General features: G+C 56.7%; 108 protein-coding genes across 108 annotated transcripts; 61 read left to right on the forward strand and 47 right to left on the reverse strand.

Moving 5' to 3' along the window:
* Positions 1-1,729: 1,729 nt before the first annotated feature.
* BDY17DRAFT_319540 (FAD binding domain-containing protein) lies at positions 1,730-2,695 on the forward strand (the record flags this gene model as incomplete). The annotated part of the gene is made up of 2 exons (XM_033736286.1): positions 1,730-2,230; positions 2,258-2,695. 2 exons carry the CDS (start codon positions 1,730-1,732, stop codon positions 2,693-2,695), a joined length of 939 nt encoding a protein of 312 aa, XP_033593538.1.
* A 1,564-nt stretch (positions 2,696-4,259) lies between these two features.
* Positions 4,260-5,588, reverse strand: BDY17DRAFT_111 (aquaporin-like protein). The gene is made up of 4 exons (XM_033729213.1): positions 5,154-5,588; positions 4,801-5,101; positions 4,588-4,745; positions 4,260-4,520 (listed from the first exon to the last, which is right to left on the reverse strand). Exons 1-4 carry the CDS (start codon positions 5,469-5,471, stop codon positions 4,407-4,409), a joined length of 891 nt encoding a protein of 296 aa, XP_033593539.1. The 5' UTR covers positions 5,472-5,588; the 3' UTR covers positions 4,260-4,406.
* Positions 5,589-6,193: 605 nt separating this feature from the next.
* Positions 6,194-7,531, forward strand: BDY17DRAFT_350012 (uncharacterized protein; the record flags this gene model as incomplete). The annotated part of the gene is made up of 2 exons (XM_033738179.1): positions 6,194-6,586; positions 6,644-7,531. Exons 1-2 carry the CDS (start codon positions 6,554-6,556, stop codon positions 7,529-7,531), a joined length of 921 nt encoding a protein of 306 aa, XP_033593540.1. The 5' UTR covers positions 6,194-6,553.
* Positions 7,532-7,570: 39 nt separating this feature from the next.
* Positions 7,571-11,066, reverse strand: BDY17DRAFT_319543 (Fusaric acid resistance protein-like-domain-containing protein; the record flags this gene model as incomplete). The annotated part of the gene is made up of 5 exons (XM_033736287.1): positions 7,571-8,456; positions 8,504-8,667; positions 8,723-9,736; positions 9,791-10,948; positions 11,001-11,066. 5 exons carry the CDS (start codon positions 11,064-11,066, stop codon positions 7,571-7,573), a joined length of 3,288 nt encoding a protein of 1,095 aa, XP_033593541.1.
* A 138-nt stretch (positions 11,067-11,204) lies between these two features.
* Positions 11,205-13,280, forward strand: BDY17DRAFT_288085 (dihydrolipoamide dehydrogenase). The gene is made up of 4 exons (XM_033732142.1): positions 11,205-11,579; positions 11,633-11,712; positions 11,769-12,473; positions 12,526-13,280. The coding sequence occupies exons 1-4, from the start codon at positions 11,435-11,437 to the stop codon at positions 13,141-13,143; spliced, it is 1,548 nt and encodes a 515-aa protein (XP_033593542.1). The 5' UTR covers positions 11,205-11,434; the 3' UTR covers positions 13,144-13,280.
* BDY17DRAFT_288088 (uncharacterized protein) lies at positions 13,281-15,192 on the reverse strand. The gene has a single exon (XM_033732143.1). The coding sequence runs from the start codon at positions 15,041-15,043 to the stop codon at positions 13,340-13,342; it is 1,704 nt and encodes a 567-aa protein (XP_033593543.1). The 5' UTR covers positions 15,044-15,192; the 3' UTR covers positions 13,281-13,339.
* Positions 15,193-15,416: 224 nt separating this feature from the next.
* BDY17DRAFT_314254 (putative alcohol dehydrogenase) lies at positions 15,417-16,773 on the forward strand (the record flags this gene model as incomplete). The annotated part of the gene is made up of 4 exons (XM_033735799.1): positions 15,417-15,569; positions 15,632-16,037; positions 16,095-16,195; positions 16,246-16,773. 4 exons carry the CDS (start codon positions 15,417-15,419, stop codon positions 16,771-16,773), a joined length of 1,188 nt encoding a protein of 395 aa, XP_033593544.1.
* A 26-nt stretch (positions 16,774-16,799) lies between these two features.
* BDY17DRAFT_244298 (uncharacterized protein) lies at positions 16,800-17,645 on the reverse strand (the record flags this gene model as incomplete). Its single annotated transcript, XM_033730515.1, has 1 exon — positions 16,800-17,645. One exon carries the CDS (start codon positions 17,643-17,645, stop codon positions 16,800-16,802), a length of 846 nt encoding a protein of 281 aa, XP_033593545.1.
* Positions 17,646-17,747: 102 nt separating this feature from the next.
* BDY17DRAFT_288092 (S-adenosyl-L-methionine-dependent methyltransferase) lies at positions 17,748-19,391 on the forward strand. Its single transcript, XM_033732145.1, has one exon. The coding sequence runs from the start codon at positions 17,866-17,868 to the stop codon at positions 18,979-18,981; it is 1,116 nt and encodes a 371-aa protein (XP_033593546.1). The 5' UTR covers positions 17,748-17,865; the 3' UTR covers positions 18,982-19,391.
* Positions 19,392-19,519: 128 nt separating this feature from the next.
* BDY17DRAFT_306439 (uncharacterized protein) lies at positions 19,520-19,973 on the forward strand (the record flags this gene model as incomplete). The annotated part of the gene is made up of 2 exons (XM_033735025.1): positions 19,520-19,528; positions 19,590-19,973. 2 exons carry the CDS (start codon positions 19,520-19,522, stop codon positions 19,971-19,973), a joined length of 393 nt encoding a protein of 130 aa, XP_033593547.1.
* A 293-nt stretch (positions 19,974-20,266) lies between these two features.
* Positions 20,267-23,446, reverse strand: BDY17DRAFT_273602 (uncharacterized protein; the record flags this gene model as incomplete). The annotated part of the gene is made up of 1 exon (XM_033731973.1): positions 20,267-23,446. The coding sequence occupies one exon, from the start codon at positions 23,444-23,446 to the stop codon at positions 20,267-20,269; it is 3,180 nt and encodes a 1,059-aa protein (XP_033593548.1).
* Positions 23,447-23,861: 415 nt separating this feature from the next.
* BDY17DRAFT_243928 (uncharacterized protein) lies at positions 23,862-25,581 on the reverse strand (the record flags this gene model as incomplete). Its single annotated transcript, XM_033730483.1, has 4 exons — positions 23,862-24,962; positions 25,017-25,053; positions 25,144-25,190; positions 25,252-25,581. The coding sequence occupies 4 exons, from the start codon at positions 25,579-25,581 to the stop codon at positions 23,862-23,864; spliced, it is 1,515 nt and encodes a 504-aa protein (XP_033593549.1).
* A 584-nt stretch (positions 25,582-26,165) lies between these two features.
* On the forward strand, positions 26,166-27,414 carry BDY17DRAFT_288099 (S-adenosyl-L-methionine-dependent methyltransferase). The gene is made up of 4 exons (XM_033732146.1): positions 26,166-26,370; positions 26,418-26,536; positions 26,592-27,228; positions 27,282-27,414. The coding sequence occupies exons 1-4, from the start codon at positions 26,275-26,277 to the stop codon at positions 27,324-27,326; spliced, it is 897 nt and encodes a 298-aa protein (XP_033593550.1). The 5' UTR covers positions 26,166-26,274; the 3' UTR covers positions 27,327-27,414.
* Positions 27,415-27,868: 454 nt separating this feature from the next.
* Positions 27,869-29,143, forward strand: BDY17DRAFT_314259 (uncharacterized protein; the record flags this gene model as incomplete). The annotated part of the gene is made up of 1 exon (XM_033735800.1): positions 27,869-29,143. The coding sequence occupies one exon, from the start codon at positions 27,869-27,871 to the stop codon at positions 29,141-29,143; it is 1,275 nt and encodes a 424-aa protein (XP_033593551.1).
* Positions 29,144-29,254: 111 nt separating this feature from the next.
* Positions 29,255-30,140, forward strand: BDY17DRAFT_626 (uncharacterized protein). The gene has a single exon (XM_033738567.1). It carries the CDS (start codon positions 29,366-29,368, stop codon positions 30,014-30,016), a length of 651 nt encoding a protein of 216 aa, XP_033593552.1. The 5' UTR covers positions 29,255-29,365; the 3' UTR covers positions 30,017-30,140.
* Positions 30,141-30,265: 125 nt separating this feature from the next.
* Positions 30,266-33,226, forward strand: BDY17DRAFT_306442 (frequency clock protein; the record flags this gene model as incomplete). The annotated part of the gene is made up of 1 exon (XM_033735026.1): positions 30,266-33,226. The coding sequence occupies one exon, from the start codon at positions 30,266-30,268 to the stop codon at positions 33,224-33,226; it is 2,961 nt and encodes a 986-aa protein (XP_033593553.1).
* Positions 33,227-33,265: 39 nt separating this feature from the next.
* BDY17DRAFT_288105 (uncharacterized protein) lies at positions 33,266-35,304 on the reverse strand. Its single transcript, XM_033732147.1, has 6 exons — positions 35,087-35,304; positions 34,941-35,032; positions 33,771-34,888; positions 33,702-33,718; positions 33,446-33,647; positions 33,266-33,392 (listed from the first exon to the last, which is right to left on the reverse strand). Exons 1-6 carry the CDS (start codon positions 35,142-35,144, stop codon positions 33,272-33,274), a joined length of 1,608 nt encoding a protein of 535 aa, XP_033593554.1. The 5' UTR covers positions 35,145-35,304; the 3' UTR covers positions 33,266-33,271.
* Positions 35,294-36,663, forward strand: BDY17DRAFT_288108 (uncharacterized protein). Its single transcript, XM_033732148.1, has 4 exons — positions 35,294-35,472; positions 35,531-35,613; positions 35,671-36,142; positions 36,194-36,663. Exons 1-4 carry the CDS (start codon positions 35,430-35,432, stop codon positions 36,586-36,588), a joined length of 993 nt encoding a protein of 330 aa, XP_033593555.1. The 5' UTR covers positions 35,294-35,429; the 3' UTR covers positions 36,589-36,663.
* BDY17DRAFT_288109 (4-coumarate-CoA ligase-like protein) lies at positions 36,664-38,932 on the forward strand. Its single transcript, XM_033732149.1, has 6 exons — positions 36,664-36,889; positions 36,947-37,658; positions 37,722-38,067; positions 38,124-38,384; positions 38,435-38,481; positions 38,535-38,932. Exons 1-6 carry the CDS (start codon positions 36,861-36,863, stop codon positions 38,895-38,897), a joined length of 1,758 nt encoding a protein of 585 aa, XP_033593556.1. The 5' UTR covers positions 36,664-36,860; the 3' UTR covers positions 38,898-38,932.
* On the reverse strand, positions 38,914-40,547 carry BDY17DRAFT_243293 (CoA-transferase family III domain-containing protein; the record flags this gene model as incomplete). The annotated part of the gene is made up of 6 exons (XM_033730417.1): positions 38,914-39,059; positions 39,116-39,790; positions 39,842-39,939; positions 39,991-40,166; positions 40,221-40,292; positions 40,350-40,547. The coding sequence occupies 6 exons, from the start codon at positions 40,545-40,547 to the stop codon at positions 38,914-38,916; spliced, it is 1,365 nt and encodes a 454-aa protein (XP_033593557.1).
* Positions 40,548-40,910: 363 nt separating this feature from the next.
* Positions 40,911-42,464, reverse strand: BDY17DRAFT_319558 (cytochrome P450; the record flags this gene model as incomplete). The annotated part of the gene is made up of 1 exon (XM_033736288.1): positions 40,911-42,464. One exon carries the CDS (start codon positions 42,462-42,464, stop codon positions 40,911-40,913), a length of 1,554 nt encoding a protein of 517 aa, XP_033593558.1.
* Positions 42,465-42,865: 401 nt separating this feature from the next.
* On the forward strand, positions 42,866-44,466 carry BDY17DRAFT_243545 (pyridoxal phosphate-dependent transferase; the record flags this gene model as incomplete). Its single annotated transcript, XM_033730445.1, has 4 exons — positions 42,866-43,532; positions 43,629-43,808; positions 43,865-44,148; positions 44,203-44,466. The coding sequence occupies 4 exons, from the start codon at positions 42,866-42,868 to the stop codon at positions 44,464-44,466; spliced, it is 1,395 nt and encodes a 464-aa protein (XP_033593559.1).
* A 15-nt stretch (positions 44,467-44,481) lies between these two features.
* On the reverse strand, positions 44,482-45,403 carry BDY17DRAFT_319560 (tetrapyrrole methylase; the record flags this gene model as incomplete). Its single annotated transcript, XM_033736289.1, has 2 exons — positions 44,482-45,210; positions 45,269-45,403. 2 exons carry the CDS (start codon positions 45,401-45,403, stop codon positions 44,482-44,484), a joined length of 864 nt encoding a protein of 287 aa, XP_033593560.1.
* A 266-nt stretch (positions 45,404-45,669) lies between these two features.
* BDY17DRAFT_243718 (SPT3, positive regulator of Ty transcription) lies at positions 45,670-46,745 on the forward strand (the record flags this gene model as incomplete). The annotated part of the gene is made up of 3 exons (XM_033730460.1): positions 45,670-45,714; positions 45,764-45,853; positions 45,903-46,745. The coding sequence occupies 3 exons, from the start codon at positions 45,670-45,672 to the stop codon at positions 46,743-46,745; spliced, it is 978 nt and encodes a 325-aa protein (XP_033593561.1).
* Positions 46,746-46,950: 205 nt separating this feature from the next.
* BDY17DRAFT_319562 (uncharacterized protein) lies at positions 46,951-47,887 on the forward strand (the record flags this gene model as incomplete). Its single annotated transcript, XM_033736290.1, has 2 exons — positions 46,951-47,343; positions 47,390-47,887. 2 exons carry the CDS (start codon positions 46,951-46,953, stop codon positions 47,885-47,887), a joined length of 891 nt encoding a protein of 296 aa, XP_033593562.1.
* On the reverse strand, positions 47,824-49,568 carry BDY17DRAFT_328568 (uncharacterized protein; the record flags this gene model as incomplete). Its single annotated transcript, XM_033737854.1, has 6 exons — positions 47,824-48,098; positions 48,156-48,479; positions 48,533-48,721; positions 48,774-49,012; positions 49,065-49,374; positions 49,428-49,568. The coding sequence occupies 6 exons, from the start codon at positions 49,566-49,568 to the stop codon at positions 47,943-47,945; spliced, it is 1,359 nt and encodes a 452-aa protein (XP_033593563.1). The 3' UTR covers positions 47,824-47,942.
* A 413-nt stretch (positions 49,569-49,981) lies between these two features.
* BDY17DRAFT_244407 (uncharacterized protein) lies at positions 49,982-52,001 on the reverse strand (the record flags this gene model as incomplete). The annotated part of the gene is made up of 4 exons (XM_033730528.1): positions 49,982-50,143; positions 50,202-50,791; positions 50,842-51,271; positions 51,321-52,001. The coding sequence occupies 4 exons, from the start codon at positions 51,999-52,001 to the stop codon at positions 49,982-49,984; spliced, it is 1,863 nt and encodes a 620-aa protein (XP_033593564.1).
* Positions 52,002-53,302: 1,301 nt separating this feature from the next.
* BDY17DRAFT_243945 (uncharacterized protein) lies at positions 53,303-55,490 on the forward strand (the record flags this gene model as incomplete). The annotated part of the gene is made up of 3 exons (XM_033730486.1): positions 53,303-54,918; positions 54,974-55,376; positions 55,431-55,490. 3 exons carry the CDS (start codon positions 53,303-53,305, stop codon positions 55,488-55,490), a joined length of 2,079 nt encoding a protein of 692 aa, XP_033593565.1.
* Positions 55,491-55,560: 70 nt separating this feature from the next.
* On the reverse strand, positions 55,561-56,830 carry BDY17DRAFT_739 (uncharacterized protein). The gene is made up of 2 exons (XM_033738669.1): positions 56,549-56,830; positions 55,561-56,492 (listed from the first exon to the last, which is right to left on the reverse strand). Exons 1-2 carry the CDS (start codon positions 56,654-56,656, stop codon positions 55,734-55,736), a joined length of 867 nt encoding a protein of 288 aa, XP_033593566.1. The 5' UTR covers positions 56,657-56,830; the 3' UTR covers positions 55,561-55,733.
* Positions 56,831-57,004: 174 nt separating this feature from the next.
* On the forward strand, positions 57,005-57,712 carry BDY17DRAFT_319567 (uncharacterized protein; the record flags this gene model as incomplete). Its single annotated transcript, XM_033736291.1, has 1 exon — positions 57,005-57,712. One exon carries the CDS (start codon positions 57,005-57,007, stop codon positions 57,710-57,712), a length of 708 nt encoding a protein of 235 aa, XP_033593567.1.
* Positions 57,713-58,437: 725 nt separating this feature from the next.
* BDY17DRAFT_244547 (uncharacterized protein) lies at positions 58,438-61,698 on the reverse strand (the record flags this gene model as incomplete). Its single annotated transcript, XM_033730544.1, has 3 exons — positions 58,438-59,360; positions 59,417-60,285; positions 60,356-61,698. 3 exons carry the CDS (start codon positions 61,696-61,698, stop codon positions 58,438-58,440), a joined length of 3,135 nt encoding a protein of 1,044 aa, XP_033593568.1.
* A 310-nt stretch (positions 61,699-62,008) lies between these two features.
* On the reverse strand, positions 62,009-69,348 carry BDY17DRAFT_735 (uncharacterized protein). Its single transcript, XM_033738662.1, has 2 exons — positions 69,063-69,348; positions 62,009-68,955 (listed from the first exon to the last, which is right to left on the reverse strand). Exons 1-2 carry the CDS (start codon positions 69,155-69,157, stop codon positions 62,319-62,321), a joined length of 6,732 nt encoding a protein of 2,243 aa, XP_033593569.1. The 5' UTR covers positions 69,158-69,348; the 3' UTR covers positions 62,009-62,318.
* A 290-nt stretch (positions 69,349-69,638) lies between these two features.
* Positions 69,639-70,216, forward strand: BDY17DRAFT_306456 (ribosomal L27e protein family-domain-containing protein; the record flags this gene model as incomplete). The annotated part of the gene is made up of 4 exons (XM_033735027.1): positions 69,639-69,645; positions 69,700-69,719; positions 69,782-70,154; positions 70,209-70,216. The coding sequence occupies 4 exons, from the start codon at positions 69,639-69,641 to the stop codon at positions 70,214-70,216; spliced, it is 408 nt and encodes a 135-aa protein (XP_033593570.1).
* Positions 70,217-70,432: 216 nt separating this feature from the next.
* Positions 70,433-72,112, reverse strand: BDY17DRAFT_244009 (amino acid permease; the record flags this gene model as incomplete). The annotated part of the gene is made up of 3 exons (XM_033730491.1): positions 70,433-71,606; positions 71,657-71,862; positions 71,924-72,112. The coding sequence occupies 3 exons, from the start codon at positions 72,110-72,112 to the stop codon at positions 70,433-70,435; spliced, it is 1,569 nt and encodes a 522-aa protein (XP_033593571.1).
* Positions 72,113-72,392: 280 nt separating this feature from the next.
* On the reverse strand, positions 72,393-75,013 carry BDY17DRAFT_987 (Gar1/Naf1 RNA binding region-domain-containing protein). The gene has a single exon (XM_033738908.1). The coding sequence runs from the start codon at positions 74,929-74,931 to the stop codon at positions 72,673-72,675; it is 2,259 nt and encodes a 752-aa protein (XP_033593572.1). The 5' UTR covers positions 74,932-75,013; the 3' UTR covers positions 72,393-72,672.
* A 186-nt stretch (positions 75,014-75,199) lies between these two features.
* On the forward strand, positions 75,200-77,123 carry BDY17DRAFT_314274 (Alg9-like mannosyltransferase family-domain-containing protein; the record flags this gene model as incomplete). Its single annotated transcript, XM_033735801.1, has 2 exons — positions 75,200-75,282; positions 75,377-77,123. The coding sequence occupies 2 exons, from the start codon at positions 75,200-75,202 to the stop codon at positions 77,121-77,123; spliced, it is 1,830 nt and encodes a 609-aa protein (XP_033593573.1).
* A 601-nt stretch (positions 77,124-77,724) lies between these two features.
* Positions 77,725-80,006, forward strand: BDY17DRAFT_314275 (N-acetyl-beta-D-glucosaminidase; the record flags this gene model as incomplete). The annotated part of the gene is made up of 4 exons (XM_033735802.1): positions 77,725-78,419; positions 78,724-79,126; positions 79,284-79,545; positions 79,621-80,006. 4 exons carry the CDS (start codon positions 77,725-77,727, stop codon positions 80,004-80,006), a joined length of 1,746 nt encoding a protein of 581 aa, XP_033593574.1.
* A 242-nt stretch (positions 80,007-80,248) lies between these two features.
* Positions 80,249-81,436, reverse strand: BDY17DRAFT_243514 (DHS-like NAD/FAD-binding domain-containing protein; the record flags this gene model as incomplete). The annotated part of the gene is made up of 1 exon (XM_033730443.1): positions 80,249-81,436. One exon carries the CDS (start codon positions 81,434-81,436, stop codon positions 80,249-80,251), a length of 1,188 nt encoding a protein of 395 aa, XP_033593575.1.
* Positions 81,437-82,879: 1,443 nt separating this feature from the next.
* Positions 82,880-84,025, forward strand: BDY17DRAFT_306462 (concanavalin A-like lectin/glucanase domain-containing protein; the record flags this gene model as incomplete). Its single annotated transcript, XM_033735028.1, has 5 exons — positions 82,880-83,003; positions 83,064-83,086; positions 83,227-83,648; positions 83,703-83,921; positions 84,004-84,025. The coding sequence occupies 5 exons, from the start codon at positions 82,880-82,882 to the stop codon at positions 84,023-84,025; spliced, it is 810 nt and encodes a 269-aa protein (XP_033593576.1).
* Positions 84,026-84,984: 959 nt separating this feature from the next.
* BDY17DRAFT_328592 (S-adenosyl-L-methionine-dependent methyltransferase) lies at positions 84,985-86,745 on the reverse strand (the record flags this gene model as incomplete). The annotated part of the gene is made up of 3 exons (XM_033737855.1): positions 84,985-85,439; positions 85,492-86,019; positions 86,167-86,745. The coding sequence occupies 3 exons, from the start codon at positions 86,743-86,745 to the stop codon at positions 85,281-85,283; spliced, it is 1,266 nt and encodes a 421-aa protein (XP_033593577.1). The 3' UTR covers positions 84,985-85,280.
* A 780-nt stretch (positions 86,746-87,525) lies between these two features.
* Positions 87,526-89,265, forward strand: BDY17DRAFT_244838 (acyl-CoA/sterol acyltransferase; the record flags this gene model as incomplete). Its single annotated transcript, XM_033730574.1, has 1 exon — positions 87,526-89,265. The coding sequence occupies one exon, from the start codon at positions 87,526-87,528 to the stop codon at positions 89,263-89,265; it is 1,740 nt and encodes a 579-aa protein (XP_033593578.1).
* A 222-nt stretch (positions 89,266-89,487) lies between these two features.
* Positions 89,488-90,302, reverse strand: BDY17DRAFT_243561 (ribosomal protein L10e/L16; the record flags this gene model as incomplete). The annotated part of the gene is made up of 3 exons (XM_033730448.1): positions 89,488-89,723; positions 89,786-90,170; positions 90,258-90,302. The coding sequence occupies 3 exons, from the start codon at positions 90,300-90,302 to the stop codon at positions 89,488-89,490; spliced, it is 666 nt and encodes a 221-aa protein (XP_033593579.1).
* A 215-nt stretch (positions 90,303-90,517) lies between these two features.
* BDY17DRAFT_288157 (cytosolic large ribosomal subunit protein L30) lies at positions 90,518-91,433 on the reverse strand. The gene is made up of 4 exons (XM_033732150.1): positions 91,329-91,433; positions 91,146-91,260; positions 91,027-91,076; positions 90,518-90,812 (listed from the first exon to the last, which is right to left on the reverse strand). The coding sequence occupies exons 1-4, from the start codon at positions 91,392-91,394 to the stop codon at positions 90,714-90,716; spliced, it is 330 nt and encodes a 109-aa protein (XP_033593580.1). The 5' UTR covers positions 91,395-91,433; the 3' UTR covers positions 90,518-90,713.
* Positions 91,434-91,810: 377 nt separating this feature from the next.
* On the reverse strand, positions 91,811-93,601 carry BDY17DRAFT_306466 (uncharacterized protein; the record flags this gene model as incomplete). The annotated part of the gene is made up of 3 exons (XM_033735029.1): positions 91,811-92,778; positions 92,839-92,948; positions 93,009-93,601. The coding sequence occupies 3 exons, from the start codon at positions 93,599-93,601 to the stop codon at positions 91,811-91,813; spliced, it is 1,671 nt and encodes a 556-aa protein (XP_033593581.1).
* Positions 93,602-94,759: 1,158 nt separating this feature from the next.
* On the forward strand, positions 94,760-95,710 carry BDY17DRAFT_319583 (uncharacterized protein; the record flags this gene model as incomplete). Its single annotated transcript, XM_033736292.1, has 1 exon — positions 94,760-95,710. One exon carries the CDS (start codon positions 94,760-94,762, stop codon positions 95,708-95,710), a length of 951 nt encoding a protein of 316 aa, XP_033593582.1.
* A 59-nt stretch (positions 95,711-95,769) lies between these two features.
* Positions 95,770-99,748, reverse strand: BDY17DRAFT_1180 (Mad3/BUB1 homology region 1-domain-containing protein). Its single transcript, XM_033729280.1, has 2 exons — positions 98,734-99,748; positions 95,770-98,628 (listed from the first exon to the last, which is right to left on the reverse strand). The coding sequence occupies exons 1-2, from the start codon at positions 99,694-99,696 to the stop codon at positions 95,830-95,832; spliced, it is 3,762 nt and encodes a 1,253-aa protein (XP_033593583.1). The 5' UTR covers positions 99,697-99,748; the 3' UTR covers positions 95,770-95,829.
* Positions 99,749-99,933: 185 nt separating this feature from the next.
* BDY17DRAFT_306468 (zinc-binding ribosomal protein) lies at positions 99,934-100,636 on the forward strand (the record flags this gene model as incomplete). The annotated part of the gene is made up of 4 exons (XM_033735030.1): positions 99,934-99,936; positions 100,202-100,294; positions 100,357-100,541; positions 100,597-100,636. The coding sequence occupies 4 exons, from the start codon at positions 99,934-99,936 to the stop codon at positions 100,634-100,636; spliced, it is 321 nt and encodes a 106-aa protein (XP_033593584.1).
* On the reverse strand, positions 100,453-101,352 carry BDY17DRAFT_1210 (uncharacterized protein). Its single transcript, XM_033729311.1, has one exon. It carries the CDS (start codon positions 101,149-101,151, stop codon positions 100,633-100,635), a length of 519 nt encoding a protein of 172 aa, XP_033593585.1. The 5' UTR covers positions 101,152-101,352; the 3' UTR covers positions 100,453-100,632.
* Positions 101,353-105,686: 4,334 nt separating this feature from the next.
* On the forward strand, positions 105,687-106,787 carry BDY17DRAFT_244032 (ras guanine nucleotide exchange factor domain-containing protein; the record flags this gene model as incomplete). Its single annotated transcript, XM_033730493.1, has 1 exon — positions 105,687-106,787. One exon carries the CDS (start codon positions 105,687-105,689, stop codon positions 106,785-106,787), a length of 1,101 nt encoding a protein of 366 aa, XP_033593586.1.
* A 661-nt stretch (positions 106,788-107,448) lies between these two features.
* BDY17DRAFT_306470 (regulator of Vps4 activity in the MVB pathway-domain-containing protein) lies at positions 107,449-108,345 on the forward strand (the record flags this gene model as incomplete). Its single annotated transcript, XM_033735031.1, has 1 exon — positions 107,449-108,345. The coding sequence occupies one exon, from the start codon at positions 107,449-107,451 to the stop codon at positions 108,343-108,345; it is 897 nt and encodes a 298-aa protein (XP_033593587.1).
* Positions 108,346-108,449: 104 nt separating this feature from the next.
* On the forward strand, positions 108,450-109,344 carry BDY17DRAFT_1274 (uncharacterized protein). The gene is made up of 2 exons (XM_033729376.1): positions 108,450-108,662; positions 108,722-109,344. The coding sequence occupies exons 1-2, from the start codon at positions 108,553-108,555 to the stop codon at positions 109,272-109,274; spliced, it is 663 nt and encodes a 220-aa protein (XP_033593588.1). The 5' UTR covers positions 108,450-108,552; the 3' UTR covers positions 109,275-109,344.
* Positions 109,345-109,352: 8 nt separating this feature from the next.
* Positions 109,353-111,029, reverse strand: BDY17DRAFT_306471 (uncharacterized protein; the record flags this gene model as incomplete). The annotated part of the gene is made up of 1 exon (XM_033735032.1): positions 109,353-111,029. The coding sequence occupies one exon, from the start codon at positions 111,027-111,029 to the stop codon at positions 109,353-109,355; it is 1,677 nt and encodes a 558-aa protein (XP_033593589.1).
* Positions 111,030-111,527: 498 nt separating this feature from the next.
* BDY17DRAFT_319590 (acyl-CoA N-acyltransferase) lies at positions 111,528-112,148 on the forward strand (the record flags this gene model as incomplete). The annotated part of the gene is made up of 2 exons (XM_033736293.1): positions 111,528-111,938; positions 111,996-112,148. 2 exons carry the CDS (start codon positions 111,528-111,530, stop codon positions 112,146-112,148), a joined length of 564 nt encoding a protein of 187 aa, XP_033593590.1.
* Positions 112,149-112,243: 95 nt separating this feature from the next.
* BDY17DRAFT_314283 (mitochondrial biogenesis AIM24-domain-containing protein) lies at positions 112,244-113,595 on the reverse strand (the record flags this gene model as incomplete). Its single annotated transcript, XM_033735803.1, has 5 exons — positions 112,244-112,504; positions 112,562-112,891; positions 112,946-113,188; positions 113,247-113,365; positions 113,418-113,595. 5 exons carry the CDS (start codon positions 113,593-113,595, stop codon positions 112,244-112,246), a joined length of 1,131 nt encoding a protein of 376 aa, XP_033593591.1.
* Positions 113,596-114,105: 510 nt separating this feature from the next.
* On the forward strand, positions 114,106-115,496 carry BDY17DRAFT_1334 (uncharacterized protein). Its single transcript, XM_033729439.1, has 3 exons — positions 114,106-114,229; positions 114,292-114,326; positions 114,381-115,496. Exon 3 carries the CDS (start codon positions 114,420-114,422, stop codon positions 115,239-115,241), a length of 822 nt encoding a protein of 273 aa, XP_033593592.1. The 5' UTR covers positions 114,106-114,229; positions 114,292-114,326; positions 114,381-114,419; the 3' UTR covers positions 115,242-115,496.
* Positions 115,497-115,505: 9 nt separating this feature from the next.
* On the reverse strand, positions 115,506-115,993 carry BDY17DRAFT_319593 (uncharacterized protein; the record flags this gene model as incomplete). Its single annotated transcript, XM_033736294.1, has 2 exons — positions 115,506-115,690; positions 115,768-115,993. 2 exons carry the CDS (start codon positions 115,991-115,993, stop codon positions 115,506-115,508), a joined length of 411 nt encoding a protein of 136 aa, XP_033593593.1.
* A 755-nt stretch (positions 115,994-116,748) lies between these two features.
* BDY17DRAFT_319594 (uncharacterized protein) lies at positions 116,749-117,279 on the forward strand (the record flags this gene model as incomplete). The annotated part of the gene is made up of 2 exons (XM_033736295.1): positions 116,749-116,931; positions 117,118-117,279. The coding sequence occupies 2 exons, from the start codon at positions 116,749-116,751 to the stop codon at positions 117,277-117,279; spliced, it is 345 nt and encodes a 114-aa protein (XP_033593594.1).
* Positions 117,280-117,462: 183 nt separating this feature from the next.
* BDY17DRAFT_319595 (transcriptional Coactivator p15-domain-containing protein) lies at positions 117,463-118,151 on the reverse strand (the record flags this gene model as incomplete). The annotated part of the gene is made up of 3 exons (XM_033736296.1): positions 117,463-117,750; positions 117,821-117,925; positions 117,996-118,151. The coding sequence occupies 3 exons, from the start codon at positions 118,149-118,151 to the stop codon at positions 117,463-117,465; spliced, it is 549 nt and encodes a 182-aa protein (XP_033593595.1).
* A 207-nt stretch (positions 118,152-118,358) lies between these two features.
* Positions 118,359-119,036, reverse strand: BDY17DRAFT_319596 (uncharacterized protein; the record flags this gene model as incomplete). Its single annotated transcript, XM_033736297.1, has 1 exon — positions 118,359-119,036. The coding sequence occupies one exon, from the start codon at positions 119,034-119,036 to the stop codon at positions 118,359-118,361; it is 678 nt and encodes a 225-aa protein (XP_033593596.1).
* Positions 119,037-119,184: 148 nt separating this feature from the next.
* On the reverse strand, positions 119,185-120,670 carry BDY17DRAFT_1404 (Tho complex subunit 7-domain-containing protein). Its single transcript, XM_033729503.1, has 2 exons — positions 120,480-120,670; positions 119,185-120,421 (listed from the first exon to the last, which is right to left on the reverse strand). The coding sequence occupies exons 1-2, from the start codon at positions 120,523-120,525 to the stop codon at positions 119,334-119,336; spliced, it is 1,134 nt and encodes a 377-aa protein (XP_033593597.1). The 5' UTR covers positions 120,526-120,670; the 3' UTR covers positions 119,185-119,333.
* Positions 120,671-120,723: 53 nt separating this feature from the next.
* On the forward strand, positions 120,724-121,946 carry BDY17DRAFT_288183 (proteasome component PRE2). Its single transcript, XM_033732151.1, has 3 exons — positions 120,724-121,182; positions 121,242-121,641; positions 121,708-121,946. Exons 1-3 carry the CDS (start codon positions 120,817-120,819, stop codon positions 121,803-121,805), a joined length of 864 nt encoding a protein of 287 aa, XP_033593598.1. The 5' UTR covers positions 120,724-120,816; the 3' UTR covers positions 121,806-121,946.
* Positions 121,947-122,082: 136 nt separating this feature from the next.
* BDY17DRAFT_288188 (ubiquitin-related domain-containing protein) lies at positions 122,083-122,987 on the forward strand. The gene is made up of 4 exons (XM_033732152.1): positions 122,083-122,210; positions 122,280-122,334; positions 122,501-122,583; positions 122,682-122,987. The coding sequence occupies exons 1-4, from the start codon at positions 122,200-122,202 to the stop codon at positions 122,764-122,766; spliced, it is 234 nt and encodes a 77-aa protein (XP_033593599.1). The 5' UTR covers positions 122,083-122,199; the 3' UTR covers positions 122,767-122,987.
* A 1-nt stretch (position 122,988) lies between these two features.
* On the reverse strand, positions 122,989-126,278 carry BDY17DRAFT_259084 (MCM2/3/5 family-domain-containing protein; the record flags this gene model as incomplete). The annotated part of the gene is made up of 4 exons (XM_033731826.1): positions 122,989-123,628; positions 123,686-125,850; positions 125,909-125,966; positions 126,018-126,278. 4 exons carry the CDS (start codon positions 126,276-126,278, stop codon positions 123,038-123,040), a joined length of 3,075 nt encoding a protein of 1,024 aa, XP_033593600.1. The 3' UTR covers positions 122,989-123,037.
* Positions 126,279-126,512: 234 nt separating this feature from the next.
* Positions 126,513-126,983, forward strand: BDY17DRAFT_319601 (tubulin binding cofactor A; the record flags this gene model as incomplete). Its single annotated transcript, XM_033736298.1, has 3 exons — positions 126,513-126,674; positions 126,731-126,817; positions 126,882-126,983. 3 exons carry the CDS (start codon positions 126,513-126,515, stop codon positions 126,981-126,983), a joined length of 351 nt encoding a protein of 116 aa, XP_033593601.1.
* Positions 126,873-128,746, reverse strand: BDY17DRAFT_1591 (RNA polymerase II transcription factor SIII subunit A-domain-containing protein). Its single transcript, XM_033729696.1, has one exon. The coding sequence runs from the start codon at positions 128,500-128,502 to the stop codon at positions 127,135-127,137; it is 1,368 nt and encodes a 455-aa protein (XP_033593602.1). The 5' UTR covers positions 128,503-128,746; the 3' UTR covers positions 126,873-127,134.
* Positions 128,747-128,844: 98 nt separating this feature from the next.
* On the forward strand, positions 128,845-130,397 carry BDY17DRAFT_288194 (cell division protein kinase). The gene is made up of 4 exons (XM_033732153.1): positions 128,845-129,028; positions 129,082-129,184; positions 129,238-130,086; positions 130,140-130,397. Exons 1-4 carry the CDS (start codon positions 128,967-128,969, stop codon positions 130,323-130,325), a joined length of 1,200 nt encoding a protein of 399 aa, XP_033593603.1. The 5' UTR covers positions 128,845-128,966; the 3' UTR covers positions 130,326-130,397.
* Positions 130,398-130,548: 151 nt separating this feature from the next.
* BDY17DRAFT_337040 (Mo25-like protein) lies at positions 130,549-132,129 on the forward strand. The gene is made up of 3 exons (XM_033737947.1): positions 130,549-130,787; positions 130,844-131,656; positions 131,713-132,129. Exons 1-3 carry the CDS (start codon positions 130,680-130,682, stop codon positions 131,971-131,973), a joined length of 1,182 nt encoding a protein of 393 aa, XP_033593604.1. The 5' UTR covers positions 130,549-130,679; the 3' UTR covers positions 131,974-132,129.
* Positions 132,130-132,282: 153 nt separating this feature from the next.
* Positions 132,283-138,730, forward strand: BDY17DRAFT_350048 (uncharacterized protein). The gene is made up of 2 exons (XM_033738180.1): positions 132,283-138,048; positions 138,104-138,730. The coding sequence occupies exons 1-2, from the start codon at positions 132,433-132,435 to the stop codon at positions 138,494-138,496; spliced, it is 6,009 nt and encodes a 2,002-aa protein (XP_033593605.1). The 5' UTR covers positions 132,283-132,432; the 3' UTR covers positions 138,497-138,730.
* Positions 138,731-138,887: 157 nt separating this feature from the next.
* BDY17DRAFT_319606 (Endonuclease/exonuclease/phosphatase) lies at positions 138,888-140,273 on the forward strand (the record flags this gene model as incomplete). The annotated part of the gene is made up of 1 exon (XM_033736299.1): positions 138,888-140,273. The coding sequence occupies one exon, from the start codon at positions 138,888-138,890 to the stop codon at positions 140,271-140,273; it is 1,386 nt and encodes a 461-aa protein (XP_033593606.1).
* A 5,266-nt stretch (positions 140,274-145,539) lies between these two features.
* On the forward strand, positions 145,540-147,689 carry BDY17DRAFT_314291 (uncharacterized protein; the record flags this gene model as incomplete). Its single annotated transcript, XM_033735804.1, has 2 exons — positions 145,540-147,350; positions 147,404-147,689. 2 exons carry the CDS (start codon positions 145,540-145,542, stop codon positions 147,687-147,689), a joined length of 2,097 nt encoding a protein of 698 aa, XP_033593607.1.
* A 1,495-nt stretch (positions 147,690-149,184) lies between these two features.
* On the forward strand, positions 149,185-150,322 carry BDY17DRAFT_319608 (mitochondrial carrier domain-containing protein; the record flags this gene model as incomplete). Its single annotated transcript, XM_033736300.1, has 4 exons — positions 149,185-149,726; positions 149,792-149,922; positions 149,978-150,222; positions 150,287-150,322. The coding sequence occupies 4 exons, from the start codon at positions 149,185-149,187 to the stop codon at positions 150,320-150,322; spliced, it is 954 nt and encodes a 317-aa protein (XP_033593608.1).
* A 397-nt stretch (positions 150,323-150,719) lies between these two features.
* BDY17DRAFT_244429 (uncharacterized protein) lies at positions 150,720-152,579 on the reverse strand (the record flags this gene model as incomplete). Its single annotated transcript, XM_033730530.1, has 8 exons — positions 150,720-151,001; positions 151,056-151,537; positions 151,590-151,641; positions 151,694-151,843; positions 151,900-151,993; positions 152,052-152,059; positions 152,146-152,198; positions 152,264-152,579. 8 exons carry the CDS (start codon positions 152,577-152,579, stop codon positions 150,720-150,722), a joined length of 1,437 nt encoding a protein of 478 aa, XP_033593609.1.
* Positions 152,580-158,044: 5,465 nt separating this feature from the next.
* Positions 158,045-158,942, forward strand: BDY17DRAFT_244938 (SAC3/GANP/Nin1/mts3/eIF-3 p25 family-domain-containing protein; the record flags this gene model as incomplete). The annotated part of the gene is made up of 2 exons (XM_033730580.1): positions 158,045-158,593; positions 158,664-158,942. The coding sequence occupies 2 exons, from the start codon at positions 158,045-158,047 to the stop codon at positions 158,940-158,942; spliced, it is 828 nt and encodes a 275-aa protein (XP_033593610.1).
* Positions 158,943-160,010: 1,068 nt separating this feature from the next.
* Positions 160,011-162,429, forward strand: BDY17DRAFT_288228 (uncharacterized protein). Its single transcript, XM_033732154.1, has one exon. The coding sequence runs from the start codon at positions 160,230-160,232 to the stop codon at positions 162,291-162,293; it is 2,064 nt and encodes a 687-aa protein (XP_033593611.1). The 5' UTR covers positions 160,011-160,229; the 3' UTR covers positions 162,294-162,429.
* A 64-nt stretch (positions 162,430-162,493) lies between these two features.
* BDY17DRAFT_288231 (uncharacterized protein) lies at positions 162,494-165,513 on the forward strand. Its single transcript, XM_033732155.1, has 13 exons — positions 162,494-162,796; positions 162,975-163,137; positions 163,195-163,607; positions 163,667-163,879; positions 163,936-164,162; positions 164,221-164,293; positions 164,352-164,401; positions 164,461-164,529; positions 164,594-164,644; positions 164,699-164,772; positions 164,821-164,879; positions 164,942-164,985; positions 165,038-165,513. Exons 1-13 carry the CDS (start codon positions 162,751-162,753, stop codon positions 165,197-165,199), a joined length of 1,644 nt encoding a protein of 547 aa, XP_033593612.1. The 5' UTR covers positions 162,494-162,750; the 3' UTR covers positions 165,200-165,513.
* A 262-nt stretch (positions 165,514-165,775) lies between these two features.
* Positions 165,776-168,367, forward strand: BDY17DRAFT_1963 (uncharacterized protein). The gene is made up of 2 exons (XM_033730057.1): positions 165,776-165,888; positions 165,944-168,367. The coding sequence occupies exons 1-2, from the start codon at positions 165,853-165,855 to the stop codon at positions 168,290-168,292; spliced, it is 2,385 nt and encodes a 794-aa protein (XP_033593613.1). The 5' UTR covers positions 165,776-165,852; the 3' UTR covers positions 168,293-168,367.
* Positions 168,368-170,971: 2,604 nt separating this feature from the next.
* BDY17DRAFT_2007 (ras family-domain-containing protein) lies at positions 170,972-172,362 on the forward strand. Its single transcript, XM_033730099.1, has 2 exons — positions 170,972-171,387; positions 171,453-172,362. Exons 1-2 carry the CDS (start codon positions 171,307-171,309, stop codon positions 172,158-172,160), a joined length of 789 nt encoding a protein of 262 aa, XP_033593614.1. The 5' UTR covers positions 170,972-171,306; the 3' UTR covers positions 172,161-172,362.
* A 291-nt stretch (positions 172,363-172,653) lies between these two features.
* BDY17DRAFT_306489 (major facilitator superfamily domain-containing protein) lies at positions 172,654-174,457 on the reverse strand (the record flags this gene model as incomplete). Its single annotated transcript, XM_033735033.1, has 3 exons — positions 172,654-173,515; positions 173,575-174,074; positions 174,128-174,457. 3 exons carry the CDS (start codon positions 174,455-174,457, stop codon positions 172,654-172,656), a joined length of 1,692 nt encoding a protein of 563 aa, XP_033593615.1.
* A 361-nt stretch (positions 174,458-174,818) lies between these two features.
* On the reverse strand, positions 174,819-176,169 carry BDY17DRAFT_2386 (HAD-like domain-containing protein). Its single transcript, XM_033730333.1, has 3 exons — positions 175,719-176,169; positions 175,635-175,647; positions 174,819-175,579 (listed from the first exon to the last, which is right to left on the reverse strand). The coding sequence occupies exons 1-3, from the start codon at positions 175,884-175,886 to the stop codon at positions 174,945-174,947; spliced, it is 816 nt and encodes a 271-aa protein (XP_033593616.1). The 5' UTR covers positions 175,887-176,169; the 3' UTR covers positions 174,819-174,944.
* A 526-nt stretch (positions 176,170-176,695) lies between these two features.
* Positions 176,696-177,056, reverse strand: BDY17DRAFT_243699 (histone H4; the record flags this gene model as incomplete). Its single annotated transcript, XM_033730458.1, has 2 exons — positions 176,696-176,859; positions 176,921-177,056. Coding segments are annotated over 2 exons (300 nt in total), but the record flags the coding sequence as incomplete, so codon positions are not given.
* A 554-nt stretch (positions 177,057-177,610) lies between these two features.
* BDY17DRAFT_319618 (histone cluster 1, H3g protein) lies at positions 177,611-178,130 on the forward strand (the record flags this gene model as incomplete). The annotated part of the gene is made up of 2 exons (XM_033736301.1): positions 177,611-177,635; positions 177,745-178,130. 2 exons carry the CDS (start codon positions 177,611-177,613, stop codon positions 178,128-178,130), a joined length of 411 nt encoding a protein of 136 aa, XP_033593618.1.
* A 578-nt stretch (positions 178,131-178,708) lies between these two features.
* On the forward strand, positions 178,709-179,981 carry BDY17DRAFT_288239 (uncharacterized protein). Its single transcript, XM_033732156.1, has one exon. It carries the CDS (start codon positions 178,891-178,893, stop codon positions 179,791-179,793), a length of 903 nt encoding a protein of 300 aa, XP_033593619.1. The 5' UTR covers positions 178,709-178,890; the 3' UTR covers positions 179,794-179,981.
* A 31-nt stretch (positions 179,982-180,012) lies between these two features.
* BDY17DRAFT_2430 (exonuclease V a 5' deoxyribonuclease-domain-containing protein) lies at positions 180,013-181,871 on the forward strand. Its single transcript, XM_033730398.1, has 2 exons — positions 180,013-180,435; positions 180,513-181,871. The coding sequence occupies exons 1-2, from the start codon at positions 180,090-180,092 to the stop codon at positions 181,823-181,825; spliced, it is 1,659 nt and encodes a 552-aa protein (XP_033593620.1). The 5' UTR covers positions 180,013-180,089; the 3' UTR covers positions 181,826-181,871.
* A 46-nt stretch (positions 181,872-181,917) lies between these two features.
* BDY17DRAFT_244665 (Aldehyde/histidinol dehydrogenase) lies at positions 181,918-183,324 on the reverse strand (the record flags this gene model as incomplete). The annotated part of the gene is made up of 1 exon (XM_033730554.1): positions 181,918-183,324. One exon carries the CDS (start codon positions 183,322-183,324, stop codon positions 181,918-181,920), a length of 1,407 nt encoding a protein of 468 aa, XP_033593621.1.
* Positions 183,325-184,125: 801 nt separating this feature from the next.
* Positions 184,126-187,435, forward strand: BDY17DRAFT_244135 (Glutamate/Leucine/Phenylalanine/Valine dehydrogenase-domain-containing protein; the record flags this gene model as incomplete). Its single annotated transcript, XM_033730500.1, has 2 exons — positions 184,126-187,191; positions 187,259-187,435. 2 exons carry the CDS (start codon positions 184,126-184,128, stop codon positions 187,433-187,435), a joined length of 3,243 nt encoding a protein of 1,080 aa, XP_033593622.1.
* Positions 187,410-188,997, forward strand: BDY17DRAFT_2491 (uncharacterized protein). The gene is made up of 4 exons (XM_033730951.1): positions 187,410-187,802; positions 187,884-188,500; positions 188,565-188,600; positions 188,665-188,997. The coding sequence occupies exons 1-4, from the start codon at positions 187,598-187,600 to the stop codon at positions 188,815-188,817; spliced, it is 1,011 nt and encodes a 336-aa protein (XP_033593623.1). The 5' UTR covers positions 187,410-187,597; the 3' UTR covers positions 188,818-188,997.
* Positions 188,998-189,373: 376 nt separating this feature from the next.
* BDY17DRAFT_288251 (mitochondrial carrier domain-containing protein) lies at positions 189,374-191,040 on the forward strand. Its single transcript, XM_033732158.1, has 2 exons — positions 189,374-190,187; positions 190,277-191,040. Exons 1-2 carry the CDS (start codon positions 189,777-189,779, stop codon positions 190,946-190,948), a joined length of 1,083 nt encoding a protein of 360 aa, XP_033593624.1. The 5' UTR covers positions 189,374-189,776; the 3' UTR covers positions 190,949-191,040.
* A 665-nt stretch (positions 191,041-191,705) lies between these two features.
* BDY17DRAFT_288255 (cytochrome P450) lies at positions 191,706-193,664 on the forward strand. Its single transcript, XM_033732159.1, has 3 exons — positions 191,706-192,464; positions 192,516-193,242; positions 193,308-193,664. The coding sequence occupies exons 1-3, from the start codon at positions 191,780-191,782 to the stop codon at positions 193,636-193,638; spliced, it is 1,743 nt and encodes a 580-aa protein (XP_033593625.1). The 5' UTR covers positions 191,706-191,779; the 3' UTR covers positions 193,639-193,664.
* Positions 193,665-195,809: 2,145 nt separating this feature from the next.
* BDY17DRAFT_236101 (uncharacterized protein) lies at positions 195,810-197,147 on the forward strand (the record flags this gene model as incomplete). Its single annotated transcript, XM_033730297.1, has 3 exons — positions 195,810-196,847; positions 196,902-197,054; positions 197,106-197,147. Coding segments are annotated over 3 exons (1,233 nt in total), but the record flags the coding sequence as incomplete, so codon positions are not given.
* A 1,923-nt stretch (positions 197,148-199,070) lies between these two features.
* BDY17DRAFT_244162 (uncharacterized protein) lies at positions 199,071-204,248 on the reverse strand (the record flags this gene model as incomplete). The annotated part of the gene is made up of 1 exon (XM_033730505.1): positions 199,071-204,248. The coding sequence occupies one exon, from the start codon at positions 204,246-204,248 to the stop codon at positions 199,071-199,073; it is 5,178 nt and encodes a 1,725-aa protein (XP_033593627.1).
* A 182-nt stretch (positions 204,249-204,430) lies between these two features.
* Positions 204,431-206,635, forward strand: BDY17DRAFT_288264 (pre-mRNA processing factor 3-domain-containing protein). The gene has a single exon (XM_033732161.1). It carries the CDS (start codon positions 204,458-204,460, stop codon positions 206,384-206,386), a length of 1,929 nt encoding a protein of 642 aa, XP_033593628.1. The 5' UTR covers positions 204,431-204,457; the 3' UTR covers positions 206,387-206,635.
* Positions 206,620-210,345, forward strand: BDY17DRAFT_288265 (S-adenosyl-L-methionine-dependent methyltransferase). The gene has a single exon (XM_033732162.1). The coding sequence runs from the start codon at positions 206,899-206,901 to the stop codon at positions 210,319-210,321; it is 3,423 nt and encodes a 1,140-aa protein (XP_033593629.1). The 5' UTR covers positions 206,620-206,898; the 3' UTR covers positions 210,322-210,345.
* Positions 210,340-213,063, reverse strand: BDY17DRAFT_288267 (uncharacterized protein). The gene has a single exon (XM_033732163.1). The coding sequence runs from the start codon at positions 212,736-212,738 to the stop codon at positions 210,594-210,596; it is 2,145 nt and encodes a 714-aa protein (XP_033593630.1). The 5' UTR covers positions 212,739-213,063; the 3' UTR covers positions 210,340-210,593.
* A 1,680-nt stretch (positions 213,064-214,743) lies between these two features.
* On the reverse strand, positions 214,744-216,090 carry BDY17DRAFT_306504 (concanavalin A-like lectin/glucanase domain-containing protein; the record flags this gene model as incomplete). The annotated part of the gene is made up of 1 exon (XM_033735034.1): positions 214,744-216,090. One exon carries the CDS (start codon positions 216,088-216,090, stop codon positions 214,744-214,746), a length of 1,347 nt encoding a protein of 448 aa, XP_033593631.1.
* A 533-nt stretch (positions 216,091-216,623) lies between these two features.
* On the forward strand, positions 216,624-217,996 carry BDY17DRAFT_288270 (band 7 family-domain-containing protein). The gene is made up of 4 exons (XM_033732164.1): positions 216,624-216,806; positions 216,865-216,977; positions 217,045-217,469; positions 217,525-217,996. The coding sequence occupies exons 1-4, from the start codon at positions 216,736-216,738 to the stop codon at positions 217,849-217,851; spliced, it is 936 nt and encodes a 311-aa protein (XP_033593632.1). The 5' UTR covers positions 216,624-216,735; the 3' UTR covers positions 217,852-217,996.
* BDY17DRAFT_288272 (uncharacterized protein) lies at positions 217,997-219,057 on the reverse strand. Its single transcript, XM_033732165.1, has one exon. The coding sequence runs from the start codon at positions 218,696-218,698 to the stop codon at positions 218,084-218,086; it is 615 nt and encodes a 204-aa protein (XP_033593633.1). The 5' UTR covers positions 218,699-219,057; the 3' UTR covers positions 217,997-218,083.
* Positions 219,058-219,580: 523 nt separating this feature from the next.
* BDY17DRAFT_2665 (uncharacterized protein) lies at positions 219,581-221,744 on the forward strand. The gene has a single exon (XM_033731903.1). It carries the CDS (start codon positions 219,786-219,788, stop codon positions 221,622-221,624), a length of 1,839 nt encoding a protein of 612 aa, XP_033593634.1. The 5' UTR covers positions 219,581-219,785; the 3' UTR covers positions 221,625-221,744.
* Positions 221,745-221,864: 120 nt separating this feature from the next.
* On the reverse strand, positions 221,865-223,574 carry BDY17DRAFT_244147 (uncharacterized protein; the record flags this gene model as incomplete). The annotated part of the gene is made up of 1 exon (XM_033730502.1): positions 221,865-223,574. One exon carries the CDS (start codon positions 223,572-223,574, stop codon positions 221,865-221,867), a length of 1,710 nt encoding a protein of 569 aa, XP_033593635.1.
* Positions 223,575-223,809: 235 nt separating this feature from the next.
* On the reverse strand, positions 223,810-225,033 carry BDY17DRAFT_288275 (ribosomal protein L18e/L15P). Its single transcript, XM_033732166.1, has 5 exons — positions 224,984-225,033; positions 224,795-224,816; positions 224,582-224,713; positions 224,187-224,518; positions 223,810-224,121 (listed from the first exon to the last, which is right to left on the reverse strand). The coding sequence occupies exons 1-5, from the start codon at positions 224,987-224,989 to the stop codon at positions 224,044-224,046; spliced, it is 570 nt and encodes a 189-aa protein (XP_033593636.1). The 5' UTR covers positions 224,990-225,033; the 3' UTR covers positions 223,810-224,043.
* Positions 225,034-225,415: 382 nt separating this feature from the next.
* On the forward strand, positions 225,416-226,390 carry BDY17DRAFT_319636 (arginase; the record flags this gene model as incomplete). Its single annotated transcript, XM_033736302.1, has 1 exon — positions 225,416-226,390. One exon carries the CDS (start codon positions 225,416-225,418, stop codon positions 226,388-226,390), a length of 975 nt encoding a protein of 324 aa, XP_033593637.1.
* Positions 226,391-227,832: 1,442 nt separating this feature from the next.
* On the forward strand, positions 227,833-230,258 carry BDY17DRAFT_244957 (ras GTPase activator; the record flags this gene model as incomplete). The annotated part of the gene is made up of 4 exons (XM_033730583.1): positions 227,833-227,953; positions 228,009-228,142; positions 228,196-228,444; positions 228,495-230,258. 4 exons carry the CDS (start codon positions 227,833-227,835, stop codon positions 230,256-230,258), a joined length of 2,268 nt encoding a protein of 755 aa, XP_033593638.1.
* Positions 230,259-231,100: 842 nt separating this feature from the next.
* On the forward strand, positions 231,101-231,744 carry BDY17DRAFT_319638 (uncharacterized protein; the record flags this gene model as incomplete). The annotated part of the gene is made up of 4 exons (XM_033736303.1): positions 231,101-231,323; positions 231,378-231,445; positions 231,507-231,549; positions 231,629-231,744. The coding sequence occupies 4 exons, from the start codon at positions 231,101-231,103 to the stop codon at positions 231,742-231,744; spliced, it is 450 nt and encodes a 149-aa protein (XP_033593639.1).
* A 461-nt stretch (positions 231,745-232,205) lies between these two features.
* BDY17DRAFT_306513 (uncharacterized protein) lies at positions 232,206-233,052 on the forward strand (the record flags this gene model as incomplete). Its single annotated transcript, XM_033735035.1, has 2 exons — positions 232,206-232,466; positions 232,525-233,052. 2 exons carry the CDS (start codon positions 232,206-232,208, stop codon positions 233,050-233,052), a joined length of 789 nt encoding a protein of 262 aa, XP_033593640.1.
* A 132-nt stretch (positions 233,053-233,184) lies between these two features.
* BDY17DRAFT_319640 (uncharacterized protein) lies at positions 233,185-233,862 on the reverse strand (the record flags this gene model as incomplete). The annotated part of the gene is made up of 2 exons (XM_033736304.1): positions 233,185-233,217; positions 233,278-233,862. 2 exons carry the CDS (start codon positions 233,860-233,862, stop codon positions 233,185-233,187), a joined length of 618 nt encoding a protein of 205 aa, XP_033593641.1.
* A 1,154-nt stretch (positions 233,863-235,016) lies between these two features.
* On the reverse strand, positions 235,017-239,726 carry BDY17DRAFT_244991 (UDP-glucose:Glyco protein glucosyltransferase-domain-containing protein; the record flags this gene model as incomplete). The annotated part of the gene is made up of 4 exons (XM_033730588.1): positions 235,017-236,081; positions 236,223-237,336; positions 237,460-239,535; positions 239,587-239,726. 4 exons carry the CDS (start codon positions 239,724-239,726, stop codon positions 235,017-235,019), a joined length of 4,395 nt encoding a protein of 1,464 aa, XP_033593642.1.
* A 352-nt stretch (positions 239,727-240,078) lies between these two features.
* Positions 240,079-242,671, reverse strand: BDY17DRAFT_288294 (helicase C-terminal domain-containing protein). Its single transcript, XM_033732167.1, has one exon. The coding sequence runs from the start codon at positions 242,599-242,601 to the stop codon at positions 240,115-240,117; it is 2,487 nt and encodes an 828-aa protein (XP_033593643.1). The 5' UTR covers positions 242,602-242,671; the 3' UTR covers positions 240,079-240,114.
* Positions 242,672-243,716, reverse strand: BDY17DRAFT_288295 (endoplasmic reticulum-based factor for assembly of V-ATPase-domain-containing protein). The gene is made up of 2 exons (XM_033732168.1): positions 243,372-243,716; positions 242,672-243,321 (listed from the first exon to the last, which is right to left on the reverse strand). Exons 1-2 carry the CDS (start codon positions 243,663-243,665, stop codon positions 242,803-242,805), a joined length of 813 nt encoding a protein of 270 aa, XP_033593644.1. The 5' UTR covers positions 243,666-243,716; the 3' UTR covers positions 242,672-242,802.
* Positions 243,717-243,854: 138 nt separating this feature from the next.
* On the forward strand, positions 243,855-245,663 carry BDY17DRAFT_288296 (putative hexaprenyl pyrophosphate synthetase Coq1). The gene is made up of 2 exons (XM_033732169.1): positions 243,855-245,217; positions 245,282-245,663. Exons 1-2 carry the CDS (start codon positions 244,027-244,029, stop codon positions 245,441-245,443), a joined length of 1,353 nt encoding a protein of 450 aa, XP_033593645.1. The 5' UTR covers positions 243,855-244,026; the 3' UTR covers positions 245,444-245,663.
* The last annotated feature ends 900 nt before the right edge of the window (positions 245,664-246,563 follow it).

Consider the following 246,563-nt stretch of genomic DNA (forward strand, 5'->3'; position numbering starts at 1 on the left):
ACACTTATTTTTCTTTTCTTTCTCTTTTCTTTTATTAATTAGATTTAACTAAAATAATACTAAAAGAATCTATTATAGTTAAATTTATTTAAAGTTTAAACTAAATAGGTTTTAGAATGTACTTTAACTAGCTTCTAGTTCTTTACGCCTATTAGATTTCTTTAAACTAAAGTAAATAAATAGATCTAAATTCTTATAATACTAAAGGAATTTTTATAAAATCTATTCTTTTACTCTCTTTACTTTATAAATCCTATCTATATAAACTAATATTTTTAAAAACTCTATTTATATTTTACTTTTTAAAAAAACTTGGAGGTTTTAGTTAATTTTCTATAGAGGAATTTAAACCCTCTAACGTAGATACAGTTAGGTTCGCTCTACAGTAGCGTTACGTATACAGCGTAGTAGACAAACTAGAGGTACTATAGCGATATGTTACGAGTGTAAACGTAACGATGCGCAGGTCATGTCGACAGAGGAGCGTGCGACAGAGCTATTAATGCGCGAGTTTACTTGTTCCCTATAGAGTAAGGCCTAAGCTACTAGGGAAGAGCGCGGAGTTGTGATCGAAGAGAGACGGGGCCGGAATATGTGCGTGAGCCCTTTAACAGGGGACGTAATGTGTCGGCCATAGCGGGCAATCGCTGCTTGTTGTGCGCACCGTCCGTCTCATTAATATACCGATGTGAACCCTCGCAACAGCGAGAAGATCGCTTTCCCGTAGGCTCTATGTCGTAGTGTGTCTACGCGAGCTCTTTCGGCGGCGTGGAAGGATGTGCCTCGCCGTATCGGATTGAAGAGCGCAAGCTTCGTCACAGCTCTTTCTGATGTCCTCATCCTCTAGCAGCACGAGAAGGCAGTGCCGCTGTGACGCTAATGGGGTGGGGCTCATCACGGAGGCAGTGGAGGAAACGTCGTGTGCGGCGGAGACTGCGAAGGACAGGGGCGCAAGTGAAGTAGCGAAGCTCTAGGCGCGGCGACGGGGAAGAGCATGGCTGTGCGTGTCGCTGTGAGCGCAGGGCTTCTCGATGTCGGCAAGGCTGCAGAGAGCAGAAGAGCAAGGACGGGTATGCTGGTGTGCTTCTCTCTGTCTACGGAGGTTGCGGAGGAAGGCAGCTAATGCGGCGCAGTCAATGCGGAGGACGAAGTACGTGCAGGCGACAGAGGGAAGAGGAGAACGGGCGGCGTAGGTGGTGCGTCGGTGTCGTGGTGCAAGCCTCCTCTCCGCCGGCTTTTCTTGCAATGCCTTAGTCTCACATTGCTGCTCGTCCTTCAGCTCGTGCTGCGAGTCTGCCTAACATACTGACGACGGAAGAAGCGGGGATAGCAAACTCAGCTTACGAATTCTGGGTCGGAAATCGGCGTACGCCGGTGAACGCCGCGCGACATGACATCATCGACCGTCTTCATGTCGAGACCGTTAAGGCTTTGAATTCGCCTGAGATTCAGAAACTTTGGGAGTCGTTAGGCCAAGATTTTCACATACTCCCACCTAGGGAGTTTGATGCGTACCTTCGCCGGGAGGCAGCATCGAACAGCTCACTTATCAAAGCCGCAAACATCAAGGTGAACTGACATGTACGATCTCGCGATCATTGGCCATGGAGCCGCCGGCCTCGCCGCTGCAGTTGCTGCGGCAGAACGCGCCCTAGGCGCTCGTATCGCAGTGCTCGAACGCGCGTCCGAGGACTCGAGCGGAGGCAACACGCGGTAGAGTCCCTCCAACATGCGCATGAGATCCGTTAGAGAGACGTTGCCCGGATTTGAAGACGACATGATGGCGGTGAGCGGCGGGCGCGGCGACCGGGCTTATTTCTACAAGCTTGCTGCCGAAGCGCCCGCTACCCTTAAATGGGTGGAGCAGCATGGCGTGAAGTTCGAAACCATGGACTATTTCCTGAGTGCTTGGCCGACGCGCATCACGCCAGTTGGGCGCGGTGCCGCCATCGTAGACGCACTAAAAGAATCCGCGAAGGCTAAGGGCGTCGAATTTCACTACGGGTACCACGCTACTCGGCTGCATCTTGACGCTCGCGGGGCGGTCGAAGCTGTTGAGGCCTCCGATGGCCGTCGGCTTTCAACCCGTGCGGTGGTTCTCGCAAGCGGCGGCTTCCAAGGAAACCCGGAAATGCTGCGCGAGCATTTCGGTGAGGGCGGAGAATTCCTCCGGACGATTTCGCCTGGATCTGCAGCCAACGCGGGCGAGGGAATTCGCATGGCGCTCGAAGTGGGGGCGCTTGCGGCCGGCGACTAGAACGGGATGCACATCGAGCCCGTCGACCCAAGGAGCGAACGCGCCGCCGCACTGGTGCTTGTATATCCATACGGGATTATCGTTGACAGTAATGGCCAACGCTTTTTCGACGAAGGTAGAGGCCTTGTGCACGAGACCTGGGAATACCTTTCTCGCGCTATCCACTTCGATGCGTCGGGCCGCACGGCGTGGACGATCGTCGATTCCCGCCTCTTCGACGTGGCGGGCCACGAAGGAGCGATTCGCTCTGAGATCGCGCCTTTGAAGTCGGAGACCGTCTCTGGCTTGGCGTCGCTCATTGGCATCCCGCCTAATGCTTTGGAAGAGACTATCGCCGAGTACAATGCGGCTTGCACCGGCGATTACGCGCGTTTCGAAGCGGGCCGCCTAGATGGTCTAGCCACTGCTGCCGGCCTTGCGCCGGTGAAATCAAACTAGGCGCGCGCGCTCGACGCGCCGCCATTCTTCGCTTTCCCGATTGCCGGGGCGATTGTCTACACATTCGGTGGTGTCGCCACCGACGTCGAGGCGCGTGTGTTGAGCGCGCAGGGGCCGATCCCTGGTCTGTTCGCAGCAGGCGAGATTACAGGTCATTTCCACGGCACCGCGCCGAACGCGGTTGCGGTGATGCGCGCGCTAGTTTTCGGACGGGTCGCAGGAATGAATGCGATTGAAGCGTTCTCCTGATCGTTTAGGGAGGATATGCTACAGAGGGGTCCAGTCACGGAGGTCACGAGGGCGGGCGGTTGCATCCTCTAGAGGATATGCTGCAGAGGGGGTCGATTGATTGATTAGGCGGCTATATCCTCTAGAGGATATGCTACAGAGGGGGTCAAGTCACGGGGGCAGCTGCAATCCTCTAGAAGACCTCCTGCGGAGGGGCCCAGGTCACGAGGCGAGGCGGGCGGCCCGACATCCTCTGGAGGAAGTTTTGCAGAGGGGATCAGCCACGAGGGCGAGCGGAGGATAGCCGCCGGACGTCTGCTCGTGACCTGGAGTTCCTCTGCAAGACACCCGGGCCAGGACTGAGAATTGCACTACACTTACCTCTAGAGGATGTGCGAAGGAGAGCGATGACAATCAGTTGCTGACATTTGATGAGCGCCTGATTGCCAGCGTGGACGCTTGCGAAGTTGAAAACTGATTTCGAGGATCAGAAGTTCGATAACGTCTATGTCTGCGGTCGCGCTAGCGGGACGCCCCGCTTTTTGGTGCAGCCTATTCTGGACTGTCCCCTACCCTGCTTTCCGCGCGCCGCAGAAGTCTAGTCTGACTTCCTGCAAATCGTTTTCGGACTTTACATTCTGGGCGATTCAAAGTCGGGTAGAAGCTCGCTGTATGCCGTCCTCATGCTATTCCTTGAGTCGGCATGTCAGATGACCACAACGCATCTGTCAGATACCGCGCATGAGCACAAGGCGGAGGAGAGTCGGAAAAGTCGCGGCTTTCATTGATCGGACTTGACGAAGATGATCTGGATCAACGACACCTCCTCTCGCCGATGCATTGCTCGCGAACGCACGCTTGCTACGCCTACGCATGTATGTTCTAGATAGGTGAGACCGCCGCAACATGGAATGCGATGGGGAGCGAATATGGAGCGGGCCGGCGTCACTCTGGTACGTCACTGATTCAGCATACAGCCGCGGATCACGCCGTGGCCGGTGGGCAGAGTGTTTGCCGAGAGTGAAGGAATCATGCTGTTTATCGCTGGCCATTTCTCCAAGCCAGCCGGCCATGGCGGCCATGAAGCTGCAGGAGCCTGATGATGAGAAGGTGGGACAGCACAACGGTATGGCTCGTGTCTTGAACTTCCCGGTTGTGACAGGAAACAGGACTAGAGGTTGGGGGGCCATTTGTCTGATGCGCACTGGAAGTGAAAGGGTAGATTTGGATCATCGTATGCTCGTTCACTTGCGTCTGTATCATGTATATGGGGGAACAGAGGAGACGGAGATGAGAGTCGCGGCCAAGTGGAGATGCGGGAAGTCGGTAGCAATCGCCGATTGCGCGAGGCTTTGACAACCACGCCACCACCACCATCACGACTCCGGCATGTATCTGTATTGAGCCCCTCGAGTCATCATTCCCACCTTCTTTGCAATCTGCCATTGGCTTCTTTCTCTTCTCTATTCTCTGCGCCGCTTTTTCAATCCGCTCTCTTGACATTGTCCTCTCGCTTTACGCCGTTGACCGCGTCTACGATACCCGGACCTCCGCCTGTAGGCCCAGCGATCTCCGGGTCAGGGTTAGCCGTGTGATACTAGAGATTGAAGAGAGAGAGTTAGTGGAGAAGAGGAGGGGAAAGCATCGGTGGTAGATTTTCTTACCTCCAGTGCTTTGATAAGAGCGTAGAGGCCGACGGCGAGACACGAGCCGGCCAGAGGGCCGACCCAATAGACCCATTGTTCCGTTGTGAAGCTGTGCAGGGCGACCTGCGGGGCGAATGATCGTGCGGGGTTCAACGATCCGCCCGTCCAGAAGACGCCTAGACAGAAAGTGTCAGCACTGCAGGCAAGCCTTCCGCAACATGGCAGCCTTACCGGTAAGTTCCGCAATGAAGAGGGACAAGCCGATACCGAGGGGTGCAATGAAGTTGCCCACGTGCTTTTCCGCGGCCAACATGAAGATCGTAAAGACGAGTTGCGACGTGAGCAGCATCTCGATGATGACACCCTGCGCAATCGTCGTGGTGGGAGAGAGGGAGGTGCTGACGTTGAGTTTGCCGGTGAAGAGAGCCTGGACGACGAACGCGGCGACAATCGCTCCGACCATCTGAGCGATGAACAGAAGGATACCGCGAAAGACGCTGATGGCACGGATGAGTACCATGCCTAGCGTGACCTTGGGGAGATGGTTCAGTACAGACTCGAGGAAGCGGAATTGGAAGCCATACTGCCGGGTTGAACAGGCCACCACTAATGCGAAAGTACACCCAGACATTGACGGCGAGGGAGAAGCCAAAGGCCAGAGCGGTGTAAAGGAGTTGCGACGGCGTGGCTTGGATGGCCTTGGTCGTCACTTTCCCTCCGGCATTCGGATTCGATGCGACGTTTGAAGTTTGCGCGCCGCTGAAGGCGAAGAAGAGGAAGAAGAAGGTGCCGGCAAATTCGCCGATGAAAGCAACGACGTGTCCGCGAGTGGTCGGAGGCAGACGCTCAAAGAGACGATTGACAAGTCTCTTTTCCGCGGAGGTTGGGGTGTCTACGTTCATCGTAGATGAGTGGAGTTGGCAATGTCAAACGAGCGTTGTCTGCCAAAAGTAACCGGGGAAGAGGAGGAAGGTTGGCAAGAGAGCAGGGGCGAGCGCAAGTGTTTCTTTCTTGACACCAGTAAGGGAGGACGTGTCGCGAACAAACGACGACGAAGGCGAAATGCGGTCATCATTCTGCATGCTGCCTGCGCCCGCCTTCAGCCTGATTGGCTGGCGATGCATGCAAGGCAGGAGTTTAAGATAAAACCAGGTTCTGGCCGGTTTGTGGCTTTTGCCTTTCTCTCCAACCAGTGACGCGCTTTTCCCAAACACACGTAAGGTACGATTGTATTGCACGGCGAGAGACATACGAATAGGCGGAATGGGCTCGTGGTGTTACTGCTAGGTGTGGGTTGGTGTTATCAGTTGTGATCATGAGCCGCAGCTCGTGCAGGTTGAGTCGAGCATTCCGACGCGGAATCGCAACACGTGGAGGTGGGTTCCTTGCCATCCAATGCACATCTGGCGACGTGAGACCCTCCCTCTCAATCATTACTTCCTTTGCAACCCAATCATTCTTCATGCCGCCATGTCACGGCGAAATCCAGCCTCACAAGAAACCACAATTTGGTCGTCTTCTCCTAACAAATCACGTCGATGACGTAGCGCATGCACAGCAAGGCTCGACTACGCGGATGTGTGCATGTAGTCACCTACACCGCCGTTAAATCTCCTGATGAGGCCCCCCCAGAGCGAACTTCACTCCTTCCGTGTCTCATCACATGTCGCTATCTGCATCGTCAAACCCCCGGGCATGACTCAGCCTTACGTTGAGCGCGGCGTGGGGAGATTTTGGAATCCAATTACTGCTTGGAGCCGACGACCGGTCGGAGTAGGGCGACACTCGTCCGTCTAACGCCGGGCGTATTACAATTGTCGTCTTGCTTTAACGCCGTCGTTGATGATGAAAATAAAACCGCCCTTTCTATCCATGGAGGCGTGTAGACAACAAAGCATTAGACGTCCTCGCCCCGCAATTCCTCCGCCTTCTCCATTCTCACCCGGGATAGCCTCATCATCACCACCGGCAGCAATCTTCAGCAATGTCCGCCATCAAGAAAGTAGCATTGGCGGGCGTGAGTGCGATGTCACAAGCAAATCCAGACCAACGCTGACACTCCGAGCCCATCCAGGCCACTGGCATGCTTGGCCAGCCCATCCTCCACCATCTGCTGGCACAAGGCTTCACCGTCACCATCCTGACCCGAGATTCCTCCAAAACTGCCAATACGTTGTCCCAGCAGCCGAATGCCGCCGCCTACAGCATCGCACAAGTCGACTACTCATCCTCCGAATCTCTGGAAGCAGCCATCAAAGGCCACGATGCCGTCGTCTCCGCCCTCGCCCGCCCAGCTCAAAAAGACGAAGAACGCCTGATTGATGCCAGCATCGCCGCTGGAGTCCCCCGCTTCATCCCCTCCGCTTTCGGCGGCGACATGACGGTCCCCTGGGTGCGAGAGCAGCCCTTCTGGGCCGACAAGCTGCAGCAGGAGGCCTATCTGCTGAGCAAAGTGGAGGCAAGCGGTGGAGAGCTGTCTTTTACTATGTTGACCAACGGCCCCATCTTTGACTTCGTCATGCAGGCCAAACTCTTTCTCAACTTGCCAGAGAGGAAAATCACGCTCTGGGATGGTGGAGACAAGCGGCTGAGTGTGACGACAAAGGATACGATCGGTCGGGCGGTTGCCGAAGCCTTGAAGCTGCCGGCGGAGACGAGGAATAAGAACTTGTTCATCGAGGGCGCTGTTGTGTGCCAACGTCAGCTGCTGGAGCTCGCCCACGAATTGACGCCGGATGAAGACTGGACGGTGACGGAAATGCAGTCTCTTCCTCTCTTCAAGGCAGCCCAGGAGAAGTGGAGTCAAGGAGTCAGAGGGCCTGCCGTCGGCCCTGGCTTCCTGCTGCGAGGTCTATTCACCGAAGGCTTCGGCGGGGCATTTGACAGGACAGACAACGATCTGTTACACATCGACCGAATGTCGGAGAAGGAAGTCAAGGATTTCTTGTTTGCATATCTGTAGACGGCACGCTGGTTATGTAGATCTAGACGCCTTCCGGCTTCAATTCAGCTTCAGATTGTCTTCATTCAACGTCCCAAACAGCGTCTCAATCTCGCCAGAGACGGCATCAATATCTGACGCCAACTGCCCAGTCACAAGCACGTAGGCGTAAAGTAGTTCGTAATCGCCCTCGGTAGCAACTTCCGTTCCTTGTTTTGTCTGGCGAAACTCCGAGATCCGGGCCAACAGTCGATCTCGACTATTTTCAATCGAGGGAAGAGCATCGTTCAGCGGATACTCGAGCTTGTAGCTGCTCGCCAGGACGGAAAACAAGTGGCTGATTCTGGTGGAGAGGGCGAATCGCTGCTCGCGGGTGTACCGCAAGACCGCCGCTTCTCCTGGAGTACATTTCAGCTCCTTCGCAATGACGACGTTCATGGCGTGAAAGGCATCCAGCATTCGTCTCGTGCGCTCGATAATGCGGCCGACAATCTTGTCTGGAAACGGGCCGCGAAGTTCAAACTCGGATTGTGCTGCGCTTCGGAGAGAGTCAATGTAGGTCAGGAATGAATGGAGAGTCGCTTCTTCCCGGATGTCCATGTAGCTGGATCGCGGCTCGCCGAGCAAGAACATTGCCAGGGGATCACGCTTCCAGATGAGACTCATTCGCAGCCAGAGTACACAGAGACCGTCCTTCAACTTCCGCCTGGCGGATATCGGCCAGATCAGCCGGGTGATGATGATGGCCCATATGGTTCCCACGACCACGGCGACCAAGCGATGCAGCACAATGTCCCAGATGGCTGGATCAATACCACCCTCGTCATCATCGTTGTCATCATCATGCACAGACAGGCTGTATGCATAGAGTGCGCAAAGGTTGTACGTTAGCAGCATGAAACGTCCAGTTGGGCCCTCATTCTTGGCCAGGATGAGGTAGTAGCAACTGGCACGGCATCAGTAAGTGTGTAAGAAGAGGCAAGGCTGACGTACCCAATGGACACAAAGTAGCCAAACACTGCAAGGATGTACGGATTTGCATCCCCGTGTCGAGCAGAGAGAAGCCAGCCTGCCACGGCGAGACATGCGCCCATGAATGTACCAAAAAATCGATTGATGCCGGTCGTGTTGACAGCACCTATCGTCATGGTGCACACCTATCGGATCAGATCAGTCAAGCTATCAGTCAGTATCACTAAAAGGCCTTCATACCGCCATATACGACACAAGACCCCATTCTCCACGCCAGTGGGTGAAGAAGGGTCGGGTCTCAAAGAGAAAGGCGGGCGCCGAAAACAAGACCGCCCCAATTCCCACTTTGATGCCGAATCTCACGTCGTCTCTGCGGAAGATGCGAAGTCGTCGATACAGCTTCCAGGTCCATGGCTGTTCCACAGGAGCCCTCTCCGGGTCAGCAAATCTGTCTGCTTTGCGAATCGGCTCCGGGATCTCGTGGATTGTTCCATGCTCGTGGCTATGGCCAAAATGCACTCCGGGCTTGAACTTTGGTGGATCCTTCGTCCAGAAAAGCCTCCAGAACATCAGCCAACCCCAGCTGAAGCTGGAATGCTCGAACGCAGACTTAAACTCCTGCAGCACGTCGAGATAGACCATGACATCTTCGGCGAAATCCAGCAACGAGAATGAGAAATGGCCACAGCAAGCCGATACTTCTTCCACATCCGCCAGCACCTCCTCCGCCGGCCGGTCAAAGATGGTGTTCGCTTTTACCGTCCCACGCGGCGAGTCGAATCCCGATTTGGATCGCTGAGCGCTGAATGCATTGGTTGTTTTGCGGTCTCCCTGCGGCATGAAGGCGGCGCTGAGAGCCCGGCTGGCGTACAGAGTCTCCAAGGCCTCTTTTCGTGATGATCGATACAAATCTATTGCGTCTTGAAGGCTCGAGCGAAAGGTCTCGGTGACGGCAACCTCGACTTCGGAGCTCCTCAGCCAGCTGAACATTGTCGGCTTCGGCGTATCTCTTTCCACAAAAGGTAGTTCGTCCAAGATTTGCTTCAGAGTGAAGACCAGAGACTTTGTATGCGGGCCCAACTGTTGTATGAATTGGAAAAACATGTCTTCGGGAGTCTTCAGAGACGCAACGGACGCTTCACTGAAAACACGGTTCAAAGATGCGAGTGAGGACTTTCGAGTCACCCCATCTTCGATACTCTCCTCAATTGCATCCTCTGTTTCTGCCGGATCTTCGGTGATGGCATCGAGGATCTGCAAGTTCGTGAGCCTGCGAGCACCACATCGTGCTGTAAAACGCAAACTTACCGCCGGCCTTTTATTCTGGGATGCAGCGATCCACGAGGGTCGCCGGTTCTCAGCTGGAGCTGATTGCTTGGATATCTGAAGTTCAGGAAGGGCGGCATTGACCAGCGCAAATTGGGCGAATGCTGCGCTGCGGAGACCTCCCAGATCCTGGGAAAGACGATCGAGACAATCCACAACTTTCGAAGAGACGTCATAGATCTTCTCGCCGCCGAGCATGAGATATTCATTCTTCGCTTCGCTGAGATTGCTGTTCATCTGCTGCAATACCTTTTGTTGTTCCTTCTGCAGCTCGGTGAAATAGTCGTCGTGCAAGTCCTCTTCACGGCCCGAGAGAAAAGCGCGGGTGATGCTGATGAGTAGCTCGCCGAGTAAGTCCGTGTTCTGCTCGAGATCCTTTTTGAGTTGCGATCTGGCCGTGACGGGCAAGACGAGCACATTCACCACGGTTGATATCATGATGCCGATGAGGAGCATGGACAAGACCTGCGCAACTCGATCGACGGAGAACTCGCCTTCTTGCACCGAGCCCTCGCGCACGAGTATCGTCACACAGCCCAAGGAGGCCAGGGCGGTGGCAACGTTGACAATGGGGTCGCCATACTTTTGCTTCACCCAAGCGATGCAACCCATTCCACCGCCAAGAAAGACGAGGAGTACGAGTACGTGGGCAGCAACGAGCATGCCGGCATGACGGGCCGCCAGCGATACACCCATGCTCGTGAAGCCAATGAGGCCAGAGTAGAGGAATCCCACAATGCCCAGGATGGTGGCAAAATGCATGCTGCCCATGGTGCGAGCGGGATGGAACCAGACCGTCACGGTGGCCACCATGTGCTTGCTGTCTTGCTTGTTACCGATGAGACCAGCGATGGCGGGAACAAACGTGACCAGACTTCCGAGGAAGTAGGCGAGAGAGCACTTGAAGATGCCGCGGCCGGTTTGGGAGTTGGCAAAGTCGTAGAAGAGACGCAGACAGTGGCTGAAGTAGTGCCAGGTATCCCCCGTCCACGAATCGCTGGCCGTGCGAGCAACAGTGTGGAGAAGAGGAGACAACTCTGATGCGTCGCCATCATGGGAGCGATGGGAAGCCTCGAGTAGGGTGAAATTGCGTTTTGATCGTTCACCAGTCGTTGGCGAGATGAACGACGCTCTCCTCAGCTGAGGAACTTGGTTAGCCTGGCTATCTACATACCAAAAGTCATCTACCTACTCTATGCTGGTAGAAGCGCCCCTTTCGCGGGGCTTTGGAGCTGCTCGTCCCTCCATGCTCGCTCATGTCGGACGATGCGAGCGCGGCATTGCTGTGCTGGGGAGGAAGCAGAACATGATGGAATAAAAGTCACAATGTATCCGAGCTGTAGGCGAAAAGGATGCTCAAAGGATGCGGTCGTCAAGACTGACGAGATGATGCCCAGACGAGGATGGGATGTGGCGCAGGCGTGGCTGCAGCTTCCCAAAGTGGCTGGACAAGGGAGCGCCCGGCGTTTCTCCGGTGGCATCCATCGGCTTAACAGCTCAACCTCAAAGCAAAGAAAGTCGCTACCCATCATCGACTTCTTCGCCTCCCTCCTCGCCTCTCACCTTATACTCTTCTCCCTCCTTCTCGACAGACTTCCACCAGCTTGATATTCGAAAGCTGCGACAATGTTTAACCAAGTCCTCCCGCGAGCATGCGCTCGGAAAGTCGGAGCCGTTCGAACAACCTCCCCTGCACTCCTCAGATACTCTCCGTCCGCCTCGCTCCTACAAGATCGCATGACATGGCGAAGAGGCTATGCGACGCCTTCTGGTACGCATCGAGCTTGTCTTTCCTTATCAACAGCCCACCTAACTTCGTGACAGAAGAGAAAGACCTCGTCATCATCGGTGGCGGTGTGGCGGGATATGTCGCCGCGATCAAGGCCGGACAAGAAGGCTTGAAGGTATGTCGTCTGGTCTTCGCGAGCTGCACAACATTATACTGACACCCCCGCGACAGGTCGCTTGCATAGAGAAACGCGGCGCGCTCGGTGGCACCTGTCTCAACGTCGGCTGCATTCCGTCCAAATCCCTCCTCAACAACTCCCAAATCTACCACCAAACCCTCCATGACACCAAGAACCGCGGCATCGAAGTCGGCGAGGTTAAGCTCAACCTCAAACAAATGATGAAGGCCAAAGACACCTCCGTTGCCGGCCTCACCAAGGGCATCGAATACCTGTTCAAGAAGAACAACGTCGAGTACATCAAAGGCGCTGGCCGATTTGAAGATGAGAACACTGTCGCTGTTGAACTGAACGATGGAGGAGAGACCACCCTTCGAGGCAAGAATATCATCATCTCCACCGGCTCCGAAGCCACTCCCTTCCCTGGCCTCGAGATCGACGAGAAGCGAGTCATTACATCCAACGGAGCCATTGCGCTGGAAGAGGTACCAAAACGCATGGTGGTCATCGGAGGCGGCATCATCGGACTCGAGATGGCTTCCGTCTGGTCGCGGCTGGGGAGCGAGGTGACCGTGGTCGAGTTTCTCTCTCAAATCGGCGGCCCCGGCATGGACTCCGACATCAGCAAACAGTCGCAAAAGATCCTGGCCAAGCAAGGCATCAAATTCATGCTCAACACCAAAGTCAACTCAGGCGATGCCTCCGGTGACAACATCAAGATTGAGGTTGAAGCCGCGAAGGGTGGCAAAGGGCAGACAGTTCGTCATCCTCCCCTCTTTCCTCGACAATCATGTACTAACTGCCTCTCAGCTCGACTGCGATGTCGTTCTCGTCGCCATCGGCCGTCGTCCATACACCAAGGGCCTCGGTCTTGACAAGGTCGGTCTAGAAACCGACGACAAGGGCCGCCTCGTCATCGACTCGGAATACCGCACCAAGATTCCCCACATCCGCGCCATTGGCGATTGCACTTTCGGCCCCATGCTCGCCCACAAGGGTGAAGAGGAAGGTGTCGCTGCGATCGAATTCATTACCAAGAACTACGGACACGTCAACTACGGCGCCATTCCCGCCGTCATGTACACCCATCCCGAAGTAGCGTGGGTGGGACAGAACGAGGCCGAGCTCAAGGAGGCCGGCGTCAAATACCGCGTCGGCACTTTCCCCTTCTCCGCCAACTCTCGGGCCAAGACCAACCTCGACACCGATGGCATGGTCAAGTTCCTCGCTGATGCCGAGACGGACCGGATATTAGGCGTGCACATCATCGGCCCGAACGCCGGCGAAATGATTGCGGAGGCGACGCTGGCGATAGAGTACGGGGCGTCATCAGAGGACATTGGCCGGACCAGCCATGCGCATCCCACGCTGGCCGAGGCGTTCAAGGAGGCAGCAATGGCCACGTACTCCAAAGCTATTCATGTCTAGATGGGGGTCAATCCGGAGTGTGGTCCTCGCTGAAACATGGCAAAAGTGGAATTTGACGGGAGAGCTGGTGGCTGATCCTACGTACGTCTTGTGTAATCATACTGCAGCGAATTCATACACGTTCACAGGATGGAAGCCGTTGCTTCAGCATAATCGTTACTCTTCCACGTCTTCGAGCTGCTTACTCTTCGGAAACTCACGGCCGACACCTGCCCATGTACCGCGGGTACAAGCACGCATCGCGAACCGTGTGCTGCTTACACAACCACGCCAGGAACCTCTCCAGCCCCAGACCATACCCTCCATGAGGACTCGCTCCATACTTCCTCTGATCAGTGTACCAGTAGTAGGGCTCTTCACCGATGCCCTCCCTTCTGTACGCAGCCATGAGCTCATCATAGTCCCAGATCCTCATGCTCCCGCCAATAATCTCTCCCACGCCGGGCATGAGACAATCCACAGACTCCGTCACGCGGGGATCTTCCTTATCTTTGGACATGTAGAATGACTTGATCTCGACGGGGAAGTGGGTGAGGAAGATGGGACGGTTGATGATGTCCGTCATGCGTCGCTCGGCGGCTTCGGCAATGTCGTCGCCAAAAGTATGCGGCTGGCCGTCTTCGTTGGGGATGTCGTGCTCGCGCAGCCAGTCGATAGCGTCCGTGTACTTCATGCGTTTGAATGGGCGCTCGGGCATTTGGAACTCGGGGTTCAATTCCTGCAGCATGGCGGCGATGCGGGGGTTGGCGAAGACGATGCTCAACACGCCGCACATGAGGTCTTCAAGGTGGGTGAGGAGGTCGTCGAATGTAATGAAATCGAGCTCCGCCTCGACGTGCGTGTACTCGGACAAGTGGCGACGGGTGAGGGACTTCTCGGCGCGGAAGGACTTCTCAATGCAATACACGTTGCCGGCGAAGGGAATGGCCGTTTCGAGGTAGAGTTGGGAAGACTGGGTCAGGTAGGCCTTTTCGTTGTAGTAGTCGAAACCGAACAGGGTGCTGCCGCCTTCGACCTGAGTCTGAACAAGAGCAGGAGGGGAGACCTTGACGTAGCCGAGCTCGTGGTATTTGACGTTGAAGGCATGCTCCACAGCATCTCGCACAAACATGACGGCCGAGGCAGTCTCACCGCGGAGGACTAGATGGCGCATGTCGAGAAGGGTCTGAGCATCACCTTTGGCCTGGACCTTGTTGGTCACCGCATCCTCTCCGCCCGGAGCTTTGCCTATGATCTCGAAGTAGTCGGCGTGCATTTCGCGGTTGTCCGGGGCGTGGGCTCCTTTCGGCACTTCAAACATGGAACCCACGATCATCATGCTCGTCTCACGCGCGAGGGTCTGGGCATCGTAGGTCTTGGCCAGCTGACCAGAGATGACGCATTGCATGTAGCCGTAGCCGTCACGAAGAGTGATGAACGTCGTCTCCTTCTGGGGCCGCAAGCGATGCACCCTACCAAGCACCCGCACTCTTGTTCCCGGCGTGCTGCCCGATCCGAGCTTCACAACTTCAGGGCTGGTCTCGTTCAGGTGGATTTTGACAGCCTTGGGTAGGCTCTCATCTTCCTTGACCACAATCTTCTTGGCCTCCTCCAGCGTTTTTGCCCTGTCCTCCTTCTCTTTCTGCTCGCGAACCGCCAATTCTCGCTCCTTGCCGGCCTTCTTCTTCTGAGCGTCGGCGTAGTTGGCTGCTTTCTTCAGAGCAGCTTTGGCGGCAGGTTTGTAACTTGCTTCCTCCTCATCTCCTTCCTTCCTTTTGACCAGGTACTGCGCCTGGTCTCCGGACTGGAGGTATGCGTGTGATACAGTCTTGAAAGGTTTGCTCTCGCTGCCGTCTGCTGTAGTCGTATCTTGTCCAGTCTCTTCGTCGACATAGATCGGTTTCTTGGTGGGGTCCGCCATGGTTGGAAGGTGATTTGATTTTGAGGAAACAAAAGTCAAGGGTGTGCGGCGGAGCAAGACGCTTTATATCGTGTGCGTCTGTGACTCCAATGGCTGTTCGGTTTTGTGAATCACTGTCGGTGACGCATTGCGCTGCTGCGACTCACTTTCACCGCTTGAGATTGGGAATTTCGAAGATCCGAGCTTCGGTGGTCGGCGCCACAGCCGGGCGGAGGACAGAAGTCGTGGTATCATTTGGGGACCTCCGGCAGTCTTCAAAGGTATTGAATTGACAATCTGCTCTGCATGGCGTTGCAGGGAGAGGGGCGGCTTTGAACGAATTGACGAGGCAGGATCTTCATTAGTTGGAACTCTTCATACCGATTCCTCAACAATGGCCGAATATACGATCCCGACGACTGCCATAGTCTCCTACACCGAGCATGACTGGCGTTATGAGCGCGTCTTATGCCGCGAGCCTGGACCCGGAGAACTATTGATTCGAATGCTGGCGACGGGAATCTGCCATACCGATTTGGCCAATGTTGTAAGACTCCAACATCCCAATCACTGCTGCAAATCCACGATAGACTCTAATCGCCAGCGAAGGGCGAGATTGCACCTCGAATCCTTGGACACGAAGGCGCCGGAAGAGTCTTGAGGAAAGGACCTGATTGCAAAATCGACGTCAACGTCGGCGACCCCGTCCTTCTATCCTTCGCACATTGCAAAGAGTGCTACATGTGTCTGACTGGACACCCAGCGCATTGTGTAGATTCAACAACCCTCACGATCCGCGGACAAGACCCCAACTTTGCCCTTGCCGATGAAGACGCTCAAGATCCGCGACTGGAAGATGATGGGCAAGGGAGAAGACGAGTAATCAAGGCCAGCTACTTCGGTCATTCAAGCTTCTCGGCAATCGCGCTTGTCAGGGAGAGCTCGGTTGTAAATGCCAAGGACCTGGTCGCTAATGATGAAGAACTGACAATGTTTGCCCCCTTGGGCTGCGGCAGTAAGCTATGGAGAAACATGATCTCGAGCTCGGCAGTACGCTGACTTTCCCCCAAAGTTCAAACTGGTGCATGTGCGGTAGTGAACGTGATTAAACCCAGCCCGGAGGACAGTGTGGGGGTGTTTGGGCTTGGTGGCGTGGGTCTGAGTGCGATCATGGTGAGCTCAATCCTCTTCATCGTCTACTTTATGTATTCTAACTCCTGCAGGCCGCCAAAGCCTTGGGCGTGCGAGAGATTATCGCTGTAGACATCCTCCCAAATCGGCTTTCGCTCGCCAGCTCTCTGGGTGCGACCCACACAATCAACAGCAAAGACATGTCCAAAGACGAGCTTATTCGCGCCATCCGCTCTCTTCCACCCTTCCAGCGAGGAAAATCTGGCCCCTCCGGCCCTTCGGCAATCGTAGACACCACAGCGGTGCCTTCACTGATCCAAGCTGCGTTGGCCGCCGTACGGAAGATGGGGCGGGTGGTTCAGCTGGCGAACAAAGGGCCAGGAAGTTCTCTTAGCGTCGGATTGCCGGAGCATATGGCATCTGGTGTCCATCTCTCCGGCACCATTCAGGGCGACGCGGATCCAGCAAAGAGTATACCACTGCTGATCAAGTGGTATCGCGAGGGAAAACTGCCTTTGGAGCGGCTGGAGAAGACGTTTGCCGTCGAGGACTTTGATCGAGCACGGGAGGAGATGCATAGTGGTGTCACAATCAAGCCGGTCCTTCTATGGCCGCAATAGAGTTGGTCTGGTATGAAGGTCCGCGCTCACGGATCATCCGTGTAGTCTGCGGTCAGATCGTCTTGTTCCTGAACAGCGCCATTGTGCAGTTGCTCTTGTTCAAGATGGACAGACCAGAGAGCGCTGCCAGCAGCGGAAGTGAGCAGAAACATCATGCTCAGAACCGGGACGAGCTGCAGAATCATGTAGACAACACCGTACCACATGTATTCGAATCTTCGTTGTTTCGATTTGACAAAGTCGTTCCGCTCCTTTTTGGTGAATCCTTTGACAGCAAAGTACCTCCAGTTGACCAGCGGCCCAGCTCTATATCCCGTGGCGAGAAGAAACAATGGGATGCCGACGAATGGTACGAAGTTCAGAGGCAGCAAAAGGATGAACTCCAAAATCTGGCGGAAGGAGAAAGGTGCAAACGTTGCGCCGCGTTCCCGCACTCCAAGCCTTCTCACCGGATCGGCCTCGTCAATGTCTTCGGTGACTGGGCGGCGAGTTCGCACCAGCGTTTCATACCCTTCGGCAACCATGACGGCGTCGAAAATGTCGACTTGGGTTTTGTCGACCAGCAGAGCCTCGAAGAGAACGGTGACGATGAGCGTGCCGATTCCGAGGACCAGAGATGTGGCATTCGCCCAGGCCGAGCCTTTGCTGAGATGAAAAATTGCCATGACGGCCACGAGCGGCAAATAGATCGTCATGAAGAGGAGGACCAGCACCAGGGCTGACAGGAGAGTGAGCGGAATTATGCGATTCCGAATGAGGGGATGAAGATAGCGGTGCGTTGCAAAGTACCAGATGCCTTTGAGCGGGTAGATGAAGGAGGTGGTGAAGTTGGCCGTGAAGAAGGCTCGCACTCGTCCAGGGGGTTGAGACATGGCTCTGGTATGTACCCTCGATGGTGGACCCAGCGGGTGAGATTATGAGCGCGTTGATGAAACGGATGATGTTGAAGATGTCGATGCTGGATGTGCTGATGCCTGCAAAGATTCCCGTCGTCTGGTACCTGCATTAGTCACTCCTGCGCCACACCGCCACAGCCCAACCGTCACCACGCGCCATATCGCTCACTTTCGTCGCGGCACGCGCAAACGCTTGATGGAGTCCATTCCAAATCTCAACACCTTTCGAAGTGGACGCGGTGGACCGAGACGAAGGCGGGCTGGTCTCGGCGGCAGCAGCGATGGACATGGCCTGGACCCTCACCAACTTGTCGACCATGCGGAACCCGCACGAGACAGAATTGTGCGCGAGACGGACAACGATGCCGGCAGCAGTCGAATGAGTGCTGTGGCTCTTGGCTACCTCCACGACGAGTATGCTGGAATCTTCTTCCCCGGTCAAGATCCTATCAAGCGATACCCCATCATTAATCGAGGAACGTACGTTCGCACCACGGCGGTGGACGAGCTTGTGGTTCGATTCATCACGACACGACCGGCTGAGAGGAAGCAAATCATCTCCTTGGGCGCCGGCTCCGACACACGCTTCTTTCGACTCTACGATCGTCTGAAATCAACTCAACCCGGTGGGATCGTATATCACGAGCTTGACTTGGAAGCCAATGTGGATCGGAAACGGACAGCCCTACGGAGCTCCATGGCACTCTCTCAAAAGGTCCACGATGCCGAAAGTGATGGTTGGAGATACCATCTGAACGCCCTTGACCTTCGCGACTTGACAAAGAAATCACCTTCTCCCATTCCAGGGATGGAAACCCAATGTCCAACGCTCTTGCTGAGCGAGTGCTGCTTATGTTACCTGTCCCCCGAAGATGCCGGCAGTGTCATACAGTACTTCACGATGCATGTCGCCGCACCGTTGGCTCTGGTCCTCTACGAACCAATACGTCCGTTCGATGCTTTTGGAAAGACCATGGTGTCGAATCTGGCATCTCGTGCCATTCATCTCCAAACACTCAAGCGATATTCGTCGTTGGATGCTCAAAGACAACGCCTTCGAATCGCTGGCTTTACCGGCGGGCAGAATGCGCGCGATGTACGTCAGCTGTGGGAGACGGATGCGTGGGTTGCCCAGAGCGAGCGTGAGCGGGTGGAGGGTCTGGAGTGGCTTGACGAAGTGGAAGAGTGGAATCTGCTGGCAAGCCACTATTGTGTTGCATGGGGCTGGAAAGGTGACGTCTTTGGTGAAGCATGGCAGGGCTTGGAAGGCTTTCGGACAGCCTCTGAGGACAGAGATGCGGAAAATGGGTAGCATCGACACCTGGATCACCACCGATCAACACGGGACTCACTGCACAATGCTTGAGATGAAGGGTTGTCTATATCAACCCGATTCGTCTACGTTGCGGCGGGTATACGTCAGGCTGCGCTGAGCGACATCGTTGCGCCACCGATCACCTGAGGTTTCCAACATCTCGCTATCGACAAAAATCCGACCTCAGCAAGCTAGAACTGGACGAAGGTCAGGCGCAAGATCAACGTGTGCCAAGTAGAATATCTTGGTCGGCTTCTTGGTTCGCAGTTGCAGGTAACGTGGTCTCGAGGCAAAAATAACTTTGGCGCTTTGCCGCGCCTGCCGCGCCGGCTTGCGCGTTCCACCCTCTCCACAGCCACAATACGTCGACGTCTCACTCGACTGATCCGGGTTCGCTTCTTCTACCACCTCTTCCTCTCTCCAAATACATGCGCATTAGCTATTGAATCAACAGAACATACATCCTTCTTGCCAGTCTTCCGATTGCGAGCGCAACAGCCTTGAGCGCGAATCCCCGCCCACGCCCGCATCCGCGATGGCCACTGTAAGACAAGCACCTCTCCCGATCATTCTCGCGGAGCCGCGCAACTAACACTATCGCACAGAAACCGCAAACCGAAGCTCCTCCCGCCTACCCCCAACCCACCTACGACGCCGGCCCAGCCGATCCGCGAGCGCAACAAGGCTATTACGGCAGCCCGCCACCGAATCAATACGGCTCCCCAGCACCCTACCAGCAATACCCGCAGCCGCAAGAATACCCGCCGTACGGTCAAGGCGCTTATCCGCCGCCAGGCCCATATGGTGGCCCGGGGCCATATTCGCAAGGACCGTACCAGCAGCAGCCCATGTACTACCAGCAGCAACCCCCGGGGGGTTACTATGACAATCGGGGGTATGGCGGAGGTTCGGGAGCAGGCGGTGGCATGTGCGCGGGTATCATGGCGGCGCTCGCGTGCTGCTGCTGTTTCGATCTGCTCATGTTCTGAGCCATAATCGACGTTTGAAGAGGGAAACGGGAAGAGTTGTGGATAGGGATGAGCGGTGTTTCAGTCGTGCGTTCAAGGCGTTCGGGTTGGTGAGGAGTCTGGGGTGCTATTGCTTAAGACATCATACGATGAGGAAGAAGTGCAAGTCTGGTGTGTGATGTATCCAATTCTCCAAATGCTGCCTCCGTCTTCCCCCTCGCCGTGTGAACTGAATGGCACTTGCAGGCTTGAGAGATGCTCTAAGCTGCTTAAGGCTTAGCATGGAGATCAGTGCATATCCATCCTCCGCAGGATCATGGGGACGGCAAATTCGCATCGATCCAGGCCCATAACCGATTGAAATAGTCCTGATCCACTGGGCGGACAGTCTGCATGATTGGCATCTCCTCTTCGCTACGCTGCATGTCAAACCGGACTGGAGACTTGTCCTCGGAATTTGTGGCGTAGCTGTTCTCCCAGTGGCCAACAAGGTGCATGGCGGGATGCTGATGTCCTTCATTGCAAGACGATTCGTTGAGCTGCTGGAAAAAGACCGATGGCTCGACAATCTCGAAATCCTTGCATTCCTTCAGCCACTTCAACAGGTCGCTCCAAGTCGGCGTCTGGTGTTTGTTCAGGACATGGTAGACTGCAATATCGGTTCCTCGTTGCGATGGCGCATAGACGCCTTGCAACATTGCCTTTGCAGCGATGTCGAGAGGCAGCCAATCGATGACCTGATTCTTCAGGTTTGGCAGGCTTCCTGTAAGCTTTGCGCAGCTTAGCATGATGGGCCACGCCTCTTTCGCATTCCAGATGCCAGTTTCGGAATCACCACTCAATTGTCCCACTCGAAGAACAGAGACTCTGCCTCGGAGACGGGGATGCTTGGCCGCATTACGACAGACTCCTTCTGCGACCCACTTACTCTGTGAGTAGCCCAAATCGCTCGCATACGACGGATCGTCCAAGATCTGTTCCGGCACGGCAAATTGAGGGTAGTTCGCAGCGCTGGCCACCGAGGAGCAGAAGGCGAACCGAGGACAAGTGCGTGAAGGAGTTGCACTTAGAGCAAGGTTGATGAGGTTTCGAACGCTGCTAATCGAGTCTTCCACGAAGCTTCGCAACGCCATCCGAAAGTTCACTGACCATGCCAGGTGTATAATTAACGTGACCTCTCCAGAGAGCCGGGAGTATGTCGCATCGTCCAGACCTAGACGTGCTTGTCCCAGCTTCGATGGCAACACTTCGACTTTGTCGTTGTCTCTCAAATCGCCGAATCGACGATCCTGAAGGGCTTGACTGACTCTGGACCTCGCGGACCGAGCATCGGGCGCCCGGGCCAAGCAGTATATCTTTCCAACGGCGGAATCACGCATTAGTTGATGCAGTACGTGCGCACCGAGTGCTCCAGTTGAACCTGTGAGCAGCACCACCTCTCCAATCTTGATGTTGTCATGCACACCGTTCACGACCACCCCCTCAGGCTCATCGAACTGACTGTACTCTTCGACAAGGCTCAACATTTCTCGATGTCTCGACTCCGCTGACATGTCTTCGTCTATCGACTGACCATGCCTGACTTTCCTGATGTACTCGGCAAGTTTCCTAACATTCCCGCACTGCTCAACGATGTTGGTGGGTAGAGGGGGTGAGTCTTGTGGCAGCAGTGCTCTCAGTCGATGTCGGATCTGTATACTCGCGACAGAATCAACGCCGATAGAGAATAATTGCTGGTTGACGTCCAGAGTAGCATTAATTCCAAGGACTGCCTTGATCACGTCTTCCAGGTGGCCCTCAAGTTCGGCGTCCGGAACATCCAGATCAGAGCTTCCATTCACATCTTCTTGATACGACGCTTCGATTCGGGCTTCGTATCTCTTCTCCGCCTTGCTTCGCATAAGTGTGCCTTTGCTGGTCTTCTCCAGCGAATGTTCCGAGAACGGCATCGGGACGAGCATGTCAGGGATAAGTTTTGCATGGCCAGGACTCTGCGCGTTGACCTTACTTATCGCCGGCGTGATCTTTCGAACCAGTTCGGCATCGCTGATACTGTTGGCGGACGAGGAACGAAAGAGTAAGATGCCCGGAGAGGGTCTGTTGTTTCCAAAAACGAGAGCACTCGACACCAGATCTGTGGCGGCGACTATTGCGTCTTCGATTGGCGCAGGGTCGAACTTTTTGCCAGTGATCAGCGTCAGTTGAGCATCTGAGCGGGAGTGATACTTCCAGGCATCTCGAATGTGCGGATGCGGCTCGAAAAGGTCGGACGTCGCAAACGATCCATTCACACGGGTTGCCTTTGCCATGTGTGGCCACCCGGCTGTCACAATCAGTTCATATAACCCCTCTTCTCGAGCCTCAAACATCAAGTGAGGTGATGATGCAGGCTTCCTTAGATACTGCCACTCCTTGTCTATTTCGTAGTTCCGGTGCGATGATAGCAGAAAGCCGCACTCCGCACTCCCGTATCGCGACACGAGATTCACACCTGCATTGACCAGATCGTCTCCATTCTGCTTCGGAAGTGCGGCGCCACCGACTCCTACAAGGTCCATTTGCTTCAAGACTGCTAAGCCGTGCTCGTCTTCGGACATCATCTGCAGGATGTACGGGACGGACGTGAAATACTTGACTGGCGGGCTCTTCTGGTCTTTGGAAGCCTTTCTGGCCTCATCAAGGCATTTCAGTACGTTGGGTGCGGTGACCGGCGCATCTCGGCTGGGGAAGAACCAAATCATGGCGCCGCTTGTCCACGCACGAAATGTGTCGGCAGGCCCCCCGTGGTAGAGAGGCGTAGTGGTGAAGGTCGCCTTGTACCGACCGTCAAGAGCAAGAAGTGCTCCAACGGCTCCATGATGCGATTGTGGGATAGGCTTCGGTCGTCCAGAGCTGGTGCCGGAAGTGTGGTGAAAATATGCTACTCGCGCAGTCTCGGGTGGAACGCGATCTGTCCCGTTTCCTGACGTACTGTATTCGAATACATCAACCTCGCTGAACGGGATCGGAAGATACTGCAAGTCTGGGCCAGATTTGTCGATTTTGGGCCAATTCTTCTCGTCGACGAGCACGAGAGCCACCTCCGTGTCGTGGCACAGTTGGTGAACAGCTTGAGTGGCACATTGCGGGTCAATCAAGATGACAGGCCATCCCAGTCTAATGCAAGCAAGCCAGACGAAGAAGAACTGTGGTGAGCTGGCGCTGAGCAGTCCAACAGCATTGCCAGGAGGAAGAAGGAGAGATTGCTGAAGAAGCTCCGCGGCTTTGGCAACGCTTCGCCGAACCTCGTCGAAAGTCAAAAGTATAGGCTGGAATGTTGTTTGATCATCTCGTTCGCCAACTCGGTAGAAGCCAACGGCGATGTCTTGTCCGATAGAGTTGGCTTGTTGCTCGATCAGATCGTTGACGTCTTGGAATGGTCGACGCTGTGACTGAGCCTCGCCGAGCGTGCAGGTGAAATAGGTCTGTCCATCGACAACCTTACGGGCAACCATCGCAGCAGTATGAGTATAAACACGCTTCAGCACCAAACGCAGCCACTCGACGATTCAGCATAGCAACCAGTATGCAATGGCAATCGGGATGAGTGTGAGAGTAACGCTCAAGAAGATGCAAGAAGTGCTATTACCAGCTTTCTCACTCGGTAGTCTCTTGGACTTTGCTGAATCTATGATGCGTTGAAACGCCTTTATTCGAAAGCCTGACACGCGACGAAACTGTGTGAATTATCTTTCATGACTTGTTCTTCAAAAGCGTCAGAGCTGCAGAGCAAGCGGCAGACCTACAGTCATGCTCACTGCCTGTGATACAACATTTCGACAATCATTGAAGCAACGTTTTTGAAATGCCAAACGAAAGATCTATATTTTCCACCCATGCTACAGTCAAACACTAAGACTGGTATGCTGCTTATCTACCAATATGTCCATTACCATTGCTGAGAAACGCATCTTCCTCGATGCCCGCGGCGAATTTCTCGGCCTTCTTGACGCTGCCGTTGACGCCGTTGACACCGTTAGGAGCATGTCCATTGACACCCTTAGATGCGTGTCCGTTGATACCATTGGTCGCATGTCCGTTAACACCATTAGATGCGTGTCCGTTGACCCCGTTGACAGCTTTGGCATCGTCGTTCAGAACGTTGATCTTCTTCGCGCCATTAGGAGTCGATTTCTTGATGTCTGGAGTCTGCCCATTGAAGGTGTAACCCGTGTCACTTGCATCAACGTAGGACTCAAGCCCCGCACCTTGTCGTGGAAAGTCCTGGGCGAGCTGCTTGTGCTTCTTTAGAGCATCAAAGAGTTGATCGTAGGAAAAATCGTTGATGAAATTGCATGATCCCAAGGGACTCGGGACGGCTAGGCGCAGCGATCCGTCTCGCGTCCGCAGGATGGCCTTGGTACCTCGATCAAGCACGTCTTCATCGAATTGAGGGTGGTCAATTGGAAGACCGGCTTTCGAGAACAATCTGAGGAGTCTCATATGCTCGGCGTCGCCAAGCAGGCCCAGCGTGTTGGCAAGAGTGGCGCTGTAGGCCATGTCAACTGAAATCGCCGCGCCATGTCGAAGAGCCGGCTCCGGAATGAGTTCGTGCAGGGGAGACCAAGTATGTCCATACGCAATCACTCGATCGAGTCCAATCTCGTGGAGGTTCGGTGTTTCCAACTTCAGCATCTCATAAATGCTGCTTTCGTTGATGGCGTCGGCAGCCATTCTCACTTCTTTTGACGCTCCATCCTTGCGCCCAAAGCCGGTGGAGATGAGCTCCTCGCAGTACTGGTCGAGCAAATCGAAGGTCGCGAGGTCCGCACAGCTCGAGATCTTGATGAGCTCGGCGAAGCCGTTGCGAGTCTGGGCTACTGGAAGGGTTCGAAGGAAGCCGAAATCGAGGAAGGTCCTTGTAGGTGCGTGGTAGGCTCCTAGTCGGTTCTTGTAGTTGCCGTAATTGACGGCCACCTTGATGCTCACCGAGGCGTCGATGAGTCCGATGACGGTCGTCGGAATTCGAATCTGTCAATATTATGTTAGAGCAGGCCGGAACAAATTTGGTTGAAGACCACCTACGTAGGGAGTGTTGCGGCGGTAACTCGCACAGGCGAAGCTGATTTATCTATCGTCAGCATAATGTCACAACGCGGAAGGAGTTGTGAAAGCCATGATAGCCGTAAGGCTGCATGCCAGAGTACCTCACCCCGCAATATCGGTGACAAGCCCGCCTCCAATGACCAGCACTGGTTCCTGTACGAGCGTCAGCAGATGGACGTCTACCATATTGTCCTGCTCTCAACAGTCCACACACCTTCCGGTAGATGCCGAATTGCGTCATCGAGTCCACAATGCTAAGATAGGTATCAATGCTCTTTGCCTTTTCCCCAATCATCGTCTTGTGCACGTCGAGCTGGATGTCGTGGTGGTCGAAGTAACGCTGCATGTCTTCGCCGTAGACATCAAAGATATTGGCGTCCATGACGGCTAAGCATCGTTTCCACGGCTTGTAGCAATCGGCAAGGTCGCTCCGAGAGGGGTCGAAGACGTTGTCGATGAAGACGAAGTCATACTCAATCTTTTCGTAGCCCTCCACGTGGAAGCCATCGCGGCTTTTGGCTACGGTAGCCTTCATGTCCGACATGCTGGAATAGAGTAGAGTGAAAGCTGGGGCGTATTCGGAGGTCGAAGGTGACAGAGGACTTGAGGACAACGAGACGGGTGAGAGGGAAAGCGTTGCCTGCAGCAGCACATCAATACCTCTTATAACGGACTGGCAGCGGCAGTACCTGGCAGCCGTATCCCTGACGCCCCATTCCAGTTTCCCAATGCCAAGTACCATCATGGCTGACCCAGCAGTGCCTACGACATATGCCGGATGGAGCAATCCGCAGCTGGTAGCGCGCCTTGGTTGCGAGTGGTGATGTAGAAGACTACGGAACACACCCCATTACTAGGAGTCTGCCGGCCGAGGCCGCGTGAGTGGGCCAGGTGTGCCACGAATACCTTGCCGCATGTGCGAGTTTGTACGCGGTTCGAGAACTTGATCTCTCCATGCGAGATCCTAGCGTGAAGTCAGCAAGATTGAGTTCGGTCCGTCGCCCAAACGCGAGCGGTACAGCCTTGCGGGTGGAAGATCTCCACTAATTGCATGACGCTATCACCACACAGAAAAGTTAGCTTGGTGATGCATGAGTATGAAATGCAGACGCATGCTTCCTTGATTCAGGATGGATGATACATCATCGAGGTCGACATGGCCCATGAACCCTGTAATAAGATCGGCAACGGCATTGGGCGGCCTGCGCCCTGCAGCAGACCAGCTCGACGTGCTTGAATGTTGAAACCTGGCAGTCCTGCTTGTTTACACTTGACAACAAAAAAGCTCAACATCATGGCGCAAAACGTTTACCGCGCAAAAGAAGAGGTTTTCGTGAGTTTGCAAAGAGCTGATGATTGTCCGGATCTGACAATGACCAGTTCGACGATGGAAGGGAGATTGAATTGCTGCACTTCGTGTACGGCAAGGAGAACATCAACGAATTGCGAAACAACCCCGATCGAGTCCTCGCGGCCATTGACGAATATGCAAGAACAAAGTGGGTGACCTCCAAAGCTCAACATGCCTTGAAGTTGACATATCCTTCCGCGCAGAAAATACTTGATGAATGTGGGCGATAAGAAAGGTGCGATTGTGGTGGATGAGATCACATCTCGGAAGCCAGAAGTCATGGTTGAGCTCGGTGGCTATGTTGGATATTCGACGATTCTGTTCGGACAGGCTGTGCGCAATGCCGGCGGGCAGAGATATTGGTGTCTTGAGAGGAGCCCGGAATTCGCGGCCGTCATCATGGCCTTGATCGATCTTTCTGGACTCAGCGACACGGTCAAGGTTATCGTTGGTCCAAGCGATGAATCGATTCATCGATTGCACTCCTCGGGCGCCCTGCAAAACATCGACATGCTGTTCATGGACCATTACAAGCCAGCCTACGTGACCGACCTCAAGCTCTGCGAAGAGCTGAAGCTCATCACCCCCGGTACCGTTCTCACGGCCGACAACGTGATTGAGCCGGGAAATCCGCCGTATCTGAAATACGTCCGCAGCACTTGTGAGCAGAAGAGGAATGTTACAAAAGAGGTGAAGGTCAATGGAGCGGAGGAGAAATTTCCCGACCGCACGGCGAATCAATACAAACGCCCAGAGAAGTTGAATCACTCTCTCCTGGGTGATCCGAATTTGATATATCAGTCGCGGCTAGAACACAGCTTCGAGCCGACTGGAGAACCGGTAAGACTGATCAGTGAACCAAGCTGCGAGAAGAGTTGCTGACAATCTAACAGGATGGTGTCGAGATTACACGGTGCGTTGGAGTAGAAGCTGCGTGAGTTAGAGACAATGATTGTAGTTCGTGTCGTAATGCGCAAGCGGCACTTGGTAACGTGCTCGACCCACTTCATGCACCTCGGTCTTGACGTCTTGGTGCAATTCCCCATTGAGCGTCAATGAATCACCACTCCCGCGCGTCATGATGCACTTCACGTCTCCCCGCGCCTGTTGATCTTGGTTGTACAAACGTGATGATGACGCACATCAATGAGTACGCCGGTGGCCGCGGCTGTCCATTTCTGACTCGTGTAACCTGGGCGGACATGCATTGCGGATGTCAACTCCAGGTTGCAAAGGCGTCTCGAATGGCTCCGACACTGCAGTGAAGATGCTGAATGGTACCGACAGCCTCTTCAGGCACCGATTGCAAGACGTGCAATTAATACTCCTGAGTGTGTTGGCCCTCCCGCTCACCACATTCGCACTCTTCGTCACCTTGGCCATCGACCGCTTCCGGCAACACTCCGCTCTCGACATCCGCAGAAACCAACTCGCCAGTCCTGAATGGCGGCCGAGAACGATTCTCGTCACTGGCGTGGGCATGACAAAGGGTCTTACTTTGGCTCGACTGTTCTACCAGGCCGGACACAATGTCATTGGCGCCGACTTTGAAAGCCATGGCGCTTTGGTGTGTGGTCGCGTCTCAAAGTCTTTGTCGAAATTCTACTCCTTACGCAGACCCGACAAAGATGCAGGCGTAAAACCATATTCGGACGATCTGCTCAGGATTGTTGCCGCCGAGAAAGTGCATCTTTGGGTGAGCTGTTCTGGAGTGGCCTCGGCTCTCGAAGATGGAATGATCAAAGAAAGGATGGAAACGGAAACCGCTTGCAAGGCCATACAATTCGATGTGTCCACGACCCAGCTACTCCACGAGAAAGACAGCTTCATCCAGCATGCGAAAGACCTTGGGCTCAAGGTGCCTCAGACGTACAAAGTCACCAGTCTTGCAGCAGCCGAATCATTGCTCGCTAGAGCCCGTCTGGATGGCAAACACAAGTTCCTCCTGAAACCCACGGGAGTCCAGGATGCTGACCGAGCTGATATGACTCTGCTCCCAAAGGATAGCCACACCGACACGATCAGTTACCTGTCCCGAAAGCACTTCTCTGCGGACTCGTCATGGATCCTGCAGCAGTTCATTAGTGGCCCCGAATATTGTACGCATGCCTTGGTTGTCGACGGACAAGTCAAGGCGTTTGTTGCTTGTCCAAGTGCGGAGCTGCTCATGCACTATGAGGCGTTGCCCACGGATTCGAAGCTGACCCAGGCAATGCTCGAGTTCACGACTACCTTTGCATCCCATCACGGCAAGGGCTTTACCGGCCATCTGAGTTTTGACTTCATGATGGAATCGGATGGCTCTATCTATCCGATCGAATGCAATCCGAGAGCTCATACTGCGGTGGTGCTCTTCAGCGATACGCCTCAGCTCGTCGATGCGTATCTGTCCGCACTCGAGGATGCAGGCGTCGAAGATTCTGGTGTGAAGGCCAATGAATTGTCCGATCAACACATCCAACCAGATGGCGACCAGAAATACTACTGGGTCGGCCACGATGTCATCGAATTGGCGCTTGCTCCGCTCTTATCCGCGCTCACAACCTTGCGACTGAATCGCAAGCTACCCTCGGATCTCTCCAGACTGCTTGAGCACATCCTGTGGTGGCGAGATGGCACCTTTGTTTCCTGGGATCCCGCTCCGTGGTGGTGGCTTTACCATGTGTACTGGCCAATGCAGTTTCTGCACGCACTGTCGGCCGGGAAGAAATGGAGTCGTGTCAATGCCAGTACTACGAAGGTCTTTGAATGCTAGAGGGGGAAGAATTGAAAGACTTTCGTGACTGACGTTGATCTGACTTGCCAGCCTTGTCCAAAACACCTAAATAAACCCTACGATGTCTGTCTGCATGTGTGGCGGATCTACCAAATCAGCAGGGACTGCACATTTATTATGTACGCACGTGCATGCACGCGAATCGACTGCCGGGTGTAGGGCTGGCCGGCGTGTTGTTTATGTATAGGGAGTACATCCGACATGGAATCGTCGGGAGCATCGTCGATGGTTAGGCGGGAGGCAAGGAGGCAGCCAATCGGAGACACTCCAGCGATCCAGCTCGCCGCCGGCCGATGGTGGTGCCTTGCCGCAATCGACGCAACCGTAAATCGACTTCTGCCCACCACATCGAGGCATGTATCGCCCTCATCTCGCGCCATCACCTCTACTTCATTTCCCTCCTTGCTGGGATGTGGCCGGTCGATTGTGTGGATTGCACCGCTCCATCTCGCCGGCGGTGCGCGATCGACGCGCCGCGGTGTGCCGGTATCCCGGAGCGCGCAGGGCGCAGGGGCAACGTGCAGCACAGCCTTACGGCAGGCAAAGCGATGTCGCCCTGCGTGTAGGACAGTGGCGAGCATGAGGTTTCAGCAGTTTGAGGTGTGTTGTGCATCGTCGATGCCACTGGTTGGCCTCACGCAAATTGTATGGCGAGGGAAGGCCAAGAGGATCCGAACGGGCCCAGGCCCGAGTCCGGCAGAGTTTCGGGGCTTCCCGCCGGCCCCCGATCTGGGCCTCGACTTCCACCCATCGAGCCCGTCGTGCAGATCTAGAGCGACACGCTGCGATCGATGCAAAACCCGGCGGCCCCTCCATACGTCGTGCGCTTCTGCCGCGCTGACGAACGGGTGATGGATGGAAACCCATCCTCGATCCTCCCCTCCCAGACGTCGATGGGCGTGCTGGTCCGTCATCCTTGCGGCATGATGGAAACGTGACTCTGGCATCCACACTCCCTCACTCAATCTGTCCCATCTCCGCCTTCCCGATCACACCTTTACCCTTCGACGTCCCCTTCGTCTGACGCTATCTATCCGCACAAGCGTTGTGAGAACTCCCTCTTCCCTCCCCATGGAGAGGCAAACTTGGAAGTGACCAAGCATGACCTCGAGAGGTCCGACCACAGCGACTGCGCGCGCATCGCCTCCAAACGCTCCGCATCCAGTCCCCTTTCCCCGCCGCGCATCCCCAAACACCTCCGTCTCCCTCAAACATCACCGTCAGCCCCGCCAGCCGTCGCGCCTGCACAAAGTCTCCTCCCCGGACAGCGAGGACGCGGACGCGGACGCGCAGCAGCTGCAAGAGGACCCAACCAACGCCGAATCAGGTGCCTCCACCTCTCCCTCCAGCCTCCAAGCCGTCGGCGCCAAAGGAAGCTCCGGCGAGAGCAGCAACGCGGAGAGATGGTTCGAACAGTCCAACAACCAAGTGCGAGATAGCAGCGCCCCCTTCGCGGACAACGACCCTCCCTTCTTCCTACGCAACAACTCCTCCTCCTCCGAGACTCCTCCCGATCGTCGACTCGGTGTCGACAGTCTTCCCCGTCGCGACGCCGCCGAGTCTTTGCCCCTTCGCACTGGACTGTTGCATATCGGCACCGACGGCAGCAGTACAGAGGACTTTAGGAGCGTGATCGACGACCTCACCATCGCCAACAAAAAGCTGAAGCGGAGGCTGAAGAAGTATGAGAAGCTACACGATTCCCATTTGAAGGACGAGAAGTTGTTTGAAGTGCGGATCCATGGTTTGCCGGCGGAACGCAAGCGAGAACTGGAAGAGACCTTGCGCAAGTTCGCATTAAGCCTGGGCCCGGCTGGCACCACTGCCTTCCCTTCCAATGGATATGCAAGCCTCGCCACCGGCCTGAAGACGGGCAAGGACTCCTCCTCGCACACTTCTCATCAAAACACCGACTCGGCCTACGCCTCCATGTCCGCTTCCGGGCAGTCGGGCAACGACCAAAGATCGACCCCGAATCAGTATCCCGCCGCTCGGACACAAAACATCCACAACTACCTGCACCACATCCCCGAGGGCTTGCTACCCCAGCAAAATCCCGCGAGTATGACAGAAAAGGCAAAGAAGAAAATGGTGGTGCGGAGGCTCGAGCATTTGTTCGCGGGGAAGGGGGCAGCGAGTGGTGGGCACCTGCATAGCATGCAGCAACAAGAAGTCTCGCAAAGCGCCGCGAGAATCGATCGGTCGGCCATGGAGGAGTCTGATCAACGCGCACGATATGAAGGTGCTCGGGAGGCGTACATTATGGATGACGAGGGAAAAGATCAAGGAGTGGAGGGTGGAGGGGTTGGACGGAAAGGCCTTTCCGAACAACGACCCACGCGACCCCTCGATCTCGATCCACACCGTGCCCAAGTACCAGCAGAAAATATCCGCTACATGCGCCAGATGGGCTTCTCCCCTCGCGATCCAGGATCAGAGGAGCTGGCAGAGGGACATGGCTGGATCTACTTGAATTTCCTCATCAACATGGCCCAGCTTCATACCATCAACGTCACTGCCGACTTTGTTCGCAAAGCAATCAGCGATTACAGCAACAAGTTCGAAGTGTCTCTGGATGGGCGCAAGGTGCGGTGGAGAGGGGGCGATTCGGTCACCCGATGCAGCAGCAGTGCCGGCGACTCCTCCCATCGCACCAGCAACGATACCCCCGATGCACAGAGCCCTCGCAAGCGACAAAAGCTATCGCACGGCGATGATCGCTCGGGCGGGCAGCCAAGCGGCGGGTCTTCCGCGAGACTTCGTCAAGAGAGCACCAAGTATGCGTACACCCCGCTCTTCTTCCATCGCGCAAATTCCGACGAGGCAGAAGACTCGTCGTCCGAGGAAGATGATGATGATGTCAGTCTGCCCTCGCTTCCACCCGCGCTCTTTGCCGGCGATTCGTCTGGCATGACCAGCTCCGGCATTCGCACCAACTATGGAGTTCCCGGGCCGACCGGCAAGAAGAGGCCCAAGCACGACGACGGTCCGATCATCTTTTACAATAACGCGCGGTTCTGTACCGACCTCAGTGGTGATCGACGAACTACGCCAAACCACGCCATCCCCTCCTACACAATGGCGAGTAGTATCCCAATTGGACCTCCTCTACATGGCACAGCTGGCGGTGTCATCGAGAAGCGAGGTCCTCTTGCAGATGCATCGGAACTGCCCGAGCCAATGGATCTTGGGGACAATCCCATCCCAGAGTCCATGGAGCTGACATTCCCCGCGCGATCACCGCCGCAATCTCATCAATCGTCGTCGACGGCACAGATGCCGCTGGACCTCGAGGTTACCGGGATCGGGGGTGTCTGGCCTGCCGACCACTTCTCCATCTCCGTCGAAAGCCGCAACACCGTCGTGGTGCAGCAGCAACCCGCAAGACCTGTATTATCCATGGTCCCTGGACGATTTACCAAAATTCTGCAAGACTCCGAATCGCTGGGCATTACCACACCCAGACTGCAGAAGCAGGTGGTTGCTTCGAAAGTGCAGACTCTCCCACCGTCGCGACTGCCGGAGGCGCTCAATTTCATGGCTTTTGGCGAAGATTCCGAGGGCGAGAATGACTTCGATGGGGACGACGAATCTGAAGCACCCGATTCTCTCGACGCACCGCCACCCGCCACCGCCCCGCAGCCTGTCGACATGCACTACGCTTCGATGTCGGAAGACGAGGAGAGTGATGATGACGAGGACGATGATGACGACATGGAGGAATCTGACGGCGAAATTGACTTTCTAGCTACCGCGCGTGCAGCGGAACCCGAAATGGTGCGACAGCAGGAGCGCGAGTACGAGGCCAACATGGCCGAACGGCTTGCCGAAGAGATTCCCACTGGAAGCAGCGCTGCTACTGCTGGAGGGGGGAGTGGATTCGCAAGTCCGGCTGACGGTGTCGACCGCACCGAATACCGACGGGCGATCCAGGAAGCGCGAGCCAAGGCGAAGCTAGCAAAGGCAACGGAGTCAATGACCGCGAGTCACAAGCAGACATCTTCGAGGGACAATGATAGCAATGGCGAGGAGCAACTGAGTGATGTGCCATCTGAGATTTAGCCGAGATACCCACAATCAAGTCAATATTCTAACGTGCAAAGCTCCCTACGTCGCCGTTTGATGAACTTCAAAGCCTTTCCAGCCGTCGAGGGCGTCCACACAAGCCTTGTGCCACATGGGAATGCCTCCAAGGTAGACCAGGAATTCCCGTTTCTTACCAGGGACACTAGAGGCTTGTTAGCTGTAGCAAGAAAGCGTCAATGACAAGGCTGAACGCACTTGGCTCCCATGTACCAGGAGTTGGTCTTGATCAACAGTGTCTTGCTGGCGAGATCCAGACAATGCTCACGCCACGCCTCTTCCGCCTCTTTGTTGGCCTCCACCGTGGCAAGACCGTCTTTGATTTGCTGCTCGATGACGGAGAGGATCCAGTCGCCTTGCAGTTCCAGGAACGGCGGTCCATTCGTGAGGGAGGTTGGAGCTAGAAACGAGTTAGCCACTCGCCGTCTGGTCTTACTATCGCTTCTTGACCAACCTTGCGGACCATACACCCTGTTTTCATCTCATTAGTGGGCCTCCTCAAAGATGGCAGTATGACACTCACATGAACATGTTTGGATAGCCATGAGCAATCATGCCCACGTTAGTCGCGACGCCATCCTTCCACTTCTCATCGAGATCAACGCCACCGCGACCCTTGAGACCCATCTGCCTCAGCCCACCCGTCACCGCGTCGTAGCCCGTGCAGATCGCTACAATGTCAAATTCATGCACCTTTCCATCCTCCGTCTTGATACCGGTCTCCGTGAACTCGACAATCGGTGAGTTCGTGATGGTCACGTGGTCGAGATCGCACATTTCATAGTAATCCTGCTCCAGAGAGGGCCGTTTGGTGGAGATGAAATATGGCGGCTCCAACGGGGCAAGGAGCTCACGTTTCGGCCCATCCTTCATCCGCTTCCTCGTCTGCTCTACCCAGTAGTCGTACATGGCGCGGTTGGACTTTTCGTCGATGATGTGGTCGGTGTAGCCGCCTTGGCTCCAGTTGAACCCACCGCGCTTCCACCTCTCATCCCAGATGGCGCGGCGTGTTGTGTCGTCGTCGTCAAACACTTTTCGTCCAAGATTCTCAATAGGGAGACCGGTTCGGGTGCCACGACATGCTCGGAAGATGTGAGGGTAGAGACACTTGTTGGAGTAGATTTCCTCCTCAGAGATCTGGCGCTGCCGCATGGGAACGGCCAAGTTTGGGGTTTTGATGAACTGCGTGACGGCCTTTGCCACCTTGGGCGCTTCTTGCATCACTTGCACACCGGTGGAGCCACAACCGATCACTGCCACTCGTTTTCCGGCCATGTCAACAGGCTGTTCAGGCCACAGCGAGGAGTGATGGATGACGCCTTTGAACTTTTCCATTCCCTTCCAGTGAGGGATGTGAGGTTTGGCAGACGTGCCGGTGGCGGCAATAAGCCATTTACACGACCAGTGGTCTCCAGCGTCGGTCTTGACGCGCCAGCCGCCGTTGGAGTAGTTGGCCTCGACGACTCTCGTCCGGAGGTGAATATCCTTCTCCAGATCCCAGACCTTGACAACGTGTTGGAAGTACTTGCGGAGCTCGGTGTCGCAGGGATAGCGTTCGGTCCAGGTGAAGGTGCTCCAGACATCGGGATCGCTGAAGCCGTAGTAGGGCATCTCACAATCTACTCTCGCACCGGGATATCGCTGTTCATCGTATTAGGCTGAGGCAGATATTGATTTGGGAGTCAGGCCATACATTCCAAGCCCAAACACCTCCAACTGTTGTGCCGGCCTCGAGCAGCTGCACGGACAGTCCATGTTTCCTCAAAATATGCAGTAGATAGCACCCTTGATCGAATTGATCAGTATTTGGCATTGCAATTGGAGATTGTGGCATATTACCTCCGAATCCGGCACCAACAACCAGAACATCGACTTTCTTCTCGCCTACCGAACCCATTGTTGACGAGTAAGAGACCTGAAGGATTTTGCGACTGGTAGTAGATTCTGAAATATCTTATGCCAACAAGGGAGTGGCCGAATGGGAGGCAAGTCACGCACCGGAGTTCTGATAGCCGGTCTCGTTGTCTCCAGGCCGATCGCTGTGCGGGTGGGCCTCGGCCTCGGCCCCCGGATGCGTCGTTTGTCGCCGGGCGATCACCTTTAACCTCACCCATCAATACACCTCCCATTATCCGCTTCATCGAGTAGCCGGTGGAATCGCATCAGCACGAGAACACACGAAATGCCTTTCGACACTGCATTGACCCGCGCGCTGGGCATAAGAGGTGGGCGAGCTGTCCTCTTGCTCCGAGTTACGCTGTCCTGTACTGACGTAGACTGCAGTGCCGGTGGTGCAGGGTGGTATGCAATGGGTGGGATATGCCGAACTTGCGAGCGCCGTGAGCAATGCCGGCGGGCTGGGCATTGTGCGTTACCGTCATATCTTGTCCCTGGATCCCCCCTTGCTCACACGCCGTATCTAGCTCACCAGCCTGACACAACCGACTCCGGAAGACCTCCGAAAGGAGATTCGCAAGACCCGGCAGCTGACCAAGAAGCCGTTTGGTGTGAACTTGACCGTGCTACCGACCATCAACCCTCCTCCGTACGCCGAGTACGCGCAGGTCATTCTGGACGAGAAAATCAAGATTGTCGAGACGGCCGGCCTCGTCAAAGACTTTGTGCCCAAGTTCAAGGCCGCCGGCATCACCGTTCTGCACAAATGCACCACCATCCGCCACTCTCTGTCCGCTGTAAAGATGGGCGTCGACTTTATCAGCATTGATGGGTTCGAGTGTGCTGGACATGTGGGCGAGCACGACATTCCCAACTTTGTCTTGCTCAATCGCGCGAGAGAGGCTCTTGGCAACACTCCGTTCATTGCCAGCGGTGGGATGGCGAACGGCCACAGTCTGGCCGCTGCGATTAGCTTGGGTGCATGCGGAATCAACATGGGTAAGCGCTGGTCTTACTATTGCGCCGGGCCCTGCTCTGACATTATTCCAGGAACCCGATTCATGTGTACGGTCGAAGCACCGATTCACAACAACATCAAAGAATCCATTGTAAAGGCATCCGAGGATGACACAGATTTGTTGATGCGGAGATGGACCAACACCGCGCGTTACTTCCGCAACAGCGTCACTCAAGCCGCAGGCAAGATTGAAAAGGAGAGCAAGACGGGCAAGTTCGAGGAGATTGCCGAGTACGTGAGCGGCAAGCGAGGACGACAAGTCTTCCTCAACGGCGATCCTGACTATGGCGTCTGGACGGCGGGCATCTGTATTGGCCTCATCCACGACATCCCGACGTGCGATGAGCTCTTGAAGCGTATTGAGAGGGAAGCAAAGGAGAACTTGGAGCGACAAGTGAGCATGTGGAAGGACGACGCTCGGTTGTAGAAGTCAGTCGATCTATATATCCTAGATGCGTTTTGAAGTACCATCACATTATTGACTGTCTTGTTAACATGCCAGAACAACATAACGGCGAACACGGTCTCAGTCTCCCACCAACAAAGCTATGGCCTTTTGGTCGGTCGCCAGCCGGGAAAACACTGCCGAGGCTCCGGAAGTCTAATCTGCTGACACGACGAGCCCGAGTCGACGACATGTCCTCGCAGTGAGTGCTTTTGCCTGCAACCACTCGCTACTCACCAGAGGACGAAAGTGCAATGCCATTCTTAGCGGAGACGCACCATCCGTGAGTAGTTCTGCCACTCCAATTCCACACCGCATCCCTTTATTGACGCCGACACAGAATTCCTACCAAGGACATCTTGTCTTGGTACTTTGACAAGCCCAACTTCGACCAGGACCGACCGTTGTACATCGATGCCGAGGATACAAGTCGCTTTTGGACGGCCAATCAATGTCGAAAAGCAATCAGACAATTAGCCGCCGGCTTCAAAGCACTCGGCTTGAAAGGATGGCAGGATAGAAATTCCCAAAGCGACATCACTCACGCTGGCGGCGCGCCTCTGCCTCACGGCAAAGCCTCGCCCGGTGACACGGTGGTCATCCTTTCGTTCAACGAACTCAACTATCCAATCCTCGTCAATGGCATCACCGGCTTTGGCGGTGTGTACACCGGTGCCAACCCCGCATACACATCCTACGAACTCGCACATCATCTCAAATCCTCCGACGCTCGGCTGGTGATTGTAGAAGTGGAACTGCTACCCAATCTATTGAAGGCTGCAAAGGAGGTTGGACTTCCTCAAGACCGGATTCTCATCTTCGATAATCATGGAGAGACCATACCGCAAGGCTTTCGATCGTGGTGGACGCTCTTTGAACATGGTGAGGTCGATTGGCCAACTTTCGACGACTACGAGAGTGCGACGGGAACTACAGCGGCATTGCTTTATTCTAGTGGAACTACAGGTCTTCCCAAGCCCGTCATGCTCTCCCATCACAACCTCATCACCGAACAAACGCTCTTCAGCGAGTGGCAGCCTACTCCGTGGCAGGTACGTCTACCACCCCCCTCCCTTAAAACCATCTGGAACTCACACAGTCCATCACGTTCCCAGAGAAGAAGACTCATGGTGTTGCCAATGTTCCACGCGGCCACTGCTCCACTCTCACATTTCTCGCCATTGCACTGGGGCGATTTGATCTTCACCATGCGCCGATTCGACTTGGAAAGCTACTTGACGATGGTGCAGAAGCATCAGATCACCGAAGGCGCTTTCGTTCCCCCAATGGTGCATATGATCATCTCTTCTCCCTTGATGCGCACGGAAAAGTTTAAGAACAGCCTCAAAAGCATTCGAGTCGGGCATACCGGCGCCGCACCCCTTGATCCTGGCAGCCAGGCCCGTTTGATTCCGTTTCTGCATCTAGAAACGACGTTGACCCAAGTCTGGGGCATGACCGGTTCGTCGCAGAGCCAACTGCATCCAAGGCGCTCACACAGTACTAATCAGCAGTAGAGACCAGCTGTACATGTTGCATGACCATGTGGAATGCCCCGGAGGCCTACGAAGCCGGTAGATGGGGCAGTGTCGGGAAGATGCTTCCCAACATGGATGCCAAACTGGTGGACGACGACGGCAAAGACATTAGCGGCGACAATGTGAGCGGCGAGCTATGTGTGCGAGGCCCTCTGATTGTCAAAGGGTATTACAAGAATCCGGAAGCAAACCAGAGGGATTGGGATGAAGATGGCTTCTTTCACACCGGTGACGTGGCGTGTAAGTATTTTCGCCCTGCTGCTTGAATGTTTTCTCACAAAAGATACAAGACCGAGACGGCAAGACCAAGCACTGGTACATCGTAAACCGGAAGAAGGTCAGCGGACACCAATCCCTTGCCATGTCTGGAACTGGCTGATCTTGTAACAGGAGCTAATCAAAGTTCGTGGCTTCCAATGCGCGCCGATCGAACTGGAGGGAGCGTTGCTAGCCCATCCAGATATCGTCGATGCTGCCGTTCTCGGAGTCCCTGCGCCACGGGAAGTCGATGGTGAAGAGCCTCGAGCATATCTCGTCACGCGGCCCGAGGCAAAGGGCAAGGTGACCGTCGAAAGCATCAACAAACACATGGCGGAACGGCTGGCGAAGTACAAGCAGATTACGGGCGGCATCGTGTTTGTGGATGCGATTCCCAAGACCGCCTCGGGCAAGATTCTGAAGCGCATCTTGAAGGAGCAGGCGAAGAAGGAGTTGGAGGCAGCTGGAAGGACGGATATCAAAGCGAAGATGTAGTACGGTCGGAGATGCACTACTTCAAAGCCCCATCATTTCTCAAATCAGTCACTTCGCTCTCTCCAAGACCAATCTCCTCAAGGATTTCATTCGTATGCTCGCCATGTAAAGGGGGCCTGGTTCGAATGGAGGCTTGGGTGTCCGAAAATTTGATGGCCGGTCCTGTGAATATTGTCAAAACCTCGACGTTTCCAAAACGGCATGTTACCATAACCTACCGATGACCCTGATGCTCCCATCTTTGGCAGCCGGGTAGTCAATCCTTTGCACCATCTCACGAGCCTCTGTTTGAGGATGCGAAAAAACCTTCTCCATCGTATTGACAGGACCGTACGGCATTCCACTTCCCTCGAATGCCGCAAGCCACTCATCGGTACTCTTACTGGCAAAAGTCTCATTTAGAGCTTCATATAATGCATCCCGGTGAGTGACTCTTTTGGGATTTGTGAGGAATCTGTCGTCGCTCGCAAGCTCCGGCCTCCCTATCACGGTGACCATCTTTGTGAACTGCTTATCGTTTGTAGCGCCGACGACGAAGTAGAGGTCTCGGGTCTTGAATGCATCGTAGGGAACAACAGATGGATGTTGCGTTCCCCAGCGCTCCGCCTCGACGCCCATGTTGAGCCAGCTGAGACCGACATTGGAGAGCAGGGCGACTTGGGTTTCGAAGAGACTTCCATCAATCTTCTGCCCTCGCCCTGTTCGTTGTCGCGCGTACAGGGCAGATGCAATGGCTCCATGCATGAAGAGACCTGTGGAAATGTCGGTCAGGCCAAGACCGGGACGCACTGGACCTCTGCCACGCTCTCCGGTGAGATGGAGTAGGCCAGCTTCCGCGCCCGCGATCATGTCGTAACCTGCTCTCGCTTTGAACGGTCCAGAAGCGCCGTAACCTGATCTAACGTGAGATGCAGTCTGCAGAAGCATATCTTTTCAGCTCGTACCTGAAGTGCTTGCGACAATGATGCCCGGATTGATCTTCCTCAGTGCTTCAAAACCAATACCCAGCTTGTCCAACGCCCCAGGACGGAGATTTTCAACGCTGCATCGTCAATCAGTTGCTGGTTCACTCTCAATCGATATGACAACTTACACCACATCGGCATCTTTCGCGAGCTTCAGAAAGATCTCCTTTCCACCTTTGTGCTTGAGGTTGAGAGCAATGGAGCGTTTGTTTCGATTGACGGCGGCAAAGTAGTTTGATATCGGCCCAGCGTCGCCATGCCATGCTGCATCTTCGCCCTTGATCCGCCAATATCGGGTGTCGTCCTGGAGCATTGTCGTAAGTCTTTAATTCTGCAGGCTGGCCGACGAATGGCATACTCCTCGGTCAACATCTTCCACTTTGATCACATCCGCACCGTAGTCGGCGAGGATTTGGGTGCAAAACGGAGCCTACGGTTCTGCTGCTTAGTTGTTCGCCTTGGAGATAGCGGAAGGGATCACACGCACAGCAAGCACTCTGGAAAGGTCCAAAATCTTGACCCCTTTCAACGGTCCATCGGATGCGACGTTCTCGTCTACGTTATCCGAGCCTGAGTGCGACCATCGGGAAGTCGTTCGGTTGACCACCGTCGTCCGCGAATGACTGCTGTTGGACCACCTGGCTACCGCACGTGGAGACAAGACTGAGAAACGTGCGCTGGGCATTCTTTTCTTTCCTCAATACATTGTCTGAACTACTTGGAAAGAGTGAGACCTCATTGATTGATGCGAATGGACGATTCCTGCCAGGGCTGGGCCCGACTTTCGCAGTTGCCGAACTTCCTCGGCCATCGAGACGCGCTCTCGGAGCCTTGAGCCGGTGAAGCTGGGCAGCGGACCGCACTACATGGCTAAGATACAGAGATACGAACCAGCATTGAACGGCATCAGAACACGCTGAAGGCGATGTGAGGATGTTGAGACCATAAAAGCGTCGAATTCATTCACACGAATGGAGTATAGGTATTCAGAGCAAGATCGCTTAGAGATTACCTGGATGGCTTTGCGTCCAATCCAAGGACAATTCAATCATTCCTGCACTCTGCGGACATGTAGTCGGAGGTAGTCCCTGTGCTTATTGGGAAGTGGAGTGGCAATCAGGCCCTTACTCAACACAAACTCTGGATCATCCGTCGTCGATGTCTCAAAATTGCCCCAGATGGCGGCCATTGCCACGCGCAGACTGCCCAGCGCAAGGTGTTCTCCGACGCATTTCCGTGAACCAGAGCCGAACGCCCAGAACCAGCGGTCCATTTCTTTTCGCTCCTCGGGTGTGGCATCCAGCCAGCGTTCTGGCCGGAAGTCATCGGGGTCTTTGAACACGCTGGGTTTACGGTGGAGGGAGAGGGCCTGACAGGAGACCTGCACCCCTGCGGGAACCATGACTTCATGGCCCGGCGGCCCAAGAATGATAGGTTTGTCTGTGTAGCGGGGCAGGTTACCAAGTCCGGGAGGGTGGAGACGAAGGGTCTCTCGAACAATGGCGTCCAGGACTGGCTGCCCCTCGAGATCAGGATGGCGTTGAGAGGAAGCATTGCGAGCAGACCGCACTTCTTCCCGTAGCCGATCCTGCCAATGTTTATTGCTTTCACTGCTGAGCTCCCACGCGCAGGTCATGAGGCCGATGACCGAGGTATCGATGCCTGCGACGAAGTGATCCTGCATCTCGCTCGTGATGATTGCCGTCTCCTTGGGGGAGAGCTCCAACTTCTCACTGTCCTTCTTTTCTCTCGCCGCGAACACGCTACTTCTCATGAAACTGTAAACGCTGGTCCGTCCATCAGTCGATCGCGCCGTCCCGGCGCTTTGTTCGGCCTGTTCTGTTTGTTTCTGCAAAGCCCGTATGAACTCGAGCTCTGATCGAAACCCCAACCAGTCGAAAACTTTGGCCGGGATGGGAAGCGAGGCTTGGATGAATAGATATGCTCGTTGACGGTAATATGCCTTGCGCATCCGCTGGGCTTCGGGGAGATTGTGCAACAAGTTCACGGCCCTGTCTTGCCCAAACACATACGTGCTCATGGTAGCCATTGACCAAGCAAACAAGATGTCGTAGAGCTCCACATCTGGGCGTGGCTGAACGAGCTTATCAAGACCGCTCACGAAGTCGTCGGCGAGCTTGGCCCGCTCCTCCTGCCATTCGCGGCTGCCCATCAGGAACGTTTTGCCATACGGCTTGGCGAGCAGCCTCTTCTGTCGCCTGTGCGAGTCTTCGTTGCGAATTGCAAACATCGGCGGCTCCCCAAAGGCCACGGCGAGCTGGTAAAGGTCGGTCTTGGGCAGACGGCCCTCGTAGATGGGCTTCAGCCCGCCATCAACATCGTTGACGGAGATCTCATGCGGTCCGACTCGGACGACGGGGCCCAAGCGGACATGGGCGTCATGGATGGCTTGGGCATCCACTTCGTTGACCGTCTTCCACCAAACCCATGCCGCTGTAAATTTCACCGACCAGTGGGCATCCTTTGCAGCGTTGAGGGGGGAGTATTGCACATGGTGGTAGAGTTTCAGAAGGGCATAGAATGCGTAGATGGAAGTGAGGGCAAGGCCCAACAAGGCCACAGAGCTGTTCAATTCGATCATTGCTGAACACGACTGATCAGGCGGTGGGAATGATCGTGAGGGAATGAGAAGCAAAAGGAATGCAGAATCAACTTATGCAGATCGGACCAAGTCACCATCCGGGGCGGCTTGGAGAGTAGGATTGCGGCCCATCGGCGCATGTGAACCGAAATGAGTAGTGGGAAACCTCTGTCAGGTTAGGGCTCTGGCACCCAGTGCAAGATGTCAAACTCTGTGGCGATCGTGTCAGCAGCAAGCGTCGGGGGTGCAGCTGCACTCTGTGACCAAGCTTGATCTGCGGATGCCCCGCTTCGGCAGGCGGTAATGTTGTGAACCAACCCTCATCACTGCAACGTCGATAGCAATGCAGCAGCGGCCAATTGACTGACGAAAGAAAAGACGCCTCCAACTAATCATTACTCATGTCCCTCGCGACCGACCAGCAGCCGAGCCATAGCTCGGTGCTGCACGCAACGCTTGCGGCCAACCCGCCCAAGATTGTCGGCGCCCAAGGCCATTACTTCAAGACCGCGGACGGCCATTCCATCTTCGATGCCTCTGGTGGAGCCGCGGTGTCGTGCATAGGTCATGGCAATCCCCGAGTCAAACGGGCGATCAAGGATCAATTGGATCGCGTGGAGTATTGCTTCTCTCCCTGGTTTGCCACCGATGCATATGAGAAGCTGGCCACGTTCCTGACCGACTCCACCCATGGCGAGATGGAAAAGGTGTTTATCTGCGGTTCGGGGGCGGAAGCAATCGAGGCAGCGCTGAAGATGGCCCGCCAGTATTTCCTCGAGCTGCCAGAGCCCCAGCCGCAACGCACACGCTTCATTGCCCGGGATCGATCCTACCATGGCAATACCCTTGGCTCGCTTGCCTTGTCCGGACATGCGGCCAGAAGGAAACCATACGCTCCGATTCTTTCCAATCAAATGACCCACGTCTCGCCTTGTTATACTTATCGATATCTTGGAGATAATGAAACCGAGGAAGCATACGTACAGAGACTCGCCAATGAACTTGAAGAGGAGTTCCAACGAGTTGGGCCGGATACGGTGGCTGCGTTTTGCGCAGAGACGCTTGGAGGTAAGTGGGATGCCATAGACGTGCGAGACAGCCGCTGATTTGATGTAGGTTTGGTGAGTTCTTTCATGTGAGAGATGGTTGACTCTCGTTGACGAGATTGTCTGCAGACGCTCGGCGGAGTTCCTGCTGTGCCCGGTTACCTCAAGGCGATGAAAGAGGTGTGCGACAGGCACGGGGCTCTTTTCATTCTTGATGAGGTTTTTGCGGGGATGGGCCGTACTGGCACTCTGCATGCATGGGAGCAGGAGGGTGTCGTTCCACATTTACAAACAGTTGGTTGGTTCTGCCATTTACTTCTTGATGCCGGGTTAATCTTGCTGACACAACGGCAGCCAAAGGATTGGGAGCCGGTTACATGCCCATTGGGGCGCTTCTAATCAGCAAGCAGGTGGTCGATACATTCTCCAAAGGCACCGGCGCTTTTGTACATTTCCAAACTTATCACGGCCACCCGGTGGCTTGCGCAGCGGCCCTGGCAGTGCAGGAGGTGATTCGAGATGAAGGGCTGATTGAGAATTGCCAGAAGATGGGCAAGTACCTGTCTAAGGCTCTTCGCAATCGTCTTGAAGGTCATAAGAACGTGGGTGATATTCGAGGAAGGGGTCTTGTTTGGGGAGTGAGTCTGGTGTTGTACAAGAAAGACGTACTGGCCAAAGCTGACAATTTCCAGATTGAGCTCGTCAAAGACAAGGCGACCAAGGAGCCCTTCCCAGTGGCAGACAAGATTGCTCCCACCATCCATGCCAACGGCCTGCGACCGGAGTTTGGCATCTCGCTCATTCCTGGCGGAGGGGTGGCAGACGGAACGAACGGCGATCTCATTGTCGTCTCGCCGGCGTACAATATCTCAATCGCGGACGCCGATTTGATTGTCGATCGGGCTGCGCGGGCGATTGAGAGTGTGCTGGGTCCGGTAAAAGAGTCGAAGCTGTAGACGACGAACAGATGCTCAATTCTTGTCTCCATAATCCCGCTTCCATATTGCGTCGAACTTGGTCAGGTCCTTTGCAAATCCCCTGACAAACTCCCATTCCATTTCATGCATCTTCTTCCCGCATAGAACCAGGCTGTGCAACGGGCGTCCCAGATCTGCAGCAGCCAGATCCTCCAGCGTCCCTGCGACGATTTCTTGATCCGCACTCCCAAGTCTAGCCACACCAACCGCCAATGCTTCTTTGCCACAGACGCCCTGCTGTCGATCCTCTTCGATCTCTAGCATCTGGCTTGCGCACTGTGCGACCGTCATAAAACGCGGCGGCTCATAGACAATCTTCCCGCGTGCGAGAGCCTGAAGATCGGGTTCCTTGACTTTGATGTCGAGCAGGACCAGCGTGTGAAAGCCGAGGCGTGCATTCTCGGCAATGCGATCGTAGAAACTGCTAGGTTTCCAGGAGTCGGTGAAGAAGACCATGCTGACTGTCTGCCCAAAGGTGTACAGAGACAAGCCAGTGGCACCCACAGCAGTGAGGATGCTTGCATTTGGCAATGTTCTGGTAGGTACCGGAGGCTCGTGTTGTCTGCAGCGTAGCGCAAGGTCGGTGTGCGTGGTGGCGCTGAACGGATCACCAACGACTAAGAAAGCAACGTCTTTGGTATCGGCATCCCTAAGGATTTCGTCACTCTGGGATTCGACCAGTTCCCGGTCGGCGAGGATGACTTGGCGGCCATAGTACGCCTCCTACTGTTTTATGCACGATCAGCATCATTGCTCCGTAGAATTCTGGAATGCGGCGCACCAATTGTTCCTTTTCTACCAGCAGGATTGCCGTGTAGGCTTCAAGGTACACTCGATCGGCTTTGCGGACAATCTCCAGCCCTTTGACAGAAATGTCACGCTCGTCGGCAAGGCCGAGGCCAATGATGTAGAGCATTTGGGAAGACTTGCAATCGTTGCTTCGACGGGCAGGTAAATTCAAACTTTTGTACGGAATGTCGCATGCGGTCAAATTGAGTTCACGTTGGAGTTTAGCGTGAGAGGCTCGGGCCGGCCGTTCAGTCCATGCCGCTGCAGCATTCAATGCTGAGGTGAACAATCGCGCATACAACATAGGTGGACTGCCCCATCTCCTCCGTGCTCGTGTCGCGTGTTCCGACACATACTGATACGACTGCGCACTACATTCTCCTCTCCAGCAAGATGGCGGCAGATGTTCGGGCGAAATACCGCACGGAGATCCAGCAGGTAAGCGAGCCCCGAGCATCGGCTCTCACATCTTGCTAAAAGTCATAAGATGATGTTCGTCTCGGGCGAGACTGGCGATGTCTCACCAGAGACCACGAGCATGATTGAAGGAATCGTGCAACAGCAGGTTTTGGAAATGGTCCGTTTTCCACTCCACACCCTCAATTCACAACTAAGCCTCTGCCCAGCTGCGACGCGCGACAGAACTTGCTGGCCGGCGCGGGGTCCGCACAATCAGCACAGACGATCTCATCTTCTTGATTCGCCACGACAAAGCCAAAGTGTCCCGGCTACGCACTTTCCTGTCCTGGAAAGATGTCCGGAAAAGCGCCAAGGATAGCGATGAAAAGGGCGGCGGTGGGGGTGATGCCGGCGGTGTCGACGACTTTGACCTCGCTACGAACGACCCTACCCTGGGCACTGGACCGGCCGTGGGTACGAGGAACAACAAAACGAAGAAGGCCAAGGTCGGGCTACCCTGGGATGTGAGCAGTTTCTACGCGGAGCAAGTGCCCGAGAGGGATGACGAAGAAGACGAGGAGGAAGAGGAGATGAATGCGGCAACGCTGCAGCGACTCAAGCAGGCCGACGATCGCACCAAGGGCATGAACGCGGAGGAGTACCTGCACTTTTCCGAATGCCGGCAAGCATCCTTCACCTTTCGCAAAGGCAAAAGATTCAAGGAATGGGCGGGCTTTGGCATGGTGACTGAGAGCAAGCCGAACGACGACATCATCGACATCTTGGGCTTCCTCACGTACGAGATTGTGACTTTGCTGACGGAAGAGGCGCTCAAAGTCAAGGCTGCCGAGGATGCGCTGAAGCGCGAGAGCGGTGGAGATGAGGAGAAGCGGGGGAGGAAGCGAAGACGGGAGCCGGGACTGTTTGATCCGCCTCAAGAAGCACGAACACCCGTTGACCATCGGCATATCCAAGAGGCTTTTCGCCGGCTGCAAAAAGCGGAGCTCAAGACCAATTATCTCTCTCATGTGTCCAAGGGCAACTGGCAGCGGTCGTTGAAACTGATATGAGGGACCATCGGGTTTTGACATTAGCGACGGCGTTGTGAGCGTTGCATCTGTGCGGGAAACTCATGACATGAAGGCATCAGTATTGCTTTAATGATATTCAGCCAGTACCTGCATGAGGTACTTTCCGCATTCGCATTACCCCACTCTATGGGTATGACTGAACGTGATCGCCATTGACCTCCTCCATCACCACAACACAAGCAGGATGCCACACTTTTACGACTCTTTCCCGCCTCATCTTCAAGAATGGGCACTTGAACAGTCCGTCTTCTTTACAGCCTCTGCGCCCACCTACGGACGGCACATCAATCTCTCCCCGAAAGGCGTACCGTCCAGCACTCTCGCCATCTTTGACGAAAATCATGCCGCTTACTTGGACCTCACCGGCTCCGGGACGGAGACAATCTCACACATCTACGAGAATGGACGGCTCACAATTATGTTTTGCAGCTTCTCAAGCAAGCCTCGCATTCTGCGACTCTTCTGCACCGGGCGGGTAGTGGAGCATGATCATCCGGCCTTCCAAGAAACCATAGCTGCTATGAAACTCGCGGAGATTCCAGGAACAAGAGCGGTAGTGTTGTTGGACATCTGGAAGGTGGGCTTAATTTCGGCAAAGTACTGATCATGTCTAACCTTGCTAGGTTCAAACCTCTTGCGGCTATGCGGTGCCTGTCGTCGAGAGCAGCGACTTGGGTGAGACTGAGAAAGCGATAGAGCCAGGGGCGGTAGAGAAAGGAGAGCTCAAGCAGGCGTCCCGTAGGGGATTCGACGACAGGCATATGCTCGAGAAATGGATGGTCAACAAAATCGAAAAGAAAGCACTTGGCGAGTATCGGATCAAATGGAACAGCCGGAGTCTGGACGGACTGCCCGGGTTGCGGGCAGCTCGCCGGATGAAAGGCGAAAGCGTGTGGATTGGGGATGCTCGTGCTCGCGCATACAATGCTCTCTACCATCCGATGGCCGTGATGTTGGGCATGATTCTGGGCGTCGTTCTAACTTTGGCTGTCTTGCAGTCATCATCGTCTGGTACTCTCAACGTGGACAAGACGCTTGCAACGCTGTACTTAGTGCTTCGTCGCCTGTCATTGATGGTGGAAAGAAGTTGGACTGTCGTTTCCGAAGGGTTCGGAAGATAGAAATCCATTGATGAAGTGAACGATGCGATGATCCCCATGTTGAACAACCACTACTTTACTGCAAAGGCCTCGCATCTGCTACCATCGGAGGCAACATGCCAATCTTATTGAACTCGCTGTACGCCCGGTGCAGGCTCTGCAGAGTATCAACGTGCCCAGTATATCCAAAGTTTTGGGCTTTGTTTGTGCTGAGCTGGAAACGGCCTCCCCACTATTGAATCAAGGCAGTCAGCATAGTCCAGGGCAGCATCTCAATAAACAAACTCACCGCGGCAACATCTGCAAACGCCCAACATTCGGGGTCGTCGAAAGGGTTGTGAGTGAGCTTATGCTTCTTCATAATCTCCTTCCACGCTTCGACATTCTCAGGCTGCTGTGCCCAGTGGCTCATAGTGAAGCTGAAATGAAACCCGGGTTGAGAGACATATCCAATGGGAGTAGGCTTGTCGCCACCAGGGATTGTAGTGATCTTCGCATCATCCGACTCGGGGAGGCCGACTTCTTTACAGCCGAACCAGCGAGCGAGCTCAGGCCAGAGACGATTGTTCGGCAACAGGCTGTTGTCGCCAGCATTGAACTTCTGGTTGGCGCACTATGCTTTGATCAGTACGATGCATCGCTGGATCGCCTACTGCTCTGGTCTACCTTGTCTTCGAGGACTGCCCACTCCGATAGATATCCCGTAAGCTGCGCGGTGCTGTGCTCGTGGTTTTCGAGCCAAGCGGCCGCATTTCCAGGAAAATCGAGCTTCTCGCCGCGGTGTTGTTTGACAGCTGCATACACGGCGAAAGGGTGGAGGGCATTCATCGCCGCGTTCTGTGTTGCGCCGATGATCTGCGAGGAGTTCAGTGGAATGTATGCCTCTTCGAAAGAAAGGCTGCAGTACCCAAGCGGGACAAATCACATTCCACCCAATCTTGTGCTTTGCGCAGTACTCCTGCAAAACGTCTTCCTGCGGGTAATAGAAGTTTGGCTCGAGCAAGACCCTCGGATCAGATTCAACGTGGGGAGTCCTTGTTGGCCCCAAATGCAGCCCGTAGTTCTTGGCTCCAGTCTGCAGAAGGAAGCGTTTGGGAACGATGTTTGCGATGTCCATTGCCTGTGTGAGGTTGCGGATCAACGAAGCTGTGATACACCATTAGCACGGGCCTTGTCTTTGCTTGCGTCGGAGGCATACTGTTAACGTCCACCAGCTCCTGCGCATTCGACCAGATCTGTTGGCCCTCTGGTGGCCGCGGATGTGCATACGAGTCTACCTCTGTCAGCGTGATGTCTTCTCGGCGTTCTGGAGACATACAGAAGAACACATAATCGGCAGTGACTCCCTTGTCGGTCAACTGGCGAGCGAGAACCTCTGGCTCGGCCAAAAAGTCGCAAGCGACGTGCTCGACACGCGAGCGTTCCTCGGCCGTCAGCAGAGCCATCATCTCTTCCGGTGGAGGTCTGCGACTCGCAGCCCAGACTTTTGTCCAGCGTTGCGGGGATTCCTGTAGACATTGTTAGACCAGCGGCAGACTTGAGAGACTCGTCGATCACGTACCAGCAACGCCCGCATCGTATGGAAGCCGGAAATGCCATTTGCTCCCGTGACAAGTGCCGTCAAGCCCTTGATATTCGGATCAAAGGAAGGTAGGTTCCTGAAGATGCCTTTGTTTTGTAGCGGATACCGTTCAGAACCCATTTTGAAGAAGACCAGAAGAGTGTAGAAAGATGAAAGATGAAAGATGGATACCAACTGTGTTTAAGTACTTGCGGAGATCAGAGGTCGTCGGCAGCAGAGCTTACAGTTTCACTGAAGAGGGGCAGGAAATGACAAGGATGGGGTTGTGCAAAAGATGGTGTGTACGTACTGAGCTCCATCCTTCCTTCCTAATTCGGACTGGCTCCGCAACTGCGGCATCCCAACAGTGTTGCTTGGCTTTATACCTTGGTTTAAGGGATTGCACAGAAGACTTGGAGCAGAAATGGCGTCGACTGCGATCATGCGAAACGAGAGGCTTGCATACATGAAGTTCTGGATCGAAGATGATGACCAGCATATCTCTTGTTCTGACATGTTCACCGAACTTCCCCTTCCGCTTCGCACCGAACATTCTAGAGACAACCGCCCTTCTGTCCGCGGGTGATATGAGGCAGTGCGGTGAAGTTCGACCAGCGTGGAAACTCGTCACTGGAAGCTGCGGGTTGTACCTCGGCGGAGACGACGGTAACAGTCAAATCAGCGACGTTTTCCACCGGCACTTCTGTCCCGTCAAACTGTTGGGTTTCGTGGTCAGCAAAGCATTATTCAAGGATTGGGAAGTCGTCGTCTTACCATCGCCACCCTCCATTGCAAGTTCTGTTGCAAATAACGCTCGACAGTCACTGGCGCCATATTGGCCAAAGCTCCAGCTCGCTCCTTCAACAGCAACATCGCCGTGAGCGGGACGCTTCCGGTGACTGGGATGGACTTCTTTCCCAGTGTCTTGGATTGCGGATTGCTGGAAGCATCAACGAGGGCCAGTGCAGCGAAGACGGCATGAGTGCCGACGAGGTTGGAGCTTGTGGGCCACGTGGCGGGATTGGGGTCGAAGTCGCCCATGAACAGGTAGATGGCATAGGAGCCGTTGAGAGCGAACTTTTGCGACAGAATGTTGGCGATGTACTGGCGGTGTTCATCGTTGACAGCCTCGCCCGAGGTATGCTGAGCAACGGCAGGAATGGACGTTCGCTTATCTGTGCCACGGCGGGAAAGACCAGCGCTGCCGACGTTGCTTCCGTAGAGTTTGTTGATGGCGGCTTTCACGGCAGAGACGTTGAGCTGGCCTTCAAGCTCTGGGTAGGTGTAGCCAAAGGTGTTAGTGGATCGCGCAGAGGCCGCAGACCAGAAAGTGCCGTTTGATGTGGAGGTGAACGGTTCCAGCGCTATCAATCGTTAGTCCAAGCCAGAGTGTGCATTGAAGGGGAGTGCTAACGGGTGTTCTCGGTTTGAACGGTACCCACAGCAACGTTGTACGTCTGCTCGACGGCAGCCATCGGCTCGACATAGCTGTCGGGATAGATGGCTTGCCACAAAGCGAAGCAGCGGTCAACCATGGCATGGTGAAGCCAGAATGAGGGGTCGAAGGCAGAGTAGTCCAAGTATGTCATGTGCCCATTTGAGCCGACGATGGAATGAATGACGTCGTGCAGAGACTCGAGGCTGTCGGCGTTCGATATACCAGGCTGCATCCATGCCTCGTTGCCAAACTCGGTGAAGTTGTCGTAGAAGGTGAAAAGATTGTACAAGCGATTCTGGAAAGAGACTTGATTGTTGGCCAGGATGGGACTGAGGAGGGCGTCTTGGCTCGTTGCGTTGATGGCCCAGGAAGTCGGGTAGCGTTTTGTCTGATTCCAGAGGGCGAACTGGGATGGTTAGTAAAGTGAAGGTAAATGGTGAAGATGGCAAGCTCACCGGACTGTAATAGAAATCTGACACGCTGACCGGGTGGAAGCGGTAGGCATAGAGGGGGTTGGGGATGACGTTGGTGCCATTGGGCATGGTTACGGTGACGTTCTCTGCTTGTAGGCTCGACGGAAAGGCGTATTCCTCGTCAGCTACCGTCATTGCCCAATCCCAATACGGCAATCGCCATGATAGAGCTGCTTCGGCGTAGCGTTGTCGTTGGCGGCCTGCGGGGAAGGTATCTACGACCTGCACGATGTGACGAAACAACGTCTGCTCGAAGAGAGCCAGGTAAGGGCGGTGCCAGCAGACGAAGACGTTGGAGACGTGCTGGCAGAAACCGGGCGAATCCTGGTGCGGGGCAGGACCTACGCCGTTCCAAGGGATGTACGGACGGCCATGAATGCCGGCGATCTGGTAGTAGGAGTTCATTTGAGACTGATTGGTGTTTTGGAAGCGACTGAGGCCTAGTAGGAAGAGATTCCATTGGTCGGCATTCTGTTGCAACTGCCGGATCTCGAGGCGAGGTTGGACTCCAAACTCTTGGATTCCGGTGATGGGCAGATACGAGGTCTGACGTCGGGCGAGAAGCTGTTCCACCTCTTGCGTGTCATCTTGCTGGAGGGTTGGGGAGGCGGAGAGCAGTGAGGCCAGGTGCAATAGCCAAAGGCTGAGGAAGAAAGGGATCATGGTGGGATGAAGGAATGAAGGAAGGAAGGGCAGGACAACTGAACGAAAGTACGGCGGACTGAAGTGAGGCCGCGATGTTGCGCTGCTGCAGTGGAAAGGAGAGTGATTGAATGAGTGAGTGATTGAGAGAATGAGAGGGGATGAGGTCACGGTGAAAAAGGATGTGAGGTGGACAAGGGCATGCACTTGCGTAATTCCGTTGGAGGCCGAGGAAGGCACAAGGCACACGCATGCGCCAAACACAACATGCATGCATGCTCTGCGTAACAAACCCCTGGGGGCTTATTTGTACCGCACGTCAACAATCCCGGAAGGCCATGGGGTCGTGGGAGGCTTGTAGAGAGTTGATGGTGTGTCGGGTGGTGATGGTGACGGCGTCTGAATGGTGGTACGGGCGTATGCCCATTGACGAGCCTGCCTACGCCACGCACCACATCATGCAATCAAAGCAGTCATCGCGATCCTCGGGAGTATTGTTGCAATGGAACATCATCCTACTGGAATTCCAGTCGAATTCCACGCGATGCGGCCGGGAGACTCGCAGCAAGCAAGGGACGTGAGTTGCTCAATACGCTCTCCTTGTTGGATTGTCGGGTCTTCCAAATGATGCATCGCTGATTTCGTCATTCATCTGACCGCTCTCTTCAGTGCGCGTGTGTTCTGTGCCGCTGCTCGTGGCATTTCTCCGGCAAGGCTTCGTGGCCGATTTGGGCCTTGTTCTACTGCGCTGGGTGACATCCCTCGACTCTGGCCGCCGGAGAGGACGATTGGCAGTGTCATGCCATTGCCGCCTGATGAACAAGAAGTTGGATGTCACCGGCGTCTCTTCATGTTACGAAAAAGACCATGGCCTTCCACGTTGCTTTTTGCCCTGACTCGACTCCCGAGGCCAACCGGCGACGATCCCCCTTTCCCCACAACCGGCGCGCTCCTAGGCCACAGCTTTCCCCGGGTTTTTGCTTCTTTCAATGCGGAGAAGGAGCGCCGGCGCCATCTCCGCCCAGCAGTAAGCAGCGACGCAGCACTCGTATGGTATATACGATAAGCACCCGCTGTTCACTGCAGAGAGTGTAGCAGTCCAATTCGAAGACTCTCCGCATATATACACCTCGCCCCCTTCATCCCGGCTGGTCTGGCCAGCCCCGCGCCAAGCAAGCCCAATGTGGCTCTTCCACGCCTGCCGCTCGCCCGCCGTGGTGCCGCGAGTGTCAGGTGGATGGAGGAACTTCCTCTCCAGCAGCCATCGTCCCCCTCCCATCCCCTCCACCCGCCCTTTCCCCGTCCAAGCCCCAGCTCCATCCATGGCCCGCCGTGGCCAAGCGAGCATTGCTCGCCACAAGCAAGATGACGCCTACGAGCAGTCCATCAAAGACCCCGAGAAGTTCTGGACGCGTCAGGCCAAGCAGCTGGTATGGCACAAGGAGCCCACGCATGCTTATGCGGAGACCCAGAGGAAGCTCGACTCCGGCACCGAGCACCGCGCGTGGTCCTGGTTCCCCGACGGCGAGATCTCCACCACCTACAACTGCTTGGAACGACACATTGAAGCTGGCAATGGAGATAATGTCGCCATCATCTGGGACAGCCCGGTCACGAAGCAGAAGGAGAAGTATACTTATTCCCAGCTGCAGGAAGAGGTGGCCACGTTGGCGGGAGTGCTCAAAGAGGAGGGTGTTGGCAAGGGAGACGTGGTCTGTGTATACATGCCCATGATCCCCGCTGCTCTCATTGGCATCCTCGCAGTCGCTCGCCTCGGCGCCATACACGCTGTCGTCTTTGGCGGCTTCTCCGCCTCCTCCCTCGCTCAACGAATTGAAGCCAGCTCGGCACAAGTCATCCTGACCGCCAGCTGCGGCATCGAGGGCGCAAAAGGCCCCTTGCCCTACTCACCCATGGTGCGAGGCGCCGTAAAAGAGTCTCCGCACAAACCACAACGTACCATCATCTGGCAACGCGAACAGAGCAAGTGGGAAGATTTGTCGGAGCAAGACGGCGAGCGTGACTGGAAGCAACTGGTGGCCAAGGCCAAAGAGCGTGGATTGAAGGCTGACAACGTCCCTGTCAAGAGCACCGACGGCCTCTATATCATCTACACCAGCGGGACAACCGGCCTCCCCAAAGGAGTCTTGAGAACGGCAGGCGGCCACGCTGTGCAACTGAATCTCTCCATCCGCTATCTTTTTGGTATCCGCGGCCCAGGCGACGTCATTTTCACGGCCAGCGACATTGGATGGGTTGTCGGGCATTCTTACATCCTCTACGCTCCTCTCCTCGCCGGCGCCACGTCAGTTTTGTTCGAAGGCAAGCCGATCGGAACTCCTGATGCCGGGACGTTCTGGAGGATGCTGGAAGAGCATAAAGTCAATACCTTCTTCACCGCGCCCACTGCCTTGCGAGCCATACGCAAGGAAGATCCGGAAAACAAGTTCTTCAAGAAGCGAGGAGAGGCAGGAGGGCTGAAGAACCTGAGGGCGCTCTTCCTCGCAGGCGAGAGATCGGAGCCGAGCATCATCAATCTCTACCACGACCTTGTGCAGAAGTACGCTGCCCCCGGCGCCCAGGTCATCGATCATTGGTGGTCAAGCGAGAGCGGAAGCCCCATGACTGGCCTGACGTTGATGCCCAATGTCGCCTTTGACGCCGCCGACACCGAGTTTTCCGAACAGCTGCCCATCAAACCCGGCTCTGCTGGAAAGCCCTTGCCAGGGTTTGAAATCAAAATCGTGGACGACGACGGGAAAGAAGTTGGGCCTGGAGAGATGGGAAACATTGTCCTCGGCATTCCATTTGCCCCGTCGGGTTTCACTACGCTTTGGCGGGACGATGAGAGATTTTGGAAGAGTTATCTACGCCGCTTCAATGGGAAATGGATGGACACTGGCGATGCTGGTTTGGCCGACGAGAACGGATACATCTGGTAAGTGATATTCCCAACCAAAGCACGAAGAGTCCATGCTAACTCCCCGGGTCAGGGTCATGTCAAGAGCAGACGACGTGATCAACGTCGCCGCCCATCGTCTAAGCACCGGCGCCATCGAGCAAGCCATCGGAACCCACCCCGACATCACCGAAGTCGCCGTCGTCCCCATCCCCGACGAAATGAAAGGCCATATTCCATTTGCCTTTGTCGGGCTCGAAAACCCCCCCGATGACCTGCTCAAGGATCTCAATGAGCGGCTACGCAAACACATCGGCCCCATTGCCATGCTCGGCGGCTTCATTTCCCAGCCCGGCGTCATCCCCAAGACCCGCAGCGGCAAGACGCTTCGTCGGTGTCTGAAGGAGATCGTCGAGAATGCTTTGAATGGCGAGTTTGATAAGGAGATTACGGTGCCGGCAACTGTGGAGGATGCATCTGTGGTGGACAAGGCGAAGGTGAGTTTCCATTTCGAGTTTAACGGTGGTATCTTGCTAACAGCTTTTCGATAGGCTGCTGCGAAAGATTACTTCACCAACGGAGCGGGTGCGAAGCTGAAGGCGAAACTATAGCCGCTTTTCCCCTCTGAAATGCCATCTGTATGTAATCGGCACATGCCGTTTGATCTGGGAGATACCAATGGAGAAGACTTCGTGTTCATACAATAATATAACGTGCTTCAGGAACAATCTATGCGTCAACTTTGGCGTGATCAGCGAACCGTAATACCTGCTGACCCTGGTTGGTCCATCGGGGATACAGGTAGGAAACGGGAACAGACGATTGTGACAGTCTTTGCGAAGTCGCCGCCCGTCTCACGCCACTCGGCGTACAGCAAACTCCAACAGCTGCACCCCGGGCCCCATCCACGCCATTTCGGCGGAGTCAATTCCAATCCATTCCCACGGGTGAGGCCAAGCCTGGGTCTCCCAGCGTGTGCCCGTCGATGCACCCACCTCCTCCCACAGCTTGGCAAACGACTCGGGGTTTTGAATGTACAACGGGACTTTCAGGCCTTGCATCACGACGGCGCCGGCAACCGGCTTGCCCATCTGCAAGCCTGCTATCAGCGAGCCCGGCTTCGTGAAGTGCGTGAGCGCCGTGGCGCCGCGCACCTGCCCTACCCAGTCCCATTGGTGCAGTACGGAGGCAATGAAAACGATGTCGGTGTTGGCTCGCAGGGGTTTGAGCGTCGGATTCGTTTCGACAGTCAGAAAATCGGCCTCGATGAACTTCCCCTGCCAGCGTTCACGGTCGCGGAAGAAATCGAAACCGACGTCGAAGTGGTTGGCGATATCGATGCCCCAGAGATGGTCAGACGGCGCGCCATCAACCACCAAGCGACGCAGATCGTGGCCAATGAACGTGCCGATATCGACGACGGTCTCGCCGGCTTTGGCCCGAGCCATCACCTCCGGATAGACCGCGGACAGGCAGAGCTGCGCCTTTAGCCAGCCTCCACCGCCGGTGCAAGGATATTGGCGGATTTCCCAGAGGCGATCGCGGGTACGATGGATGTGGTCGTCATGCTCGCTGTGAGGAATTCCGCTGTAGGTCTCGAGAAGCTCATGGGTCTGATTGGTAGCTTTGTCAACGCGACATATCTCTGGTAGGCGGAGTAGACACTTGCCTCTGGTGGGGTCCTTTCCGCGATCGTAGCGCGCCAAAAGGGACACTGGGATTTGTCTTGCTTTTGGACGTAGTCGGGTTCTGAGTACTTGGTCTGGGACTCGGCCATTTTGACGCGAGGGAATGTGGACTAAGACGAAGAATGGGCAGCACGAAACGAACACGGCCGAGGCCTTATGACGCTATCGGGGATATGTTACATTACATGTAAAGGAAGTTAGTTTCAGCTGAAATGTGTTTTTGGAATCGAGCTGAGGAGGATGCAGGCCTCACGGTCCTCTGCCCCGATGCATTGATGGTAGCCTGGGGTGAGGCTGTCTAGTGCTTACCTTATGTAAAGGCGGAATCAGGCTGACTGATTGGACGACGCAAGAGATATAAGGAATCCATTGAAAGGCGTCAGGCAGCTCGAACGAATGGATGCAGGAAAAGACATTACGGTTCCTGAGATCTCGACATGGCCTCTCCACCAGGCTTCTCTCTAGCATGCTCCCTGCCGACCGGCCGACCGGTCTCGACGGAGGAAAGGAGTGCGTGGGAGCTGAAAGCGGCACGCAGAGCTCTTCAAAACCTCAAGACCCTGATTGACGAGCAGACCATGTTGAAGCTGCTAGACACGCAGATCGAAGCCGGCGACCACTACTTCAAACAGCTGATTCAAGAATCGCACGGCCAGTTCAAAGAGTCGCGGGTCGACTTTCACGCCAAAGGCCTTACCTCCACGCAATTTCTCGCGTGGTTCGGGGCTCTGGCCGCTCACGACGGCACGACGCATGGCAGGCGCAGTCTGTACCTCGACCTCATGGCTCCCGCGCACCCCGAGCATTACGCTCTGGGCCCATATTTCATTGGCAACGTCGAGACGATCGGACGGCACATGTGTCGGATACAGATGGACATCGAGGCCGAAGTGCCGGATTTTGTCAAGGCGTACGGCGATCCTGCGTATCCCATCAAGCTTGCCAACACCGGCCTGCTAGACGACGGCACCGCCTTCCTCTACGGCTTCCAAGAGCTCCGAGACGTGGACGATGGTTGTGATTTTCGAACCCGCATCCTCTTCCCGGCCGCATCACCGCAGATTCTTTTTGACGAACACACCGAGCATCTAGCCATCGAGTTTGGGCATTGGATCGTCGCGGCCTCGGAGAGCCCGAAGATTTGACGGATTGCGTCACATTCGCCGAGTCGCGGATGCAACTTGGCCATGTCCATCGAAGTGTAGAATATTTAACGACTGACCTGGGCGTGGCATTCCGCCAAGATGAAGCACAGCCTTCGAGCAGATACTGCTATGGATAGCATCGTTGCAACACACCGTTCCGTTACATTGTCGTCGCGAAGCAATAACCAAGACTTCCATCAAGGTGCAGTCAGAGGCTCTCGGCGGCTCGCGGCGAAGACATGCCAGCTCGGCGTGACACTCTACGACACCTCACTCGCCATCGTAGAGATGGGACTCGGCGCACCATGAAGCCAAGGGCCATCACTGTGGTTGGCACTTGGACATGAGGCAGTTTCCTGCTGGGCACCAGCAGCCGCGTGCTCGCTCTGGCAGTATATCATCCAGCAATGCCGTCCCGAAAATGCGGTGCAGATGACACGGAATTGGTTACTCTTCAACCGCTCTCAACACGAAGCTAGGTTGCCATTGGCACGCTGAATGCCTTCAGCGCCGGCATCGTACTGTGGATCGGCGTGACGGAGATGTGGTACAAGGAATGGTGGAATGGCCCGTTGAGACACGCTGGACTGCTCAAGATCAGCGTTGCGTTTGCGGGACTCGTTGTGGGAATGGTCATCATGAGTGTCTTGGGCAAGTGGGCTTGATGTAATCTTCCATAACCAACCCGAGCGCACATCTCGTTCTTGTACCCATTGCATCACTCTCTACAACCCGAACATATTCGTATCCGGATCATATCCCCACTCTTGCAACGCCGGCAGCGCCGCTTTGTGGATCATCGACGGCGGCCCACAAAGCAGCACCAAGCTATCCTCGGCCGGCGGGAAGAGATGCTCTCGCATCGTTTCTTTCGTGACATGCCCTTTGAGGCCCTTCCATCCATCGCTCGGGTGGCTTAGAACGTGAGTGATGCGCAGCCGGCCGTTGCTCTCCTGTTCGAAGCGACTAAGATCCTCCTTCAGCAGAATGTCTTGCTCGGATTTGTTGGCATCGATGACTCGAAGCTCCGTCGTGTCCTTGGGATCCAAGCTGATGCGGGCGATGAGCGAATACCCGGGAGTCAGCCCAGTGCCTCCAAGCACCAAAGAAATCTTCTTGAACGACTTTTCTTGGCCGACGATGTTGAATTTACCTGCACCGTGGTAGACGATCTCACCTGTGGGACCTCGCATCTCTACTGATTCTCCAATGGGTATCGCAGCCAAAATGTTGGAGAGTGCTCCGCCGGGCTGGTCTTCGTCAGGGAAGTATGTCTTCACGATGAGCTGGAAGCTCCCACTCCCGTCGTGGAGTTCTGCATCGTTACCGGCATCGATGCCGCAATCTCGCGGTAGCACAGGCTTTGTGGGCGTGTATTGCCGGATCAGCATGCGATCGCGCAGGTGGAAGCCGAACTCGATATGTTGACAAGTGCCTAAGCCCAAAAATTCCGTGTCACCGGGTAAGGCGAATTTGTAGACTGCGGTGTCGTGCGAGACCCAGTCGCGCTCTAAGAGCTTCGCTGGCACCCAACGGTGCTTCTGCAAGGCCTGGTCGGCGGGGATCTCGGTGCCAGATTTCGCTTTATCCTGCCGCGTCCGCTCGATGAAGCTCTTCGTCTTGTCCGTGACCACGCCCAGAACGCATTCTGGAGACATCATGTGAGAAGCAGCATACAACTCATCTCGGGACAAAGGTACGTACCGTCTAACTTCTGATGGGCGTAGTCATCATGCACGGAGGAGAACTCCTCGGTGGTATCGTAGTGCACCGCGCCTGCATGCATCATAATCGGCGCTTTCCCACCGGGATGCCACGACATGACGCTCGTTGCGTCGTACACTTTGTTGTCGATGACGATCCAGCAGTCGTCTTCCTTGTCGTGTTTCTCTATCTCCGCACGAGTGAACTGTTTGTTCGGAGCGTCGGTCTTCATTGCGGCCTCGGCGATTAGATTTTCGGCGCTCTCTTTCATCCAGCCGCCGTCCTTGTTCGCCGGCTCGACTGGATGGCGGAAGAGGACGTGGGGGGAGTCGTCGTTGACCATCTCTGGTTTCACGGTGTACTGGGCGTTGTTCAACGAGCCCAGTAGGTTCCATGTTGGCTGTTCTGGTTGAGTGAGCATCTTCACGTCCCATGCCCGTACTCGAATGCTCGGTGCGGAAACGATGTCTCCGATGTCGATGTCGACATGCCAGAAACACCACGTCCAATACTTCTTTCCGTGTCTGACGGGTGCCGGGGGAAACCTTCGGATGCAGTAGTACCATGACTTTCCATCGTCGAGCGAGACTTCGACTCTTTTGATCGCGTCGCCCCGGCCGTTGAAAGCGAACCCTTTGACGCGATACATTACGCCCTTTGCGACATTTTCCAGCGGGATTGTGTCGCCGTGATGAGGTACGGTGATGGCCGAGTTCAGACACTGCTCATACAAAGCAGTATCGGGGTGATGGAACATGGCCACTGCGAGCTCGTCGTCGTTAGTCGTGACAAAACTCGGAACAAAACGGTTATCCCAGATGTGGTAGTAGGAGTCATTCTCTTTGTCGCTAACCCAGACTTTCTGCAGCCTGGACACCGAGGATCGCTGCATCAGCTGGCTTGCTCGCTTTCGCACTGTGTATAGCTTGACAGACTCACCATTTCACCTGTCTCCCACCAATATATCCCGGTATGATGATGCGGATTGGATAGCCATGATCCGGCGGCAACGGCACATCATTCATCTCGTAAGCCAAGATGACATCGTTAGTACTGTCCATGATGTATTCAAACGGGATACTGGTCTCGTATAACGCCTGGCCCGGGTTATCTGCGCCCTGTAAATGAACATGATACTTCTTCCTGTCTTCGTCGGGCATGTGCGCGGGAACGCCCGAGGCCATAAGAACGTCGCGGAGCAACGGGCCTTTCCAGTAAGCACAGCCTATAGCACCGGCACCGAAACCGAAGCCTTTGGTGCGTTTGAGCATGTTCATCTCCTTACGACGCCCACCTTGGCAGCCCACGAAGACGGGAATGTTGATCGAGTGGAATTTCGACTTGATGTGGTCCATGGAGAAACGCTTGCTTTGGCCACGATAGCAGACTTCGAGTTGATGGTACTCCCAGAGCAGGCGTGGAACCGCACCGTGGTTTCGGACGTAGAAAAGCTCGTTTGGTGTAATCATGCCGGCCTCAAATAATTCCCGCAACGGTGCTTCGGCGTTGAGGGGGTGCTTGCCGGTCAGGCGGAAGAGGTCAGGAGCGCGAGGCACCCAGTTGTCGGGCGTGAACTGGTCGGCTTCGTCGATGGCAATGGTGGTGCGGTTCCGGACGGTGGAATGGCCGGTGCCGTCGTTCGTTTCGAGATTCGCCATGTACTCACTCTCGTGCTGGACGGCTCTGAGCAAGGCAATCTGCTGGGGCGTGTATTTGTCTCGCAGCTTTTCGTCCTCGCTTCTGTTGTCTTGCTGTCCCTCGCCCTCGCCGTTGTGATCAGCTTCGCCATTCTGCTGGGAGGACTTTTGATCGCTCTTGTCTTTGCCTTGGTTCTTTGGGTCTTGCTGTTGCTGCTCCTTCTTCTCCTGCTGCTGGCGCTGCTTCTCCCATTTCCGTAGATTGGCGGGCCACTTTTGCTGATTTCCAATGCCATCTTCCGTATAGTCTAGAACGTAGCGCCAGCCATTGGGATGACCCTCGGGGTGGTAGAGCGAGAGGTCTTTCTCGCTCCTGATGGCATCTTGCCAGTTCACCAAGTGTCCGTCTCTCTCTTTCTGCTGCGTCTCCTTGAGTTCATCCCAACTGGCTTGCACATCTACCTCGTCTTCTTCATCGCTCCTGCCCACTACCCCGGGCCTTCGTCCGCTCCGGTTCTTATAGCCCGCGTAGTGTTCGTGGCCGGCCCGAGCCCAGTCAGGCTCGTTCGCGATCTCCTCAGTGCTCGACCCCGAGGGGTTCTGCTTCGTGACCTTACGGTCGTCCTGCGGGTGTGCTAGAGGCATTTTTCCAGGGGCAATTCGCAATCTAGCGAGGAGAAGGGGTAAAAGAATGCCACGAGAAAACAGGGCAACCTACATCTGGACCTTGCCTCGTCCACGTAGGGGGCGTCTACCCCGGTTCACCGTACGCGACGCCTACCTGTCTCTTCTCGCGCAGACAGCACTAGGTTCGTGGTAGCCCTCTAACACCGTCATGGCAACGTCATGACGACCCAATTTCCAGTGCCTGAAGTTCTAGAATGTCTCCGAGAGTGAGAGTTCAGACAGACCGCTAAGCATCATCAAATCGTCAGGTGGTGGCGGGGAAAGCTGGACGTTTCAAGCCGAAGAAGTGAATTGGTTTCGGGTTGAGGTACTTTAGCTTAACTATTACATACTACCACACTAATTTATGGACAGCCGGCGGTCAGAGAGCTGACAGAACTGACGTTTACGGCCACGAAAGATTAATGAACGAGAGTACAATTCAAAGCTACGAAAGAGACAAAACCAGAACGACGGAAACCCATCACGCTCGAAACGCTCCACCCCAAAAAGCGTAAACTCGCTTCAAACGAACGTCCATCTCCCCGTCACAACCCCTTGCTCCCAAAACGAACGCCATTCCCTCTCAACCTCACTCCTCACTCGAAATAATCCCTCCCGATGCAACTCAACGCGGGAGCCGTAGTCGGCGCGTCCGTCCCAAGTCCACTATCGCTGGGCGGAGCGTAGATCTGCAGCTCCTTCGCGTGTTGATGCGGCGCGTCAAGCAGCCACTGTCCTCCACCACTTCGTGCAGTCTCCTGCTCGTTCGCACTTTCGCGATCTGATGTGTGGTCCTCTTCGTCGCCATCCAGCTCATGGAACTCCTCGCTCGGATCCTCCTCGATGAGAGAAGTGCTCTGGCCGAGGACCGCGTTCGCCGAGGAGCCGCGGCCGATACTGTTTCGATCCGCCTCGCTGCTGCCGGTCAGATAGCTGCCCGTCATGTACGAGAGATCGCTGGGCGCAATGCTGCTCCGCGGCTCGCCGGTGTGCGCATCATCCCCGTCCGTCATGCGACTGTGCGATCGCGACAAGTACATCCCGCTTCCACTGCGCTCCGAAGGCATATCGCGAGACTCGGGCCGCTGGAATTCGTCTTCGCTGACGTCTGACAGTGCCGCGTCGTTCTCCTTGTCGTGATCCGCCAGACTTGCGATTCTCTTCGCGGCCCACGAAGGCTTGCGCGGAGCGGGCGCGTTTCGCACCGAATGGCTGCGCTTCGGCAGGTTGCTTCCGATAAGCGCTCGCGTCGGGGAGTAGGCGCTCACACCAGTCGGCACGTTATGGTTGATCTGGTTAAGCGACATGATACGCCGCTCCGCAGTAGCAGGACTCGGCTTCAATGCTCCATCGTTCCTCGCCAGAGCCGGCCGCGACTTCATCGTCAGCGCATGGTTGGCTTTGAGCGCCGGCAATGAAGAGGTAACAGTCTGGGCCGAGGCGGCCGAACTGTTGCTAGGAATGCGGAGATCCCGGCCTTGCGGTTTCTTCTTTGGCGCCGGAGCCGACTTGACGTTCTTCGTGAGAAGCAGCATGCGTGATTGGTTCATCACGCCTTCGAGGATGCGGCGCTCAATGGTTTCGGCCTTGTGATCCATGTCGTGAAGCTCTTCGCGACGAATCTGCATCGCCGTTTCCAAAGACGATACCTCCGCGCTCAGACGGGCTTTGTGGGCGACGAGTGCCTCCTTCTCCGCTCGCAAGGCTTCCACAGCCGTACGCAACGAATCCTTCTCCTCATTCAGCACGGTGATGTCGTCCTCGATTTCATCCTTTTGAGCTTGTCGCTTCTCCAGGAGCAGTGCGAGCTCTTCGGCTTCCTTTTCCTTGTTCAGGTGATCTTCCGTGATCTGCTTCGTCTGCATGGCCACAAATGCCGAAACCTCCGCCGCGGTACTCATGACCTTTTCATGGATCTGGTCCAGACGCTCAAGTTGGGTGGACGAGCTCGAGCCTTCCTGCGCTTGACCCATGAGCTTGTCGAGTTTCTCGTGGATGGCGGTATCATCAAACTTCTCCGGCACCGGCACGGTATCTGCAGACGGAGCGGGCATCAAGCGTGGCAGAGAGCTGACATTCGTCTTCAGTTCCTCGTTCTGGGATCCTATTCCGCGAACTTGTTCCTGCAGATCTCTCACAGCTTGTGCGTGCTCTGCGGCCGCTTCGGATGCCTTTTGAGAATGCTCGTAGTGCTGCCCGATCAAAGCCTGGACTTCCTTCATGGCAATCATGAAGCGCGGGTTGTGCTCCATTGCATCGCTCTGCAAGTTGCCCACGGTGGCTAAGATCTTCGCAACCTCGTCGCGGGTGACGGAATGCTCAAACTTCAAGCCCGCCTGCGTCTCGTCCAGCTTGTTGTACGTATCGTCGACCCGGTCAAACACCGTCTTGGACTCTGCCACCAGCTTCTCCATTGTCTCGGGGAAAGTGGTCAGAGTGCTGCCAAGTGTGTCGATGGAGAGTCGTAGCTCCTCAGCCATGGCTTTCATGCTATTCAACAGCCCTTCTTGCTCGGCAGCCTTGCTCTCCATGACTTTTGAGCTTTCCTCTGCTGCGCGTTGAGCATCGTCGTACTTGCTCATCAGGCCGTCGAAATACGTCTCGAACTTCTCACCAACCTCCAAGACGACAGCATCCTTCGAAGAGTCCATCGCGTGCTGCTGATCGGCCTTCAAGGAGTCCACTGCGGTGTGAGAGCGTTGGAACTCGAGGGTGACTTGCTCGATGAGTTGCTTGAGGTCATCACCCAACGGACCAGTCTTCTCCTTGAGCTCGTCCAAGGTCTCGCCCAGATCGTCAAGACTCGACTCGCCGTGGCCCAGTTTCCCCATCACCTCATCCTTCACCGTGGCGAGAGCTTTCCTGACAGTACTGATCTCCTCAATGGTGTCGAGGAATTCCTTCTTCCGATCGTCAAATGCCTTGGCAGTGACTGCGATATCCGTCTCGTAGCTCTCACGCATCTTATCGTGACTCTCGCGGAAATCGTTGATCAAGCCATGCAGTTGCTCGATATCGGCTTTGGAAGGCTGGTCTGCGGGATCCGGCAGCTCCATCTCGCCAACTCTGGTCTTGATCTCCGTCACAATAACGCCAAGAACGTCGAGATCGGCTTTGGTCATGAGGTCAGGCTTCTCATGCTTCAAGGTGTGCTTCACGTCGTCAAGAGCGGTCTTGATGTCTTGAGCAAGGACCTCCACAACTGCGACGTCCGCCCTTGCTGCTGCGCTGTTGTCGAGCTTGTCCACCAGACCATCGATGCCGTCGTTGGTGAGTCGGACAGCAGCCTCAACGGCGTCGAGATGCTCTTTCGTAACGAGGCTCGCAGGATCCGGGAAAGCCATGTCTTCCAGTTGGGCCTTGGTGTTGCGAAGCAGCGTCTCGATGGCGTCGGTATCTGCCTTGGTTGCTGCACCATCCGCAGCGGAGACACCATCCTTTCCAGCAATTGCCGAGACATTGTCGTGTATCTCTTTAAGAGTGATTGCCACCGCAGCAATCTCATCTTTGATCGCTGCACCATCCCCGAATCGAGCAGAGCTCAATCCGGGCAGATCCTGCATGGTCGCATCCATGGCTTCGATCTTGATCTGGAGCTGCGCAAGAAGGACTTGCATTTTCTCCAGTTCACCGTGATCGACATTTGTTGGTCGAGCAGCAGTCGCATCAGCATCTCCATTCATATCTCTGGCCTGACCAACCGCAGCTCCATCCGCCAAGACAACCTCACCACTTCCAGGCATGATGGAAGCGCCATCGCCCCCTTTCAACTTGTCCATGTCCACACGAAGTGACGCCAAGCCATCTTTCAGCGTGTCGAGGATCTCGTAGTTGACGGTCATATCCAGAGGCTTGTCGAGAGTTTTGACAATATCGGTTCGCATCGACTCCAACCCGTCGTTGAGCGCATCCAGCAAGTCGCCATGCTGCTTGATGGCATGATCGGGATTGTCGAACTTCTTATCGACGTGAGTTCTCAGATCGTCCAAGCCGACATGAAGCTCGTCCAGAATCTCTTCATGCTGTTGATTCGTGTTGCCGCTGGAAGCGATGGCACCCCTCAGATTCTCAAACTCGCCGCGCAGTGCCTCGAGCAACTCGTCATTGACGCCAGTCTTACTGACGGTGTCGCGCAGCTCGTCGAGGCCGGAACGGATTGTGCTGGTGTCCTCGTCGATTCCACGACTGTGAGGTGTTGCATTGATATGAGCCAGCTGGGCTTTGATGGCACATAAAGCTTCAGCCGAAGCGTCGCTCTGATCAGCCGAGAGTTGCACTCTGAGATCATCCAGGGAGGTCCGAATGCCTGCGATGATGAAATCCCTGTCGGCTTCTCCAATGATTGCCTGCAGCGTCTGCTTCACCTCGTTGAACTCGGCATGGATTTCGTTGATGATCTCCTCAGTTGCTCCTCCTGAGATGCCATTAAGTTGACTGCCGCTGAATTTGGCATGCATAGCACCCATGCTGTCTTGCATGGTCTCGATGAGCTCGCTCTTGTCGATGGCGTTGGCGTTGAGGAGGGAGCTCTTGAGCTGGTCGAACTCTTCCCTCATCGCCTCGAGCATTTCCTCGCCGGGGCCGTCCTCACCAGTCTCTCGACTTGCAACACCACGCGAGTGATGCTTCAACTCGTCAAGACCTTCTTTGATTGCGAGGATAATCTCAGCGGCCAGGATCGGATTGTGCGTCCCGTCACCGAGGTCACGAGCGGAACCTTGGACTCCAATGGCTCGGTGTAGGCGCTCAAACTCGCCAGAGACATACTGCAGCATCTCATCGCGGCTACCTCCGGTGAAGCCAGGGCCATGCAAGCCATCCAGTCCAGACCTGACCGTCTCGATAATCTCATCCTTGCCGGTGACATCCTGTGCGCGGTCGACGTAGCTCTCGATTTCCGCGCGCAGACGCTCAAGGCCGTCTTTGATCGCATCCAGAACTTGCTCGGTATCTCGTCCGTTGGCGGCAGTGTATTCTTTAAACTCCATTCGCATGCCATCGATGAGTTCGTGGAGCTGTTGGATCACCTGCTCGCCAAACCCGCCGAACGGAATGGATGAGCCGTCGAGACTGGCTTTCACGGCAGCGAATAGATCATCGCGGCTGATCTCCAATTCACGAGGCGCTGCGGAGCCATGTTCTGCCAGACCATCTTGGACCGCCGCGATGATGGCGATGCGAGTTGCTTCATCCGTGCGTGCTACGGCTGAAGTGTCGGGCATGTATTCGAGCAGCGCTTGACGGACGTGTCGCAGCATGTCGTCCTTCATCTGCTCCATTTGCTCCTCCGGGAGGGGCGGACGGAAATCTTTGAGAGCCTCGTGCATTGCCTCGTAGATTTCGCCTTTGTCGAGGGTCGAGGATCCCGGTTGAGTGCTCTCGTACTGTTCGAAGCCTTCCTTTAAGACGGTGAGGATTTCGTCACGTTCCAAACCGAACTGCTGCAACTCGATGTTGGGTTCAAAGTCCTTGAGGCCTTCTTTGACTGCTTCCAGGACATCTTCGCGGTCGATGTTGTTGTCGTTTTGCGCAACAGCAAAGTCCTTTGTAGCGATACCTCCACCATGTTCAGCCAGCGCATGCTTCACAACGGTAAACATCTCATCGCTGTTCGGCGCACTGCCGGTGCTTGCCAATTGCCTGAAGGAATCGTCGTCTTGTTGAGATCGCTGCTTCCACAACGAAGTCATGTGGTCTTTCAACTCGCTCATACCTTCCTCCACGATTCGTTGGATCTCGTCGGTGTCCAGCGTGCCCTGGCCAGCCTCGATCGATCGATCAAGAGTAGTGTTAAGCTGGGTCTCCGTAACTTTGTTGAGCTTGTGTCCCAATTCTCGTCCCATGCCCAACACTTCGCCTCTCAGATCTCTCACCAATCCTTTGACTTCGGCCGTTGTGCCGCCGGAATGTGCGATCGAGTCTTTAATGCGTTGCAGCATCTTCATGATTTGGTCGTCAAGCCCCATCACCACGGCCTCCCGACCGCCTGCTTCGCGTGTCCTTAAGCCGGGAGAATCAAAATTCAGGTCCAGCCTTGGAGGGCCACCATCCTTTGCGAAGGGAACCACGGCTTGCGAATGCGACTTCTCCTTGATGAACGCGGACAGTTCTTCGACCTTCTTGGCTGCTGCGCTATTCTCCTTGGTACTCTTTTCCAGTAGCTCGGAGAGGGAAGACTGGAGCCGCTCCTGCCCGTCCTTCGTCACCATTTCTCGCACAATCTTTTCCAGCATGGCCACACTGGCCGCGCCTTCGATGGAGTATGGAGAAGGTGAGCCGACTCTCTCTTCCAAGAAGCCATGTGCGCTTGAAGCTCTCGGCAGGTTGAATCCTTTCGACGCTGAAGGAGGGGAGTTGAAGGGCTTGCTGTCCAAGATGTTGCCGAGACTGCTCGTGCTCCGATTCGTCGATCCAGGCGGAGGTCCGAGGAAATGTGCAGAACCAGTGGACATGTTGGTGGTGAGGTCGCGCAGACTCTTACGAATGTCCTCGTCGCGCTTGCTCGTCGCATCTTTGAGGCTGATGAGATCGGTAGCATTGTCTTTGCTTCGGCGACTGAGTTGTTTCATCTCTTGTTGGAGATTGGTTGCGATTGCTGTGAGGTTCAGCAGCTGGCTGGAGAAATCGTACGCAGCACTCGGTCGAAGGCCCGTTGGAGTGGTGGGTCCATTGGTGATGTCGACCAAGGAAGGCTCGGGAACTTGCATGTTCTGCAACGCTCGCATGGTCGCAGATGGAGGAGTGTTCTCGCCGAGTAGGGGACGTGTTGGGGAGCGTGTGGATGGTCGAAGGGTAGGAGTAGTAATTTCCTTCAATGAGTCCCTTGAAACAGGCGTAGGGGTGGTGGAGCGCTCGCGAGAAGAAGGTAGTAACTCTCGACTGCTCTCACGGATTGGGGTTGAGAAGCCGCTGGTTGATGAACGCCTCTCCAACGGCCGTTCTGGCGACCGCTCCGGTGATCGATTGTCCAGATAGTTGCGGAGGTCCTTGACGCTATTTGTCTGCAGCGTGTTGAGTCGTCGATGCTGGCTTCCCTTCACCAGCGATCTCTCCGGTGATGACTGTTCGCGATTGGAGGTGTAGGAGGACAATGGAGCGCTTTCGCGACATTTTTCCACAATCTGCCTGGCAGCGGCGGCAATACCGCTCGATGTGTTCGCTTTGGTGGGAGAAGTGTGCGAGGGGTTGAGAGGAAGAGGAGGCGGAGCGCGGTCAGGATCGGAGCTGTCCCACCTACGTTTGATAGATGTCAGCAGTTGCATCCTGTCGTGGTGTTGCCCATCCCATCTCGGATAGCCTTGTCATGGTCGCGAAAGTTTGACGAGCGTTGTTGTACTCACATGGGCACGCTCGACCTTCCACAGTCGGAAGAGGAATGCTGGTGTCTCAGCCCGTACTCGCGGTCGCGAGAGAGGTCTCTCTCTGATGCCGGCATCTTGGGTATTGCGGAGGAGGAATGTGTCTGTGTGGTGGGTGGAATGCGGGTAGATGCGTGTGGGTTCAGGCTGCGCAATGCCCGCCAAGCGAGTGCATTGTGCGGTCGATGAGTGTTCTATTGGCCTTGGCGAACAACGTATCGTCGAGTGCAGAGTACTGAACCGATGTGAATCTCTCCGAATGTCGCGGAGTATTCGAGTGGTAGGATGGAGCTAGCGGACATTTGTTTACAGCCTGACAGCGGGATGACAACAACGGCCCTTCCCGAGGCAACATTGCTCCGATTGGCTAGCGCTTTCCGCGTTCACATCTCACGTGACTCGGCCCAAAGTCGGCCAGCGGGCCGAGCTCGGTGATCCGCAACGCCAAGCCCGACCCGCACTCTGACTTTCAAGAATCGATTTTGGCGACAAAGTGAACGTCAGGCGTGAAAATAGCTGCGCATCACCACAACATTCGCATCCCGCCAGCACGCGACAATGAAGTGTATGTATCCTCGCCGCTCTTCTTGACAAAGCTGCACAGACTAACAGACTGCAGTCATGAAAGTTGGCCGTGTGGTACGAGTTCATCCAGTGTTTCCATTGCCCTGCTTCGCCTCCATCTAACCCATTCCCTCCAGGCCATTGTCTCTCGCGGACGCTACGCCGGCAAGAAGGTGGTTATCATCCAGCCTCAAGACAACGGCAGCAAAAAGCATCCCTTCCCCCACGCCATCGTCGCTGGCATCGAGCGCTACCCCCTCCAAGTCACCCGCCGCATGTCCAAGACCCGGCAGAGCAGACGCAGCAAGGTCAAGCCCTTCATCAAGGTCGTCAACTACAACCACTTGATGCCCACGCGATACACGTTGGATTTGGAGGCGCTGAAGGGTGTGGTGACGAACGAGACGTTCACGGAGGTCAGCCAGCGGGAAGAGGCGAAGAAGACGGTCAAGAAGACTTTGGAGGAGCGCTACCTTTCCGGCAAGAACAGATGGTTCTTTACGCCTCTGCGTAAGTTGAGTTGCTTGGGACAAATGCGGTACGAGGAGCTAACACGTGTTGCAGGATTCTGAATGAACGTGGGCATGGAGTGAGAAGATGTCGTTTGCAGCATCGGGGCGTTCATGTGCTCTTCGCGCGGCCACGCTCCAATAACGACGTAGCTGCTTGAATCATACAACCGTTCAACTCATGTCTCTCCGTCCTGATCTCGCTAGACAACCTCGCGCGTGTCTGTCGTCTTCAATACTCATGTCTTGTTGAGATGGATTGATTCAGCTGGTACATTGCTACACCTTCGGCTCGACCGACACCACCGCTCGCTCAACAACAGGCCCGTGATATTGCTTCCTCCCCCGAATGGCATACCACACCAATCCCAGAATCACAAAGCCACTAAACACCACAATAGACCAGTTCATGGTCACCAGCGTCACCGGCGTTGCGGGCGGGAAGAAGCTGAAGAAGGTTGAAAGGACCAGGAAGACCGCTGCAAATCCATTTGTGAAAATGCCCAGGGCCTTGCCCATTTTCCAGGGGCCGTACTTTACTTCCTCGCCCTTGATTTTCTTGCCCATGATGAGTGTGATGGGGATGAGGTATGACAGGAACAAGCCCGCTTCAGTCAAGGACACAATCGCGTTGAACGCTGCCGTGCTGCCGATGTTAATGAGTCCGATGAGACAGACGATTAATGAGCAGAGCACAATGGCACGCAGTGGCAGGGCCAGCCGTTTGTTCACCTTGGCGAAGTAGTTCGAGAAAGGCAAGCCGCGATCTCGCGCAAAAGCCCAGGTCTGGCGGGATGCGGTGGCGAGGAAGTTCATCGTCGCGAACCACACCATTACAATCAGAATGCTGGCCATTCCGCTCATCCCGGCGGGTCCCACGGCGGCGTAAAAGACCTCCATGTAGTCGTAGCCCGTAGGACTGCTGGTAGCCGCGTTGAAAGTTGGCACAATGCAGTAGGAGAAGGCGATGGCGACGGCCCAGCCCAGCGGTGCATTGATCAAGACCGTACCGATCATCGCGCGAGGCACGACAGTTGCGGCATTAGCGACCTCCTCGCTGAGATGTGCCGGCCCATCGATCCCGATGAAGACGAGGTTGGAGCCGATCAGGCCAATCCACCAGGCCAGTCCGTCGCTTCCCCATCCTCCCGCGTCGGTGAAGGTTCCCCATACGGCGGCCGAAGAGCCCTTGCGACTGAAGTAGAGCAGCGGCACCAAGATGGCAAGAAAGCCGGTGAGATGGAGGACGAAGACGATGCCTTCCACAACTGCGAGTAATCTTGTGCCAACGCTGTTGACGATGAAAGCCACGAAAATGGCGGCGTAAATCAACAGAGTCCCCTGCCAGCGATGAGGCTCATATCCAGCATCGGTCTGCACCAGAACTCCCTGAATCATCGTTCCAACGAAGAAGGCGCCTGCGCATGCGTTACTAATCCATCCTATCGTTGAACTGATATTTCAAGGTTAGCAAGTGCCTTTGTGTCACTTGAAATTGCTTACACCCATCCGCAGAGCCAGCTCAAGAAGACCTTGTACTTCTCTGGCGCCAGCATCGCAGTCCAATGGTATTGCCCTCCAGACGTCGGCCACATGCTCGCCAGCTCCGCCAGGGAAGCCGCGGTGGTCAGCGCGCCGAGGGCGGTGTAAATGAAACCATACACCAGGGATGCAGGGCCGCCGTCAACCATGGCGGTGCTATTGGCGAACTGCCGGAATTCGAGGGTCAGTACTTGTCAGAAAAGAAGAAACGCACTTCTCTTGACTTACATATACTGCTTCCCAGGTGGCCAACATGCTCGTCGTCAAGCCCAGGATGGTCCAGAAGCCAAAGTTGCGGCGGACCACTTGTACCTTTCCCAGTCGCTCCATGTACATCGTATCTTCGTAAGTGTTCCCGGCATTCTCAATCTCCGTTCGCTCATCGGAGACGGTCGATGCGAGTGACTTGGACGGCATGGTGAGTTGTGCGAGCCGAGACAGCCAGGGAACGAGGAGACGATCAAACACGAAGGTGAGGAGAATAAGGACGAGAGATGGACAGAGAAGGACGAGCAAGAGAAGGAGAGAGGGACAAGAGGAAGTAGTACAAGAGTGTGGTGGCCAGTATTACCTTTTGACAAGCCTGCACTACCATCCAGCACAGCTGTGGGTTTTTTTTCTCGCGCAATAGCAGCCACCGCAGCTTGCAACGCTCTACTGGTTATCGATGGGGGTCCGGTGGCTCCTCTCGTAAAATGGGGACTGCACACGATGATTTACAGGTGAGAAAGTGATGTCGATCAGTTGCTCGGGAGAGGGAGGACTACCGCAACGAGTTTAGCCTGAAGGTTAGACTTGACGCGCATCAGCACGTTTTGCTCAACCGAAGCGTTTGATAAGCAACTTAGCGCTTAATAACTTCAACCAGCGCAGCTATGTAGACGCAGGCACCGGCAGCTGAGCGCAGGAGGGCACGTTAGCACCAATAGTGCTGTGCCGTGGCAAAACGCAGTTTGCCTTCGCGGCATGCAGATCCTTTACCGGTGTGGCGGCTGCTGCGGTCCGCCCAGTTGTTTGAAAATATCCGCCAGGTTGGGGAGTGCCGGAGAGCCTGACGGAGCTCCGTATGCAGCAGCCTGCGAGGGGTGTTGAGCATTCGGCGGTCCTGGCATTTGCGGGTGCTGTGGCCAAGAAGCGTAATTGGGAGGCTGCCGCTGTTGTGCCTGCGGTGATTGCTGGGGCTGCCCGGACCACTGCATCTGCTGTCCTTGGAAGAAAGCAGGATTGACGTACGAGCCGGTAGGGGGCATCTGCGCATTGTAGAAGGCTGCTTGAGCTACTGGCGGCTGAGCAGGTGGGATGCCGTATTGGAAGTTGTAGCCGTTGAATTGGTAGGTTTGCGGGCTGGGCGCTTGCTGGGTCGGGTGAGGAGGACGCGAGGCTGGGCGTTGCTGCTGAGGCGGTGATGAATGATGTTGACCACGATCCTGGCGATGCTCGTTGTGTCGATCCGGAAAGCTGTGAGCAGGGCCTCGATGATTGCTTTGCTGGGCTGGGCCACCACGGTCCTGGCCAAAGCCACCGCGGTCCTGACCGTAACCGCCTCGACCGCCCCGCTGATCGAAGCCGCCTCTACCCCGACCACGATCGCCTCGACCACGTCCTCGATCCCCACGCCCTCTATCGCCTCTTCCCCTCCCACGGCCACGCTCAAAGTTGCGCAGAGGCGGTCTCGGGGGTCCACCGGCAGCCATAAGTTGGCTCAAATTGTCAGGCCGCTTGAGCGGGCTGTAAAATTCCTCTCTGATTTCATGACCGTCCTTCACATCTTCGTCATCGTAGTTGATATCGCCGCCGTACTGCTGTGTCGGCGCGTCGCCAGTTCTGACATATGTGTACCCGCTGTCGTGTCCGGGCGCGCCAAAGCTGGAGCCTTGGTGTGCTCTCGCCTCGTTGAATGCGCCTCTGCTCATCACATCTCTTCCTTCCTTCTTCGCATACTTCTTCATTCTCTTGTACTCGGCCTCTTTCTCATCGTCTGAAAATTCAAGATCATCCTCACCAACCTCTTCATCGTGGATATTGCTCGCATCGGTGCCTTTTAAGTTCTTCAATGGTTGTGTGAAGACGAATGAGCTGTGGCTGTCGACATAGAAGACCTCCGTGCCGAGCTGGAGTGCTGCATCCTCGATTTCCTGCTGGTTGGCAAATGCAACACTGTACATTGGTTCTTGGACTCGTCCGATGGTGTCGGCTACGGCGCCAATGACTTTCCGGTCGGCCAGACAGAGCACCGAGCCGTACTCGAGCACTTGATATTCGCCGGTGGTGACTGCTTTGACGAGGATCATCTTGTCCACAATGCTGTCTATCTTGCCGAGCGATGTGATTTTCATGTCTTCTGTCACAACCACGTCGGGTTTCTGAACCGTCTCTTCCTTGACCTCGTTTGTTGTCCGTGGTTGATGGTCTCCAGAGGCGCCTTTTCCTCTTCCCCCATCTTCATCATCTCCCTCACCTGCCATGAGGATCTTGGCGGCGGTGGCAGCATCGAGCATTTCATACCCATCTTCGCTGCCCTCATCGGAATCGTCGGATGAATCGTCGGAGGAGCTGTCCGAGTCTGAGGACTCGCCGTCGGAGGAGTCGAATTGCCACTCGGCCTTTTCGGTCTCTTTCTGTGCCGCTGCTGCTGCTAGGAATTCAGGGTCGTCTTTGGGAGGTTGCGTTGGTTGCGACGCTTCGCCAGTGTTCGGTGCTGGCTCTTCATCGGCTTTCGTTGAAGACTCTGCAATTGGTATGTCGATCGGAGGCTGTGCGCTGGCGTCTCCAATAGCCGCATTCTGCTTGATCTCTCCCTCGCCGTCTTCTGTCGGAGCTTCCTTATCGAAATGAGGCGCACTCGTCTCTACCTGCGTGGTTTCCTGCATGACTTGCGCGGACAGAGGATCTGTGGCATCGATGTGATGTTCCTCCGTGACGAGGTCATTGCCATGTTCGATAGCTTCGGATGGTATATCGTCGACTACATCAACGTCGCCATTCTCCGTCGCATTCGCATCTGGCGTAAACTGCTCTTGATTCGGCACAAGAAGGGCTGATCCGTTCAGATGTGGTGCTTCTCCATCCCCCGAGTCTTGTGCGCCCTGAGCACTCAGCCCGTACACATCATCCCAGTCATCATCGTCCATAATTTCCTCTTGGACCTCCTCCGTGATGTGCAGGGGAGCGTCGAGTCGTGCGCGCTTCGCCGGTCGCGCCTCGTCGGGCTGTTGGAGATCGATGTCGTTTTCCATTGGGAGGGTAAGGTACTTCAATGCGACATGGTGTTCCCAGCCATCAAGACTCGTATAAAAATGAGTGTCTTGAATATTTGTAGCAAAAGTGCTGCATGTTGCTGGTGAAATTTCCCCAAAGGCCCCGGTCCAGACGTCACCCAAGCGCGTCGCCCGGCCAAAAGCTTAATCCGTCGCCCGAACCCACTTTGTCCACTCCACCTCATGCAGGTACACTTCTGGATTGCCCGTGCCATCTCCTTGAATACAACTCAGTAAGGAGTCAAGCATGGCAGACACTGCTGCTCGCCCGGCACAGCCCGCGCCTTCAGCTCCCGCCAAAGATGCGGCAAATACAGTCCCGTCCAAAGCGTACGTAGCCATTGCGCCAAAGTTGCAACCGTGTCTAATTCAACACCAGACCAACCACACCACCCCCTCATGACCCCCTCCCCTTACGACTCAGCGTGACATTTGCCATCTTCTTCGCCAGCCACATCATCGCCGCACTCTACCATCCCATCCAGGACTGCGACGAGGTCTTCAACTTCTGGGAACCCACTCACTACTTCAACCACGGCAATGGCTTCCAAACCTGGGAGTATTCTCCCGCCTACGCCATCCGATCCTGGGCCTACACCGGCCTACATGCCCTCATCATCTTCCTCGCCAGTCCCCTGGCCGGCGTCTTCGGTGGCAAAGTTGCCGAGTTCTACCTTCTTCGCATATTCCTCGCCGCCGTCTGTGCCCTTGCCGAAACCCGCTTGTTCTCCAAAATCGCAGCCATCTTGAACCCCAGGATTGCCATTACCTTCCTCATCGTCATGACCACCTCTCCCGGCATGTTCCACGCCAGCATTGCCTATCTGCCCTCCAGCTTCGCCATGTACATGGCCATGTTCGGCGTCGCAGCCTTTATGGACTGGCGCGGCGGTCTACGAACAGCCGAAGCCATCGCCTATTTTGGAGCTGGAACAGTCTTAGGCTGGCCTTTTGCTGCCGCCCTGATTATTCCCTTTCTGGCCGAAGAGGCTGCGATTGCATGGGTTGCGGATGAGGAAGCTCAGTACGCATTTCTCGACCGGGTGTGGAACGGGCTCATTCGCGCATCCATGGTCCTCGCCACCCAGGCCGTCACCGACAACTTCTTCTACAAGCACCTTGAAGTCGTCCCCTTCAACATCATCCGCTACAACATCTTCTCCGCCAAGGGTGGCCCGAATCTCTACGGCACGGAAGCATGGCATTTCTATCTGCGCAACTTGTTCCTCAACTTTCATGTCTGGTTCCTCCTAGCGCTACTTGCGATGCCCCTGATGCTTCTCCAGCAATCCCTCCGAGCCAAAGGAGCGACAAAGACGAGCCACTTGCGCGGTCTTGTCTTCCTTTCCCCCTTCTATCTGTGGCTTGCCATCTTTACTCTCCAGCCGCACAAGGAAGAGCGATTCATGTATCCTGCTTACCCCCTCCTCGCTCTCAACGCCGCCGTGGCGCTGCACATTATCCTCGCCAATTTCGGCTCGAGCGATCCCAAGCACGCAATCAGCAAGATTCCAGTTCAACTCCGCCTCACCGCAATACTTCTCTTCGTCGTTGCCAGCCTGGCAGTCTCCGCATCGCGAACAATCGGCACCATTTCAGCATACAACGCTCCACTCTCAATCTACAAGCCCCTCCATGACACCAACATCGCCCGACCTGGCTCACTTGTCTGCCTCGGCAAGGAATGGTACCGTTTCCCCTCCCATTACCTCCTCCCCGACAACGTGCGCGCCAAACTCATCAAATCCTCCTTCTCCGGCCTCCTCCCCGGCGAATTCCACGAAGCACAACCCGGCGCCGCCCTCGGCATCTTCCCCGGCACCTTTATGGAACCCTCCGGGATGAACGACGAAAACCGCGAAGATCCAAGCAAGTACACGGACATCAAGCACTGCGACTTTGTCGTCGACCTGCGATTACCCAGCACGCCGGCCACCACACAAGAGCCGGATTTCATCTCCGACCGGGAGACGTGGGAGCGCGTCAAGTGTCTGCCTTTTCTGGATGCGGCGGGCACGAGCACGCTGGGCCGGCTGGGCTGGTTGCCTGATTCGCCGCTTGTGCCGGAGCAGCATCGGCGGGTGTGGGGAAAGTATTGTCTTTTGAAGCGGAGGAGGGGGCATGGGAAGGGGGAGAAGGGGGGGTTGCCGCATATTGAGGTGTTGAGTTAGGTTTGTTCATACTTGTATGCATTGTATTTTGATGTCCCTGTCGCGGGACAATCTCAGCCACAGCATCTAGGCACGGTGAATTGGACATAGGCCGGCATACTGTGGGAATGGAAGTATCAACGAGATGAAGTGACCGGCTTCCCCCGGATTGGCCGGTCCACCGCCATGATCTACAGCTTGGCCGAGTTGGGAAGGTCGTACTCTATTCCGTGAGGTGGTGGTGAAGCAACCCTGACGTTGCAATGGCATTTCATCGTGGTTGTATTACCTAAGCTCGCGCCTGTCAGACAGTCTTCAGTGTACAGTTACATGAATGAGATACGACAGGTATAGGAGTAACGTAGTGACGTCGCACTGCAATGGCTCCGTCCCCGCGTCGATCATCCGGCATTATTACGCTGCTGTCACGTCCCGCTGGAACCACGGATGCCGGCGCCACTGATGCTGCAACGGTTGTGATTCAGCCCACCTCATGCTGTAACGCGCGAGAGGGGAAGTGGTGCACGTGCGGTGTAATTATTGTGTAGAAGGTGTCGCATTAAAGTGGCCAGCATCGCCAAACAGCGCGCGCTGATCGACTACATCTCCATTTCCCGCAATCATGGCAATGTGGTGGCTAGCAATCCTCTCGCTCGTCGGGTTCTCCCTCGCAATATGGCCCCTGCCCGTCAACCAGAGCATGGGCACCGACGTAGTGTGGATTAATAAAAACGTCAACATCACCTACAGCGGCCCGCACGTCGTGGGTGGGCAATACGCACGACAAAAGGCCCTCACCCACTTCACCCGCCAAAGCAACAATGCCACGAATAGCACCTCCGCCTGGACGAGCCGTATCATCAACACGGCCATCAACAGCACCTACGCCACGCTGTTCGAGTACGGCATCAGCGCGTGGAAATTCAACCCGCGCATGTCCGACTTCGAGCCGGCGCCCAACGCCTCAGGAAACGTGTACATCACGTCCATCCAGCTGCAGCAGAATGCCTCCGATCCCGCCGACATCATGAAGCCAGCGGTCGGCAGCGTCGATGAATCGTACACCCTCAGCGTCAGCAGTGCGGGCGAGGTGCTGATTACGGGGGTGTCGTCTCTCGGCTTGGCTCACGGCCTCACCACTTTCACTCAACTTTTCTTCTCGCATTCCGCTGGATCGGTGTATACGAAACTGGCGCCTGTGGAGATTTCCGATAAGCCGATGTTCCCCTGGCGTGGTCTTAATATCGACTGTTCGCGGACCTTTAAGCCGGTGGCGGATTTGAAGCTCATGATCGATGCGCTTGCTTACAACAAGATGTAAGAACTCAAGGACGACTTCCCTATGAGTAATGCTGTCTCTGCGATGCGGAGAGATGTCTTCCATCTTGAAATGGATCCGGCGCAGATGCATGCTCTGGGAATCGCCCAGTATACTCACATTTTTTGACCACCGTGCTGACGCTGAATCGATGCATAGGAATATTGCCCACCTGTACGTCAATATTGGAAGCAACCGCTGCCTTGAACAATGCTGTCCACGCTCTCCTAGAACATATCCAACTTGGATTGCCTGTCGTCCTCTCTGTCGTGCATTGTGTCCAAGCTGACCCCAAAACTTCAGGCACATCACCGACAGCCAATCGTGGCCATTGGTGATCCCTTCAATGCCCGACCTCGCAGACAAAGGCGCCTACGTGTCGTTCCAAAAGTATATCCCCTCAGACATCTACGACTTGCAGGAATACGGCGCTCTCCGCGGCGTGCAAGTGGTCCTCGAAATCGACCAACCAGGCCACACCTCTTCCATCTGGTTCTCATATCCAGAGCTGATCTCTGCGTTCAACGTGCAGCCCGGCTGGACCACTTACTGCAACGAACCGCCTTGCGGCACCCTCAACTTGAACGATACGAACGTCTCGGACTTCCTCGAGAAGCTCTTCGACGACCTGCTACCCAGACTCAAGCCTTTGACCAGCTATTTCCACCTCGGCGGGGACGAGATAGACGCCGCAGACTATGAATTAGCAAGTCTCCCTGCCCTCTGAGAGTGTCGTCGTTGCTGGGACAAGTCACGTGCATTTGAATTCACCCTAGGGGGTCCCACGTGCATAGAACCCTTGAGAAGAGCCAACGACACCCACTGTCCTTTACTGACTCATGCTAATTGTGATGATGATGCAGGATCCCACCGTCCGATCGAATTCGACGTCTGTGGTGCAAGCACTACTCCAGAAATTCCAGGACCGAAACCAGAATCAACTGAAGCAATACGGCTTCACATCCCTTGTTTGGGAGGAACAGCTACTCGTTTGGAATCTGACGCTTCCCAAAGACACTATCGTCCAAACTTGGTTGAGCAGCCAATCCGCCAAAGAAGTGGTGGCGAAAGGCTACCGGGCGCTCGTAGGCGCATATGAGCTTTGGTACCTTGACTGCGGACACGGTAAGTCTATCTCAGGCCAACTTAATGCTACGGATGGCTAATCAACTACAGGCCAATGGGTCGACTTCCACCAAGGAGCAGATTCAGCGAAGTACTGGCCATATCTCGACTACTGCAACCCCCTCCACAACTGGAAGGAGATGTACAGCCTGGACCCCATCCAAGACATCCCCGAGAATCAGCAACACCTCATCCTAGGAGGAGAATGCAGCATCTGGAGCGAACAGACCGACAGCGCAAACTTCTTTCAGATGGTGTGGCCTCGGACGTGCGCCGCCGCGGAGGTTCTCTGGAGCGGCGCGAAGGATGCGTCAGGGCAAAATCGCTCGCAGATCACGGCTAGTCCGCGGTTGGCGGACATGAGAGAGCGACTGGTAGGCATGGGAGTCTATGGCGCGCCGATCCAGATGCCGTTCTGTACGCAGAATGGGACGCAATGCGTATGGCCGCTGGGAGCTTGAAGTGAGCGGAAGGATATGCATATTTTGAGCATGAACCTACAAGACACAGCTCTTTTAATGTCAAATGGAACTTCTCCGGAGATTTGGCACCGTCGAAGCAGCGGCTGCCTCGCTCTGTACCTTAGCCCAAACGAGCAAAGCGACTGAGATGACCCTTATAATCACGCTGATGGATGTGGAGCGAATGAACGGGTATTTGATGCTACATTCTAAGAAACTGAGAACAGGTCCGTTATGAGAGGTCAATCCTTCTTTCCTCCTTCAGACTTTGCCGTTTGGTCTTTCTCCGCAACGACCGGCGTCGTTGAAGCAGCGCCCTCCTTCTTCGAAGCCTCGTTCGATACGAAGACATGGTTGAGATTCCCCTTCTCATCCTCGTGCTGCGATGATGCGACGGACTTCGGAGCCGACGATGAACCTCCGCGAACCTTCTCTTCATGCCACTTGGACAGATTCAGCGTCTCGTCCACTTCCTTGGTCAACTTATCAATCTCATCCTCCAGCACTTCATCCTTGTCCTTCGGTGGCGCTTCCTTCTCCGCCTCTGCGTCTGTCGGTGCATCCCTCGGCGCCGTCTTCGCCCACAGCGCTTCCAGCTCCTTCAACCACCCACACGCCTTTGCAAGTTTCCTCACGCCTTCGTCACAGTCTCCAATCAGCAGTACATCGTCCGCCTGGGAACCGAAACCACCAACCCTCTCCTTATTGATAAGAAGTCTCGGCGTCTCCTCCCTCACCATCCCCGGCAAGGAAGCGAAAGGCTGCACCGTCAAACTAGTACCCATGACGATGACCAAATCCGACTCGTATGGCAGCATGCGGTTCTGGAAGAATGACGCAGGCAGTTGCTCGCCGAAGAAAACAATCTCTGGTTTAACCAGCCCCTTGCAAAGCTCGCATCGAGGGATCGTCTTCTCCTCGATGTGCAACTTGATGTACTCCTCCGGATAGGGCATGCTGCAATCGATGCAGCTCTGGCGGGCGAATGATCCGTGCGCCTCGACGATTTTGTCGTCGGGTACGCCTGCCTCGCGGTCCAGACAGTCGATGTTCTGCGTAAAGTGCTTGAGGAGCAATCCCTTGTCATTCAGAAGTCTGATAAACGAATGCGTGATTGTCGGGCGAAATTTGCCGGGATATAACTCGTGGGCTAGTTCGTAGAAGGGCTCAGGCGATCTGCGGAAGAAGTTGATATCGAACACCGCCTCAGCATATGGCAGATTCAGCCTTGCGAGGTTGGCGTAGAGTCCCGTATCCGGCGATCGGAAGTCGGGGATACCAGCACTCGTACTGATGCCCGCACCAGTCATGACGCAGATCTTCTTCACCTGGCCACTCTTGATGTGCTCCGCCAGAGCCTCGACGGTGCGACCAGGAAGTGTCCGGGGCGCGACGGACTCGTCGACGGGCGAAGACTCGTCATTACCCATATTGAAGAAGCGGCCGACGCTGTCTCGCCAGGTAGTGTCTCTCGCTCCGCCGCCTTTCTGACCGCGGTGCGGCTTGCGTTGGCGCCCAATAGTTGCGAGGAGCTGGCGGAAGAAAGTGGGAATATTGGTAGGGGAATCGGGGGTTCTGTCGGGTCCGGTAGAGGTATATGATAGAGCCTGGTCCTCGCCGGCGGGTGGCGAATATGCGGAGGTGTGACGCAGAAGTAGAGTTGCAGCGCAGGGAAGGACTATAGCACAGTTCAGGCGGTCCAGTATCATCCACGGGCTGTATTGTTCTTCGAGTGTGTTGTGGGGGTTGGCATGTACTGGAGTCGGGAGACGCACGCACAACGTCGAGTTTGAAGAGGGAACGATGAGCTCACGTGATCCGTGCCACGATTGCAGCAGAGCTCTGCGCCACACTTTGCCACACGCATCAACTTCGAGCTTTCCTCTTCCCTCGCGGAATCTCGACAGCCTCGCAGCCTTCTCTCACGTCCGAGGCATTAGGACAACACTGATTTACACGAAATGGATGCAATGTGTCCAACTGCCGCTTCGCGTCCGCCTTTGTCTGAACAGTAGATGAGCGAGACGACGGCGCTAACCGAAGGCAAGACTACAGGACAGCGTCGCATCGAATGTCAAGCAGCATCGGACCAACGTCCCTGTCAGGAGATTGCTTCCGACAGCGTTGGAATAGCCGCTCACAAGTCGTCGCACGTGAAGTTCAAATAACGAGATTCTCCCTCCAGCAGCAAGGACATACCTTGGCTGGATAGAGTTCGGCAGTTGCTGACATCAAAAGCTTAAATCTCGGCAACGGCCTGCGCGAACCGTTGTTTGGTCCAAAGTGTACCTGGCGCACCATGTGGCGAGGCGAGGCCAGACGCGACAACAGGGCCTGGGTGAGGAGATGGAGCCTCACAATCCTCGCTGCGATGAGGGTCTTCGTCGATTGACCAAGCATTTCGCCATTTCCCCCACGATATGGACCCTCATCTGTCAATCCATCCGTTCCGCTGAAGATTTGCACTAGTCCACGTGGTTGTACTGCCCGTTTTCGACGCCTTCCCAGCCTTGTTCTCAACCCCGCTCGATTGCCTACGCCCTGCTTGCATTACACGTGCACAACACAGCACTAAACGTGGCAACAGAGAGGCTTAAGCACCACAGCGAGATGCGGATTACAGAAGAGCCAGTGCCCAGTGAGGAATCATGGGGCAAAGATGTTGGTCAGGACCGGGATGGGGTGGCGGTCGAGGCCTAGCCGAGCAAGTTGAAGCGCTGGTCTAGCCACCACTCTCCTAACCGAACCCCAGGCTGAAGGCAAAATGGGCCAAGACGATGATGCTAGATGAGCCGCCTCCTCCTCCACGCCTTTTTGTTTATTTCTCGAAACATCGGAAAGATTGCGAGCACCTGCATGCACGATCTGCAGTCATGGCTGACATGTTCTCCCTCATCACCTTCCTTGGGCTGCTCCTCGCTCCTCTTGCTTGCTCGCAGGATATCGCGGAAACCTTGTGCGGGCAATATGGCGTCTACTCTGCTGAGCCATATCTCTGTACGCAAACCCCACTGCTCCTCTGCTTGTTGCGCACTAATACTGACTTTACCTCTTTAGATAACAACAACGCTTGGAATGAGGTGGGTAGTATTACAGCTTGCATACAACTACGCCAACTGACATCGAGATTGCTTCAGGACGACTCAGGTTCGAGTTGTACATATGTAACTACCACCGTTGTTGCCGTATCACCCAGCGCAATCTCTAACTCACTCTGCAGATCTCGAACAGTGTAGAGGGAGCATTCCATCCCTTCTATACCCTATGGAAGTGGACCTCGGAGCCGCCCGTGGTCCACGGCTTTCCCGACATCGAACTCAAGACCGACCTTCTGCCGCTGCAAGTCAGCTCGCTGCATGCGCTCAACGTTTCCGCATCATGGTCGCTCAAGCCGGTGTCTCTGATCCCAGGCGCCTCTGCCGATCCCAACACGCAGCCAGACGCCGATGCCCTGCAAGCAAATGGCATCCAGTGCAATGTCGCTCTTGACATGTTTGCCGACGCGAATGCAGAAGCCTCGCAAACTCCCGCCAAGCAGAAATACGAGATCATGGTTTGGCACGCTCGATTCGGCGCAGCTGCTGTGCCGATTGGCTGGACGAGCGGTGCGGTTGCTACCATCACGATTGGCGGCTCCGATTAGTACGTATCGCCTTGACCTGGAAATCGACGTTCTCGCTAACGCCGCAATCCCAGCTCGCTGTACACTGGCACGAATTCCAACGGCCAAACCGTCCTCACCTGGCTCGCCAACGAGACGGTGACGGACTTTAGCTTCGACGTTGCCCCTTTGATGGGTTTCCTTGTTGACCAGCAGCACCTACCTAGCGATGTCTATTTAGGGACGATCCAGTTCGGCAGCGAGACCTTCTATGCCGACAACCAGATGAACTTCTCCGTCTCGGCCTTCTCCGCGTACGTGGAAACCACCGCGGGCTCTGGCGCTGGGCTTCCGCATCCGAGCAGTGTTCATACCAGTGCTGCATCGCATCCGCAGATGCCATTGGGAATCACCGTGATCGTCGGGTGTGCCAGCATCGCATTTGCAACATTTGCTACCGGATCCGGGCTATTTTGGCGTGTGAGGAGTCCGTGTGGAAGGCAATAGCAAAGATTCCCCACGGAAGCTCAAAGCAGCTGAGCGTAAATGGGGTTCACATCTTCCAACCGTCCCTTGCTGAGTCCAGCAAAACGTGCAGCTTCAGGCAAGAGCCATCGCAGACGGATCTTCGATCGCCGCTGATAGCTGCTCGAACAACCCCACTCAGCCAGCCCCATCAGAAGGCCAGCAGGACGGCGTCAGAGATCGGGAACGAGGCTCCTAGGGATGAAGAGGAGAAAGCCGGCGAAGAGTTTTCCTCAGTCGAGAAAGGCTCGGCGATCAGAAAGCATGTTCCCACCCTGGCGGAGTCCTAGCATGCTTGCGACTAAAGAGCGGACACGTGATGAAAGGCGACATCTGGTGATTTCACGCACCAGACGACGAAGAAAGTTCACAGCCTCAATTGAATATCTACTTCGTTCCAATTCATTCCATCCCCACCCCTCGTTGCCCCCTTTAATTCCGCGGGCAACTGCCAGCGCACCTCAAGTCATACACACCACGCTTCATCGAGGTATCAGTAAGCGAATGATTCACGCGGTCTAGGAGTACAGCAAAGAATACACCGTTCAACTTCCCCTTACACATGCAGGGAAGACCGCAACGTAGACTGACTGGATGGAGTTTCTGGTGACATCGCGCATCTTCGAGCAACTTCTCATTGCTATATAGGTAGTCTTTATAATTATCTCCGCGGGAAATTGGGGTCTGAACCATCAGGCATTGTGGTTCTTGAGCCTTCGCCATTACAGCATGGCATGGTGTGACTCGTACATTCGCCATCGATCCTCCAAAAACACTGCGCGCATGGAGGATGTTGATCGCCCATACTAGTCCCGCGTCTCGTCCGGCTCTCACGGGTTGTGACCAGCATACCAGCAACTCGAAGGAAGACGTCTGGTGCAACGTGCCGAAGCTGGTGAGTCACGTGCATCATTCTAGCAATCACCCGGGAATTCCGCGAACCAGATGTCCTGCACGAGGCCGTACGCTGGGGTCGGCGTCCGCAGTTCAATGGCGCGTTCTTCTTCACGCCATCGTAGTCGCGCAATGTCCTCTCAGCCGTGGAGGCATCATCCGGGAGACAGCACGAGGACCCGTGCGCGTGGAGGACTGAAAGCGACTGCTGCTCGTTAACGATATAAGCGGCCAGAAGTGTCGAGCAGCAGCATTCAGCCCAGGAACTTGCAGGTCGGGAGGCGATAGGTCTTGATGTTGGCCCAGTACGGTCGGCGCACCCCCTCCCATTCGCCACGGCCGGCCAGATCGGGTACATCAATGTCCATCCACTCGACGTCCAGACCGGCTTCGTCTAGGTGGAATTCGACGACCTGTATATTGTTAGCGACATGAAAGAAACAATCTGGAGGTAGAGATGCTCACCTTGGTATACACATCGTAGCACACTTGCCGATCCGCGCCAAGCCCGTTGTAGAAGCCAAACAACCCGTGCGTGCCCAGCAGAGCAATGACATATTCATCAAAGAACAACTTCAGGTCACTGTAGTCTTCGGCATAGGTATCGTAGTACATGGCGTCAAGCTCGACGCCCTCGGCGATCAACTTTGGCAACACATCCTGCCATTTCCCCTGATGAATTCTCACATTCGGCTTCTCGAACCAGCCCTTCTCTCGCATGCGCTCAATGACCTGCGGATGCGCCTCGACAATGTGGTGTTCGGCGGGCGAGTTGGCGAGGAACATGGTGTCGACAATGCCCATTCCAAATCCAACGTTCATGGTGCGAAGGCCGGGTTTGGGACAGAGCTTGTTGGCGGAGATTTTCATAATCTCCGTCTCCCAGTCCATCATGACCGCGTTCTTGTCGGAGTCGAGCAAGCGGTCGGCGGAGTAGGTCAGGTTGGAACGCAGGTAGTCCTCGCTGTTGACGTTGGGGTTGGTGAGGACGGGCTGGGTTTCGTGAGTGGAGTTCTGGGCGCTGGCACGTGTGGGCGAGCCGGACGCGGAACCAGAGTTAGAGCTGCCAGATGAAGCATTCTCATCCTCGATCTTGTAGGAAGGGTTGGGACTGGGTTCGAAGCCTTCGAATTCTTGCACGCCATTGGTATTCCGCGGCAATGGTTCATTGCGTTTGGGCGCGGGTTCAAAGCCGATGATGTCGTCGTCGTCGTGGTGATCATCATCATGGGTTCCATCCTCGCCGTCCACTGGCTCATCGGGCAGCAACTCATAGTCGTCCAGGCGACTGAACAGCAGCTCGGCTCGCACACCAGCATCTACAATCGCATCATAGACCTTTGACAGGCCCAGTCGGAGCGCAAGACAGCCCGGGGTGTCGTCGTTATTGTCCAGCTCATTCCAGATGGCCCCATTCTCAAACAGCAGCTGCACCGTGGCCAATGCGGACTGCTCGCTGAGAGCATGGCCATTGATCGCGTCGCCCTCGCCATTCATGCCCGTCTCGTCCTGCACGTGCTCGTCGGGTTCGCATGAAGCAATGGCGGCGTGGAGGGGGGAGAAGCCGGTGTCGGAGTCCTGGACTTTGGCATCGTAGGTGCGGAAGAGTTTGCGCAGGGCGTCGAGGTCGTGGTTGGTGGCCGCGAGCAGGATTTCTTCGGTCGAGGTGTCGGCATCAATGGCGGCGGAGAGGGTGGCGTCGATGCTCGCCGAGGCCATGATGACGGGGGGGCGGGCACATCCAGCACGCACAGCACTGCACACGGGTATGAAGAGGGGAAGGGATCAGGTGAAGCAGGGCAGGTAGGAGAAAAAGCCACGAGGCAGGCCAAGCCAAGGCACGGGAGCGGGTCAAGCAGAAGCGAGACGGCGGGCGGGAAGATGAAACCGCAAGTGCGATGCTGTGGTGGGGTCGCACGAAGCGCCGGCAAGAGCCGCCATTGGCCGTGCCGTCGTGCCGCCGTGCCTTCCCTGAGCTTCGAGGGGCCTGAGGCGAACGTCACAGCACAGGGCAGTCTGGGGAGGTGTACGTGTGATGCTTATGGCGCACAGGGCAGGCATCGCATCATCTTGCCACATCGACATGAATCTCACACTGCTTCTCTCTCATCCACCCAGGCTGTCCGGCGCTGCTTCTCCCAACACCTGCGGAGCCAGTATCCCCCTGAAGCAATGCCGGCACTCCTGGCATCTCCCTCATTGCAGGGGTCGGGAAGCACCAATCCATCCGCAGCCTTGAAGTTTCGCGATGTAAATTACAGAGACGGCACCTCTCGCAGCAAAGACAACGGCAATGGTCATAGGAACGACAAGGGCGATGACAGTGCTGCCCTCCTCACCCCGCCCAACGGACCAGGAGATCTGGACTCTTCGGATGAGATGGGAAGCCACGACGAGCTCGAATTGGATCCCGACACCTTGATTGCCAGGCGGAGCATTGATGTCGGCCGTGACCCTTCCAATCCTACGACCACCGCCTCCTCCGACTTCACCCCCGTCATGCTCGGCCTCAAGCGAAGGACCAACAGCATCCCCGTGCGCCTGGAGAAGACGACTCACAAAGGCCGCTACATCCTCACCGCCGATGACCCAGACATCAAAGAAATCCTCCGCAAAGGCATTGAACGAGAGCAGGTGGAACGCGGGCACGCCAAATTGCGCTCCTCCTTCCGCGACCTCCTCTTCACCCCTCGCCTGACGGCCTTCGACCGCCGCAATCCATCCGCTGCCCACTCGCCCTTCTTCGGCTTCTTCACCCTCTTCTGGATCGCCATGGTACTGATGCTTGTCAAAGTGTCGATGCAAAACTATCGCGACTACGGCAGCGTGCTGGGCAGCAACCAGATTATGAAGATGATGTTCAGCCATGACGTCTGGGTGCTGGCGGTAACGGACGGCGTGATGTGCGCAGCAACCACTCTGACCTATCTATTCCAGCTGGTCGTGCATCAAGGCTGGCTGCGATGGGAGCGGGGCGGCTGGATTGTGCAGAACATCTGGCAGTCCCTCTTCCTCGGCGCTGCCATTGGCTGGGCGTACTTTCGAGAATGGCCCTGGACGCACACCATCTTCGTCGTGCTGCATGGACTGGTGTTCCTGATGAAGCAACACAGCTACGCCTCCTACAACGGCCACTTATCCACCGTGTACCGGAGACGCCAAGTGCTGGAAGGCAAGCTGGAACACCTCGAGCAAATGGAACCCAATGCCACCTCCCCCACCCGCCCCACCTTCTTCGGACGCAGTCTAGATGGCTCGCGACGCAGTATCGACAGTGCCCTCCCGACAGATCTTCCAGAGTCCGCAACCAACCCTCGCCCTTCGTTACGACCGCGCACCGCCACCAACTTCACCAGCGAGAAATCCGACGTCGCCACCGTAGCCCGGGCAATCGAATCAGGCGACGCCATCGACACCACACAGCTGCACACGTTCGAAAACGTCATCAAAGCCGAGCTCGCCGACCTGACCAAAGAACTGCAAGGCAAGAGCTCCTCCGCGCGCACCGCCTACCCGCACAACCTCACCCTCTACAATTTCCTCGACTACATCTGCCTGCCCACGCTCGTCTACGAGCTCGAGTATCCGCGCCAGGAGCGGACAAACTGGTGGTTCGTAGCGGAAAAGATAACAGCCACCTTCGGCGTGCTGTGCGTAATGATGGTCATCTCGCAAGCCTTCATCTACCCGCCCGTCGCCAAAACGGTCCGGATGAAAGAAGCCGGCATGCCGCTCGAACAACGCTGGCAAGAACTGCCCTTCATCGTCTCCGACATGCTCTTCCCCCTGCTCATCGAGCAGCTCCTCACCTGGTACCTCATCTGGGAGTGCATCCTGAACGTGCTCGCGGAGCTGACGTGCTTTGCCGACCGCGGCTTCTACGGCGACTGGTGGAACTCCGTGACGTGGGACCAGTACGCGCGCGACTGGAATCGCCCCGTGCACAATTTCCTGCTGCGCCATGTGTACCACAGCTCCATCTCCACCTTCCACTTGAGCCGGAACGCGGCGACGTTTGTCACGTTTTTGCTGTCGGCGTTGGTGCACGAGATGTGCATGGCCATCATGTTCAAGAAGGTGCGGGGGTATTTGCTTTGCTCGCAGTTGTTGCAGATGCCGTTGGTCAGTCTGAGTCGGTCGAAGTTGATGAAGGGCAGGGATGTATTGGGAAATGTGATCTTTTGGATCGGGCTGTTCATTGGGCCGAGTTTGTTGACGAGCTTGTACTTGGTTATGTGAAGGATGTACGCATCTGCGGGAGATATAGACATAGAAGTATCACTGTGCTAGGATCTCCATTCCATGTTCATTGACATCATGTAGGGAGTGGGAGGGAATTACAGCAGGTGGCGAGACAGGAGAATGACAGACACATGTGGAAACAGCATCTCTACACAGGATGCATAGAATTTGCTATCTCACATCTAAAGTGACGCTCAACACAATCCCAGGATGATCTCTCTAAGCCTCCGCCTCGAAAGCCTCGGGGAAGCGACGGACGTTGTACTCGAGCGGGCCCTTGTTCCTCAAAAACTGCACGTACGCACCATCCACACGGACCTTGCCCTCTTGTCGGCGGGCGACGTAGTCCTCGCGAGCGAGCGGAGTGAAGCCCCAGTTCTTCGAGACGATGATCTTTTGGCGGCCGGGGAACTTGTACTGGCTGCGGCGGAGGGCTTCGATGGCGGTGGCGCGGTCTGGAAGCAATGATGTTAGTCGAGCTGTTGGGCGAGACTACTTCAAGAGCGGCTAAACTTACTGGAGTCACGAGTGCGGACAGAGAGGATGATCTGGCCAATGTTGACGCGAGCGACAGAGCCGTTGGGCTTGCCAAAAGCACCACGCATACCGGTCTGCAGTCTATCCGCACCGGCGCACGACAACATCTTGTTGATGCGGACGACGTGGTAGGGATGGGCGCGGACACGCAGATGGAAGCCTTCCTTTCCGGCCGTCTTGACGAGGTACTTGTTGGCGCAGATGCGGGCGGCCTCGAGGGCCTCGGAGCTCAGCTGCTCATATTCGTTGGAGACGAGGTGGATGCAGAGGGGGAATTCGTCGACGTTGGCACGCTTGCGGCCGAGATCGAAGATGCGGATCTTGGGGTCGGGCACACCACGGTTGAATCGCGACTTGGGGTAGGGCTGGGAAGAGGGTGGATGTCAGAATCTTGTCTCGGTCGTGCGGTGGCGCCTCTTGCATCGCCGGACGCCGCTCAAATCGGGACATACCTTGTTCTTGCAGTAGCGGTAGCACCTCGCTGGACGACGGGCCATTGCGACGGTGTTTTGGGGGGTATTTGGATGGTGTTGGTGATGGAAAAGGAGGAAGAGTGACGTTCTGAAGTGCACCCTTTGAGTCAGCCCAGGTGGATTTCAAAGCAAAGCCCACGAGAAGTCTTGGCATCAAAATTGTGGGTCACGTGATTATGACACACTATGAGCGATGGACAAACCGTCGCAAATTGGGCAGAAGTTCAGTACAGAGGAGTCACTGGCGAGCAAGGGTTGAGATGAAGGTTCGTGATTTGGTCTTCATGAGAAAGACGATGGCATTGATTGAGATATGTGGCATGCCCCCGCTACGGCAAAGGTGCAAATCCAGCACTCAGCGCATCACAACGCCGGAATATAGTCCCGCTGCATCAACGCCGATTCATGCTCTCCGAATACCTCCTCTTCACATATCTATGCCGTGCTCGAGCTCAAGATGTCGGAGTCACCGGCGTCGAGAATCGCCATGGTGGAGCATCGGAAGAGTTTACCGCATGCCGTGCCGAGTTCGATCTGTAGCGCAGACACATTTCACGTCAGTTCAAATTGTTTCACCCTCCACAGCTGCCTGCCGACCGAGACTACAAGAGCGGTAGGAGCTGCTTCTCAGGGCTCCAGATGAGTGCTTGATGTACCCTCCAGAGCCGCGAGAGACTCCTTCGCTAGGTATTGTCTTTGGGTCTTTCTACAGGCCATTGTGTGGCGCAAGGGGAGGGATGAGGCTTACGTTGTTGCCGGAGAAGTGGTGGACGGCGGTTTTGGCGAGCATGCTGTAGTCTTTTCATCAAAAGTCAGCGAATGTGAATTCCATTGTCGACTCCGCATTGGCGGGGATGGTGCGCTTACATTCGAGCTCAGATTTCCGCAGAGGAGGCGTGTTGCCGGCAATGATGATGAGCTTCGCCTTGCCAGATCGCAGGCTCTTGAGGGTCGATTTGTAGCCGAGAGTGACCTTGCCAGACTGAACAATCCAAGCCGTCAGTTTCCTGCTTTCGCACGCGCCGTCTTGTCCATCTTCATGAGACGCACCTTGATCGTCAAAGCGAGCTTCGCGTTGATGCTGTCCGCACCCTTCTGGTTCTTTTTGGGGGCCATGGCGATTATGTGTTGTGAAGTTGTCGGCTTGCTGAGGAGTGGAATCGGCGAAGAGAGAATTTGGCTTTGTGGAATTTCAAGTTTTGCCAAGGCTCTGGCTGAATGCCTCAGGCATCAATCTCACTACTAACTTCATAACCGCCCCTCCAACCTCTTCATGACCCTACACCTCGCAGCATTAGAACATACTCTCTTTAATCTGACTTTCTCGGACAATGATACGCTATTGAAGACGGCTAAAATCCGCATGATTAAAAGGTCTTCATCGCTTCGCCAATGCCGCTCAAAAGGGCTAAGAATGACCAAATCACGACTCCGTCTCTCAGAACACGAACGCTCACAACAATGGAGGAAACGACAGGGTATCTCGTGCTCTCTCTTCAGCCAGAGCCACGTCATCAAGTAATCACACCAGATCAGAAATGATCAAACGCATTCTCCAAATTCACGGCAAGCAGATCCTTCTCGTTGACCTCCTGCCCAAAGTACGGCCGGCCATCGCTCTCCACAATACTATCCAACCCCGCGACATTCGCAGATGACATGAAGGACGTCGCAGTCCCCGAACGGCGGAAGAATTGTTTCGGCGGGGCGCGCACCGCTGGACTCATCATGATGACTTCGTCCATCTCTTCATCGTCGTCGTTGGCAGTCTCCTGGTTCGGCCCGGGCTGATTGGGTGTGGCGTCCGGGATCTTCGTAACGAGCGCTGTCATCTGCGATCGGCGTTGCATGCGAAGCTGCACGGATGTGCGGTGTTGTGCACGAGTAAGTGACGGCTCGTCCTGCACCAGAGGGCTTACAGCACCGGAGCGGACGGGGCTGTAACTTCTCGCGACGCTGCGTCCGCTGGGACTGATGCTACGGAAGGTGAGGGGGCTGACTGTCCCGCTTCGCATATTAGGGATACTCATGACCCGCCGGCCTTGCGCGATGAGGTCGGGGCTATCTGAGCGGCGTCGGCCGTCGCTATACCCGTCCGAATTTCGTGGCGATGTGCTTCGCAACGAAGACAGGTCGGAGTGGCGGCGAGCGGAATTCCGGCCCTCCGAACGTTGTGGAATTGGAGGAGCATCCGAACTCTGCCGTACCGGCACCTTCTTCTCCGGCTCGATCGGCGGCATGTTTGCATACTTCGGTTCAACTGCCGGGAAGACGGTCGCGCGATAGTCGGGGATCTGCGACGTCCTCCGGTACTTCGTCGCCATCTCCAAGTCGGGAATGAAGTTGAGCTCGTCGGGAGGAGGAGTGGAACCACGGCTGCTGGTGGGAGTCATCGCGGGCAGCTCAGCGATGTCATCCGGCAGTGGTGGGGTGCTGGCGCTCGCACTGGGTGGAATGCTTGGAGTACTCGAACTTCCGCCGCTCCGCGCCGTATCAAGGCCTGCATTGTCATTAGTCAACGAGCCACCCGGCAACGAGGATTGTCAGGAGGGACGCGTACTAGACGGCAACGCAGGACGTCCGCTGCTGGACTCTGCCTCCTCTTGACTTGCGGCGATCGATGCTTTGGACTGGGAACCGGTAGCTTTGTTGTCGGCCAGTTGGTCTCGACTAGCAACAGGGTTAGCGAAAGACTCGACGTGGGAATGGAGGGTCTTGTTCCGCACTCACCTCTTGCTCCGACCGAATCTAAAAAACTTCTTGAAGCCTTTCGGAGTTGGCTGTGCGATGGTTGTCGCCGGGGTGGCCGTAGGCTTATTACGTGCTATACTCGCAGCAGAAGCGGCTCCGCTTGCTTCGCTGGGAACCTCGCTCTTTCGATCCGGAGCAGCAGCAACGGGACGCGCAACTCTCTCCTCGTCTCCGCAGACAACAATATACCAGCCAACCTTCTCTTCCGGAGCAATCTTGTCTCGAAGCTCCATCAAGGCCCCCCACTGCTCGTTGGCCAAACCCTTGCCTCGCACCTCGTCAATCTCCAAGCCAAGGCTGACCTCCTCCACCAGATCGGCGACGTACGCAAAGGGCTGGCTGGGGCCGGTAGCAGCGGCTATCGTACTGGGATCGTATTGCTCGACGAAGCGCAGGCTGTTGAGGTGTTGCATGCACTCCGGGTAGAGCTCGTGGAAGTTCTTCAGCAGGGCAAGGGTGGTTTCGGGCGCCACGAGCCATTCCGGCGCCGCGTCGTCGAGGTTCTGCATGATGATGTGGATGCGCACCAGTGGCCGAGGCCAGCGGAAGCCATGGAGAAGATATGTCGGCATGTTGGCGTGGGCAGGTCGGGTCTGATGTTCGAGAGTCTGGGTGCACGGGGCTCGAGGCTCGCGAGGAGCGGGGGAGCGCGAGAAGGAAATACCTCTGCGTGAGTCGAGTCACACAAAGCAAGGCGTAAAAAGGACCGAGGGAATGGGCGAGTCGCGTGCGGAATGAAGAGGGTCGGGAGAGATCGCAGGTGGTGTAACGTTGCGCAACGGGTCGGGTTATCGCGAGTCTGAGAGTACGGGGGACAGAGGAGGATTAGACGTTCCGATTAGGTGAGAGGCCGAATTAACGCGAGGGCGTCAGCAAGCCACGGCGTGCGCGATGACAGCCGCCATGGGGAGTCCGACGGAAAGTCAGTGGCGGATCTGCAGGCTGATGAGCGCGTGAGTGGTGATCCGACGCTGATGCCCGTCACACAAATGCGGAATGCGGACTCGGGAAAGCTGGTGAAACGGACACTCTGTGAACACGAGGGCGAGAAAAAAGAAGGCAAACACGTCTCTAGTTGAGCGGGTGTTGCGCGGCCGTTGGAATTACTGTAATATTGCGGAGAGAACGAGGCGGAGGAGGGCGTTGAAAGCGCTCATTTTGCGGGAAGCCGTAATGATATGATCAGCACGACACAACGTCCGCCCAACCCCAGCCCGCCGAGCCAACGTGTTGGTCATCGTCGCCTGACGCAGCCCGCCCGGCTACGCTAAGAACAAGGGCAATTACCAAAGCGATCGTCTGGAGTCCGGTGGCGCGCGTCTGGCCCGCGAGGCTCGCCGGGTTAATGATGAGCTCATCTCGCCCAAAGCAGAGTAGGGTCTGGTGCGTTTTTATTGAAAATGCGAATTGACTTTGAGCTATTTCCAGGCCCCGGCCGCTGCCCGCCAACCAACCAGCGCGCGTCCCGGGAATCGCTGCGCCGGGATTAGCCTTTTCGTAGGCAGCTGAGATGCTGCAACTCTGTTTGGCGGACCCGCCCCGCCGCCGTGCCTCGACTAGCCTCATGCAGCTTCGGACATTGGGGGGAGCCTCTTCTTGCCTCATTCCAGCAGAGCGCCTCTCAGCCGCCGGCTCCCTCGACTTCCGGCCCGTGACGAGCGTGACACGGCCGGGCGGCGTCTTCTCAGCTGATCCTCGAAAGCTAATCGTCCGAGGCCCGCCCGTGAACGATGGTGCTACACCTCCTCGGCAAGAAGAGCTGGAATGTGTACAACACCGACAACGTCGAGCGCGTGCGGCGCGATGAAGCCGCCGCCCAGGCACGGCAGGAGGCCGAGGAGCAGCGCATGCAGGAGGAGGATGCCGCGACACGCATAGCCCTCCTCCGCGGAGAGCCCCCTCCCGCCGCCATCCGCCCTGTCCCGTCTCCTTTGCACGAGTCGAGCGAGCGGCGTCGAAGGCGTGATGATGACTCCCAGCCTCGTAAGCGCCGGCGACTGCGAGGAGAGGATGATACCGATCGGGATATTCGCATTGCCAAAGAAGATGCCGAAGCTGGCGCTGTTGCCAGACAAGCCCTCGTGAAGCATGCGGAAGATGGCGATGCCCCACTGCAAGACCATGCAGGCCACATCCAGCTCATAGCCCCTCCGGACGAAAAGGCACTCCGCAAAGCAGAGAAGAACGCCGAGGCGGAAGCGGAGAAGGCGAAGAAGCGTAGACGTGAGGAAGACCAATATACCATGCGCTTCAGCAATGCAGCAGGCCTGCAAAACGGTATGGCGAAGCCGTGGTATACTTCTTCCAAAGATGGCGGTGGCGCGAAGCTGCCGGATGAGCCTATGAAAGACGTCTGGGGTAATGAAGATCCGCGGCGCAGAGAGCGAGAGCACAGTCGTATTTCCTCCAGTGATCCATTTGCCGCGATGCAACAAGCTCAGCGTCAGTTGAAGCAAAGTGAGGCTGATAAGGAGAAGTGGAGGAGGAAACGACTGGACGAGGTCGCTGAAGTCAAATCTGACGAGCGACGAGAGCGGACACATCGACGACGAGATGCGGATGTTGACAGTCTGGATGGATTCGCGTTGGATGCCCCTGTGCAGAAACGCAGTGATCACGGCAGATCTCATAGACGACACCATCGACGGCACAGAAGTCGATCACGAGATAGACGAGGATAAGCATGAGCCTCACGGCCGACGAATGATCAATTCTATCCAGCGAGAGTACGAGATATGGACACAGTCACCAGCCAAACGCCAACGCTATGCCCCAAATTACAAGTGAAGTCAACATCACCCTATTTCACACTCCTTCTCCTCCTCTCCTTGATCAGCCCCTCCATTCTGCCAACCATCCCCTTCAATCCAACCCCTTTCTCGCAATTCTCCTCCAACCACCCCTCCATCTTCTCCCGCAAGCCCCTCAGGCCCTTCAACACCGGCATCTTCCGCCCCTCCTCCGCCTCCAAATGCATCAGCGGATTCAACAGCATCGCAAAAGCCTCGGCCCAAATCTCCGTCTGCCAGTAACGCTTCAAATTCTCGCGAATGCGATACGTCTTCGCGCCGAGAGCAGCGCCGCCCGCCTTCTCCCCCACAGTCTCAATGTACTTGCCAAACAGCATGCTGTGGATGATGCCCGCGAGCCCGTGGTAGTCGATTTGGTACGTCCAGGGCCGGAGCTCGCGCATCTCCGCGCAGTCGCTTTCCGTCGTCTTCCAGTCGGCGATGAAAGCCACGTTCGGCGTGAACTGCTTCATGTCGATGCCGCGGCCCATGTCGATGAGGCAGATGCCCTTGCTTGCCCAGCCGTGGGCGCCGCTGGGGAAGTAGGTGGGCGACCAGTCTGTCTCCATGCCTGGATCGTCGAAGCGAACGAGGACGTTGTCGGCTTTCAAGTCGCCGTGGATGATCTGTTTGGCGTGCAGCGCTTCGACGGTGCGGAGTAGTTCGACGGTCAACCACATGGCGAGCAGCTCGTCCATGCCGCCTCCGCTCCCATTTTCGATGCGCGCGATGTTGACCAGGTCCAGAAGCGTGCCTTGGTCACGGTATTCTTCTACGAGAAAACACTCGTCGCGGAAGACATGCATTTCGTGCGCTCGCACGATCGATTCCGCCGCTCGACTCACTCCTAGCCTTCGATGCGACTGGCGGAGGATGTAGAACTCCCATGCGCTCGTCGGTTCCTCCATCTTCACCGCTTCCAAGGCTTTGCGGTAAGCTGCTTTACCCACGCGAGACGGAGGTCGGTTCTCATCGTTCTCATCCGCTTCAGAGATGGAGAGCGCCGCGCTGTTCTCGATGAGGTACACCGGCGCAAATGTTCCGGCTCCCAGCTCGCGCTTGATGGTATACGTTCCATCGCCGCCTTGGAAGGTCAACATCGGCGGTAGGAAGAGAGTTTGCGCCGTCTTATCCACGCCGGCGCTGCTCTTGTTGACTTTTGCAAGGGTGCGGATGTATTTCTTGATCTCGGCTGTGCGGCCGGATGCGATATCGGGGCGCTCATGATAGCCTTCGAAAGACGAGAGCGATGGCTTCATCTGCGACAGGATCGTCTGTCGAAGTTGCGGGTCCATCGGGTTGCACTGTTCGTCTTTGATGATCGGTCCTTTCTGCGTGAAACCAACATCAGAAGACACATTCGCCTTCGCGTCGATCTGCGACTTCGCCGTCCCCTGCCCTAGCGATATGGTGCCTTTCGTCGTCTTCGTGCGGACCGGCTGAAGCACTCTACGCTTGTCTTCGGCATTGTCAGCCATCATGACCTCTTGAAATGGGCTGCTAGAAAGGATGTCGTCTTCAGGCAGAGACACAGGCACACCTGCTTTCCTGCTGGGCGTTTTGGCGCTGAAGTTCGACTTCTCCGTCTTGCCGGTCCCCATTCCGAGAGAGTACTCGGTCTGCTCGACGATGGGCGTCATGTAGGGTAACTTGTTGTTCGCCATGACAGACGGATCCCGATACGGGCCCACGAGAGGTTCGTAGCCTTCCGGTGGGACGGGGATGTACTGCGTGCGTGGATAGTCATCTTCTAGAGGTGTTACGACGTCTTCTCCAGCTTCCGCGGACGGCTCTTCGTCTTGGTATACGTCCCAGGTGGTGCTTTGCGTGGACTCGGGAAGGCTCTCACTAGCATGGCTGTCTTTCGGGATGTGCTTGCTGGTAGTGAACTCAGACCAGCTGCTGACATTTGTTCGGTCGTCCTCATCGGCAGTGGCGGACTTCTGGCCAACGAGAATCTCATTCCTGGTTTCATCGCCATATTCGCTTCCGGGTATTGACAGCTTGCCAGTGCCGGTGCTCTCATCGCCAGTCGTATAGTCGGTATCACTGTCGTCATCCTCGCCATCCGTCTGCTCAGCCTGCGATGGAAGAGGCTGGCTGAAAATGCCGTAAATCTCGTCCATTGCCTCTCGAGTGTTGATGGTCATGGTAGGCTCCGATCGTTCCACCGACTTCTTGCGTTTCAGCTTCGGCCCCGTCGGCGAGTCGAGATTGAGCTGGATCGTCTTCGTTTCGTTCTTGATGTGCTTGACATCCATGACTTGGATCTTTCGCGTTCGATTCGCACGCTCTTCCCGTCGAAGCTTCTTTGCGAGATCGACATCTTCTCGTGTGGGCGGCGCGTTTTCGTCGTTCAGCGTTAGCGTTTGGGAAAATGTCTTCGCCAGTACTGCCTCATCTTTGGTGGTTGTGGCATTGACTGTACTCGGCTCCAGAGCGTCTTCAAAGATCTGGAACCCGCCTTTCTTCTCTCGCCTTGCTTCGCGCGCGGGCTGGGGTGAGACTGCGCGTTGCTGCGCCGGCTCCTCACGAGCAGCGGGCAAATCGAGCTCCATCTCATCCTTCTTTGCGGTTCTTTGCCGTTTCCAATCTCTGTTCAACCAACCCCGGTGCCTGGCTCTCAACTCCTCGAAGCAATACTCCTTCTCCGGTCTCGTCACGTCGGGATACACCGCTTCTAGATTCACAAACACGCAGTCCAACCTACCAGTCTTGGCATTGGGAACTCGCTGTTGCTCGTGAGCGCTGCTGCCTGACTGTTCAAAGAGATGTCGGGGTAGAAATGTGTGGGAATGCTTCAGGGATGACTGGATATAGATAAGAATATTACTTAGTCCTGCATCCGTAAATACACGACTTTGTGTGGTGCATCGCGTGTTTGGACGCGATCGGGGGGGATTTCATGGGCTTACCTGGTCTTTGAACACCATGATCTTCTCCATTCCACCATTCGTCTTGCCGCCCTTCAGCTTCTCTCCAACCCAAGGCTTGGCTTCCACCGTGTTCTCTTTCTTTCTATCTGCGAGCGTGCCGATGTTGTCCCAGCCTTTGGAGCTGTTTCCGGAGTCCGGTCGTGAAGGCGCGTCGATGTCAGAGAAGATGGCCATCTTGGAGCCTTTAGGCTTCTTGCTGATCGACTTGGCCTGTTGCGGTTGGTCGGTAGGTGAGGATGTCAGGGCGAAAGGATCGAGCTTCGCGGCCAATGCGGGTCGCGCAGCAGGCAGGGCTGGACTTGTGGGTTCTGCGGTGTCCTGTGGTCGCGCGGCATTTCGACGTTCAAACTCGTTGAACTTCCGCAACAGTCGTTCGGCGGGTCGCGCTTCCTTCTCCAACCCCATCTGATAGATCTCTTCGGCTTGATGCCATCTGCCTGCGTTCTCCAGCCAGGCGGCGAATTCCTCGTAGTATAGCGCCAGGGACTCGCCGATGCTTTGTCGCGCGAGGAAGACGAACACTTCGCGCGGCGCGTCTGAGAACAACCTGATGTAGTGAAGCCAGATCTTGAGATACCTCGAATCATTCTTGTAGTGTGGGGAGGTTTGGAAGGTCTTTGTAGCGCGCTCGAGGAGGGGTAGAAGTTGGGATTGCGGTGTGGCTTGCGCGGATGGGTAGGCGTCCAGAGTCCATTTCACGTAACGATCGTAGACGTCGAGAGGGTCATCTGCTTCGTCGATGTTTTGCAGTTCTTTCTCGAACTCTGCTCTCCGGGCGGAGTTTGCATCCGGAACGAGCGATGGAGACGGGTTGGCCTCGAGTAAGGGTGGAGAGTAGATCTGAGCGAGCGCTTTGGCGGAGCGACCGCTGGGGAGAGCCTGAATGTTCTCCTTATGCCCTTCGATGACATTGAAATCAATGAGGTCCTCCATTCCCGCCATGGTGCTGCGCAATGCACGAGTGAAGGCGATGTGCGGCGGGAATTGTGACACGAGACTGAATTAAAGATGAAGTTGTGTTGATCGAGTAAACATTGGTGGTTGCTACGCCGACCTCGACTTTTGGCATTGACAGAAATCATGACAGGATGCCAAGCTTAATCCCACACAAGCATCTTCAAATTTGTAGCAGCGACATCACCTCACACCCATCAACCCCGACCGCATCCAACAGCCAAGATGGTGAGTGGAAATTCAGTGCACGCAGAGCTTCAGATCGTCGGCAGCATTTTGCAGATTCGAGGTTTCGCCGGAGGAGGAGGTTGGAGGTTGGCAGTGATGAAGCGTCCGAAGCAGACATGGCATCCGTGAACCATCCGCATCGGCGCCGAACACCCCGAATATCACTTCAGGCGGCGATCGAGAATCTGTAGATGCTGCAGACGCATCAACAGCACTGCGCAATCGCTGGAAAAGGACGCTATAGACTGACAACGCAACGCGATAGGTGAACATTCCCAAAACCCGCCGCACCTACTGCAAGGGCAAGGACTGCAAGAAGCACACCAACCACAAAGTCACACAATACAAGGCCGGCAAGGTATGCCCTCCCCCTCGATGCGCACACATACCGGTTGAGGTGGATGCTGAACATGTCTTCAGGCTTCGCTCTTCGCCCAAGGAAAGCGCCGATACGACCGCAAGCAGTCCGGTTACGGAGGTCAAACGAAACCCGTATTCCACAAGAAAGCAAAGACAACGAAGAAGGTGGTGCTGCGGTTAGAATGCACACAATGTAAGACCAAGGCACAATTGGCATTGAAGCGATGCAAGCACTTCGAGTTGGGGTATGTTTGTGTCAGTGTGGCAATGATGGACCATGCCTGCTAACTAGTATCGCAGTGGTGACAAGAAGACGAAGGGTGCGGCGCTGGTGTTCTAGATGGTTACGATGCATCGCCGGGAAGATATGGAGAGCGTTCGTAATGCTGCTGTGAAACGAACATCACCTTTCACCATCTCTCCTCGTCCCAATCCAGCAATTGTGTTCTGTTCGGTGTTGCATCTGCGCAAACTCGGCGGACGAAAGAGCGCCTTCGTCTGATGACGCCGCTCCATGATGCCCCCTCCGACAATGTCTCCACATTGAAGCCTACCCATGGGCATGCGGATTCCGCGTACGAGGATGGTCAAATTGGCGTTCTCAGATATCGCATCACGCCTTTCAAGCAATGTTCCAGCGGCAAGCCAGCCGTACAAGCGGGCCTCGCTGAGTCGTGCCCTACAGCCTCCAGCCTCAGGTGATCGAGGCCATCCTCGAATCGCGGTCATATAAGAAGTCGTAGCCGGGACAATCGTTCTTTGCGGACTAGCTTGGGTTCCCAAAGCGGCTATCGGTTTCCATTCCGACTTGACTGCATGAACAAGATCCAGGTAATTGATCTTGTGACAAAGCATGAACAACTAGAACTCGGCATCGAATGACTGATGAGAGTTGGGTAAGGAGGATTGACTTTTGCGCAAAAAGCAGCAGACATCCGAGCTAAACTTCCTGCGGCACGAACGTGTTTCTTCGTATGAGAGAAAAGAGTTAAACTTACGCCGTCGCAGCGCCAGCACACGTGGTGCATCCCCATGCATCCATAGCCGTCATACCACCACGGCGATCGGCCAAAGCTGTACCTTGCAGATCCCGCTCGATGATCTTCCCGTGGAGAGGAGAAGGTTCCAGTTGCGTCGGAAGTGTATACTGTTCTATTACAACCACGATCTTAGCAAAGGTGTTCTTGAGATGATGAATCAGCTTGATCCCAGCTCCCTGCCGTGCGCGGGATCAGGGAGAGCAGGCGTTGCATTGCCATGTGCAATCACTGCATTAGCGCACCGTCCATTCCTCGAGTCAAAGCGCCGGTCAGCCCATATGTTCCGCGGCCTCGACGGAGCATCCTGTCGTATTTTCCCGTTCCTGGGGCTCAGCTGGAGTGGACACTGCACGAGTGGTGGAGATGCCTCTGGATCTTCCGCGATCCCCTAGGCTCAGCCATTGGGATAGCAAAGACGAAGAGTCGTCGGGGATTAATCGACGGGAAAAAGGGCCAGGCGACGAATGAGAGGGAATTGGGCGTCTGATTGGCCGCGCGTTGCCCGAGTCCATGGAAGCTTTACCGCAGCTCCTGCAGCAGGAACCGCCTTCCGCCCTTCCGCCCTGTACGCCCTTGGCCCAACTCGGTAGTCGCGTGTGCGCCCACGATGCAGCCAGCACCGCACTGCCATCGCTGCTTTTGCCGTCACTCTCGCTCTCGCTGCCCTGCGCTGCTATTTCCTCGCCTTCTCCACCACCTCGGCGTGCAGTCGACCGTCGTTTCAGCCTGCATCTGCCCACGTCATGTCACGCGGCTGACCATTTCCACGTGCCAACCGGCTGAGAGACCAACCCAAGCCAACCAAGCCAATCGCAGCGTCCATTGCCCTTCTATTCCTCCCATTCCACGCCGCAATGACCTCGACGAATATGCGCGACACGCTCCTCTAGACCTTCCGACTCTCCTCGCCATGCATTGACGCTGCCCTGCACCCCCTCATGGCTCGACATGGACCGCGCTTCTTACGCTCGCAAGCGTCGACAAGGCCCCGGCCAGCCGACCACAAAGCCGCCAGTTCGCCTTTCTCGCGAGAAAAAGGACGCACAGAAGACTCGCACAACACAGGGAAGCGGTGAGAGCACCGTTCCCACACGAAGGGACGAAGGAGCGCAACGTCCGAGTCACGATGGTGATCCCAGCGCAAAGAGCTTCACCGTCGGCAACGTGGGTCGCAATGGCACACTCTACTTGAAGCCCAGTACTCGCGTCTCCAACGACCATGGCTCTCGCATGCCTGCAACACCCCCACGGACCTCCGGCAGGTCGGAGGGCGGGAATATCGAAAGATTGGGGAGCCCTCCTGCGGCTAAGATGGCCGGCTATGGGAGCCCGAAAGTCGACAGCACTGCGGGTACGACTTTCAATACCACCGTTCCAGTGCCGCCTCCAAGCATATCAAATGCACAAAACCGGAATCGGACACGCTCACATTCCTTTTCCACCGTCGATGATGCAGTCAGGGCGAAGCCTCAAGATGCAGCTGAGTTCCAGCTGCTGCTAAACGGACAAGAGCCCGGACGGAGACCCAACAGCTCCTTCGATCTGAGCGAAGGCCTCGCCAACTTCCGCATTCCCCATTATCGACTCGGCACACCTCGCTTCAGCGACCGCGGCACGGCATATCTCCACAACTCCATCCGCAGTTCGATGACCGAGGACTTCCGCTCTTCCGTCTTTTCCAAGGCAGAATATGACCGATTTCCCGCGCCTCCTGGAGCTGGCACGCGCTACAATTCTCGTCGAGCGTCTGGAGCCATGTTTCTGACTCCATCCCATGCTGCCTCGTCCACCATGTCCCACGCAAATCGCTTTCGCACGCATCACAGCGATCGGGCGATGTATGATCATGTTGAAGCGAACATCAACAACCCCTCTCTCGTGCGATACTCGGCCGTCACTGGTCGAATCATGGCCGCAACGCCCGCTCGACTAATCGCCCAAATCACCTCACCTTGGTTCTTGGACTACGAGCTTCTGTCCGACTTTTTCCTAACGTACCGCAATTTCTTGACGAGTCACGACCTTTTAGACTATTTACTCGTCCGGCTCGACTGGGCATTGGCGAATGGAAGCGATTCCGGCCGCATCGTCACCGTGCGGACATTCGTTGCCCTTCGACATTGGATTCTCAACTACTTTGCCGACGACTTCCTCCCTGATTTCGAGCTGCGTCAAAAATTCTGTGATCGAGTTAACGGGGTTGCAAACTCCTTGCTTCAACTGTCCGACCGCGGCGGCAGTGATTTAAACATTATCGGCGAGCTCAAGAAGTGTTGGAGAAGGATATGCGCCATGTTCTGGTACGTGCCGGATGTGGCAGAGACGTCGCCCGACCTCGACATTGTTCCTGGAGAGGAGGAGGAGCAGCCTTCGGCTGTGCGGGCGTCGGCAACGAGTCTGATTCAGTCGGGGCAATACGATGGCTCGATCATGGACTTTCGCCGTAGCTCCATCGTTCGTCTGCCTCCGATGGTGGAGGAGGATGGGGCACGAGCGAGAATGTCTACATCCGGTCAAAGGCTTCAGAGTACCCATACTGCGAGCATACCTGCGACTCCGGCGAGCGAGAACAGCATGACCGTCCTGTCTTGCTCCGTCCCGTTCTTGAGACACATGAAACCTGTCAAGGAGGCGTCGCCGACACCAGGACACGATCGTCCTCTATCCCAACGCTCGACCGCCACAGCACGCAGGCATAATCGAAGCGCGAGCTTCTCCGATGCACTACGAGACGAACGGACGCCTCTCTCAGGCGGCAGAGCAAACAGCGTAGACCTGCAATCCCTCCCTCTGACCAGCTTCACCGGCGGCCTCGTGCGTGGTCTCTTACTACAACCCTCGCCGTCTAAAGTGGAGCTTCTCATTCCAACTAGTCCGCCTCTCGACACCCACGCGTTCGACTTTGGTCTGCCCGAGCCGTCTCCATCCCTGCGAGAGCGAGATCGGCAATGGCAGACCCCTAATATCAACGTTGGGGTGAAGAAGGTGGTAGGGGATGTACGTCGAGTACTCAGCCACCGGAATCGCGACTCTCCGCCGTCCAGCAACCGATCGACAAATTCCTCAGCATCTCATAGCTCGGGCCACAGTGCTCGAGGGGAGCATACGGGCTCCTGGCAGCAATTGCAAGGCCCACCGCGCGTAGATGTCTTGGGAGAGAAGGTGGAGAGCACGTACAGGGAGGCCGTCGACGAAGCAATGGAGGCAGAGGCGGCCGCACCTCCACTGACCGAAGACCAGCGGCGCGAGCCTGGAATGCGTCTCGATTTGCTGCACAGTCCCCACGACAATCGTTTACACAGCCATGTGACGACGGGCAGTCGTTCCATCGTCATTGTGGACGACACTGGAATCCCGAACCTGTCTGGCGCCGCTTCTCCGCCTCTTCCATCCCGTGCAATGGCTTCCCAGCCTCTATCGGACGGAAACGGATCGCTTCGAGAACGGTCTATGCACGATCTGCTTGCCATCCCCAACTCTTCCGGAACAGATGCCACCTCGGCGTTTGATGCCGCACAAGCCAGGAAGTCCTCCAGTGCACATCCTGCTATGTTCGATATACCACCTATCCGTCACCAACTTCGGCGACGGCCCGGCGGCGATCTCAAGGGCGCAGACAACGTGCAAGACCTCGAGCGCTCCCCACGTCCGGACACGGAAGATTCATATTCTACCTTTTCCCAGGCCATTCTGTCATCTGGACGGCCGTCCGCCGACTTATCACACGTCCACGTTGTTGGGCACGATGGTCACGGCTCACAAACGCCTCCGTCCTTCCTGCAGGCCAGGAAGAAGGAATCGTGGACTCTGCTTTCGACCCACTCGTCGCAGCCGAACATGCGGGCGTCAATGAAAGCAAAGGTCTCTCAGCTGGCGAGACTGCCGGATGATCCGACGGAAGGGGGGATTGAGGATGCGTTGGCGAAGCTCGAAGGGAAGAGCCCCAGTCCTACGGCGAGCGTGCGCACTGCTAGTGAGCAGCGCTCCAAGCCTACGCTGCCGCTGTCTCGACTGAGGGGTTCCCGGAATGTTGCTTCTGTGCAGCCGTCCCCATCGGTGGATGGTATGCGCAGCCCGGCTACTGATCGACAGGGCGCGAGCATCTATCACCTGTCTGATGCCCCATCTTCCGAATTTAACACGAATGTCCGACGACCGGAGCGGGATATGCCGATTGTCGCAAAGCATCAGTCGCAGGGAGATCCGGTGGAGCTGTCCGAAAGTGCGGTGGCGCTCATCACGGGCGAAGCGAAGAAGAGCCCGCCAACCTCCCCTGATCCGAAATCGGACGACTCTCAGACCTCCTTCCTGCTCGACGACAACCAGAGTCTGAGCGACATCTCGACGGAAATGGCGGATGATCAGTCGCCAGATGGCGACGATCTGGGCGTGCGGAGCTTCTACTTTGACGATGCGGTCGAAGACGATCTTCGACACATTCCGTTCCGACCGCCACCCACTCCTCCTTCTACGGAAGGCGGCGCGCCTAACACCCAATCCGAGCCGAGGAGTCCAACGTCGTTGTTCCAAAAGTCGCTCAAAGAGACGACCAGCGTGCCCAAGCTCTCATCGAACGCAGGACATTCTCGCGCACAATCGAACAACGTAGATCTGACACGCGGCTACACCGTACCCTCGCAAAAGCACACCGCCCATCTCCCCTTTGTACTGGCCTTCGAATCCGACGTCATCGCCGAGCAACTGACCATCATCGAAAAAGACGCCCTGGACGAAGTGGACTGGAAAGACCTGATCGGCCTGAACTGGCAGCACTCGCCCCTGCACCTGCGCAACTGGGTCGACTTCCTGCAACGCCGCGACTGCAACGGCATCGACATTGTCGTCTCGCGCTTCAACCTGATGGTCAAATGGGTGGTGTCGGAATGCGTGTTGACGGAGGCGGCGAGCGAGCGCGCGCGCTGCATCACAAAGTACATCCACATTGCCGCGCACGCGCACCGCCTGCGCAACTACGCCACCATGTACCAAATCACGCTCGCACTGCTGTCGACGGATCTCGCGCGCCTGCACAAAACGTGGGCCCTCGTGCAACCGGCGGAGAAAGCGGCGCTCACGCGCCTGGAGAAACTCTGCCAACCGCGCGGCAACTTCCACCAGCTGCGAATGGAAATGGAAGCCGCGTCCGCCGACGACGCGTGCATCCCTTTCATCGGCCTGTACACGCACGACCTGATGTTCAACGCGCAGAAGCCGGCGCGCGTGAATCCGCCGGCGACGGGCTCCGCCGTGCGCGGCGCCCCGACGGAGCCGCTGGTGAATTTCGAGCGCTTCCAGACTGCCGCGGGGATTGTGAAGGGGTTGCTGACGCTTATAGAGGCGTCGGCTAAATATGTTCTGCGCCCGCATCCGGAGGTGTTGAGTCGGTGTTTGTGGTTGGCTGCGTTGGAGGATGGGGAGATTTTGAGTCGCAGTCGGGGGTTGGAGGCTTGAGTGGATTTGCTCTGCACATGACGGATATCGGCATTGTTCTTCTCAATCTCGCGATGACTGATGGCATTTATCTCAGCGTGGATTTTGGAGAAGATGGGAAGAAAGGCATGCACACGCATAAAGTAAGAGAAGAGGAATGGAATGATGAAACGTAGCGAAAGTCTTGGTCAAGTATATGGCATGATCCTATTAAGCAATGGTGTCTGCTCATTGCACAAGTGTGAGTGGGTGAGACGATGGACGTGGGCACAGCCTGATCACGCTTCTTCCCTTTTGGGAAGCCGGCCGTGCTGGGTTCACTCGGCTCTCTCCTATTGGCTGGGGCGCGGCGCTCTTTCCTCTTGTCGTTGGAGTATGCGGTGAAGGTATTGCTCTTGCCGTGCAATTTTATTCTATACAAGTTAGGACTCCTCGCTTGCAACTTGTCTACGACGATATTGTTGCATATAGAAGCTGCTGAGCGGTGAATACATTAAGGTGGCCGGCAGTGGGTGACGAAAGCCCGCTCCACCTTCATTTGCCCCGCTGCCACCTCATCCCCCTCCCCACGTCTCTCCATCTCCCTCCAGCCTTCATACCCAACCTCCAATCTCTCCCTCGTACCAGCGCCACTCTACATCTACCCCAACGTATCCTCTCGCTGCTGCAAACACCCCCCACCATGGCGCCCGCGTCGACGCTCGTGAACCGCCTCAAGGTGCAGCTCAAACTCTCCATCTCGCGCCTGCGCATGGTGCAGCAAAAAGACGAAGCGCTCGCCAAACAAGCCCGCCGCAGCATGGCGCAGCTCCTCGAGCAAGGCAAAGAAGAGAGCGCACGGATACGCGTGGAGAACATCATCCGCTCCGACATGAACACCGAGCTGCTCGAGATCCTCGAGCTCTACTGCGAGCTGCTGCTTGCGCGCGCCGGCCTGCTCGAGGCCAAGGAGTGCGATGCGGGGCTCGAGGAGGCGGTCAAGAGCATTATCTACGCGGCGCCGCGGATCGAAGGCGTCAAGGAGCTGGGGATGGTGCGCGCGCTGCTGGCGGAGAAGTATGGGAAGGAGTTTACGTTGGAGGCGGTGGAGAATGCGGATGGCAAGGTGGCGAAGCGTGTGTCGGATCGGGTCAAGGTGGAGCCGCCGCCGCGGGAGCTGGTCGATGCGTATCTGAGCACCATTGCGGAGGCGTATAATGTGGACTGGCCGCCGGGCACCAAGGCGCGGAGGGAGGCGGAAGAGGGCGGGGATGGAGAGGATGACGACGACGAGCCATCGACGGGCGAGAAGGTGCTGCTAGAGGAGCCGCAATCGACACAAGAACTCAGCAAAGCCACGCCGCCACGCGACATGGGCCCGAGAAGTCCCATTTCCGTCAATCCGCCTGCGCCGAGCACCGACAACGTTCGTCCCAAGGTGAACCTGCCGGGCCCGCCGGTGCTGAAGCCGGGGAAGAAGATGATGGATGCGAAGAAGAAGGAGGAGGTGAATGGGGATAAGAAGGCGGAAATTGGGCCAGGCGGCAAGATCCCCGATGTCGACGAGTTGGCCAAGCGGTTTGCGCAGTTGAAGAGATGATGGAGATTGGCGTGGTCGGGGGGGATGGCGGTGATGGTTCAATGTGTCGTGTGGTTGAAGCGACAGTCACGTGAATGGATGCCTCGAACTCGGTGATGACGCTTGCCTGCTGCATCAAACAACCACAATCGCTCCTGTGCAAACAACGCCCCCTTCATCCAAGGCACCACTCCTTCCAAACATCGATCTGGCAGTCCACCACCAAACATGGATATTCATCACCTCATCCACCAGCATGACCAGCCACTTCTCCAGCAGGACTACATGCCCTTCACCACCATCCCCGCCCCCGACCTGCCAGCAATGCGCCTCATCTGGTCAGCTCACGTCATCCAGCCTTGTCTCCGTCCAGTCACACTAATCACTCCATACCCAGGCACCTCAGCCAGCTCGCCACCACCCTCACCACAGGCCTCAACACCTACCTCTCCCTCGAAGCCCTAGCGCGCGACACGCGCACCCACGGCCCGCTCAAACTCCCCCTCAACCCTCACAGCCCGACATCCCACCCCAACTACGCCTCCGCCCTGCGCGCGCAAGCCACGCTCCTCGCCGACTTGACCCGCTCCCTGCTGCACGCCCGCGACGCCCTCCTCGCCCACCACGCCCCCTTCCACGCCATCTGCGCCGCCGAGCTCCCTGCATACCGCTCGCTGGTCGATGCCGTGCATTTCCTCCCTCTCACAATGCAACTTATTCCCGTGCCTGGATCGCCTTTCATGGACGCCGCTGCGCTCGATGGGTTTGTGGTGTCGACGTTGCCCCGCGAGTCGTGCGTTCCTGATTCGCAGTGTGTGGCGTTGTTGCGCGCGCGGTGTGATCTGGCTGGTGAGCTTTTGGTGGGTTGTGGGGAGAGAGGGATTGTGGGGCGGACGCATGCGTGGAGGGAGGTGACGGATATGTTTGGGGCTCCTCCTGCGCCGTGGTAGGAATAGGGGGTCTCAATGGACGCTCTGGGAGGTATTGGAATGATCGCTGTAGAAGATCGCTACAGTAATGGCACGGCCCTACTTCGACCCACCAGCCGCCGCTTTCCTCCCATCAAGCACCCGCATGATATCCGCCATATTATTCCCATCCCCCTTCCTCTTCTTCGGCTTCCGCTTGCCCTTCTTCCCCGCTGCACGTTTGCCTCCCTCACCATCATCCTCCCCATCACCATCTCCGCCCCTCCACTCCGACAACTTCACCTTCCCATCCTCCCCTTCATCCTCCCCATCATCGAACCGACTACTCCCAAACCCCATATCGAGATCCTCTTCATCCCGATCTTGCTGTGCGAGCATAGCGGCGCGCTTCTTGAGGCGGGCGGCGCGCGCTTCTTCATCCTCGTCGTCGGGATCATCGTTGGTTCCTTCTCCTGTTGCGGTGGAGTCCATTTTGGCGGCCTTTTTGAGGAGTTCTTGCATGCCTGCCATGCGGTCTTGGGCGGGTTCTTCTTCTGCTGTCGTTGATGGGGTGTCTTTGAAGTAGTTGCGCGGTTGGGGCTTGGTTGTGTTTTCTGTAGGGGTTGTGGTAGGTTGTGCGGCGGTGGTGGTCTCTTCTTTGGGCTTGTTAGGCTTGGGTTGAGATGGTTTGGCTTCTTTCTCTGTGTCTTCGTCGTCGCTGCTGTCGTCATCGTTGTCGTCTTCATTTCCAAGTGGATCATATGAGGTTCCGACACCCGCGAAAATGTCTTCGTCCTCGTCGTCAGCCACGGGTGCGGGTGCTGTCTCTGGGATTGCAGCATCTGCTCCAAGCACCGGCTTGCTCTCATCTGGCATGTCCGCGAGGGGAGGTCTATCCTCCTCGCCCTGTTTCGACATAACCTTGCGCACCTTCTTCTTCACAACACCATCCTCGTCCACCGTAATCAGCACTTCTCTCCCCTTGTGATCAATCTCAATGCGACTTTTGCCCGGATCCCCCGCCTTCCTCCATCGGCTGTCAAGTAGGGGTGCAGCGGCCTTTGCTTCGGCGGCAGCTTTACGCTGAGCCTTGAGCTCCGCCATGAGTTCGTCTCGCGTCCTCTTCGTCCCCGCGAGAGGTTGTGGTGCAGCCATGCTCCCCTTCTTCTCCACCTTTTCCTTCCTCACAGCCTCCACCTCCCTCTCCCCCAACTTGTCCAACTCCTCGTCCACATCCGCGGTCGCCTCTTCTTCCTCACCCTCCCCCTCTTTCCTCCCTCCCAACACATCCTCCCCCCTCCTCACCCGCTCCAACAACTTCCAATCCAACCCCTTAACCAAATGCGTACTCCCCGCATCCCCACCCGCAATCCGATCCCTCAGCGTCTCAAACGTCTCCACCGAAATCTGCCCGAGTTTCATCTGCTCCTCCAGCGCAGCAACCCGCTTCGCCTTGTCCTCCTCCTCCCCGTCCTCCTCCCGCTCCGCTCTAGCCTTCGCCCGATCGGTGTAGCCAGCGGCATACTTGACGCCCTTTGGCGCAACGGATTTGAATTTCTTATTCTTGGAGGGATGCAGGGCGGTGTTGCGTTCGCGCACTTGGCGGGCAAAGTCGACTTCGTTGCTTCCGCTGCCGCTGCCGCCGCGATTGAGGGTGCGGGGGGTCATGGGCATGAAGCTGGACTTCTTCGCTCCCAAGGTGGAGGGCGCGGTGGACGCTGTGGTGGTGGGTGGGGAAGTGCCATTTTTCGCGGCGTCGTTGTTGAGGATGAGGCGGCGGAATTGGTTGTTGTTCATGGCGAGGGCCGTTGACTCTCGCGCACGAGATTGCGAGGTTGGAGGGAAGTGAGTGAGTGAAGTCGGACTTGGATCGGCGGGCGGCGTTCAACTTCTTTGGGCCAATTTAACTAACTCCGCGGTTTATCTCCACCACCTCCACCATTCACTTCTCCAGACTGATCGATCCAAGACACCGTGACTCACGTGTTGAACCGGATAGATCTACAAATGATGTCCTCCGACGCGCCCTACGCGTAAACCTGCTCACGGCTGCCTGTTGCTGCCTGTACACCAGCGACAGAACCACGATAGACTGCTTTCGTCAATGCGGAACAACGACACTCGAGCGGAGCTCAAACCAGACACCGCGCCACGGAACAAACACACCCCGGCCCATATATAACCCTGAACAGAATCCCTTCAGTGCATCCCAGCATCTTCCAGAGATACCAACCGTCAAAACACAGCTCAATCATCCGTCCCACTCCCAGGTTCTAAGCAACCCCAACCACAACCATGACCACCACCCTCCCCCCACCTCGCCTCTACAACCCCAAAACCGACACGCACCACCTCCCAACCCTAGCCCAAATCCACGCCGACTGCATAACCCACGACAACCAGCTAGCCACCTTCCTCCCGCCCCTCGACGCCGCCAAAATGCACTCCTACTGGCGCGACATAAGCGGCGAGGTAGAGCGAGACGTCACAGCCATCATTCTTCAACTTGCGCCTGCAAAACCTGACGAGGAGGAAGGCGAGGTGGCGGGGTATGTGTGTCTTATGATGCCGCCGTCCGAGACGGGGCCGTTTCGCGGAATGGTGAATAAGTTGATGGTTAGTCCGCGCTTTCGGCGGTTGGGGATTGCGAGGCGGGTGATGGGGATGTTGGAGGAGGTGGCGAGGGAGAGGCGGAGGGAGTTGTTGGTGAGTTTGTCTTCTTGTTTCTGAGTTGGTGGTGAGTTGATTACTGACGTTCGGCAGATTCTGGACACGACTATTGGGTCGGGTGCGGATTTGGTGTATCCGCGACTCGGGTACAAGGCGTTCGGCGTGCTGCCCAAGTATGGCATCAGCCCGAAAGACGGGAGTCTGGTGGACGAGCGCTTCTATTACAAAGATTTGCGAGATGAATGATAGTGGAGTGTTGAGTTGTTGATCTTGTTCAGCGCGTAGGATACAAGGTTACCTTAGAATCTAGAAGGCTCAGGTTGCTGATATGCACGAGTCCATCATTGCTTGGCCTCATCAAATTTGACTGTCCCTTCTCTCCCAACGCTTGCAAAGCTGAGAGTTGCTGGCCGAGCCTGCGATCCCGGCGCTTGCGTTGATGTGCCTGCTTCGGCCGCTGACTGCAGGGCGATAGCCTTCGGCGCAACACCCGCTGGAGTGTCCGCGAGCTCATTCACGTCACGTGTGGTCAGTACATCGCGGAGAGAAGAGCCTCGTGACTGCACCAGAATCGTTGCTGGGCCGTGGAAGTGGAGAAATAGCTATGACACCGTTAGTGAGGGTCGTTACATGGACGTGGTATTTTGAATCGGCCTCACCCGATCGCCCCAGATGGTCCGCCGCGCCCAAGTCCGAATCGTAAACGAAGCATCCCGGAAGAACCTCCACACCGCCGTCTCCCGCATGGTCCGCCAGAAGCGCGTGTCCGGCAGCCAGGAAAGCGGATTGGGAATCTGGAATCTCATGCTGCTAGCTTTGAAACGATATGGCTGCGGCGCGTGTTGCATGACGCTGTACGCGATGATGTTGCTCGGATGAATGACATATTCGTCGCCGGTCTTGAGGGTGATTTGGTGGATCAGGCCTTTTCCTGAGAGGGCGAGGAGGCCGCGTCCGGAGACGGATGTGCTACCCCAATGAGCCAAGCTCTTCCTTGGTCAGTCGAAATCGGATCAATAGCTTCGCGGAAGTAGAATAATTACCAATTTTCTGTTCACGCGCGGTGAAAGCTGCAGTGTATGTCCCGTCCATGCTAACAGCGCATTCCGTTGCGCTACCATCCAATCTAATCTTCCGTCGAGGTGCACAACCACCAGCGAGGTAATGGCGGATTTGGTGGAAATTAAAGCGGTGTACGGCGTTGTGGAGGAGACGCGTTGGTAGACGAAGGGGATTCCGAAGAGGATTCGACGGAAAGGCTCGAGTAGGGACAGGGTGGAGACAGCCTGGTGCATGACTTGTAAGCACAGAGTCGCGATCCGTAGCGACACATGTCCAACATACGTTTTCGGCCTTGCCATTGAAGCCAACAAGCGTGCCTTTGCGGGTGTATAGGTTCTGAGACGCGGAGATGGAGGCGGAGAGGAGGGAGAAGGGAGTGCCTAGCACTTCGAAGCGCGCATCTACAAGATTCATCAGCGCGCATTCGCCAGCAACGACGCACAGTCGACATACCAGGAGTGGAATTCGAGCCGGGACCGGCTTCACGGGTATCTAAATGCTGCTGCGGCTCCGTTGCCGATGGGGTTGCGCTGATGTGAATGAAGCGACGTGTAGGGAAACGAAGGGCGGTCCTTGATTGGGAGCAATGGCGACAGGAGGCGCAGACGGAGTCGAGCGCACGGTGGCGCATTGTGAGGAAGTGCTGCAACTCTGCGTTCTGTTGAATCGCGGCGCGCTCGGGACGAATGAAACATGAATGCTGGAAGCTCGAAACATTGGAGCTGCATGTGGGAGTGAAAGCTGACTAAGACACGACTCGACATCGCGCGCGAAGTCACGTGCCAGGCAGCCACGACTTGAGTCACGCTTCGGCTTGGCAGCGCTAGTCGATTCGGCCCGCGCTCCCTCCCGCGAGAGTAAATATTTAAGCCACGCCCGACTCCCCCTCTCCCTCTCTTCTTTCTTCTTCATCCGAGTGCACGGGCAGTACGCATATCAGTGAGGATTCGTCCGAGATTGCGTTTTTGCTAGTTGAAAACTATCAACAGACCGCTTCTGTTGGTCCTAGGATCGGCAGGGAATTTTTGTACACACATCACACCTTTTTTCATCAGTTTGCTGGCCATGGATGCTGCGTGCTGGAGAAGAAAGAGCGTCGTTGTTGAGAGATTGATGCGTGCGAGGGAGGGTGGTGTTGGTGACTGTTGGTGAGGTTGCTGCCTGGTGTGTTGCTGCCTCTGTGTGCGCGCGTGGGTGTGTTGGACACGTCTGCCTTCACGCGCCGGTGGCTTCATAATGTTTGTAGCAAGGTGGGATTGGAGACAGTGAGTGTGGACTCTTTTTGACTTCACATTCAATTTATAAGATTGTTCTCACATCACTGCAGTCACCGTTTGCATGCTCTGAACCTCTCGCCTCCTTGTAAGCGCGCCGTCATGCCGCGCTCTCCACGTCACTAACTCACCTCACCGCCAGCAGCGCTCGTCGTGCTCTCCCAACAACAGCGCAAGCAAGATGGCGCACCATGCCTCATCACAAGCTCACGGCGAAGAGCAAGACGACATACTCCAAGGGCTGATGGCCATGAACTCACGCGAACGCGTGGAAGCCTTCCGCTCCCACTTCATCCAAACCGTCGTGCCGCTCCACCTGCTCAAGCAGCCACCGCTCTGCGAAGACTACCCGCCCGACTTCAGCGACGACATTGTCGCCTCCTATCTCAGATTCACCACGTTCACTGTCACCGTGCGCGTCAACTACGATGCAGCTTGCAAGCAGTTCTACACGGATCGCCGAGTTCAAAACTGCGGCAAACTCGTCTTTCCGCCAAAAGCCGAGCGTAAGCTGATGCGCATCCCCGGCATCGAGGAGATTCCGTTCCGCCGCGTGCGCTTCGAAATCGGCACGCCGTTTCAAGAACTGGCCGCCGTGCTCTTCACGATGGTCAACACGAAAGACGGAGGGAGGGAGACCAGGGCTCGATGGAAGATGGTGACTAATGAGGAGCATCTCCACCTCACCAACTTCATCGACGATACGTGCGCTTACATCGAGAATAATTGCTCCCCTTCCGACGACTATGATGGCTTCCAGCTGAACGACATTCGCTTGCTCGCCGGAAGATTTTCACGCCACCAGACCGAGCGGGAGCTTGCGATGAAGCACCGTCAGTTCATTCGTCGCGAAGGCGTGTGGATGGATCTGGAGGAAGATTACGAGAATGAGGGGTGGACGGACTTTGACGCGCTGGGTAAGACGTGCTCGATGAGTTGCGAGGGGTGCACCAGTGGGTACATCAGTGGCATCCGACGCCTTCGCGCCAGGCGGATCGCCTGAGCGCAGCATTCTACGACGGGGGGAGTGAGACACGACGGAGGGAGACGTCCTGGACGAGTGCACGAGACACATGAATCACGCTGATGACACGGGAGATGATACGCAAGGAACGACTTCATTAAGCCACAGCTGAGCAGGCTGGCGGATGGTATGGAATGTGCACCTTCACAATTCCTCTCTCTTGCTCTCACTTCCTGTTCCACCTCCGCTTCCATCATTGTGAGGTCTTTCCCATCTCTTCCTTTTCCACCAACAAGCATCCACCTAATAGCAGATGAAGCTCCCGACTTGATCGTTGAAGCCATCCGCGGTCAAGTCCGCAATGCCAGGGTAGGCGACATTGGGCAGATCGCCGTCGGCGTAGTCGCAGTCGTTGCTGCGGTAGAGGGTGCAGCCGGAGATGTCCTGCCCGGGCTGAACAGCAGAGACACCGAAGTGGGGAGTGTAGTCTGTTGAGTGAGACAGTAAGCAGTCAGCAAACAATGTCACAGAGGGAGAAGTAGACAGTGATGATGATCAAACTTACAGCACAACCCAGGACTCACGTACCCGCCGTCACACGGGGGAGCAAACTCCGCATTCTCGCACATGATGATGAAGAGCTGGCTGGGCACTTTGATGCTGAACTCGTCGGAGGGCGGGGTGACGGGGGTGAAGGCGAAGTGGGATTTGCTGTGGGCACGGCCGCGAGGGGAGGCGGCGATGGTGCGGGCCAGGCTGAGGGTGAGGATGGCGGCGGAGAGGAGCTTCATTGTGGTGAATGTTGCTTCTGCTGGTTGTGGTGGAGGTGGATGTTGGGAGTCTGAGGCGTGAGAGGTAGAGTTGATGGAGGAATCGTTGTCGCTTTATAGGTTTGCAGAAGTGCTGAAGTTATTCGATGATGGTCGTGCAAAGCTCGTAGCAAACGCCGCTCCCGTGGCCTCGGGGGATTGCAGGTGCGGGTGTGACGCAAGTGCCTGCCTGATGGTTGCACAGAGGAGATTTGATAGGGAAGGTGCGAGTGGCATATGCACTCCCTTCCAGGCAGTAGCATGATTGGCGATGTTCCGTAGTGCAAGCTGGAAGAAGACGAACTCCCGCATTGCGATTTACGCTACGCTACGCTACGTCCGAGTTGGGCTCACAATAGTATAATGAGCACCATCCTTTGCGACTGTGGGAACCTTGAGATAAGGTACCTTATCATGTGCCTGTTGTTCGGTCAGTCCATGTATGTGTGTAATAGCTTACAAAGCAAGGCAGCACCGCGGCAGCGGGGATTGCACAGCCTTGTGACGTGAGAAAGTGAGGCCGAGTTGGGGCCAATGGGCTGGCGCGAAAGCTTAACAGCTCATGAAACTCAGGTCCAGCTCAGCTCACGCGGGCATGTTGATCCTCTCGTGAAGTGCTGAGCGGAGGCTGGTTTCGTACGGCGCTCATCTACCATCATCATCATCTCCGTCTCCTGCCTCCTCCGCCTAGCCGCCCACCCCGCTCCCCTCCCCCTCCCAACAGCGCCACCGCCGCAATGCAAGGTATCAAGATTGGCCTCCTCGTCACGCGCATCTGGCTGCTTATCTGCGCCTGCGTCGTGCTGGGCACCTCGGCCCACCTCACTAGCGTCACCAAAGCCATTTGCGATTACATCAATGGCGATGGGGGCTACTGCGACGAAAGCCATCTGCTGGCCCCCTTGAGGTACTGCATATTTGTAGGAGTCTAGGGCGTAGTTCAAGTGCTCGTGGGCCTGGCGGGCGTCTTTGCCGCCGCCGTCCCGTGGATTGCGGTTATTGTCGTCGATGCGCTGGCTCTCATCTTCTATCTCGCGGGCGGAATCGTAAGTCTCACCTCTTCCATACTTGCCCGCCGCTTGCACCCACTAATGGCACATGTGCAGACGCTGGCCGTGTGGATGCATAACATCGGCGGCTGCCGCGCCGGCCCTATTTGTGGCGAGCTCAAAGCCGACATCGCCTTTTTGTTTCTTGGCCTGTCCGGCTACATTGTTGCTGTCGTCCTTGTTTTCGTGTGGCAGCGGAGGCGGCAAGCCAGAGACTGACAGCGAAAGATGAACGAGACATGCGGAGTGGAGGGTGTGGTGTTTGTTGGAATGTACTTTGCGTGTGGGTATCTCGTGCAACTATCGTGCGCTCTGTGCGCTAGCAAATGCCATGTAACGCCCGCTAAAGCCATAAAGATAACATCTCGAATGGCATGCATCTGTCCTTCACGACTTCAGCAGTCATCCATCCTCCTCCTCGTCACTCGTGGCTTCATGGTTCTTCTTGAACTTGAACTTGTCCAGCTTGCTCTTCTTCTTCGGCACCGGCTGCTCCTCTTCTTCTTCTTCTTCTTCTTCCTCCTCCTCTTCAACAGCCTCTTCCACTACATCATCATCAGCCTCCTCTTCCACGCCTTTGTCCCCATACGAAGGTCGCGGCACCTCCGCCCCTCGCGCCTTCAGCACGCCCTCTACAGCCGGTAAGAGCTCCAGGAGGGCGGAGTATTGCTCGATGGTCATGGAGATTCCCTGCCACCGGTCAGTCAATCATCCAGACACATGCTAGAGAATCTCCTCAATCAAGGAAGAGAGCACACACCTTCTTCCCCGGCAACATCTTGCCATCCTTCTCGTAAAACTCGCGAATGCCCACCATCAGCTTGCCGTTGAACGTAGATACTCCGACTCGGCGTTTGTCAGTCAGCTGAACATACGAAGTCTCACGTCAGTCCTCGAATTCATCTCAATAAGCAAAGCAATGGCTGCGAACGCACCTCCCAGAACTCATTCCCCTCTTCGTCCTTCTGCATGTGGGCATTGCGAGGCTTGGACTCCGTCTTGAGCTTCTTGCTCTTCGGCGCGTCTTCCACGAACCCGTCGTCCGATTCGTACGTCTCTCGATGCTTGCGCGCGAGCACCTTCTTCGACATTTTCGCGTTTCGAAGTGATTGTGAGGAATTTGTTGGAAGATGGATCGCAGCCTGGTGACAGTGGAACGCGACTTCAACGCGGTGTCAAGTGATGTCACCGAAAGCTGACTAAGCTCACTCTTCTCGTCGAGATGCGCGACACCAGGTATATCTTCTAATGCCCTTACAGAGGTGACTACAGGTGTCTCACTAAGAGTGAATCGAAGGTCAGAATGCTTGATTCACCCCCGTCCACCCAGGATTCTCCTTCGCGCTTCTGAGCATGATACCAGGCCAACTCGCAGCAGGCGCCTTCGCAGGTTGCCGCATAGCCTGCTCAACAACAGCATCGCCCAGCACCTTCTCAATCTCGGCGCGTGGGAATGTGCCCTCGGTCTCCTGAACCACACTCGACAATCCCTCGAGATGAGGAGACCGCTTGAAGTCCACCGACACGCCGATCCGCACAAGTCTCGCCAATGGACTGATTCTCTCCGCGATGCCCGGCGATGTGTGGATCGCGATCGCCACCCAGACATCGTGCATGTCCTGCTCCGACGCATTCGTGCCTGAGTCTCGCATCACTGCGACAGCTGCATCCGCGCCTTCCACTTCGAAGCGTTGTGCGCCGTTGTGCGCATCCGTGGTTCCTACATCGTGCATGATACTTGCAGTGAACAGCAGGGGCAGGCGGTCTATCTTGCTCCACTCGCTGGCTTCGCGAACGGCGACTTCCTTTGCGTACAGGAAGACGCGAATGCTGTGGTTGAGAATGGCCGGGTGGAGAAGTTGGCTCGCGTACTTGTAGGCCGCTTGGGACAAGTCGTCGGATGGCACGCAGTCGGGTATGCTGTCCGATGCGAGAGCCGTTCCGGTCAGCGACGAGGCGGTAGTCGGTATACACATCGCGGTCTTTCGATAGCGTTGCCGTTGGTCTGGTTTGAGCGGTGGTGTATCGATGTTGGACAATATTAGCTGTTATGCGCTCCGTTGCGCCGAAACATTGACTGGATCGCGGAGGGCGATTAGTCATCGCGAGACCAACCCCGCGCCCTTCGTGTTGATATGAGGTCGGTGGACGAATCACTCTCTTTTGACCCAGAGGGAGAAGCGCGTGACACGGGTGGAAGCAGCAGGAGATTCCGATGTGATACGGTTCGGCGATGTGGTTCGGCTTGCAGCAGATTTGACAGAGCATTCCCGTCACTCCACCTCCATCTCTTCGGCAGGCGTGGCAACAGCCTGCTCGCTTGTGGCCGCTGCGCTCGCAGTCCCATCAACCTGCTCTTCTTCCGCTTGCGCGTCTTCGGCCATGGTCGATATAGCCGCCGGCGTCTCCTCCATATCCACATCCCCTTCCTGAGCCTGCAGCATCGGTGATCCGGCCAAGCTGCTGCTCCGCAACTCTTCATCGACATCCAGCATTTTGTTGCTGGGTCGTGGAGTTCCATCACCGGTCTCCGGGAACGGTGTCTCGTCTCCTCGCATGGGTGTTCCTCCCCCAAGCTCCGCGCTTCCTGGCATAGGTGTCCTGCCTCCCAGATCCGTGCCCTGCATCGGTGTTCGCCCGCCAATATCAGGACCAGGCGTTCCAAGTCGACTTCTCCCTCCCTTGGCAGTCGCTGCCCCCTCCTCTCCATCGTCCATAGTCTCATCCTTCTCAGTCTCGGGCTCAGGCTCATCTTTGATCCCCTTGATAACCCTCATCATCGCCTGTCCCTCCGCAACAACTCTGTCGAACGCCTCTCGCCTCCCCACCCATGTGCCATCATAGTCCGCACTCTCCTGCTGCAGGTCCTCAATCTCCTTCTCCAGCTTCACGATGTCTTCCGTCGTCTCCGCGCGAGCCTTTAGTTTCGGCGTAATCAGCTTGGCCGCCAACTCATCGTATCCCTTTCGGAGTTCAAGCATGCGCTGCGCTTCTGCCAACTGCGTGCGTAAGCCTAGTGTGTTATTCTTCACCGCCTGCGCCGTCTCCACAATCTTTGCTTTCTCGGCCGCGTAACGCTGACGTTCTTTCGCGTTGGAGGATTGGAGGAGCTGAATGCGGCGAATGCTGTTTTCGAGCACGGCAAAGTCTAGGAGCACATCATCGTGGATTCGCTGGCGTTTGGCGGCATTGTCGGTGGCAGTGGCATCTGGTGCTTCGCTTGCCTCGCCTTCGGGAGGGGGTGAAGGGAGTTGAGTCGGCGGAGTCCATTGGAGGAGGGAATCTTTCCCGAGTAGATGGCTAGTTACGCGCTGGAATGGGCGCTCTTCGATTGCGAGGAGGCGCGCGGCGTGAAGCGCATCTGTTTCGACAAAGTGAGTAGATGGCGATAGCGCGCGATGGTAGGACTTTGCGCTCACCTTCTTGTGCCTGTTCAGGGAGAAAGGTGTAAGCATGAGCGGACATTTCGACGGCTTGTCACCTTCGATCAAGCGACAGGGTTCGTAGTCGGTCACTGTATGAGTGTACAAATGTGGACTTCTAGACGCGAGCTCGTTCACTTCCACCAAGATTCCTGAACCTTGGTTGCTTACTAAGCCTCCCGCGGGTGACGCCTTCCACCGGCGCCTGAACGCGAAACAACGAGGAAGCTCATCAAGCTCGTTCCAACACCATCTCCCATCCCTCTCCTTCATCTCCTCCCATCCGTGACACTCCTCCACAACCTCCCCATTCACCCACCCTCTCACCGCCACGATGGACGCCCTCGTCCAACAATACTCCCGCCCATCCCACCAAAACACCCTCTCCTCCAACGCCGCCTTCCCAGACGACTCCGAACTCACCACCACGATCCCTCCGCCTCTCAGCCTCAAATTCGCCCTCCCTCCCATCACAGCGCCGCAATCATGGCTCCGCAGCATGACCGACGACCACGCGAACCCCAGCTGTCCTATCAAGATTGCGCACGGCACGACAACGCTGGCTTTCCGATTCAAGGGCGGGATTGTCGTGGCGACGGATTCGAGAGCGACGGCGGGCAACTGGATTGCGAGTCAGACGGTGAAGAAGGTGATTGAGATTAACAGCTGTTTGCTGGGGACGATGGCGGGCGGTGCGGCGGTGAGTTGGAGCTTCGTAAATGAGTGAAACTAGGGAGAAGTGCTGACAGATGGCTGCAGGATTGTCAATACTGGCTCGCATATCTCGGCATGCAGTGTCGTCTGCACGAGCTCCGCCACAAGCAGCGCATCAGCGTGGCCGCGGCATCCAAGATTCTCGCCAACCTGGTGTACAGCTACAAGGGCATGGGGCTCAGCATGGGCACGATGTGCGCGGGTGTCACGCCCACCGAGGGGCCTGCGCTCTACTACATCGACAGCGATGGTACGAGATTGTCCGGAAACTTGTTCTGCGTGGGAAGTGGACAGACATTCGCGTATGGCGTGCTGGACGCGGAGTACAAGTACGATATGGAGGACGATGAGGCGCTCGAGCTGGGCAAGCGGAGTATTCTCGCTGCCACGCATCGGGATGCCTACTCTGGTGGATTCATCAATCTTTACATTGTCAAGGAGAAAGGTCAGTCGCAGTCTTGATCTTGCAGAGCGCTGCTTTGAAGGCTTGTACTAATGCTGTGTCGCTTAGGTTGGGAGAAGATCGGCTTCATGGACACCAACCCCATCTTCTGGCAAACCAAGCTCGAAAAGGGCGAGTTCTCGAATGTGACGGCCAAGCTGGACTAGAAGTCGAGATGATCTCATGTGATTTCGAGAGGATGGAGTAGTGGGAGATTCGCCCGCCCGCCTGGATGGACGGATGCTTCACCGGTGTAATCGTAGTACTACTAGATGCATAGCGTGCGCAAGGTATCCTTTATCTCACACGTCTGTTCTCCTGTCTGGTTTCATGATCGCAAGACCGACCGCCTTCACCCTCGCGCTGGGTCTTGGCGCATATTGAGCTCGCAGCCTCCAGGCTGATGCGCGCGCCCCACCACGAACTTCAAGTGTCACAACCAACCTCACCTTATCATCATCACATTCACTCGCGCCGAACCTCAATCACCACCACTCATCCCTTAGTCGTACCTACACATCTCCAACCCTCACCCTCGCCGACGAAGCGTCAACCGCAAAGATGGAAATCAAGTACGGAACTCCCCACCTCACCCCATCACCAACACTCCCCCAGCTAACCAGACCCTTCCACGCAACCAGAGTCCGCACCCTCACCGGCAAAGAAATCGAGCTCAACATCGAAGACAGCTACAAGGTACATCAACGCCCATCCGACGCGCCCGCCTACCCTCCCTTATTCCATCTCACCCTCGACATCTGAAAGAGCGAGAGCGTGCGCTATATACCCCACCCACGACAAACCCTCTGGCCCCGAGAATGCAGAAATGATAGGGCTAACCCGTCCTCCCTCGCACGCACAGATCTCCACAATCAAAGAGCGCGTAGAAGAGAAAGAGGGCATCCCGCCCGTGCAGCAGCGGTTGATCTTCGGTGGGAAGCAGATGTACGTGGGAACTACCTATCCGAATCGGGAAGAGACGGGGCAAACCGGGGGAAGACGAATGCAGGAGCGACGGAAGCTAATGCCAGTGATGGTTGTAGGAGCGACGATAAGACGGCGGAAGACTACAAGCTCAAGGGCGGCGATATCCTGCATTTGGTGCTGGCGTTGCGCGGCGGGTGCTGAGGGCTTGCAGAGAGCGGAAAGGTGGCGTGGAAGGTGGGGAGGTGGTGCGCCAAGCGAGGACGCCGACATGCCTCGTCTACGGACTATGATTGAATGAGATGCGGCAGAAGAGGGAGATAGAGGAGGAAAGAAGCATTGGAGCAGCGTGGATTCATGGTAGCATTCCAAGCTCTTGCATCGATTGATCGTGGCTAAACAGGAAGTAGATAGTATGCAAGCAATCCCAAACTCCCCTAAGACGCCGACATGATCCAAGTCAATGCAAAAACGTTCACGCCACCCCAGTCACCCTCCTAATATTCCTCCTCGCCCCCTCGCCCACAACCTGCACCCGGCCCTCCTGCTCCAGAGCTCTAACCGCCTCCGCAAACTCCTGCCCTTCGATAGGCACACTGCTCCCCTCGCTCAACGTCCGCACCACATCTCCATACCGCGCACTACTGCCCCCACCCGTGCGCAACATCTCATCCAACACCCCGAGAACCCCACTCTTCAAGTCCTCCTTGCGCTTCCTCTCCGACGCGCTCGTCCCCTCCGTCAGCAAGCCCATATCGATCAGCCCCGTGCGAGCATCGGTAGCGGCTTGCTTGAGCGCGGATTGGATGAGGCGCACCGCCTCCTCGACATCCTCGGCCGTCACTTCGGAGCTCAGGCGCATTTTCGCGTGCGCTTCCGACAGTCGGATCATGCTTTCTAGCTGTCTCGTTGTTGCCGTTATCCGGCGTTCGGCGGCGCGGATGTCCTCGCCGAGTTTGCGCATCGCGACGTACGCACGCACCAGGGCGTCGGCGGCCGGTTGGGTGATTTGAGGGTGAATGTTAGCGCGGGCGTAGGAGATGTAGGACGTGAGGAATTCGACGGGCTAGAGAGGCGGTGTTAGTCGGAAGGTCATTGTGAACGACATGGTGGCAGCACTTACCAGGATTTCCTCCCTGCTGGCATTCTCAGGGGCGTCCTCAAGATACATCCCCACCAAATGTCTCGCGAGCTTCCGATCCGCGCTCTCCTCAATACGATCCAGCACCAAGTACACCAAGTCGAATCTGCTCAGCAGCGTCGGGGGCAGGTCGATGTTCTGCGGCACTGGAAGGTTGGGATTGTACTTGCTTCCGATGGGATTGGCGCTGGCGAGGATGCTCGTCCGCGCGTTCAGCGTGGTGATGATGCCCGCTTTGGCGATGGAGATGGTCTGCTGTTCCATCACTTCGTGCAGCACCGAGCGAGTCGACTCGGACATCTTGTCGAATTCGTCGATGCAGCATATGCCGCCGTCGCTGAGGACCAAGGCGCCGGACTCGAGCACAAGGCTGCGGGTTTCAGGGTCGCGAGTGACGTACGCTGTAAGACCGACTGCTGAGGAGCCCTTACCAGAAGTGTAAACACCTCGAGGGGCGATCTTGTGCACGTATTCCAGCATCTTGGATTTGGCGGTGGATGGGTCGCCGCAGAGGAGGACATTGATGTCGCCGCGATACTTCGGCGAGCCACCCTTCTCGAAGCTCTTGTTCGTACCGCCAAATAACTGAAGCAGGATGCCCTTCTTCACGTCCTCCATTTCGTAGAGGGAAGGGGCGAGAGAGCGAGAGAGGATTTCGTAAACGTCCGGTCTCGCGCCAACCTCTCTAATCTTCTCTTCCTCGGCCTCAGTCACCTTTCGAGACTCTTCAATGCTGCCGGCAGCCTGCTCAGACAGCTCTTGCTCGATTGTGGTTGTGTCAATGCCCATGCGACGCTTGTCGACTTTCTGCACGTGGAGGCAGTCGACGTAAGTCTTGAAAACGTTCTTGACACTCCTTTGTCGCGGGTTGGTTCTGACAGAGCTGCATTTGAAGATGCCCGTGATCTCGACGCGATCGCCAGCCTTGCAGATATCAACGAGCTCATCATACGCGCACAGCGAGACAGAGTGTGGCGTCTGACCGTCAGGCATGGAGTCCGGTGTCTCCTGAAGCTTGATGACCTGCTTGTCTGCAAAGTCGGAGCGGTTGTGGACGATTTGCATGCTGTTGCTCGAACTGCAGGCCTCTCGCGGACATCTCGTCGGCTCGGCGATCTTGCCACGGTCGATGTCGACCTTCAGAGTGTGATGGCATACGGAGCAACGAAAGAAGGCGGCTTTCATGTCCGGAATGACGGGGGTCGTGCGGATGACAAGACCTTTGATGGAGACGAGCTTGTCCATATCGTTCGGGTTGAGGTCGCGAAGGTTGATGGTGTGATCAAGTCCGAAGGGGCGGACACGGTAGATGTTTTGCTCGCACTCTGCGACCAGATCTTCCACATCCGCTGGCTGTGGAGCTGCCTCGTTTGCTTGACCGCCCATCTCGTTGTCCATATCCGAGCTCGGCATGGGAGGCATGGAGCTGGAGTCTCTCGCTCGCTGGGTTTGATTCTGACGAGCCTGCTGGGACTGGGTGGATCGCCGCTGATTCATTCTCTTCTCAGCCATCTCAATCATTGCATCCTTGACCGCGGAATCCATGACGGGGATGATTTCGGCCGGGAAGGACTGCAGCTGGTACCACAGCTTCCTGGTCGGGGGGTAGGCCTTCAAATTCTTCGCATCAAGGTATAGACATGTAGTTCCGAGCTCCAACATCGTCTCCAGCATTTGCACATACTGCTTTTCATTGTCCGGGTGCTCTTCCGGCAGATATGGGGAGTCCGTGGTATCGCCATCCAGCATTCGCCGGTACTTGGGCTGGAAGTTGCGCAGAAAGTCCTTCATGGCGTGGAAAGCATCTTGAATGGAGACATTGGTTCCCCAGATCACCCTGCTTGACTGTCCACCAAGCACGTCTGCATCAGAGGTATTTGGATTGAGATTGGAGAAGGTGGCTGCGTCGGAGCCGGCGTCTGGGATTGGCAAGCCATTCTCATCCACCAACACTCGTCTTCTTCGTCCACTGCCAGCCTCCAACACGTCCGAATCGATGTCATGTCTTCTCTCTCGGGCATTGCTTCCAGAAGCGGTGAATGGTGAGCGCACGAACAGGCCGGTCGAGCTGGGCTGATCTGCGCGATGGTTATCGGACGTGGGGCCGGGAGCGTCGGAACTAGGGGCGTAGTGGATCGGCGAGGAGTCTGCGGAAGAGTGATTAGCGATGTTGCTGATTGCAGGGTATGATGTGGTGCAACTTACCGCCATAGCCTCCCGACTGACGTGGTGTCCTCGCACCAATACTGCTGGAAACATCGCTCTGCTGGCGCAGCGGCGAGCTGCCTGCAGTGAAGCCATTCGCCGCAGGTACATTCAACGACTGGCTTTGGCTCTGCGATTGGGAGGCGGCGGGAGAGGAGCGAAAGAAGAGCGGGGAGGAGGTCGGCGGCGCCTGTGACTGCGACTCGTTCTGCGATGATCGAGCGTTGCCGCGCGGAGTAGTCTGGTCGTCTCCTGCTGCGGGCTCAGGGAGGATGGGATCGCTGCTCATGGGAGCATCAGAGCCGGCGGTTCCACGGGGAGTGCCATTCACGGAATTGCGATTGGAGCGGCGGGATGCTGGCGACGACATGTTGGCTGCTCATACAATCGTGAAAGCGAGCAGATGTGTGAAGGTGTAGAGAAGCAATGCGGAGGGGCTTGATGGAAAGACGCGCCGCGTCGCGTAAAAGTCGCGGTGGAAAAGCGGGTCCGCGCTGCAGCCACTTTAGGCCCGATCGGGAAGCACAAATGATGAGGTGAAAGTGGAACGTCGCGAGGCATTTCGTCGACCTCGACACGCAGTAAACCAACACAAGACTCAAAAATGCCGCCATCGCAGTTGGCAATCGCGACTTCGGTCGTCAACCGTTTGGTGAAGGAGGAGAAGAGCTACCACAAAGAGCACGAGCAGCAGCAAGCCCGCATTACCAAGATGGAGCAGAGCAACAGCACCGAGGAGAATGCGGAGTATGAGTTGCGACAAGAGGTACAGATATGCTCCGTCTAGCGTTTGGCGACCTGCGTGTTGATGTGTTTGAACAGCGCAAAGCTCTGGAGGAGACCAACGCCATGTTCCCCGAGCTGAAGAAGAAGATTCGCGATGCGCTTGCACGGCTGGAGCAGCAGTTAGTATGTTGTCTCACCCTACCTGTCTACTTTATCTGCCTGTCGTGTTCACTGACTGGTCCTTCAGGAACAAGACAAAGGCCCAGGAGATCAAAGCACTCCCGAGGACATCACCAAGGCGAAAGACGCCGTGGCTTCTGCCTTGACAGCGATACGGGAGAGCTCATGATGACGCGTTTACGATGGGTTGGGAAGCGCTTTAGATTTGAAACATTCTCAAGGCCTATTTCCACAGTCCTCCTCATCCTCCATCCTCCCAGTCCTTGCGGTGCGCTTCCGAGTCCTCCTCTGATCCCAGTCCGGTCCTTCACCCGACCTCCTCACTTCACCTTCCTCTTCTTCGTTGGCATGAATATCGACACGGGAGCCGGCGATCGCTTCTTGCTCACCACCGGTGCTGGAGTGAGCATGACGGGTTTCGGGCTGTCTCCGGGTGTTTTGACAGGGGACGGCGTGCGTGCTGGCGGTGTGATGGTGCTTGTCGTCTCTGTGTTGGGTTTCGCGGTCGCTACCGGGGTACGAGCTGGTGCCGGCGATTGTGCTGGTCCTGTCGCAGTGCCCGTAGCTGCCGTCTTGGATTTGAAAGTCGCGTCCGGTGTTCGTGCTGGTGGTGTTGACACTCCCGTACCCCCAGCCTTGAAGGTAAAAGGCGCCTCAGGTGTTTGCGCGGGCGGTGTCGAGCTGCCTGTCCGTGGTCCCTTGGAATTGGAATAGAAAGTCGTCTCTGATGGGGTGCTGAACGTGGTCACGAGCGGCTTCACCCGTCCTCCGCTCTCTTTGGCCATCTGCTCGTCCCGATCCAATCTGCTGAATGCTGCCTTGAGCGCCCTCTCTGGCGCGACGGACGCTCCTCCAGTGAAGCGATACATGAGCGGGCGAGCTTTGGGTACTCGCATCCTCGTTTGAGATTGTTGGTACTCTTGTAACCTCGATGGTTTGCTGTATCTGTCGGTCTCCGTGGTTGGTGTGTTCGTGGCGGTGGTGGTGGCCAGGGTCCTGGTCTGCGGCGCCATCGGTGTTGTGCGTGACGGATTGAGATTCCCGGGTTTTTGCGTCGAGGTGACCAGGGATTTGGGCGCCGGCACGGGAGTGCGCTTGAATGGCGGGTTCGTAATCGGGCTCTTCCATTTCGCCGCCGTCGAGCTCTGCTTTCTCAGCGCGCTCATCACGTCGGCGCCAGTTTTTGCATTCTTCAACGTTGGCTTCTTCACTGGCTGCACAGAGATGCCCCATCTACCAGCGTTGGGATTGGGTTTGCCGTCGAGGAAGGCGGTTTGTCTCTGCGGCTCCGGCATCACCCTCTGCACGAACTTGACTCTGCTCTCCTCCTTTTTCTGAAAGGCCTCCGCCATGTTTGCGCGCAACTGCTCGTCCTGCTCGTCGTGTTCCCTCTGCTGGTCTCGGAGCATCTTGCGGTACACCTTGCCCCAGCTCGTTGGATTCTTCGGCTCGAACTTCTTCTTCTTCCACTCAATGATGTCTCGCATGATGAACTTCTTCCAGAGAATGGCGTCATGTTCAGCGATGTGGGGGGAGTTTTCTTCGATTTCTTGGAGTTGGTCGGGATTGGTGATTGCGTCGAGAATGGGGAATACCAGTCGGTATTCCATGTCGCCCACGCTCTTCACCGAGTCGATGTTGCGGATGCATTCCCGCTGGGCCAGGGAGCGTAGTGACGGTGCTCCCATGGTGGGCAGCTGACTGTCAGTGTGCTTTCAGGCGGTTTTCTGGGGTCGTGGGGGTTGAAAGTTGCGGATGTGTGCTTGTGTTTGAGCTTGAGGTTTGGTGGCTGAATGTTGGAGTTGTGGAGTGTGCGAAACTGCAGAGGTTTGCAGTATCTTGACAACTGAACATGAGGAGGAAGAGAAAGGGGATTTCGGGGGGGACGGGGCTTTATTAATAGGTGACTCGAGCGAAAGCAGGACAATAGCGAGAACACGACAATAGGTAGAATGACGGCTGGTTGGTGGGGCTGGGTTGCCTTCAGCAGATCCACGGCTCAATTTAGATGAACCTAATTCCCACTTCACCTCCACCATTCACCGACGAGCAATTGTCAATCATTGGCAGTGGCGCCGTCAAGAACAGTTGCCACATGATGCTTTCGACGAATCTCGGCTGGTGACAACACGATGTTGCCCAGTCAATCACAATGTCCACAAACTGGCAAACAGGCTTGACCTTCAGTGACCGTCTCGTGGCAACCTCTAAAATGTAAGTGCACGCGTGGAAACATGGTCCAGCCCAAAATCTAATTCGGTGAGAAGTTCAGCGGCGTATACTGCAGCGAATCCGAATTGCGCCCCATCGGAAGCTTCCAAATATGCAAAGGGCGTCGAAGAATCCGCGAGGAAGCATGCTACGTCTATGGTGGGTGCCGCGTTACTGGAGACTGCTTGATCTTTAATGCTGAATAAGCGCAGACCGAATATGCGGAGCAGTGCGCAGAGGCCACTCGCCGCCTACTCCACTCTGCAGAGTCTGGGTCGGAAACAGAGAACCATGTGCCCGAGGCGTCGGTAGTCGAAGAAACGACAGACCCGGGCGTTTGCATCGGTCGGTACACTAATGCGCGGCATTTTGTAGACGGCTTGTTCTCCGAGGTCTACAAAGCGAGTCTCCCAGGAACTGAGTCTACGACTGGTCGAGGTCGGACTGTCGCACTCAAGGTAACGACCACATCGTTGGTTAGACCTCCGCACAATGCCGAAAGAGAGGCCCGCATATTACTCGTGGCAATTTCACCACACGTAGTTCCCCTGCTGGAGTCCTTCAAGCAGCCCGGTGGCAAGCTGGTCCTCGCCTTCCCATATATGCTTCACGATCTGGACGTCCTCCTGCATAGGAGACAGCTCCCCAGCCAAGCCCGACGGCCTATCTTACGGGACCTTTTCTCGGGTCTGGCGCACCTGCACAGTCTGGGCATCATCCACCGGGACATCAAACCATCCAATATCCTTCTCGCATCTCCCACGGGTCCGGCGTACATTGCTGATTTTGGCATCGCTTGGTCCGCAACAGATGCCGCATCAGAGCCTGCCAAGGACAAGATTCTCGATGTCGGTACGACATGCTATCGGCCGCCGGAACTGCTGTTCGGACATGCCGCGTATGACTGCTCACTGGATCTGTGGGCTGCTGGCTGCGTTGCTGCGCAAGTCATTTGCTTGAACGGCAAGACTTTATTCGATGCTGGGGATCTTGGAAGCGAGTTGGCGTTGATCAAGAGTATCTTTGAGACGCTTGGAACGCCTAATACGAGTGTCTGGCCTGTAAGCGGTCTCCCGGCCTTGGAGAACATGAAGGACGAGCTAATCTTGTACAGGAGGCGGCAACTTTCCCCGATTGGGGCAAGATGAACTTTCGGATCTATCCCCGCCGACCATGGGAGCAGATACTGCCTGGCGTGGAAGTCGACGCGTTGGACTTTGTGAGCAGGCTGGTGGTGTATGAGTCGGGGAGTAGGCTTCGGCCGGAGCAAGCTTTACAGCATCCGTATCTCAGAACCTAGCATGCTGAATGGAGGAACTGAGCTTCCGCAATCCCATTAGATCTATTGAAATGCATATTATATGTCTCCGTGGTTGTTGCGATGTGTGTTCTCGTCGAAGCCCGCGAGGCGCGCCGTTGCTAGAGCATTGTTTTGACCCCACACACACCACCCCTGCAGCCCAGCCCAACCCTGAAACTCTATTTGCGGCGAGCAACTCCTTCTGCTTCCCCTCTCGCTACGGCACAATTTCCATTCCATTTGCATGCACATCAACTCGCCAGCGGAGATGCTTAGGTGTTGCTAGCCTTGGAAGAGTCTTGCAACAAGGACTGGCGTCTTAACACCGAGCGCTGAGGTGGGCGCTACAACGCCATGGCGTTTCTCTGGGGCCGCAATCGGCAGCGCTCTGCGTTGGATCTGGTCAGGTCGAGCAAGGAACTACTTCTCCGTCTAACCAAAGACGATGGACAGCTGCAAAAGGTAAGGCCTTACTCACATCTCTCCTTTGGGCCATCCCTCGCTAACCTCCATCAAAGACGGAAGAGGAGCTCGCACGCACATTGTCCGTCATGAAAACCACCCTTCAAGGCTCCCCCGACACCGATGCACAGCCCGAGCAAGTCCACCAGCTCGTTAGCACCATCCTCTCCGAATCATTATTACCACTGCTCGTCTCGAATATGCACCGATTACCCTTCGAAGCACGCAAAGATACACAGACCATCGTCTCGAACGTCTTCCGGTTTAGAAATGCTGGCAGCACATCGAACGAGCCCGATGCGTTGAAAGAGGTGTTGAGGCTGCAGCCTGGGATAATCGTCAATCTTTGCATGGGATACGAGAAGAGGGAGAGTGCAGGAGCGTGCGGTGGTATCTTGAAGGAAGCCCTGAAATGGGACGCCGTCGCTGCGGTGATCTTGTACGACGAGCCGTTCCCCGATGGCAAGACCATTGACATCTACAATGATGTGGATGTGTCAAAGAAGAGCTCGGGCAACGGGGTGTTCTGGAAGTTCTTCGATTGGATCGACAAGTCCTCCTTCGAAGTCTCGGCCGATGCCTTTGACTGCTTCCGCGTGATCCTCACCAAGCACAAGCAATTGGTGTCGCAGTACATCAACACCAACTTCGATCTATTTTTCGACAAGTACAACAACATGCTGGTGAAGAGCGAGAGTTATGTGACCAAGCGACAGTCGCTTAAACTGCTCGGCGAGGTGCTGCTGGATCGGCAGTTTTACGAGGTCATGACACGCTACGTTGACTCGGGCGACAATCTCAAGCTCGTCATGTGGCAGCTGAGGGACGAGCGGAGGATGGTGCAGTACGAAGCCTTCCACGTCTTCAAGGTGTGTATCCTCACCATGTTGCTTCCCGGCGGTAATGCTAATCCCTTGGACTCCAGATCTTCGCCGCCAACCCGAATAAATCCTACGAGGTGCAGAGGTTCCTCGTGATGAACAAGCAGCGTCTGCTCAAATTCCTGCCGAGGTTTTTGGAAGACAGAACGGACGACGACCAGTTCAACGACGAAAAGGCGTGGCTTGTCAAGGCGATCGGGAATCTGCCGGATAGTACAAGCGCACTGCAGCCTCCTGGCGCCATAACTCCGCAGACTGCTGGACGATCGGTACAACAGCAAACAGGGCTAGCTCAGGTCCATTGATGATGCGCATTTGGTTGCGAAACGGCGTTTGAAGACAGGAGGGCTGGAGTACTACAATTATTGGAGCAGCATTATACCGGGGTCGGGCGTTTGCGTTCTCAACGCTCTACATGGCGTATAGCAGCACTTCCGCGTCAAATGAATTGTTCTTTGTCAGTTATTATTTACGATTCATTGTCCATATCCTACGTCGATTTGGTGACGCGCGTGAGTGCAAAAGCGCGCTTGCCGAAAGCGTCCAAGCCCGCCTGACTTGCCAGCGACGTCATTATGCATGGCCAAACATCGCGCCTGGCAATTTTCCACCTCCCTTCATCCAACCACGCCAACCGACACAAGGCGTGTCGCAGCCCTGCATCCACTACCGATGCGCCCGAAGCGCGAACGCACTTAACCGCTCCTCCTGTCGCATGTACCGCTGTGTCTCGGGCGGTGGAGGCGGATCTGAGAGTCTGCGCGATGGATCCGTCCGAGGGCAACCAGGAGGATTCCGGAGGCGATGATGCCGGCCCTACCCCGACGGGAGCGACGCCTCGCCCGCCGCTCACGAGAATCTCCCAAGAAAGACTGCCGGCCACATCGCACATCGCCACGGCGCGACGACGGACGGAGCCCAGCATATCACGGCCGGATGCCGGTGGCGGTGAACAGAAGACCGCCAAAGCCGATGCTGCCGCGGGAACAGGCGCCGGGATGGAGACAGAACAAGAGGAAAAAGCTTCTTCACCAGAAGAAAGACGCATTGCGGAATTGCGCGAGGCCATGAACGCCAAACTCCTGCTACAAAACCGCATGCGCCGCAGCTACGGATCTCCAAAGGCTGCTTCGCCGACTGCTCGTGTGGCGGCGATTCAGGCAGAGCATGAAGCCGACGCCACCCAATCCGCTACCGGCTTGCTCTCTCGGACTGGATCTACGGATTCCACAGGATCGACACGTACTGTGCGGGCTGGCGAATTGGCGGCTACGGGGAGTGGCAATGCGCCGCTGAGAACTCCTTCGTACCCATTTCCCTACGTACCGGGGACTCCAAAGGCGTGGCCGTCGCAGCTTCATCAGCCCTTCACAGCCTTGTCACCCACGACGATGCATCATTTCTCTGCGCGAAGCCGGGAACCTAGTGGGACAGACGTGACCATGTCGGGTGGAAGTACGCCTGCCGCGGATCCCGAGGCGTTCGCCCCCCCAGGATTCAAGGATTACCCCCAAGAAGACCCTCGTTTCCCTACGCCGAATCTGTATGATCTGGTGTTGCAGGTCAACGCCGAGCCAGGTCTCGAACAGTGGTGGACGACGGTGGTGAATATGCTGCACGACCACTTCAAAGCCGAGCGAGCTACTCTCGTCATCCCGCGAGATTCGAGCGAGATCGAGAACGTTCCATGGGGTCAGAAGGCGAGTTTCAATATGAGCGGTCGGGAGGAATTTGTCCCCCATCGCACTCTCCTCAAGCAAATGTTCGACGCCGCGGATCGCACACAACATGCGCCCAAGTCCAGCTTCCCATCAAGAAATGCGCCAATCCACGATGTACACCCCCAAAAGCTGCACGCCGAGCGGTTTCGTCCCAGGCTGGAAACGCGACATTCGTACGCTGGGCATGGTAGGGAAGCGAGCGATAGTCCAGCCGAGACTAGACCAGCTGGTCCGATGAGAATGGCGACGCATGCGGCCGGGATGCTGCCAACTGTCCTGCCGCAAAGACTCGCTCCTCAGCGTTTCGATTCGAGCAGCACACAGCATCAAAGCTCTCTTGGCTTCAGTAGCGCCGGAGTTGATGCTGGGCCCTATGCCGAAGTCTTCTCGACCCTTCGTGATCTACGCCATGAAGTGCGTCCGCTCATCGAGTCTGGCGGAGTCAGTCGGATCCTGGCGAGGGGCCGCGTTGTCACTGTGACGCGGGACTACCTACACACCAGCAACGACGAGAGCATTGCGGAATCTCAAGCGCCCGAATGGCAATATACAAAACCCACCCCTGAAGCAACTCCTCGACCTTCCAGGTCGTCCACGCTGGAAGACTATCACCGAGCACATACTTCCGATGCCCCGCATTCGGTCCTCAGGGACTATGAAGAATACGAGCAGTGTCCCACCTCGCCATGGTCACAATCTCCAGCTCCTTCACCAGCGATTCAGGCGGACGAAGAAGTTAACCCCTTTTTCGCATCGCAAGAGCAACGCGTAGAAGACGCATTCGATCCAGGAGTTTCGCCGAAAGACTATACCCAGCTCGGCCAAGTCGAAGCGATCGGGGTTGATCATGCGAGCACCATCATTCACATTCCCTTGGTGCATCCCACCATCTCACAGCCAATGCAATCCTTGAATGCGTACTCACAGCCCAAAGATGGACCTGACGCGCTGCGGCAAAGCGATACCGTGGACAAGGAGCGCAAGGCGCCGATTGCAATCCTGTCAATCCTAACATCCACCGTGCCTTATCCGCAGAATCTCACGCAAACATTGAAGCTGCTTGGGCCGCACCTGGCCACATCATTCGCTACTTCGCAGCAATTCTCCTCATCACGACCACAAGCTGTGGCGATCCGCCAACGAATGCCGGAAAGTGGGGATCCTATCGATCATGCTCCTATGGTGATTGTTCCCACGTCTTTGGAGGATATCGTGGAAAGGGGCAAACCCACTGGATCAATGTCGGGCAGATCCTTATCTGCTAGTGGCACAAGTCCGTCTGACTACTCCGGCCGGTCTCCTTATAGTGCCACCAGCTCGATCGTTGGTACGCCTGGATGGGATCCAGCGACTCATGGATGGGCATCGGGGAAATCACCCGCCGTGACTCCTGCACACATCGGCAGTGAAACGGCTGATAACTATTTCGAGGCCAAGAAACGCTCAGGGAAGCGAAGTACGAGCAATGCTGGTGCTCAAAATCAGGCTTCTCGAGGTCGAGCAGCGAAGCGGACGTCGGGCGCAGACCGCAAGCAGACTGCCCGCCGGCAATCACCTTCTGGTACCGCCGCGAATCCATCACGGTCAGATCAGAAGATGTCTGCTACCGAAGAGCAACACACTGAACGAGACTACTCCCCTCCACCCGAGTCACCACAATTGTTGGCACAACAGCGCCGCCTGTCTCATCATGGCACTGCCTTCCCGCAGGACCTGAACCTCCAGAGACGGCATTCGCAACTACATTCGTATGGTGCAGACGTTCAAACGTCTTTTGGCGGTCTCCCCTCCACAGCCGGTGCCGACATACCAACTCCCAACGTACCCGGCCACGCAAGGACTCATTCATACCCCGAAGGCATGCCGCCGCCGTCTGAACGCCTTCTCCGCACCATGATTGACTCTGTCCCTGTGCAAATCTTCACCGCGGAGCCGGAGACTGGTAAGCTGACGTGGATCAACTCCAAATTCATGGTGTACCGGGGGCAGGAAGCGCACGATGTCCTGAGCGAACCCTGGCAAGCCATCCATCCAGACGACCGCAATGAGTTCATGGCGTCTTGGCAACGATCCTTACGCACTGCGCAGCAGCTACAGCAACGAGTGCGACTGAAACGGTTTGATGGTAATTATCGCTGGTTCTATGTTCGCGCGGCACCGCTCCTGGACAAGAAGCAGAAGATTGTGCACTGGATTGGCACAATGATGGACTTCCACGAGCAGAATCTGGCGCAGGAAACGGCAGCGAAACAGCAGGAGACGGCGGCTTCGGAGGCCAAGTATCGTGCATTGGCCAACTCAAGCCCGCAGATTGTGTTTGCCGTCAGCAAAACGAAGGGCATCACTTTCTGCAACACACAGTGGGTGCACTATTCTGGACAGTCGGAGGCGCAGGCACGAGGTGTTGGCTTCATGGACCACGTTCATCCCGACGATCTTGTTAAGTGTAAATTGCCGGCATTTGAAGAGGGCTCCAACACCCCGACAGGCGTACCCACCACTGTTCCTCCGGACTTTCAGCGATCGGTTTCGGGTTCTGCACAATCGAGTAGCGGATCCTCCGAGACGGAACGGATGGCGCCCAGTCCGGGGGCTACGCCTATAACCACAACGTTGCACCAGAAGAAGCTGTCAGACCTTGCGGGCACTGGAATTTTGAAAGTCAGCCGTGATGCCGATGGACGTCCATCGTACTCCACCGAGGTGCGACTCAAGTCTAAGGATGGCGAGTATAAATGGCATTTGGTCCGGGTACTACTTGCAGAGCCATTGATACAGCAGGATCAGCAGGAAGAGACTTGGTATGGTACTTGTACGGACATTACCGACCACAAAGCCCTGGAGCGGGATCTGAAGGAGACCATGGACGAGAAGTCGAGATTCCTGAGCAACATGTCTCATGAGATTCGAACACCTCTCAACGGCATCACTGGCATGGTGAACTTCCTCATCGACAGTAACTTGACGGCCGAGCAGATGGAGCACGTCAACATCATCCGGGCGAGCACGGAGGGGTTGAGAGGTCTCATCAACGACATTCTCGATTTGTCCAAGGCGGAAGCTGGCATGATCTCGTTGAGTATGGATTGGCTGTACTTGCGAGCGCTCATCGAAGAGACCAACGATCTCACCTCCGCCATGGCCATCGACAAGAGACTGGAGCTCAACTATCTCATCGAAGAGGATGTCCCTGCCCAGATCAAAGGCGATCGTTTCCGCATTCGCCAGATCCTGCTCAACATTGTCGGCAATGCGATCAAATTCACACAGAAAGGAGAGGTCTTTATCCACTGCAGCACGTATGCGCCGGAGAACCACGATCTGGCCGAGAACGAAGTGTATATCAAGTTTGAGGTTGTCGATACTGGTCCAGGCTTCACGGAGGAAGAGGCCGAGCTGCTCTTCAAACGCTTCAGTCAGATTGATGGCTCCTCGACGCGGCAGCAGGGTGGAAGCGGGCTCGGCCTCGTCATTTCCAGACAGCTGGCGCAACTCCACGGCGGTGATATGAGAGCGAAGGGCGCGCCTGGACATGGATCGACGTTCACATGCGTGATCAAAGCCACACTGCCGTCTGTTGCTGATCAGCCTCCCACCCCCTTGATGACACCCGGAGGCTTCCAGATTCCCATCTTTCCCGTACCAACTACCACCACCGCCGCTACAGCGGTGCCAGTCTCAACCCCGCTCGATGGCCTTGCTAAAACGGTGCCAAAGTTCGCACTGGAGCAGACGCAATCCCCGTCTCCTTACGCAACTTCCCCGGAAGTGTCGTCCGCTGGATCTGAACGCTCTCTGATCTCGACCACGAGGTCTAGCAGTTTGCGATCGGAGCGCTCGTCTGCGTCGTCGTACATCCAGGATGTGGGGGTCACGAGTCCGCCGCTGAAACTGGCGCTTCCTCAAGAAGGGGCGGGACATCGGATGAGTGCAGCTGAGCTGAAGCTCGCGAGAGCAGACTCTTCCCCAAGCACGGCTACGGGACATCGGTTGAGTGCAGCTGAGCTGCAGCTGTCCAAAGTAGAGTCTTCTTCAAGCACGGGGAAACTCTCCGTCGCGGCCACAGAATCCTCACTTCCATCCCCTGGGCCAGGGACGATGCCGCCGATGTATTCCATCCTCGTCGTCTGCCCGCTCAAGCACAGTCGAAATGCCACCGTGCAGCACATTGACAAGACGCTTCCGAAGAACGTGCCTCATCAGATCACCGCCAAAGAGCACCTCTCCGAATGCCAGGAAATGCTCAAAGGCACGGACGCGGTCATATTCACGCACATCGTCGTCGTGCTACATGACGTCGCGGAGATCATTGCCCTGATGGAGCAAGTGTTCGCGTCGCCGGCGTGTCAAGCCACGACCATTGTCATCATCACCGACCTCGTGCAAAGACGCAGCATCATGGAGAAGGCACCGCGGGTTGATTACGAACAGCTTGCTCTGCAGCGCCGACTGCTGTTCGTCTTCAAGCCGCTCAAGCCCTCGCGCTTCGCCACGATTTTCGATCCGCAGCATGAACGCGAAATGAGTCTGGACCGCAATCAAGATAGTGCGCAGCAGGTGGCGTTGACGCAGAAGCAGGTGTTTGAGGAGGTGACGAGGAGGCTGGGCAACAAGGATAAGAGGGTTCTGTTGGTCGAGGACAACAGAACCAACCAGCTCGTAAGTTGCTTCATACTCTCTGTTGTGTTCTTTCAATCTTCTAACCAACTCACAGGTCGTCCTCAAATTCCTCGCCAAAGTCTCCATGGCCGCCGACATGGCCATGGACGGGGTGGAATGCATCGACAAAGTCTTCTCCCACCCCGTCGGCTACTACTCCCTCATCCTCTGCGACCTGCACATGCCCAACAAAGACGGCTACCAGACGTGTCAGGAGATCCGCAAGTGGGAGTCCGCGCGCGGCTACGCGCCGGTGCCGATCATCGCCCTCTCGGCGAATGTGCTGGGCGATGTGCATGAGAAGTGCGTGGCGAGCGGGTTCAATTCGTACCTGACGAAGCCGGTGGATTTCAAGGAGCTGGGAACGGTGTTGATGACGTTTATGGATCCTAGTGATCCGCAGAGGCCGCCGGAGTTTATGAAGTTGAGGGCGAAGAGGCGGAAGTAGTGGGTGGTGAATAAGATTGCATGGTTGGAGAGGACGTTGGCATGTGCATCGCATGCGTTATGCAAGCATTGTGTTCCGAGCGAGCGAGCGAGCGAGTCGTGAAGCATTGGGCGGAGGTTGGGTTCGTGCTGGGGATCGGCGGCAACAAGCATTGTGAGGAGTATGGGATTTGGATTTGCGAGACTGTAATGTTTGTCGATTAGTAGTCTAATGATACATACTACTTGTTGTTGTTCTAATCCGCATACACTCCATTGCGCGTCGTTGATATAATTATGCGGTAGAAGGCGGCAGGCTCTGGGTGAGGCCAGCGGCAACTTCCGACTTCACCTCAACTTGATCATGAACATCAGGCTTCAACAATCACCCTTCCATTCTCCCATACGCAACCATGGCCAACGGCCTAGATGAAAACTCACACCTCCCCGCCTCTCTCCGCGTCATCACCCTCAACTGCTGGGGCCTCAAATTCCTCTCCAAGCACCGCCACGCCCGCCTGACAGAAATCGGCCATCAACTCGCCACCGCATCTCCCGCGCCTTCCATCGTCGCCCTGCAAGAATGCTGGACGCAACAGGACTACCTCACCATCCGAAAGCTCACCCAAACCGTCCTGCCCCACGGCAAATTCTACTTCTCCGGCGTGCTCGGCGGCGGCCTCGCCATCCTCTCCAAATGGCCCATCGAAGAGTCAAGCATGTACCGCTATCCCCTCAACGGCCGACCCGCCGCTTTCTTCCGAGGAGACTGGTACGTAGGCAAAGGCGTGGCGTGCGCACGCATCCGACTCGGTGACGGTGCTTCCGCGGACCAAGTCGTCGAAGTCTTCTGCACGCACCTGCACGCCCCGTACGAACAAGACGACTCCTACCTCTGCCACCGCACAGCGCAAGCGTGGGAGATTGCACGGCTGATGCGCCTCGCCGCCGAGCGCGGGCACATGGTTCTCGGGCTGGGCGACTTCAACATGGTGCCGTTGAGTCTGGGGCATCGGCTGGTGGAGGCGCATTCGCCTGTGCGCGACGTGTGGCGGATTTTGAAGCCGGATTCTGCGCTGGGGTCCGCGAGGCATGCGGCTGAGAAGGCGAGGGGACGGCCGGTGCCGAGTGCGAGGGAGTGTTTGGTGGAGCATGGGGCGACGTGTGATGGGAAGTTGAATACGTGGAAGTGGAGCAAGCAGTTGCGGAAGGAGTTGGATCGGGGGAGGGAGAGTGAGGTTGATCCCGATGCGCCGGATGAAGGGGCGCGGCGGCTGGACTACGTCTTCTCCTATGATGGGGGTGGAGGGAAGGGGGACAGATGGAGGGTGGAGAGTGCGGAAGTGGGAATGTTGATGCGGCATCCTACACTGAAGTGCTCGCTGAGCGACCACTTTTCCGTCGAAGCCACGCTCGTGCGTGCATCCGGACAAAAGACTGCATCCTCCTCGCCATCACCACCGATGACGTCCCCACTACCCAGCTCAACCTACGACGAAGTGCTCGCCCTAATCTCGCTCTACGAGCAGCGCGAGCGCAAACAGCAGCGCGTCCAACTCACGCACTTCTGGGCGCAGACGGCCATTTCCATCGGCTGCTTCATCGCCGTCTGGTGGTCGCCGGCGAACTACGTGGCCTTTATCCTGATGCTGCTGAGCACCATTGGCTTCGGCGCGGGCATTCTGAACGGGCTGATGGGCTTCTTGTTCGTCGAGAGCGAGTTGAAGGCGTTGAAGGAGTTTGAGTACGACATTCGCACTGCGAGGCTGCGGGCGAAGGATGGGGCTGGTAGTTCGTGAAGTTGTCTTTGCATCGAACCCATTCTCATGCTGCTCATTCAGCTCGTTCACTTCAACCGATCTTTGTTCTGCAGACACGACCGAAACCCAACCACGTGATCAAATCAATGCGCAGACAACGTAGCACAGCAGCTGTCTCGCCGCACACACGAAGCAGATGTCGTGTGACCATTTCCCTCTCCTGGTAGGGTCGTGATCGACACTCCGACTGCAAAAGAATGACTACTCGACAGCTCCAGCAGCAATTTCGTTTAATCGAAAGGCGGTCGAAAGGACCAGGCAAGAGCCTTGCAGAACATGAAATCCAAATCCACCCCGGTCACCCAGCAATTTGTCATTAAACCTGTCAACTCACCTCACCTCGCAGGTTTCGAAGCTTGCTAGCTCCCTGCTTCCCCGGACGCCTCGGACGACCGCCTCACTTCTTAGCTGCGACGTTGGCTATTGTATGTATGCCCATGGCAATGGAAGCGACAGGCCCCAGTGCCCAATCAACACTTTTATGTAATGTGTTACCTGTTCTGTCGTGCGGGCGGGCGTTTAATGCGATCGCGTCGCCAGGATTGTGACGTGCTTGCTGCATTGCGTACCGTTGAGTTGAAGCAGGCTTGCAGCGGGGATGCAAGCCGCGAGAGGTACGATCTGGCCTCGAATGCGGGCTCGCGTATCGCCATTTCGACACCTTCCTTTGCACCGAACGGAGAGATTGCTCGGGTGCGAAAGAAGTGTTGTAAATTGACCCATGTGCGCCCGTTGTTCTCTCTGTAGAAAGTTGGACGCGCACGCACGCAAGGCCCACGGGACTCGGACAGCACGGCCACGAACTGCTGACTGTTGATCACTTCTTGGCCCTCATCTCGCTCGCCTCATTCTTCCCTGCGACGAACGACAGCTACATCTCGCTCGAGTACATGCGTCACCAGCCGAGGGGAAAGTCCCGAAGAGAACATGAGCGAGGGCCGCCTGGCAGATGTGGAGTGGTTACAGTATTGCAGTTAGCATTAGCGGCCGCTGAAATCCGCAATGCGTGCATCGAAGCGAGGCGGTCGGCATGCGACTACGCGGCTGCGGCCTTCGCATTGGCTGTCCGCCTTTTTCCGTGCTTTGTCTCACCGCCGCGATTCCTGGCTATTGCAATAGCTTGCGAAAATAGCTTGCATACGGAGATTCGTCCGCGATCAGTAATCTGGAGAAGGTGAGAGCCAAAAGATGCTCCAGCGTTCCATTGACGCGGATTGGTGTGCCGGGCCAATGGTGTCGCAGGATTGCTCGATATGACCTCTGTCGCTGCCAAGGCGAGTCGGTCAGTGCATTTTCATCTTAAATCGAAGAAGGAGCCAGGTTGTGTGAAGAGAATCGTAGGCCTTCGTCGGCAACAAGGCTTCCGGGGACATCGGGATGATTTGACCTGTTCCAAGTCCGAGGGTAATGAATCAGATCGCCTGACTCGCCTTCATCGCTACGCTGGCCGCCAAGCTCAACAAATACGCAAGATGACAGGACATGTACGAGCATGACTAGACAGGTTGGTCATGGCTTCGTAACGAGAGTCAGCTCCACGCCAGCCCCCAAACAACCTGGCGATTTAGACTTTCCACAGGCGCAAAAGCTTCCACTTCGCAGAACGCTGTCGGCGGCCACGTGTGGGCTCCATTGTTTCCCAACTTTAATGTTCGAAGCACATCCGCCCAACCGCAGGTCTGCTTCATGGCATTCTCGCGACTTCATCCAGAGGACCGTATGAATCTCCGATGCGCTTTCATCGGCACTCGACGATTCCGTCCGCATGTGTACGTACCCGACTCGTCACGAGTGCTCCAGATCGACAGTCGCGACTTGGGGCTGGTCGCAGAATCCGCCGATCGGGCGTCCTGCCTTGCCTCCTTCACGCCTCACTCGCACGGCAATATTGATAATCATCCCGTGAGATTGGTCCTGCCGATGGTATTGCCGTTTGCCGTCTGCCGTGTCCGCATTGGCCAGTCGGAATGACGAGGCTACCTGTCAAACGCTGCGGGCGTGCGGCAAAAGCAACGCTACGGACGATCATCAGACACGCCAGGGGGCGCTTGTGACAAGCCACCTCCCATGGTCGTGCGCGCCTGCGCGGTCATGAGCCTTGAATAATGACTGATGACAGGTGCCGGACGCTACTGGCAATGACGAGCTGTACGAGGCTCCAATTTCATGGGTTGGCGAGAGTCTAGATCGCTCATTTCCGCTCCATCCCGAAGGACTGGGCGTGGTTTGGAAGGCGTGCGATGATCAGCCGACCTGATGTGACCGTTGCGGTGTCTTGCCCCGTTCAGGAAGCTTGGAAGACTTTAAGGTTGCGTAGCAGCCAGGTTTTTGCGCACAGTTTTGACAGGTCCAGGTTGTCGGGAACGTTGGGGGACAGCTGCAAGGGCAATCCTTGACATTACAGATGCGGGGGAGCGGCGAGGTTTGGAATCCTTCTAGGCATATTGCCGTACGCCTCAATCAATGCTGCATGGCAGATCCTGATTGCAGGGGCAGATGTGGCCATACAGAGCGCGCAATGGACGGCCATGCGACGCAAAGAGGCAATCACACTCCCCTCGCTGTATTTTTGCCCAACTGGTTGTTTCGACCGGGGGTGTTAAGCTTTTGCAGTAAAGTTTGGGGGTAGGTTTTGGCTACAATCTCGGTCATGCCCTCGGCCAATTGCCTGAGTCGTGGGGAAGGCTGCTGTGCGACTTTGAGTACAGCACACACCGATCTGCTACGACCTGGCGAATCTAAGCTGCTTGCCAAGCTGGCGACAGGATCCACCCGGCCAACCCAGGACTGCGGGATTGAGGCCAGCGTTCATAGTAGAGGCCACCCAACGGGCAGCAGGGGCAAAGTGGAAAATAGATAGGCAGGCGTGGGGCTAATCTCTGACGAGTCAAGTGAGGTGAGGTGGGCGTTGGCCAAAGTCGAGTGCCGACGGCCGGCAGACAAGGGGTGGTGATCGATGGCCTTTCCCTGCTCCGGGCATACAGGGATGGCGGTAGAAACCGGGCTCGATGGCAGGATGCTCGGCAACGAGAGCCAGGTTGGCAGGTTGGTCGCTTACCTCGGCCTTGCCAACCCCGATCTGAGATGAAGCAGGGTTGCGTACCTGTCTGTACCTGATGAGGATGAGCTCTGCCCGGGGATTTTCTGGCTCCTCGGAGCTGCTTTTGCTCCTGCCGCTTCGGGGGATTTTTTGGGTGGCGTCCAACACCCCCGGCCGATGATCTCCAGGTGATCTCACTGGCCACAGCCGTCTCGTGTTTGCGGGCAGACCGCCTGCACGTCTGCCCTCGCTTGGGTGCAGTGGGCTTGCGTGGACAGGAGGAGCAGATGGATGAGTGGCTGAGGTGACATCGGTGCGCATGCAGCCTGCTGGCGAGCCCGTCGAACTTAGGTCAGCAGACAAGGCAAGGCAAGGCAGGCAGGCGCAATTCCGAATAATTCCAATTCCAATTCCCTCCCACTGGGCAAGCGAGTCGCGCATCGACTGCAGCTCTTGCCCTGGCGATGCGCGGGTGGGTCTGGGCGGGGGCGCCTAAGCCCAAAGCACCTGCCCAGGGACCGTAGCGACGGGACGCAGGTCGAAGCTTAACCAAAACTAACTAACCCGGGCGGAGCGGCGGGCGGTGGACGTTGCAAGCAGCTGCCAGCCCGCACCACACACCACACCCTACGACGGAACATGCCCTTTCCCTTCCAGTCCTGCCCAGCTGCGCCTATCCTTCCCCTCGTCCAACCGCGCCCGCCTGGTGTCATGCCCATGCGCATCCCTGCCCCGCCTGCTGCCGCCCCGTCCAATGCCCGTCCGTCCGGCTCGCTGACATCGCCGCCGCCACGCTCCCGACTCCCCACGCCCCGACCGCATCTTCCCACCTTCCCCGGCCGCCCCAGCTGCTATTAGAGCCTGCTTGACCGCATGGCTCGTTCACGCTCGCCATGGACCCCCGGACTAGACCACCGCCGCCGCCCCATTATCCTCCCAACCCTCCCTACCATCATCCTCATCCACCACAACCTCACCAGCCGATAGACTCGCGCGCTCCTCCACCTCCTGCTGCTGCTGCTGTTGCTGCTCCACCGCCGCCTCCCGGCTTCGCATACCCTCCACACTCCCACCACCCTCCGCAACCTCCACCTCATCCCGCCTACGCTGCTGCTCCTCCGCCTCCAGGCGCACCGGGGCCTGCTCTGCCTCCCATCCAGGCGTCATATGCGCCGCACTCTGCCCCGCAAGACCAGCATCACCTCCCTCCTTTCCGACACTCTCAGGAGCCTCCGCGGGAGGGCAATGAATACCACTCATACAACCAACACGATCGCTCCGGTCATGCCACCCCGGCGCCTGTGAACCGCGCATATTCCGTCGACTCGGCCCAGCATCAGCGCACGCCCACCACTCCCGCCCAGCCTGGACCGTACCCGTCCGCAACGGGTGCGGACGGAGCGCCGCCGCCGCAGCAATCCCACATGGAGCACGTGGCACACTATGGCTACCCACCACACACCAATGGCGTCGTACATCATCACGGCCTGCCCGGCCCTCCACACTCCCAGCATGAACACCACCCGCCGCCGCACCATCCTTCCTACTCTACCCCGATCATGGACAACCACGCATATCCCCCACCTGTCCAGCCCATGTCATATCCTCCTCACTACGCCTCGTCCTCTGCAAGCTACGCGGCTTCCGTGCAGAAGAGGAAACAGATGCGCGCTACTCAAGTACGCTTGCTCTTTGCCTAGCAAACCCCGTTCGACTTCCCGCGCTGACTCTCAACAGGCCTGCGAGCAATGTCGAGCACGGAAACAAAAGTGCGACGAAGGAAACCCGTGTTCTTTTTGCAAGGAGCAGAACCTCAGTTGTCAATATCGCGACACACCACCTGCAAAGTACGTTGTCGAAGTGTCATCTTGATCCGTCGTCCCACACTGACCCCTGCCTAGAACCGACAAGAACATTGAGAAAGTGTTGTCAGAACTCTCACATTTAGGCCAAATCGTCGCCGCCGTCAGCGGCAAGATGGACAATTTAGACCATCGACTTCGAGGAGTCGAGCGTGGCGAGAATGCCGGCGCCGGAGGCGGATTTGCTTCAACGCAGAGCGAGTCGATCCTCCCCGAAGACATTCCGGAAGAGAAGCCGAAACTGCTTGACCATCGCACTGGCGCGCACAAGTTGATTTTGCTCTGGCCATCCGTACGGGAGCTGCTGAAGAATGCAAAAGTCGAACACGGCGAGAGCTACGTGATGGAGGCCGAGGATCGGGGCTTGCTTCGCATCTACACCCGTGGAGAGGGCATTGACGAAGGCGATGGCACCCACCTCGGCGGTTCTGCAAGTCCGGCACGAAGTGAGGACAGTGACGCCAATATGCCAACTCCACCAGACGGCCTTTGGGGCACTGGCCTACCGACTACGATGAGCAACGACACTATAAGACGACCGGAGCCTGCTTGTGAGGGCGGACTCAAGCCGGATGGATCGTTGGATCTGGACGTGACGACCATTAACCGACTATACGACAGCTACATGAAGAACTTCCATCGCATGCACCCTTTCCTCGACAAAGGGAGGCTCCGCAAGCTCTTTGATCGCTTCATCAGCCGGTACGCCACGGGCAATCCATCGTTCCGAAAAGTCGCGGTGGACAGCGGGTCTGATCAAGAACGGCCGATGAAACGCCAGCGCTCGAATGGATCAATGCCCGTTGCCGTACCACATAGCCAAGAAGGCTTTTCGGTGCGAGCAGAGCCTACCGAACGCTCCCCCGGCAATGCCATCGTATGGCTAGTCATGGCACTCGGCAAGATGTGCTTGCACCACACCCCTCTCCTCAACTATGTCCCCGAGGGCCGCGCCATTGCGAATTCCGTGGTGTCTCACCAGATCTCCGCCAGCAATGGCGTGACAGGAAACTCACCGATCCCAGGAGTGAAACCGTCACCCATCTCGCCAAACTCTACACCGTTCACACACCCCACGCCGCATAGTATCGACGGCGTACGGACGGGCGAACGGAGCCCTGTGGACAATTATCCGGGCGCTAAGAACCTGGATGTCATCCCCGGCCTAGCCTACTACGCCAAAGCAGCAGAGATCCTCGGCGATCAAGGCGATGGCAACGATCTCGTTCACGCGCAAATGTTCCTTCTAGCCGGCTTGTACAAAGGCCAGCTCGCGAGGGTAAAGGAGAGCATGAGTTGGATCAGCATGGCTGGGCGCGCGTGCATGATCCTCCTGGATCGATACAAGCTGTACAAGGAGGAATACTGGGCCATCTACGGAGACACGCGCAAGATCTACGAAAGAGGCCAGGCGCGCATCAAGGACAAGCGACACAGTCTCATCGTGCTGGCCGCGTGGACGTGTCTTCAGCTGGAAAGCGACATTCTCGCCGAGCTCAAGCTGCCCTCGAGCGGCATCCTTAGCATCGAGAACTTACTGCTCATGCCGCTCAACATGCCCGACGAGGAGACGGAAGGGTACGAAGGTCTGCAGCAGATGCAGGAGGAGCTCGACGACTTTGAGCCCTACGACAACATCCTCTTCTACTACACCGCGCAGTGCTTCATCCGCGGCCGCTTGAACAAAGCTCATGCGCAACTCCACGGCCATGAGTGCTTGAATCAGAGCCTCAACGAAGTCATCTCCGTCCTTGTCGGGCACGAAGAGACTCTGCAGAAGTGGCGGGGCCAACTACCGCCGCTAATGCAATGGGAGGACGACGACCCTCCCCCCGCCGACATCTTAGAAGCGCGACTGCGCGCAAAGTACTGGGGCGCGCGCATGGTCGTCAACCGGCCATTCCTGGATTTCGCCCTGCACATCATGCCGCAGTTGAAGGAGGGGCGATCGCTCGAGGAGGTGGCGAGAGACGTCCACGGCAACCCGCGCGACCCGGCGGAAATTCACATCTTCAAGGCGATTGCCACCATGGGTGACATTAACGTTTTCGAGGCTGCCACGCGCTGCATCGAAGCTGCCATGCACAGCACCGTCGCCTTCGACGGCGTGCCAGACAGGTTGATCGTGACGAACATCCACGGCACCGCTCACGCGTAAGTCATCCCTGCCCTCCCCCAAGTCCTCCTCTTCTAACAAAACCACCCAGCCAATTCGGCAACATGCTCGTCCTCTCCGCCACCTTCTACAACAAAGCCATGCACCGCATCGTGCCCGAGCCGAAATTCCAGCGCCTGCTCGAGCGCACCATCCGCTTCCTGCGCAAGCTCGCCCCGCTCTCGCCCACCTCCTACAACGACTGCCAGATCCTCGAGAAGATTAGCAAGCTGCTGTTCGGCGGGGCGCCGCAGGAGGCCAAGCACCTGTATCGCGGCGAGATTGAGCCGCAGAGTCTGCCCGGCAGTGCGGCGACGAGTTTTGCGCATAGTACGTGAGGGGGCTCGCGCTGCATGTACTCAACCAATTCCGGGGTTGTATTTGCGGTCACACAATCCCTTTTTTACGGACACTTTTCAGCACATCTAGCAACGGCGAAGGCGGCACACGAGTCCTTCACACACAGAGGCTCAAATTGGATCTTTGCATCACCATCACACACACCGACTACCCCGCGAACGCGAGCAGTCAGCGGTGAGGATGGAAATGGCGGCTTTTTTCCTTGTTTGCAACGCAATATACCAAGGGCACCGGGGCTGCCATCTTCTCGGCGTCCCTCTCTGTGTTCAGCATCCATTCTTTGTCATTATACTGGATTATATACCTTATCGTTTCGCGTTTTTGGCTTCGCTGCGCTGCTTTCGGCTTTGATTCGCTGCTAGGCGCACTGATGCGCACGATTGATGAAACGCCGAGGGGAGCGTGGAAAAAGCAACTGCTTGTTTTCTTGAAAGCATACGCTGGAGCGCATACATATTGTAGGAATATTCATGGACACGGCCGTGCGCGGGCTATGGGAGGAATACGCTGTGATGGACGTGTGATTGGCTGTGAGGCAAGGGGGAAGGGGGATTGTAAATGGAGGAGACGGAAGGAGATGTGTATACAACAAGAATCCAAGCAGAAGTGCTCAGATTGCGGATACGTGGCTTTCTTTTTCGCATTGTCATGCTCGAAATGGGGCGTAATGAGTAAGACTCTGTGCGAGTGGCATGGGTCGCATGTCATGGGTATTTACCTCGTCAACATGCATGCCGCCCAACCTCAGCGCGAAGTTCCCAATTAGGAAGCAGCCGCAGCCGTGCACGTGACTTTGAAAGGGCGTACAAGAAGCCCGTTCTTCGCTCTGCACATTCCTCTCTGCACACTTTACGCAATTCTCACCACTCTCTGGAGGGGAGAGTGGCTGTGGCTGCTGTGGTCTTCCGCGTGTCATGGACCTCCAGCCTACTTCTTCGGATTGGAGGGACGATCAACAGAGCGGCGGCGGAGGTGAGCAAGGATTCATGTTGGAAGCTGATTGTAAGGAAGCAGCGGCTGAATGAAATCACGAGAGGTCTAGTGAAGAAGAAATGAAGCTGTTGAAGAAGCAGTGGAGGCGCTGATGAAGATGAGGAAGCAGAAGTGGACGGCTGAAGAAGGATGGCGCTGCTGAGGCAAGTTTGATGCGATCTCGTGCTCTGCACCGGCCTTCCCTATCCCTGCCAGGTCGCGGGGCTCTGTTCTCGTGACCTTGGGAAAGAAACGGACGACAGTGCATTCGGCAAAGAGTACATCTTAAGTCGAGAAGATAAGACCCAAGACTCCCAAGCTTTCCACTAGCGCCTTTACGTGCACCGGAGCGCGATTGGATTTCACTTCACTTCATGTTGCGCATCCATGCCTCCCAATTCCGGAATACCCAATGTACCAACCAGCATATTCATTAACCACCCATTGAGACTATATGGAGACCATAGACCCTCCGATCCCCACTAGCACCATCTCCTCCCCATGTCCGCCGACTTCTGGGCCGGCTACGTCTCGGGAGCCATTGGCATCCTGGTCGGCAATCCTCTCGACCTCATCAAAACCCGTCTGCAAGCCGGCCCGGCAGCGATAACAACAGCACATACTCCCAGCTCTCCATCCGCAGCACCTCTCTCACCCACCAACCTCCCATGGACGAAACAATTCGAGAACCTCTCCGCCCTCGCGCGCGGCGCCGCAGCTCCAATCCTAGGCTACGGCGCGCTCAACGCCCTCCTCTTCGTCACGTACAATCGCAGCCTGGCGCTACTCAACACAGGCCAGCTAGACAACTGGCCTGACCGGCCATCAGCACTGAGCATCTGGACTGCGGGCGCGCTCGGCGGGCTCGCCATCTGGTTCGTCTCGGCGCCTACGGAGCTCGTCAAATGCAGGGCACAAGTGAGCCAGCCGCCGCGGTCTTCGCTGGCTGTGACGCGCGAGCTGTGGAGGCAGGGCGGGTTGAGGGGGTTGTATATGGGTGGGGGGATCACGAGTGTGCGGGATTCGGTGGGGTATGGGTTTTAGTAGGTTCTTTTGCCTCCATCTGCTTTTGATGTTGGTGCTGAGACGTTGTGTTTTTGCGTTGTAGTTTCTGGAGCTACCATCTCAGCAAGCAGGCCGTTGCGCGTGAAGACGACACGCCGAATCAGCATGCGATCAAGGTGCTGCTGTGCGGCGGTCTTGCGGGAGTAGTGACCTGGGCGTCCATCTTTCCTCTCGGTACAGACAACACTCCCGTCTGCCCACTGCCTTGGCTAATCGATCTGCTTGTTAGATGTCATCAAGACTCGAGTACAAACATGGGATCTTCTGCCTTCTCAGCCCAAAGAGCCCGCCAGCCAGCCGCTGCTCGGAAGTGCAAATGGATCATCAACATCGCCCAAGAACGTCATCACCGACAGGCCGTCTACGCTGAGCATCACGCAGCAGGCATACCACAACGAAGGCATGAAAGTCTTTGTTCGCGGGCTGGGAATCTGCAGCGCCAGGGCGTTTGTTGTCAACGCGGTGCAATGGGCGGTAAGTCATGCTTCATCGTCCTCATCCCTACCAAAATCCGCAAGCATTGACAAAAGAAACACAGGTCTACGAATGGATGATGAAACTGCTAGCCGCATGATTGGGATGCTACGTACCCAGCTACTCAACGCAAGTCAAGAGTCAGCCTTCCGAGTATGTTGATCCGGCAGCAGTAGCAGTGTGTGTGTAATGAAAAAGCAAAGCCATTCCCTCCCAAAAACTCTCAAAATACGCTTGCCCAGAGTGTCGTGATAACAGCCCCTAATGTTACATGCCTGTATGGGTCAAGCTCGCTTTTGTTTTCCGGGAGGAGGCATGGAGCAGCAAGCAGCTGGCTCTCGTGTCGCAAACAAGTAGTGGTAGTAGTCGTCGTCGTTTCGAAGCATGATCCAGGCTCCGCCATTAAACAGGCAAGAGCAGTTGAAAAGCCGGGAAACGCGAGGTGTCGTCGATGTAGACGAGTGGTGCGGATGAAGTGCCGTCGTGAGTGACTGTCGCTACATCATCTGCTCCTGCAGGCTGCCGGTAGGCTCTGCTCCGTCCATCATGTCGCCGCCTTGGCCGAGGTACTTGACGTAGGTGAGGCCGAGAGGACGGCCGCCGTACACGTAGCCGGTGAACTTGGTGATGGCGGTAGCAGCGTCTTCCTGATTCCCGAACTCGACCACGCCAGAGCCGCGCGAGCGACCGTTGGGCTCGTACTGGATCTCGGCGCGCTTAACTTCTCCGATGGTCGTGAACAGCTCAATCAGGTCGTCGTTGCTGGTGCTCCATGGCAGCTGTCATGCGTTAGTTGGGCTTGTCGTGTCGATGGGACTGCAGATGTGACTTACGTTGCGCACGAAGATGACCGGGCCCGGCTCGGTACCAGAGGTGGCGTTGTCCGTGAAGGGGTTGGGGGCGACAGCGGCAGGTGCAGGTGCATTGCCACCACCGTAGCCAGCGCCAGCAGGAGGGCCGCTAGCAAATCCGCCTCCACCATATCCACCGCGACCACCGAATCCACCGCCGTAGCCTCCACGCCCGCCGAAGCCACCGCCGAAGCCACCACGATTGAATCCGCCACCGCCGTATCCTCCACGGAAGCCTTGTCCTCCGAAGTTGCCACGGCCACCGAAGCCACCTGGGGGCCCACCGGCTCCAGCGTAGCGGTCCTCGCGGACTTCAAGGATGCGGCCTTGCCAGTCGTAGCCGTTGAACTGAGCGATCGCGTTCTGGGCGTCGTCGGGGTTGTCAAAGGCGACGATTCCGGATCCCTTGGGGCGGCCATCGGGGGCGAGGTGGACGTCTGCACGAATGACGTTGCCAGACACAGCTGCGAGCAGTCAGTGGGTGAGGCACATGATGTGGTCAGTGATAGGACTCACCAGCTTGACGGAAGAGATCCTTCAGATCTTGCCAACCGACCTGGAACGGAAGCTGGACGATCACTGTCAGTAAGTCCACACAGGCTGGGGGAATGGACACAAACATTGGAGACGAAGATTTGCCTGGTGGCGCCTCCCATCCCGCCACCGTATCCACCTTGGAATCCGCCGCGGCCACCGTAGCCTCCGTCGTATCCGCCGCGGCCTCCACCGGGGGGTCCGGCAGCTGCGAAGCGGGGCTCGGTCTCGCGGTCCTGGTGAAGAGTGAGCGTGAGCGAATGAATCAGATATTGAGCGTGCAGTGACTCACTTCGCGAACGTATACGAGGCGGCCCATGAGCTGTTGGTTGCTGAGCGTGCTGATAGCCGTTTGTGCCTGATCTCTTGTAGCATATTCAACAATTCTGGATCAAAGTCAGCGGTGGTGGTCAAGAGAAGTGAGGGTCAGCAAAGGTCACTTACCCGCATCCCTACAAACCCGGCGAAGAGTCCTATCCGTCAACTACTGCTCACAAAAATGGATACCGCCAGGATTCTAGCCATGATAAACGCCCACCTTACTCATTCCGTTCGGAAGTAGAAGAACGTCTGCGAAGAGAACGTCGCCGGCTGCAAAAGCGCGTCAGTCTTTGGTTCTTGTGAAGTAAAAGCGGGGTATGAGTGAGGAAACTCACCGGTGCGCATGAAGTCTTTGAGATGATGCCACTTGACATCGTATGAGAGGTTGCCGACGTAGACACGACGGTCTTGCTGCGAGGTCTCGCGGAGGTTGCTCATCATTTGCTCTCTTGATTGGTTGCGGTCTTCGTAGGAGCGGGAGGGGGCCGGGGCTCTGCTACGGTCGTAGCCCGAATCGTGATGGCCGTTCACCGGCGAGCGATCACGACGGCTGCTGCGATACTCTCGATCGCGGTCACGGCTGGGCGAGCGAGAGCGGGAGCGGTGACGCCTCTCCGGCGAGCGCGTGCGGGACCTGTCTCTCTGTTTCATCGTTAGCAAACACGCACTGCCGGGTAGAACGCTCTCGTCGTCAAAAAGCCATCAGGTTAGAAGGATGAGGAGGTACCAGAGAGGCAGAAGCCCCCTGCCCGAGAGCAGGAGGCGCCGCAAGGGCAGGACCGGAAGGACGAGGGCCCCGAGGAGCAGCGGCCTGAGGGCGCGGCCGAAGGTAAGCTCTCGCTCCCGGCGGCAAAGGACGCCCCGGGTTGGCTGCTATCCAGTCCACCCACCAGGGAGGCAGGGCAGAGGTGTCGGCCGGCTGGGCCATTGCTATGATGATTTTTTGATTGAAAAAATCAAAGAATCAGGGGGGTGCGCGAGTGTGAAATGGCCAGCGGAGCGAGAATTTTGAAGGCAGGGGCGCCAAGACTTTGGCCGCGGATGATCCGAGCGTTTCCCTAGCGACGTGCAGCACGTCCAGACGCTCATATGAGGTACTTCGTCGCCAGATTGGGGTTGCTGAGATGGAGCCAGCAAAGTGGCTGCCCATTTGACCTTTCTCATCGAGCAAGACGAACTCCCAAGGCTTGAACGAGGCGTCAGGGGTAATGCCAGCCTAGCTGCGGTGAAGGGGAGCCAGCTGGCCATTGGCGCCGCCAGGACGAAGCATCCCAGGATTGACATGAAGCAAGACACCCCGCTGCTGTTGGTGGAGGCCTTTTGGGCATGGCCAAGGCTGTATGAGAAGGAACCAGTCGCCAGCGATACAGGTTGCAGGATCTCGGGTGTGATATGAGGCGAGGTGCTCGGCCGCTTTCGATACAGGCCTTTTGACAATGGGATTCGGTGAAGGAGAAGGAGCCAGCCGGCAGCGCAGCCAAGATTCAAGATCTCAGGCGTGATATGAAGCAAGATGCGCCGCCTCTTTCGATACAAGGCCTTTTGGGTATGGCCTTGGGCGAAGAAGAACGAGCCAAGCCGCCGGCATTGCCAGGCTGAAGTATCTCAGCCGCGATGTGAGTAGAGATGGTCCTCAACGTCTTGCAGCGGCTTTTTGGCCCTTGCTGATGGTGATGGAGAAGGAGCCAGCCGCCAGCGTCGCCAGGGTGAATGATCTCAGACGTGATATGAAGAAAGACTGCCTCAACATCTTGCAGAGGCTTTTTGGCCATGGCTTGTGGTGAAAGAGAAGTGGCCAGCCGCCGGCCCGGCCAGGATGAAGCATCTCAGGCGTGATATGAGGCATGGCAGTCCGCAATGTTTGGCGAAGGCGTTTTGGCCGTGGCTTGTGGTGAAAGAGAAGAAGCCAGCGGTCCAGCCGCCGACGCGAGCGGTGTCTTTGTGTATTCCTCGCCGCAAACTCTCGGTGCGCAGCAAATACGGCTTGTGTCTTATACCGCGTATTCCTTGTCGCGCAGTCCTTTTTCTCTCTCATTTGCTCCTTCCGTCAGGCTCCTGCAGAAGGACTTCTCAAGCCCTGCCAAGCTCGAAGCCTTGCACTTCATTCCACGCGAGTTCCGGTCCAGGGTGATACGGCTCCGCGGGTCCAAGGGCCAGTCCATAATCCAGGGAGGTGGGGGAAGGGATGCAGGGGATGCATATGTACGCGTGTGTGATGAAGAAAGGGAATGGTATACTTACGTCGCGCGGGCGGTAGTTGTCGTCTAGAGGAGAGAGCCGAGTAAGCAAAGCTGTCCCGAAAGGAGTGTGCGCGTAGGGTGGGCAGAGAACAAGATGCAATGGGCAAGCAGGGCGAGGCAAAAGGGACAGTCGATGGAGCAGAAGTGATGAGGGAGTGATGGGGGAGAAGGCGGAGGATGACTTACCCATTTTGGAATGACCGTGGGTGGAATGCGAGGGAGTGTTGAGTTTTCAGCAGCAGCGTCTCTTGCGCACAGAAGCTCGAGTGCTGCAGGCGATACTTGCGACAGGGATGCCGCGCCTAACCTAAAGCCCCGGCACAGCAATTAGCCTTTTGTTCTATTCGGAAGGTGCTCGCTGCACGCCTGGCGTGGGGTGGAGCAGCTGGGGCGGAGGATGCAGCAAGAGCACGCGCGCGCGCGCCCTCGGAGGGGTGGAAGCTGCAAGCGGGTGGACTCGACAGTCATCACACCGCACCGCGCGCATCCTCCTCTGACTCGTCGAGGTGCGCGAGGTGTGCAGCCTGATGTGCCGGGGGCACATCGGCGATGATGCCGAGTGCGCGCCGCATGGCACAGTGATGGATGCAGGCACGGGTGAAGGCTTCGTGACGCGTCTTGCTCTTGCGCCATCAAAGGCATGCCTCGCTGCTCCACCGCGAACCACCCGGTCAGCGTGGGTCGTCACTTACTGGCTAGCTGGAGAGTCGGGGCCTGCGTGGTCTCGATGCTTTGATCTGCACAGGGCTGGTGGGTGTGAGGGGTGGCGTCAACAGTGGGTGCTGAACGAGGGGACCGAAGAGGAAGGCGCTAGTGGGCAGGAGGGGCTGCCAATGAGAAGGAGCGAGCTGCCAGGTTCATGCAGCGCGGGAAAGGATGGGGGAACGAGGAGGGAATGGGATACGCGCGGGCGACAGACTGCACGGAGTGTGGGCGTGGTGTCGGGGATTGATGGAGACTGGACTTTCGATAAATTGGCGCCAAGACCCATGCGACCGACCCAAGCTTAAACTGGTCGGGAGGCCGCACCGCGCGGGTGATTGGTGGAGCGAGGAGCACCGCCAAATCTCATTGCTGCAAAGAGCCCACTCCGTCAACGAGCATTCCATCCATCAACGTAGCCTGCCGTCGGCCTCAGTCGTCCCTGTGCCGCGGCATACGCTGTGCGGTCCGTCGTCGTCGTCGCCCAGCCTCGGCTTCTTCCCCTTGTCGTATCTGCCATCTTCCCTCGTCAACGAGACAGACTTCCCTCGAGCATGGCTAGCTTATTATACGGCTACATCAGGCTCACAGGTCCCTCCTTGCTTCAACACCCTTCCGCCGGTCAAGTATCCTCCGACCACCCATGAACTCACCCACGATGATGTACCCGCCGACCTGCTGGCGATTCGTCGGAGACGGAAGGCTTAATCCCCCACGGACTTCAAAAAGGCTCATTCCGCGTCAAGAACCTTGAAGCTCCACTGGTAAAAGCAAGTCTCTCGCCTCTTTCGGCTTACTCGACCAGGCGGCACATGCAGATCTGCTGGCCTTGCATTAGGCTTCCCGTGCCTTTTGGACCTGCTTGCGAGCTCGGACTCTCGAGGGCCAAGCACATACACACTCGTAAAGCACGGTTTGGTCTCGTGTAGGAGAACTCAACCTATCCCAAGACAGAGCCTCTGCCGAGACGCGACCCAAACTTTCGCCGGCCCGGTGGGGCAAGGCTCATCAAAGACGACACCCCAGCAAGCTCCTTCCTTCTCCCCCAGCTCAGGCTTACAGTATGTATTTGTGTTGACTACGAGGGACATATGTACACAGTCAGCCACAGCTCCACACCGAAGCGTCGAATGGCGAAACCCGGCCCGGCAGACCAAGGTCGGTTAATGCACTTGCTGCAAAGTCTAGCACCCTCCATCAACATCGTCGTATTCACCGGTGAGGTCTGTCGTCCAATCGTTCGTGGCAAGGGTGGAAAGTACCTGGCGTCTGTGCGTTCCGGTGAGAAAGGCTGTCGAGGATGGATTTGCCACCGTTGCCACCCTTGCTTGATGAGACCCTCGATCAGTCCAGTCCTTTCATCTGTCTGATCTGTGATGTCGTTGCAGTTATCTCCTCGTTACAAACTTGCCACATTTGCGTTCGCCATCGACGGAAGACTTGTCGAAGATCTTGCCCGCGTTGCGGATTCGACGATGACTGGCATGCGCTCAACCAAGGCTCGCCGCGGCGATAGCCGTCTCCTGCCGCGCTGCAGACGTTGGACCGCCGTGCTGCCAGCCGACGCGTGCGCACAGCGAATGACTCTGCTGTAGATCCCCGTCCAGCGCGAGATCAAGAGATGGGACGCTGAGTCGGAGAGGCATGAGATGCCTTGGCGGCTCGTTCGGATTCGCGTACTCGAGGTAGGTGCACCGCAATCACTTCACACAACTTGAGCACAGGAGCCCTCATCGGCGTCATACCGTGTCTTCGTCACGACTCGTTCCTTTGTTGAACAACGCGTCGTTCTCGTCACCGAGTCGGTTCGAAGCCTGGGACATTGGCGCGATGATGGTGCGACGGTCGATCGAAGTGAAGAGGCTGCGTTCAGGAGGACATCCCACTTTTGTACTTGATAGCTCTTCGTTGAATGAAGAGGGGGGTAAGCATTGGGGTCCTCGATCCAGCACTTCCATCTACAACTACCAGTTCACGTGCTCGCGAAGAGGTGATGGAGTTGGGAGAAGAGGGGGAAGGTTGAGTTGCGAGATTGGGTATTACGTAGCCAGATGATCGAAGATCTTCCACAAGGGTATCTCGGCCGCTGAAATTCATCCTCGACTCGACATCGAGACATGTTACGTGGGCGAGTAGATCCATTGACGGTCGCGAGATGAGATCAGCCATGATGAGCTTGCCATCAGCAGGAGACGATATGGAACTAGAATCCAGACACCCTCATCCTTGTTAGGTGGCCCAGTGACGTGAATCGATGAGAAAGAATTGGCGGTAGAAAGGGTTTCGGCCTCGTTGTAACAGCCCACTGCATCTCCAATGTCTTCTCTTCGTTGTGGAACGTCCAATCGACTACCCCACCTTGAGTAGCGCAGAAAATACCTGTACTCCTCCACCCCTGAGTTGTTGGGCAATCTGCCTCGAATGCTCGAGTCGGTTGACAGTCTCACGAAGCGCCCAGCCTGGTCCTTGCTCATCGAACAGGGCCTGCCATAGCTGCTCGTCAGGCAATAGAGCCTGCCGTTGTCCGAGCATGTAATCTAGATGAGAACCATCCTGGCTCACTGTTGCAAAGCAGCTATTCCAAGGTTCCAGGGGGTGTTACAATCGCTCACAGGGACTCTGTATTGTCTTCGGCCCTCTTTCTACAGTTACCGTTTTTTACAGACCTCAGCAGCAGCATAACAACAATTGAACATTACTCCGACCTGCCCCGGCCGGAGTACTCTCCGTAAGTACATCGACCGTGTCGGCTTCTCCCAGCTCTGCCGCAGATGCGCCGTGAAAGCCCGGGAAATCGATACGCCGCCCGAATGCATTTCTCCAGCACCCACAATCGGTCCCATAATAATCATTTTCCCTTTGTATCGTCTCGCGAGGAAGGATAATGCGATATGGCGAAGGAGCACGTCCGCGCCAAGCTTTCTCTAGTGTTCCCGCCGGTTTGGATGGGCTGGCTGGACTGGCCCGGACCGAGAACAACCACACATCACCGATCGTGCTAAGGACGCTGCATGCACGTAATCCAACGCCGCCTGACCTGTCCACCTCTTTTGCAGTGAATCTCTCTTTCAGCCCCATCCTCACATTTCATCTCTGGTGCCTTCATCACCCTCCGCACCATCCTTCTCCCCCCACTTCCACCGCCATCTCACCACCTCACCGTCTCCCGCAGTGATGGCGGAAAACGAAGTCAAGCAGATCATCTCGCAACTCGAAGCCATCAAACCCGCCCAGCTCTCCCAAGCACCACAACTGCTCTCGCGCGGCAAACTCGCCCTCCTGCACCTCAACGCCCTCGTCCCCACCGCCCAAACGCAGACCCCGCACCTCCTGCTCGCCTGCCACCTGCTCGAGCAAGGCGCGCTCGTCAGCATCAGGCTCGGCGACACCGATGCCTTTACGCGCTACTTCCAGCAACTGCAGCCCTTCTACTCCCTTCCGCCGGAGCGCTTAGGGAATCAGGTGCCGGCGCGGACGGGGAATCAGAGCAAGGTCACGGGGCTGTATCTGCTGCTTCTCCTGAGTGGTGGCGACTACGCTGGCTTTCACACTGTGCTCGAAGGGCTGGAGACGACGCGAGGGAAAGAGCAGATTGAGCAGGATCAGTTCATTCAGTACCCCGTGCGGCTGGAGCAGGCGTTGATGGAGGGCAGCTACGACAAAGTGTGGAGCGAAACGGATAAGAAACGGGTGCCGAGCGAGGAGTTTGAGAAGTTTTCCGAGGTGAGCACGCTCGCTACAGTGGCTGCAGGTATACCTCTTTCCGTTCATGTCCACTGACGATGCCTATCAGATCCTCATCAACACTATCCGCTCAGAAATCGCCTCCTGCTCCGAACGCGCCTACCCCTCGCTCCCCATCTCCAACGCCAAGAACCTGCTTTTCCTCGACTCCGAAGGTGCCGTCATTCAGTTTGCTCAAGCCCGCGGATGGATCGCTAAGGACGGGCGGATCTACTTCCCGCAACAAGAGGAGGAGCTGGCGGCGGCGGAGAGGGATGTCATGAGCAGTACTGGTGTGGTGATTGAGAATACGCTGGGATACGCGAGGAAGCTGGAGACGATTGTCTAGAGGGAGAAAGACGGCGACGATGGATATGGCTGCGGGAAAGGCTTTGATCGAGAAGCGCGCAGGAAGATGGCAAGACAGGGTGGATGAGGTCGCATGACCATGCAACACCTCCACGAGCGCCGCAATCAAGACAGCACACGCTGTGGGATGCTCGGCTCGACATAGAGTAGGCATCACAATCAGCATCACTCCCGTGATGAAGCTTCTACAAACACCTTTACCGTAGCTTCGTGAGATTTTCCGCATTCCCTCTCCCTGACACCTGTCCAACGCGTAAAACCCGGCCGCGTTGAGCTGTCAACATCACCTTCCTCTGCCCATCTGTACATGCTGCGACTCCCAAGGGCAGGCTACGTGCCGTGACCACATCGCCTCAGACTGCGCAAACGGTGCATCTTTGGACGCGTTACTGCACAACGGAGCTGTGGCTGGCATCGGCGGTGAGCTGCAGCAGACTAGAACGCGTCGAAGAAGTGAGGTGAGTCACGGTGGCGTGACATACTCGACAGCAGACCGCAACATAACCCCTCCCTGTTCAAGCGGAGATGGCTTCTTCTCCAGCACCAAGCACGCAGCTCAGTCTCTGATGAAAAAAGGTGGTTCGCATCGATCCGGCGGCAGTGGAAGGCCGGTGATACGGTGCCCCCTCACATGTGCAAGCACAGCGGTGAGGGGACCGGGTGCAAAAATAAGAATAATCTTGAATGAGTCACGTGGACTCGTTTCAGAGATTAAACTGAAAAGAACAGATACTACCTGTATGGAGCGAAGAAAGAAAGTCAGCAAGCACGTCTCATGCATGGGATCGGAGTTGGGTGTGAACGTACACTTGATCTAAGCCAAAAGGCAAAGAGAGCTGAAGAAAAAAGAAGAGAGATTGAGGGTGAGTTGGTTGTGCTTTTGTATTTAGGAATTTCGCCAAGCCGCTAACGCTGAGTGGGGCAGAGCAAAATAATGACTCGCGCCTCTGCAAAGCTCAGAGTCACGTGAATTTTGCGCGAGTCATGCAGCTGCTCTCCAGCGCGGTGGAGCTTCGATGACAGCAACAGACTCCATGACACATCGGCCTCGCATTCATTCATACAATTGTCCAGAACGAAGGGGAAACTTGGAGATGCGCAAAAGATCCAAACACCGCATTTGCTTTGATTTGTGTACGACCATCGCGTGGGAGTTGGAGTCATGGAGCGTTGCTAATCTCATCGGTTTCCCGCAGCTCGTCACCACTCATTCATCGCCTCCGTTTAGAACCGCGAGAAACACAAGCACGTATCCGCCTTGCCTTGCATGACGGCCACCACCGAGGCCAAGCCATGGGACTTCTCCCATGTCCTTGACCTTGTCAACACCTTGTCCACCAGATCAGATCCCTGGTCGCCACCTGCCCCAGCCAACAAACACGATGCACCGAGACAGAGTCAGGCGTTAGTGCCATTCGATGATGAGCACAGTCATGAGAGGGAGCAGCACAACGCCGGTGCAGACTCTCGCGGCCTAGGCGACTTCTCCAAGTTGTGGCATTTCTTTGGCACATCTACCCCTCCGCCCGAACCCTCCTACCCTTACCGAACCCAACAACCACGCAATGTCGACATTGTCGACTTCCCTCTCTTCGCCAATTACGCATCGGACGGCGCTTTTGACGCCATCTCAACCAGCAAGAAGAAGACATCCAGCAAGGCGAAGGAAGCACACCATCCGCACGACCATAGCAGTACGGAGGATCAGGCAGGGGACACCCTTAGTGATGGTTCCTTTGCTCCAGACACTCCAACCCTGACCAAGTCGCAACGGAAGAAAAAGAACAGAAAAGAGAGGAGGGCGCAATTGGCCGCTGCTCTGGAAGAGAATGCGACTAGAGCTGTCTCGATGTCGGAGTCGGAGGCCAAGGCTAAATCCGGCCATACGCCTGCGAAGAAGGCCAGCGTCCATAACATATCCACTCCCCCGACGAATACATACAACTTACGCCCACGTGATGGATCTGGAAAGGCCATATGCGAGGCACCACAGTACTGGACAGCACCATCGCCTGCCAGCGCGAAGCCCACTACGAAACGCCTCGAAGCTGCCAAGAAGCCCCAGTTGGACACGTCCTCACCCAAGCTGCCATTGTCCAAGTCGAAGGCTACATCGACAGCACCAAGTAGCCTACCTGCAACTCTGGAGTCTGCGGTGAAGAGGCTCGAAGATGCGAAGAAGACACTAATGAGCACATCTCCACCCAAGTCGACACTGCCCAACTCGAAGACTACGCCAGCCAAGCCAGTCGCCCAAACTTCTCCGGCCATCGACATTCGACGCGCACATGATACACAGCACTCCACACCTCAGAATGGAGTTGTCAAACGATTCCTGCCATCTTCAGTCCCCCCTGCTCCCTTTGCTGTTGATCGGGAAATCTCAGCACCACCTTCCGTTCCGTCAATTCAGGCCACATCTCTTCCCAAGAGAAACAATGCTATCCAGCCCATAGTCGCCCGCTCTGGAGAAGACCGACACTGGGCACTTCTTATTAAACTCATCGGCGACTTCTACGAGGACCGCAAATACCTCATTGCTCCGATGAATCTGACCACGCACAACAACAACCCGAAAGGGATCCACGTCTTTGTAGACGCCAGCAACATCTTTATTGGCTTCCACGACCAACTGAAACGCTCCCGCGGCATTCCCTCTTACGTACACGTCCCAGCAGTGGACATGTCCTTTGACGCCCTCGCCCTCCTCATGGAGCGGCGCCGACCAGTCGCGAAGCGAGTCTTGGTCGGCTCAACGCCACACCTGCCAGCCTTTGACAAGGCCAAAGCAGTCGGCTACGAATGCAGCATACTGGAGAAAGTGTACAAGGCTCGCGAACTGACAGAACGTCAAATCTACTTTAAAGAACAAGAACGCGCCTACCACTACGATCGCAACGCCAGTGGCAAACGCGCGAAAGCGCCGCCGCCGCCGCCCGCGAATCACGTGGCTACGCTGCTCAATGGCACCAGCGGGAGCGCGGCAGGCAGCAGCTCGGAAACGAGCACGCCGCCGCAATATGCTCCCGCGCGCATGATTGAGCAAGGCGTCGATGAAATTCTGCACCTTAAAATCCTGGAGTCCGTCATTGATGCCGAAGAGCCGAGCACGATTGTGCTGGCGACGGGCGACGCGGCGCAGGCCGAGTACAGCGAGGGATTCATGGCGATGGCGGAGCGGGCTTTGAAGAAGGGGTGGACAGTGGAGTTGGTGAGCTGGAGTAAGAACATCTCCTCCATGTATACTCGTCGCGAATGGACGGGTGCGTGGGGAGGGAGGTTCCGCGTTGTGGAGCTGGACGATTATGCTGAGGAATTGCTTGATATGTGATGCGAGCGAGACAATGGTAGGCGATTTCGAGATGATGATTCTCCCGCTGAGAAGCGGAGTTTGCTCACCCCTCAAACACCGTCGTTGCAGATAGCATCTTGATGAAGCATCAAAGCGTGACCTCTGACATGGTTCCAACCTTCTATTACTATGTAAAACGCGGTTCCTTGAATGCCGGCCCCACAAGGACCAGGTAGGGGCACGCGCGACAGCAGGTTTTGGCGACAATCCTGTTTGACGTGCCAGCGCGGCCGCCCACTTCAGGGAAGATACCAGGATTTCATGCGCCACAGTCCATCCAACAATGCTGCCTTGCTTGGAATTGTATTCTTGCTTGGAGGTGGGAATCATGGCGGTGACATCACGTTTCGTCTCGTTGTTGGACGGATGAAGGACTCTTTCCTCTTAATCGATGGTCTTACTTAGTTCGCGATAAAACGTGAAGGTGTAAAGCGAAATGTCGAAATTGGAGCAAGTCAAACAGCAGAGCACGGAGCTCGAAGGTACGTTAGATGCATTTGAATGATCGGGTTGCGTTACTATGTCCGTTCTCTTCTTCTTCTCAAACATGAGACCAAGCTTGAACGATCGATTCTTGCGTCAACCCAGGCCGTCCGTTGGACGAGATATTCCATCAGGCTGAGAGAGTTGTTGACGCTAACCGATCTGGTTTCAACGCAGGAAGCATGCAAAAGATCAAAATGGTAGACAACGAAGCGAAGCAAAAGGCCGCTTCTGCTCCGGCTGCGAAGACGCCGGCCAAGAAGCCGGCTGGAAGCACTCCGTCGAAACCGGCGGCGACAAAGATTGCCGCAAAGCCGCCTGCTTCTGGGACTAGTCAGACGTCAGTGGATTTGAATCGACACAGTAGTGAGTCTGCTGCTGATACAGGATTCCGTAGCGCCTCGACGACACCAAAGCCCGCGAGCGCCACGGCCAAGACGGCGACTGCGCAGACGTCGAGTCCGGCTGCGAAAGCTCAAGCGACGACTGGCACTGCGTCGAAGAACGCTGCTGAAACCAAAAAGCCTGTCCCGAGTCAGCCAAAGCAAAGTCCAGCATCGGCTGTGGCCAAGAAGCCTGCTGTGGCCACCACTGGTCAAAACAAGGCGGCAGCTCCAACGCAAAAGGCTCCACAGGCGGTTGCCACTCCCGCCGCGGCTCCGGCGAAGAAGAAACCGATTCCGGCGCCTGTCAAGCCGCAGAACAAACCGACGGCGGGCCAGACGAGCCAGGCGAAGACGGGAACGACGCCGGTGAAGAAACAGCCTGCGCAAGCTGGAGGGGATGGCGGTGGTGCAGCGCAGCCGGCTGGTACGTCACTTCCCGGACTCAGATCCAGATCAAGGAAGTAATGTTGATGTATGTCCCAGGTGCCACGAACAAAGCCGTCACCGAGAAGACGAACCAAGCGACCGGCACTCTGAACAAAGCGACGGACACAGCAACTGGAACTGTGACCAAAGGCACGAATGCCGTGACGGGAGGTGTGGACAAGGCCACTGGCGGAAAGGCTGCTCCTGTGACAGGCAAAGTTGGACAAGTGGCTGGCGGCACGGCGAAGACTGCCGGATCTGCCGTCAAAGGTGAGATTTGGACGCCAAGAACTGAAAGAGATGCAAGAGGTGACGATTCTTCTCAGGTGTAAGCAGCACTGCCGGCCGCACTGTCGGCAATGTCTCGAAGACTGGTGCTGGAGTTGTGGGAAATGTAGCCAATACGGGATATCAGACGGCCGCGGCTGCTAGAAAGGGTGATGTGAAGGGCACTGCGAAAGGCTTGGCTTCTGGTACTGGACAGACCGTTGCCGGAGCCGGTAAAGGTGTCGGAGATACGGTATCTGGAGTCGGCAAGGGGCTTGATTCGACGGTGCGTGTTGGAATTTGGGTACTATTCAGCTGGTATGCTAACTCCAGTCGTGGTTCAGGTCGGTGGTGTTGGTGGGAGTCTCGGCGACACGGTCGGCGGCCCCGCTGGACCGACTGTGAAGAATGCAACAGGTAAGCGGATGAGCGGGTGTGCTGGCTAATTCCGAAGATGCTGAATGGTACGTTCTAGGAAATGTGGGCAAGACTGCCAAAGCTGCAACAGGCGGTCTCGGGAAGACGGTCAGTAGTCTCTCCCTCGAAGAAAGCATATGATAACCACATTGACGCGACGAACACAGGTCGGCGACACGGCCGGTGCAGTGGGAAAGGGTGACATGAAAGGAGCTGCCGCAGGCGCAACCGGAGGAGTGGGTGGTGTCCAACATTTTGGTAATGATGCCGGAGAGTTGACAGCTGACGCGGCCTCAACAGGCCGGACAAACCGTATCTGGTACTGGAAAAGGTGTCGGAGATACTGTCGAGGTACGTTAGATTGACTTCGGTGTACCGATCGTACCATGCTGATCGGAAGTATAGGGACTGGGTGACAAAGTGGGTGATCAGATCCCCAACAAGCGTGTCGGAGGAGCAGTGTCTGGCGTAACCAAGGGGTACGTCACAAGGCGTATGAGGCGTGTTCAATGACTGATGTATGTCAGCGTCGGCGATACCGTCAGCGGAGTGACTGGCGGAGTGGGAGAGGGTGTCGGGAAGATAGGTGCGTATTCAGGCCAGCATTGGTGATGCAGAAACAGAAGAGCTGACATATGTCGAACCCAGGCAAAGGAGATGTCCTCGGCGGCGTAGGGTCTGTGGGTAGCGGCGTAAGTCTTTCCAGGAGTGTTACAACACTCGCCTATTCCTAACGAATCGCAGGTCGGTCGAGGTGTCGGTGGTCTGGCCAGGGGTGTATGGGGCGGCATCTCCGGTTCCAACCAGAAAGAAAAGGACGCAAAAGCAGCAAAGGAGGAAGCGGATAGCGGAGAAGGCGAGGGAGAGGAGGAGGAATCGGCGGCAGGTCAGAAGAGCTTCTTCTAGACGCGTGATGCGCGAATGAATGGCCTCTTCTTGGCGACGGCCTCGGTCGCCGGGCAATAGCAGAATGTTAGGATGACACCGATGTTCGATAAGAGTCTGTTATGCAAATGACATGGCAGTTCGGCTGAACCTCGTCACCACTTAAGAATCCTAGAAATTGATTCTTTTAGCCAGCACGTCTAACCAATGACTCGCAGCAGCAATTGATCTGTTTGAGTCGAACATTGGCCGCAAAAAGTCACAACCTGTTGGGGTCCTACGAGTCTCGCCTTGCTTCTCCCTGAAAAGGAGTTTCGTTTTTTGACCTTTTGGAGGCCCCGAGTTCGAGTTCGAGTTCGAATCTGTGCCGTTGGCTTTTTTGGTCTCGCCGAACATCGTAGGGTCAGTTTGCACGACTTTACCGATGCCAAACAGACACGCGCCTTACAGAAAAGTACAGAGGTAGATGTAGAGAAGTAGAGTGTTGTCGAGCTCCTTCAGCCACACCGAAGTTTTGACTTTGGCGCTAGCGGGAGCGCCCGAGACACGTCCCTGCCGCGCTTTTGCAGGAGCACTTCTTGTCGTGAACAGAACATACCACCGCATCGATCATCCCACCACCCCCTCCTTCGCCGCACGGCTCACCACGCGACAGTGGTCGCATCACCGGCAACATGTCGGACCCCTATGTTCTTGTCGACCCTCCCCTTGTACGCCCATTCCCCGCCAAATCCCCCCCCTTCTCGCTAACATACTCGTCTGCAGCAAGATCATGTTCATCTCATCTCCGCCCACGGATTCACTCACACGGCTCACTTCTCTCTGGAGAACGCCTTCCAACAGCTCAGCCATGCTCCCACAATAGTCAAAGAGAGGGCCCCTATGGCCTGGACGTACGTGCAGGCTCCACGCGACGGCACCGTATGGCTCGAATGGATATCGCCGCGCCGCGAGAATCGCTTCGCCTCCGACGGCTACGCCTGGGGCGATCCTGAGCAGACGGGCCGGCAGGAGCGCAATGGATACACGATCGAGTGGATGACGCACACCGTGGGCTACCGGCCGGGTGTTGAGAACAACAGCATGGCCTCCCATGCGCGCACTCGATTTCACTTCATCAACAAGAACCCCAACGTCAATGCGCCGCATCCCGATCCCACCCTTTGGATCGTGCATTACCATCAGACCGACCGCAATCGCATGCTTCCCGCCAACCAGATGCCCGTGTCCCAACACGCACGACAACAACTCAACGAGCGCCGCTACCTCGAATCGCAAGGTCAACTGGACAAGCGCGAGTTCATGTTGCACGATCGCGAGCATTGGCCGGCCATCAGCCTGCCAGGCAGCGCGGGCCAGCATATGCAGCATCCGCACGCGATGCAGCAACACGGCATGTATGGCAATCCAGCGATGATGCATGCGCAACAGATGGGTGCTGCGGCGGGTGTGCCACGCTTTCCCCAGCAGCCTTACGCACAAGGTCAGCCTCCAGCGAAAAGGCCCCGACATTCTTCTGGCTCTGCAGCTCGCCCTGGCGAACATGCATTGGACATGAGCATTGAGGACGAGGAGAATCAAGTCTTGGATTACTTCGACCATCTCACACCCCGTGACATCAGCTTGGCACGCTACAAGCAACACCACTACTGGATGGAAGAAGTCTTCAACTCCCCGTACGCCTCCTCCGCCATCGTTCCTCCGGATCTCGGGCTGGGCCTGATGGGCGAGCTGAAAGGTCTTACGAAAGGCATTCTCAACCCGCCTTCTACCGAGGACTACAAGCCTGCACCGCCCGAAGACCCCAGGAATGGTAGCACTCGCACCATTAAAGAAGCGCAGGCCTTCACCAATCTCAAGCGCGAGCAGGTGGAGGAGTTCAACAAACGTGTCGAGAAGCACTTGGAGGATGGGCGTGCAGAGATTGAGAGGATGAAGAAGGAGCATGCGGAGAAGATCGCGGGATGGAAGCAGAGTAAAGCGCTGTTGCAGGCGGAGAAGAAGCTGAGATATGCGACGTGGGAAGGGCATGAGAATGCCGTGCCTGTCGTATTTCGGTTGGACGTTCCAACGGCGAATGGTCATGCGGAGGAGAATGGCGCGAAGTCAGAGACGGTGGAAGACATTGTCAGAGAGTCGAAGGCACTTCTGGGTGGGGAGATTCAATCGCACAAGGAGGCGGCGTTGATCAGGAGGGGAGGCTTGGAGGAAGAGGAGGAGAAAAAGCCCGAGCCCACGCCGCAGCCGGAGATGGACGTTCAGGAGGACCCCATGGGAGCTTCCACTGTCGCTGCCTTTCCCGGGCAAGACGATCTAAAACCCCAAGCACCACTGTCGGATGTACAAGCCCAGGTTCCGCAGCAGCAGCAGCCTGATGAACCCAACCCCAATGCAAATGCGGACTCTTTTGCCATGGACGATATACAAGGCGACTCTGGTCTGGTTGACATGGACGGCATGGATATGATGGACGACTCGCTCATCGACATGGATGGCGACAACGGCGACATCACTTTCATCGACCGCGATGACGACGAGACCTTTGGAGAGGAGCCAACTGCAGTCGACGCCCCTGCTCTTCCCGACCCGCAGCCAGCCGAGCAAGTCGAGGCTCCAGCGCCGGCTGAGCCCTCAGAGATCACTGCCGCCCCGGAGTCAGAGATTCCTGCAGCGGTTGTCGACGCCCCTGCACCCGAACCGGCAGAACTTGTCACGAGAGCAGAGGAGAGCGCAATCCCCGCAGCAACAGCCGACGCAAGTCTAGGCAACGAACCCGACGTCTCCGCAGTCACGGAGCAGACTACCGCGCCGCCTGTCGCGGAAGAGGACACTACGGAGCCGCCGCTTGGAAACGATGCCGACATTTTCGGCGATGGTACTTTCGACGATCTCCCTGATATGGGCGGCGACGTGGACGATGATGGGGACGGGTTGATTGACTTTGGGGAAGGGATGGATGAGACGGGTTTTGGAGACGCGATGCACGGGATGGATGATGCTGGTGTCGGTGGCGATTTGCAGGCCGATGTCCCTGAGGCGCAGGCACAGACGGGTGGGGAAGGTGCTGCTGAGCCTGAGGCCGAAGCCGCGCAGCAGGTCCAAGAGGGGTCCTAGGACGACGACTTCATTCGCGGGACCCCGAGTGACACCGCACAGGATGCGGAGGGCGTGCAACTTCTCAGAAGCAACGACACCGCCGACTCCACTGAAACCGCCTCAACCAACACAGCCTCCACCCCCGACCCCTTCGCCACCGGCCCATGGTCACACACCCGCACGCGCCTCCCCTTCGCCGTCGAGCTCGACGCCGCCCTCCCACCCTCCGCCCCGATCCACCCCGGTCTCGACCTTCTGCGGCCCAGCTCGGGCTTTGATGGCACGCACACGCTGCCGGAGATTCGGGCGGAGCTGAGCGATTGCGGGGATGGGGAGTTGCTTGAGGCGATTGATGGGTTGGTTGCGGGGTCGAGGTGGTTTCGGGACTCGCTTAGTCCTTGATTGGGGATGCGATTGCGCATGGTCGTGGTTTGGGGTGTGGCTCTTTTTTGGCATGCGCTGAGGGGGGCGGTGGTATCCGTCTGAGTTGGTCGTAGAGAGACCAATTATCGATTTCTATCGTGAACTCCTGTTCGTTGTTGCTCAATGCTCCACGTGTTTTTGTTCGAAGCCTTGCAGTAATCCCGTAGCCTTCGACACCCGACGCTGCGTTGGTTGTGTCTTAGGGTAAGGGTTGGGGTTCGTAGGCGTCTTCGACGACGATGGCAACAAGGTCGCTCTTGGAATTTTGCCAGATTGCATCCATCGCATGTACTGCTGTGAGCCATCTTGTAATGATACATTGTTTTTGGAGCATTAAATCGTAGTGTTGTTGGGATATTCGGGATTGTTGGATTTTCGACTTGTTCGTAACTTCCCAACTCAGACTTCACATGCTTGAACTCCTGCAGATGGGACTACGCTTCCTGCTCTTGGACACACAACGCAAGTCGAAAGTATAGATTCGCATATACTTCCCACCGTACACGCACTCTACAGCCCTTGGACGAGACACATGCCGAATACTATCAATCATGAAGCGCGAAATGCGCACAAGGCGACTCCCATGCGAGGCTGTGGACTACCTATGAGTGCAGTGGAACAAAGGACGCACAAGCGCCGTTACCGCATCGCGAAGAATTGCCGCGACTACTACCCGAGGCCGAAAGCCAGATGTATTTACATAGATAAGGCAGGAAGGACATGCATCCCAGACGTCAACATGACTCGCGAGCATGCAGCCTTGCAGACACCACTGACTGGAGACATGACGTGCAGTGACGGAGACAACGTCAGTTGTCCTCAGAGATCATGCGAGACCTTGATACATGTAGGCGCCTTCGCGTATTGCAGGACGACATGGGCTAGACCACGTGGGCGAGGTGGCGAGGGATAGGGGGGGAGCAATCCGCCCAGAAGCAGGATCTCACCACAACCAAGGCAGCTGAATTTGCTCACAGGTTGCGCCGTAGCATGCACAAGCGGTCGTCGCGGGCTTGGCCGCCACACCGATACCCGCCAAGACACGGTGAAGGTGGGCAACGTGCGTACCCGGCCCTCCACCAGGACTGGGTAAACGAGGAAGACTGCATCCATCGGTTAGAGGGCGGTGGCAAGCCGAAGGGACCTTGTTGGCGAGTGCAGGATATCGGGAGCGGTGAAGCGTAGCTGCTTGATCGGACGGCGATAGGAAACATGGATGGAATGTCAGCTGGCCAGAGAGGGAGGTGGCGGCGACGGAAACGATGACATCTAGCGGCGCGGACCGAGCCCCCCAGCATCGGCAGGCCGTCAGCAGGTTCGGGGAGGGCAGGCAGGCGAAGGGATGGGCGATGATTCGCGGCGGGCTCGCGTGCCTGCGATCGAGCCTGCACGCATCTGCGAGGGCCAGGTAGCTTTGCAGCGCGCGCGCTCGGCACCGTCTCCCCGGCCGTGTAGGAATTGCAGCCCGTGGCGTGCATGCAGCCAGATCCAGGCCGATGCTGGCGATGGAGCTGGGGAGAGGGCAAGCCACGGCATCATGCGGACATGGGGTGGCGATGCAGGCAGGTGGTATGCCGAAGGGTAGTACAGTGGGGCTATTCACCACCTCGCGAGGCGATGGAGAGAGAAGTCGGAGATAAAAGAAATGTTCAACCACCTTTTCCCATTGGCCCTGCTGCGTGGGCTGAAAATTCCCCGAATCAACCCCATCTGCCCATCCCACAACTGCCCCCGTATTATTCTCACCATTCCACTCATCATCTTCTCGTACTCCTCGCGTCCCGGAGAAGCTTATCACCAGCCATCCAGCGTCTCCCCCTCCCCGTTGCCCTCGTCGAGCTACTGTCGGCGTACCATTGTTCGAAGCAGCGTCTCCGCAACCTAAACACGCCACGGCCAACACCCCTCCCGTCCACCACACGGCCCCCCCATCCACCATCGACGACACACCCTCTGCACGTCTGGCCACCTGCCAAGTCCGGCCGTCTGCAACCTCCTTCTCGCAGTGGTGGTGGTGAAGTGCAGCCCATAACTCCCCTCCACTCGTCTCTCTCTCTCTCGGGCTTCGCCGAGCATATCAATGACTTCCGCACCATCGCCTGTCGATCTCGCCCACTACTCCACACTGCGGGTCCGTTTGGGAGGGAAGCAGATCTAACTAGGCTTAACCTTACCTCGTCCCTCCCCGCCCACCCACCTCATTCCCTCGACGCCCTCAACGTCTGTCCTTCGAACGGGAAGTCGGGCAGCAACATCCATTGGCCAACTCGACTCCTCCTCTCTTCTACTACTCGGCCTTCTCTGTCTGCTGGCTGGTCCATCTCGACTATTCCACCCCCACGTCGTGTGTCACCTTCATCCCCCGCCCTCGGATTTCTCACCGGCGAAAAATATTGTGTGCCCCGTTTCCGGCTTGTGACAAGTGCGGCTGGATAGGCAACATCTCAGCCTCCACGATTGCAGCTACAACTCGCGAGAATTTGTACATCGACGCATGGTGCTGGAATCCCTCTACCTCTGTGTGAGAGCACACTCGTTGATTTCAACCACGCTCTCCCTCCAACTCACAGCCCGACTTCTACCTGGCTGTGTGCCAGCCCTCAGCCAAGATGTCTCACGGTAAAATGACCCTCTACAAGCTGGTGGTGCTAGGAGACGGAGGCGTGGGCAAGACTGCCTTGACAATCCAGGTGCGTAGCCTTCGTCACACCTATTCCCCCAACACCCCAATTCTAACACTCCTCCCCCACCACAGCTCTGCCTCAACCACTTTGTCGAAACCTACGACCCGACCATCGAAGACTCCTACCGCAAACAAGTCCAAATCGACAACCAAGCCTGCATGCTCGAAGTCCTCGACACGGCGGGGCAAGAAGAATACACCGCGCTCCGCGACCAATGGATCCGCGACGGCGAGGGCTTCGTCCTCGTCTACAGCATCTCGAGCCGCGCCTCCTTCACCCGCATCAAGCAATTCCACCACCAAATCCAGCGCGTCAAGGAGTCCGCCGCCCTCGGCTCCCCCACCTACCCCGGCTCGCCCATCTCCGCCGCCTCCATCCCCGTCCCCTCCGGCCCCGCCCCCGTCATGCTCGTCGGCAACAAGTGCGACCGCGTGACGGAGCGCGAGGTCTCGGTGCAAGAAGGCAGCGCGCTGGCCAAAGAGCTACGGTGTGATTTTGTCGAGGCGTCGGCCAAGAACTGCACGAATGTGGAAAAGGCGTTTTACGATGTCGTGCGGCAGCTGCGGCGGCAGAGGGCCAATGGGCCTGCGTCGCGCGGTGGTGTGGGTGGAAATAATCATAATCATCACCATCAGCTTGCGGGCGGCTTACCGGAAGCGTCGATTTATACGTCGCGCACGCTAAGGCCGGCGAGAGGGGGATATGGGATGAATGAGAAGGAGGGCGATCGGAAGCGGTATAGGCGGGAGAAGAAGTCGAGTAAATGCGTCATTTTGTGAAGGAGGTGCGTGCAATGTGGGTGAATATTCGACCGATATAGGCGGCGGCTTTGAGGGGCAGAGGAAGGCTGCGAGACTATTCGTGTCGTGCCCTTTGGCCGGCTCACGAGCTTCACGAGAAGGAGAAGCTGGAAGAGACGGGTGAAGGCTGGTGTGTACGCACCACACGCAGTGACCGCCACCAAGACAGAAGGACGAGGGTCACAAGCGGACGCGGCGGCCATCTCTGGCGTGTGGAGCTGACACCTCCAACAGAGGCGTCGAGGCTGATGTACGGAGACAACGGCATGGCTGGCCCTCGCGGTGACTGCACTGACGGCCACCAGGGGATTATTCCCGGTCGCAGGTAGGAAGGAAGAAGCAGGCGTGGAGCAGGGCAGCGGAGGGCGATTGGCGCCATTTAATGACAGACCACGATGACAAGATGAATGGGCGGGCTATAATTCCCCACCCCCAAAAAGCAAGCTATGCATTGATGATAAACGAGGAATCCTCATTCCTTCCCAGCAGCACCCTTCTCCTCCCTCTCCCGCCTCCTCCTCTCCTTCTTCTCCTTCTTCGCTCGCCTCCATTTAACCCCATACTTCATCGTCACCAACGGCCCCGTCGCCGACGCCATAAACAACACCGCCAAAATGGTATACGACCACCCATTCCCAATCGCATTCGTCATGGGCCCAATAGCAGCCGTAGCGGCCGCGCCAAGCAGGCACCGCACAACATTATTCGCCGCCGTGGCGGTCGCGGGTTTGCCCGGGTAGATGTCGACCATGAGGGTGATGAGGGCCTGCGAGCCGGCGATGAGGCAGTACCCGAGGATGAAGAGCATGATGATGGGGCCCGCGACGGAGACTTTTGCGTCGAGCAGCCAGCCGTAGCCGACGACTGCGACGGCGCCTAGGAGCATGATGGGCAGGCCGATTTCCATTCTTGCGCGCTCGATGGGGAAGTCGGTGAGGTCTGTTTGTCTGTTCTTTTGGATGGGGAAGTTGAGCGCGCGCGCGTGGCGTTTGTAGTTCCAGTCTATTAGCCGGCCCGTCGTGAAGGCGGAGATGATGCTCCCCACGCCGATGGGCAGGAAGACGAGGGAAATGTACAGCTCGTCGAAGTGGTAGACGTCGTGGAAGGCTTTGGCGGCGCCGGTGGAGATGGCGTAGAAGCAGGCGAAGGCGATGCCGACGCCGCCTAGCAGGAGCGCGGTTTCGCGGTCGGCGAGGACGCGCAGCGTGCCGATGGGGTTGGGGAAGGTGATGCGGTAGTTTTGGCGCAGGGCGGCGAGTTTGACTTCATCGATGGGGATGCCTTTGCGTTCGCGGTTGCGGAAGCGGATGCGGTCGGTGAGGTTGGCGCTCGTCCTGGGTGGGGAAGGGGGTTAGCGGGGGATTTTTGACGGAGAGGGAAGGAAAGGGTGTACCAAGGAGGCGGGACTGAGCCGTCGCCGACGAGAGCGCGCGAGGTCTCGGGGAGGAACAAGACGAGCGGGACAAAGCTCACGGAGGAGAGGATAAGCAAGAACCAGAAAATCGAATGCCAGCCCAGGTACTGGCTCAGCAAACCACCAATAACAGGGCTGATGGACGGGCCGAGCAGACTGCCGATGGACGCGTAGGCAACGTACTTGCCGCGCTCGGAGCTGACGATGCAATCGCCCACGAGGCCCTGGGCGAGGGCGACGGTGCCGCTGCTGCCGGCTGATTGGAGCATGCGGAGGACGAGAAGGGCGACGTAGTTGTTTTGCAGGGCGAGGGCGAGGTTGGCGATGATGTAGATTGTGAAGCAGATGAAGTAGGCCGGGCGGCGGCCGGCCTTGTCCGAGAAGCCGGCAATCATCATAGGCGCGAGACCTTGGAGGATCAAGTAGGTGGTGATTGTGAGGTTGATTTTGGAGTCGCTGACGTGCAGATCTCGGGCGATCTGGGAGGCGTCAGTGGGAGAAGTGAAAGGAGTGGGCATGGAAGAGACGGCACCTCATTCAGAGCAGGATAATAAATCGAGCCGGTCATCGGACTGAACCAAGAGATGAAGCTGCCCGCCACGATGATGGCTCTCTTCTGCGGCACGGTGAAGATGGAAAAGTCCTCGGTGGCGAGCGCCGCGTGCGCGGCGGGAGAGACCTGCGCCTCGACATCCTTCTTTTCATTGTCGGATGGCTGTGCATGCTCGCTCTGCTCGTGGAGGGACGTGGTTGGATCGTCGTGGCTTTTGGAGGACTGCTCATCCTTGCGGTCTAGGCCTTCCGGAGAGCCTGGCTGGGCTGCGTTGACAGACTGCTTGGATGGCTTGTCGTCGAGCGACATGTTCGGTTCCGCGCCACTTCAGACGGGCTGGAAGGTAGGACAGAGACGGCAGAAGTGCAGTCGAAAGCAAACTCGTGACGGAAGTGTCCTGGTATCCGCGCGCGATGCATATCAAGGAGCGAAGAGGACAGAGGTCATGGTTGATTCTGATGCACGCAACCGTCCAAGGAGCCCGATGTCGCAAAAACAGAAGGATTGTGAGGGGAGGAGAATGGAGATACGAAAGGAAGGCATCACGACCAGTAGCGTACTCTACCTTTTTCGCCGGCGAATGTAGTCGGTGTTGTGGGTTGTGGCATGTCACGGCAGAGTCGGCACGCGGCGTTTACGAGTGTTAAAATCGAGGACGTCCTGACTTCGGAGCCGACATCGCTTCACCCGCGCCACCTCTCATACGCGACATGGACTTAACAAATGCACAACTCGCACAGCACAAATGCTCATCATCGCTCTTCAAGACGGTGTAGTATCAACAAAGGTAAGGCAATCACTTCTCCCCCCTCAACACCTGCGCAACCCTCACAAACCCCTCCTCCTCCTCCTTCACCCACACATCCGGAATGCCCTCCTCCCTCATCTCCAAATGCCTCTCCTCCCTCGCCCTCTCCACATAAACCGCCCCAAACCCACACTTCTTCGCCGCCTTCAGATCATCCAAGTGCGCCGCAACGAGCGCACACTCCTCCGGCTTCACCCCCATCTTCTCCGCTGCCCCCAGATACACCTTCGGATCCGGCTTGTACGACTGGAACATCTCGGCCGAGTAGACGTGGGTAAAGGGCATGCTGCCGTTCGCCACCATGTCTTTGAGCAGGGAGACGTTGCCGTTGCTGAGGGTGCAGGTGGCGTAGTTGCGGTTGAGCTCGTGCAGGCCGGCGCACGTGTCGGGCCAGGGGGCCAGGCGGTGCCAGATGAGGTTGAGCTCTTGGAGTTGCTGTTCTGTCCAGAGGGAGGCGGTGTCGTCTGCGGTTTTGCCGTCGTGTTGGAGGGCGATGAGGCCGTGGGCGGCGAGGATTTCGTGCAGCGATTCCAGGTGGTGCTCGTCGACTGTTTTCCAGCCTTTGATTGTGCCTGTTGCAAGGGCGCGGGTGAATTTGAGGTACCCGTTTCGCCATTCTTGTGCTGGTGGCTCTTTAGTATGTGTCCTCGCCATTGTGGTAGTAAAGGTTCATCGTACCTAATTCACCCCACTGCTCATATGTCTGGAGATTGATTCATCAGCTCAAGATCGTTGAGGAGGTGATTGATCCGGTCATCGCACCTTAGCCTTTGCCGCCTCCCGAACTGGACTACTGATGGAAGAAGCCCTCGAGGAGTTCAATGCCTCCTCCGCACTCCTTGCCAGCTCATCAGTGACCGACTTCCTCCAGTCCACACAAGTCCCAAAGACGTCGAAGAAAAGCGCGCGGGTATTGGGGTTGAGGCCCATGTTGAAGGTCGGTCAATTGAAATGATGAAATATCAGGATGGAAACATAAGTCCACTTCAATCACGTATCAAGTAATGAAATGTATTCGCTGCTTCACGCCTTACATTGTCTGTGGAAAGAAGGCGTGGTGGAGATCTCGGCTGTGCCGTCATCGGCGCTACGACTTCCCTGTCTGGATGGATGGATGGATATCACGCAAAAGGAGAATGTGCCGCCTCTATGCAGTCACGGGCTGGCCGATTGGGGAGAGAGTTGCCTGGAGTATGACTCCAAGACGGTGCAGATGAGTCAGTCGCAGTCAGGCAGCGATGCTCATCTCCTGCCGATGCCGTCGTTCCTGCTGCGGCGACTAGCGTATGCCTTGACTCCATCTGGCCAGGCATGAGATGAATCCAGATCCTGAGGCAAGTCGCGTCAGACCATAAACAACACGGTGGTACTTGCTCGAGATGGCGCAGGGTAAACAACAACAGCAAGACGCGACCAGAGAGCGAGCAGACTGAAGGGCTTGGAAAGGAGGAAGAAAAGACAGTGGACGGTCGATGTAGTATTGTCATTTGCAGACGCTCAATTATCTCCATGATGAAACTCCGCTTGAGCCGTTATACTACAAAGAGCAGGCAAAAAAAGCAAGCCAGAGGCCGAGAGCAGCCCGGCAGGTACCCATCCCATCCCCCCCGTCGCGCCATCCGTCCCCATCTCAGCAGCAGCTGCACCATGCTGGTGGTAGTGTCTTGTTGTGATTCGTGAACATGCAGAAGTGGAAGAAGTGGTTGTTGGTGTTGGTGTGGAGCAGAGAGGCGACCCGCTTAACCACCGAAACCGTAGAGGGTGCGGCCTTGTCGCTTGAGCGCGTAGACGACATCGAGGGATGTGACGGTCTTGCGCTTGGCGTGCTCGGTGTATGTGACTGCGTCGCGGATGACACCCTCGAGGAAGGTCTTGAGGACACCACGGGTCTCTTCGTAGATCACTGAGGGGAAGTGTTAGTGGATGGTGATGATGAGGAGAGATGTGGTTGATGGAAGACATACTGGCGGAGATACGCTTGACACCGCCACGACGAGCCAGACGGCGGATGGCGGGCTTGGTGATACCCTGGATGTTGTCGCGCAAAATCTTCCTGTGACGCTTCGCACCGCCCTTTCCGAGGCCCTTGCCACCTTTGCCGCCTGCAGAAGATGTGTTAGTGGATGTTGGTGATGAAGAGTGGATGAAGTGTTGATGCAAGGCACTTACGTCCAGTCATGTTGATGGAGAGTGGGTTGGTTGAGTGTGGGGAGAGGAGTATTGATGGAGATGTGGGATGTCTTTGACGCGTTGAGTGTTTGGTGATGGATGAAAAGGGAAGAGGGTTGAAGCGGCGTGGGGAACTTAAGAGACTGCGACGGCGGCCTGCCCGGCGTTTCGCAATCACGCGCAAGCAAGCGAAAGTTTACTGCAATCACTCCATGCCCAGCGCGCGCTAAGCCGCTTCCGGCGGATCACGACGGGAAATCAACAACAGAATTGGAGTAAAGGGCGCGCGGTGCCCCGTGCTTTCCCTTGCTTGTGAGTGCAGCTTTCCGAGCGATGATTGTGAGTGATTAGAATCCGCTGCACAGCCGCCCGCCTTTTCTCTTATTCCCCTCCCTTCCGCTTCCACCTTGCACCTTACTTCATCCACCAACCACCGACTTCTATTCATCAACCCAAGTCATCTTCCATCACCAAAGTCATTAGCAATGGCCCGTACCAAGCAGACTGCCCGTAAGTCATCATCACTCTTGTCGTCGTCGCCGCTTGTCTTCATCGACATCGTCGTCGCCGCCTCACTTCTTCATCATCATCATCACTCCTCACTAACACATCACCTCAGGCAAGTCCACCGGTGGCAAAGCGCCCCGCAAGGCCCTCGCCTCCAAAGCCGCCCGCAAGAGCGCCCCGTCCACCGGCGGTGTCAAGAAGCCCCATCGCTACAAGCCGGGTACCGTCGCTCTCCGTGAGATCCGTCGTTACCAGAAGTCGACCGAGCTCCTCATCCGCAAGCTCCCCTTCCAGCGTCTCGTGCGTGAGATTGCCCAAGACTTCAAGAGCGACCTGCGCTTCCAGAGCTCCGCCATCGGCGCCCTGCAAGAGTCCGTCGAGGCCTACCTCGTCTCCCTCTTCGAGGACACCAACCTGTGCGCCATCCACGCCAAGCGTGTCACCATCCAGAGCAAGGACATCCAGCTCGCCCGCCGCCTCCGTGGTGAGCGCTCTTAAGCGATGAGCCTCCTCCTACTCTCACACACCAACACTACAACACCGACCTCATGACGTGAACGCCACCTCGACCTCCTTCCGGCCACCGAACTGCGCGCTGGGGGTGATGGGCGGTGGAGGAGATTCATCTCATGGCTCTGCGGCAACTCTTTTGATCAATGGCGTTGTGGTTTCTACTACTACTACTTACTCACGGATGATGGGTCGAGATATCTCCATGGGGTGCACCACTGGCGGGGGTTGGGTGGGATGCACATGCATGTATCATAATGACAATGGTACCAGGCCAAGGCCTTTCGATCACTTCTTCTTCCCTGCCAACGTGTTCTCCTTCGTCTTGTATTGTTGTTGTTAATGTTGCTGTTACCTTCCGGGCGCAATCTGCCTGGCGCCCTTCTCGCCCGCCCACTTCCTGCTGCCTGCCCTTGCGTTTCTCCTGGGCTTGTGTTGCTTGCGGTCATTGTACTCTGACAAACACTTCCATGTCCACCCATCTGTTGTAGCTTCATTACATTCTTTGATGTTCTAGATGGAAGCAGAGAATCATCTATTGTCTGGCAGCGTGTACCTGCAGCAGCTCCGCGCCACTCGGGAAGCAGCAAGGCGGAAGCCGAGCGTCAACCCGACCCGACCATCCCACCTTTCGTCATCCCGTGAATTCCACTTCGCCCACAGCCATGAACATTCCCCCGTAACATCCACTCGCCTCACCGCCTCCAGCACCAATGCGGCGCGCAAGCAAAAAGCTCACCCCGGCGAGATGACCATCTTCGCAGGACGGTCAACCATCCACCGTCTCCACCAGAAAGTGCACCGCAACCTGCTCAAAACGCACCAAGCGCGCTATGAATCGACCAAACCCAACACCACCACGATTCCTCCTCCTCCCCCTCCGCCTCCACCCCAACAACGAACCATCCCCGGCCCAACATGGGCCTGGATCGACCCGCTCATGCGCCCCTTCCGCGCCTACGCCGGCATGCAGCGCCGCAGTCCCCTCATGACCCAGTGGGAATCCGCCCTCGTGATCTACTACCTAGGCGACCTTAGCTCGCAACTGGTCATGACGAACGCCTTTCTCGACGCGCAGTACGAACCCATCCGCGGCCTGCGCGCCATGATCATCGGCAGCATCACCGCCATCCCCTCCTACAAGTGGTTTCTCTTCCTCGGCAACAACTTCAACTACTCCTCGCACATCCTGTCGCTGACGGTGAAGGTGTGCGTCAACCAGACGTTCTTCACGCCCTTGTTCAACACGTATTTCTTCGGGATGCAGACGCTGCTGTCGGGCGGGAGCTGGGCGGATGCGAAGGAGCGGGTCATCAATACTGTGCCCGTGAGCTGGAAGAATTCTTGGAAGCTGTGGCCGGCGGTGACGGCTTTTAGCTTTACCTTTGTGCCGTGGCAGTATCGGAGTGTGTTTGCGGGCGTGATTGCGATTGGGTGGCAGACTTATTTGAGCTGGTTGAATCGGACGGATGAGAATCGGCAGGTGCTGGAGCATATCATGGAGAAGGATGTGGAGCAGCAGGTGGTGAGGAGGGGAAAGGAGGAGAAGAGGAAAAAGAAGGCGGAGAAGAAGGCTGACGAAGAGAAGACGACGAGCAAGAAGAAGCGACGGAAAGACGTGGATGCGAAGGAAGAAGGAATTGATAGATGAGGGCGGTGCTGTCTTTTGATACCCTGGATCATGTTTGGAGGCGATCTTGTCATAGATCTAGACGACTGCAAAGTGTTGTACATATTTCAATTAGCTTGAACGATTAATTGGACATACTTCTAGATTATTGCTTCAACATCTGCCGTTGCACGTGTCGAGGCTGTCAAAGCACATGACATGGCGCCAGCTTCGCGAATCCTCAATTCCCCACTCCAACCATCCATGATCGCCACACCTCGTCGCCTCCGCGCAACAACCACTCACCTCCACAGTAGCAACACAAAAGCCATGGCATCATGGCCATCGCCACCTCATACCCTCACGCCATCGATCCGATAGCCGAAACGGCAAGCGACTATGGCTCCGACATCGACGACGCCACCGCGCACCACCTCCTCTCTCAAGCCGAGTCACAGCCCTTGACAGACGACATTGCCCTCGAAGCTCTCCCCCATCCTCCAGTCCTGCAAGATGACGGCGTCGAGCAAACCGCTCACTTGCGTCTTTCGCACGCGCAGTACTCCTCTTCGCCTCGGAGTTTGGGGCACAAGAGCAAGGCTGGTGAGGGAGAGGGACGGCGCGTGCGCGAGGCTTCAATCGAGGTGGAATACGACGAGGGCAATAGGGCGTCCTTCTTCAATTGTACGTTTCTCGCGGGTGTGGAGGACTCTGCAGCACTAGTAGCAGCTGACAATGGCTGACTGCTCAGCGCCTGGTAGCCGCATCTATCCCCAACGATGAAGCAACTCCCGCCGCAGCACCTCAACCCGAACCCTCGCAAACGATCGACCCTCGTCTCCCACCTATCGACCGCTTCCGCAGGCGCCGCCCTATCTCCGTCACAGACCTCGTGTCTCCCGCCTGGTGCGAGCAGCAATACGAATACAGCCTCACGAAGTACGGACGCGTGCGCAAAACCCCGGCAATGAAGCAAGGCTCTACCGTGCACCGTGAACTGGAAGAGCAAGTGCATGTGCGCGTGCCGGTGGAGGTGGTGTCAAAGGAGGACAAGTTCGCGCTGCGCGTGTGGAATTCGATCCACGGGCTGCGCATGCTGAGGGAGACGGGGCTGACGAGGGAGTTGGAGGTCTGGGGCGTGCTGGAGGGGGAGGTGGTGATTGGGATTATCGATGAGATTCGCACGACGTGTCCGGATGACGCGATGGAGGCGAGGATGTTGGAAGATGCGGAGAGGGGGAGGGGGAAGAAGGAGGTGCTGCCTGCTGATCAGCGTACTCTGACCGAGTTTCTCACTCATTCTCAGAGTGCTTCCATTCTGGAGAGGACTCCTCCGGCATTGGGTCGACGCACACGTCACGATTCTCCATCGAGGACCTACTACCTCGTCGACGTCAAAACCCGACAATCAAGGACACTTCCTACCTCCGGCTCGCAGTCCCGCCCAACACACATGCAACTCATGATCTACCACCAACTCCTCTCTTCCCTAGCAGCCAACACCGTCCCCGCAGACCAAGTGTTCGCACGCTACAACCTCGACGCCAACACCCCCTTCAGCGACACCTTCCTCGCCCAAGTCGCCAATCTCGACATCAGTCCTTCTCCCGCGCCATCGCAAGCAGACAATAGCTCGACTCCCGCCAGCCAAGAGGATCCCTTGACCGAATTACTGGCGTACAACACCCTCTCCCTCCTCTGGCCGCTTCTCATCAACGAAGCATCCCTCACCTTCCCTCTTTCTCCACCGCAATCATCAACACCCTCCATTTCCCCCCTCCTAACCGCCGAATTCCGCACCAGCCGCCCCGACGAAGTATCAGAAGCAGGCACCCTCATAGGCCAGCGCAGCTTCCCCTTCGATGCCAAAGCCGTGTCCGCTTACCTGGCCGACGAAATCGGGTGGTGGAGGGGCGAGCGCGAGACAAAGGGCGTGGAGGTCGAGGAGGCGTTCAAGTGTCGGCTTTGCGAGTTTGCCGAGGGGTGTGCGTGGCGGGCTACGAAGGTTGAGGAGGGCCTGCGGAGGGTGAGGGAGAGGGAGGGGTTGAGGGGGAGGGGGAGAAGTGTAGTCTAATTTGCGTGTGAGATTATCATGAGAGACGACGACGACGATGATGTGTGAGATTAATGATGTTCAGCGGTGAAATGATATTCATTCTTCGCGAATCACGCTACATGCCCGTTCTGCTGCACCGCTTCCGCCGTCAACGGCAGTCGGCGATGCGTATACCGCTTTCCACCGCCAGAGCCGTACATCGCCACCCCCTGCCCATTACCCGCCAGCCGGTACTCATGAATCATCAGCCCCTCCAACCCCACGGGCCCGCGCGCATGCACCTTGTTGGTGGAAATGCCCACCTCCGTCCCAAAGCCGAAGCGCATCCCATCGCAGAAGCGCGTGCTGCAGTTCCAGAATTTGCACGCGGAGTCGATGCCGTTGCTAAAGTGGTCGGCGACGGCCTTCGATGCCGTCAGGATGGCGTCGGTGTGGTGGGAGCCGTGGGTGTTGATGTGCTCTATTGCGGCGTCGATGCAGGCGGGGGGGTCGGAGGGGGTGGCGGCGATGGTTTTGATGGCGAGGATGAGGTCGAGGAATTCGGTGGAGAAGTCGGCGTCTGTGGCTGGTTGGACGAGGAGGGAGAGGTCTTTGGGGAGGTGGCGGGTGAGGGCTGCGAGGGACGGGGGGTCGCAGCGGAGGGTGACGCCTTGGACTATCAGGGCGGTGGCGACGGCGGGGAGCAGTGTTTCTAGCTGGTCTTCGTGCACGAGGAGCGCTTCTAGGGCGTTGCATGCGGCGGGGTAGTCGCATTTGGAGTCGACGACGACGCTCACGGCCATTTGCGCGTCGGCGTCGGAGTGGATGTACATGTTGCAAAGGCCGTCGGCGTGCCCGAGGACGGGCATGTGCGCTTTCTCCTGGCAGTAGCGCACGAGCTGGTTGGAGCCGCGGGGGATGACGAGGTCGACGTACTGGCTCATGGCCAGCAGCGGCTCGACGGCGTCGCGGGTTGTGACGAGCTGGATGGAGTCATTCGGGACGTCCGTTGGGGCGAGAGCAGAGGAGATGACGGAGGAGATGGCTTTGAAGGATTCCAGCGACTCCTTGCCGCCCTTGAGGATGGCGGCGTTGGCGGACTTGATGGCGAGGGAGGCGATGTTGGCAATGACTTCCGGGCGGGCCTCGAAGATGATGAGCAGCACGCCGATCGGACAGGTTTGGCGGTGCAGAATGAGGCCGGAGTCCAGCTCTGTGCGAAGGTCGATTCGGCCTACGGGATCTTCGAGGCTTCTGACGTCGCGGATGCCCTGCAGCATGTCCTCGAATTTGCCCTTTCGTCCTAGATCCAGTCGTTTGAGGATGGCTGGACTTAGATCGCCGTTGGCGGCGGATTGCTTTGCGAGGGCCAGATCTTTGGCGTTGGCGGCCAGGATAGCGTCTTTCGCGGAGAGTAACGCATCGTGAATGGCGTCGAGGGCGTGATTTCTTGCGTTGGTGGAGAGAGTGGCTAATCTTCTGGACGAGGTTTTGGCAGCGCGAGCGGCATCCTCGGGAGAGGCATTGGTCAGTGACATCGTTCGTAGTAATAGATGTGGTCGATGCTAAGGTATTTCGATACCAACACCATCAACTCGACTCATATCTCAGAATCTTGTCAAAGAAACGGAAACAGCCGCCATGGCCGAGCGGGAGGTTCCGCCTCCACCCCCGCCATTCAGCCACAGGAACGATGGAAATAGAAACGACAAGCGGACTCTGCACGCGCGGCCGGCCAAGTCAGCCGTCTTCCATCCAGCAGATTAAAGGGATAGACTTCAAGAATGGAGATCAGCAGGACAGCGAGGCATTTTTCTTCGCCCTCTCGCACAACATGTGATCAATGCCAGCGGAGGGCGGCGGGATGCAGGGCTCGCAACGCCCTTCTCCACTTGGCAAGGGTTAGTCAGGCACGCGGTGTGGCGCGACAGGCTGTGCCGACTGCAACCGACTGCGGCATCGTGGGATTACGTGAAAATCACTCCACTGCCCGCAGATTCTGCCCCGCCGGTGCAAAGGCTGCGTGAGGCATATATAAAACAAAAAGCTGCTCGCGTCTCACATCCGTCTTTTGAATATTTGATAATAAAGCAACAGCGAAAGCGGCACATGAGTTGCCGTCTTACAACCCCATCGTTCCTTCCCCCACCAAACCGGAAAGCTTGACGGCTGCAGGAGCCTCACTTTTGCATGATTCCACCCCCCCACATCACGTGCACCTGAACGCCGTGGCTGCGTCCAGAACAACTCCCAGCTTTCAGAACACTCCTCTGCCCTCCACCCTTCTTCCTCGCCCACTCCAACACATCCTCCCCGCACAACAGAGCAGCGAGGCGAGAATGGCGTCCTCCCTACAACCCAATGGCACCGCAGCCGACCACGCCGCCGACCCCAACCCAGCGCAACAAAAGCTCCTCGACCCGCAGACCGTCCGGACTCCCGGCCGCCAACCCTCTCCTCAGCCCACACATCTTGGTGTCTCCGGTGACTCGCACGTCTCCCACGTCCTCTCCGAGTCCGGGCCCGGCTATGTCGCGCCCACCTTCGAGGGCAAGGAGCAGCAGATGGAGCGGGTGATGGACGCGGTGGAAGAGAAGGGCTTCATCCCCGCCGACCTGGTCGAGACGGAGGTCAAGTGGTTCTACAACGAGCTCGGCATCGACGACATGTACTTCTCCACCGAGTCCGCCGACGCCATCGTCAGCCACATCCACTCCCTCTACGCCGCCAAGGTTGCCGCCTACGCCCGCGACGACAAGAAGCTGGAGATCCGGTTGGAGAAGGAGGCGGCTGATCATGCCGTCTACATTGATACCAGCAGACCCGGCATCTCCAACCTCCAGGGCTCCGGCTTCGAGTCACGCATGGAGTCGAAGTACTTTGATGGCAGCAGAGGCTTGCACAGTTACCGCATGGAGTCCTTCCGCTCCAAGAGCAAGCTGCCGGATGCAACGGACGAGGAGGCTTCACTCCGCTGCTACTTCATCTACCAGTCGGTCTTCAAGAACCAGAACCCCGCGCCCGGCGAGACACGCATCGAGGAGCTGGGTGACGAGCGCTTCCTGCAAAAAGCCACCAAGAACACCCTCGACATCTACCAGCGCATCTTGGACGTCGTCGCCGTCCGTACCGGTCCCGTGATCGACATGTACGAGATTGAAGGCACGCGCGAGAAGAGATTGATTGTCGGCTTCAAACAAGGCTCTGCTCTGGGCCTCTTCGCTGCCCTGAGCGACCTGTACCACTACTACGGCTTGACGTCGTCGAGGAAATACATTGAGCAGTTTAGCAATGGCATTTCCATCATGTCAATCTACTTGGTCCCGGCGCCCGGCTCGGAGACGAACCACGCCCCAATTGAAGCCAGCATCCACCAGGTCACCAAGGAGATTTCCCTGCTGTACTGCGTTCCGCAAAACCGCTTCCAACACCACTTCATCAGCGGGCGCCTGTCTCTGCAAGAGTCCATCTACGCACATTGCGTGTGGGTCTTTGTCCAGCACTTCTTGAACCGTCTGGGCACCGAGTACAACACCCTCAAATCCGTCTTGGACATGAGCAACAATGTCCAGGCCGAGCTGCTTTCCAAGCTCAAGAAGCGCCTGCGTAACGAGACGTTCACAGCCGACTACATTCTGGAAATCATCAACCAGTATCCCGACCTCATCCGCTCCCTCTACCTCAGCTTTGCCAGCACTCACTACGTTCACACTCGTGGCGAGCAGGATGACTTCCTTCCCACGCTGTCATACCTCCGCATGAAGGTCGACCGTGTGCTCACCGATGACGAGCACAAGGACCTCATCTCCAAGAGTGCCGTCAACGAGCACCACGAGATGGTCATGACTGCTTTCCGCGTCTTCAACTCCGCCGTCCTCAAGACCAACTTCTACACCCCGACCAAGGTCGCCCTCTCCTTCCGCCTCAATCCTTCCTTCCTGCCGGCCGAGGAGTACCCCCAGCCCCTCTACGGCATGTTCTTGGTCATTAGCTCGGAGTTCCGCGGCTTCCATCTCCGCTTCCGAGACATTGCGCGTGGTGGTATCCGTATCGTCAAGTCTAGGAGCCGTGAATCTTACTCCATCAACGCCCGTCTGCTCTTCGATGAGAACTACAACCTCGCCAACACGCAGCAGCGCAAGAACAAGGACATCCCAGAAGGTGGCAGCAAGGGTGTCATTCTTCTGGACCTGCAGCATCAGGACAAGATGCAAGTGGCGTTTGAAAAGTACATTGACAGCATCATCGACCTGCTGCTGCCCCCACACAGCCCGGGCATCAAGGACCCCATTGTCGATTTGTACGGCAAGGAGGAGATTCTGTTCATGGGCCCGGATGAGAACACGGCGGATCTGGTCAACTGGGCGACGGAGCATGCCCGCGAGCGCGGCGCTCCGTGGTGGAAGTCTTTCTTCACCGGCAAGTCACCTAAGCTCGGTGGCATTCCACACGATCACTACGGCATGACTACGCTCTCCGTGCGCGAGTACGTACTGGGTATCTACCGGAAATTGGGACTGGAGCAGAGCGAAGTTCGCAAGCTGCAGACTGGTGGACCAGACGGCGATCTTGGCTCCAACGAGATCCTGCTCTCGTCCGAAAAGTACACGGCCATTGTGGACGGTTCGGGCGTGCTCATCGACCCCAACGGAATCGACCGGCCGGAACTAATGCGCCTCGCCAAGAACCGCAAGATGATCATCGAGTTCGACGTTTCCAAGCTGTCCAAGGACGGCTACCGCGTGCTCGTCGACGACAACAACGTCACCCTGCCCTCGGGCGAGGTCATCAACAACGGCACCACCTTCCGCAACACCTTCCACCTGCGCAATCAAGAGCACTACGACGTCTTCGTCCCCTGCGGCGGCCGCCCGGAATCCATCGACTTCTCCTCCGCCAGCCGCCTCATCTCCGAAGGCAAATCCACCATCCCCTACATCGTCGAAGGCGCCAACCTCTTCATCACGCAGGAGGCCAAGCTCCGCCTGGAAAAGGCCGGGTGCATCGTCTTCAAAGACGCCTCGGCCAACAAGGGCGGCGTCACGAGCTCCTCCCTCGAAGTCCTCGCCGCACTCTCCTTCTCCGACGCCGAGTTCCTCTCGCACATGTGCGTCCAGCCCGACGGCACCGTCCCGCAGTTCTACCAGGAATACGTCAAGGGCGTCCAGGCCATCATCCAGCAGAACGCGCGGTTCGAATTCGAGGCCATCTGGCGCGAGCACGAGGCGTCCGGCACGCCCCGCAGCTTGCTCTCCGATCGCCTGTCCGAGGCGATTACCAAGATGGACGAGGAGTTGCAGCAGACGGAGCTGTGGGAGAATGTGGATCTGCGACGCAGCGTGTTGGAAGATGCGCTGCCGCCTTTGCTGCTGCGGGATATCGGCCTCGACAAGATTTTGGAGCGGGTGAGTTTTTACCTCTTCCTTCACTCCTGAAATGACGTGTTTACTGACGCGACTGGTGACTCTCTAGGTCCCGGAAAACTACCTCCGCGCCATTTTCGGCAGCTTCCTCGCCAGCCGCTTCATCTATTCCATGGGCATCTCCGCCTCGCCCGTCAGCTTCTTCGCGTTCATGAACCACCGCATGGCGAGCGTCAGGCGGGGCTCGGGGACGAGCGTCAGACGGGGCTCAGCGGTGCGGACGTAAGACGTCGAGGAATGGAAGGGCCGACTGCATTGTTGTTTGTTGTCGTGTTTTTGCTCGAGGTGGCGGCGTCATGCAAGGAATGTGGAGCTTTCTTTGCATTCTTGCGGGAAAAGCGAGCACAGGGGCACGAAGAGGGGGGGTCCAGGTAATCAAAAGAGAGTAATGAGAGTTCATCGAAAAGGTTCCTTTTTTGTCCAATCTGAGAGACGGTGTTGTGATTGTGTTGTTTGGTGTGGCACGCGACGCCCTCGTTCTCGTTATCTCCTTTGCTGCTCGCACCCCCTTTGTCCTCGTCCTGTTGTCCAAACACTGCGGGTTTCGTTCTTCTTTCGACGCGCGTCTACTGGATTCGCTTCCATCTTCACTCGTGAGTATTCACCACGTTGGTCCTGTTCTATCATACTGGCGATAGTACAGTAACAGCAGGCTGATCCACCACCGCTCGAAGGCCAGCCATCCACCACCAGACAAGGAAACATCAAGATGCCCGCCGCCGACCGTCCCCGCCGCTCAGCGGCAGTGCGCGCGCGCAAAGACCCATACCCAAGCGGCGACGTCGCCAAAACCAAAGCGGCCGCCTCGCGCGTGACCAAAGCAAAGGCGACGAACAAGGCCAACACGGGCAAGAAGCGCGCCGGAGCCGCCGCGGGAGGCAAAGCGAAGGCGGCACCAAAGGCCAAAGCGTCTGCTGCTAAGCCTGCTGCGAAACCCGCTGCTGCGAAGAAGACTGCCGCCGCCAAACCAGCTGCTGCGAAGAAGCCAGCAGCTAAGCCCAAGGCTAAAGCTAAAGCAAAGTCCCCTGCGAAGAAGAAAGCGGCTGCGGTCGCGACGAAGAAGAAGGGGAATGCCAATACCGGCGCCGGGGTGCGCAAGGCGCAGTCGCCTAGGCAGAAGACGGTGGTGAAGAAGACGATGCAGACGGCGCGGCGCGGCGGGTCTGTTGCGCCTTCGTCTGGCGGTGGCAAGTCGCCTGTGTCGAAGGCGGGGGTGAGGGCGATTTCGGCGGCGTATGCGGGGATGATGAGTGCCAAGGCGCGCATGGAGGCTGATAGGAAGGGGGCGACGGTGAGTCCCTTTTTCTGGATTGGTGATGGTGGTTGAGGGGTTTGCTGATGGCGTGTGTGCTTAGCCTACTTCGCCCGCTGGAGGTGCTGCTCGTGCGAGGGTGAGTTCCATCGATGTTGCTCGGAGTAATGAGGAATGATCTTTGCTGATACAAGGAATTATAGTCCAAGTCGCCGGCCAAGCCATTCAGTCCGCCCAAGAAGGGCACCAGCCCGCCCAAGGCCAGGTCTTTCAGCCCGCCCAAGGCCAGGTCTGCCAGCGCGGGCAAGCCGAAAGGTCTGCAACAGCATTCTGCACCTGCGCTGCAGATGAAGTGAGGGAATGCGAAGAATGATGGAGAGGGAGTGCGGTGGATTTCTTAATCGGTCAGGCTTTGATTCCTGTGCATGTTCTTGAAAGCATCTCGCCTGGATTGGAAAGGGGATGTGGAGATGAGGATGTGAGAAGATGTACGAGAGACTGGTAATTCTCCTAAGTTAATTGGTCCTTTTTTTGCTTGCCACCATCGATTCGCTGTCATTTGAAAGGAGAATACGTGTGAAGTAGTACACGTTCAGCCCAAGGGGAGGGTTATCGAATGAGTTTCGCGAACGTCTCCAAAAGCTGATCACGAGAGGCTGAGGGCGTCGTCAGCGCGGATGAAAGACTGAATTTCGCTGCCATAGGCCACGCTCGGTTCAGTTGATTCGGAAGTGATGTATTGATCCTCTTTTAGCGATGTGATGTTTGGTGAGTGGAAACATGAATAGAACGAGTCTCGAAGACTCCAGATGCCCGGCACGAGCCGCTAGCCGCGCATCGCCAAACCTTATCCTTATTTGGCGCGGGCGTGGCATTATTCCGCTTCGGGCAGCGGCTGCATCAAACCATCATCAGCAGACGCATCTTTTTTTCGCGCGCTGCCCTCAAACACAACAAACATCCACCTTCCCTCGCCTTTCTCCCTCTCTCATCGCATGCTGTCGTGAATTATCACACTGCGCACCCTCTCTTCCTCCTCGCACACAACGTCACTCGTTTCCTCCCGCCAACTGCGCTGCGGAGAAATTTGCTGATCACGTTGCGCTGCAACTTCATGTTGCCAACTTCACCGTGCAAACGCAGCACACTTCACTGTGCAAACGCCGCACTCCTCGGACACGTCATCGCCTGACCGGCCTGCGCAGACGGCGCTAGCGAGTCCACCTCGAATCCCACCTCAAACCTCGCCTCAGCTCACCGCACCTACCTCCCACCTCCCTCCGATGTCTTTACCAGCCGCACACTCAAGCTTAAGATGAGCTCAATACCCCCCTCTCCCTCGAAAGCTTCGGCTCTCACCTCCGACACCGACCAACCCGAAGCGAGCGCGCCCCTCGCACCCCTCACCACCATGGACCCTCCCAACCTGGGCTTGGTCTACCGCACACGCCAATGGGTCGCTCAACAAGTGGTCGCATCGTTTCTGGCAGGAGGCGTGGCCGGAGCCATCTCGAGAACAGTGGTAAGTCCGTTGGAGCGCTTGAAAATCCTTTTGCAAGTCCAGTCGGGTGGCAGCGGGGAGTATCAGGGGACATGGAATGCGTTGAAGAAGATCTGGCGCGAGGAGGGTTTCAAGGGCATGATGGCGGGCAATGGTACCAACTGCGCTCGAATTATCCCTTATTCCGCCGTGCAATTCGGGAGCTACAACTTCTACAAACCCCTGGTGAGTCTTTTGGCGGCGACGTGGTTACACTCACCACGGCAGGCGCAGAATGCATGGTGAGAGACTGCAATTCTAACACGACAGGAAAGCTGTTCGAGACCAGCCCCGGCGCTCAACTCACCCCCTCTCGTCGCCTTCTCTGCGGCGCACTCGCCGGCATCACCTCCGTCTTCGCAACGTACCCCCTCGACATCGTGCGCACGCGCCTCTCCATCCAATCCGCATCCTTCGAAAAGCTGGGCCACAAGGACGTCCACCGCAAGCTGCCCGGCATGTGGCAGACAATGAAGATGATGTACACCAAGGAAGGCGGTGCGGCTGCACTCTACCGCGGTATCCTCCCCACCGTCGCCGGCGTCGCGCCCTACGTGGGTCTCAACTTCATGATCTACGAAAGTCTGCGCCAATACCTCACCCCCGAAGGACAAGCCAACCCTTCCCCCATCGGCAAGCTCATCGCCGGTGCCGGGGCGGGCGCCATGGCGCAATCCCTCACCTACCCCCTCGACGTGCTACGCCGCCGCTTCCAGATCAACACGATGCAAGGCATGGGCTACCAGTACAAGAGCATCCGCCACGCCATCCAGACCATCGCCGCGCAGGAGGGCATCAAGGGGCTCTACAAGGGTCTCACGCCCAATCTCCTCAAGGTCGCGCCTAGCATGGCGAGCTCGTGGCTCAGCTTCGAGATGTGCCGTGATGCGTTCATCAACCTCAAGCCGACGGATGAGCAGCTGAGGGAGGCAAAGAGCGATGACTGAACGGCGTTCAGCGTCAGCAACACGCGCCCGAGAGGCAAACATTTTGACATCATCAGCGAGAGGAAAACAGCGCTCGCCAACTCTTCATCATCGGCGGCACAGCACGTGTCTGCCCAATTCATCATCAGCGAGAGAGCAAAAGCGCTCGCCAACTCTTCATCATCGGCAACACACCATGTGCTCTGCCAACCTCTTCATCACCGGCAGCACATCAGATGCTTGCCTTTCCTCCTCCTCATCGGCGGCACATCAGATGCTTGCCAAACATCACGACATCATCGGCGACACGCAGCATGTGTTTGCCGCTACTCTTTCTTTTTTCTACTTTAGAAGGCGTCCCAGGCGAATGCGGGCATGGGACCAACAGGCTCTTAGATGGGTGAGCCAGAGCATCAGCATGGATACGATTTGGGAAGGACTCAGCGAAGCAACGGGCGCAGGGGGAGTTTGATTCTTCTCGCATTCTCCTCGACGAAACGCGCACGCTTTCTTCGCCCACAGTCCTGCGTTCTTGCGCCCACGGCGGCGGCACCTACTGCATTTCGGGTCACGGAAGATGAGCGAGGGGCCTGGATAGATGCAGTGTACTGTATGCTGCGGTGCTACCTTTCGAAATCCAAACGAGTGTGAAAAGTGTGTCCTTCCGCCATGTCTTCTGTAAGTGATAGGTTCTCTTTGACGGACGTTTGTGTTGCACCGACGCCGATATTGTTTTGCGGGTTGCTGCGTGTCGTGCATCCGAGGCAGCTTTTATGAAAGCTCGTTCGCCGCTCGTATAACCCGATACGAAGCTAGACGGCCTCCGATTGGTCGGTTCGCGTGGGTAGGTACATGGCTACCACTACATCAAGACATCATGCCCAGCTCCATCGAAGCCGGGCCAGCATCTGCGCCACGGAGAGGAGCTCGCGACGACCATATAAAGGACGGAGCGGCCAATATGTAAACCCAGACGACCCCGGCTTTCCACTTGTCTCCATATTCACATTGCCCCATCCACCTCTCACACACACATCACACCCCGGCCAACCCGCAACCATGGTGCTCTCCCAGCTCTTCCACCGCACCGCCTCCCTCCTCGTCCTCTACACCGCCACAGCATTCACAATCAACCACTTCCTCTCCCCCCTCAACCCAACCCTCTCCCTCTCCCTCCTCCTCATCACAACCCTCTACACGCTCAAACTCCTCCTCGCCGCCACCCTCAACGAATACAAACTCGACAAGCTGGGCTCGCGCGCCCCGCGCATCGCAGACTACTCGCCCTTCGGCCTGTGGACGCTGTTCCGCGCCCTGCGCGACTTCGCCGCCTACCGCAACCACGAGTTCTGGTGGCAGAATTTTCAACGCAACGGCAATCCGCGCAACCCGTACACCACCGAGTCTCTGATTTTTGGGGGCAGGCTGTGTTTTACTGCCGACGAGGAGAATGTCAAGGCGATTTTGGCGACGCAGTTTGCCGAGTTTGGCAAGGGGCCGCAGTTTCGGAAGGAGTGGAAGGATTTTCTTGGGTTGAGTGCGTTTCTTTTCATCTTTTGGCCGTTGACTTGGACTGATCACGTTACAGGCATCTTCACCACCGATGGCGAAATGTGGCATAACTCGCGCTCGCTGCTCCGCCCGCAATTCATCAAAGATCGTGTGAGCGATTTACAGAAGTTCGAGGCGCGTGTGCAAGTCTTGCTCCCCATGCTGTCGCCTGGTAAGGAGAGTGCAGACGGGCAGACGGTGCGGGTCGACGAGCTCTTCTACCGCTTCGCCCTCGACGCCGCGACGGACTTTCTGCTTGGCAAAAGCGTCGACAGCCTGTTGAACAGCGGGACCCAATTCGCCGATGCGTTTGGCGAGGTGCAGCGAGTGCAGGCGGTCGTTGCGCGCGCGGGCCCGCTGCAGCACTTTGTGCCGAAGAAGTCGTTCCACGCTGGCTTGAAGGTGCTGAACGAGTTTGTGAACCAGTACATCGACCAGGCGCTGCAGCTCTCGCCCGAGGAGCTGGAGAAGGTGACCAAGTCGGACGAGGGGTATACGTTCCTGCACGCCTTGGCAAGCCACACGCGCGATCGCCAGGTGTTGCGCGACCAGATTGTTGCGGTGTTGCTGGCCGGGCGGGACACGACGTCCGTCACGCTGAGCTGGCTGTTCTACGAGCTCTCCCGCCGGCCCGGCGTGGTGCAGAAGTTGCGCGAGGAGATTGTTGGCCGTGTGGGGGTGGATCGACGGCCTTCGTACGACGACCTCAAGGCCATGCGCTATCTACAACATACCTTGAATGAGACCTTGCGACTGTACCCGGTGTGAGTTGTGGCCGAGAATGAAACGATAAAGGCGTTGGAGGAGCGGAAATGCTGATGAAACGCAGTGTCCCGTACAACGTCCGCGAGGCGCTGGAAGATACGACATTGCCGCACGGCGGAGGAGCAGACGGCAATGAGCCGATAGGAGTGCTCAAAGGTAGGTGGTCTCTCCGAGTGCGAATCGACAGGACATTGACACAGCATCAGGCACGGCCGTGGGATACTCGACCTTTATCCTGCACCGCCGCCCCGAAATCTACCCCGATCCTTCTACCGGCTTCCAAGACTACCTGGACTTTGTGCCCGAGCGATGGGAAACCTGGACCCCCAAATCATGGACATACATTCCGTTCAATGGCGGGCCGCGGATCTGCATCGGACAGCAGTTTGCACTGACGGAGATGAGCTATGTGATTTGCAGGTAATGTCTCACCCTTTATTGTTGTTGTCGTTCGAGAGCGGACTTTGCTGATGCCATCTCGCTGCCTCAGGATCTTCCAAACCTTCTCCCGAGTAGAGAGCAAGCAGGACGAACACCCGGGCTTCAGAAGCGACATTGTGCTGCAGCCGGCCAAGGGCGTCAAGGTGGCGTTCTACCGGTGAAGTCTGAGCATGCGTCTCGAGGTGGCGTGAGGCCACGGAAGCTTGGACGCAAAGCTTGGGCGGCAGGTAGCCAGGGGCCCAAAGCCAAACACGTGAGAAAGGAACGCGCCCCCTCGACGAAAAGTATTTGAGATGAGTTTCGATGAGGAAATCCAACCCCGTGGAGTTAAGGTTGCCGACGGGAGGTGGCGTTTGTGGTTGCTTCTGTATACGGACGGCACGGGGGATTCAGGGTGATGGGATCTAGGCCTGCTTTCTCCTCTCCGAGGAGCATGATGGAGCCTAGGGCTGATACGTAGGAGGATTGCAATATGTGTATCACACTGAGCACTGCCGTTCGTTCCTCCTCGGTGTGTGACGAGCGCCTCAGAACCACCACCGGTGACTAGCGGAACGTCGTGATGTCAAGACTGCTCGAGCGCGAACGCTGAATAGTAATCGTTTGTGCAAAGAAGGCCGTTTGATGGAATTACCCGCCCCGTCGTCCGGTCTACGTGCGGAAAGGCATGGCGCTCGCTCTCCACTCCAAGGGGCTAGTGCGAACGAGCAAACAGCCGCCGCGGGTTCGATGGGAGGATCGTTGGCTTGGCTGAGGCGATCGGCGGGCAGCAATCCATGTGCAGCAACCAAGGCCGTGGGCATGGACGCGCTGGTGGGCAGCGCTGGGGCATGAACAGCCGACTCGGAGGGATGCGCGAGCGAGCGAGACACGGTTCGGGCGGGATGAAAGGCTAATTGTCGCCGACGCGCCACCCCCATTCGGCTTATCCTCCGATGTCACGGGCATGTCATCACAAACTGACACAAGGGCACGCGCGGCTCGCGTCAGCTTGCCGTCCTGTGGGGCGCCTCTTGGGTGCGATAGTGTGATGTTGAGACCGGGTGTTTTTGGCGTTGGTCGAGGGGGGTGATGTTACCTTGCTGTCGTATCTCTACGCCTCTCGTCTCTGTGCTTTGTTTGTGGGGATGGAGTGGCGGCGTCGAGAAAAAGGACCGTCATTTACATACGTGGTACGGCGAAAGGGAGGAAAAGGGATTGAGGGAAACCAGCCAATGGTGCTCGGGGATTTTTGCTTCCAACCAGGCGGCTGCAGTGCCGCGCATGCCGCGTCGGGAGTCTCGAGGTACATACGTACGGCAAGTGCAGAAGATGCAGCAGCTGCAGGAGGGCTGCAGCCGTTTTGCGCACTTCTCGTTCCCTGAACGCCGGCACGGTGACAGCAGCGTGCATTTGCATGCTCATCCCCGATCGCGATCCCAGCAGGCGCGCCGCGTTCCCATTGGGCGCGTTGGGGCGATCGTTGCCGCAAGCGGGAGGTGGCCCCGGCTGCCGCCCGGCGGGCTGGGAGGCGGAAGGGAGCAGCCTACATAAGCGCGTCGGGCTACACCCGCGCTACCGCGACGCTACTGCCGCGCGAACCTCGACACCTCCCGCGGCCTCGCGCTTCCTGCCTTTCCCCTTTCGGCCTCGACGGGCGGCCCTTTTTCATGCCTCCATTTTTCCCATTGGTCCACCCGGGGTTGAGATCGTGTGCCCAACTCTATTTCTCTCCTCGCTGCTGCTGGCTCTTCAATCCAAACCCGCCGCATTTCATCAACGCCCTGCTGCACGCACATGCTTCATCCTCGCCCCTCGCTCCACCTCCTCTCCTTCGTCCTCTTCTTTGCCATCTCTCCCTCCCTCCCCCTCCTCCCCATCTCGTCTGCAGAGCCCACCATCGCGTCAGGACTTGCATGAACTGCCATCCATCTTTTCGTTTGCACTACGGCCCCCCGCTTGTCCACGCGCGTTTGACACCTGTCGCGTCGGAAACGGGAAACATTCGTTTGTCCCCGGCCAGCATCAATCGACCATCCCAGGAGGCCTGATCGGCGGAGGATTGCCCGCGACTGATTCTTCCATCATCCCACTCTCCCCCGGATGACGCCAACTTCCACTTCCTCTGCTCTACCATCCCGCAATCATGTCGATCTCCAACATACATTCTCGCTCCGAATCCACGGCATCCAGTTCCTCCGGCGGCTCAGGGTATCAATTGATCCTCGATCACATCCTGTCTTACCCCGGCAGCTATGAGATCCCCCTCCGGACCATGTACACGCTCAACAGCACCCCCCGCGCACAACCCTCGCATTCGGGCAACACATCGCCTGGCAGCTCATCCGGCTCCCCGACCAACTCCCAGTCTCCCTTCTCCGATCCTGCCACAGCCAAGACCTTCAATGAGAACTTGATGGCCCAGTTGTCCGCACTACCCACCCAACCCACCTCGCTGCCTCCCAGCTTCATCACTTCTTTCGTGAGAAAGTGTTTCCCCGCCATCCTTCCCCATGTCGACTTCCCCCAAGCACTCACTGGCCTGGACTATCTCAAAGATCTGGAGACGAGACGAAGGCGAGAAGTCGCCGCTGCCATGGCCCGCCTCGACATCAACCGAAATACCCTCGCTTCATCATACGACGCCCTCTCCGCGCAATATCCCGGCGTGGCTCAATGGATTCAATCCATTGAGGACAAGGAGCGCAAGATCGATGCTCTCTACACCCAGCTCTACATCGGCCTCCGCCGCTGGATCCTCATCAATGAGCTGTCATTGCTCCCCTTCAACCGACATAACTGCTACGCTATGCTGAACACCCTCTACCCACCTGTCGTCACGACTCCTCCAACCTCCACCCTCACTTCCTCCATCCTCAAGAACCAACGAGACGGCTTCATCAAGTACATCCAGAGCGTGGAGAAGCATGGTCCTCGCATCTTGAAGACACTCATGGAACAAGGGCGCGCTCCTGGCGAGGAATGGGGCTGGCCGGCAGTCACCCGCACTCTCGGCATCTATCTGCAGCTCGCCAACAGCATCATCAGCGACTGTATGGAAATCACCGACGTCCAGTGCATCTCTCCTCGGAGGAACTCTTCCACCAGCGAACGACAGCCACGGAAAGTCGACTCAGGCGTTAGCTTCAATGTCACGGAAGCCCTCGACTCCCCCACCGCTCCTGTCGCTGCTCCTGTATCCCCTACCAAGGACATCCGGCCGGAAGCGCCGGCCAAGCCCGAGGTTAGCAGGCTTGACACCATGCGGCCCAAGACTCCTTCTGGCAGCGTCATGACCGGTAGATCACGAGCCACCTCCAACCCCAGACACCCCACCGCACTGGAGCGTCTCGCCCGCGGTCTCCGCACCATTGGACGCAGCCGAACAGACGTCACCGAGATGATTGCAGACGACGACGCCGCTCCCCCCGTGCCCGATAAGGCGCGAGCACTCCGCAAAATGCGGAGTATGGGAAACATGAACGGCAGCTTCGGCAACAGCGGTAGCAGCAGCGGAGGAGGCTTTTTGACTTCGTTGAAACCCCCGACGCCGCCGCTCTCGCGATTACATCCGCAGTATATGTCGCCGGCTATTGTGGCGGCGCAGCGATTTGGGGTTAAGGGGAGCCGTGAGGTGTGAATGAAAACGTCACATGCCATCTTACCTTTTTGGCACACTACGAACCTTCCTGCTTCCACCTGGCACACTTGCCCTCCGCCGCGACCCCGACTACTTGTACTTTTGTTATTTGGCGACCAAAAGAAAGAATCAGAAGAAGACTCCGCCCTCACGGGCAACGCAGCATCACTCCGCCACCGACATTTGGAGGAAAGGATGATGATGCTTGTATGTATGTACACTACCAACCTTAAAAAGAATTGGGCCAAGGACGGCAAGGAGGATGGAAAAGGGATGGGTGACTGTTTGCATTGCGGATCGCCATCATCTGGCTATTCACGTTGTCATGATGGGACGGAAGGGAAAAAGGGGATACTAGGGACAATGGCCATTGCAGCCATCACAGCACCGAGCAGCCTGCGAAAAAAGGAAATGTAGAGTGGCTGTATGTACCTGTATCGACGACCAAATCAAATCAAAATGTTAACCCGAGACCATCCGTGGAAGCAAGCGTTCGTCGATCTTTGTCTCGGTAGCCTCGTTGCTGGGTCTGCCGATCCCCTTGATGATGACCTGATGATCACGATTGCTGATCTCCTGGACGCCCATACCTTAGTCCTCTCGCCAAGCCATGCTCTACATGTTCATGAATCATTTCATTCACTCATTGCTTGTTCCCACCCTATCCCCGCCGCGCACTCGAGCAGAGAGTCTCCACCCTCGCATGTCGCCGCCTTGGCCCGTCCATCCCCAGTAAAACGGATTTGACACCTGTCTCCCAAACACAGCTCGCATGCGAACACGTTCGGAACCAGCAAACCTCACCCAAACACCGACCTGACGGGCCACCCACGCACCGAATGGGATATGCAGGGAAAGCGGAAGTGCAAGCTTCGGACCCCGTTCCCATGTGCTCGAACTGCACTGCACCTCAAACCCCTGAGACCAAAATCGGGTAGCTTTTCGCGTTTACGGAGGAGATTGCGGCTAGTGGAGCGCTTGATTTTGGTTTAGTGCCCGCCCGGGGGTTATTATGGGATGGGCCGCTGGTGACTAGGCTTTGTTAGGCAGGCTCTGCAGGGGATCTCCGACGCCTTTTTGGCAAGGGTTAAGGTGGTGCAAGGGTTGGGGTTAATTTGGTTCTTGAGGTGACCCTTTTTTGTCTTTTTACGATGATGGTTTGTGGGCAATGGGATCTTCCCCGTGGGGTGAGGGTGAGTGAGGTTTTTGGTTTTGTGGGTGTGCTGTGAAATCGCCCTCTTCTGCACGTGCTAATCGTTGCGGGAGTGTGACAGTGGTGGACGACAGTAAACGTGGATCAATGGCTGTCAGCCGTGTATTCTTGCCTTGTAGATGAGGTCGAGATGGATCGAGGCGAAGCAGTCGCGATCGAAAGGCTTGAAGGCGTCAAGCTTCCGCAGTCCGTCAAACACTCGCCTCGACCTACACGACCCCGAGTGATGTCTGTTCCGCGGAACACGTAGGTTTTCGATAGATAAGCCATGGCGGGTTCTAGAGCACGCGGGAGAGGCGTCAAGGGTATCGGCGTGTGGAGATTGTGAAGACCCCTCGAGTGCCATCATGGTCAAAGGAAAAGCGTGGCGAGCCCACGTGTTTGATCCGGCCGTATCAACGTTCTCCCCGCCCCGTGCGGGTTGGACATGCGCCGCAATAACCATCTAGACCATGTTCTGTGATGCTTCATTGTGCATCCAGAAAGGCCCAGAAGGCCCGCCACCACTGCTCTCGACCACGCCGTCGGCACTCTTGACAACATACACCACCACATCACCCCTCCATCTCCACATCGCCATCCTGCTCCGCCTCCTTCTCCGCCAGCGGCATAAAGACATCAAACCCGCCCGTGCCCATCTTCCCCAACGCCCCCACCACAATCCGCGAACTAGGGTTCTTCAAACAATCCCAATCGCCATCCACGACCGCGTCCTTCAAAAACGCCAGCGTCGTCTCGAAGCTCATCTTCATAAACGGACTCGTGTTCCCGCGGTAGCCCATCCGGCTGAACGCCTGATACTCCCCGTTGCGAGTCATGTAGTCCGCGATGAGCGTGAGATGGCGCACGTCGACGGAGATGCCGTGCCCGCCGAAAACGGCGTGCAGCTCTTGCACAATGGTGTTGCGCGCCGCTTCCACGCCGTAGTTGCGCAGGATGTCGTGCACGGAGTTGGTGTAGAGGTGGTGCGGATGGATGATGTGCTGGTAGTCCCACATGGCGCGCACGTTGACTCCGCTCGCCGCGAGGATGGGGATGTTCTTGTTGAGGGCTGTGGCTTGCTCATCGAGCATGCACGTCGAAAGGTTATCGACGGATTGCACCAGCGCCCTGTGCGCGGCCTGCTCGACGAGGTGCAGCATGAGGATTTTGGTGGTGGTCGAGTCGTACTCCATCGTAAAGGTGCAGGCGTCGCCTTTGACGTCGTCGAAGCTGAATTGCACCACGTCCTTGGTCTTTTTGTTGCCTTTGATGCGGTTCTCGCGATCTTGGGCAGACGATTTGATCGCCTGGCTTGCGGCGTCGGGTTCTGGGGTGGATCGTTGACTGCCACCGTATGCCTCGTCTTCCGGCTCGGAGTCTGAGTCGGCCTGTTGATTCTTGTTGGCCATGTCTCTCTCGTCGTCGTCCTCCATCGCCTCGTAGCCCGCTTGTTGCTTGTTGCCCTTCGCCTTGTCTTTGGTGGCATCATCGTCGCCTTCGTCGTCGGAATCATCGTTACCGCCTTCTCTCTCGCCTTCAGGCCGACTCCTCTCCTGCTCAACAGTCCCCACACTCTGCCCAACCTGTGCCTTCAAACTCTTCTCATCCCCACGCTTTCGAATCTCCTTCCTCGTTGCAGTCTGCAGGATGGGAAGGAAGCGGTGCTCAATCGTCGCCACCACATCCTCCACACTGATGGCGTACTCCTTCTCATACTCCGCGCGCGGGAACAGGTCAATTCGGACCTCGTACATCTTCGCCTCGTCGTAAGCAATGCCCTTGCCCTGCCTCTCCGTTACCGTCACCTTGTCGATGACCTCCGCAAGGCTCAACTTGGAAATGCCCTTGGCGAACTTCTTCGCATCCTCAACGCCAATCTCCTCATTGAGAGTCAGCGTCATGGTGGGAGTCGCCATGCTCTCCGCCCGCGCGGCCGTCATGAGAATCTCCCGCAAGCGCGGAATACCCAGGGTGACGTTCTTGGCCGAGTGACCCGCCAAATGGAAAGTGTTGAGCGTCATCTGCGTCGATGGCTCCCCGACACTCTGCCCCGCCACCACGCCCACAGCGTCACCGGGCTCCACGACGGATTTAAGATATCGCACGTCCAGAATGGCTTGGAAGTTCTTCTTCGTCACGCCGACGCCTTCGATGCCTTTCTTCTTGTCCCGAAGAAGGTTGTCGGAGTTCTCATCTGCGTAGTCCTTCACAGCCCTGTACACCTTCTCCGATGTGCTACCTGCGAATCTCGCCGGGGGATAGACGGCCAAAGCGGGATCTGCAGCAGCCAAATCGCCAGTCTTGCGGTACTTCTTTTCCGCCTTCTTGTTATACTCAGCCGCCTCCTCGCTCATAATTTTTTCGAAGTGATCGCGCATGCCAAACGAGTGGAAGAGACTGAGATGGTTCTCCGCGGCGAACTTGAAGTTGGTGAGGTATTGGGACTTCGCAACGTCCAGTCCATCCTCGCCGTATAGGAATTGCACCACAGTCCCATCCACGGTATCGCGAACGGACGTATCGTGCTCCACCCGTAGCCCTTCCATTCCTTTGATCAGACAGCGCTGCAGATATCCGGACCGCGAAGTCTTGACCGCCGTGTCGATCAAACCTTCACGGCCGGCCATGGCGTGGAAGAAGTATTCCTGCGGCCGCACGCCGGTCAAGAAACGATCAACGACGTACCCGCCCGCTCGCACGCTGGGATCGAACGGCTTGAAGCACGGCAGAGTCTTGCCGCTGACCATGACCGGCACTCTCCTGCCTTCCAGCACTTGCTGCCCGAGGTTACACGAGATCTGATTCGCGTTGACGCTGCTTCCCTTTGCCCCGGATGCAGTCATGGCTTGCATTTGGTTTTTGGGGAATGGCTTCACCAGTGCACTTGGAAGACACGCCTGAGTGACGGCAGAAGACAGGTCCTTGGTCGCGCTGTTTGTAAGCTGATCGAGCCCTTTCTGTTTAGTGTCGTCGCGGAGTACGTCCTCCAGGCGTCGTCGCAGTTCTCGATCGTGCGCTCCTGGGTTTTCTTTACCCAGACTGACGTACTTCGCTGCGACTTCGAGGCCGACTGTCTCTGCGCCAGCCAGGGCCTTCCTCCGGCTTTCTTCCCCTTCTGCGGTGAAGATAATGTCCTCCACGCCACAGCTGAACGCTCTCGTCTGTAACATCCTCGTCAAAAGTCGTCCGAGAACACTCAGAAGTCGTCCTGCAACAGTGTGACCGTAAGCCTCGTACACGCCGTTGACGAATCCGCCGGCCGAAGGACCGATCTGCTTCTTGTCCAGGATTCCTTGCAGCAGGTACCCGTCTTGGAACATCACAGTACTCTCTTCCTTGCCCTCCGCTCCCCACATGCGCACATCAGTCGTGCTCTTCCCGGACATGGTAAGTCCCTGATGGGTGTTAGGGGTGACATTCTTCAGCACCGAGGTGATGACCTGTTTGCCCGTCCACAATTTCTTCGGCTTCCAGATCGCAGGCGGCACCGTTTCGATCCTGCCGTTTGCACAATGTCCACTCTCCGGTCGTAGAGCGGCATACAACAATTGCATGTACTCTGCTCGGTCGAATAAGGTGTCGCGATTCGTTAACCAGACTCCCATGCTAATGTGATCCTGAATCAGACCACGCAGTGGGTTTCCAGCCGTGCCGGAAAGATATTGGTGATCCGTATCAGCAATGCTCAATGCCTCTGCTCGCGCCACTTCATTCTGGGGAAAGTGCAGGTTCATCTCGTCACCATCGAAATCGGCATTGTACGTGTTGCAGTTGGTGTAGTGCATGCGGAGCGTCTTTTCGCCGGGCAGTACTCGTGCTCGATGACACATCATCGATGGCTTGTGGAGGGTCGGCTGACGGTTCATGATGACAATGTCGCCGTTGTTCAAATGTCTGTGGACCTTCTTCGGCCTCGTGCCGCGAGCGCCAAGACCAGAAGTGAATGTGGATGGGGCCAGCAATTGATTTGCCAACGCCGTACGCTCGTCGGCACTCTTCCTCGCCAGGTTGACGACCGATCCATTCTCGTTTTCGATGGCGACGGCGCCGGGCCAGACAGATGCCCCATTCCGCACTGCTTCTTGCAGGTCCTCGACGTTCCAAGGCGTGACGGGCTCCGGATACGTCAGCTTTACCGCAAACACTGGCGGGACGCCGATTTCGTTCGTCTCGATGTTCGGGTCGGGAGAAATGACCGTTCGCGCGGCAAAATTGACACGCTTGCCCATCATGTACTTGCGGAACATGCCCTCCTTCTTCTCGAGCTTCTGCTTGACACCGTCTGGATTTCTGCGGCCGGCTACACCAGTGACAGGGTTGCGATCTCGGTCGACCATGGAGTTGACGGCATCTTGCAGCTGCACCCATGCGTTTTCCAAGTCGACTTCGGTTCGCTTTCGGTAGCGGGGGGCCACCTCTCCCTTCATCTCTCGGCGGATCAGGTGCATGGTGTCGATGATGTTCAAAATGTTCTTGTAGAGCGTGTTCTCCTGGGCTTCGGCGATCTCGTTGTTGCCTGTCTTCGCTTCTGGTCGGAACCGATTCGGTGGGACCAGGATGTCGTTGACGAAGAACATGTCTGCCGAGACTGCAGGTGCAGGGGATTTGCTCTTCTCCTCTGATTCTATTCGTTGGCTGCCTCCGTAGACAAGACGTAGAAGCTCCTGCTCATTCTCAAACATCACCTCCAGCTGATCTCGCACCCGCTGCGGATTGAGGTATTCATCGGCTTGTTTCGTCTTTGCGCTTGCAACCTTCCCATCGCCAGCAGCATCGTCAACCATGCCACCTGCAATTTCAGGCTCGTCCTCGCTCGAATCCATGTTCACATCATCGCCCTCATCGTCTTCTTCTGAAACACCGTCCATGTCCGCCACGCCCTCGTCGATGTCATCTCTCTTTCTCTTCTGGCCAGCCTTCGCCTCAGCCAGTGCCCGCTTTCTTCGCTCGAGCACAGGGTCTTTGGCAACATGCCCGCCTTGGATGTTCTTCAGCCTCTCCTTCTCCGACAATGGTTTCCGGAAAATCTTCACGAATCGATCTTTTCGATATGTCGGGTTGATGGCGTAACATTTGTTGCATTTTTTCGATTTGGTCATATCTCGGATCAACTCCGAGATGATCCTCTGTCGAGCAATAGCGGTGGCCTCCGTCTTCTCCGAGTTGAGCGTGCCATCTCTTCGCGCGTCCGCGACGGCACGATTGACGAATGACTCGTAGATGCTGATCCAGTGCCGCGCATCTTCATCTTTCTCATCCCCAGAATCATCGTCGGTATCGGCATCGGCTCCAGCGCCCGCAGCGCCGCCTTTGCTCCCAGCACTTTGTCCCGAGGTGGTGGCCAACTCTTTCTCTTCCTTCAGTAGACCAAACCGCACCAATCTCAGGCGACACATGTATTTGTTTGCCTGTGCTCTGCCCAGCTTCAATCGATTGCAAAAGGTACAAGTCGCTCGCAACAATCGCAAAGTCTGATCGAGGAAGGTGGGGTGATAGCAGGGCGCAGGCAGCTCGATGTGACCACAGTGACCGGGACATTGGGGGGTCTTGAGACCACACGTCGTGCAAGCATTATCGCCAAACTGTCCGAGCTCTGATGTGTAGAGACCGCCGGGAATGGGGTTCAGTAGGCTGTCAAAGGTGACGGAGGAGGTAATTCTCTTTGCGGAGAGGGCGCGAATGTCGGCGGAAGTCAAGAAGCCGAAATGAACGCCTTCGAGGGACGAAGACACCGGCTGTGAGGTGTTCATCGTGGGGTATGTGTTGGCTCGCGGCCTTGCGTCCTGTCGATACTCGACGCCGTGAAGTTCCATATCGCCCTCGAACTTTTGACAACTTTTTTTGGTTGCGGGCCGACCCGTCCTCCGCTCCGCTTGCACGTCCGCCGCAGTCAAGCTTGTGCCTTCACTCCAAACCTCTCCTACTTCCTTCACTTATTCCACATCGACAGGACGTCAGGATGAGTGGCAAGCGAGCCCTGGACGCCGATAGCCCTTCGGGTGATTCGAAGCGCATTCGTTCCAACAATGGCTCGCCCGCTCCTACTGCGCCACCGACGATGGGAAACGGGGAAACAGACGCGGAGAGGAAGAAGAGGGAGCTTGCGGAGCGAATGGCGGCCATCAGAGCGAGACAGGCTGCGATGAAATCATCCGGCCCTGGAGAAGCACCTACGCCAACCTCCGTGGTAAGTCCCAGCCCAGCCCCAGCACCAAGCACAAATGGCACGTCGGAGTTGGAAAGGAAGAAGATGGAGGCGCAGAGGAAGATTGCGGAGATGAAGGCGCGCATGGCTGCACAGAGAGGGCAAGTGGGAAGCACGGCATCACCGATCAATGGAGCGGCGAGTGCACCTCCGCCACCACCTCAGCAACCGAGTGAGCGAGAGGCTCGCATAGCTGAAGCACGTGCTCGAGCCGCCGAATTGTCGAAGCAAAAGATTGCCGCGACCACATCTGCTGCGCCTCCCCCACCCCCTCCTCGACAAGACGGTAGAGGTGCTCGCGGTGGACTGGGAATCGGGCTGCACCCAAGTCTCATCGGTGATCTTACCGGAACTACGTCAACGAAAGGCAAAGGCCCAACTGGCCCGAAATTCAGCACCACAAAGGGCAACCAGCAACCAGAGGCACCCCCTTTCAATCCATACCTTCCTGCAGAAGACGAGGCCGCCGCCGGAGGAGAGCGAGCACATGATGGCAGCTATGATTCAACATTGGTGGCGAAGAAAGGTGGCGATCGCAAGAGCAAGCAGCTGGTCTTCAACCAGAAGGGCAAGTTCATGGCTCAAGCGAATGCTCTTCGCCAACAAGCCAGACTGGAGGACATGAAGCGTCGAATCGCGGCCGAGACACGAAAAGTGGAGATCGAGGAAGCGGGCGACAAAGCTTTCCTCGTGCCCGCTCCTCCAAATGTGGAATGGTGGGATGAAGGCCTCCTCCCAGAGGGGCAAGGGAGTTACGAGAACTGTCTCGAGGCTGGCAGGAACAAGATTGCGACTCCCGACTCCATCATTACGGCTCTGATCCAGCGTCCGGTGCTGCTACAGGCGCCGCAAGACAAGTTCATCCCGGAGGCCAAGCCACTCATGCTCACCACTCAGGAGCAAAAGAAGATCCGTCGTATTCGACGAATGGCAGATAGGAAAGAAGTGCAAGCCAAGATCCGCCTCGGCCTGATCGACCCGCCCGCGCCCAAGGTCAAGAAGAGCAACATGATGACCGTGTTGGGAGAACAAGCAGTCAAAGATCCCACCGCCGTGGAAGCACGGGTGAACAGGGAGATTGAGCAACGCGCCAACGAGCACGCCCAAGCCAACGAAGACCGCAAACTCACGCAAGAGCAGCGCGAGGAGAAGCTGAAGAGCAAACAAGCCGGCGACGACGCCAAGGGCATCAAGATTGCCATTTTCCGCGTCGACAATCTCAGTTCCGGCAGACACCGCTACCAAGTCGACCAAAACGCCAAACAAAACAACCTCACCGGCATCGTCGTCCTGAACCCCGAGATGAACCTCGTGATTGTGGAGGGCGGCGCGCACTCCATCACCAGCTACAAAAAGCTCATGCTCAATCGAATCAAGTGGACGGAAAACTCGATGCCGCTCCCCGACTCCAAACCGACCACTTTTACCTCGCACACCGAACGCGCCCCTGGCGCTACGGAGTCCACGACAACGAAAGCGGCGGTGTGGTGTAACCCGCTGAACGAACTGGGCGAGCTGAAGGATTTGAGCGGGAATAAGTGCACGCTTGTATGGGAGGGGGAGGAGCAGGCGCGAATCTTCCGCAAGTGGAATTCGAGGGCGTGTGAGACGGATGGGGAGGCGAGGGATTTGCTGAGTCGGCAGAAGATGGAGAATATGTGGACGCTGGCGAGGAGCAAATGAGGCTTGTCTCGCAGCCTCGCGACATCACTTCAACGGCAGAATGGGCTTGTTGGTCATGTGTGAATGGGAGAACTGAGTGATGTGTGGAGGGCACAAGCCGTCAGCTCTTGCAACAGATTAGTTGAGCTGTTGATTAGGAGTACGCTGTCACGTGTCAATTGATGATGCCTCAGCCTGCTGTCACGTGTCAGCCCTTCTCGAGATGCATCACTTCAACTCCTCACCCGTTTGTTCTCTCTTTAATCCACCTTCATACAAACGCCGCCTCACTACATACACGTCCGGGATCGCCGTCCCGCATGAGCCAATGATGAACAGGTCATTTGATTTACAAGACCTAATGCACGGGCTTCGCACAGGCCACTTGCACCGCCGTTACCTTCCACCTCACCTTCCCCTCCCTTTAACTGCTACCACAACCTGCCACGTCTATGAGTGCCTCCGTACCTTGTCTGTCATTGTTACCGCCTGCAATTTCTATGGCGCGATGATCACATTTGTACCCCGGCACCATGAAGCGGAAGCCGTTCTACAAATATGGCAATGCTGAGCTGCGAGTCGAGCGTAGGCTGGTGAGATTAGATATATCCAGGCCTGAGAGCACAACCAGGCCCGAAAGCGACTCCAGGACCGAGATCAAGTCCAGGACCGACAATGACTTCAGCCCCGAGGGCAGGTCCAGGATTGCGAGCAACTTCAAGCCTTCAAGCAACTTCAGGCCCGCGAGCAACTCCAGGAACGATCCCGATCCAAGGCTGGAAGAGGAATCCGAAGCAGATGAGGACTCCGACTCTGACTCCGAGCCGCCACCGAAGCGGATCCGACGAGCTTTCAGCCATGTGAGAGTCTGTGGTCCGCAATTCCCCAGGTCCCAGTATGAGAATTGGGATTACCCTTTACCGATCACGTCTGAAGCAGATGCGATCGATGAGCTGTCAACTTTGTCTACAGAGCCTCTGGAATACGAGTACCTCACGCTTGACGACTTCTCCATCTATTTGCTAGACAAGGGAAATCATGCTTTGACCCTCACAACGCTTGATCGACTGCAGAACAGCAAGGGTCACGATGAATTGCTCTTCAACGGTGTTCTGACGACTAGGAATCAGCGGCTCTACGCTGAGGGCGTCAGATTCTCTGTCGTGACGATCGATGGGTACGGAGACTCCGCAGACGTGCAGGGCCATGTCTGCATTCAAAGCCTGATGACCAAAAAGACGAACATCTGGTACCGACTCGGGAGGCCAGCTGCTGAATACAAACGTTTCTATGACCCGTTCCTGTACGTGGCTCAATTCACCAAGTATTTCGTGGAGTACCTCCTGCAGAGCGAGCGCCTGGTGACTATAGACGATTTCAGACGCAATTTCTTTGCGTGGCTGTTTGTTGGCAATTCTTCACAGCCATGCTTCCAGGCGTGGCTTGCAAAGGCGAACCTGCGAGATTTCCGCACTACTGTGGTGGCTCATGTCGGTTTCCTGCTCAAAGAGTGTAGCAGCATTGACACAGAGCTGCTGAAGCACACAATTTGGTCGGAGATCAATCCATGGGAGCTTACCGCGATCGCGCGACAACCGAACCGGGAGAAGAAGACTGTAGTCACGCCATTCGTGTACGACTGCTTCCAGTCGATGTACTTCGCTACGGAAATGGAATCTCGCGGCATCACGAACGCCGAGGTGTTGAAATGCATGAAGGCAAGAAAGCGAGCTTTGGGATTAACACCTGTGCCGCGGATTCGGCATCCTGATCATGCTGCTACTCCACCAACCCCGGCAAGAATCGACTCCGGCCTCCTCACGCCGCGAAGCTTGTCTGGTAGTCCTACGAGGAACAAGATGGCCGTGGCGAAAGGCGATGTGGTCGGCCTAGCCCCTGATCTGAGCAGCCGATGGAAATCGGAATCAGCAACCTGGTACGCCTATGTACAGAACATACACAATGACAAGCTGGACGTTCTGTGGCTTTACGAAGCGCAGGATACAACACTCGGCAATGCGAATTATCCGTTCAGCAACGAGCTCTTCTTGTCGGACAATTGCTCTTGCGGTAAAGACGCAGTCGACGCAAGCTTAGTGCTCTCCAAAGTCAACGTCTCATGGTCGGTTAGGGATCCGAGCTCTACATCTGGTCTCTTCATTCGCCAGAAGTTCCGCACTGTCCACGACGAAGATACGTACGATTTCGTCTCTATAGGCGACTCCGATTTTCGTTGCCGCTGCAATGAAGAACACTCCTCCTTCCTCGATGTAAGACGGCAGTATGAGATCGGCGACACTGTCCTCTGCCTAGAACATGATGATCTGGACAGGAGAAAAAAGTGCTTCAAACCAGCGCAGATCATTGACTTCTTACTGGATCTGAGACAGGTTGTTCTACGCAGGCTACAACCGAGCAGCGACCCAGCTTCAAGGCCAAACCAGCTCTGTCTTACCGATGAAGTCTTCCGATGCCAGCCAAGCAAGATTGCAAGGAAATGCCACGTCCGGGTGTTTCATCCGGATGCCTTAGAGGAAGGCTTGCCTACTCCATACAATTACGACGGAGCAGGAGATTTCTTTTATATCCTGGACGAACCGTCGTCGTTCGACACCTTAGGAGCTGGCGCTTTCGAAGCGAGTGCGAAGATGCCTACACTCAAGCTAGGCTGGGATCCGTTAAGTCGGCCTCTTACGTCTAAGCTCAAGGGCATGGGGATCTTCTGCGGTGGCGGCAACTTTGACCGTGGGCTTGAAGATGGCGGAGCGGTCGACTTCCAGTTTGCTGTTGATTTTGATGAGCATGCGCTGCACACCTATCGCGCCAACGTTCGGAATGACGACGAGGAGATCGAATTCTTCCTAGGCTCTGTGGACGACTATTTGGCCCAGGCGATGGCAGGGTCGCAGAAGACCGCAATTGCTCGTATAGGCGCATTCGATGTTCTGGCAGCCGGCAGTCCATGCCCTGGCTTCTCTCGAGCCAACCAGCAACGAGACAAGCCTAAGGCCCTGAAGCAATGCTCTCTGGTAGCCTCCGTGCTGTCCTACGTCGACCTCTACTCACCGAAGTACTGCGTGTTCGAGAACGTGGTGTCCATGGCAGAGTCTACCGGCCCTAACAAAGATCAAAACGTCTTCTCCCAGGTCCTAGCCGCATTGGTAGCAATGGGCTACCAAGTGCAACAGTTTCTCATGGACTCCGAATCCTACGGCAGCAGCCAAGGCCGAGCCCGAGTCTTCATCGTAGCCTCAGCTCCTGGCCTCCCGCCGTTCGACGCGCCGCCATACACCCACGGCCGTCTGAGTAACTGGATGGCGAAGCGTCTAGGCCGCTCAAGCAACGGCCTCCCATTCGGCATCCGACGAGACGACTACACCGTCTTCGAGCACACGTCACCCCTACAAGCAACACAAGATCTTCCAGACATCGGCGACGGGCTACCAGGAATCTGCCCTGCCTTCCCCGACCACCGTGTGCTTTCAATGGACAATCTCAGCAGAGCATGCACTGCCGTCGTCCCCAAGCATCCGCGCGCCATGGGTCTCGTGCAAGCCATTCAGCAAGGCCAGCCAGAGCCAGGCAGCTGGTGCTCGACCGTGACGGGCCAGCCTCTGGCTTACTATCACGGGACGACCGTCCGGAACAAGATCCGCAGTCACGAGACGAGCACCATGTACGCGCGCGTGCGGCCTTACGCCCTCTTCCCTACAGTCCTCACGAAGATGAACATCCAGGATGGCAGGATGGGGCGGAACCTGCACTGGGAGCAGCTGCGGAGTTTGACGATTATGGAAGCACGAAGAGCACAGGGGCTACCGGATCACGAGGTAGTGATAGGCAGCACAAATCAGCAGATGCGCATTATCGGGAACAGCGTGGATCGCAAAGTGGCGCTTGCACTGGGACTGTCGCTGCGACAAGCATGGCTCACGGCTGCGGGTGTGACGAGCTAGGTAGACAGTTCATCATCATCATCATCATCAAATCACTTCCATTGGTAAAGATGTAGGCTTTCTACTGGATCCATCTGAAGTATCTAACCGCCCAGTCCTCGCTTCACTTTCGATGCATAGCATGAAAACACCAACTCCATCCAGTTTCCCTTTCGTTGATCGTCGTAATGTCGTCACCAGGCTGTGAGTGAAATCCGTGACAGATCTCCCATCAATTCCAACCCCAGATGCGAAGGAAGAGCGCAGATCGATGAGAAGCCGAGAAAGACGTCTCAAAACACATCATCCCCACCCCTCCCTTGAGCATCCTCAACATCAGCATCCAACATAGCCACCAAATCCCCTCCCGCCAACTCGCGAATCCTCTGCGCAAAAGGCTGCGGATTGCCCATGGTAGGCAAGTAGCTTCGCGGGAAAGTATTGAACTGCCGCTGTCCCGTAGCGCCAGCGCCGGACGACATCTCCATGAAGGGCGAGCCGAGGCGCGGAATGGGCTCTGCGAGGCGGCGAGGAGCGGAGCGGGTGCCGATGGGGCCGAGGAGGGAGGGAGATGATAGAGAGGAGGAGGATGCGTCGGGGGTGAAGTGCTGCTCGACGTTACTGCTGCTGCTAGAGCTGGCTTCGGTCATTTCTTGGTCCGCTGCTTGTTGGGGCACGGCGGGAGAGGCGTTGAGGGTGACTTGAGGTAACGGTGGAGGAGGGTCGAAGAGTCTGGTGAGGTTGTCGGTCGCGCGGACGGCGCCGACGGTGAAGCCTCGGTTTCGCACGATGCCGCCTTCGTCGGACGGTGCGGTGAAGACGCTGGCGAGCACTGGACGCCGTGGTTTCTCCTCGTCAGACTTGAAGCGACGTTTGAGAGAGCGGGGCATGGTAGGGGCACCCTGCATTTCGAACGGCGAGTCGAGAGATGGACGCTTTCCGTTCTTGTTGCTAAAGTCGCTTCGGCCAAGGGACTGCGTGGCGTTCATGCTTTGTAGGAGGTGATTGCGAGTGGCAGACTCGTCAAAAGGTGATGCCAGGGGAGCGCCGGTTTGACAGATGCTCGTGTTGAGGCTCAGGCCAGACTGCAAAGAGAGGCTCTTCTGGTGTGCTTGTGACCGACCGATGCGGGCGAACCAATCCACTGGACGCGACACGCTTTGAGAGTGCCTGTGAGCTGGCCTCTGCGGCTGCGGTGTGGTGTCCTCGGTGGCGAGCTGTGCGAGTGGTCCTTCGGGTTGCATAGAGGGGGCAGTCGAAGTGATGAGGGAGAGTTTGAGGTCCCGACTCGAGAACGCCGATGCGGATGCGGATGCTGATGCTGATGCCGGGGCCGACGGAGGCTCGACAGATGAACGATTGGTAGAGCTGGTGGACGTGAAGGGCGAGGGACTACGCGTGCGAAGCAAGCGTTGATAGTGAGCAGAGAGTTGTGGCTTGCCCTTCACTATTTTACGTAGGCGCTTGCGTGTGGCACCATCCGAGCGTGGCCATTGCGGCTGCTTAGAGAATGCGCTGCTGCTGGCACTGCTGGTATCTGGACGAATGGTGTCAGGGGAGCCTTCACGCTGGCTCTTCTCCGCCTCCATGATCGTGTCCAGGGAGCTCGGTGTCGCCGCTCGGTGCTGAGACCATGTATGCCTGGCCTTGACTGCGACACGGTTGCAGACACCAAGTGGTGGAGGGACGCCCGGGAGGGTCTTAAAAGGCGTCACTCGCGGGTCGGAAAGGTAGCGGATGTAGGTGTTTTCAAGGTGCTGATCCATTTCGGGTGTCCATCGAACGTGGCGGTGCCTCTTGACGCGCTTGGCACTTGGAGAGCTGGACCGCATGGCAGGAGAGAGGAGGAGCTTGTCGGCTTTAGACATGTCGTCTTCCACGAAGGGATCGGTGGCCACGCTCTCCGGGCTGGTGCAACCATTGGGTGCCGAGAAGCCCGAGCTGCCTCCCGACGAAACGGACGAGTCAGAGAAGGAGGAGCAGACCGAGTTTGCACGGTGAAGTGGCTGCTTGGAATCACGACTGTCGTTGATGAGGTCCCATTCGTGGCTTGGACTGTCGAGTTGATTTGCAGAGTGTGTTTGTGGCATTGGGGTCTTAGGAGTAGCCAGACGCTGGAAGATGGGCAGAGGAGACAGCAGCTCGCTGTTGGGGAGTTGTGATTGAAGTAGAGGGCTGGAGGATTCGGACAGCGACTCGGACATCTCAATGGTGGGGATGACGGCGTCGGGCGCAGTGTCTGAGAGCAAGATGGGCTCAAAGGCAACCATCTCCGGGCGACGTCTCTTGATTGTGTATTTCTGTCGCGGCGGAGGGGGAGGCTCTGCTGCCAATTGCAACTCTTGCGGCTGATCGGGCGTCATGGGGAGAGAGGGGCGCGGAGAGGAGAAGTCGAAGCCAGGCGGCAGGTGGATGGAGAGATTCGGGCGGCGAGCCATTTTGGCGGGCGATAAAAATACCCGGGACCTTGCGTTGAAGCGAGTGGACGAGAAGGCAGAAGTTTCGGGGCGGAGAGGGTGGCGCGGGGGGTGCCAATGTCGATGCGCGCAAGGCGTGTCGGACTGGGGGTCGTGAGGCGGGTGGACGTGCGGGCGCTTGTTCAGAGCGCGACGGGGATCAAGAGGGACCGAGCATGACGGCGAGGTGGACAAGCAATGCCTCGGATGCAAGCAGTAGGGTGGATGCGCGCGAGGCAAAGGAAGCGGGTGCGTGGTGAAATGAGTGAATGAGGGAGTGGTGTGGGTGGAAAGGAAGTGGAGGTGGTGGGTGGGTGGATGGGAAGCAAAGGGCAGGTGCGTGCGGGGAGCGGCGCGGATTCTCAGTTTCGGAAGAACGCGAAGACCCGCCGGCGGCGCGGCGCCTTCCCTGGCCGGGATTTATGCGGCGCACGGGCCCGCACAGCATCGAGAGCGGGTGGCCATGGGCTCTCTCGATCCCTTACATTTCCCGATTCACCCACACGCCTCTCCTCGATCATTTGCGACTAGCTATACACTTCGCGTCATGGTCGTGAAACATCCTTTGCAACGTGCGAGCGGCAGCGCGTCAGTGGCTGGAGGCATGAGGGCCATCACCGATGTTGTGAACACGCACGTCAGGTGCGGCACGTAGCGTGAACGAGCGCGCAGCTTTTGCAGCACTCAATCTCTGGTAGCGGGATTCACGTCGGGGCACAACAGCGGTGAGGTGCAGGCCGCGCTCGGGCAAAAATACTGCTCCACTCCCAACCACGTCGAGTCCATCCGGGTTGATTTCAGGTCTCACTCAATGATCACTCGTCGGGATGTACAGTGGCAAGTCCACATTTCACCGTTTGCTCTGAGCGGGTGCAGCGTTTGCACCGCCCGCCATCCGACCAGTAACAACTCGACAGTCCCGTGCATGATGCGTCGACGATTACGTGGAGTCGTGTTGTTTGCATGGCGGGGGAGCAAGTCCAAGTGTCAGACGCGCGTGTCGCGTCAGTTTCGCGTCGGCGTTGCAGTAGCGCGGCCGACCCTCACCGCACACGCCGGCCATCACACACGCCCACACGCACGAACGCCCGACCCTGCAGAAACGCGCCCTGCCTCTACATGGTGCATTGAGATCAAAGCCCTCCACCAACGGATTCGCAGGCATTCGCACACGTTGTCGAGTCACCTGTGTGTGTCGCCTACCCATTCAGAAGGTTTCTTATCCTCCGTAGCCTCATCCTCCTCCGCACCGTTTGCTATCGATAAAAGTAATCTCCCCGCAGCACACTTCACAAACGGCACCTAAGTCTCTTCCTTCCGAGCCACTAGAGAAAACGGAAACACCTTTTCCCCGTCTGGTAGATACCGGGGGCCACATTTTTCCCGTGTGGTAGAAACCCGTTACACCGCCTGCCCTGCCCTGCCCTGCCCACTTTTTCGCTCCCTCGTGTTACAAAACGGCCGTCGCCGGCCGGCCCTTCGCCTCGACCACCCCCGTCACATCCTCAATGCCGACGCTAGATCTGCACAACGCGAGCACTCTACATTGCCTGCACCCTACCTGTACTCGAGCTCGACAAGCTCGGTCAGGCAGGGTAGCGGAGAGACATGGACCAGTGCAGGAGCTGCTCCGTAGATCTCATTGACACCTCCAATCTTCTCGAGCTTCCGTTGGTCACATGCATGCCCTTCTAGCTCAACTTGAGGTCTGGAACCAGTTCGCCATTCGTCAACTTCACTCCCATTCAAACACCTGCCTAACTAGGTGACAAGTTACTTTTCCTAATATCCAATGACATGCTCGTCGTGCTGGGACCAAGTCAAGGACGTGTCTGGATGCAACCACCCAAAGAACCGCTATGCTCGAGTCATCAGTCCAATCATCCATCTCTTATGCTACATTTTCCCGTTATTACAACATCTCCTGTACATAGTCTCTGCTCCTGTCCAACTCGCCGTCCTGTACAGACAAAATCCCAATCCCCGCCTACAAATACTTCTTCGGCATCCGCGCCCTGCGTCTCTTATAGATGATATACGTCGCCGCAAGCCCCACCTGCGCTCCGATCACGACAATGAGGAAGAAGCCCATGCGCGGCGTCGACGCCGTCACCGTCTCAATCGCCTCGTTCAAGCGGTGGTAGTGCTCATGGTAACTGCGCTCCTCCAGCTGCTTGCGCGTATACTCGACAATGCGCTCAATATTCTCGTACCCCTTGCGACTGTACTCGACAATCCGCTCGACGTTCTCGTACCCGTTGCGGGTGTACTCGCTAATGCGCTCCACGTTTTCGAGGCGACGATGCAGGCCGTCGATCTTGGCGTTGAGGCCGATGTTTGTCCCCGTGCCTTCGCTGCCCATGATATCGCCGTGTTGGTCGTCGAGCTTGAGGCCGATTTGCTCGAGCTCGAGGAAGACTTCGGCGATTTGGTGCGAGAGGGCTTGCAGGCGGTTGTGCAGATCGGCGAATTGGTCGCCTGTCGATTTGAACTCGTCCGGGTTGGCGTCGGGCACGCTTTCAGGGGCGCGCGGGAGGCGGTCGAGTTTCTGGAGTTGCTGGACTGGTTGCTGGTGATGCTCTGGCGACGCGGCAAGGGGAGGCTCGGGCTTGCGGATGTGGGCGCCTTCGGGGATGTGGTTGGAGACGAGGAATTTGTTGATCTCGAAGCTGTCCGGGTGCTCGGCCGTGGACGCGGTAACGCCAAAGTAGTAGCCGGAGGGAAGGGTGATGCTGCCGGTGCTGAAGCATTCCCTGCCATCCACCTCCACTCGCAAACCATCCTGGTTGATGATTTTAAGCCTGCTGGGTCGGCCAAGATTACGATAGGCATAATCGCAGTGGCCAAAGGCGAGACTCTCCAGGTGCCCATGGTCTTTGAAGTTTTGGGTACCATCGTTCAGGAAGCCGCGGATCTTACCTCCCGTATTGCCGTATTGATCAACGGTAATCACCAATCCATCAAATCTGCCGACAGTATAGACAGTCTCCGTGAGGATTGGGGCTTTGTCTTTGGCGTAGAAGATGTTGAAGTTGCCACTGCCGGTCTCTTGCCCCGAGGCGCGGAATTCGACCTCGGCGTGCCATGTTGGACTGTCGACGGACCTCTCGGCCCATAACGAGCCTTTGGCATTGCCAGGGGAGGGAGGAGTAAGGATGGCGCGGTCGCTGAGTATTTGTAGGTTGTGCTTGCTGCTGCTAGCCTGCCAATGCGGTATCGTGCCTCCGCTGTGCGGTGACAGTTGCTCTCGGTGGCCAAAGGACAAATCGTCCACGACGTGCTGGGCGGAGCCGAGGGCTGCAAAGAGCAGGGCGAAGAGGGTGCGTATGGACATTGCGTCGTTTCGATAAGGATGGAATTGTTATAAGAGTGCAGGTGAAGTGAGGTCGTGTGACGATTGCAAGGGAAGCGAATGTGGCTTTCGAGGATGTCAGCAAATCCGTCCATTGATATCTTTATGTGATGGAGCGATCGCAGTGGCGCACTCACCAGGTCTGTCCGTCAACCTCCTCTGTCTCTCGGCGTACTGTGTAAGGCGGGAAGGGTTCTGATTCCAGTGACCGCAATCCACCCAATGACCGCGATGGTGACGACTAAGCGGACCTCCTTGAAGACAGACAGCACGGTGTCGTCGAAGTGAAACGAGTGTGCGTGGTTGATGGCTCCCGTATGCTGCGCGTTGAAAGGCCAACTTTCCATTCCGTCCTGGAAAACGATGAGGTGTATGTGTTTCGATGACGGAGGCTGGTTAGAGAGTTTGGGGGAAGGGTGTAGGAGTGATCCAAGCTCCTATATTTGGTTAGGCCGGGCTTGGCGCGGCTTGTTCGAGGTCCGACGACGACGACTTGAAAGTTAAAACGTCTTGCATGTCGACATCTCGCACTGTGCAGTACCAGCCAGCCATCTTCCATCGCCCATCCCATCTCATCCCCCATCGGCTCCCATCGTAGCCAAGAGAAAGAGAAGCAAAGCCGTCAAGATGGGGGATCCTCGACAAATGTGGGAGAATCTGCAGAAGAATATCCAACGCGCTCAGCAGTCGGGAGCGAGGTATGTCGACAGGCCGCAATCACAGCAGCAGTGGCCAGACTTACTCATACATCAATAGATTTGGAGGAGCAGGTGGAGGCGCTCCAGGCCCAAGAGGCGCAATAGGAGCTGTGGGCGGTCTGGTCTTGCTTGTCGGCGGTGCCTGGGTGTTTAATAATGCCCTCTTCAACGGTATGGCCACCAGCATGGTCGAAACGGACTATCAGGATGCAAATGACCCTGCTAAACTCTACTATAGTCGACGGAGGTCACCGCGCAATCAAATACACCCGCGTAGGCGGTGTTGGGACCGAGATCTTCGCCGAAGGCACGCACATTCGAATCCCGTGGTTCGAAACGCCCATCACCTACGACGTGCGCGCCAAACCCCGCAACGTCGCCTCCCTGACCGGCACCAAGGACTTGCAGATGGTGAACATCACCTGCCGTGTGCTCTCACGGCCGCGGATAGATGCGCTGCCGCAAATCTACCGCACGCTCGGCACCGACTACGATGAGAGGGTGCTGCCGAGTATTGTGAACGAGGTGCTGAAGAGTGTGGTGGCGCAGTTCAATGCGAGCCAGTTGATCACACAGCGAGAGAACGTCAGTAGGCTGGTGCGGGAGAATTTGATCCGGAGAGCGGCGAGGTTCAATATCATGCTTGACGATGTTTCCATCACGGTATGCCATCTCTACACACGTCTGTCGTGTTACTCTGCTAACCTGGAATCAACAGCATCTCGCTTTCTCCCCCGAATTCACGGCCGCCGTCGAGGCCAAGCAAGTCGCGCAGCAGGAGGCTCAGCGAGCCGCGTTCGTCGTCGACAAAGCCCGCCAGGAGAAGCAAGCGACAGTGGTGCGAGCACAGGGTGAGGCACGATCGGCAGAACTGATTGGTGACGCGATCAAGAAGAGCCGGAGTTACGTGGACCTGCGAGAGTTTGAGAATGCGAAGAACGTGGCGCAGATTCTGCAGACGGGCAGCAACAAGGTGTACCTGGATACGGAGGGGCTGGGGTTGAACATCAGCCAGATTGGGCAGGACCGCAATAAGAAACATTGAGGGCTTCGTGCTGGAGGGAATGGTGACGCATGGTGGACACCGGCGTTGAGGAAAAGCGCAGGTGCAAATGATCGGGAGCAAGTCTTCCCTTTTCTTTTGAGCAAGGATGTACAAGGTATTCAAGCACTCTACTTCGGCCGTGTGACATTGTCAACATGTCGTTTTCATCATCCTCATGTCCTCTGCTTTGCGTTTCAAGCGCTTGTGCGCATAAGTATACTTCAGCCGTCAATCAACCCGGCACAATCCTCCCCGCCCACTGCCCACACATCCTGCCCGCAACGCGCACCACGTCCCTGAAATCCAACCCCGCCTGCTCCTCCTCCACATCCGTCTTCCGCGCCAACGTCTCATCCAGAAACCGCTGAATCTTCTCCCCCATACCAAGGACCGGAAGCTGCTGCCGACCATTATGCAACCAAGCCTCGACCACTCGCATCGGCCCATCCTTCTGCGCCATGGTCACCACAACCCAGCGGAAAGCATAGTCGATTTCCACCTTGACGTTGCGCATATGCAGCGGGGCTGGGAGCGTGCGGATCCAAGGCGGTATGGGGACGCGATGCACGCGGAGAGTGTCTGGAGCTTCACGGTTGGGGACTCGGGGGGAGAGGCAGACGGTGAGGACGAAGGTGTTGTGGGCGAAATAGATTGGGGCTGCTTCGATCCGGATTTGGTGTGAGGTGGAGAGGAGGGGAGGTGGGTGGAGGTCGCGGAGTTGAATGCGGGTGGTTGAGGAGGGGTCGATGAGGACGTAAGTGTAGATGAGGTTTCGGAGCTCGGGCGGCAGATGGAGGAGTGGGAAGGACTTGGGGGTGGGTTGAGCGCTTCGCGTAGTGACGGGCATTGCGCTGGTTGCGCCTACGGGTTCGGTGATCGAAGCGCTGAGGCCGCGAGGAGGCGGCGTCGGGCCGATTCGCAATCACGTTTGGCAGGCCCGGTGTGGTGGTGAATGTACAGGTACTATCTTATCGTGCGTGTTACAGCACTTACTCGTGGAGGGCTGAGGAAGACGTTGAGGTCTTGCGCGCAGCCGGGGGGCATGCCGCTTCTTTGGGCTGGTTGGGGCTGATCCCTGCTGATATGGTCCTCCCGGTACAGATGGAGGCTGAAATACCCGCCAAGTCGTTCCGTTCGTAATAAAGTGAGGATGCAGTCGGAGGGTGCTGCAGTGACATGCTGAGTCAGGTGTGTGTAATAAGGGAGGGATGCAGTTTCGCTTGACATCATTCGCTCGCTTGCGGCGGGAGGCTAACCGGGCGGATAAGGGTGTCGCGCGATAAGGCTCATGCAGGCGCAGGGCAGGCCTCCCCTCCACGCGGGCGGGCGTGGGCTAATTGGGAGCATTCCACCGCAGGATGAACGGATGACCCGTATCGTCACGCTCGCGCAATCTACGAACGCCAGAGTGACACGTCGTCCTTCATCCCTTCCTTCTCTCCTTTCCACTCCCTCCTCACCCTTTCGCCATCCTCCCATCGACTTCCCTTCACCTTCGCACCAATCGCCATCCAATCGTCAATGACGCGACGACCGCGTGATCGATCCCCCCGGTACATTTGAGTTCGCGCCTATCGCGCCTGGCCCTCCACCTCCACCCTCACCTACACTCGAGTAATCGACCTTCGCCCGCCGCAACAACGCCTCCCGTCCGGCTCCATCAAGTCAGAGACATATCCGTCGTCTCTCCATCACACTCCGTCGCAATATTGGCGTCCGGCCAGCTTCCACTGACCCTATATTCCTTGCGACTGCAGCAACCCTTATAACCGGCCGCTGATCATCCCCCACCTACCTCACGCCGATCCATCTCCAGCTCCTCCACCACCTGACCCCTCGCACGCTCGCCGCCATTCGTCTGCGGTCTTTCAGACCACACGACTGATTGCGAGGCGTGCTCATCAACGGTCATTACCACACCCATTGCCTGTGCCATGGCATTCCAACAGCCGCAGCAGCGGCCGCAGCTTCCGCGCCACCCCTCCCCCTACAATCAGACTACCGAAACACCCGCCACTGCTTCCCCCATCCACAAGCGCACCGTCGAGGAGTCGCAGGAATGGATCCTCTTCTCTCCTGCGCAGCATGAGCAACAATCGTCACATACCTCTCAAACCCCGCGAACAGCCACCCATCTCTCCGACTTCGGATCGCTCGAGACTCACATTCGATCCCAGCCACCAGAAGACCGACACGATGGCGAGCACCTTGACCCCGACGCGGAAGGTGCCGATGATGGCGCCGAGCTGGATAGTCTCGACGACGGCTTACACGCCTTCCACCATCATCCCTTCTCCGCCCCGTCCAACAACCTCGACGTCAGCGGAGGCACCGTCCTGCCGACCCACGATGGGTTTGGAGGCTTCCCCTCATCCGCAGGCTTGCAGCAGCATCTCTGGCAGTTCGAGCGGTACAACCCACAACGCTCAAAGCATGCAGGACTAAGGAGTGAGGTGCAGAAGCAATTGGATGCGATGGAAGAGGAGCGAGAATACGATGTCGAAGACGACCGAACAGCACGCATTGAGAGGTGGAGACTAGAGCAGAGCCGAGTCGTTCTGGATGAAATCGAGAAAGAGACGAGGCGGCGGCGAACGCGAAGAAATCGGTTGAGCGCGACAGCGTCTCCCTCGGTGGATCTGAGATCTAGTATAAGGGAGAGTGTAGCGGGGGAGACCGCACACAGACACCAATGTGTGATCCAAGAAGAGCAAGGTCCTGAGTCGGCGAAAGGCGCAGACCAACATCCAGAGTCTTTCTGGCAGCGCATCACTAGGCGCGTCATTCGCGATCTCATCGGACTGGATGAAACCACACTATCCGTCATTTTCGGCGAATCACTCCCGGAAGATCCATCTCCTACCCCGAAACAACCGTCTCCAATCGCAGCAGCGGTTGCAGCAGAGGCCCGGCGGTCAAGAGTCAGTTTCAACGATTCAGGCTACAGTTGGGAGGTCAAGCTTCTGGAACACATCGCACGAGAACTCGGTATGCTGGTAAATCAGTTCACCGAGTACGACGGCCGCGCATTCACAACCTATCTCCGCGGGCAGTCCGATTCTCAACTCGCCAGCACCCCCACTCGAGACGGTCCACAGCCACGCCAGCCATCCCTGCGCCAACGTCGGAAGGCCTCAACGCCCGCCGAACGACAACAGGCCTCTCCCATCGACCACATGTTCTCCCCGACACTGCCCAACGAAGGTGTCGACACCTCCCTCTGGGGCATCGAAGAGGAACCCGATGACTTCCTCACCCAAGAGACGTCCGCACAACAGCAGCAAGATCGCGATTACTGGGAACGCGACGTCGACGTGGCGATGATCTTCTCCTACCTCAAACGCCGCTTCGCCTCCCACGTGTCCCCCTCACCCGAACCCGCCGAAGCAGCTGCTCCCCCAGCATCATCATCCCAACAAGGCCCCCTCCCCTCCTCCTGGGCCACCTTCTCCTCCGCCGCCGCCGCCCAACGCCCAACCCCCGAATCCCTCCGCCGCGCCGAAGCCATCCGCCGCCAACACCCGCTCATCTCCCGCGCGACCGAGCGAGCCGCGGCGCAGACTCGAAGGCGCGAGTCGCTGCTCCGCAGACTGCAGAGTCCCGGCGCGATCGCCACGGCGCAGAAGCGGCCGGGCAGCAGCAGTTGTGCGAGCCAGAGTACCAAGCGCAGTCGCCATAGTCGCAGTGGGAGTTCGCGGCATTTTTGGGATTTGGGAGGGAGTTTGGAGAGTGTGGGGAGTGGAGGCGCGCCTGGGGGGTGGGGAGAGGTGTGAGATTGAGAGACAGCAAGAGTGTAAGATTTTGGATCCAGTCCTCAGGGCTTTCCCTTTGTTGAGGCATATCATTGAGCCACTTGGGATGAACGACACGACTCGACTACATAGGTATATTTCCCCTCTTATCTCCCTCCATTCCGCCACATTGAATCTAGCAAGCGGCATGAGCAAAGCAGACAAAGACGCTAGAAGCAACTTTACACAATACAAATCGCAATCCTCCCAAGCTGCCTCCCCTCACTTCTTCCCCAAAAACCTCTCGACATACTCCTCCGCCCCCACCCCCCTCAGCCTCTCATCCTTCTCCCGCACCTCCTTCTCCGCCTGCGCCATATACCCCTCCACCCTCTTCCGCACCCCCTCGTCGCCCGCCCCCAAAATCCTCGCCGCGAGCAACGCAGCATTAACGCTGTTGTTCACACTCACAGCCGCCACCGGCACGCCGCGAGGCATATTGACAATACTAAGCAGACTATCCATCCCATCGCCAATCGAAGGCTTCACCGGCACGCCGATGACAGGCAAAGGCGTGTGCGCGGCCGTCATGCCGGGTAAATGCGCGGCGCCGCCTGCAGCAGCGATGATGACCTTGTGTCCGTTGGCTGCGGCGCTGCTCGCGAAAGTCGCCATGTCGTTTGGCGTGCGGTGGGCGGAGACGATGCGCGTCGTGTACGCGATTTGGAGGGTGCGGAGGAGGGCGAGGCCGGGGAGGAGGACGGGGAGGTCGGAGTCGGAGCCCATGATGACTGCCACGGGGGCCGGGTCGGCGGAGGGGCCGGGGGAGGGGTCAGCGGCCAGACGGTACTTGCCTGGCGTCGAGTAGGCGATCATAGGCGCGATGATGGCCTCTGCTTCGCGCATCGTCGGCGCCGTCACGGTGATGTGCCCCATTTTGCGGCCCTTGCGCGCCTCCCCTTTGCCGTACAGGTGGATTTTCGTGCGCCGCTGTTTCAGCGCTTCGCGCGCGAATTGCAGGTGTGAGTCGGGCTTGTCGCCGCCGAGGATGTTGAGCATGATGGCCGGCTCGCGGAGCTGCAGGTCCTCTTCATGAAGGGGAAGGTCGAGGATGGCGCGGAGATGTGCCTCGTATTGTGAGACGGGACAGGCTTCGATGGTGTAGTGGCCGGAGTTGTGTGGGCGGGGGGCGATCTCGTTGATGAGGAGCTCGCCGTCTTGCAGAAGGAACATTTCCACGCCGAACACGCCGCGGCCCCAGAAGCACGAAACGGCCTTTTTCGCGAGGTCTTGCGCTTTTTGGTTGATCTCCGCGGAGACGCCGCGTGCGGGAGCGTAGACGAGCTTGCAGATGCTGTTTTCGTGGATCGTCTCGACGGTCGGGAAGGAGTAGGTCTGGTATTTCGTCTTGACGACCATGACCGCCAGCTCCATCTTGAACTGCGCCCACTGCTCCCCGTACAACTCTCCATTCTTCCCCAAAGCATCAATAGCCGGCTGGAAGTCCGCCTTGGATTTGACGGGAAAGTTGCCGCGGCCATCATACGCCTCCCTCCTCGACTTCAACATCAGCGGCAAGCCGAGCGTAGCGCTCACCTTCTCCAACTCCCCCACCGTCGGCTTCTCCAACGCAATCGACTTGGCCACCGGAACATGGTGCTTAATCAAATGCTCCTTCTGCGCAAACTTGTCCTGGATCATGCGAATCGTCTTGTAATCCGGCTGCACGGGCGTGGTGGCCGAAATCTCCTCGAGCATGTACGTGTCAACATGCTCAATCTCCACCGTGACGACATCCGAGTTGGCCGCGAGCTGGCGGATTGCGGCGGCGTCTTTGAAGGAGCCCTCGATGTGGCCGGCGTGGTTGCTGACCTGTTTGGCGGAGGAGTTGGCGGCGTCGAGGAAGTTGACGCGGATTTCGAGCAGGTTGGCTGCTTCTACCAGCATGCGGCCGAGCTGGCCGCCGCCGAGGACGCCCACTCGCTTGTCCATTGTCGTTATAATGTAAGGCACAAAGGCCAAGAGAGCATTTTATGCGGGAATCAGAAGTATCGAGATTTTTCGTTTGTCCGGGGTTTGGAGACGAATATATCTTTGAACGCAGCCCGGCCAAGTTGGGCAATTAGCGACGTGTGTTGAGGATTGTGTGACTGTTCCTTTAGATTGTTGCCTGGTTGCAACACATCAACGTTACAAACAGTACTGCTAGTACCCTTTCACGCCTTGTCAAGTGAGGTATGAGGTGCAGACCAAATTTTGTGGTGCCTCAGGCAGGGACTTGGGATTGGCACTCAAAATTTTTAACGATTCATGATTGGACCAGCTACGAAATCACACCGTAGAGCCTGCCTCTCCACGCCATTGACTGATGAGACTACTCTATTTGACAAGCTCGACTCAGCCAGGCAATAGACTCCATGACGATGTCCACTGCACCAGTACCATCCCCGTAGTGCAGCGTTTACACCTTGAAACCACGCGATCGTCTGCGTCCACGAGCCTTCTCAAACTTCCGGCCCTTGCTCTCGATGTAGGGTTTCTATCAAGCATGTTAGTGGATTCGATCGCCCAGGCATAAGACGCCGTATGACATCCGCAACGCACCTTGTTCTTGTGGGGGCCAAAGCCAAAGTGCTTGACAGCCTCACGGGAGTTCTTGGGACCACGGAGGAGGACAACACCCGAGCCAGTGGGGGCACGCATGGCGAGCTGATCGAAGGTCAAGCACTCTCCGCCAGCCTTCTCGATGCGGGCACGAGCGGTGGCGGTGAAGCGCAGGGCGCAGATGGTCATCTTGGGCACCTCGTAGAGGCGGGTGTCATCGGTGACGGTGGCGACGATAGCTCGGATCTTACCCTCGAGGGCTTTGGCCGAGTGCTCATTTGCGGTCACGGAGACGATCTTGCTCAAGCTGATCGGCGGGCGGTTGATTTTGCCTGTGTGCATCCCCGATTAGAAACTGGCCTGTGTATTTCCTCACATCCTGCATTCCAACTCACTCATGCGTAGACGGCGGAGGACGGTCTGGTTGAACTTCGAGTCGGTACGGCGGCTGAGGAATTGGTAGAGCTTGTGGAGGATGCGGAGGTAGGGGTTCTCGCTGACGGGCGCACGACGGTGGCCGCTTCGCACTGTTCATCTCGTCAGTATCTGCTGCTGCGGTTGTTTGGCGTGTCGCGGGTTCGCGGCTTCGTGTTTCGAGCGTGGCGTACCATGGTGCTTGTCTAGATCGATCTGTACACATCTGTATCAGCAGTTGCTCGGCATGAAGAATCGTGTTTTGGTGGAGGGCCAGGTAGACATCGAGACCGCCCTGCCAGCGTGATGCCCCTTGGGTAGGAACATCTAGCATCATAGGGGGACAATGCCAGTGCTTTGGAAGGGGTATAGACTGTACTTACACCCATCTTTGCTGTTTTGTCGCGGTGGAATGGGGTCTGACAGCGGAGTGATGTACTTGGTGGTGGATTTTGCACAGCGAGGTGCGCAACTCTTGGCGTCGCGGGAATCCACCATCCCCAAACCGGACTAGCGCATCATGGCCGGCTTTTCACGGGCGAAGGCGCAACCCACACTGGGCACATGCCATGGGACGCGTGGGGGATATCATCAATCCTACGCAAAGGCATACCACTAATCCCCTAAAGTTGATTGCATCCGATCTCGTCTCGTAATGAAGGACCACCTTGCGCTAACCGCTGGGTCAGGAGGCTTTTTCTTCCTCGACGTTCATTAAGAGGCTCATCCCTCGACATTCCTTCATCTCATTCCTCTCATCCCACGGTCTACTTCCCACACCGCCCAAACGAGACCCCAGCCTTGACACTGCCACCATGGACGCTCCTACCATTCGACCCAAATTCCTCAAGAACGGCCACGAGCTGGGCCTCGTGGCCGTGGGCTTCTCTGGCGGCCAGTGCAAGCCTGGAGTCGATGCCGCCCCCATGGCCCTCATCGAGTCCGGGCTCGTTTCGCAGTTGAAGGCAGACCTCGAGTACGACATCCACTTCGATGACCAAGTGCACGTCTACACCGAGCAAATGCCCAAGGACGACCCGGACTACCGCGGCATGAAGAAGCCGCGTGCCGTCTGCGCCGTGACGAAACAACTCAGCAACCAAGTCTACGAGCACGCGAAACAAGGCCGCTTCGTCCTCACCCTCGGCGGCGACCACTCCATCGCCATCGGCACCATCTCCGGCACCGCGAAAGCAGTGCGCGAGCGCACCGGCCGCGACATGGCCGTCATCTGGGTCGACGCGCATGCCGACATCAACACGCCCGAGGTCAGCGGCAGCGGCAACATCCACGGCATGCCTGTTGCCTTCCTCACCGGCCTCGCCAGCGAACCCGAGCCCACCAAGCCGTTTGGCTGGATCTCGGACGAGCACAAGATTAGCGTGAAGAAGCTGGTGTACATTGGTCTGCGCGACGTGGACCGCGCGGAGAAGAAGATTCTGCGCGAGCAGGGGATCAAGGCGTTCAGCATGCATGACATCGACCGCCACGGCATCGGACGCGTAATGGATATGGCGCTGGGGTGGATCGGCAGCGACACGCCCATCCACTTGAGCTTCGACATTGACGCGCTGGATCCCATGTGGGCGCCGAGTACGGGCACTGCTGTTAGAGGCGGCTTGACCTTGCGTGAGGGCGATTTCATCGCCGAGTGCGTGCATGAGACGGGCAGTCTGGTCGCGCTGGACTTGGTGGAGGTGAATCCGAGTTTGGAGGAGCAGGGCGCGGCAGAGACGGTGAGGGCAGGGGTATCGATTGTGAGGTGCGCATTGGGAGATACATTGCTGTGAAGGTCCAGTCTTGAGCGAATGCATACGGTTGTTCACCTTACATAGAGATAGAAGGGGAGATATCCAATCGGCCATCACGCGATGAATCACCTTTGACTGACACATTTGCATTCCATCCGAGCAGGATGACTCTGCTGCCTGGTTCTGGCATCTCGCCATTCGGTTCCAGACCATGGGCCTGTTCCTCGAATCTCTCAAAATACTTCAGACCTCGCAACGGCTTGAGTGGAAATTCACTAATCAACAGGTCGGGCGTCTATTTCTGGTCGATGCACCACGCATCCGGCCTTGCTCATCTTCCATGAGGGTGAGACTCAATAGAAGAGGCCCGCAACACCATCGCGAGAATGTGTTGCCGTTTCAGCACATGCCGTCGCACAGATCACTGAGGTAGAGAATGTGAGCTGCTCACAGACTCCAAAACAACCAGGCGTGCTCGATTGGAGTGGAGGCCAAATTAATGAAACGGGCGGAGGCTCCGACTGACACACCGCACAGATGCGCGCGCGGATGGGGCGCAAAAGGCCAATGCTCTGCAGGGGACAGCAGTTAGTTCGATATATGGTGCATCATCCGTTCATCTCGCGATCCGCTCTTTGTTCTTGTCGCTCGGGTGTCGTTTGCAAACTTGAACGTCGCGTCGGCGAAAGTGATTGACGGCAGGTGCGGAGTTGAGTGAGCGCGCAATTTCTAAGCGGGAAGGCACATCCGACCAACAGCAACCACGCCGCCTTCCCCCTTTGATGCGAAAGCGCGAGCGCATCCCTCCATCCACACTCCAATCTCCAACCCGACCACCCATCTCCCAATCTGGTCGCCATCCGCGCGCATCCTCCGACCGATCCCGCCTCACACACCTCCCTTGCGTCCGCGTCGTGCTGCCTTTGCGCCCCGGCTCTTTGTTGCGCATCCGTCATTGCCCTGCCTCAACCAGACACTGGAATGCAAGGTCCCACCCAACGTCGCTGCTGCCCGACGCTGTAACCCATCCCCTCGGGACGGCCATCCTCAACGGAGGGAGGTCCGGAAGGGTTTCATCCCGACCTCTGCCCGGGTCGCGCGTGCGCTGCGCTGAAACCCATTGCTCACGAAAACACACTGCGGCGCGGGGCACGGTGACAGCTGCTGTGCCACCATCGCCCTCTTCGCCCTTCACTTCCAGCGCCTCAGGGGCCGGCGATCATAGAGACAAGAAGAGACGGAATACCTACACCGGCCCCCTTATCGTCCGCCTACTTTGATTTGTGTCACCTGCCCACCCGCGACAGCGAGATTGCGCCGTGGCGCCAACACATCCACCCCTCTCCCGACTCTCCCCCAAGTATATCTAGGCCTCTTGTGCATTGGAATCGGCAATGGCGGCCACCATGCTCCAGACGCCGCCGTCGCGAGCCTCGACTTCCTCTGGCTCTTCCTTCGTGCCGGTCACGAGACAAAACACCATGGGCTCGCAGGAGGGCACGCGCTCGATGCGCGCATCGAAGCGACACTCGGTGACGGCGTTGTACTTGTCGATGAATGCGAATCAGAAAGATCTGGAGATTGATGATGATCTGGCAAGAGGTTCGATTGGGCAGGCATTTCCCCCGGTCTACACTATTGACTGACGATTGGACAGCGCAAAAAATACTGCGAGACTTGAAGGCGAAGATCTCGTCGCAGTCGAAGAAGAACTTTGTCCTGGAGAGAGACGTGCGATACCTCGATTCGCGGATAGCGTTGCTCGTACAGAACCGCATGGCTTTGGAAGAGGTATGCCTTGTCGGAGTGTGTCTAGCCCTGCAGTCGCTAATGATTGCTCGCAGCGAGACGAAGTCGCCAGCCACCTGGACGATAGCGGAGACCTCACCGAAGGCTCGCTCATCAACGACGAACGAACGCAAAAGTACGGCAACCTGCTTTTCCTGCTCCAGAGCGAACCCCGATACATCGCCCACCTCTGCCGGCTCGTCACCATGGCGGAGATCGACCAATTGCTGCAGACGGTCATGTTTACAATCTACGGCAATCAGTACGAGAGCCGAGAAGAGCACCTGCTGCTGACCATGTTTCAAGTAGGTGCGCTCCTTCTCCATGTTGATGTCAGATCTAACAACACGCGCAGTCCGTCTTGACCTACCAATTCGACAACACTCCCGACTACTCCTCCCTCCTGCGAGCCAATACTCCTGTCTCGCGCATGATGACCACCTACACCCGAAGAGGGCCGGGCCAGAGTTACCTCAAGACCGTCCTGGCGGATCGAATCAACTCCCTCATCGAGATTAAGGATCTCGACTTGGAAATCAACCCTCTCAAAGTGTACGAATCGATGGTGCAGGCGATCCAAGACAAGGGAGAAGTGCTTCCTGAAGGACTCTCCAAAGCCGTCACAGCAGAGCAGGCGGCCGCGAACGAAGCGGTGCAGAAGATTATCACGCCGCGCATCGAAATGCTCATTGGCATCGCCAATTCCTTCGTCGACACCATCATCGACGGCCTGGAAGAAACACCGTACGGCATTCGATGGATCTGCAAACAGATCCGAAGCCTCACCCGCCGGAAGTACCCCGATGCCCAAGAACAAACCATCTGCACCCTCATCGGCGGCTTCTTCTTCCTGCGCTTCATCAACCCGGCCATCGTCACGCCGAGATCATACATGCTCATTGAGCAAACCCCCGAAGACCACCCTAAACGTACCCTCACATACGTGGCAAAGATGCTGCAGAACCTGGCCAACAAGCCCAGCTACGCCAAGGAGCCCTACATGGTCCGCCTGGCGCCCTTCATCGAGCAGAACAAGGAGCGCATCAATAAATTCATGATGGATCTGTGCGAAGTGCAGGACTTTTACGAGAGTCTGGAGATGGACAATTACGTGGCGCTGTCGAAGCGCGACCTCGAGCTGTCCATTACCATCAACGAAGTCTACGCCATGCACGCGCTGCTGGAGAAGCATCGCACGAGCGTGGTGCGCGACGATGGCTCGCACTTGTTCCAACTGCTGAACGAGCTAGGCCCGGCCCCGCCACAAGTGGCGCGAAAAGACAACCGCGCACTCAATTTGCCGCTCTACAGCAAATGGGAAACACCCATCGACGACCTCACCGCCGCCCTCGACATCACACAAGAAGAAGTCTTCTTCATGGAAGCCAAATCAACCTTTGTCATGCTCCTGCGCTCGCTCCCCGCCACCTCCAGCGCCGCCCGCCGCCCGATCCGCCTCGAGCGCGTGGCCGAAGCAGCAGCAACGACCAAGAACGACTCCGTAATGGTGCGCAAGGGCATCCGCGCCATGGAGCTCCTCAACCAACTGCAAGAACTCGGCATCATCGACCGCGAAGACCACTTCGCCCTCCTGCGCGACGAAATCGAGCAAGAGCTGCTCCACCTCGGCTCGCTGAAGGAAAAAGTGCTGGAGGAAACGGACAAGCTGGAAGAAGTCTTCCGCACGATCCACGAGCACAACTCCTACCTCGTCGGCCAGCTGGAAACGTACAAATCCTACCTGCACAACGTGCGCGGGCAGTCGGAGGGCACCACCACAAAGCGCGGCCAGGGCGCATCAGGCAAAGTCCTCGGGCCGTACAAGTTCACGCACGCGGAGCTGGAGAAGCAGGGCGTGATCCAGCACAGCAAGGTCCCCGAAAACCGCCGGGCGAACATCTACTTCAACATCACCTCGCCCAGCCCCGGGACGTTTGTCATTAGCTTGCACTACAAGGGGCGCAATCGCGGCTTGCTGGAGCTGGATTTGAAACTCGACGACTTGCTCGAGATGCAGAAGGAGCATCAGGAGGACTTGGATTTGGAGTATGTGCAGTTTAATGTGACGAAAGTGTTGCAGCTGCTGAACAAGCGGTTTGCGCGGAAGAGGGGGTGGTAGAAGAGGGGGGGGAGTGCTTTGCAAGGGGTTTGGATGAGCGTTGGCGTTTTGTCTTGGAAAGGAAACGGGCAATGTTGGACCGGGATTGGGAATGGAGAGGGATTGCGATCCTTCTTCGTTCTCCTTTTGGATTTTCTTTGTGATACCCTGGGATGGTATGTACGATACGAGTAGATGGATGGGGTGAAGGGGAGGTTGCTTGGGTGGCTGCACATCCTTTGTTCGAGCATGTACGATTAGATTAGAGCGAGACAGTGTAAGAGGTAACGTTGCGACTTGCAGTCCGTGGAGTGTTTCTGGAAATGATGTTTGGTGATCGAGTACAAAGGCAGAAAGGAAGAACAGCTAATGGCGTGGGTGAATGGGCGTCTCAGGCGGTGTACGATTGGAAGAGATCTGGCCCATGAAATGTTCGTCTGGTTTCATTGCAATACACTCCTTTCGTTGCTTGAATAGAATCGCCCGAAGGCGATCACTGATTGATGATGGAGGTGGGGCAGAGGCTCTCGGGAGTTGTCGTTATCGCGCGAGCCGCATCCATCCACCCCTCCAGCCTTGACTCATCATCATCCAAACACAGCGCACGCCGCCCACCCGTTCCCGTCTTCTGTGCTACAACGCGTCTCCTTCAACAATCTCAACGCCTCTTTCTCATATAGCAAACGCCCACCACCCGCGCAAACCCGCATCTATCCACCAGCATCGCGTCTCGCCGCGCCTTGCCGTGCACAGCTCTACACGCTCGAGTCACTAACTCGCCCTCGAGGCCAGCATTCAACAGCACCTCCCAATCCCATCCCAACAACCAACTTACCCCTTCCACGCATATCCCACCACCAACCATGTCCTCCTCCGCCGTCCCCATCCCGCAACGCAAGCGCAACGCCGTCGCAGCCGCATCCTACAGCTCGTCCGCCTCGAGCTCGTGGTCTGTTGGCCTCGGCACGCCGCACTCCTCTTCTTCGAAAGGGAAAGAGCCAATGTCCACATCTCCGCCTTCGTCGTCCTCGCCGTCGTGGTCGTCGATGGTGGAGCCGATATCGCCGCGTCGGCCGTCTTTGTTGGGTATGTGTGATCCATAGTCGGGAGAAGAGGGCAGTGCTAACTTGGGTGGTGTAGGGAGCTCGTTGGCCAAGTCGGAGCATACGGTCATCAATCTTGCACATTCTGATGGGCCGCCGCGACTGGTGAGACTGTGCTCCTTGAAGACTACGTTGCGAAGATGGGGCGAAGCTGATGATGTGCTAGGTGACGTGCGTCAAGTCGTCGCAAGGCTTCGATTGGAATCCAGGTACTTTCCCCTATCAACGCTGCATGCACTACTGGAGTGGAAGACATGCTACAGACAGGACGAATGCTGACTACCGCAGAACTCTTCCTGCCCTCCTACGCCTACCAAACCACGCTGGACCTCGCAACGAAGCAGGATCCCGTGGAGGACATTGTGCTTACCGATGAGGAGGCTGCTGCTATACTTCCGCAATAGCCGACATGACAGCACGATGAGGGGATTTGATAGCGTTTGGCCCGCATGGTGCTGGGGAGCTTCATGTAGATTGGCGCAACTACGACTGAACGACAACGATAAGGGTAGGGGTTTGGGAATCGCCGGGTTTGGCGTTCGCGGGAATTTCTGGGGATGGGAATAGATGGGAACTGGCGTGCCTGGACTGCTTTCTGTCACCATCTAATTCCATGAGACTCCGAGTCTTGCATTACGTCTTCCGTCGCGGCTCGTCATATCATCCCTCACCGTATGTCATCTGAGCCTCATATGACCATCGCTGATCTCAGAAGCTTGGGCCACCATCCCCGCATGACGCCCGCCCGCGACCTCGCGCGCGGCGCGTTCCGTCCAGCCTTATGTAATCCCACCCTAACAACGCCTGTTTGCTGTGTTTATCACGAACGCGTTTCCACCGCATCATACCTCATCCAAATCCCACAATGGCAGCAACAGCAAACATCTTCGAATCCAACGACGCCCTCCGCGCGCGCAGCGGCGCATCAGGAGGCGGCGAAGAAGAAAGCGGCACCGAGCGCGCACACCGCAAAGTCGAACTGCAATCGCCCGCCGACCTGGCGTATCTCCTTGCAAACGTGCAGCGTGCGGCGCGCCAGAAGATCGACACGCATTTCCCGCCTGAGGCCGCGCCGGAGGGAGGGGAGGATGCGATGAGGAGGCGGGTGGAGGAGTTGGTTGATGAGGTGCGCTTCTTTTTGCTTCTTCTTTGATGGTGTGGGCGTGGCTGATTGGGTGGGGTAGTATATTCGGAATACTTTCGACTCGGCGAAGCATAGCATGTCCATCAATGGGATGGATTCGAGAGAGTTGGATGCTGAGCTGGCCAAGGCGCAGGATGGGGAGGGTATGTGTTTCCCGTTGCAATGGATAAGGGAGCGATTGTTGATGGAGAGGAATACAGAAATCGAACCCTTCGACAGCAAACTCGCGCAACGAATGCAAGCCCTGTCATCCCAGATCGAACGACATACTCTCGACCTCGCCAATCTGAGACGCACAGCGCCGGCCGAGTCTTCGAGGAGGTTTCAAGAGTCTTTTACACAACATTCGCAGCTGGACGATGCGCGACTACAACGGGATGAGACGAATCGACTGGCGGCTGCAAAGGATACAGAGATGAAGATTGGCGAGACAGAGAGGATGGAAGAGGTCCAAAGCACGTGGCAGAGTGGTGCGCAAAGTCTGTTGGCTCTCAAGACGGGCCTTGGCGGCACGGTGGAGAAGATGGAGCGCGCGCAGAGAGTTGTCGATGTCCTTGAGGGGCGGTGAGATGTAAGTGCTGATTAAAGACCTGTTGATTCTTGCATTGCTGCTTTTCTATGTTTTAAGGTATCGAACTGATTATACCGACAGTAACGCCCACCCGATCGCTAATAACACATCGATTCACAACAATGGCCTTCACTCATACTGCCAAGCCTGAGGAGATGTGACCTGTTACTGAGGGTTAGCAAATGCTTTGTCTCCCAACGAGTGCTCCCTGGAAATTCTTACATTTGAGGTCACCGCCGCAAAGGGACCAACGCATCCGGGGCTGAATTGAACACTCTTCAAGTTGGCAAAGATCTGGTACTGGCCCTCAACCTGCGTGGTGGAGCATGCAACCAGACCGCGCCTCCACTTGAGCAAGCCGGCACCATTGCCAATGTCGGGGTTGAAGGTCCAGCCGTTGGTGATGGCGCCGTTGGGGACGTTGGGGTCGCCGCCGGGCGTGTACGCGAGCGCGCCGGTGGACTGGTCGATGTAGACCTGCTGGCCGTTGGGCACGGAGACACCCATGTACAGCGTGCCGGGGGATGGGTTCACGGAGAGGAAGGCGGTGCCGCTGCCGCCGGGGCATTTACCCGCCTTTTTGGCGCTGTCCGGGCAGAACTTCTCCGTCTTCTTGCCGATCCAGATCTTGCCGTCGGCGGCGTGCAGGTTTTGCAGGTGGATGGGCGTGCCGGAGTCGGAAGCGACGGCGCGGAAGTAGGTCTGCCCGCCGACGGAGGGCTTGGAGGCGGCTTCCTGAGGTTCTGCGACGGGGGCGGCGGAGGCCAGGCCGATTACGGCGGCGGCGATGATTGCGGTAACCTTCATGGTGGTGGTTGTTGTTGGTGGATGGAGTTTGTTTGTTTAGATGAAGCAAGTGTTGATTGAGGAAAGAACAAGAGACTTGTAGCTCGGTGATTGATTGAATGCAGTGGATGGATGCAAGAGCAAAAGAGTCGAGTCGGTCGTTCCTGCCTGCTCTTATATATGTCGATTACAACGCCACCTCGCGCCTGGCCAGCTTCACCTGCCTCTCCGCCGAGCCCCAAAATCGCTACACCACCCTTCCTAAGCGTGTCACGCCTGCAGAAACTTCAATAGTCTCGCCGTGTAGCGTACCGCTCACGCCAGCTCCGTGCTACAGTACATGCTCGGAGTGGAAGGCCCCAAAAAAGGCATCATTCCACCTCACACCACCGTCTACTTACCTACAAGCGGCATCCCGAGCCTTGCAGCGGACGAAAGTAGCTGCAGGGCACAAGCCCGAAAGGCTAAACACGGACAACTCTAAAGCGGCGCAGGTTACAGTAAACGGTTAGGTCTTAGGCACCTGACTGAGCAACGCCGCGGGACCCAAGAATAGCGAGCGATCGGGCCGACGCTGGTAGCGTATCACACGCCCGCCAGCCTCCCTCGCCCGCGGACATCGTCACGCCGCGAGCCATGGGCTGTCCGCTTCCACCACCTCTTGGCTGCCCGCTACCGCCGAACACGCCAATAGAACTGCGGGGCGGTCGTCTACGACTGCCTAACGTTCCCTTGTATTACCTACCTGGCGAGCATGTGGCCTGATCTTCCTGTTGCATTGCGTGCGACAGGCAGACCACATGGCCGCCCGCTTTGAGTGCTTTGGCACGTTGCCAGCTCTATTGCCCAGAGATGCGGCGTTGCCTCGCTACCAATGCGTGGCCTACTTGCTGTTGGATATCGATATTTCAGACTTGCCTACCTCGACTGGCCATTGTTGCGGGTAGCAACTCGGATACGGGCTCGGCCAACCTTGGCGCCGGCCACCTCCCATATAGGTGTTGTACGAGAGGCCGCGGGGACGAAGAACAAGGCCGCGGCGACGAACACGAGGTCCTGCATTGGCGTGCGAATTGCTTAGTGCACCGCCCTAAATCAGAATATGCCTTGCGGCCGTTACAAATTCGGCGATCTCGACCTGCGGCCGTATTATCGGAAGGTCAAATCCAGCGTGCTCACAACTCATCGCGCACGTGCTGCTGCTGCTGCCTCTCACGGCGCTCCCTCTCCGCATCCTCCCGCTGTAACCGTTCCTGAATGCTCTCCTGCTCATCCTCCCCAGCCACCCGCCCTTCCGGCCCATCGCCCTTAGCAATCCGCCGGCCCTCCGCACTCCTCTCCTTCCACTTCCGGGCCACCCCCGCAATCTCATCATCATACACCGTCCACTCTGGCACCTGTCTCCGCGCGCGCTCCAGCTTCGGCTCCTTGGTCAGCGGGTTATTGCACAGATCAATCGTCTTGGCATCGCGAAGCGATTCGTCGGAGCACCACGTTTCGCACCACAGCCACTCCTGCGGCAACGAGTGGATGGGCAGCACCATCTGCATGTGATTCGGCAGGTCCTGGTCGAGGTTGCTCAGGCTGCCCGGGTCCGCGGAAAGCATCTGGTACTGCTGGCGCAGCCGATCGCCCGCCGCGATTGCCCGGAAGCGCTGCAGATCCACCACGTACAGCGCGGAGATGTGGTAGGGTAGGCCGCGCAGGTAGTTCTTCCAATACCCCTGCTTCCAGAAGCGGAAGCCCTCCATTTCCACGCGCGAGTCGCACATGGGCGTGAAGCCGTACGGCGCGCCCTCCAGGTCGTGCTGCACCAGCTCGTACATGTCCGTGCGCACAATCTGGTCGGCGTCGACGAAGATGACCTTGTCGAGGTCGAGGGGGAAGAGGACGTCGAGGAAGAGGATCTTGTAGCCCCAGATCTCGCGTTGCTTTTCCTTTTGCCCCCGCAGCCAGTGCGGCCATTTGTACGTGACCATTTCGTATTGGAAGCCGTATTCTTCCGCCATGACGGGGAGGAAGTCTTTGAACGACGGCGAGAGGAATTGCTCGATGAACCAGAACTTGACGCTGTGCTCCGTGTGCTTCATCACGGACACCATCATGATGTTCAGCATGCGCTCGTAGAGATGCCCCGACGCGACAGAGAAGATGTTGATGTCTGCCTGGGCAGGACTGGCGACAGCCTTGCCCGAATCGCCGAGCAGACTCGAGCCATACTTGACGGCTTTCGAAAGGAGCTTATTGCCAGGCGCGCCAGAAAGTCCAGCCTGAGCGAGCAACCTATCGCCCTTCTCCGCCAGACTCTCCAACGACGACTTGGACGCTTCAAGCACGTCTTCATCCTCCATGCCTGCCTTTCGAGACAGTCGTGGGAACACGGTCGCCCCGCGGAAGCTCATGAGCGCAATTTCCGTGCCATCGTCGCCCAGCTGGGAGCTGTAGCCTTTCGTCCCAGCACTGTCAATGTGGAAGATTTCTTCGCTGCGACCCTTTTGAAGCGCGAGGTTGTATACACCGGGATTCGCTTTGAATTGGAAGTAGCCCAGATTCGCCATGATGATGGTATCGGCGAAGTGTCGGTCGGCCTCCGTTTCCAGCACCAGCTGGGCTCCTCGAGGCGGTGGGCCGGCGGTGACGTCTCGCGAATGGCCTTCGATGAGGATATGTTCGAGCTCGTAGACAGTGTCGACATCACTCGACGACTTCAGCGCACTGAGCTTGATGTTGTCCGGGTCGTGCACGCTCTCCTCTGGAGCAACAAGCCAAGAAGCCGGCAGGTCCATACCTGTTGTAAGCAAGGCGTCCGCAGGAAGACCCGCAAAAGTCGCTCCTTGCTCACGCAGCGATCCGTCCTCATTGAAAGAAGGCGAAGATTGTATGACATGGCGATAGAAGCGCTTGATCGGCAGCTCCTCAAGCCGATCCCTCGGATTCAAAAACAAACAAGTGTAAACGCCATCGAGCTGCGACAAAGCCTTGATAATCGGAATCCACCTCTGCGCAAGCTCCGACGCCGGATCAACCGAAGCGTAGATCTGAATGGTCGCAGTGTCAACATCGCCGACTTTAATGGCGGTGTGCTCCGACTGCCACTTCTTGAAAATGCTCATGCGGATGCTGGGCGCGGCCTCGAAGAAGCCCTCGGGCACGTCCGACACCTGCGACAACGCGATGAGGCTGGAGATTTTGGCGAATGCGAAGGGGGTCGTCGCTTTGTCCTCCAATCCCACTCCTTGAATGGCCAGCGAGGCGGGCAGCAAGCGCTTCTTCCGTTCGTACGTGTACAGGCCCACTAGTGCATCTTGGCCCAGGGTCGTGCCGCGCGCGATTGGACCAACCATGCGGCCGTTGAGCGTGATGGCTGTCTGATCGGCCTGTAGGCCAACGGCAGCAGTGATACGCCGGAAGGGTTTCTCCACGTTGCCAGAAGCCAACTTCTTCTCGCCGACCAAGTCTGCGACAACGGACTCGAACATCTGGGCGTAAACTTCGCTACGCTGCTCGAGAGTGGAATGTTCTTTGTCCACGCTGAGCAGATCAAAGCGATGCAGCGTGTTCTCCAAGAACAACTGTCCGGCCTGCTTATCGGTGAGAGCAGTGAAACGAGCATTTGACTCCGCATTGTCGGAGTTCTGAATGAAGGCCAGCTCAACATTATCGTGTTGTCGCTGGAAGAGCAGAGCCTCCATCAGCTGATTCAAGCCATTCGTCGTCCCAACATCGGCAATGACGGTCATATGAACAAGCTCCCGCTCAATCGTGTCCGGCTGAGCAGGGATACTAGGCACGTCGACAAACTCGGGCAGTTCGCCGAGACTGAGATGTCTCAGATCCTTGTCGTCCTCTGGGATGATCAGTGGCATGCGCCTCGACTGTGCTTCGTACAAGAACAGGTCGGGTATGTAGCTGTCGTCGGTGACCTGTCCCTCAAACACGGCTTGCTGAACGATGCCGACATCAGTGTTCAGCTTCTCGCTCATCCCTTGAAGCCAATCGTCCGTCTTCGGAATGATGACTCCATTAACGAGAATTGGTGCCGCACTGCCATCACTGGATGCGAATCTCTCGAGATACGCTTGGGTGGATTGCACTCTGCTCTCCATTCTATCGCTCGAAAGCACCTGCTTCAGGGACAGCTGCTCCGTATGGTTCCCTCGCAGATTGCGTCCTTGGATGGCACTGATATAATGCGGCTCGCTAGGTCCACGAAGCTTGCTCTTAGCCTCCATAGCATACACTTGTAAGTAATGGAGACTGGCAGCTAGCCCATACGCTTCGACCAAGTGATAGACGATCTTGGCCTGTTGCAGCGCAGCAGTTGTGCTCACAACAGGCACCACGCCAAATCGAATGGGCAAGCCTCGCTTCACAAAGCCTTGCAAGCTTTCAGCCACCAGGCGCACGTCGGCCACCGTGGAAAAGTCGACGGGAATGACGACGTTGTGGATGTCTTTTCGCACCGATGGCATTTGTCCTCGGAAGGAGCGCTGGAGCAGATCCTGCACGCTGTCGGAGAAGTCGGCGTATCGTGTATCTTTCTCGATGTTGTTGAGCCAGATAACCACGCCGCCGCCCTCGTGGTCATCTCTCCAGTCGTATCGCGTTGCTTCCTGCTCCACTTGCGCGGTTGTGATGGCTTCGTGAGATAGAAGATCGATGGCGCTCGCGCCCGTCAAACCCAGCTCGCGAACACTGTTGATCATCTTCCTCTCCTTGCGCAGGTGCTCGAGCAGGGCAAAAGCATCCACATCTCGACCAACGATCTGAACTCCATTGATCCAAAGGGCGTTGAATCCCGGTGGAAGAACGACTTCGCGATTCTCCCTATGCTCTTTGTCAAAGTCGGCAGAAACGTTCATGGCCGCTATGGTGCTCGAGTGCTTGGGGAAGTCCTGCAACAGCTTTTCCAGCGTATCCAAAGGAGTCTCGCTTGCCATTACGAAACTGGCTGCTTTTGTGTCCAATCTCAAGAGCTCCAGGTAGGATAGAGGTCGCAAATCGGCGATTTCTTCTTCTACAAGTTTGCCCTCTGCGGGTGCATCGCCTCCTACGGCCGGGGTCTGCTCTGTTTCCCGATCGTCGATGACGATGTAATCGGTTCGTTTGAGAGCTAGCTCGACTCCGTAGCCGCTGACAGTAAGAGGCTTCACCACCTGGTTTGTCGACGGCTTGTAGCGAATCCGGTAGGAAGTCTTACCCTCTTTGGCGGTCTTGCTGATGGTCTTGTGAAATTGCCGGAATGACGCAGAGTTGATGTCGCCGTAGAGTACAGAAGCCTGCTCGCTTTCGGGATTACCCAGCACTCGATCGAAAGGCAAAGTGTTCAGCCTGCTCCCAGGCTTGCTCCAGGAAGTCGATGCGTCAAACTCAGGTGAGCAGTGTCGTTCGCCAGTAAATGGCGTATACACCCAACTCTCGCAGCCATCTTCTTCCACTCCTCCCAGCGACGGGTGCACAGAGGTGTTGTAATACTGGTGATGCGCCTCTATCCTCGGCGCGACCGAATGGATAGACAGTGCGAAGTCGAAAGACGACACGTCTTCCGCTTTACTGAGGTGGCCATCCTCTTGCAACAAGCCTCGAAACTTGGTGTACAGCTCTTGATCCGTCGATGTACCGTCGAAGTACCCATCGGCAATGCGGTCGAGGAGGGGGAAGTATGAGGTTGCGTTCTCTTCTGCTGCCGTTTCTCTGATTGGATTTAGCAGAGGAACGCATGGTTGACGGCGGTGATGTACTCACAATAGCTCAAGCAGGAACGGCGGAGCCCCGAACGAGGTTCGTAGTGCTACGTTCACCGACGGTATGGCTCTCGCGCCAAGGACGAGGCCGAGAACGAGACCAGCTCGGAGGATGGCCCCCGTGTTTGGTGGTCTTATCATCTTTGAGAATATGCCACGATTTCCGAACAGAGCATCTTCAACAAGTCGCTATCAGGCCGGAAAATCGCTATAGTTGTCGTGTCGATCGAAGGAGGGAGAGGAAAGCCCAAGTCCCAAGAAAAGATACGTGTCGAAGACAGGCTGTTTCCTCGGCGTCTGTTTTAGTGTGGGTTTGGCGTCGGCGAGGGAATTGAGGCCAATGTATATCAGATCCAATAATGGCACAGACGTCCGAGTGGAAGTGGAATGGAATCTGCAACATCCACCTATGCCATCACATGTTGTCTCGTGGACCAGGGGCATCGGGAGTGTCGCCGCAACGATCTAACCCAATGAGGAAGGTTCATGATCACGTGATCATACTGGAGTTCAGCGAGTATCTCTGCTATCAAGACTCTCTACTCTCGAAGAAAACCTTCACATCCATCACAATTCCGTCCGAACTCGACGCTGCTGTCGCAGGTACACTCGCCTTGATCCACGCAGGCAGTTTCCCCTTGATCCTCTCTTGAGAATACCGACTGTCCATCAGCACAATACTCGCCCAGTCGTCTTTGTGTCGGATGACTCTCCCGATAGCCTGGTTGACGCTCCTCATGCACACATTCTCCGCGTGCTCGCGACTCGCTTTGCCCTTTGCTTGTCCTCGCACTGCAGCGCGCTCGTCAATATATCGCAGCTTTGCCTTCCACTCTGGCGTTTCGAGGTTGGGAAAGGGCAGGCCGACCACGACGACGCAGCGGCCTAGGTCGTCGGAGAAGTTGATGCCTTCGGACAGCTTGCCACCGAGTACAGAGAGTAGAGTGGCTCCATGAAGCCCCGTTTGAATGGCTTCGCTGTACGATTTGAAGATGTCTTCGGCTGCACCGTTGCGGCCGTCGCAGTAAACTGGTTTGATGGCGTGGAGCTTTTCAAATACGCCTGTCGTTTTCCAACGAGTAGTGGTCTCGTCCAGAAAGCCGTAGCTGGGGAAGAAGACGACCAAACCTCCTCTCACCACGCGAGCAAGGTCTTCAAGAACCCGCCCGACCCTTTGAGCACTTGCAGCAACGTCTCGATTTTTGAAGCTGAATTCCAGCGGACCCTGGCTATCAGCTGTAATGGATCGCACGAGTAGTTGACTTGTCGGAATCAGATGACCACAAGACAGCGTATCGATGGAATGGACGTAAGGGAAGAGTTGTTGTCTGTACTCGTCCATCGGCGACATGGTGCCGCCTGCAAGGATGACTGCGCGCGCTTCCTCGACAATGTCTCGAAAGTGCTCGGATGGGTCCAACAACAGGTATCGTAGCACCACGTCGTCATTCTGTTTGGCCCAAAAGTGCTGGCCTTCTTTGGACGGGTTCATCAGGGTGTGGAGAAAAGTTTGGATTTGTGTAAGCGTCGGTATGTCCGGAAGAGCAGTCTCCTTTGGAGCCTGCCCGGTCATCTGAGCAGAGTTCTTCATGTATGCTGCGTAGCCTTCCACTTTCCTTGCCAATTTGCTGTCGTTGATATAGCGAACAAGCTTCGCCAAGTTGATTTGATCAACGCCTTTGCCGGATAGCAAGTCATTTGGCTGGACACCACCACCAACCTCGTTCTTTGTCCGAGCTTGTGTTGTGAATAATAGCAATGAGTCGATCACTCTGACGACTTGAGTGACATACACCCGATTGCTACCTTTCAGCCGGTTCCGGAACTTCTGAAGATACACCATCAAGCCTTCGCGAGCACGATGCAATTGTTGGTCGGAGATCTGAGCAGAGTAAGTGCTCTCCACCGCGTTGATGAGGTTGTGGGCCTCGTCAATGATCACCACGTGGCCCTTCAACGAGATCCCAAGCGCTTCTCGAGCGGATTTTTGTAAGAGTAGGGGATAGGGAAGGGTGACAATCTCTGCCGGATTGATGGCCGGTCTCGAAGCGTAGTATGGGCATATCTGAAGCTTTTTGCCGATCGATGCCAGGTCTTCTATATCGCCAATTTTCGCGAGTGCGTGATCGCGAAAATCGAAGACTTGGTTTTGGTTCTCTTTGTTGGGTAGGAATGCACATTTTTGGTCAGGGCGGGTAGAAGACTGCTGTAGCTCCACGCATCGCTCGTTGATCGCCGTTTGGCTCCCTAGCGCCGACACTCTCGAGTTGATGCACAAATTCTTGCGCGATCCGAGCGTGAGATGTTTGAGAGCCTCTCGTTCCTCCTTGGAGTCATCTTTGGGAGGCAGACCAGGCGGCAAGCTGATTCGTTTTAGCTCGCCAACGATTTGGGAGAGTTGCGAATGTGTTCTTGAGCAGAAGTAGATCTTGAGCTCGTCAAAATCTTCATCGAGAGCGCCGCTTTGAGCATTGGCTTGGAGCATTCCCAACTTCTCCATCAACTTGGTGGTTTCCGTCGAGTATTCGCTTTTCCCTCCTGCATTCGAGTGCAGTTCATCCCCGCTATCGTAGTCGTCCAGAACAAAGTCATTCTCATCAGATTGTGTTCCATGCGGGGAGTCGGTGTCCGGTTTACGCCGCTTGAATGGAGGTTCGCCATTACTCTGTCGCTCTCGAAGTCTCCGTTCTCGACTACGCACCGCGTCCAAACGAGCCTCGAAGTCAGCCTTCATCTGCCGCGCCTCCTGCCGTCTGGCTTCCCGCGCATGCTCAACTACCCATTCTGGCTCGTCTTCGTCAGGCTGGATGGCAGCGACGGCTTCATCGAAAGCCTTCCGCTTATGCTCTCGAAGCCAGGTCAGAGATCCGCATATCAGGCTCAACGACTTCCCGGTCCCGGTTGGCGATTCAAAGATGCCGACTTTGCCTGATTCGATGCTGTTGTAGACCGCCTCCATGAATTGTTGTTGGATGTCATACGGAGTGAAAGGGTGGTGGAAGTTCTTCTTCGCCATCTTTGCGTCGGTAACATGCTATATGTTGCTGTCCAGTTGGCCATGTTGAACGGTTGTAAGATGTTTGCGGTTGTGAAGAGACGAAGAGTAGACGTCGCGAGCTGCTGAAAGCTTCACGAACTCTAAGCGCGAAACCCCCGCGCTAACCACGTGACTGGGTATCGCAGTGTACAAGAAGCTATGGCTCCTTTCCAACGAGTATCATCGATGCTTGCCCTTTCTATACCTGATATTCTCCTTCGTAGGAGCCTGAGCACCACTCGCAGCAGATCCATCAAACACCCAAGTCTCCACCACCTCCTTCGTCTCCACCACCTTCCGCTCCGCCACTTTTGCCTCCTTGATTCGTCGAATATAACCCATATATATCGCAACTTCAGCAAGAGCCACAAGCCCACTTCCACCCATAGACAGCCCAAGGCGCTGCGGCGCGTCCCATCTACGCGCGACGACCCAAATCGCCACGCTGCAGGCAACGATGGAAACGAGGATGTTGATGATGAGCGTCACTTGCCGCTTCACGTCTGCGTACGTTACGTCGTCTGCTTCGTGTTCGCCCACGCCTTGGCCGATAGATGTTGCCGGGTTGAAGGCGTAGGCTGTTGCTGAAGATCTTTGATTGAAGAAGTCTTTTGCCGGGGTTGGATTGGTCATGCGCTCGTATTGGCGCTCTTCTTCTGCTGCTCGTAGACGGCGCATGAGTGCTTTGTATTCTGGTGTCTGTTTTGATTTAGTTATGTCTCTAGGAGGAGTCTGATGGCTGAACGTACGGGTTCTGGTTTAGGAGGGAGTGGTGCTTGGTATACTCTCGCACCTTTCAGCAGCGAGTCCAGTCGCCAGGACTTGAGTATTGACTCTTCGCCGTCCCGTCGACATTTCTGAGTGAGACGGGTGGATACTTCGAGCAAGTCCTCATGCTCGATAGGAGTTCCTAGATCGGCATGGCGCAATGCTTCGAGCCTTGCTGCAGCTCCATCGTCCTGAGCTGCCGTGCCATCCTTTGGCAGCGCGCAGTACTCGTCGATTGCCGCCTTTGCGGCAGCAGTCAGAGTAAGCAACACCATCAACAGGCAGTCGGATTGACGAATCGCATGGACGGATCAAATAAGTTGTGCTGGGTGGATGAAGTGCTGCGGCCTGCGAACGACCGGTAGGAACACGGAAGCCGCTTAGCAACGGGCCGGGCCGCTCCCTGCACGGCTGGCATCATTGACTTCATTGACTTCAACGATTTTCTTCGCCTCACCTTGACACTGTACAACACACTCGTTCAGCAATCTGCAGCTCGCCCATGGTGCGCGGCGCCTCACTTCAACACCGAAAACGACCACCGACACCATCTCCTAATCCACTAATCTCCTAATCACTTTTCTGACCTTTCCCGCAACTTTTGCTGGCCGTAAAGGCCATCGGCACGCGACATATATGCCTCCCACGGCAGCGCAAGGCCCTGCGCTGCTGAACCGAGCGACGCCCTTCCTCCGTCCTCGATTTCGCTGTCCCGAGTGTTTGCGACCTCTTCCCATCAGACCTCTCCACACCTCCTCGCCGAATCTTCACAATGCCTCGCCGAGGAGACAGCAATCCGCCGCAGTCGCCGCAGCAGTGTGGAAAGCGAAGCAAATCTTCTCCAATGGACCGCCTCCACCTGGGCCCATGGGCATCGACCCGCTCCGAAGCGTGGCGAAGGAGATGAAGTTCATGACGGGAAACATACGGCAGTTGCTGGGCTCAGGGCATCCAATGCTCGACACCGTCGCCAAATATTACACCCAGTCCGAAGGCAAATACATACGGCCCATGCTGGTGCTGTTAATGTCGCAGGCTACAGCATTGCTTCCCAAGATGCCGCGAAGGTGGTCTCAGGAGAATGTGAGCGCCGACGAATCAATCACGCCTTCTTCTATTCTCGCCGATGAGAACCCCTCCTCTCCCTTGACTTCCGACTCCGCCAACTACGCCGACTACAGCGATCCTTTGATCTTGCCTTCACAACGGAGGTTGGCAGAGATTACGGAGTTGATTCACACTGCTTCCCTATTACATGACGATGTGATCGATACATCGTTCAGTCGAAGAGGCAACGCATCAGCCAACATCGCATTTGGAAACAAAATGGCCGTGCTAGCAGGTGACTTCCTGCTCGGAAGGGCGTCAGCAGCACTGGCGAGACTGCGCGATCCCGAGGTCACGGAGCTCCTGGCGACCGTCATCGCCAACCTGGTGGAGGGGGAGTTCATGCAGCTCAAAAACACGTCCCGCGACGAACGACATCCCGTCTGGCACGAAGACACCGTCACCTACTACCTCCAAAAGACGTACTTGAAGTCGGCCAGCTTGATCAGCAAGTCGTGTCGTGCGGCTGCCTTGCTCGGCGACCACCCGCGGGAAGTGGTAGAGGCCGCTTATCAGTATGGAAAGAATCTTGGCATCGCCTTTCAATTGGTGGACGACATGCTAGATTACACAATATCAGGTTCAGAGCTGGGTAAACCTGCAGGAGCCGACTTGGAGCTGGGCCTCGCTACTGCGCCTCTGCTATTTGCGTGGAGGAGCAATCCCGAGCTAGGGGCTCTGGTGGGCCGGAAATTCTCGCAAGAGGGCGATGTGCAACTAGTGAGTGTGGATTGACTGCGCTTTCTTGCTCGAATGAGTACGAGCTAACCATTGCTCTTCTCAGGCACGAACTCTCGTCATTCAAAGCGATGGCATCGAACAGACGCGGGCACTGGCTCAGGACTATGTCGACAAAGCCATTAGAGCGATTGCGGGCTTTCCGGAGAGCGATGCCAAAGTGGGCTTGATTGATATGTGCTCGAAGGTGATGAAGAGGAGGAATTAAGGATCCCACCTGACGCTGAGCCCCCCGTGTAAGCTGCGAAAGCGATGGGAGCAGCTTGATTCGTGCCGTCGAGGTCAACGAGTGACTTGCCATGCATAGCATGGAATAGTTGCTACCTGGAAGAGCAAACTGGGCCGTGTAACTCCATACCATATCAATAGATCGCTCAGCAACGTTGAAGCAACTCGCTGCTGGACTCTGTAGTAGTATCACGGGTTGAACGAATGCCTCCTCCAATTTGAACCACGTGCAATCGCGTAATGGATGAAGCTTGGACCAACTCCACTTCACGTCCAAGGCTGAGGGGCCGGCCATTGACACAAACTGTACCCACCTCTCGCAACCCTCAAGCAACACCTCTTCCCCACCAACCCCTCAACATCCGCCCTCGCTCCTCTCTCAACCTCACCCCAGCAATGTAAACAATGTACGCAACCCCCTCCCTCAGCCCCCCAACCCATCTAACCCACCCCACCAGGATCGACCCCTCCACGCGCCTCCGCCGCGCAATCCACCTCAACGACCCCCTCCTCGTGCACCGCCTAATCCGCACGCACCCCAACCTCCTCCGCAACCCAGACTTCACCGACAAAAGCAACACAAGCCTGCACCTCGCCGCTGCGCACGGGTACACCGAAATCGCAGTCCACCTGATTGCCGCGGGCCACGATGCGGTCGAAACCTCGCGGAACACGGACCACGATACGCCGCTTATGCTTGCTGCGAGGGGCGGGCATGTGGAGGTTGGGAAGTTGCTGGTGAGGCATTTCCCGCGGTGTGTGGGGATGCGGAATCGAGGGGGACTGGATGCGTTGGCGATCGCGGCGCAGCAGCCTGAAGCTACGAATCTGCTGCCGGTGCTGCTTGATGAAGGTGGGGGTGCGGAGTGGGCGGCGGAAGTGGACGGTCGAGATTTAGATGGGAATACAGCTTTGCACCACGCGAGCGCGTCGGGGAGTTTGAAAGCGCTGCGCATCCTGCTCACCGCGGGCGCGGATCCGTTGGCGAGGAATAGCACCGACTGGACGCCGCTGGCGTACAGCCAGACCGTAGCGGCGGAGGTGTACTTCAAGAACCTCGTGGCGGAGTTTGAGAAGCGGAAAGTCGAGGGGTTGAGAGT

This window comes from Neohortaea acidophila, assembly GCF_010093505.1.
Source record: "Neohortaea acidophila strain CBS 113389 unplaced genomic scaffold BDY17scaffold_1, whole genome shotgun sequence".
Classification (NCBI taxonomy): domain Eukaryota; kingdom Fungi; phylum Ascomycota; class Dothideomycetes; order Mycosphaerellales; family Teratosphaeriaceae; genus Neohortaea; species Neohortaea acidophila.

What these genes read in the sequence shown, in the direction of transcription:
- BDY17DRAFT_111 (XM_033729213.1), bottom strand. Translation starts at nt 5,471, where the DNA reads ATGAACGTAGACACCCCAACCTCCGCGGAAAAGAGACTTGTCAATCGT. An exon ending in GTGGCCTGTTCAACCCGGCA is followed by an intron (nt 5,102 to 5,153) that starts GTATGGCTTCCA and finishes CATCTCCCCAAG; the next exon opens with GTCACGCTAGGCATGGTACT. An exon ending in CTTCATTGCGGAACTTACCG is followed by an intron (nt 4,746 to 4,800) that starts GTAAGGCTGCCA and finishes CTTTCTGTCTAG; the next exon opens with GCGTCTTCTGGACGGGCGGA.
- BDY17DRAFT_288085 (XM_033732142.1), top strand. Translation starts at nt 11,435, where the DNA reads ATGTTTAACCAAGTCCTCCCGCGAGCATGCGCTCGGAAAGTCGGAGCC. An exon ending in CCGGACAAGAAGGCTTGAAG is followed by an intron (nt 11,713 to 11,768) that starts GTATGTCGTCTG and finishes CCCCCGCGACAG; the next exon opens with GTCGCTTGCATAGAGAAACG. An exon ending in AGGGTGGCAAAGGGCAGACA is followed by an intron (nt 12,474 to 12,525) that starts GTTCGTCATCCT and finishes ACTGCCTCTCAG; the next exon opens with CTCGACTGCGATGTCGTTCT.
- BDY17DRAFT_288088 (XM_033732143.1), bottom strand. Translation starts at nt 15,043, where the DNA reads ATGGCGGACCCCACCAAGAAACCGATCTATGTCGACGAAGAGACTGGA.
- BDY17DRAFT_288092 (XM_033732145.1), top strand. Translation starts at nt 17,866, where the DNA reads ATGGAGTCCATTCCAAATCTCAACACCTTTCGAAGTGGACGCGGTGGA.
- BDY17DRAFT_288099 (XM_033732146.1), top strand. Translation starts at nt 26,275, where the DNA reads ATGTTGAAACCTGGCAGTCCTGCTTGTTTACACTTGACAACAAAAAAG. An exon ending in GCGCAAAAGAAGAGGTTTTC is followed by an intron (nt 26,371 to 26,417) that starts GTGAGTTTGCAA and finishes GACAATGACCAG; the next exon opens with TTCGACGATGGAAGGGAGAT. An exon ending in GACGAATATGCAAGAACAAA is followed by an intron (nt 26,537 to 26,591) that starts GTGGGTGACCTC and finishes CCTTCCGCGCAG; the next exon opens with AAAATACTTGATGAATGTGG.
- BDY17DRAFT_626 (XM_033738567.1), top strand. Translation starts at nt 29,366, where the DNA reads ATGGAATCGTCGGGAGCATCGTCGATGGTTAGGCGGGAGGCAAGGAGG.
- BDY17DRAFT_288105 (XM_033732147.1), bottom strand. Translation starts at nt 35,144, where the DNA reads ATGGGTTCGGTAGGCGAGAAGAAAGTCGATGTTCTGGTTGTTGGTGCC. An exon ending in TGTTGGTGCCGGATTCGGAG is followed by an intron (nt 35,033 to 35,086) that starts GTAATATGCCAC and finishes AATTCGATCAAG; the next exon opens with GGTGCTATCTACTGCATATT. An exon ending in GAGGTGTTTGGGCTTGGAAT is followed by an intron (nt 34,889 to 34,940) that starts GTATGGCCTGAC and finishes TACGATGAACAG; the next exon opens with CGATATCCCGGTGCGAGAGT.
- BDY17DRAFT_288108 (XM_033732148.1), top strand. Translation starts at nt 35,430, where the DNA reads ATGCCTTTCGACACTGCATTGACCCGCGCGCTGGGCATAAGAG. An exon ending in CCGCGCGCTGGGCATAAGAG is followed by an intron (nt 35,473 to 35,530) that starts GTGGGCGAGCTG and finishes CGTAGACTGCAG; the next exon opens with TGCCGGTGGTGCAGGGTGGT. An exon ending in ATGCCGGCGGGCTGGGCATT is followed by an intron (nt 35,614 to 35,670) that starts GTGCGTTACCGT and finishes CGCCGTATCTAG; the next exon opens with CTCACCAGCCTGACACAACC.
- BDY17DRAFT_288109 (XM_033732149.1), top strand. Translation starts at nt 36,861, where the DNA reads ATGCCATTCTTAGCGGAGACGCACCATCC. An exon ending in CCAAGTCTGGGGCATGACCG is followed by an intron (nt 38,068 to 38,123) that starts GTTCGTCGCAGA and finishes AATCAGCAGTAG; the next exon opens with AGACCAGCTGTACATGTTGC. An exon ending in TCACACCGGTGACGTGGCGT is followed by an intron (nt 38,385 to 38,434) that starts GTAAGTATTTTC and finishes AAAAGATACAAG; the next exon opens with ACCGAGACGGCAAGACCAAG.
- BDY17DRAFT_739 (XM_033738669.1), bottom strand. Translation starts at nt 56,656, where the DNA reads ATGGCCGAGTCCCAGACCAAGTACTCAGAACCCGACTACGTCCAAAAG. An exon ending in CGGAAAGGACCCCACCAGAG is followed by an intron (nt 56,493 to 56,548) that starts GCAAGTGTCTAC and finishes GCTACCAATCAG; the next exon opens with ACCCATGAGCTTCTCGAGAC.
- BDY17DRAFT_735 (XM_033738662.1), bottom strand. Translation starts at nt 69,157, where the DNA reads ATGCCGGCATCAGAGAGAGACCTCTCTCGCGACCGCGAGTACGGGCTG. An exon ending in GGAAGGTCGAGCGTGCCCAT is followed by an intron (nt 68,956 to 69,062) that starts GTGAGTACAACA and finishes TATCAAACGTAG; the next exon opens with GTGGGACAGCTCCGATCCTG.
- BDY17DRAFT_987 (XM_033738908.1), bottom strand. Translation starts at nt 74,931, where the DNA reads ATGGAAAACGACATCGATCTCCAACAGCCCGACGAGGCGCGACCGGCG.
- BDY17DRAFT_288157 (XM_033732150.1), bottom strand. Translation starts at nt 91,394, where the DNA reads ATGGCCCCCAAAAAGAACCAGAAGGGTGCGGACAGCATCAACGCGAAG. An exon ending in AGCTCGCTTTGACGATCAAG is followed by an intron (nt 91,261 to 91,328) that starts GTGCGTCTCATG and finishes TGGATTGTTCAG; the next exon opens with TCTGGCAAGGTCACTCTCGG. An exon ending in ACCACTTCTCCGGCAACAAC is followed by an intron (nt 90,813 to 91,026) that starts GTAAGCCTCATC and finishes TCTGCGCTACAG; the next exon opens with ATCGAACTCGGCACGGCATG.
- BDY17DRAFT_1180 (XM_033729280.1), bottom strand. Translation starts at nt 99,696, where the DNA reads ATGGCGGGAATGGAGGACCTCATTGATTTCAATGTCATCGAAGGGCAT. An exon ending in TCATGGTGTTCAAAGACCAG is followed by an intron (nt 98,629 to 98,733) that starts GTAAGCCCATGA and finishes ATCTATATCCAG; the next exon opens with TCATCCCTGAAGCATTCCCA.
- BDY17DRAFT_1210 (XM_033729311.1), bottom strand. Translation starts at nt 101,151, where the DNA reads ATGCTTTGTCACAAGATCAATTACCTGGATCTTGTTCATGCAGTCAAG.
- BDY17DRAFT_1274 (XM_033729376.1), top strand. Translation starts at nt 108,553, where the DNA reads ATGGATATTCATCACCTCATCCACCAGCATGACCAGCCACTTCTCCAG. An exon ending in CCAGCAATGCGCCTCATCTG is followed by an intron (nt 108,663 to 108,721) that starts GTCAGCTCACGT and finishes CTCCATACCCAG; the next exon opens with GCACCTCAGCCAGCTCGCCA.
- BDY17DRAFT_1334 (XM_033729439.1), top strand. Translation starts at nt 114,420, where the DNA reads ATGGCGCACCATGCCTCATCACAAGCTCACGGCGAAGAGCAAGACGAC.
- BDY17DRAFT_1404 (XM_033729503.1), bottom strand. Translation starts at nt 120,525, where the DNA reads ATGTCCGCTCATGCTTACACCTTTCTCCCTGAACAGGCACAAGAAG. An exon ending in CCCTGAACAGGCACAAGAAG is followed by an intron (nt 120,422 to 120,479) that starts GTGAGCGCAAAG and finishes TTGTCGAAACAG; the next exon opens with ATGCGCTTCACGCCGCGCGC.
- BDY17DRAFT_288183 (XM_033732151.1), top strand. Translation starts at nt 120,817, where the DNA reads ATGGACGCCCTCGTCCAACAATACTCCCGCCCATCCCACCAAAACACC. An exon ending in CGATGGCGGGCGGTGCGGCG is followed by an intron (nt 121,183 to 121,241) that starts GTGAGTTGGAGC and finishes AGATGGCTGCAG; the next exon opens with GATTGTCAATACTGGCTCGC. An exon ending in TTACATTGTCAAGGAGAAAG is followed by an intron (nt 121,642 to 121,707) that starts GTCAGTCGCAGT and finishes TGTGTCGCTTAG; the next exon opens with GTTGGGAGAAGATCGGCTTC.
- BDY17DRAFT_288188 (XM_033732152.1), top strand. An exon ending in ACATCGAAGACAGCTACAAG is followed by an intron (nt 122,335 to 122,500) that starts GTACATCAACGC and finishes TCGCACGCACAG; the next exon opens with ATCTCCACAATCAAAGAGCG. An exon ending in ATCTTCGGTGGGAAGCAGAT is followed by an intron (nt 122,584 to 122,681) that starts GTACGTGGGAAC and finishes TGATGGTTGTAG; the next exon opens with GAGCGACGATAAGACGGCGG.
- BDY17DRAFT_1591 (XM_033729696.1), bottom strand. Translation starts at nt 128,502, where the DNA reads ATGGGAGCACCGTCACTACGCTCCCTGGCCCAGCGGGAATGCATCCGC.
- BDY17DRAFT_288194 (XM_033732153.1), top strand. Translation starts at nt 128,967, where the DNA reads ATGTCCACAAACTGGCAAACAGGCTTGACCTTCAGTGACCGTCTCGTG. An exon ending in CTCGTGGCAACCTCTAAAAT is followed by an intron (nt 129,029 to 129,081) that starts GTAAGTGCACGC and finishes TTCGGTGAGAAG; the next exon opens with TTCAGCGGCGTATACTGCAG. An exon ending in CTAATACGAGTGTCTGGCCT is followed by an intron (nt 130,087 to 130,139) that starts GTAAGCGGTCTC and finishes AATCTTGTACAG; the next exon opens with GAGGCGGCAACTTTCCCCGA.
- BDY17DRAFT_337040 (XM_033737947.1), top strand. Translation starts at nt 130,680, where the DNA reads ATGGCGTTTCTCTGGGGCCGCAATCGGCAGCGCTCTGCGTTGGATCTG. An exon ending in ACGATGGACAGCTGCAAAAG is followed by an intron (nt 130,788 to 130,843) that starts GTAAGGCCTTAC and finishes CCTCCATCAAAG; the next exon opens with ACGGAAGAGGAGCTCGCACG. An exon ending in AAGCCTTCCACGTCTTCAAG is followed by an intron (nt 131,657 to 131,712) that starts GTGTGTATCCTC and finishes CTTGGACTCCAG; the next exon opens with ATCTTCGCCGCCAACCCGAA.
- BDY17DRAFT_350048 (XM_033738180.1), top strand. Translation starts at nt 132,433, where the DNA reads ATGGATCCGTCCGAGGGCAACCAGGAGGATTCCGGAGGCGATGATGCC. An exon ending in ACAACAGAACCAACCAGCTC is followed by an intron (nt 138,049 to 138,103) that starts GTAAGTTGCTTC and finishes ACCAACTCACAG; the next exon opens with GTCGTCCTCAAATTCCTCGC.
- BDY17DRAFT_288228 (XM_033732154.1), top strand. Translation starts at nt 160,230, where the DNA reads ATGACGGCCACCACCGAGGCCAAGCCATGGGACTTCTCCCATGTCCTT.
- BDY17DRAFT_288231 (XM_033732155.1), top strand. Translation starts at nt 162,751, where the DNA reads ATGTCGAAATTGGAGCAAGTCAAACAGCAGAGCACGGAGCTCGAAG. An exon ending in GCAGAGCACGGAGCTCGAAG is followed by an intron (nt 162,797 to 162,974) that starts GTACGTTAGATG and finishes GTTTCAACGCAG; the next exon opens with GAAGCATGCAAAAGATCAAA. An exon ending in GACTGTGAAGAATGCAACAG is followed by an intron (nt 164,294 to 164,351) that starts GTAAGCGGATGA and finishes GGTACGTTCTAG; the next exon opens with GAAATGTGGGCAAGACTGCC.
- BDY17DRAFT_1963 (XM_033730057.1), top strand. Translation starts at nt 165,853, where the DNA reads ATGTCGGACCCCTATGTTCTTGTCGACCCTCCCCTT. An exon ending in TTCTTGTCGACCCTCCCCTT is followed by an intron (nt 165,889 to 165,943) that starts GTACGCCCATTC and finishes ACTCGTCTGCAG; the next exon opens with CAAGATCATGTTCATCTCAT.
- BDY17DRAFT_2007 (XM_033730099.1), top strand. Translation starts at nt 171,307, where the DNA reads ATGTCTCACGGTAAAATGACCCTCTACAAGCTGGTGGTGCTAGGAGAC. An exon ending in AGACTGCCTTGACAATCCAG is followed by an intron (nt 171,388 to 171,452) that starts GTGCGTAGCCTT and finishes CCCCCACCACAG; the next exon opens with CTCTGCCTCAACCACTTTGT.
- BDY17DRAFT_2386 (XM_033730333.1), bottom strand. Translation starts at nt 175,886, where the DNA reads ATGGGCCTCAACCCCAATACCCGCGCGCTTTTCTTCGACGTCTTTGGG.
- BDY17DRAFT_288239 (XM_033732156.1), top strand. Translation starts at nt 178,891, where the DNA reads ATGACCATCTTCGCAGGACGGTCAACCATCCACCGTCTCCACCAGAAA.
- BDY17DRAFT_2430 (XM_033730398.1), top strand. Translation starts at nt 180,090, where the DNA reads ATGGCCATCGCCACCTCATACCCTCACGCCATCGATCCGATAGCCGAA. An exon ending in TAGGGCGTCCTTCTTCAATT is followed by an intron (nt 180,436 to 180,512) that starts GTACGTTTCTCG and finishes AGCGCCTGGTAG; the next exon opens with CCGCATCTATCCCCAACGAT.
- BDY17DRAFT_2491 (XM_033730951.1), top strand. Translation starts at nt 187,598, where the DNA reads ATGAGAGTTCATCGAAAAGGTTCCTTTTTTGTCCAATCTGAGAGACGG. An exon ending in CTGATAGGAAGGGGGCGACG is followed by an intron (nt 188,501 to 188,564) that starts GTGAGTCCCTTT and finishes GTGTGTGCTTAG; the next exon opens with CCTACTTCGCCCGCTGGAGG. An exon ending in GAGGTGCTGCTCGTGCGAGG is followed by an intron (nt 188,601 to 188,664) that starts GTGAGTTCCATC and finishes AAGGAATTATAG; the next exon opens with TCCAAGTCGCCGGCCAAGCC.
- BDY17DRAFT_288251 (XM_033732158.1), top strand. Translation starts at nt 189,777, where the DNA reads ATGAGCTCAATACCCCCCTCTCCCTCGAAAGCTTCGGCTCTCACCTCC. An exon ending in ACAACTTCTACAAACCCCTG is followed by an intron (nt 190,188 to 190,276) that starts GTGAGTCTTTTG and finishes ACGACAGGAAAG; the next exon opens with CTGTTCGAGACCAGCCCCGG.
- BDY17DRAFT_288255 (XM_033732159.1), top strand. Translation starts at nt 191,780, where the DNA reads ATGGCTACCACTACATCAAGACATCATGCCCAGCTCCATCGAAGCCGG. An exon ending in GAAGGATTTTCTTGGGTTGA is followed by an intron (nt 192,465 to 192,515) that starts GTGCGTTTCTTT and finishes ATCACGTTACAG; the next exon opens with GCATCTTCACCACCGATGGC. An exon ending in ACCTTGCGACTGTACCCGGT is followed by an intron (nt 193,243 to 193,307) that starts GTGAGTTGTGGC and finishes GATGAAACGCAG; the next exon opens with TGTCCCGTACAACGTCCGCG.
- BDY17DRAFT_288264 (XM_033732161.1), top strand. Translation starts at nt 204,458, where the DNA reads ATGAGTGGCAAGCGAGCCCTGGACGCCGATAGCCCTTCGGGTGATTCG.
- BDY17DRAFT_288265 (XM_033732162.1), top strand. Translation starts at nt 206,899, where the DNA reads ATGAAGCGGAAGCCGTTCTACAAATATGGCAATGCTGAGCTGCGAGTC.
- BDY17DRAFT_288267 (XM_033732163.1), bottom strand. Translation starts at nt 212,738, where the DNA reads ATGGCTCGCCGCCCGAATCTCTCCATCCACCTGCCGCCTGGCTTCGAC.
- BDY17DRAFT_288270 (XM_033732164.1), top strand. Translation starts at nt 216,736, where the DNA reads ATGGGGGATCCTCGACAAATGTGGGAGAATCTGCAGAAGAATATCCAA. An exon ending in GCTCAGCAGTCGGGAGCGAG is followed by an intron (nt 216,807 to 216,864) that starts GTATGTCGACAG and finishes ATACATCAATAG; the next exon opens with ATTTGGAGGAGCAGGTGGAG. An exon ending in TTGACGATGTTTCCATCACG is followed by an intron (nt 217,470 to 217,524) that starts GTATGCCATCTC and finishes TGGAATCAACAG; the next exon opens with CATCTCGCTTTCTCCCCCGA.
- BDY17DRAFT_288272 (XM_033732165.1), bottom strand. Translation starts at nt 218,698, where the DNA reads ATGCCCGTCACTACGCGAAGCGCTCAACCCACCCCCAAGTCCTTCCCA.
- BDY17DRAFT_2665 (XM_033731903.1), top strand. Translation starts at nt 219,786, where the DNA reads ATGGCATTCCAACAGCCGCAGCAGCGGCCGCAGCTTCCGCGCCACCCC.
- BDY17DRAFT_288275 (XM_033732166.1), bottom strand. An exon ending in CGATCTAGACAAGCACCATG is followed by an intron (nt 224,714 to 224,794) that starts GTACGCCACGCT and finishes CGAGATGAACAG; the next exon opens with TGCGAAGCGGCCACCGTCGT. An exon ending in CCTCCGCCGTCTACGCATGA is followed by an intron (nt 224,519 to 224,581) that starts GTGAGTTGGAAT and finishes GGATGCACACAG; the next exon opens with GCAAAATCAACCGCCCGCCG.
- BDY17DRAFT_288294 (XM_033732167.1), bottom strand. Translation starts at nt 242,601, where the DNA reads ATGGCGAAGAAGAACTTCCACCACCCTTTCACTCCGTATGACATCCAA.
- BDY17DRAFT_288295 (XM_033732168.1), bottom strand. Translation starts at nt 243,665, where the DNA reads ATGGTGTTGCTTACTCTGACTGCTGCCGCAAAGGCGGCAATCGACGAG. An exon ending in TCCCTCCTAAACCAGAACCC is followed by an intron (nt 243,322 to 243,371) that starts GTACGTTCAGCC and finishes AAATCAAAACAG; the next exon opens with ACACCAGAATACAAAGCACT.
- BDY17DRAFT_288296 (XM_033732169.1), top strand. Translation starts at nt 244,027, where the DNA reads ATGCCTCCCACGGCAGCGCAAGGCCCTGCGCTGCTGAACCGAGCGACG. An exon ending in AAGAGGGCGATGTGCAACTA is followed by an intron (nt 245,218 to 245,281) that starts GTGAGTGTGGAT and finishes TGCTCTTCTCAG; the next exon opens with GCACGAACTCTCGTCATTCA.